Raw genomic sequence first — 288358 nt, forward strand, 5'->3', positions numbered from 1 at the left:
ATTTTATACATGCTTCACCTGGAGTTTTGAACTGTTTAGTTTTATTTCTAAAAAGGATATAAGAATTCGACTGAAGATGCATAACCACATGTAGGTAGGAGTCACTACTTTATGTTTTCCCAAACAACGCATATGGATCAGTGAGTTGAAGGTGCAGAACTTCTTTACATACTCATTGTTTTTGGTCCCAAATAAAGCGCCCTGTTAGACTAGATGTGGAAAAAAAAAATGCACAGCACTCAAGAAACCCTGACATGGTTATGGACTGGGACCTAACTAAATCAATCTGCCGCTGTCGTGAAACATTGCCTGGTGAAAACTGGTTCATGTGTTGTTGTTTTTTTTTTTATTTATTTTTAAATAAATTATTTCAATCTTGTCTGCAGATCTCTGAGGAAATAAACCTGGCATCTGAATTTGAGAATCATAAATCTGGGCATACAGCAAACAATCTCCAAGGCCTGATTATCAAAACTGACATTAATGCAATAAACAAACTCCTCATAGCTCAGGTTATAACCACAATGACTATGATCACGTCAACATTTTTAAATTTCAGAGCCTGTTTCCTCAGTGTTTCCAATAACATTTCCTGAGAACATGAGACGTGCAGAACCTGTTGGTTTCTCCAAATCAGGACTGAAAATATCACCGTTTACAGACACTTGGTTGATGCGTTTGGGTTTATGTTTCTAAACTATTTACCTGTTTCTTCTTGTGTCTCTTTCTCTTATTGTCATGCTTACACATTTACGTTTTTATGTCCCCACGCTGCTCCTTCGCTTGCTCCAGTTTGCCTCACTCCCTGATCACCTGTCACACCTGTTTGTGTTTTATTCATGAAAACCTTCAAGTGAACTGTCAGAAGAGCTGGACACCAGCCAGTGTCTTGTCCATGACTGATCAGAAAAGTGCCAGGAGTGAGGCAACTGCCTAGCCCACACGAATTACTTTTAATGAACATGTAATTAATGTAAATAGACTGAATGGGTTTCAAAGCAAACAACGACTCAAATTGATTTGCATTTCTCTTCTTTAGGGCAGAGAGGGGGGGAGGGAGGAAGGGGTTCTGCAATTCTCCCTTTTGTCAGGCGCCTCTATTGATCACTTCGTGTGTATCGCTCCGCATGTGTTTTCCTTCATTAAGAAATAACGGCTTCCTGATTACTCCCATCCCTGGGTTTAATGTTGCTTAATATCCACTTTGTTCCTGTGTCATGGCGGAGGGCAGCGAGGATAATGTGCGACTGGGTGGGCCGTGATTGGCCGCGCAGTGAGGCAGAGGTGTTTGGGCCGGCGGCTGTAAAGGGGGATCGGTGGAGGGGTTAGAAAAGCAGAACCTTTGCGGCTGTCTCCAGCTCAGCATGTGGTCCCTCTGGGTCCCACTCATTCTCACTTACACAACAGTTTTTTGTTTTTTTTTCTTTAAGGAATAGCACACCTTTACCAAAAACAGAAATTAAGGAGCTTTGTTATGGTTTTCTGATACATGGGGGCAAGTAGAGCAGGAAGAATAAAAATCTATATAAATGAATAAACAATTAGAAAAATAAATAAACTTATTACGTGTAACATTTGTTTCTTATAAGGCTTCAAGGCTACTGTCAATATAAACAATAATAATGCTCCTTCCTTCTTTCTTTGTTCCTTTCTTTCGTCCTTCCTGTCTAATGTACTACTAGAACCAGATGTCATATCATGTTGTGCTGCTAATTAAGTAACTGTGCTATGTGCAACAGGAGTAATATCCCACTTCATGCCTTTTATAGAGCAGATCTGACACTGCAAGGCAACCTGTCCCACTGGTTTGACTAAGCTGGCAGAACAGGACATGAATAAATAGGTTTTTCTACTAATGTCTTGAATTAGGATTCATAATATATATATATATATATATATATATATATATATATATATATATATATATATATATATATATATATATATATATATATATATATATATATATATATATATATATATATATATATATATATATATATATATATAATCCATATCAAACACCCTGACTGCAGGTACCACTGAGCGTGGCGGCCCCCAGCCCCTTGTCGATGGGACCACTGAATAACTCCATCAGTATTAAGCTGTCTGTCATTCTAAGGTATTTTTTTTTAGACAAATGTTTAACATAAATGCTGCCACGCTTTGGGGATTAGGATATAAGCCTCTTATTCTGTTGATTTCCGTTCATTTAGCCAGCAAATTGACCAAGTTTTTTTATTTTATTTTATTTTATTTTTTGTAATATAGGGCTATATCCTACTGGGCAATTCAGGCACCGGAATTACATTATACATACAGTGACGACCAGCCAAAAATAAAAGGAGACAAAAAAGGGAAAACTATTGAGTTGTGCGCAGAATTGCATGTTAGCTAATTGTTAATTTAAGCTGCTCGCAGTGGCTAATTATGTCAGCACAGCCAAGCCATTTGCATGATGGACCAGCCACCTGCCTGACGGCGCTGCCAGGGCAAACTATATAATTACTGAACAGCAGTGGGGCAATTTTTGACTGTCGCCCCTTTTGTGTCACATGAATTCCTCGTAATGACATATTTCATTAGGGGGGCAAATATTACCCCCTTCTCCCGGCTGCCGCACAAAAAAAAAAAAAAAAAAAAAAGCACAAATCTCAACAGGTCCTAATGTACGGACCTATTTACATTCACCTCCAGCCTGTGTTTTTATCAACCTGTAGTTATGTGCGTCTTTGCTGTGAGTTAAATGGACCAGCGGTTGTTTCTCAGCAGACCGCGCGCGGGTTAAAATGGACCAGGGCTTTTCTTAAAGTGATTGCAGCCTGAACTCATTAAGCTGTCAAATGTCTGGCTTTGGGGGTCTTGATTGCTTATTGTGTTGCAACATTCAAGGAATTTTTTTTTTTTTTTTTTTTTTTAGGATGATCTATGCAGTGGCGGTTCTTGCATATCTAATGACCCGGGCTCGTTCCTCCATTTGGGACGCTGTTATTCTACCAAAATAGATATAAAATTAGAGTTTTGCACATCCGTTTATGGGACATTGAAAAATAGAAACTGACTGCCATGTTTTAGCTAACTAATGTCCTGAATCCCTATGGTGGTGGTGGCAACATCATAAAATGGGAATTACGGGCAGTGTTGGGTAAGTTACTTTAAAAATGTAATCCGTTACAGTTACAAGTTACCTTGTTTAAAATGTAATTGTAGTGTAACTTTTTCGATTACTTTTAAAAAGTAATGTAACTAATTACTTTTGATTACTTTGAGGTTTTAATGAGTATTGACCCATGTTCAACATTTTATTTTTCTTAGTGCACTCCAGGTTAGTGCACCGCCACAGGCAGTGCAATAATATGATTCTGCATTATCTGTTTCTCTCAAGTTAGGGAACTGCCTTGCACAGCAAGGCAGTCCATTAGCATTAGCCTTTTAGCTTAAATAAGCTATTACCTATTTTTCTGACTTAATAGCCATGTTTAGTATACTGAATGGAGTAAGTAAATTATAGAGAACATTCTAATGATGTTTTTAGGCTTACATTAGCATTTTGGTCAATTTCAGCTCATACACTCATTTTAACATACTAAATGGTGCATGTCCAGCTTACTTAACATACTTGTGACTTTCCAGAAGCTAATGACTACTATTTAGCTAAGTTAGCATTGATGCTAATTTTTAGCATCAGAACCCTGGGTCCAAACCGACGGGCACACTTTGGCAGGCCCCAGTTAAATTTCTTCAGGAATTTTCTAGTTTACTTTATGTTCATGAAAACCATAACACTAGCACATTGCATACAATGTCTCATGGGAAAAAATATATTCCAACGTTTGTCATGCATCAACACCAAACAGTCAAATATTCGTAAAACATTTTCATATTCACAGATGTAAATGTAAAGCAGTGCATAAATGTTACAGAAGAGGGTACTATTGTTTTCTGTAATTGCTGGTATTACCACAATTCCGAGATGTTTGTCCTGCCGGGGACACCGTAGTGCAGGGGATTTTTGCGCGCGAGCTGCTGTGATCCTATCAGTGTGTTTAATGCCTGTAAGCTAAGCAGCAGCTCCGCTAGCCCGGTGTAAAATATACATTGCGTTGGTATGCCGATCTTTTTTTCTGTTTGTTCAGTGTGCCAGTTGGCTGCAGATTGCATCTTGTTTTGATCAGGTTTGATTGTTTTGTAAAGGGAAAATTGTTAAATCCTGACAGTCTGTTTACTGCCTGTGAAGTGGATGAAATAAAGGCGCGAAAGTCTCCCCTCCATGAAGAGCCCTGTGTCCGATTGCTCTCCTGCACCGAACACACCCCACTTTCACGAAAAGAAACACAACGCAGAGCCCATAGGGTGTCTTCCACCAGCTGCAGGTCTGAAGAGGGAGAGCCTGGGTTACAGTACTGGAAGGCTGTCATTTTTGATGCGCTGCTTGAGCTGAAATGGAACCGTCCGCTCGCTTGCTGTTCCTCCAGGAGGCTCCACCAGCACAGGATGGAACATCAGAGTGGCATTGCGGCTATGATAGAGACAAGGAGCCGTAGCGGGAAACGGCGATAAAGGGCGCAAAGCAATAAAAATATCATTACATATTTCGCAAAGGTTTTTGTTTATATTTTTTTTAAAATGTAACTAAATTTGTAATTCTTAATATTTTCGAAAGTAATTGTAACTGGATTACATATTTTCTCATTGTAACTGTAACGAATTACAGTTACTCTTTTTTTGTAATTAAATTACGTAACGTCGTTACATGTAATCCGTTACTACCCAACACTGATTACGGGAAAGAAAACTTGCTATGGGTTAAAAAAAAAAGACTTGAGATTGGCTTTCCCTTCCACCAGGACAGTGACCCTAAACATCCACCCAGCGCTGCAGTGAGAAGGCTTCGCTCAAAGTAAACTCATGTGATCCACACATTCATTTCAAAAAGAGGAAAATCAATTAACCTGTGTCAGAATTTTTTCTTTTTCTTTTTAAATTTAATAACAGTCCATCTGAAAACATAGTGTGACTTTATGGAGTACTTCCTCCAACTCCTTTTCAAGCACGTCAAGATTATTGTGGTACAAAAAATATGTTTCTTTTGCATTCCTTGTTTATGTCTGTTATTTTAAACTGCTATCATGTTTGAAATAAATAAATACATAAATAAATAAAAACAAATAAATAATGTTCAACACATTAATGTACTTTAGCTGTATAAGTCCTTGTTTGGCCAGTGACTTTGGGTCAAAATTGGGTCACCAATGTCACCTGGTTCTTCTGTTTTTCAAATTTATATTATGATTCCATGGCATAAGCTGATTTTAAAAAGTCCTCAGACATTTTAGGTTAATTAGTGTAATGTGCTGAAAGTTGACTGAAACAAATTTTGTGATCACAAAACACAAAAAGGTAGAGGAATACCTCAAAGCCTGAGCACAACATACTTGTCGAACGCACCACTGCTGAGTAACACCCACTACTTTTTCCAGATTCATTCCACTAAAGATTTATTTTAGAAATCATAAGTGCTCTCTTTGGCATGCAAATCAGTTTAAACGCACTTTAGGTCCAACCATTTGAAAGGAATAACCTTGGACTATTCAACCTATCATTAAACGGAGCAGCTATTCCCGCGGGCTTATAGAGCGGGCGGCGGCCCCCGGGTCTGTGTGGAGGGTCTGGTGTTAACGGGGTTAGTGATGGCTCGCTGCCTCCCAAAGGACTCCTGCTGGTACTGTACACAGACAGGACAGCCCCGCTTTAGTCTGAGTTCATTTAATTGGCATGTTTAACGTGAGCACTGCAGGCATGGAGCAAGAGAGGAGCCCGCATAATGACCACACACACACACACACACACACACACACGCACACACACACACACACACACACACACACACACCCACACAGACAAATTCTAGAGTCATGATCCTTGCGACGACCTTCTTATCAACCGAAGTAGAAGGTTTGAAGGTGGGAACTTGAAAGTGGTGAGCTGTCGTTCTACTGGGGAGACAAAAAAAAAAAAAAAGAAACGATGAAACAACTTGAACAATTTTTTTTTTTATCTGTTTGATTAGGATCTTGTGTGCTGGACAAACTTGTGGATAGTTGTGAGACGTCGTCTCTGGCTTAGAACACCTTGCAGAGCATATGCAACATGAAAGAATGGACAAAGTGTGGCACCGCCTACCAAGATGTGACAATTTACTTTAACTGTCAGGCTGGTAAAAGGGAGCTTTAATCAGAGGAGAGCCCAGAGAGGTCCATCGCAACTCTGGAGCAGTGGCGGCTCCTGCATGATTGGCACCCTGGGTGGGCCCCTTCTTCGTCCCCTTTCTTGCTCTCTCCCAATCAATTAAGATGCTAGAAATTATCAGAGGTTTTGGAGAGGGGCGCGGGCAATAAAATTCGTGTCCCATTGCTCACGATATATTGATCCAGCCTTCCTATTCATAGGAATAGATGCCACCGACTTCAAATGTGGAAAAAAAAGCTATATAAGACTTGTTTAGGGCACAACTTACAATTATATTTTGTTATCTTGATGCTCCTGTGATCCCTAACAATCCGCCCACATGACCCACAAAGCAGCTCAGGTGGGTGAACGACTTTTGGTTTCCCCTTCGCAAACCTGCCGTTTGCAAAAGTATGGAAAATGCTGCACACGGCGACAAACTGATATAGCAAGTAACCCCGTAGTGAAACACGGTGGTGGACATATCATGCTGTGGGGATGTGAAGCTGATGAGAAGCTTGTCAGAGTTAATCCAAAGCAAACAAATATAGGAAGAAAACGTGTAACACGATGTAAAGATACTGAAATATTGGCGTGAGGTCCACAATTTTGGACGATGATGCGCCAAAACGTACAGTTTGAGCTACAAAAGAACGTCCCAGTCAAAGTCCAGACCTCAGTTCAGTTGAAAACCCATTGAAAGACTTGAAAATCTTTCAGCATTTTGCCAATAAGAACGAGCAAAAAGTTTTTGTCTTTTTTTTTCTAGACGTTTAGAGCCACAACTCAAAGAATCCTTTGACACATTTGTCAATGATCAATAGTCTGAACAGCCAAACTGATTCAATAGCTGAAGTCAATTTATAGGATGATAAACAAAATAAACCTAGTCAGTGAACAAACTTTATACATAACATATAAATACAAAGTGAACAAGTCAAAGAAAAACAGAGAATTTGTTGTCTGGACCTAAGCTTATTGACAACGAAGTATAGGAAACATCCATGTAGCCGTCTGGAAAATGAAATTCATCTCAGAGATTATAGCTGCTTCTTCAGCAGAGCTAAAAGGGAGAAAGGCCATTGAGCAAGTTCAAAAAGCCGGTTCAAAAGCTGGTATTTGTGGACTGCATTAGTGAAGACGGCCCCGGCCAACTTGGACATCAGTAAAGGCGCCATTAGAGCTGCAGATTTCCCAACTGCATGCTGCCAGAAGATTTCTGAGTTTTCTGGCTAGTTTTTGCAGGAGCCCATTCCCGTCGCCCACAGCAACCATTTGAGCATCATACAACCGAAACATAAAGGATGAAGACTCATCTCAAGAAAAAAAAAAAAAGAAAAAAGAAATGGCTTTGAAATCTACAGCAAGCATCATCAGCAAGCACAAATGTTATAATTTTTGTTATCTGAAAACTATTTGATTATCCTTTCAAAAGATGTCAGGCAGATTATTATTATTATTATTATATTATTTATTCAAATTTTTTTTTTTCCAACAGTCGTTTCCTTTTACTGCATAGCATTGGTCACGTTTTTTCTACAAACAATGATTACTTCCAAAAATGTTGCCATTATTGCAAATACCCACTTTCACAATCCACCATTGTTGGCTTCAAGTTCCTGAAGCGTATTTAGTTTAAGTGTCTTGCTTTTGAATGGGGTTGTTTTTTTGTTTTGTTTTTTTGCTGTTTTTTTTTTCTTAAAAGAACCAAACATAAATATTCAGAAATAAAACTGCAACTACAATGGCTAATCACAGCCAAATGTGTTCATAATGCACCGGAGGCAACTTAAATTGTTAGTTTGATTAAAGCTCGGTCACATGTATGTGTGGGGAACATTACCTCTTATATAAATGTAAAATAACAACTAATTTGTTCAAAAAAATGTTTTTAAACTGAAATCTCAGACACTATATTAGTTTAAATCAACTTCCTCAGTAGACCACATCTGTGGCTGTGTTCTGCTTTTCTTCTACTTGTTTATTCTTGAACTTTGCTCTATGATGATGACAACATTCTGCTCTTATACTTATTAATAAAGTTCATATAGCAAACTTAGAGGAGCATTGTCTTATTCTGTCACCAAAAAAACCTAATTTTAAAAATTTCAATCTGACTCATGGTTGAAAGTTAATGCTTGACTTTAATAATAATTCAATATGTGTGCAGGAGGTAGCATCATATTATAAGCGCTATTTTGCTGCAAAGAGGACTAATACACTTAACAAAATAGGTGACACCGCGAAAGAGGAAAACTATCCGGAAATATTGAAGCAGCATCCCAAGACGTCAACTGAGGAGTTAAAACTTGGACTCAAACAGGTCTTCCAAATAAGCAATGATCCGAATCACACCGCTAAATTAGTGACAAAACGGCCTGAGGACAAACAAAATGATGGTTTGGAGAGGCCACCACAAATACCTGATCAAGAAACCTGTACAACAGAACTGAAGAAGGCGTTTGACAAACTGGACTGAGTTCCAGTCATTCTGCTGGAGGAATGAGCCAAAATCCCTGCAAACTGTGGTGGCAGAGGAAGTTTTATGGGAGAACAACGAAATGCAGTTCCACAAAAAGTGTTAAGGTTGGATTTGAAAATGTTGTTCTGTTCTCTTTTTGTTTTGACATTAAGTGAAATTGGTTTAAAAACAACAAACAAACAAACAAATAAAACACCTAACTGACCTAAAACATAAAAAAAAAAGTTTTGTCAGATTTAATATCAAATCTGTGACGTGTGTCTTATGACTTCATCATGGTTTTATATTTTTCCAACTTTCGTGAATCAGTAATTTCTCTAGATCATCAAACGGGGATGGAAAGCAAAAATCATATACAGTATAGAACTCCATCTGACGGAGAAGTTCAGTTGTTCTCAGAGAGGAATCCGACGTTTTCCAACTCGCCATGTAAAAATCAGAGTGAGAAATACAAATGAGAAGATTTTCTATTTTCCAAGGCTGATAATGAAGTCCATTTAGTCTCGCGATTGACAAAAAAAGAACTGATAGTCAAATTTGTGCTGTTTCTTCTTCTTTCCTTTTTTTTTTTTGTAGCCGGGCAGTATTATCGAAATGAAGTAAAATTGCACCCAGTACCAGGAGAGGGAGAAAGAAAGAAAAAAAAATTGTCAAAAGAAACAAAGCCAAGTGAACACCTAAGATCTAAAAATGTGTTTTGTTCATCACAGGGAGGGGAGAGAGAGAGAACAGACTCCACTCAGCGAGCCCTGAATGCTGCATTTCATGCCTGCAACAATTATGCTGAAAGGTCAAGTATTACAGCATCTTGTGCTCCGCTTTGCATGCAAAGTATTTCAGTTCGCAAATGACCCTCGTTTGCGCTCTTTGCACAATGGCTTGAAGAAGCAGATAAACGCAGGACAATTAAAGATTTTTTTTCCTTCTTTCTTTCTTTTCTGCCGGCTAAAGCTCACAATAACGTTTTGCCGAAAAGGGAGTGATTGCAGTTTGCTGTGTAATTGTCCCATTTGAAATGCGCATGAGTGCTTGGGCCTGCTGCAATAAAATGTTTCGGAACTTTCATTTAAAAAAGAAAAGAAAGGGAAGAGGCAGAAAGTGTGAATGCGTTCAAAGAAGGAAGTGAGTCATTTTTTTATGACGTCCAAAAAAAAAAACAACAACAAAAAGAAAATAAATGTGTTAGGAAGCATTTAAAAAGCAGACAAACAGCGTGTTGGAGAGTGCAACCTTTCTACTTTTGTGCTCTGTTTTTTCTTCCCCCCTCCGTAATTAATTTGTTGTTCAGCACCATGGACAGCCCCCGGCTGGACCGTCTCGCTTTTCATGAGAAACCAAACCAAACCAAACAACGACACAATTAAGATGTAAACGCAAGTAAACTCTTAAAAGTATAATAAATGTCACATCTAAAGAGAAAATAAATTAGGTTTCATAAAGGCTAAAAATGTGAAATCGCAAACAACTAACCATAGCTTTTAAATAAATAAATAAATAAATAAAATACTCTAAGCCTCTTTTTAAGTCTCAGATGTTTGTCCAAGTCACGACTATAAAAGTTTGTCATTTAAAAAGAGAAACTTTTCATTATGTCCATTATTTATGGACATAAAAAAAAAAATCTCTCACGTTTTGTACATGATCTATTGTTTTTTTCATTTGGAACATTTCGATCCGTAACTAGTGTCATTGATAGGATTTTCTATCATATATATAATCCATCGAACATATGTAGGTATCATATCTTTTAGATACAACAACACCACTAATAATAATAATAATAATAATAATAATAATAATAATAATAATAATAATAATAATAATAATAATAATAATAATAATAATAATAATAATAATTCAGAAATAGAGTCTTTTTCATTTTACAATCTGCTTTCACTTGTTTTTTTTCTCTTTTTTTAATCCTTGAACTATCAACTCGTTCATTCTTAACTTTTGCTTTTTAAGATGCACACACACACACACACACACACACACACACACACACACAAACGCGCGCGCGCGCGTTTCATATCCCGTCAAACCAGGCTCCACTCCCCACTCCGGCTCAGAGGGAACCCGCTTGCTAAAGAGGCGAATAAAATTCACCAGCTATCCGCTAACTCAAATATGATTACCTTGAGATTAGAGACTAATTGCTCGGGGTTCATGGAGGCAGCCCACCATAAAGCCAGGAGGACTCGGGGAGCCGCGCTGTGGGGCTTTCCACAAAGGAGCGCGATGAGAGCGCGCACGCTTCCAACAAGTCATTCTCGACAGCTACAAGCCGCGCACAAAGACCACACACCGCGCCAAAGACATGCTAATGTAATCCCAAAGTTCTCACTTCTCTCCACGAACAAAACGCGCTCTGAAAAATACCTAATAGAAGACAGTTTCTGATGCTGGGCTGGAGGATTTGAACTCAAAGGCCTTCTGGAAGGGCTTTTTCATTCTTTCTTTTTCTTTTTTCTTTTTTTTTTTTTTTACTATTATTATTATTATTTCGCGCGGGAGGCCTCAAACTGAGACCGCTTTAGGAATAAAAAGTGACAGAGAGACGTTGCGAACATGCAGTCGTGTGCGTGGGTATGCCGTGGAAATGCCAACTCCTCAGTAATAACTGTGGAGGGAGGAAGTATCACTTTCGAGAGCTGTGCGTAAAAACGCTGCATTAAAAAACAAAAAACAGCCATCTTAAATATGCTTTAAAACTCAGTGGATTATGTGTTCTACTGCTAATAAAGAAACAAACAAACAAACAAACAAACAAACAAACAAATAAATAAATAAATAAATAAATAAATAAATAAATAAATAAATAAATAAATAAATAAATAAATATTAATGGGTTGTCCATTAAGCAGGATAACAGTCTACACAGTATCGATGACAGTTAACAGTTACACACTGATGTCGACAATAGAAAGGTTCAGTAACTTGAAGCTATTACTAATTTTGAACTAATTGTTTGGTAATGCTCAGAGTGAGAATGTCAAGAGATACAAATACATATACATGTGCATAAGTAATAAGTCGGTTCGTCATTCCGCAGCAACACAAACTTCCTGCTGAGGAAAACATTTAGTAAACATTGGATTCATGAAGTTTTAGAAACTTTTTCGTCTGGCTCTCCTTTGTTTTTCCAAATAATGATCAGAGGCGGCTCGAGCAGCAGCAGAATTCCAGTTCATAATAATAATAATAATAATAATAATAATAATAATAATAATAATAATAATAATAATAATAATAATAATAATAATAATAATAATAATAATAATAAATAGCACCAAATAAATTGCGAGGCAACATCATTTCTCTCAGTTTTGTGTCCACAACACAACACGTCTATGCCAACTTAATAAAAGTCAGAAATATGTCCCAATTGTTTTGGATTTATTGATGAGTTTCCAGCTACATTCTCCATAGAATCTCACTTCAGAACAGACAAAAGCAGCAAATATCACTCACCTACTGACATAAACTGTAATTGCTAACATAATTGCTAAAATATGTTTTTTATGATGAATTTAATCCTAAATAATCTTACATTCAAATAGTTTTTTTAAAATTATTATTGTATGTATTTAAATTTGAAACTTTTGGATCAATTTTCTAGCTAACATATAAAGTGCTTATTGGGCCCCCCTCCTGACATCGGGGGGCCCCAAACCAGCAGCTTGACTCACTTATGTCTTATGACGCCTCTGAACGTGATCGTCCTAATTTTTTATCCTCGTTGTGACCTCACTGCACACACCTGTGCAGAAGAGTCCTAGTTAAAGGCCTGGTTTAACGTGAATATATTAAATCCAATTGAGAACACAGTCAGCCACGACTCCGGTTCATTATCGAGACCGTGGAATATGGGCCACATCGAAACTGAGCTTAAAATCCAAAATAATAATAATAATAATAATAATAATAATAATAATAATAATAATAATAATAATAATAATAATAATAATAATAATAATAATAATAATAATAATAATAATAATAATATTTAGGATCGAGTTTGTTGCTGAATCTCAAACCCATCGCCCGTCCCTTTCAGCTCCCTGATTGATTATCGATGGAGCAGCTGATAGAGGCTCGCGCCCGTCATTCGAGAAGAATTCCGCGTGCTGTTTGGTCAGGGATTTCATCGATAAGCTGCCCTTTGAGCAGGGCTCGTGTTTGATGTGGAGCTCCGAGAGACCTCGCCTCTGTGACTCAGTGAACACATATCCAGGGGAAAAAAATGAGCAAAGAAACAACAACAAAAAAAAAGCATGTAAATATTACAAAGGCGCTTGTTCTGCGGTGCACGCGCGCAACCCAATGATTCATAAAAAATAAAATAAAAAAGAGAGCGAAAGAAAGAAAAAGTACGTCACAAAAAAGAGAAGAAAAATCCAACTCGATTTTCATCACTTTGTTCCGATTTGTTTTGGGAAATGAATTTTAAAAAAAAAAGAAGAAAAGACGTTCTTAATACTGCGACAAAACCAATAATGATAATAATATTCTACTATGTTTTTTTTTCTTCTTCAACCTAATTACTCTCATAATGCAACAACGCGTCGTGCGAACATATTTCACAAAAAGAATAGCTTAGCTGTCTCGTTTCCATAATTTATTAATAGGACTGTTTTTTGTAGTAAGTCAAATATCTATATAAGTTACAAAGAAATAAAACGTACAAATACCGGGGGAAACCACAACAAACCAGCAATAGCGTCAAAAAAGTTTGTACAACAAAGAGCTAGAATTCAAACCTTTTACAGAAATGTACACGCTAGACCTACGGCTCACATTAAATTCTATTAGAAAGCAGAGGCGTATTGGGTTTCACTGCAGTCCAGTCGTGTGTGCGTGTGTGTGTGTGTGTGTGTGCGTGTGGGTGTGTGTGTGTGTGTGTGTGTGTGTGTGTGTGTGTGTGTGTGTGTGTGTGCGCGCGTCCCTGCTCAGGGTCAGGTGTCCCCCAACTATCAGTCTACCGCAACGATCTTCTTTTGTCTCTTTATATAATTTACATAAATAAATCCCAGGACGTTCACATCCACATGGGAAAAGTTTCTTCCACATGAGTTTCCTTGTAGAATAAAAAGATGCACCGAGGGTTTTTCTTTCATCTTCTTCTTCGTCTTCTTCTCTTTTTTTGTGTGTTCAAATGCGTGCATGTGTGCTGCGACCTGCCTCTCTTTTTCACGGCGGAGGGAATTCGAACCACAGCCGCTGCGTCTCGTCACCACGTCCTGCCGTACAACAGGGCCGAGCACTGTAAGGCCGAGCCGTACTCCGCTCCGGGGGAGTTCAGGTGGGAGAGGCCGGCCACCTGGCTCTGCAGAGACGGCGGGCTGGAGGAGTGCTGCGCCAAGTCCGGGGAGTGACCCGTGCTGCCCACCTGCTGGCTCTGGTGCTGCCCGAGCCCGGACGCGTTGTTGGACATGATCATGACGTTGCCTCCCTGTTGGTGGTGCGTTTGCGCCGAGGACGTGGGCGTGTGGCCGCTGCCTTGACACGGCTTGCCGTCTTTCACCAACACCGGCACGGCCACCCTCCGCGGGGATTGCTGCTGCTGCTGCTGCTGCTGTTGCTGCTGCTGCTGCTGTTGCTGCTGGCAGGAGCCGCTTTCCTGCTGCATCTGCTGCTGGGACACTTTGTCTTTGGCCTGCCTCTTCATCTTGTAGCGGTGGTTTTGGAACCAGATCTTCACCTGGGTCGGCGTGAGGTGGATCATGCTCGCCAGGTGCTCCCTCTCCGGCGCCGACAGGTACTTCTGCTGCTTGAAGCGGCGCTCCAGCTCGTAGACCTGCGCCTGGGAGAAAAGCACCCGCCGTTTTCTCCTCGGGGCGCTGGACAGGGAGCCCATGCCTTTGCCCACGTCTGCCAAGGAGCTGAGGCTGCCCATGCTGCCCATGTTCATGCCCGACGAGGAGCCCATGAAGCGAGAGACTGACAAAAAGAGAAGATTTTCTGTTTTTTATTTTTGAACTTGAATTAAACACAGTTTAATTTGAACGAGTAAAATAAAATAACAAAAGAAAGAAAAGATATTAACGTAAAGTTGTAATTGCGTTTAATTCGTAAGTTAAGATGTTTCACACAAATTCCCGCGATCAAATCTGTAAACAATTAGTTTTACCCGATGATATTTCTTTTAGTGAATAAAAGCGATCAGGTTCATTTTAGATAAAATAGAAATAAATCGAAATAACAGCTTTCACCCCCTGTTGGCCACCAGGACGCTGAACAATAGTGCGGCCATCCACGATCCATTTTAATGTTGCACTTTAGTCATATTTCCTTAACACGATAAATAAATATCTTTTTTAAATAATTGTTTACAGGGTTTTCACGTTTCATGACATTTGCTACGGCCATAGGTTTAGTTTCGTTCCGCCAAACTGCAGCGCGACAACAATTCGTTCGTGTATTTTTAAAGCCCGAGTGGAAATCTTTTATGTGCTCCAGAAGCCGCGCTCAAGTGGGGAGGTAAAAAATTTTACAGATGAATGCAATGAACTTGGGAAGGGAAAGAAAATAAACAATCTTAACTGTCTGGCTGAGGATTAGATGTTTAGACTATATCTGATTCGCCGCACAGAATAAACCAGAGAGTGAAAAATGACGTTTGAAACACGCAGAGAGCCTCGCTGAGGTCGGGATCTGGATACTCACTGGTGGAGAAGCGCGGGTCCGGGTTGGCTCCGTACCAGCCGGTGGCCGTGGCGCTGCCTCTCATCCCGTCCTGGTACGCCGGCAGCTCGCCCATGTTGCCCAGGTTGCCGTTGCAGTAGCCCCCCATGGCGGTGTGTGACAGCTGGGAGACACCCGCCGCAGTCATGTGGTAAGCCGCTGACACAGTCCCGTTGTGGCCCATGTGGTGCTGCTGCATCGCCGCCTGAGAGACCTGCGGCTGCCGGTAAGAAGCGAGAGGTGCCCCCAAGTTGTTATTCTCCATACTTACTTTCTTATAGCTCTCCTCAAGGGGACTCAAGATATCGGAAACAGAAAAAGGAGTCGTATGCTTAGGGCTCATCGACATTGTTCTGTGGCTTGGAGAGGGAGAAATTAGAAGGCAAGGCAATCTCTCCTTCTCTTCTCTCTCCCCCTTCTCTTCTCTCCTCTTTTTTTTTTTTTTTTTTTTGGCCAAAGCCCCTCTGGTTCCTGTTGTCTCAACGTCGATCCTGGTAGATGAACACGTAGGAGAGCGCCTCAAGTCGCGCCTTTAATTGGATCGAGTGGGGAGCTCGGTGCTGGCTTTGGTTTGTTTTAGCCGGGTGCCAGGTTTAAGGCTACCATCAGAGGCGGGGCATCCGCAACAATACAAAAAAAAAAAAAAAAAAAAAAAAAAAAAAAAAAAAACTGCCTCCGAGCGTAATTTCACTTAGAAGACATGTGCTCCCCTCCCACTAACAATAACATAAGCGCCGCCGCACATGATGATAAACGCTCATCCCCGGCGCTGCTGCCGCCGCTGCTGCCGCGGGGCGGTGTCCGGGCGCGCGGCTTCTGCATGGCGGAGTAAGCGACTCGCCGCTGTCTGCTTCCTGACCACAATGCACTTTATTAACTGTAGTGATGTTTACGAGGGCCTCTTGAAGGAAGGAGGCCTATATGGACTTGAGAGTTGGAGAACCACTCCTCGGTTGAACTACTGACTTTTAATGGCCATGAGAGGCCTCCAGTGATTGCAGGATTGTTTGTGTTATGCCTTATCGTACTCAGACATGCAAAAGTGCACTTGCGGGGAGGGGAGAGAAAAAAAAAAACGCCAGATACTGATAAGTAAATAAATACACATCCGCGCGTTAAGTGGCTGCGTAAATGATTAACCCCCCTAGTTTTTTTTTCTTTTTTTCCCCCTTTTTTCCTCCCCACGTTTCATGTCATTGGACGAAAACAGCGTGTTACCTAAATTCAGATGAACATCCTCGTAAAAAGAGAGGGGAGAAAAATCTAGTCTGGCGGAAGGAGAGGCTCTTCTGTGAAGTTAACGGTGTTCAAGTAGCTACTTTCCCTGCAGCACAAGTCCAGGTAACCCTCAGTTGCATCTTGCCTTAATGCTCAAGGAGCGATTACAGTTTAACCCAATCACCTTAAATTGTTTTTGTTTTTGTTTTTTTACAGAGTCATCGAAAAGGATCTGGGCTTTTTCCGGATGTTATCTGAAAGTTATTATTATTATTATTATTATCATTATTATTATTATTATTATTATTATTATTATTATTATTATTATTATTATTATTATTATTATTATTATTATTATTATTATTATTATTGTTGTTGTTGTTGTTGTTGTTGTTGTTGTTGTTGTTGTTGTTTTGTAGTTGTAAGATGTGTGTGTATTTTTATTTATTAATTTATTTTTTAAACATTTACAGGATTTAACTTGTGTGGTGGAATATTGCATCAGTTATATCTTGGAAGAGATTTAAAAATGGCACCCCATGAAAAAGACATCTTCATTATTTTATGTGTTATTTTCAATAGTGTTTTTGAAAGGAAGTTTGGAGGACATCAATAAGTAAAAAAAAAAAAAAAAAAAAAAAAAAGAAAGAAAGAAGGAAGGTATCATTTTAGCTTAAAGGTACCATACCCTTGTGTATTTTTATTTTTCACTACTAAATGTAGACAGACAATTTTTTATATGGTTTTCACTAAATTCAAAGTTTTAAAATCACACATGGTAAACAAGCAAACAAACAAACAAAACCTGTGTTTGGGTTGACCTCACAAAAACTGAATTGTCAGTTTGTATTAGTAAACAATGTGATGGACGAATAACTTGTCAGTTTCCGACATGCTATAGCATTTAAGTTACATTTGAAAAATACAAATACTTGTATACTCAAAAGAACTATACCTTCTGTGATGTCATCAAGAGGCTGGAGAAAGACTTTCTAAAGGAGACGTTTCATTGACTAAATAATGATTTTTAACAAAATAAACTGAAAACGGATAATCACGTTTCGCTCTGTTGATGACAAACTACATCCAAAGCAAATAGAAATAAGCTCACTGAAAAGTCTGGCTAATTGCTTTAAACTTCATTAATGGCTAATAATCTTTATTTTGGTGGCAAATTCTGCCAGAACATCTTAATTAGAATTTAACTGGAGATGTTTGGAAAACTGAAGAGGTTTTATTAGCTGTTATTGTTATTCTTTTTTTTTCTTTTTTTTTTTTTGCAGTGTCCAGCACAAAATAGTTATGTTTATATACTGTAGATTTTACATAAAAGAGCTTACTCAATAAAGATTAATTACTGTTAAGACTTGCTAAGAAAGCTATGGAGTGAGAAGTAAAGTAAAGAAAGTAAAGAAACTTCAACAAGCTCTGCTTCCTACACTATTAAATTGCATTTTGGACTGTAGTAAATAAACATTAGAAGTCAAGAAATGTCCTATTGCTTTTGTTGGAGCAAAAGGCTAATGTTTGTTTCCAGTTTTTGCTTATTTAGCAACAATGCTAATGTCAAACCTGCTAAAAGATAACTTCTTCTTACACTACAAAAATGACTTTTGGAGCGCAGCTAAACACCATTGCACAAGTTGCTGTCAGTAAGTTTTATTTGTTTGAACAATAATTTAATCTTGTATCCTTTTGTAGCTAGCGTGGTGACGAAGCTATGAATTAGCTAGTAAGGCGAGCTCATTCAGCGCGATGCAGTCCGTAAAGAACGGTACGTGAGCTAACCTGTGCTTTACCTTTTAGAATAGATTTTTTTTTTTAAATGTGGTATTATTTTACTATGTACTTTTTGTTGTAGTTGATATTTGTTTGATTTTAAATCGGGACAACCACCCTGATACACAATTGAAAATTTTAAAGATATTTATTTGGCTTATTTTTTTACATTTTGATTATTGGAATTTGCCATATATGTTTGTATTTTTACTGTTACACTTGCACTATTTTCTGATCAATCTTATAAGAATGCTGGAAGCTAAGTTTAAAAACATAGAACTGTAAATTCACTGTAAAGTCTAGTTGTTTGCGCACTTTCATCAGGCGCTATTTTTGCCCCATTAATTTAGCATTTTATTATCCATCATGTTCTGCTCCTGAATCCTACATTTTTATTGTTGAGCTACATACAGTATGACGGTTTATAGCTCTAAAATTCAATTGTTAAAGATTTTTTTAAAAACGACATGTAATAAAGCAAACAAACGAAAAAAAATAAGAGAAAAAAATTTGGAATATTTGGATTTTGTGAAGCCTTTTATCCAGAAGTCAATCCCAGCAGCAGCATCATAACTTTTCCCAGCTTCCCCCAGAGTCTGCTGCTCCATCCACCTCAGACAGGAGCACAGCGTCTTCTGCTGGCAGCCTCTCTCTGCAGACACCGGTTAACTCCTAAGTAATGACCAGTCTTTGCATCTTTTTTATTTTTTATTTTTTGTTATTAAAAATTTCATCTCACAAAAAGAAGCGAACAACACGCAGCTCTAAAACTGTACGCAGAGTCAGAATCAGTGAGTGTGCCGCCTGCAGTGACATTTTAGTTTGATGCGCATTGCGCTGCATGTCTTCCAACTGCATGCTTATTCCTGTCATGTTGCTCCAATATAAACAGCCAAATCCCATGCGCATCTGTAATGAAGCAACACTATCGTGTAGTTACAAAGCTCATGGCTGCACATATTGTTTTGCATCGCAACAACTAACTGCCTAACCCGCAGGCCACAATAACAGCGAGCAAATGAAATTACAGCATCTTCATACATCCACGCTAAAGCTTGCATATGCATTCCTTAATTAAAGTCTTCTGCAAGACATTCTTAATCATCTAAATCAGTACCTTTCACCCCCCTCTCTTCCCCCGCTCTACCACGCGCTCATTACGGCCAATTAGCGGCAATTAGTCCAAATGTTCCCGCTAATTTCTGGAAATAATGAGAACACTAAGAAAGTGGCGGATGTGAGCCTACGGAGCCTTTGTTATTGAGGCCACACGCTGTAGTTGCTCAGCTGATTGGTACATGATATTAACTCCCCCCAGGAGAGAGAAACTAAACGTCAGGAGTTGAAATGAACAAGAAGTGGTCCTTTATTGTTACTATTATTTATTATTTAAGATCAATACATTCTTTTAAATTGTTGTAGGGTCAAGATTCACGTTGAACACTTTAAAATGTAGCTATTGTGTCTCTAATGTAAATATTGAACAGGTGGATAGTTTTAAGCATATGATATTTAATCAAAATTAGAGTTTTATGGCCAAAATTGTAAAACTATCTCTATTATCTTTATTGAAATGTTGTCTTTATTTTCAATAGACAATATTTGTTCCACTTTATAGAAACACAAAGGGCGGTTTTAAGAAAAAAAAAATTAATTTTCATATTGAACTAAACCTCTTCGGTGGATTTGAGTGGCCGAAAAATCTTTTTCAAAACCTCCATGTCAGCATTTTCACCATCCTGCCTCAGAGCCTTTGAGCAAATGCTCATGCGTCACGCAGTCACGATTATGTCATTATTTGGAGGGCCTGATTCTGCAGCAGGGACACTTTTTAGAGCAACTCGGGGATTTTTTTCTATATATATATTTTTGGGTGAAACGCACCACCTTGTGGATCAGTAAGTCTCTTCACCATGTTGAGCTGCAGCAGATTTTCAGTGTTCTACAGTGTTTCATAGTGAGTGTTATTCCGCCATCTAGCGGAGAGTTTGGTGACAAACAGTCAACAATGAAATCACGTTTGAAAGGTTCTTAACCAATCGTATCATGAAAGTTCGGACTTTCACTAAATTAACAACTTCATCCATAATCCAGCCCACATACACACATGGGTCCCATCACCTCCTCACCGCAAACAACACATTTCTGAACCAGAGTTTTCAGAAGTAGGACAGAAAGAAAGTGTCTGCAGCACATCTGCAGGCATTGATGTGGTTTAGGCCAGTAAAGAAGAAAGGTCTGGTCATTTGTTTTTGTTTATGTATTTATGGATACAGGCTAAGGCTTCTTCACTTTGACGATGACTAGTGGATCCATAATGGTTTGTTTGTTGTGAGAAATCCTTTTAAAATTCAAAATATTACGATTGAATATTCCGATTGTAAAAAAAGCCCATCAGCTTGTTTTTACGAAAACCCCTTTAATTAGTCTTAAACGGTGAAGTTGTCGCAGACACCAAATAATGACCAAATATTGCTCATTTGAAGAAACAGAACAGACTCAGCTAGAGGACGCACGTGGAAACATCAGAAACATTCTGGGAGAGGAGAATCTGAGGAGAGTGATTGCTGGCACCTGGATCAGGTGAGTATGATTAGCAGAATGTAATGCAGCTGGTTGGAGACATAAACATACAAACTGATGGAAATGGGAAATGTTACAGCAAAAATACAGGAGGGAAATTATTGGAAGCAGGAAACAGACAATATCAGCGTCAATGTCATTTTCATTTTTGTAAAGCACTTTGAAAAAAGCTATTAACTGCACCAAAGTGCTGTCCAGTATTCTTAAAACCACACTAGCTAACAATGATTATAACAATAAAACACACAACATAGACTAGAAGCCACCATAACAAACTCATAATCCAACTTCTCTTTGCCACTGTTCAAAGAGGGAAAGACGAGAGCATGTGCCATTTATTTAAGTCAGATGTCTGTTTGGGATTGAGTCATGCTACACTCGCCTGAATCTATAGCAGAAAATAACATGTGAGACAATTCACATCAAACATTTATTTACCGTTTTAAATAACTTTCGGTCCATGTCGGTGACTGTGAAGGGAGCTGCACACGTAGACGTTTGAATTTGAAGGTCAGTTTCTCTGGGTTTGCACCGATCTTACCCCGAAGCGTTATTTCCAACTGGAAACTAAAATCTAAACAACCTTTTAAAGGTAACATTTTAAGGCTTAGCCTAGCGTTTCTGAAAATGAATCTGTACCTACATTAAGACATAAACCTTAAAATGCGGGTGTTCAGGTAACACCAGCAGCCCAATCGGCAAAAGGAAGCACAAAATATCATAATTAAGAGATATAGCAGAATTAAGCTCCTAAACAAACAACAAAAAAAGGATTCAACTGTATTCAACCTGAAAATCTAATCTAAAAATATATCTTTTCTCTAACCCTGACGGTTAGTAATCAAAATTTTATAAACAAATTATGTGGCACCACTTCGCCCAGCGCTCTCAGTGGCCCAGTTTACGTGCATCTCTTAACTTTCCTCGGGGCCCCCGCGGCAGGCCAGCGAGTAAAAACTATAGGATGGGCAGACCAATACGAGCCCGTCCCATTCAGACAATTCTTCTGACGAACTTAAAAAAACCAATGGCAACCTCTAAAAGCCTGTCTTTGTCACCCTTAAACCCCAGAGATGCTCTAAAACACCATTGTGCGGTTAAAGCTCATAAATTTGTCGCAGGGACTGATTAAACATCACGAGAATTGAAACACTAAAGATTTTGTCTCGGTCCCCTTTGGTGGAGGTACAATGGTCCATTCAGGGGAAGACACCCGCACAAAGGGAGCGTTTAAGGGGAGATGCTGCGAGCAGAGGGGTTCGACCAGTCCCCTCCATATGTGAGGCAAGGTGGCCCCAGCGATGGGGACAAAGGGCCAGGTGACAGGGACGATGAGCTGCGGGGTCACAGGACGAGCAAACAACATTATAGGGGGCGTGGAAGCGAACGCCCCCCCAGGAAATGACATGATTTTAAACACAGAGGTTTAAAATCATGTCATTTTAATATCATTATTATTATTATTTATCATTATTTCAGGCCGACCATCAGAGTGGTCACGCTTCCTTGAGAACGTTTCATCTCAGCTCTGCTTGTTTCATAGTTTGCCTAAAGTCCGAGTCGTCCGAAAGCGTCAAAATGCAGCCACGTTTTTCTGACCTCATGCAACGAGTTCTCCAGGTGGGAGTCAAAACGATGGAAATTCAAGCTTTCGCCGAACAAATGCGACTCAACGCTGTAGGGCATCCAGACCTGCCGTGCCATTTGTGAAACACTCAAGGACAGGACATGTAAACGAAACAAACAACAAACAAACAAAAACAATAGTAATTACATGTAAACAGACACATTTACAAAGAAAAAAAAACAAAAGGAAAAGTGACATAGATATGTGGAGTAAATAGTACGATATACGCCATCATCTTTGAAAGCCACAACTGCTCCAAACGTACTAACATTTCCGGAATAGTGCTGATGCACTTTCATCAGAATAACAAAACTTAACTGAGCAAAGCAGAAGCAGCTCCTGGTTCCAGACGTGGTGCTGTGATAAAAGAGGCCCGTTATTCTCAGGCTTGACCAGATCCAGTTCTTTAAGACGAGATGTTTGCTCAGCTTTTGGCTGCATAATTAGGTTTATTCGTTTTCTTTTTTTCTTTTTTTTTACATCATAAAAGCTTCTTAGATCACTCTTAATTTATCATTCTGTTTGGACAATATACACATCCACATATACACATATGTGTAGATTAAACAAGTACAGGTTGAGTATTTTTGAGACGTGCATTCTCTTCCCTTTAGCATACAAATCAATTCTGGACAGAATGAAAAATGTTCCAAAGAGACAAACTGTCTTCCAAAACTTCCTTCATATTTATGTAGAAACTTCAATAAGTTCTACATAAATAGAACTTATTTATTTACGGTTAAGTAAATGTATCCGTAATATATTTTATATGTTATAATTACACATATTTGCATGTATATTATAACATATAGACATCTATTTGCCCTAAATGTATCCAGTCAGTAGATCGTAAAATGTTTTAAAATGACACAAAATTTCCCAAACCAATGTGCAGCTAGAGTTCACATGTGAAATAAACACATTACTCTAAAAACGTATTAATCCAAAATAAGTGATTTTATTTATAATTGTTTTGCATAAACAGCTTAAACTTTACAGAAAGTCTTCAGGAAGACAAAGAAAAAAAAATGCACATTTTCTTTTTTTAAAATTGAGACTAAAGGTTGATTTTCTTACAATACACATCCCTATCTACCGGAATGAAAACTAAAGTTATTCACACAAATAATTAAAAGATAAAAAAAAAAAAAAAACCGGGAAAGTAAATTACACAAATGAATTATCACTTTTAAAAAAACGTCCTACAAGCTGCACCAAGAATCAGCTGTACAAAATCAAAAACATAAAAAAAATTGTGCAAAACATTCTTCGCTCTAAAGTGTGAATCTAAACGTTTGAGTAGCTCAGAAATGTGGAAAACATTTAGACAACATTTGATGCCATTCTAAATGAGTTTGTGCATTCATATGAGGATCTTCATTTGAGAGGGGCAAAGGGGGCCGAGTCGCTCCAAAAGTCCCTCCAGGCGAATCTGGAGGCCGCCGAGGCTGGAAAGTGCTGCTGGTACCGGGACGGAAGCGATGCGAGGGAGGGATGCTGGAGAGGAGGGAAGGCTAAAGGTAATTGGACGGCTTGAGGATGAGGATGCGCGGGAGAGGTCAGGCAGCTGGCTTTGTCCGCCTCAATGAAGCAGGTGTGGAAGGGTTTCCCGTCCCGGACCAGAATCGGAACGACCACCCTGCGCAGCAGCGGCGGCTGCGGAATGTCCGCGTCCGGCGGCAGCGCGCCTTCCGCCCGGCCTCTCTTCATCTTGTAGCGGTGGTTCTGAAACCAGATCTTCACCTGGGTCGGAGTGAGGCTGAGGAGCCGGGCCAGCTGCTCCCTCTCCGGCCCGGACAGGTAGCGCTGCTGGCGGAAGCGCCTCTCCAGCTCCAAGGTCTGGGCTTTGGAGAACAGGACGCGGCGCTTCTTGCTCTTCTTGATCCTCTCAACCGGCTCCAAGTCCAGGGACGCGTCGTCCGGTTTGGTTGAGTCGGGGGATGGTTCGAAACCGCCCTCATCCGAAGCTGGACGGAAAACAGGAAGAAATATATACATATAGGCGCAATCCTTTATATTTTGCTCTTTTAGGAAATGCATTTTTGCAAGTATATAAACCAACAACTCACACATGCAGGGGCTCCGATCGCACTCCACCCAGGAGGTGTAGGGCGAGCTGGAGGAGCAGGAGGAGTAAACCGAGGAGGACCGCGGCGCAGCCTCCGCATCCTGCTCAGGCAGGTCCAGGATGCTCCTGACGGAAAAACTGAACCTGCTCGGCGCACCAGTCATCGCGTAGCACTCAGTGACAATCCGAGGTTTGTTTCCTTCTTTCCCTCTCTCTCTTCTTCTTCTTCTTCTTTTTTTTTATTAAAAGGAACCGAGTCCTCAAAGTAAACCTCTCCCACTTTGCTGCGACGTGTCAAAAAACGGCGATCCGCGCGTCGAGCTCAGTGTTTACACAAACCGCACTCTCCATGCGCCGCTCGCTTATAAAGCCTCACTCCTCCGTTCACTACCTGAATGGTTGGAGTGCTGTCACCAATGACGGCTGAGTGTGGACTTTGACAAAAGAAAGAGAGAGAGAGAGAGAGAGAGAGAGAGAGAGAGAGAGAGAGAGAGAGAGGGAGAAGAAAAACTCAACAAAGAGCCAAGGAAACACTCGTCATCATTACAGATTCGTCCCGTATCGTCCAACTGAGGAACAGATAATGGTGATTGTTGGAGCTGAATCACGTCTTGGGTGGTAACTGACAACAGAGCCTGTCCCATCATCAGCCCCTCCACCCTCGTCCACCCCTCAGTGCTCCCCCCCTCCTTCTCCCGCCTGCTCTTGTCCAAACAACGTGTCCAATATTTGCATACAAAGTGAGCAATTAGCGTGATGCCCGCGGAGTTGGTTTAACTAATGCGCCACTAATGTGCGGATCGCTTACAGGCGTGAGAAGTTTATAGAGCTTTATGAGCGGTGGAGGATTCCCAAACATTCCAACAGGATGCGCTCTCTGTGTTTTTTTTCCCTCGGATAATATATGACTTCTTCCGGTCATAAGATGCGAGGATTAAACGGTTCTTTTAATAGTCGTTGTGCTGAAGAGGCCTACAAGTTGGAGGCCGTGAAATACTTTGAAATAATCCGCAAAACTCATTTGCTCTGCCTTCCCTCCGGTTGCAGGATGTATTTTTAAGTATGTTACAATTCATTGCCTTTATTCAGCCTAGGAAAAAAACATGTGGAATTTATTTATTTATTTTTTGTTTTAAAAAACAACAACAAAAAAACTTTGTTGTGCACTGAAAAAAAATCCCCCAAAACTTTTCGAATTTATGCAACAGTGAAGAAACTGAAGAAAAATGCTTAAAATCGAATTTGTTTTTAAGATAATTTTACTCAAATCCCTTAAATGAATCAATTTGTATTTTGATTAAAAAATTGGGATGTAGCCGTACAAAAAAAGAAAAAAGAAAAAAAGAAATCAGTTTAAAGCAGCATTATTTTTCATTTCCCCAGACTTTTAAAAATATTAATTTAAGATCGTAAATCCCAGATTGGTCAATATCAATGTATCCTTTCACAAACCACACAGGATCACAGCGGGAGTCAATACCACACTATGAATTAGCCGGGTTCTTGTTGGCTGCAGAATCAGGACTATCATCTCATTCTGTCACAAAGTACTCTTCTTTGTCCTCCATGTTAATAAACAATAAATAAAAAAATAAGAATTAATTTCCAATTAACTAATGAGGGTTGTTTGTTTGTTTGTTTTTTTTTTTTAAATTAAAGCTTGGTAGCATGCTAGTTTTGGCATTGCTAAGCTATTAGAAGCAGGAAACAAATAAGTTTTAGCTCCAGCTCAGAAGTCTCCCCAAACAAAGTAGACATTTTAATCAATGTCTACTTTGATTAAAATGGGATATTACTGATTATACAACACTTCTGCCCTCCTGGACTCAACAGAGAAAGTGAGAATAGCTAGCTAAGCTGGCTTAATCTAAATGTTAAGCTATTTTTTGCTAAACCGAAGCAATTAATTTAAAAAAAAAATCAAAAATCATTAACATTATAGCCTATATAGAAAGTAGCAGGCTTGATTAAAGTTCATTCAATTTTATTAGCTAAGACTTAATGACCTCCAAAGTAAATTTGTGTATCGCATGCAACTTTTAACTGAAAAGAAATGTAGCCTATACGTAAAATTTGACGTCATTCTATGGTTCTTTCAGCTCGGACAGTCTGTGGCTCCCTTGAACTGGACTTTTTAAAGTTTTATCTGACCTGAATACAATTTTAAAAAGTTATAAACGAGGCTAGTTTATTTCTTCTAAGCTGTGGTAAGATTTGAAACACTATTAAACATCAACAGACGTCTGGGTTTTTTTTAGACGTGCTTTATGTCTTTCACTTTTTAGCAGTGCTTAAACGTCTTTTCAACAAAACTTTGCCCGAGAAGTAGCCCAACACCGCTGCTCTTTAATCTGTTGAACGCAGGAGCCTACATAACAATGACAGTCTATGAAATAATCGATGCTGTCTTATTCATATCTTGCGACGTGTCACTTTAAGTTCCAGTCAGTCCACTTTCCTCTCCTTGCAGTGATTGATCACTCCAAGCAAGATTTAATTAGTAGGCAAAACAAATCATGAACAATGAATCACTCTGCCAGCGCATAACACACACACAAAAAATGCATATTCCCTATTAATTATTTTTCTCTGTTTTCACTAATGTTTTTCTGAAAAATAAAATAAAATAAAAAAGAAATCATGATTTCAAGTGAACCAAATAAGATATAAGTTCACCGAACAATGTTTTTTTTTTTTTTTTTTTTTTGTGACGCGTAAGTTTCTTTCCTCCTTCGCTCATATCGAGCCTCGTCCTCTCCAGCGAGGTGCAGCCGTGAGGGCCGAGGAGGAGAGTGGTGGTGGTGGACCTGCCTCCCCGGGGCGTCCTGGGTGGTCGGGCGAGAAATAGGGTGGGGGGGGAGAGACGGGGAGATGGCGGGGGAGCAACACCAATACATGCCAACCAGAGGAGGGGAACAAAGGAGGAAAATGTAGCCCCGCGTCCGAGACCCGTTGGAAGCATTTGTTCCAGTCAAGATTTTGCATTTGTTCAGTCCGGCTATAATGGCTGATTGACGCCCCGACACAATGTGCTTTAACTTCACGGGATAAATCTGAGCTTGTTCTGTGTTGTCATGGTTTTCAATGGAGCTCAATGGGATCTGGGACACTATCTACTGCTCCGCGTCTCCTGCCGCCCGTGTCTATGGGCCGGAGCAATATTACATGTGTGATTAAGGTCGTATTAAATTCCCTTTAGATTTCAAAGCTCAGCAAAGTCGGCATCTTTTTTTCCAAACTGCTTGAATATAATCTTCATCTCTGCCTTTGCTGCTATTCTGCATACATTACAATGTGAATCAATCAAACAAAAATCGATTTAAAAACAACAACAAAATTACGGAAATATTATTAGACTAATTCTATTATGCTTACACTATAAAAATGAATTTTGGACACCATTAAACATTAGATATTGAAACTATTATCTGTTCAAATTGAAAAAGATTTGGTGTTGGGACAGGAAGCATATGTGTATCCAAATTTAGGTGATAATGCTCAAGTTAAGCTAGCTTGTTTGTGCTGCTAAACAAGCTAGAAAGTGGTGCACCTTAAACCCCGTGGTTTAATTTTAGCTGTGGTTGTCAGGGAAACTGCGTGTGTTCCACTTTGTAGCAATAGATTTAGAAAGTTTATTACTTTTCCAGAAATATTTTATGCCTTAATCCCAAATAATTACCATTTTTGTTCCCTCTGAAAGTAGAACAAACCATAAGAAAAAAAAAATATTTTAATAGTTATAGCTAGACAAGAATTCTTTAAATTCTAATTACAAATAACTTGTTGAAACCTATCCAGACAAAATACATAGAATTTCATACAGCATTGCTATTTTTTTTTTTTTTACAATGTACCTTATGGTTGGCAAATACAGTAGCTACCTCCTGGTCTGCTGAAGTGGATTGCTTACAGAGGCCACTCGATTGGAGAGCGAAAACACGCAAAAAGCAAAGAAGAAGTCATGTCCAAAGAGCGGGAATTTCTCTTTCCACAATGACCCAGCAGCCCCCTTAATCTATTTAACACCCACAAGCTTCAGCCGGAGTGGGCACTCTGCCGCTTCCAAGAGCCCTCCACTGCCAAATATTTACTCTGTTGTTCAGCTCTCCATTCCCAATCCCTCCTCGGCCAAAAAGGCAGATTTTTCTCACACGGTCCCCGGAGTCTTGCTGCGGGAAATGCTCTGTCATTTTGAAATTGTACAAAACCAAACGTGGAAAGAAGAGGCACAGATCGTGTGAAAAAGGTTTTAGTTTTTGAATGTATACTGCTCCAATCAAAACTATTGATAACTGTTTGCCTCCCACCTAGGATGATGGATGTGCACAGCAGGTTTCACATTGATGAGAAGGTTTTCGTTGCGCTCACTTAAACATTTACGTTAAACTTTATAGACAAAGTCATTAGCTGAAGGTGCACTACAAAAATAAAGTTTGTTTTAAATATTAGGCTGGTTTTAGATCTGATGGTCCATTTTTACTGGAAACAAATCCCGTCTTAACATTTCTAGGCTATGTGAAAATGTTTGCTCAGTCAAGTGTTATTCTAATTAGCTTAGCCAGAGCGCTAATGCTAAAGTCAATGGGAAGATGAGCTTCTTCACCCTCAGAGTCACATCTTAGCTGCGGTTGCCATGGGAAAGGTTTACATGTGACCTAGATTGAGTTTTAAAAGTTCTGACCTAAATTACCAGACCACCTTTGTTTTTGTTGGTTTTCCTTAACATTGAAAATAAACCAGACGTCTTTATGAAAGAAACACTGAAAGGTGCTTGTTAGTCATGATTCTCCTACCCAGCAAAGATTATGATAAGGACGATCCTCTGCATCCTGAAAACTTGTTTAATGCAAGTAGTTGTAAAATTGTATCCTTACTAATCTAGAAGATTTTTTTTATGTACAGTACAGACCAAAAGTTTGAACACACAGTTGTGTCCAAACGTTTGGTCTGTACTGTACATTAAGAAAGATGATGCCATTATCCGTACATGGCCTTATTCTGTTGGGAATGACCCGTTGATTGGGCAAATGCAACAAGATCAATCAAGAAATGTCATCTGCCATATCCACCAAAACTGATTTATTTATTGGACTAACCTTTTTTTTTATAGCAGTATGGATTACTGAAGGAAGCTACAGTAAAACGTGGGACATTTTTCCGAGAAAATTTCCTTTACATTCAAAGTGAATAAAAACAAACTCATAACGTTTCTGATCAGATTTCAGAAACCTACCTCTGTGTATATTTGCTGTTTTTTTGAGGCCAGACAATCAACTCAGATAATATCAATAGTAAAAGCCTCTGTGTTTTCTATAACCTAGTTGTTTTATAGCTTTAAATGTCCTTTTAAGAACCCAGTATCAGACCTCTCACTATAATCGCATTTATTTATTTTATCTTACTTTGCTTTGGCTGTAAATTTAATCCAGCTCATTTGAATCAAGGTTCCCTCCCGGTGCTTTCTATTCTTTCCCTCGAGTGTCTGACCTTCGCATGGTGGCTACTGAGTGCCGACGATGCACAGATTATTCAGCAGCGCTTTATCCCAGTCCGAGGGCGCATCCATCACCTAAAGAGCCACAATGCCTCCTCTGTTGGTCGTCAGCATACTGCGGCGCCTCAGTGCAGCATCTCGCTCCAGCAGCTGCACCTGCCACTGATGCCCTCTGCCCTCTCCGTCTCCTGTAAATCTACCATTAGCATTTTGGGAAAAGGCGGGGTGGTGAGCAGTGTAGTTGTGGTGGGGGGTGATTGGATAATTACTTGGCTGCCACATCACTCTCTCTCTCTCTCTCTCTCTCTCTCTCTCTCTGTGGTAAACTGGAGTCTGCTTGACCGTGCAGCAGCTGCATGTTGGTGCAAGTCAAAAAGTCAGGTTTGTTTAAGCGCTGCAGAAGAACACAAGACGGCCTATGTGAGTCCGCAGTATTTTTTTTTTCTCTTCTTCTTCTCCCCTCTGTTCAGTTCCTCTCCAGAACTAAAATAAAAAATAATTTAAAAATTAAAATAAAAAACAGGAGCGCAAGTTAGTTGAACGATTTTCGCTTTGATTGGATCGTATGTTTAGTGTTTCCTTTTGGAGGGAGGGTGAATGTGTCTGCCGGATTTGCATTTCTAAAGATCAAAAAAAAAATGTGCCTATCCTTAAAAGGTTGAGTTAAATTGGAAAAACAAAAACTGTGAGCATCAGTTTTTAACTATTGGGCCCAACAACTCAATTGATTAGCTGTAGTTTTGACATAAATATTGATCTTTTTTTGCAGCCTCTAAGTGGTTTTCTTCTGGGATCGCCCTGCATTTCTCTGTCCCTCTTTAACAACCTAATTCCCACTCCGTGATTCTTCATCAAATATACTTTGTCCTCTCAATAACGCAGCCTAAAGAAGGACTTTTTATTCCCTCTTTCAACAAAATCCTCTTTGTCTTTCTTCCATAAAGATCTGATTTGTGAGGTACATGACTAATAGCTGTTCTATTGGCAGATTTTACCGCCTGCAGCTGCTCCAGAGAGATCAAGCGGTTTTCTGTCAGCTTACCTAAACTTCTAACGTAGTTATTCCTAAATAACTATCGCGGTGTTCCTTGATCATCGTGATGCTATTTATCCCTTAATATTTTCTAACAAAGTTAAGGGAATCTCTTCACACAACAGCTGCATTTATACTGGTGCTGAATTACCCACGGCTGGACTCTATCTACTAATTAGGCAACATCAGATGGCAACTGGATTTTTTATTACAGTTCATTAGAGTAAAGTGGTGTGAATAGAAATACATACCACGCTTTTCAGTACTGCTATTTAGTTGTTGGTCAATCACACACACACACACACACACACACACACACACAAACTCAGTAAAATACATTGAGGTGTGTGGTTGTAAACGTTCAAGGGGTGTGAATACTTTTGCAGGGCACTATTATTAAACTGTCTGCAGTGAGACCACAGGAAGATGGAGAGAGAAATTTAATTTTTATTTAAGTGGTTATGTTCCAAACACAACCTGGTGTGTGAAAAAAAAAAAAAAAATTATTAAATAAAAAATTTAATCCAGCACCAAAACTCCTTTACTCCGAGCTATTTGTCATACTTTGTCGCCCCCTACAGGACAAATATTTAGAGCTCCTCTCCTACAGCGCCATTATTTTAGAACCACGTTGTTAGGAAGAAGTAAAAATAAAATCCTATATGGTATTCTATGTCAGTGTCCAGTCAAACCCAATAATTGATCAGACCTGATTACAAATATCTGCATAATGTTTGAACTTCCTTTTCCCTGTGGAGCCTGACGTGCAAATAACAGTGAAAAACACATAGTGGTAAAAGTATATTTTGAATATAACCATTACGCAGGTTTTAAACACACTTTATATTTAGTCTATATTTCTGCATTAACCTGATGTAATATTCTGTCCTATTGATTTCTCTCAATATGTACATTTGAATTGAATTCTGCTCTTAAGTGTCTGGTTTCATAGGCTATAAAAGAAAAACAAAAAACAGTCTGTTTTTTTCTTTTTTTGTGATTAATCTATACAATGTGTTTAAATTAGTGAACTCAGTTACTAAAATAAACAAACTGTTAATAATATTCTAATTTACTACATTGGCCCATGTGACAGACACTTTTAGCCAACAGGAAAGTCCTGCAGTCATGAATTCACCCAATCTCTCCAAGATTGTGTTAGTCACTAATGAAGCTGATATGACACTGATCATTGTAGTCTGAAGCTCTAGGAGCTCTCTGTCCAACTTCTGACAACAACAACAACAAAAATCCAACCCTAAATGAATATGCTTGTTGCCCAAAACCATAAAATAACACCATATAATAGAAGGTATTTAATTGTGTATACAATGCAAATACAATGCAACCAAACGTCCAGTACGAGGTTATTTAATTTTAAGCAGAGTCTGGTTGTGTGCAGTGTAATCTCCGTTTAAGGATTAGGGGTCACGTTGCTGAGAGTAGGGTTATGTTACTAAATAAACATTTTATATGGGACAACTGCAAAGCTATCAAAGACATGGTCGTCCACCCACGCTGACAGGCTGCAGAAGGACAGCATTGATCAGCGACCAGAGATGCTCCGGCTCAGACTGAGGAATCTGTTGACATGAAAACTATTACTTTTGCCCTCCATAAATGTGGCCTTTATTTTGGAATGGAAATAATGACCATTGTTGAGGCAAACCCAAAAGGAGGTCCATTTGAAGTACAATACAAGCCAGCTGGTCCTAGGGAACAAAGCAAACAGGTCAGATGAGACAGAAATTGAACTTTTCAACCTAAATATAAATATAAATGTAAATGTACCAATCTGAACACACTCGAGTAAAGATTGGGAAGCTGGTCATCGCTGAAGGATGGATGGCACTGCTAATAATAGGACAAACGGCTTTAAAGGAGAATTCCCTCCCAGCAGCACATTAGTACTAAACATAAAGCCAGAGACTGAATAGAAATGTTAGGATCAAAGTATTTGTTACAATGTCCCAGTCAAAGTTCACCAGATACTTTTCAAAGCCTTGAAAACTGATGCGTACGAAGGCTCTCCATCTAACCTGGCTTTAGCTAGGAACAGAAAATGTCAGTCTGCAAATGTGCAAGTGTGGCACAGACACCCGCAGACGTGCAGCTACAACTGCGTCAAATGTGGTTCAACAAAGTGTTTTCTCCCGGGACTGAACACAGACCACAGAATGAGCAGGTTTCTTGGGTTTCCTTAAATAGTTCCTTTAATGTCCACACGGTGGAGCCACTGTGCTTTAAAACGAGCCGATCTGGTTGGCTTATATAGAGTGACGTTGGCGCTGAATCGGCGGCATCAGCGGCGCTCTGCAACCAGAACACAGAGGGAAAACTGGAAAAATGTTAAGCTTAGTTAACTTTTGTCGCAAAAAAAAAAAAAAAAGAAAAAAAAAAAGAAGAGAAGAGATGCTCAGTGTTTACAGGTTCGCTTCTGGACGCATGTAATTTTTTTATTCTTATTTTAACTAAATATGATGGGGGTTTTTTGTGGAATAGGCCTTTAAATTTTTTTTTTGATTTAACAGAGGCTGGATATTATAGAAGAAGAAGAAATCTCTCAGACGATACTTTGTCAAAGTTCACAGTAACATACACCACCAGGCTCGCTGCGGCCTCTGTTAGTGTTTGCGGATATTAAAAACTCAGCCCGCTGTTACTTATCCAATACGCCTGCGTGAAAACATTTGACGCCGCTGCGCCCAAACCTGACTAATTACTAGCATATTTCCGCGCCTAAACGGGGGTATCATAATGGATGAGGAAATGTAATATATGTCTCGTTCAGGTATGAGTCAACGGTTCCCCGTGTCCTCAGTTCACGAGGGGCGGTGTGTTCTGTATCAACACCCCATTTGCACTTTTCTGCACAAACAAGCGCCGCGTGAAAGCGTAGTAAACGAGGAGCTCTCCATTTTTTCCCCTCGGTGTCTTCGGCTTCAAATTAAAGCGGGATGAAATATTTATTACTAATGGATGCCAGGTGCAACAGGAACAGACGTCAAAGTGATGTATGCGCGAAAGTGTCGTAAATATTGTTTCTTCTCGGGCCCTCTCCGATGAAGCCCGGGCCCTGGCCTCTGAAACGGGACTACATAGGTCGTTAACCCGCGTTCGTCCTCATTAAGGCCGCACTAAAGTTACCAAGCCGGCAGGGCCAAGAGAAATGCTAACCTGCACAAAGATCTTAAAAGTGTCACAGGCGCGTTTTTTTTTTTTTTTTTTTTTGTTTTTTTTTTAGCGGCAGAAGTCAGAGTCGTCAGTGCGCGTTATTTTAAAGGCGCATTTATCTACAGAAGAAGAAGAAGAAGAAAAAAGCAGTAGCGTCAACAAATTAAGTATCCGCACGGGTCCGTTTGACTACTACCACACGGCTGGAGGTGAAATCAATATTTTCTTCGTCAAGTGAATAAATAAACACGAAATCGGTGGGACTTCGAGGCACCAAACTGCATCCATGGACAGAAACACTGCCGCACTGTCTGAGCTGTCAGTTTTGGGGGGACAGTTAGTAGACTATGAGATGACAGACCTCCAGCCCCTCTGAAACAAGAAATCACTGCGCGTCCCCATAATAACCCATTAGTGGTGACTTGGATTTCCCACAGGATCACACTGGGAACATTAAACCGCCAACTGGGAGCCATTTTTTCTCTCTCTCCTTTCAGCCGCTTTTCTCCACGTAGAAACCAAGCGGCTCTGGATCGAACAAATGGCTTCATCTAGAACTGAAGATATGAGGTTTTCCCCCCAGGCGGTTCTAATATAGTGAAGGTGATTTATGCTGAATTAATTAAATCACGGGGGGAAATAGTATATGGTAAAAAAAAAAAAAAAATAATAATAACAGTAATCACAAGGTATAAATATATAAACAAACAAATAAAGAAAGAAAGAAATCAGTTAAAATAAAATGTAAAAAAAAAATTGTAGGGTAGTACAAGTTAATTGACAATGAAACATCTCTACTAAAAACAACAAAAAACAAAATAAACAAAGAACAAGGTTTTTAATGCAAATCAAGTGAATAATAATAATAAAATAATGATAAACAATAATAATAAAATATGACAGAACAGAATTTTGCAAGACTACAAAATTTTCTTTAAACATTTTTTTTTACATGGTTTTATAACCTCTGACAGATTTATTTCTTTAGGTTATGTATGTATTAGTGGTTTTAACTGAGTCGCTTTAAGAGTTAATACAATGCAAACGGAAAATAACACTTTGAAAAGCATTAATACCAATAAACAACCCCGCCACCTCACAAGAATAAGAGCGTGTGGACGATTATTATTATTATTATTATTATTATTATTATTATTATTATTATTATTATTATTATTATTATTATTATTATTATTATTATTATTATTATAATTATTATTATTATTATTATTATTATTATTATTTCTATTTCTATTATAAAACAGAATTTATTTCTAGGGTATAACATATTTATTATTAGTCTGATTTCCTGGGTTATTCGTTTCTACTTTTGGGGTGTAATGCACGTTCTTAGAGTCACTGATCAGGCATTAATGGTTATCTGCGCCTTAAAGATAGTGTTGAAAACTGATTGGTTGACAGGAATCAAATATTTTGCGTTCAAGGCACGTGAACCGTGCCTGATTTATTGGATCAAAGACTTAATTGACTTAATGGATAATGACACCAGGAACGCACGGAATGAACCTTCTTGCATCATCCTCGCCGTTTTCCTGGTTCTGTATCTTAAAGATGCGGAGTATTCCGCATTATGTTTTTTGCTTTGTTTTCCTTTTTTTGGAATTTATTATAATTTTGTTTCTCAACTTCTCCGATTTTCGAATAAATCTGGTCGACTATATGAGTATATATATATATATATTTATATTTATAATTATATATATAAATATATAATTATAATTAGAAGCAGTTTTGGTTGGGATGCGTCGAGTTCTGCATCTTTCCACAAACAAATGTTTGGCACCCACGACCAAAACTCGTTTCATAAGAAAACCGTTAGAAATTCGTTTTGGTCCATAAACCAGTTCGTCAAATTTCTGTCTTCATTTTACCGCTGACATGATGGATGAGCTCCAAGTCAACCCCTTCAAACGGCGCAGGACGGATGGGATGGGGGCGGGGGGGGAGTTCTGGGAGCTGTTTCGATAAGCAGCGATCGAAATGAAATGCAGCGGGAGAGTTTGGAAATTGTTTAGAGCAGTTTTTTTACGGTTTGGTTGATAACAAAAACAGCCACAAAGCAGGGAACGAGGAAATCCTCCGACGTCCTCGTGTCCCCACTTGCTCGGGAAAAAAAAGAAAAGAAGAAGAAGCGATAAATCATAATAAAAATGTGATAAGAGACTTTATAACGTAAGGAATGAAATACATAATGTGGGAGAGTTTCAGCCGAGAGCACGGCGGTTTAACAGTAGCTATGGCAGCGGCGTACAGGTAAACAAACCTGACAAACGCTGCTGTAAGTTTTCCCTGCTCTGTTGATGATCACCGTGGCGAGATCAGAGCAGGTAGCGTGAGGGCTAGGCAGGTATTTTATTGTGACAAGTTCGCGCAAGAAAAATTGCATCCTTGCGGAGAGGAATTTAAGATGCGTTCAAATTCCATCGTCGCGTATTTAAGGATAGTTAAGAGCAAAAAGGCGTCAATGAAACGCGCTAAATGTGAACAGAGTCCAATTACAGACAGGGAGACTGGATTGTATCATGACAAAGGAGAATACAGAAATACATTCAACAGGGGGAAATTGGTGTAATTTGCAGTGAACAGGAGGAGAGTCGAAAAACGAAAAAGCATAAATAATAAGACAATAAATCACTCAGCTTTAGTGAATGAAATAATTCTCATTTATCAGAAAGGATACGTGCAGGTACAGATCACTTTATCCGTTGAGGATATATATATAAAGTTTAAACTTAATATAATTTATTTGAGGGTAAAATAAGATAATTTAACCCTGAGACATATATGCATGAAATTATAGAAAATTATATCTATTTTATACACATTTAAATTGCATCATATCTATATCTATATCTATATATATATATATATATATATATATCTATATATATATATATATATAGATATATATATATATATATATATGGTTTGTTTTGACCAGTTACAAAAGTAAAAATAAGGATAACAATACTCAGCTTATAAGGATAAAAATGTAAGTAGTATTAGGCCCTGATATTAATCATTTATCAGGTGAGCGTTGACCTCTGTTACCCGCGCAGCGTCATGAATCTGCAGCTCAGACATATATCTTGCGGGTGAGAAGTGAAGGGAAGGGGGGCAGAGAAAAAAAAAAGTAAGGTGCGTTTCCGTCCGCTGTGAAAGCGCTGAAGATGGAACAGCCTGCAGAGACCTCTGACCCTTCACCGCTGACCTCCTGTTAGTCCAGCCAACACGGGCTCCTAATACATAGAAACGTGTCGATCCACCGTCAACATCGTCCCCCGACCTGACTGACGCGTTGGCGCTGACGAGGGTGGGCAGGTGGGGCGCAAAGCGTGCCGCGGTGGTGAGCTTAATGGGGTGAAAGGCTTACTTGGTTTTTGTTACGGTAAACAATATTAGCGCTAATTCGCGCGTTACCTAGCCGGGTGTATTTATTCACACTTCTGGGGAAATTAGCCGCTCATCACTGAGACTGGAGAAGGTAAACAAAACAAACACACACACACACACAAAAACGCTTTTCCCGTCCGGCAGCTAAACCTCAAGAGCTGTACGTGCTGGAACAAATACCGAGGAATCATCTGTGTGTACCTTTTGGCCCCTCGCAGCCGCCTCGCTTGTTTAATCTCTGCAGAGTTTTTTTTTTTTTTCCAAATAATATTCCTAATTGCACTAAGCGCCGTTTGATGTTTACATGCACATTGATCCCTTTAGAGTGGGAGATGAAGGTCAGACCTTTGTTAGAAAAGAACGTATGATATAAGATAACCCAAAGCATGTGTCATAATGGGGAGAAAGTGGAGGTGCAAAGTTATGGCGTGTTTGTTTCTAGTGTAGGGAGGCAACAAATCTCTCCTACTGGCTGCCAGTGGGCTTTCTATCCACCCAAATGCGCGTTAACGAAACCGCTAGAAACTGTTACTGCCTGATGCATTTGCGTGCAAACGCCGAATCTCAATAACCGCTTTAAAGCTAAAAAAAAAAAAGTTTGCAAGCCCACAAGCCTTCAAGCGCAATTGGGTTATTTGGGAACACTTGATCCGTTCTGTGCGCACAGCTAAGATCCAAGCGATTTTCTGTGTTTATATTAGAGCATCAAGCCACATTTTACGCACTTAGTGCGCGATTTGGCGTCTTAAATATGGTTAAATTGTCAGAATCTAACTCTGAATTAAAATTCGGTCGATTTGTTTCTCTCTCTCAAAAGAAAGAAAGAAAAAAAATGTAAAGAAAACTTAACACGTGCGTCTTTTGGTAACCACACTCAACAAGAAAACTCCTGCAACGTTTTTTGTGCGCAACTGTGAAACAATGGAAACAGGATTGGGATATATTGCAAGAACGACCCGAGTTCAAAATGAGCATGTTTGACATTTTAGAGCGGATAACACCAACGTCATCCATATTTATACATATATATTGAACTCATTATTACTAATTACAATGAAAAATTAAATGAACAACCGACGTATAATATTACATGTAACCATTTCTGTTTTGTTTTTTTTTTTTTTTTTCTTTTGCAGATGTGATATCCCTGATTATCCCCAACAGGAGCCGTATTTATTTATTTATTTATTTATTTATTTATTTATTTATTTATTTATTTATTTATTTATTTATTTATTTATTTATTTATAATTTTCTGCTGCCCATAACTCTTCAGTGGGCGAAAGATCTGATCTAGAATCTTGATTCTGGGTAAAACCCATCCTATCTGTCTCAATAACAAACACATACATATTGGCTGTCCCCATCTTTTAGAGGTGTGTGTGTGTGTGTGTGTGAGGGGGAGGGAGGAGGGAGTCAGGAACGGGGAGGAGGCGAGAGATGAAACTGTCATGTCAAACGTCTCCCCCCTCACCAATGGCAGACAGCGCAGCGCGATCCCGAACGCGGATTGGAGAGGCGGTCCAATGAGCGGGCGCAGACGCTCCGGGAAGCCCGGCCTCCCTGATTTCAACAGATTGAAATGTAAGCCTGTCTCCGGCGCCTTCGGGAAACAGAAAGAGAATTTTGTCCCCTCTTCTTCATTTTGTCGCACAAGAAGTGGGTCGTGTTTATTTATTTTTTTTCACTCGAGTGCGGACACGCTGGACTCGCGGCAGGATCCACGGAGGCGGCACAGAGCGGACACCGTGTACTTCCTCTGCGGCTTCAACACGATGGGTGAGTTCAACTGTCCTTTTCTCCCCCGTCTTAGCGGGGAGGATGCAGCAATCGGTTCTAATAGGAAGGTGAGAAAATCCAGCGAGATTTTTCTTCTTCTTCTTTTTTATTTACATTTTTTTTTATTTTTTTTTTTAAAGTTGTTTTAGACGGAAAACTGTTGTTCAAGAGTTACGCACGGGTTTTTCGGAGGCGTCCGCGAGGCGTTTGGACCGTGCTAATACCAACAAACATCTCTCATAACTCGTACTGATTAGCTTCCAAATCAAAGCGAAAATTTTTCTGAGACGAAAGCATAAAATGTTCCTCTGTGGGCTTTTTAAAAACAGCTATAAAAAAGTTTATAAGCAGAGTAAAAAGCTTCCATCTGCTTCATTAGTTCACCCAGAAATCAGATTGTGTCAAATCGCTTCCATCATGTCAGACGTGTGTGTGTTTGAGAGAGAAGGTATGTGTGTGAGAGAGAAGGTATGTGTGTGTGCGTGTGTGTGTGTGTGGGTGTGTGTGTGTGTGTTTTGGCCATTAGCGTCATGTCTCACAGCCCTCTCCTCTACCTGTTTTCGACACTAGAACCTGCCTTCGGTGAGGTGAACCAGCTCGGCGGTGTCTTCGTGAACGGCCGGCCTCTCCCGAACGCCATCCGCCTCCGCATCGTGGAGCTGGCGCAGCTCGGGATCCGACCGTGCGACATCAGCCGCCAGCTCCGCGTCTCCCACGGCTGCGTGAGCAAGATCCTGGCCCGCTACAACGAGACCGGCTCCATCCTGCCGGGGGCCATCGGGGGCAGCAAGCCGCGGGTCACCACGCCCACCGTCGTCAAGCACATACGGACTTACAAGCAACGGGACCCGGGGATTTTCGCCTGGGAGATCCGGGACAGGCTGCTAGCGGACGGCGTGTGCGACAAGTTCAACCTGCCCTCCGTGAGCTCCATCAGCCGGATCCTGCGGAACAAGATCGGGAATCTGGCGCAGCAGAGTCAGTACGAGTCCGGCAAGCAGGCGCCTCACCCGCCGCCTCAGCCGTCGTTACCTTACAACCACTTGTACTCCTACCCGGCGTCTAAAGTGCCCAATCCCCCCGGCATGCCCACCCTTCCCGGACACATGGCCATGCACAGGATATGGCCCTCCTCGCATTCTGTCACAGATATTCTGGGGATTCGATCTATCACAGAGCAACAAAGTAAGCAAGGCTGCGCACAGGCCTGTTACTGTTACTCACTACATCACATTTGAAAAAGCTTCAGGGGGTGGTGTGTGTGTGTGTGTGAGAGAGAGAGAGAGAGAGTGTGTGTGTCTGAGTGTGTATGTGCGTGTAGTTTCCAAAGTAGTAATTGATTAATAATAATAAAATAATAACAATAATGATGATGATGATAATATACCGTTAGTTTGCTGATCTAGAGTTGGCATGCGGTTCTTGGTGGCATTCGGCTTTCAGATGAAACGTGTCAGAATTTGTTCGGTGTTCTTTGGCGCAGAGCCGCGTTTCCCAGCACAGCCAGGGCCTCGTGTTTGTAGTCCAGTCTGTGTGACACATGCAGGTAAAGGCCCAGATGACTTTGCCTAACCCCCCCACCCCCACCCCCACCCCCACACACACACCCCTCCACTCCACAACCCCCTTCAACACGACCGCAGATGTTTTGGAAACAGTGAAACAGGATCCGGCATAAATCAGTGTTAATGGTGGGCTCGGGCTCAGCAGCTTGTTTACCAGGGGCAGGAGGGGAAGTTGCTGTCAGGGTTCCGGGCTCCTCTCCACGTCCACCGCCGTCATATTAACAACGTATATCTGTAACTTAAGCGGCTCAAACGAGTCAAACGCGAGGCAGATATCTGCGAGAACTCACATGGGGAGGATTGTGTTTTTGAAAGGCAGCCTTTCTAAACAATTTATGCATTTCCAAAATCACTTGCAGATGTCTTGTGGCTGCAGGTTTTTAAGGTTTTCGCGCTGATCTCGCTATTTGCGCAACTTTGAAAAAAAAAAAGAAAAAAAAAAGTGTATTGAGACCTTGATTCTTTTGGGGGTCAAAAGAGTCGCGTAGGTTGATTTGTTTTTTATTTTCATGCGCACGGACTCAAAAGCACGCGCCGGCGTTTGACCTGTGAGCAACAAATGCAAAACTGCTGAGATTGACTTATAGGGAGGCAGGCTCTTATTTTAGCTTCTAAAGCGTGAATTTTGTTTAAACCTTTTATGGGGTTGCAGCTCTCTCAGTGGTAAACATTGGGAGGATTGTCCATTACGCACGAAAGGGAGGAAGTAAATTTCAGTCACCCACAAAGATTGGATGGACTGACTCGCCGTAGAGTCCAGTCATATAGCATGCATATTAATCTGAGCTTTATATATATATATAGATATATATATAAATCCCCAAACACTCCAGGTTAAACGCATGACCTTTACACGTAAAAAAAGGAAGAAAAAAACAAACAGAAAAACGAGCTCCCATTTTATTTGTCTTTCTTAAAACGCTCTCAAATAATCTAGGTCATGTTAGAAGGAAGCAGAATTTTAAATCTATGAATATTAATTTTCACAACACACAAAAAATTAGCTTCAGATTAAATCTTATTTAAACGCTATTATAATTATTATGTTTTTGTTTTTTTTGCGCAATCAAAAGCGTGTAGATTTATGGAAGCATTGTTGCGTAGAAATGGCAAATGGCCACACGCTTTAGTGCAAAAAGAAAAAAAGGAAAGTCACAGGGTTATCGTGTTCTGCAACCTGGCTAACCCTCGGCTGATGAGTGCGAGAGTAGCAGCGGCCTGGGCCGCTCTTTTTCTCCCCTCTTTCACCCCAGAATTTCCTTCGAAGAGCCCTTCCTGACTTCCCTGTTCTTCTGTTTCTCTTTTACCTCTTCCCCCAGTTAGTGACAGTCCATCCTTTTCCAGCGGCAAACTAGAAGAATGGAGCGCTATAAACAGGAGTAATTTCCCACCAGCAAGTTCGTCTCTAGTCAATGGCGTGGATAAGGCGCATTTAGAACCCCACGAAGCAAAATTCACACAGGTAAAAATGTGGACACGTCTAATTTTTTTATTTTATTTTTTAAATCAGTCACTTTTTAAAAAAAATCATACTTTTACCATCTATTTATAGCAGTCTTGATTTTTTTTCTCTTTTCAAAAATAATTATAATGGCTTGAAGTCCTTTCTCTCCCCCCCTTTCAAAAACCACCAACATGCATTGCAGGTTAGCACATTAATGGTGCGCTTCAGTATTATTATTATTATTTTCATTTTTACAAGCTGCATTTTCCGTTGGTCCTGCTGCCTGGTCATTTCTTTTGGGGATTATTTATTTAGCAACTGACAAGTCAAAGAGGTTTCATAAAACAATATTATGGGTTTAAATTAAATTGCAACGTATTTCCACTCATAAAACAAAACAAAAAAAAAAACCTCCTGAAAAATCATTAGTCCGATTTTTTGGGTTTTCTGGTAAATTATTCGAGCACAGAGTAATTGATTTAATGTGAGCGACTTAAAGCAGCCGTGAATGTTTAAGCTGTTAACCCCTTAACTGTCACCCCCCCCCAAAAACACTTACATGCAAGTCAATAGGTCCACGAGGACGCCGACAATTATGAGGTTTTAAAAACACGGAGAGTAAAAAACCTTTTTTTTTTTAAAAAATGCCTGTTGGACAACATTTTCTATATAAATAATAAAAATATATATCAGACTGGCAACAGTGGTGCCCATAAAGTTGGACACATTATGTTTCCAGAAACATTCTTTATATTTTCATTTCATGATTTTTGTTTAAAAGTGATTTTAATTTGATTTTATTACATATACTCACTTTGTGCTGAATAAATTCCGCTGTCACAGTAATTTCAAGATAACAGGGAAATCAATGCTCTAGTTCAACTTCACACGCGAGAGCGCATTTATAATTTAGCACTGACTTATGAAAGGCGAAAAATAGGCCTCAAGATATTTTAGCAAATGACTTATTTTGGACACAAGGCAAAAGTAAATCGCATATATATATATTTAAAGTAAGTTGTTTATTTTTAAATTTTACCATAAATTTCAATAAAATAGAAAAAAAAATGTAGAATTTCATTTACCTTTCTAAGTTTTGGACGCAAACGCGGATCATAATTTTGTGCAAATTGCGAAAAGGCTCGTTTTTCGTGACGGCGCGTTCGGCGTGTGCCCATGAATGGTTTTCCTCTTTGCTTGACAAGTAAGAGCAAAAATCTCGAGAGATGTCCACGAGGCGTGATTGATGGTCCCACTTTATCAGTGGGGAAATTTCAGGCTCAATGTGCAATAAATCTATAAGGGGATGTCGCCTTGAGCGCGCTCCCAAAACAATTTGGTAGACAGATGTCACAAAAAAAAAAATAAATAAAAACAAACTGAAATTAAAATTCAAGCATTAAGAAGAATACGTTTAAATAGAATGGAAAAAGAAGACAAAAATACTGCAGCTAGTGCAGAATCATGCAAACATGTACAGCTCATATGTTTTGAAACTACAAACATTCCCCTTAAGATGCAGGCCTGATTTTTTATTTTATTTTATTTTTTCCATTTTCCTGGCTTTGGCAGCCAAGAGTTAACCCGTTTAAAGGACTATTCCACAGTTTATGTTTAGCTCGAGCATTAGCAGGCTAGATTAAACTAAAAACACAGAGGAGGCCAGCAGGTCGTGCGTCTGCAGGGCCAGACGCTGCGGTTGGAAACAGGTATCCTGGAGGCTCCGCTCCGATAACAGGGAGGGACAGAGGTATCCATGGAAACACGGGCAGCATCACCGAGCTGTGTTGGAGTTGAAATCACGCCGGGAAGTGCAGTCGGAGTGGATGCTGCTCAGCTGCTCATGCTTTCCGCCATGCTTCCCCTCTCCCCCCCACTCCAAAAAACGTTGAGAAACGCTGAATCCACAACACTGATTTAAATAATAAACAGTGGGATTAATGGAAGACGTTTAAATCTTAATCGGGCATAAAGATAAATAGAAATCTGGCTTTACAGCCACGTAATAAACGCTTGAGCCAATACATTAAGTACATTTAAAAATGATTTCATTTTATTCAAGTTCGCTTTGATCTGCCTTTAATCTGATGTGTCTTTCTGGCCAATTATGTCGACATAATTAATAAAAAGTTAATAAAGCAATTAATTTATGATGAATTTATTATCAACAATACAGCAGTTGCAGAAAAGGAAGGAAGGAGGGGAGAAGCAGACAGCCAGCAAAGTGATGCAATCAGGAAGGACCGTGCTCTGTGTGTGTGCAGCTGCTGTGTTGTACTTTACCTTTGAGAAAATTGTATAAGACATACACTTGGCACCATTCCGCAGATAGGATTTTGTGGCCTGCTATGAGCTAAAAAAGCGACTAAAAAAAATTGCAAAAAAATCCCGCTCTATCTTTGTGGCTTATAATGATTTAAAAAAATGGTGTAAAATAACTAAGAGGCCTGTGTGACATTCTCATGTCGTGACAAAGTTGAGGAAAAACAACAAAGTCACACAAAAGGCATTTTTTTAAAAAACAAAGTGTAGCGTAATTTCAATAGCTTTTAAAAGCAACTGTTGTTCTTTTTACCGTGAACGTAGCATATTGACTACTAAAGTTTTCATGATTTAATGTAAAAAAAAAAATATATATATATATATATATAAATCTATTGCAATTTTGGTAGACAGACCAAGTAAAAATATAGAATAAGCATATTTTAAATTTAACTTTCTGTCATACTGCTAATTAAAGAACAACAAATATAAAATGTGGCTAACATCTGGTTATCTGCTCAGGTAGCCACTCTGAAGTCTGATACTTCACAGACAGCACACTCTTAACTTACCAATATATATATATATATATATATATATATATATATATATATATATATATATATATATATATATAAATCTTAAAAATGTACTTTATTAATTGTGAATTAGGGCTCTCATTTAATTTTCATGCCATTACTGTTTCCATTGTTCTTTTTTTTTTTTAAAGCACTCTCTTGTATACATGGCAAAAGAATGCTAGCGTTCTTTCAGCCGACTGACCGGCAGTGTGCAGCAACAGATTTGGGATGAGGGGGCAGGAGGGGCACTATGTCACTCTTTGAACCGTACACCTGGAGTAAATTAAGGTCACTTCAGCATTCTGTCTGGCATTAAAAACGATTTCAAACCCTTGGAAAAGTACGACGGAAAATTTGAGCCGTTTTCAAACGACCTTTTCAGGACCTCAATGTTCCTCCGACACCTTCAGCGTACCCGCGTGTAATGGCTAAAAGATAGATTTTGAGTGATGCATACGTATTATTTTTTTTTAACCATTTCAGACAGGGAAAAATCCCAGTTGTAAAAACTAATAACATATTTGTGCTAGCACTAGCTAGACCACCCATGGGGAGAAATTCTGTCTCCATGATCAAAATGTGAAATCCTCCAGTTGAATCCTGTCCCCGTGCCAGAGCAGCAGAGCTCGTTCCTGAGCCGTAGCCCTCCCTTTCCTCATTTTCTATCATATTTCCTCGTCTCCCCCCCCACCCCCCCAACCCCCTGACCCCCACAAATCTATCATGACATCTGTTTTGTGGCGTCCCCCAACAAGCCTGTACTCCATCGGCTGGTGCGGTATGTGGACGCTGACAGAGAAACGTTCATTTTCAGAGCAAAAAAAAACAAAAAGAAAAGGAAAAAAAACAAAAAACAGGGCAGCCACCCATGTATGGTTGTTATGCTCCTTTAATGTGTGGCAGGAGCGTGAGCGCGCATAGCTGATCATTCATACTTTCATCAAAATTGGGACAGTGGGATTTTTATGTGGTGGCTGTGAAGTTAGGGATTTAGGTCTGCTGTTTATAATTCAACCGATATTACTTTCACTTATTGCTACAGCTTGCCTCTAAAGCCACAGTGTACTTGCATTTATGTGTGTATGTGTGCATGTGTGTGGGATTTATAACGTTCTCGAACCTTAAAGTCACCAAAGTTCAGAAAAGTGTTGCCAACCGACGACATTCGTTTCATTCATTCTAAGAAAGCGACTCATAAACAGGAGTCAGTTGAGGACAACAACAACAAAAAACAACCGGATTAAATTTCACCTTTTTGAATCCACGTTGCAGATTTAATCTGGATTTTTTTCCCTTCTCATTTCCAGACGCCGAGTGGATTGCCCACAGCGAACAGCTATGTCACAGCGCCCAGCATCCCTCCCTACCACCCTCCCACCCAAGTGTCACCCTACACGGGGTACAACGCCACCACGTCGGCCTATGTGACCGGACCCACATGGCAGCCGGCCAGTGGCAGTGCTCTATCTCCCCACAGCTGTGACCCCTCCGGCCTTCAAGTACATAGCGGCGAGCCGCGTCGCCCTCCACCCGGTCGCCGCTTTGAGCGTTTCCTCTGAGGACTAGAGACGGACAGAGTCTGAGGGGGGAACAGTGGCGGCGGGGGTAGAGAGGGTGAGTGGACGGGACAGGACAACGGACTTCGAGTCTTGTCGTTTCGCTCTTGCAGTCGCCCTTCTATGAAGGACTGAGAACCGCCGTCGAGTGCGGGACGCTCTCCCTCGACCTCCCCCCCCCGGCGCACTCCAAACCCAACACGGAGAGACCGAAGGCCGAAGGAGTAAAACGGTCGACACAACAAACTGGTTGTCTAAAAGGACTCGGAGAGCAGGTGTTCTGAAGGGACAAGTGCGCGACCGCCACTCTCCACCCATCAACACTATTCCTCTCAGATTCTTTACTGCACAGTCTTTGGGCAAAAACGGGGTAACGTACGACTTCAGAAATATACAATCAACCTAAAGAAAAAAAACACTTTGCATGAGTGTTTCAGGGTGCTTGTAAATTACTATTGCTTTTTTTTTTTTAAATGTTGTTTTTTAAAAGTTTGTATGCTTTTTTGTTGTTGTTGTTGTTGTTTATGATTTTCTAAATGGAGCATTGCTTTTTCCCACTTCACTAAAAGTGTAGCCAAAGAAAGAGCTCCACGCAGAAGTCTTATTTATTTAGGTTAAGGTACGTTGAATGAAGTGCAATTAGCGTTGCAGAATGCGTGGGAGTCTCCATGCACATTAGGACAGAATTGGAATTATGTTGCAGAGCATTAACAATTGACAAATGTTGCACAGTGAAATTGAATGTATCTTATTAAATTGTTTGGCTGTTTACCGATTTTTTTCCCCCCTGGGGCATTCCTGCTTGTTTTGGGGGGCTGGGGGTATTAACGCGGAAGACGTACGGTAACACACCCCATCGCGGGAAAAAAGAAAAGAAAAATGTTTTTTCAGCATCTGATTTTATTCCGTCTCTCCTAAATTCGGGGTATCCTGGCACTCTGGTCTGATTTACATGATTAGGAAGCTGCTTTTCATAAACAAAAACCAAACGAAAACAGCGAGCAGGCCCTCAAAGTCTGCGTTTTTGATTTCCATGTGTCATGCCTCATTGGGCAGTCCTTCAGAAAGCATTTGAGTGCGCCGAGTTCATCGCAACATACTGCAACGTAAAGCAGCACACACTGTCTTCTGACCTCATTACATCTACTCATGCTCTTTATCTCGGTTGAAAGTAATAATAAATCCACATTGTGCCTGTTGTGCAGAAAGTGTAAAAAATTGTGGTTACAACAGGGCAATGACTATATATATTTTTTTATTATTCCTAGAACTATTGGAAGTAGAGATAAATACCAAAATAATTCAGATGTAAAATTATTTTCATTCAGCCAAAGTGTTTGTGTCCGATAGCGACTTTTCACTTTTTCTATCTGATTCAAGTTTGGACAATAACTGCGCGACTCGCAAACGTCAATATAACTCCCAGTCAATGTTAATCAAAAAAAAAAAATAAAAAAAAATCAAATATTCCAAGTTTAAATCTGCCAGGAGTATGAATAGTATTGGGTGTAGCTATATATTTTACATGAAAAGGAAATTACATTTACTTTAGTGTCAGTTTACAAACAACGGACCCTGAAAAAGCTCCATAGTTGTTTGTAAATTACAATGTCATGTTGTCCATTTAAACCTCCATTTGTATTCATGACAGAATAAGTTTCAGCTTATTTTGCGATTTAAAATGTTTGTACGGGGTTTGGCGCTGTGTGGAAGGAACGCCAAACTTAAACGCCGCCGTATGGGGCCGATCGACGGGGCATGAGGCAGATAAGGGGTCAAGCTAGGACCCGTTTCTGCGGGACCGGCTCGCTGCGTTCGTTAAGTAAGAAAAGTTCATATATGACAAGTTTGCAGAAAGACAAAGAAACAAAAAAAAAACCCAAAAAAAGAAACGCTTTCTACAGATTCCGAAAAGGGGGGAAAAGTGTGGAGTAATAAATTATTCGTCTGCGAGTCTAGCAAGTCCCGTCTAGCCCTGCAGTGGAAACCGGGGATTTAAACAAACTGCGCTGCGGTGTGGAGGCGCAGATTGATCTCTTGATAAAGCTGCTCACCTGCTCCTTTTCTGTTCCTATTATGTTGCTGCTGAGAGGTGTTTCACTTTTCCTCCTTTCTTTTTGTTTTTTTTTTGTTGGTCTATCCGTCCCGTGTCGCAGCGTAAACAGTGCCTCCGCGTCGCAGTGTCAACAGTCCGCCCCATGCAGGAGCTGATTTGACTTGGAAAGCACCTCTCCCCGCATCCAGTGGTCACGGACCGTTGCTCACGGTCGCAGTGTCTGACCGTACGTGAACCACATCGCGTTGGGGTTGGGGGGGACGACGTGCAGACTGCAGAGGCTGGCCATCGCCACCATCCTTGAACCGAAGACCAACTATCGCCAACAGCTAATGATTCTTTTGGGAATGGAGGAATGGAGGCCGTGTTGAAGTCAACTTTTTCTTCTAAGAACAAAAAATAAATAAATAAAGAAATGGCCTCCTTCGACTCAAAACATTCGAATTCAACCTCATCTAAAGGCCGCCAGACAAATACATTTTCAAAAAGGGTGCTCAAAAGCCGTTGCTGCTCGGCTTTATGGTCTACAAGATGTAGTTCTGAAAATAGGGGCCGACACGTGTTTATAATTAATTATGTTGAGTCTGACTTCAGTGTCATATGGTTATCTTTACTTCTTCACATGCAATCAGAAACAAGACAGCCTTCGGTTTTTGCAGGGTAACACAGAGCAGGGAATGTTGACACTGGCTGAACACGGAGCTCCATGCGTGCTTCTGCTCAGTGAGCACTTTTAAAAGAAGCTGACGACAGCCAGAGTGTTTTCCTAATGTCTTAAAACAACAACGTCGCGCAGACAGGTGAGCAAAACTTCTCAAACTTGGGATTTTGAGAGGTGGAGGGTGGGAGGTGGGAGGGAGAGAAATGAAACCAGCAGAGACAAACCCAGCATGTCTTTGTGCATACATGCATCCTCACTGTGGTAGATTTTAATACACATTAATCACCGACTGTGTTTGCATTGGAAAACACAGGGAGAGCCGAGCGCAGATTGCAGGTTTGTCAAAGTGGAACCGCCGAGGTGAAACGCTTCATATTGAGGCCGCATACTTTGCTGATTTATGGCGATCAAGATGTGCGGGGAATTCAGTTGAGGGTGGCTTTGTTGCCTAGCTACCGGCAATTTTGGGCGTGCATGTTGCAAGCTGTCAGGCCCGAAACAAACACATCCACGCTGAGCACTTCATTACGAAAAAAGGACAGGTTGGGCGCTTACAATTTCATCAGTCTGCAAGCCACGGTTGTTCATCTATCACCGCACGTCCCCGGGCAAAAAAGAAAACAGAAAAAAGAAAAAAAAAGCAGCAGCCGTTTTAGTTTGGCGCAGATGAAAACTCCCACATTAAGGGGGCGGCTGTCAAATGCCAACGTGGCTCGGTCGGCGCTACCAGATAAGGTCACGATAAGAGTCTTCGAGGGCAGCCATGACGCCCTGCAGCTATCGGACAGGTGTGTTGCGAGATTGCATATTGGTGGAAAAGATATGCAGGCCGAGGGGGGTAGAGGGGGAACGTGAACAAGAACTCCCCACACCCTCCGTCGAAACCCGAGGCCTCATTAGAATTTTTCCAAAGCGTTGTTGTCTTAGCTTGCACTGGAAGCTACGCTCAAGACGCGGAAGAGACTGACACTCAGCTGGCAAGCGCAACTTGTTCGGCTGACAGCTAGTCAAACAACAAAAGGCTAGGATGGCGGGGAGACGAGAAGCGAGTGATGGCGCGGTAAACTGGGGAAAGCCGATACGCTTATATCAGCGCCGAGCTGAAACACGAGCAGGGAAGACGGATGTGTGACAGCAGAAGTCGGCCATTAGGGCACGGGGAAGAATGCATCCCGACCGCAGCTTAAGCATGAGGAGCACGCTGTTTCAGCCGTTCCAATTTTTAACAAAACACGGAAACAAAGCTCCATCTTTTATGCGTGGTTGAAAAAAAAAAAAAAAGAAAAAAAAAAGGTGAATTTCAGATCATGCAAAGGTCGAAAATAGTAATTTCATGGAAAATGTGATGACTCAATGATACTATTCTTCAAATAACAAAGCGATCAAATGATGAAAACAGATTTATTTCTCTCAAGCTCTTTCACGTGTTGTCACAGTTTTAAAAACTAGCTTTAGTGCGTTCTGTTGGGACTTCATGTTATTGTGATCAACACAAAGTAGTGCATAACTGAAGTGAAAGGAAAACGTTTTCTAACTATTTTTAAGACAAAAATCTGAAAACAGCGGTGAGCGTTTGCATTTATCCCCATTTAATTGGACGGCCTAAAAGAAAATAGAGTCAAATAGTACACCTGTGTGTAATTTAACTTCAACATGAATCCTGCTCTGTGAAGGCCTCAGAGTTTTGAGGAAGACAGCAGGCGGGTCAGGATGAACGCTGGTTAAATCCGGGTTAGGTTAAAAAAAGTTACATTTCAGGCTTCGGAGATTTCACGAAGCACTGAAGTATCCAAAACTGGAAGTAGTATGGTAAGACTGAAAACCTACCAAAACATGGGAGTCCAACTAAACCAGGCGTCTGTAGACCTACAATCACTCTTCATAACTTTGGCTAAACGTTATACAAAACTAAATAACATTTTTAAATACATAAAACCTGAATAAAATAAGAAATGCAGGTTTTAGCTGGTGCTTCTTCTTTTTTTTTTTTTAGGTTTCTTTTTGCAATATTTGATTTGAATCTCTACAGAGAATGCCACTATGAGTGCCAGTAATACGCTTTTAAAATCTGTTTGTTGGAAATGACGTGATAAAACTTTTCCATCATTTTCCACCTTGCAGAAAGAAAAGATCTATCCTTTTTTTTTTTTGCTACATGTTGTGTTTATCTTTATTTTAGATAAAAAAAAAACAACAAAATATAGATAAAATGTTGGTTCTTAAAAAATAAATTTTTGAGAGTAGATAAAGTTATCAAAAATTACAAGTTGTCGTTTCCTCCCTCCCCAAATAGTTTTGCGACATTTGCAGCTCTAAACAAGTTTTGGCTGGCTGGCCTGAGAGAGGAAACGACACTTTAGGCTGTGACGGTTGCAGAGTCCTGACAGGAGAAACAAGGTAACTACGGAGGAGCTGCACAGGTCCACAGCTCAGGTGGGAGAATCTGTCGACAGGACAACTATTAGCCGAGCGCTGCTCCAGTCTGACATTTGTGGAAAAATAAAAAGAAGAAAGGCATTTTTGGAAGAGGGACACAAGAGGTCAAATCGACAAAATTCACTGAAGCTCTAGGTGGAAAGAGTTATGTCAAAGCTAACGCTGCACATCACCATAGCAACCCCCACAGTGAAAAACAGCAGTGGCAGCATCATGCTTTGGTCCTTCCCGTTGTACAGAGAGGGAAACTGACTGGAGACAATAAGAAGATGGATGACACTAAATAGAGGTCAACGCTGGAAGGAACATTGCTAGAAGACTTCAGGTTGACTTCAACGTACATAAACATGCAGTCAAAGCTGTGATTGGACGGTTTAGTTCATGGGTCTCCAACCTGCGGCTCTTTGGACCTTCAAAAATGGATCTTTAATAAATTTGGCTCATAATGATAAAGAATAAACTATTGTTTTTCAATGTACATTTAATATTAAAATATGCCGGTTTTAGAAGTCCTTCTGCTCTTTTTCTTTTTTTTTTTCACCGAGCAATTGCATTTTATTCCGTTTGGAGCATAAAGACTGCAGCCAGACATAGTTCAGATTTCAACCGTACGAAATCGTAGAAACACTTGATAACTGACGTTTGCTTTCTATCCATTTAGACAAACAGGAAAAAAAAAAGGCAAAGACGTCAACCTCTTTAGGTGAAAAGCTGGTTGCAGTGAAAGGCTCTACATACTGCTGTCTCTCCGGGGTCGATTACAAATAGAGCCCAGATCTGCTTTCAGATTTTAATTTGTAGAAAATATCGAGAGCCATGTTGTCATTTTCTCTCCATGTCACAGTTATGCTTTGCTTTTTGCTGGTTTATCACATGAAATCCCAGTGAGAGGCAGTTTATCTGGATTCAATGTGGAAAAGTGTGAAAGATCCTGCTTGGTGTAAATACCTTTTTTTTTTATTATAAAGAACTGCATAACCACAGTGGCCATAAACAAAAAGCAAAAACACAAATTCCCATGAGGGGAATTTGCCTGGTATGATGTGGCTACTTTGAATTATAAATCTAAAAAAATGTCGTACTTTACACATGAACGGGTACACAAATTGTTTGGACTGCAAGTGATTTAATTTGAGTCGTCCCTGTATTTATAATGTTTTTTTTTTTTTTCCATAAAACTCACTAATTAGCTTGAACCTATTCCCACATGGGATACGTAAAGTATGTGAATCTGTTAAAATAAGAACAAGCACATGTTTATGATGACAGAAATGATGTGCATCCCTAAAACAAAAACTGCACAAAAAAACTCTCAGGGGGGAGAGAAGAAAGAAAAGTCACTGATGTAAAAGTTGACTTTAAAACTGATGCAATTCTTCCCGATGATTAATGTTGGTTTACAAACTTAGTTACGTTTTAATTCATTCATTTAGAGAAGTTTAAATGATGTTTTTAGTGCTTTGGATCTTTTTTTTTTTAAATTTTATTTATTGAAAGCCTTAAAAGTGTTAATTTTAAAATGTTTAAAGAATTAAAATATTGGAATCATCTACCACTGGCTTCATCTAGACAGAAGAGGGAATAACAGACGAGTTGTCGCAAAGTGAAGGCAACTACTTATTTATTACGTCAATTTTTATAAAAAAAACCAAAACAAAACAAAACAAAAAAAAAACTCTGATCCATTTTAAACAAGTTGGGGACAAACAGAGTGGCACAGAAAAAAAAAAAATCTTTTTTTTTTGTCTAATAACTTTAGAGCTCCATTTACAAAGGTCACTTTATAAAGTCGGCACTGCTTTGTGAATTCTAGGACTGGTAAAAAATAAAAATACAAAAAAAATCTAAATACTTTTTGGTGATGAAAACTATTGGTTTACACAGCTTTTATTAGTGAGAAAGGTTTATCGTCCAAATATGGGAACACTGTTTTGGTATTTTTATAAATCTTAGAAAAAACAAAACCCAAGGCTTCGTGGTGAGTCACCAATTCTGTCAATGAGGAATAAATTTGGAACAGAAATTACAGGCTTTCGTTTCTCCTCTGTGGTTTTCTCGTTACCAGTGTTCCTGCAACCAGATCGACACATATTCGTAGACCAGCAGCATCACCCCTCCACCTGCAGCAAAACGTGACAGAGACACGCAGCCTCATTTACACGGGACATGAGAGGAGCACTGCTTTTATTGGCGTTATATTTAAATGAGGATTAAGGAGATTTGCTGCCTCCATTAGATCCAGAAAACAGACGACTACAACTTCAAATATATATATGTGCTAATTGCTGAAAGCAAACATACAGCGTCTCGCAAAACCATGCACAACCCTTAAACTTTTTCACATCTTATTATGTTACCAAAAAATCGTGAATTTTTTTTCAGATTTTATAAAGCAGACAAATACAAAGTTGGGCACATTTATAAAATGTCTTTTGGAGAATATCGCTGAACAATCAGCACCGTGAGGACGAAGCCACACAGCAGGTGAGCCTTCAGAATAAGTGGAGCACTCTCAAAATCTAGTTCCTTTTTTTTTCAGTTCCCAACAAACCAAAATATAAGAAAAGGCGTTCTGATCACATTTCATCAGGATTTAACCTTTTGGCCTGTAAGAAATTTAACGTTCACATCACCAGCACAGTGAAACAGGACAGTGGCAGCATCATTTTGTGGGAATGTTTTTTATTTTATTTATTTATTTATTTATTTTCTGAAGCTGGGACAAGAAAGAATTGATGGGAGCACAGGATAAAATTATACAGCATGAAATATTAGAGGCTGGCTCAATTCATCTAACAGTACAACGCTCATAAAGTCAAAAGACAAAGTGTTGACTCAAGGAAACTGGAAACAAATCTTCTCCACTCTTTTTGGATTTTTATTCATAGAAATTTTCTACTTCCCAATTCTGCTTTTTTTCAGTATATCAATAAAAATCCAAAGCTGACACACAGAAGTTTGTGGTCACAATATCTTGAAATGTGAAAAAGTTCATTGGGTTTGAAACGCGATGTACTGTGATATACGTATCAGAAATTATTTTATTAGAGCTCTGCATATTTATGCAATTTATAATTCATAATAATGTTCCAAGAAAAGATGAACAAGTTGGTCATGGCTTCACATCTTTGGGAATGTACAATGAAATCTCAAAGTAAGGGTTTCAAGAGTTAAAAATGACTGATTTAGGCTTATGTACCAAAATTTATATTTACATTATAAAACTAAAACAATGAATGTAAAGAGTCAAATGTTTTTTGTTTTTTTTACCTGGTCCAAGTCTCATTATCTTGGGAACCAAGCCTTTGTATAGAGCCAAGAAGCTGCAGGGGAAAAAAAAAAGGAAAAATTAGTTAGAAATACAAACACACTCAAGCAAAGTAATCAAACAACCAACCAAAAATAAAAATCAATTCAGTCACAGTTTAAATAAGTCTCCTTTAGAACTGACAGGAAACCTCTCCTTGGGTTAATTTTTTGATTTCAAATATCAGTGCAGCAGAAATATTCGGCAAATGAACAATAAAACTATTATGTTGCCTCAACTCTTGATAAAAGCAGGATTGTCTTTACTAGCTGCAACTTCAAGGTGACGAACAAGTAAAATCAATCGCTTTTTCGTGATCACACGCCTTAATCTGAGAGGGAACATTCTGCAACACACATCCCTGCTCCTGTTGATGTTGATTGATCTCGCCTCGCTTTCCGTCTGTCTGCTGCCTGGCACGTCTGTCACCCCATCGGGGACTAACAGGCAGCGCTGGCGAATACCTGTCCCTTAATGCGTTCAAGGTGATCAGTGGCTGCCTTGCCTCTGCCTCGTGCTCCCTGTCCCGCTCCCTGCCCCCGCCAATGATGGCGTTAATAAGGCTCGACCCACTTCCTCCCTGGCCCTCTGTCTGATTAGATTGACCCGTGGAGCGCCGCGCGGCTCGTTAGGGTCTGCTTAACAATGTCTCCCATAGGGACCACTAATTAGCCGAGACTGTGTTGTGTTAAGGGAAGGGGACTGGATGTGGCGGCAGGGGCACAGTGTGTGCGCGCCCGCGACAAAGGCTTCAGTGCCGCTCAGGCCGCTACCCCCATCCCATCTACAAGCTAACAACATCCACTAACGACAAACATCTCTTGGGGTCTTGTCTCAGGGAGCGGCATGGGGGCAAAATAGAAAGCCCGGGGCAACTGCTAACATAACATAGATCTTTCCTTGAAACCTCCATTTGGAGCTGTCAGTCTCTGAGGCTTGAGAGTGTGTCCACCGTGACTCCAGAAGTGATAAACTTCTGCAGTCACTGATAAGATTTATGATTGGCATCATGCTGAGCGCAGCATAGAATTTGACATTCGTGTTTTACGGCTTTGCATTAAGGGGGTTTTCACACCTGACGGTCCGGTAGACTCAGTTTGATTACAATTTCAGCTGGCTTGGTTAGTTTTCAAACTGCACTGTGCAAGACGAACCAAACTCTTTGTGAAACCTGTTTACCCCCTTGCCAGTGGTGGCGATGCACCAAGAACCCCTGAAGGAAACAACACGAAAACCTCCGAAGAAGACAAATGCAATTTCATTCTTCACAAAACGTGAACGAAAATGCAGTGGCGTCAGATGTTAGCGGTTGTTGCAATTGTCTTTTTTTTTTTTTTCCAAGGAAAACGACTACAAGCTATTTCTCCTGCTGGCGCTGGACTCACATGTTTGTTTTTGTTGCTTTTACCCAAAGTGGCATGCGCTTTAATCCACCTCCTCTGTTGAAGTGAACCACGACAGGGTTGAAGTGGTTCTGTTGGTCTTCAACAGAGGTTGAAGGTTTTTAGGACGACCAAAGTTTGCTTGTAGACCAAAATGTGTGAATGTACCAGAAGTGTACATTTCTGAATTTCTGAAGTATGTCAAAAGATTATAAACACCTAATATCCCACTTGAGGTACATAACTCTCTTACAGACTCCATTTTGCATCCCTGGTGGTGTTGCTGCAAGATTGACTTTGGCTGAAAGTTGAAGTAATTGATAATCATGGGTAGCAAGATGCACTTCTCACTGAAAATGTTCACAGCTTAGCAAAATGTCTTCCTTATAATGTGTTTCAATAATCACAGTCCTACAGGCATATCCCTGCAAAGTTCTGGTACTTGTGCTGTTTACTGTTGCCTGTTGCTTCAAGCGTAGCGTGTTAAACGTGCATCTAAACTGAAACAGGATTTTCTAACATTTACTAATGGATAAAGATTCAAGAATAAAGTGACTGAAGAATCCAAATTTGAAGTGAGCACTCTAATGCTTGTAGCTTTCATTTACCAATAAAAAACCCGTGGGGGAAACTCTAGTTGTTTGGCTGAGTTACCAGTTGATAAAAATGCTTAGAAGATGTCAGATATTATGTTTTCGCCAAGTCTACTTTGAGGTGCAGGAAGTTTTGCCCGACTTCCTTCAACAAAATGCAACCCATCTTATTTCCAATACAAATCAAGAACTTTATGGGCATTTTGTACCAACTCAGTCCATACTGGTGCAGTTTATAAAGCAGCTAACTATGCTAGCTACATAAACAGATATTATTTCTTTAGGTCATCCTTCAATCTTTGAAAGATCAATGCATATTCATAATCAGGCTATCTAGAGATGTTTCACACACACAATTCACTTAAAAACCTCATGGATTAGGAATAAGGCTGCATCCAGATTAGGAGATGCTGGAGGTTGAAGCTAAAGATTCAGCGCCAAGAACAGAGCTACCTTAAAAACGCAGCTTTCCTCTGATATCAGACAGTTATTTTGACAAGACCACAAAGGAAAAGTGGTTAAATCTTACAGCTGTAACATCTTAAACAGTTTGAAGCTGGGGTAAAAAGTGGGGCTATGATGTAATTGTTACCAAATACCTATGAATTAGTTAGATACATATAGATATAAAAAAAACATTTCAAGAAAGCAACTCACCTGAATTGGCTTAACTTTTAAAACACTGCGTCTTCCCCTGAACGACTACATTTATTTTGTGACCGTGGGTTTCTGAGACCTTTCTAAAGACCGACTCAGATAATGTTGGTTTAAAGGTTCATAAATCCTGTTTGCATTCACTGCTCTAACACTGGAAACCAGACTTTTTTTTTTTTTTTTTTAACACATAAAGAGTCTGGTTTGGTCTCGGCCCCTTTTGAACAAGCGGGGCCAATTTATTCTAAACTCTGACGCCAAGAGAGTTAAGATATAAACTGCTATTTAACCTTTTAACCCTTTAACAGAAGCTCAAACGGGACTATTCCTTTAAGGCACATGTGTCCAGTCTTGGAGGGCCAGCGTCCTGCAACGTTTAGTAGCGTCGTTCGCAGAACTCTGTAGATCCTGATCGTGTGAGGACATAATCGAGTTCTTTGACTCAAGTCTGTTGAAATTGGGACACAATAAAAAGTTGCAGGACAGGACATTTGGAACCCTGTTTTTGATATTGGCTCAATATTCCTTGAACCATCTTTTCTTTTGACGTTATTTTTGCGGTGTTGTTTTTACCCCTCTTCGCGGTAGACCAGCGCCATGGTCTGGAAGCAGGTGCGGTACTTGATCGCTCCTGGTTCCGGCTGGGGCCCTTGGATGCGGCTCTTTGCTACGTCAAAGGGAATATTTGCACATGACGAGATGGTCCCAGACGTCAGGCCAATCGCAAACTTCCTCAGGAACTCTAACGTGGGGTCCTGTTCGGAAGATGACATGGAAGCTTATTGGTCTGACAAGCATAATCTTCATTGGAAACGTTTTCATAAGTGAGCTTGAGAACTAAAAAAAAATAAAAATAAAATAAAAAAAGTACACACACACAAAAAAAGTGACACTAAGTTAATACACATAGTAATTTGACACTGCGTTTTTATGCCAGAGCGAAAGTGAAACAGGGATGATGGGATCGGAGCGTATGATTTCAAACCTGGCATGAAAGCCCGGATCATTTTATGGTGGTGGAAGGAGGGGCTCCGAGGGGAAAATTTGCGCTTCCTGACTGTGGTGCAACGTTGTGATTGGCTGAGCAGAACCACATGTTCTTTGAGGAGCCAAGACGGAGGATTTATAAACAGGGTTCACGCAGGCAGACTAGGGAGGCATATGGGGACAATTTGGGTAATTGGCCTGTGACTCGGCACAGGGGTATTACTGTACCAAAGAAGCCCAGACTCTGAGAGCTCTGACAGCTAATTGGCCAGGATATTTTTACAAATGACAGCAGCTTCTCCGGTCCAGGGCTTTCTCAAGCGGCTGGACACCCCGAGAGCTGTGGTAAATCAACATCTAATCCCACTTCTTCTGTTTTTTTCAAGTGGGATGCGGGTTAAGGAGGCGGCGGGGGGAGGAATATATCCACGGCCTAAGTACACCCATCAAGCCACTTCCTAACAGCCTTAAGCAAACATCTCCTCACACATCCCCTAGTGAATGATGGTAGTGTGCTATCTGCCTCCTATGTGCTATTCAAATGTCCGTACAACAGAAGCCTGGGCTCGGTAATCTAAATTTGACTATTGACATGATTGACTTGAAAGCTCATTGCTCATGTTGCTGACAAGCTTTAAGCAATAAAACTTTAGCTCAGTCTCCAAAACACACACCAGACACATTTACAGTGCTGCGTGAAGTTCACATTATGGAAAACTCTAACAGAATTTATTAAAAAGGATTTTTGACTGTAGAAATTAGTGTATGATTACAAGGTCAAATAAAACTAAATACAGGGTTTCAAGTAAAAATAAAATCAGAATTATGGAGTATGAATACGCATGAAACCCCAACAGCTCTAAATAAAAAGGAGTGCAACCAGTTGCACTGAGAAATCAGATGTTTGTTGTAGAAAGGGCTCCGGCCAGAAGAGACAAAAAAAAAAATTTAACTTTTCACCTTCTTGCAAAATTCTGTTTTGCATAAAAGTCACGGAGAAATTATATTTATGCAAATCACCCTCAATGAATCATGGTGTTGGCAGCATCATGTGCTATGAATGCTGACGTTCTGTTGAGACAGGTAAGCTGTCTCCATCCATCTAATGAGGAGATGGATGGAGGACGACCAGGTCAATCCTGTTGGACAGCACCAAAGAAGGTTCACAACACGACCCTGGACATACAGCCAGAGCTACAGCTGAATGGTTTAGTTTGACGCATCCTCCATGTTGTGTTCACAGATGCTCTTTAGGTGAAACGACTGAGCACGAGTTGTTTTACAAAGAGAAAAGGGGATAAATTTCAGTCTCTAAATGTGCAAAGTTGAAAATACACTTTCCTTTTTTTAAGAGTATACTCTATAGGTCTATAAAACGCACTTAAGTTGTAGCAAATGATTTGACAAAATCACAAGAAGTTTTAAACAGTATAAACACTTTTACAAGAAACTGTATATTTTAAAAGCGCGTCGTTAGCCTCTCGCAAACAAAATTCCTGCACCGCACACATAAATGGAGGAAGCCTATAAGTAACAGCCATATCCTAAGAAGAAAGTTATTTAAGTCATCCAGCCACATAATCATTATTCAGAGAGGATGACCACTTCGACGTGCATTATGCAGCTTTGGAAAAATTTGGAAAATACAACAGAGCCGGGCCTCCCACTGTAGCCTCCTCTCGAAAATAGTACGGTTGTCTGCTTCCAATTAGTTCATTGGACTTCTAATCTAATGCTCTGGATTGTACATGTGGAAGTGGCGTATGGTAACGTTTCCATTAAACAAAATTAACTTTTGTTTGGGCCATCAGGCGCTGCCGGATGTGTAATCCGAAACTTTGAGGATGTTATGAAGAGCAAACAGACGAGGTATTAGTGGGGCTGATCTTGGAAGCTTCTCTCTGATTTCTGCTTCCTCCGTGCCGTGCAAGCTAATCATACTGTTAAACACTTGTTATTCTCCCGCAGCAATGTGGCGAGGACATGTGAGGATCACAGAGGCTGAGGTTAGCCAAAAGTAGGCAGAGTCAGGAAAGGTTAGGCAGCACTGAAGCACAGCAACAGGAATGTGCCACAGACAAAATTCCACACAGTGCAGACTTTTCACTTGCATATTACCGGATTGGCAGGGATCGCATCCTTGACATTAAAGTAGAAGCCAAAGTAGATCATGTTGAAAACTCCGTGGCGTCCCAATGTTGATGTTAACCCTTTATTCAGACCTCTCAATCCATAGCCATCTGAATTGATAATACTTCGTGCTTGGGCGAAAGCGGAGGGTTGCTGTCGAAAGACAGAAATGAAACGGATCGTGTCAAGGAGCTACAAGGAAAATGTGAACATTTAGCAACATTTTACAAGTCAAATTAGGATTTTCTTTCACTCAACCTCCTTGAATGAGTCTCTGTTGGCCTGGAGACTGACTTTCACCACTTCGAACGGATTGACGATGACGGCCTCGGTCAAGCCTGAGCCGAGGCCGGCTGCAGAGAGCGCCTGGAAGGGAGATAGACATGATTTAACCCCGAAAGTGAGAGGATAACATCTGGAGCAGAGCAGAGAAACCGTTGAAGAAGAGTTCCAAAAACTCAGCGGTGAAGTGTTTCTACAATTTGTGTTTTTGTTGTTTTTTCGTCCAAAATGCAAATGTGTCTCTGTCATGGTTAGACAAATTGTTCCCAAAGTCACGCAAGACACCTGAGGGTGTTAGCTGACAATATGCTAGATTTTATCTATGAGGGGAAAGGAAGGTGAGTGAAAAGAGGAAGCAGGACTGTTGCAGTTTCAAGTAATTTGTCCTGAAGCAGACAACTACCGGTCTTATTACTTCATATTCCTGCCACGTAATGAAGAAAGGAACCTGCACCACCAGATGTATTTACACTGAGCTTTGTATTTTTGTGTGTTTTTGTGTCTGTGTGTGCAAATGTGCATGAATGCATGCTCAGCGAGAGGCGTAATGGGAACATGTCGAGAACGTGTCTGAAGCTCATTACTCTTCCTGCGTCTTTATCCCGCTGTCAGAGCCGCAGGACCCATCCTCTCAGACATGCCTTGCGATGTTTACACAGCCAAGCGGCCATGTTTTAATTCTTTATTTGTATTATTACTGTGTGTGTCCTCATTAATCAGAGTGAAGGCATTCAGCTGTGCCATGCTGAATAGGGTAAGGAGAAAGAGAGACAGTGCGCTAATCTGTAATTAAATTGCACTAATGATCTGATGTGAATTAGTGCGCTTGATACTCGCGGGCCTCAGGGGGCTTTGAGGTTTGCAGCTCTTGCAGGAAGAAGAGGAGGTGGAGTAGAAGTGGAACAAGAGCTTGATGGATGAGGTAGGTAAACATTTCTCCACCACTGGCTGTAAAGCCAGCAGAGGATGATCTCTGTGTGGAGGTGGTTTTGATACGGATTTACAGGTAAACCATCCATCATGGCTGACAATTTGCCCCCCCCTCCACCCCCACTAAATTTTTGGGCGTGTGATAACCACACCCCGGGAACTCAAATGTGTCCATCTCCAAACCTGGGACTGAGTACACCAGCAAGACGGTGGCTCAAAGATTATAAAACTATTTGTGGAGTCACTGGCCGTGGTGAAATCTACTTCAAAATGAGCAACTGTGCAGGTCAATTTAAAACAGAGATTTTGGTCAAATCGCAAACCTATCAGGTACAGGTAGGTGAAAACAGCACAAAAACAGATTCCACAGTGCAAGGCAAATTTGAATGTTTCAAAATAGATATCTAAAATTACTTGAGTTTTGGATCTGGAAATGCTTAAAAGGAAAACAATCCCTCACTGATGCCTCCATGAGGAGGATAATAAATGGATCTTTGGCGTGCCAGTCTTTATCTGTGGTCCTAAGTATTTATACTGGAGTCTGTTTCTCTAAAATGTTTTTATAAGTCATTTTCATGTCAAGTCAATGACGCAGTTAGGTTTAAATGTCAGTCCATGGTCTTTCTGCGTGGAGTTTGCATGTTCTCCCTGTGCATGCATGGGTTCTCTCCAGGTACCCCAGCTTCCACCCACAGTCCCAAAACATGACTGTCAGGTTAATCAGTCTCTCACAATTGTCCTTAGCTGTGAGTGTGTGCATGGCTGGTTGTTCTGTGAGTCTCTTTATTGGCCTGAGACGGATTGGCGACCTTTCCAAGGTCACCTAATGATTGTTGGAGATATGCACCAGCCCCCTGGGCGTAGTCAATGGATGGATGAATTATTTCATGAGAATTACATAACACTACCTCTAACTTTCATAATTAATTAACACATACCGGGGAATGTGTTGTCTGTAGTTCTGGGTTGTGTTTCATTTTCAGTTTTACTCATAAGGATGACAGTTGTAGATTTTATGCAAAAAATATTTCAGAGTAGCATTGAGATTAGAAATCTTCTTTGTAAGAGCGTCCCGCCTAAAACTGGCAGCAGCACACAGACTTTAAAAAATATTCACAGCAAAACATAAAAAATTAACACTGTCGTAAATAAATTAGTTAAGAGATTCCTCAGTTAAAACATTTACAGACAGTTAAAACATTTACAGACAGTTAAAAAAAAAAGAAGCAGATTTTGATTCCTGGCATTGTAATGTATTTATTGAGATTATGTATGACAGACCAACACAAATTAGATTCTGTTTTAAAGCGGGTGGATAACAGCACTCTTCAGATAAACTGACCAGAAATAAAATAATAGAAGTGTTTGCTAAGTTAGGACCTAGGCACTGAAAAACAGTCTTGAACTGGCAAGCTGTCCACAGAGCATTTATGGCGCTAGCAGGGTTAGCTAAGCCAGGTAAGGAAACAATCTAAAATAAATGGCCCAGCTGGAGAGGGAATTGTGTAGATAGATAAATATTGTACTTAGTTTTCTAACTTTGTCTATGAAAAAAATAAATAAATCTACTTTCAGAAACAGAAAAAGTTGACTGTATTACTAAAAGAAGCTACCAAAGAAATACCTGTAAATGCGTCACATTTTTCAACAAGTACGCCTTAAGCAGCGGATGTTATCGTTTACCTTTGTTGTGGTGTTTGAGACAAGAAAAGATCTCTTCTTAACAAGGGAGATACGCTCTAAAGTAAGAGACAATGTTCACAAAAATGATCTATCTAAGAATTTACATCACTAAAAGGAGCGAAGAAAAGATTAAAATCAGCAGAAAAAAAGGTTTGGTGTCGAGGAATTTAAAAAGTGCAAGCTAACCTTACAGTGCGTTTCAGTGCACCTTAAGGTTAGCTCTCAGAGGACATACAATCAATTTTGAAACCTAAAGTAAAAACAAAGTCCTTTGTGTCCTTTGGAGTGAGATACTGAAAACAGTTAAGGCTATAATATTGATAAAGATTTAAGGAAAAACATCATCAATGTGTGTGACAAAATTACAGCTTGAGAGCAGCTGATAAAAAGTCGCGAAAATCCGTTAGTACGTTCCATTTGGATGTAGCAAGCCTCTGCACAATGATAAGTAATCCATCAACAGAAGGAATGAACCTTGAGAAGTACTTGGGGCAGTAACATCGCAGAGTTTCAGGTAGAACAAATCAAAGTCGGTGAAATTATTGTAAAATCCTCACCAGCACGAAAGCCAAACCGACGAGTGGTGAGAGATTTATGGTGCCGCTTCCAAAGAGCTTCACCTGGACACCGGGGCTCTGTCCTCTCTTCCGCCCATCGAAGCATTGCAAAGAATGCTGCCTCCATACGAACCACTCATCATACATATAACATCCCCAACACAAGATGAAAATGGCTAAAAATGGTAACCAGTAGGGGCAAAGCCAAACAAAGGCGCCATCAAAACAGAAACCAAGTATCCACTCATTGAGAAACTGCAAACCTTCCTGTCAGCTCTGACCAGTCTCACTGTCTCTGCTCAGGAAAAACATCTGCCACTGTCACCACCATGTTTCAAGGTGGGGTTTGGAATATTCAGGGTGATGTGCAGTGCTAGTTTCCTGTCAAACATTATATTTTGCATGTGGGCTGAAGAGTTGGTTTCATCTAAACAGATCGCATTCTTCCAGATGTTTACTGTGTCCTCTGCAAGCAGGACTTCTCACATCTTTCTTTGAGTAACAGCTTTGTTCCAATCTGGTAAAAAAAAGTGGCATGGAGCACACCACAAACGTCAGTGAGGTCAACAAAGTCTTTCCACTGAGCTATGGGTAATTGCAGCTCCTCCAGAGTCCAGAGACATGTCTTGCTGGGTTTCCAGTCAAGCCATTCTGTTTTCCTTTCCGGACAATGGAACAAAAAGTGCTTTCTGCTTTAAACTTCTCCACAAATATACCTCTGATTTGTCTGCTGGGTTCCTTGGTCATCATGATGCTGTTTGCTCACTAACAAACAGCATCATACAATCATCAACAAACAGAGGTTCTTTAACCTCCAGGATCTTCAGAAAACAGCTTAATTTGTAGTTAGATTCAATTACATACAGAGGGACTCAGCGTACTAATTATGTGACTTCTGAAGACAAAATGACGCATTTTTTTTAATTTTATTTAGAGATCCTAAGGAAAAAGGGGCTAAACGCAAATGCGTCACATTTTTGTAAAAACCGAAAACCCCAAGAACGTTTCCTTCTACTTAAAAATTTTGTACTGCTTTGTGTTGGTCGATCACATCGCATACAAAGAGGTTTGTGGCAGTCCTGTGTTGTAAGATGTTATTCATCCCCACAGAATGCCAACCAATAAATTTAACCAAAAATTACCAGCGGAATAAACATGGCATCTGACAAATTTCTGAAAATCGTTGGGATTTTTTTTTATTTTTTATTTTTCAATTATTCGGCAAAGATAAAACCATCAGTGATAGGCCTGACATTTTAGAGTTTGTGTCATTCATCAAGAATACTTTCACATGTGCTTAAGATTTAACAAAAGTGGAACTTCTGGCTTTTATCAATATCATTTAATCCCTAGTTATAATATTTATTTTGTCCAGTGCCATCTGATATGTCTTTATGCCTAAAAAGAAAAGCAATGCTATACTTGTCACACTGATATTGAAGAACTGTGAACTTGTTAAAGTAAACTATCAAGCCTCTGTAAAGACCTGCGACGTCGATACATATATAATTAGAAAAAATCTACAATGAGTGACAGTCATTTCCCTTCTAAATGTACTTATTGTAGCTCATTGTTGAAGTGGCACTGAAGGGTTTTTATAAGAACATTTGCACTCACGTGACATAATTTACCTGGTAAGATGTTTTCTTACGTTCATATTTGCTTTAACTGACATTGGCAGCTAGGCAGACGTCAGACGAACTATTCTTCCTGGTTCTGTGCGTGTTTGTGTGTTTAAGCGACAGTGTACTCAGGTGCTTCTGTTTGGCACACTCACCACACCAGGAGACAAAGGGGTCAGGCTCAGCACCTTCTTGTACTGCTCATAGGTGAAAAACTGTGGAGGCAAGATCAGGATTAACGACGCGTCAGAAAGTTACGAAACATGCAAAACCATCCATGTGCACAGACTGACACTTTACACAGGAGAGGACATTTATGCTGAAAACTGCACTAAACAGTGGCATTTTGGGGCACCAGGTTTCCATGACAACCGTTAGACACCATCTACATGCCAGCCTCTTGTTTGGGAGGAATGCTGGGGGGGGGGGAGGAAAAGGATTTTCTGTCCTGGTTAATATGTAGGAACACCAAGGTTGTGGGTTTAGGATGAATACTTGAAAAAACAACCGTTTGTGAATAATGTTGGATGTTTCTCGTCCAAAGGCAGCTTTGTTAGAGCATCTACCGTCATGAATTCTTTTAAGAACCAGAAATCTGAAACAAATATCTGGCGGAGGCTACGTGTAAACTGAAAAAGGGCCATCATTGGGTCCTTTAGCAAGGTAATGATCCAGAACAACCAGATCAACACAGAAAAGGCTGGTCAGACACAACATAAAGGACCCAGGATGCAGAGAAACGGTGCAAAGCAAAAATATTCAAAATATGCTCTAAATCTGAGAATATGTTATATTTTACTGGAAAAAGTAGGTTGTAAAAATTAAGCAATTCAAGGAAAACTGGAGTTGTTCCATGTTTATTCAACTACTATTGCTTAAAATATAACCCTCCCAACCACTGAATAAATATAGTCAGGTTAAATGATACATTTTTTTACATTTTAGAGTGAGATTATGCTGCTGAAATAAAAGATTAATTTAGGCACAATAAAGATTTTATTGTGGTGAAGTTTATTGAAACTGTTATCAGCAACAGAAAGGTGTCATTACTGTGAGCTGGTGAAAAGTAAGTAAATCCTCTGAGCGGTGGTAAAACCGAATAAAATTTGTGTTTCTATGAACTCGTGCTGGTTGAGTCTGCTGGCCGTCTCCATCTGCCAGATCAGCTGCAACTCACCAGTCCAGTGCGCTTTAGCTCTGTGGAGAACGGAGGAACTTTTGAGATTCTGCATCAGTTCTGCAGCAGCATCCAAGACGGTAGGCTGCAGTCTGTTCCTGGTCTTGAAGCTGCTTCGCCAAATAAGCCGTTGACGTGAATTGATACGACGATTGTGATTATCCTGTCAGCTTCCACCACTGCAAGGATTTATGAAACTTTCCACAAAGCTTGTGGCAATATGACACTTTTAATCATATTTTTTCATTAGCTTGAAAAAAGAAATCCAAACTAACCCTTTAGGGTTTCTGAAACATTTTCAAGTGCCAATGAGGTTCCATGAAAGGCACAACCCATTACTCACCGCTACTTTAAGATTCGAGATTCTAAAACTGTACTTCTAAACGTCCGGCTTAATCTCCTACGTCAGCAAAGGGGCACTTCCTCTGATTTGTGCCAAATGCCAGTCGAGGTGCCCGAGGAGTGTTAATTTGCGCCAATATTTTGGTGCAGTAACGTCTCACCATCAGGAGTGTTGCTTGCCATCTGAGCGATTGCCCCATCTTCTCAGTGTGAGTGCTTATTTATTAAGTTCACTTTGTCTCCGGCGTCTCATTACAGAGCAGCATAGTGCCAAGTAGCACACTCCCTCTGCACCCCTCGCTCCCGGCCTAACCTCCAATGGGTAATTCTGCTCACCTATAACTATCAAAAGATGACGTTCATGCCGTGGCTTACAGCAAATACTTGTAAGTCAATATTGAGTTTGCGGAGAGGGCAAACAGGAGTGTCTAAAGAGGCACACATGGTTGAGGGCGTTATGTGTTTAATCAGCATGTGAGTTCTATGTAACAGCAGTTTGAGTGTTTTCATATGCCAGTACGGCGGCTCACAATGAAACTGGATCCTGGGCCTTGCGTGACATCGTGAGAAGCTTTTCAGCTTTCCATAGACAAACACACACATCCTTTATCCTACCTTCACTGCTCTCTTTGGGGTCTCTGCCAGGATTGGAGGCAGGATTCCCTTGTAGAAGCCAAGGATTCTGCAGGGAGAGAAAATAAATTGTCGCGTCTGTTATTTTCTTGTCAGCTGCTCGGTTGTGTTTAGATCTAAAAAAAAGGCACGAAAAGTCAAAGACAAGACAAAAGCAACCCAAAAGATGTCTACTTTACAACCATGAGTATCAAGTCAACATTCAGGCGTGCTCTTAGGTGGACAGATTAAAATCTAGATCAAACACATTTCCTTATAGCATGAAAATCCCTGTACATATAGCACAGATTTAAACAGAAGCTAGTAAATGTCAATGGGAAGCTTAGTGGTGGAGCAAAGAGAACTTGGTCACAAAAGCAGAATGTTTGCAGAATTTAAAGTTGTTTTTGAAAGCTTGAGCATCTTCCTCTCACAGTCCAATATTCAGGTCAGGTCAAGTCATATTTCTAAGTTTGTGAGTAAAGTGTAGGCTTAACCTGCACTATATATACACAAGGATCTCTTTAGATAATTACTATAGAATAAGGGCGATGATATGAAGAGAAATAAAGAGAACAGCACCTGTACAATACTCGCAAACTAACAAGGGAAAGATAAAAGAGGATACAGGCAAAGGAAAATTAAAAATAACATTCTGTCATTGCATCAAAATGAAAATTACTTTACCAGTCTACAGAAAATGAAAAAATAATGGAGGAATACTGGGTTGTTGAAAATCGAGTGGAATTTTTTAAATATATGTAAACCTTAATATTTGAGTTTATAAACTGAATAATGCTAGAAGACTTAGCTTTTCTAGCTAATATTTAGTCAATCACTGTTTTGAAGAACTGGTCCACATATGTTACAAACATGTCCTGGTACCTGTGTCCAGGTGTTCCTGCCTGCAAGGCTTTGCTGAAGAAGAATCAGGTTTTATGTCACTCCACGAATTTCCCATTAGATTAAAGCCCAGGGATTGGGCTGCTCACAACAAAATGTTAATCTGGTTTGTCTCTGATGTTCGCTGGCGCTTTGGGGGTAGTTATCTTGTCGACCCACATATTTTAAAAGGGCATTTCTTCTTTGGTATAACATGAAGCCTGGTAACTCATAAAAAGGCCCGACATCATAGCACCAGAAGCAGCCCCACATAGCGATACCTTTGCTGTGTTCTGTGACTTGATTCCTGTCACACTTAATTGTTTAAGATCATTAAACAAATACTAACAAATTCTAAGTCTAATAAGCAGCATAAAAACAAAATGTGTTTTTGTAATTAGTATTTCCTTTAACGAGGAGAAAATCCATCTGAACCTAAGAAACGCTTCTGCCACCCAACAACGGCCATTAAATGTTTGCTATTACTGGTACTGAGTCTTTCACATCATTGTGGAGGAATTTTGACATGCTCTTCTTTGTAGACTTATTTGTTAAAGTAGGTAACAACATCAGTATTTTTGGTAACAAGCTGATGAAATACTGGCATGGATTAACTAATCGTCATTATCACGATCTGCATGCAGCAGCATTACTCAACTTGAGATTTTTGGAAAGTTAGCAAATTTATTTATTTTTTTTGCCTTTTGGCTCTGGCTGTTTCCTGGTCACGACGCAGATGACTGTGCAGCTCGGGCTCGACAGCAGGAGATCTGATCCACAAGTGTAACCGTGGATCAGATCTCACCACGAGCATGCATACACTCGTGGTGTATTCAAAGACGGCTCTGAAAATCCCTTCACCGCATCTGAACTGATTAAACAGCTGTAACGGCTGACAAAAGTGCAAGAGACAGAGAGGACGGAGAGAGGAAGTGCAGGGGACCACACGTACCCACCATCACTACATCTCAGAATGAGTTTTGTTTTGTAAAATAAATGAGTAAATAAAAAATACAAGACGAATATTACTGTTTAGCATCACACATGCTTTTATCTTGAAGATGCTTTGTGAAACAGGAAGTTAAATTAGAAGAGAGGCTAAGGAGCTTGGTCAAAATATAAAAGAATGAAATACAGTAAATGTTAGGATGAAAACTGGAAGATCACACAAAATTTGTGAATAATGACTGAATTTGCATTAATAGTTGCGACTGCAACACCATAACTTTCTGGAGGGACTATCTTTGAGATTTTGTCTGATTGATGTGATTGGTGATGTTGGACTCCTAGAATTTTCAACATAAATGCTTTCAATACAACAAAAACAACATTACTGTGCTAACATATAAAGTTATCTAATTATGAAAAAAATAAGGGTTGAGAAGTGACGCTTAGCAATATTTACTGGCTTTTTGGGGACATTTCAATACTTTTCTTCTCCCTTTCAGTTTTTCTTTCATCGTTGTCTAAGTTGACCATTTAGAGGAGTGTTTTGTTTTGTGTTTGTTAAACTTCTATACGATGTGCTATTATTCATTCAGACACCAGGAAAGTTTCTAAATCAACAGAAAATGTTGCCAAGAACCAATTTTGGATTGTATATGTACAATCTAAAATTTGTTGCCCGTAGTGAAAGTTGTGAGAACATAGCTTGACACAATAACACAGCATTTAGTTGCAACAAGGAACCAGTTGAAGGATGGCATCTCTGCACTTTATTCACTACACAAATAGCACTAATTATGTGATATGCAAAACACTTATAAAGTCGTGCATATGGAAGTAGTTTGTACCTCTTTCTGCTAAAGGTAGCGGTTTCCCTCTTCGAAATCTAAATATAACATTTTAGCCGCCACCTACATAGCAGATACAGAAGTAACAAAGAGATGCAGCTAAGTGTTTCCTCCTACTGAGCTCCTGGCTCTCATGAGAAAAAGATAATCCTCAGAACCAGAAAAACAACTAACTACCAGGAAGGAATCGCATTCAGCATGGGGTTCATTCATCATTTGTTGGAGCAATCTAAAATTATTTTAATTTTTTTTTAACTGAATAAGCAATGCTTGCAATACTTGGCTCTTTTCGCTTTTGTCTTTCCATCAAATTTACCAAGAGCTTTCAAAATAAAAACAACCAATATTTAATGCAATCTTCACATTGCAAACAGCCTATATTTAAGAATCTGATGCCTCTGCGTCATTTAAATATGGAAAACCTTTTGTGCCAGTAAATCTTACATTTATGCATAAAATGATTCAGACGTCAGGCAAGTTAAGATTCAAAATTATTTCTGTTCAACCAACAAAATTTGCTTGATAGGAAATGTGAAAAGTCTCCCTGAAAAGACAATAAAACTATTTAAAAGGAATATTTACAAAAAAAACCATCTATCTTCTTTCATTTGTGTTATACAAACATGAATCATACTGCTCTCAATCAATACAAAAACATTCATTTTCATAAAATTAATCAGACCCTTTTCATAATCGATGGCCATTTCTTGTCTAGAACATTTCTCTGGGTGTGAGAAGAGACAGCGAAGCCTCTTGATGCTGATGAGGCTTTCACTTCTATTTTGGATCTGCTTCCCCATTCAGAAACCAATTTATAGGCAGGGAAAACTCGTAGAATTTGGAAAGCACATTACCCAGTTCTCAAGAGTTGTCCGTGACATTCCTGAACAGTGAGTCTTTGGTGGCAGAACCTGCTCATATAAATAACTTCAGCCTCTGGACTGCCTTTCCTCAGGTCCTCAGCTGTATTCACTTCAACTGCAAAGAAACTTCAATAAGTGGTACTTGAGAAAAAGGAATAGCTTTATAAATAATATATATATATATATATATATATATATATAAAAAAAAACTCATGACATGGATTATTCCATCCTACTTTTCTAACTTTCCTTCACTGTACATCAGGACATTAAATTTCTTTTCGACTCTAGCTAACAAGAGACAAACAGTAAGTAAATTATGCTTTACCGGCTTGGAGCCATGACAACTGAGGCATATTTCCAAACCACAAACCTAAGTAAACAAGTTCTTCAGGTGTATGATGAGGAAACGATTCAAGAGCACTTTCAGAATATGATATACTGGACATTTCAAAAGTGTTTAACTGTATAACTCGAGTAATATTTCCAACTTGGCTTTGCCAGCACTGATTTAAAGCACGACTGGAGCCAGAAAATGAAGATGTATGCCTGCATATAACGAAGGGTGTATTTTGAGATGAGTCGGTTTTAAGTCGAGCCGTTTGCAGAATTGACGTTCAGAAGCTATTCCAATTATTGTTATTTTTCATTTCAAACTGAATGTGCTCTTTTTATTGAATGGAACCACGTGATAGGTCAGAGCATGTTGTATATTTCAATGGTTTGTTCTGCTAAGGGAGCACAAAGGGTGTTTCGTATACGTTTAGAAGTGCAAACACATGCGCTTCCCACAGCCTCAGACGTAGTGAAAACATGGGTAAGAATAGTTCATATGTTGGAACCAGTGTAAGGGTTACAGTGACAGTGTTGTGCCAAAAATGATAGAGGTACTTAGCTAATTTAGGTATATTTTGTAGGCAAACATACCATTTAAAATTCCTCTAGCATCTCCGAGTGTAACGTTTTGCTTTTCTTGAACTCCACCATGTTGAAACACAGCAAAGACTAATCAACAGACCTGTTTTTTTGTTTTTTTTTTTAGGTTGCTGGCATTTGTGTTGATAACAATCTGTCACCAGCAACAGACAGGTACCTGTGTGTGCCCTGCTCGTATGCCTAAATGTTGTTTTAAGGGGATGGACTTTGAGTCAAACAGGTCAAACAGGTCCAAGCCCTTGTGCATGTTAAAAGACAATCAATCTCAAACTTTTTTTTCCCCTGCAGGTTCAAAATGGACAGAGTATAAAGATATGCTTTTAATGGTAAAAAACACAAACTAAATCGAACTTGTGGGAAATAATCAGTGCTTAACAGTAAACAAGTCTGCTGCTATGGAAACATGCTGTCAAAAGCTTTGTATAGTCTAACACTTCCTTGTACATTCACAAATGGAGCATTTATCCACGACCAGACAGATATTCCATTCATGAAAAATTGGAAACACATATTTCATCTGCAGCCTTTAAAGCTTCCTGAGGTTTTAGAAAAATATGCATATTTTATCTGTATTTAAAAAAGAGACCTAAATATCATTTCCTGTCTATGCTTGGGATAAAAATACTTCCTGGATTTAATAAAAAAGTCCTTTAATATCTCGTCTATGGATTCCCTGTTAATTAGATCATATCCAAATGAGCCACACCTGCAAATATCCTGCTTGTATATTAATAAAAACAAGCAGGATATTTGCAGGTGTTAATAATAACAATACAGTGATATTCAATAAATTAAAACATATGTCCCAAATAGTCTCGTTTGTCAGATTAAAAGTACCTCATGAAAACAATAACAGGAGGAAGGTAAGCAGGAACCTTTACTGTTACCGTACTGTTCCTTGGATAAATAAGATGTCTGGGGACATTTTGCCCCAGGAGGAGAAGGATAGCTCAACTTCATAGAATCCACCATGAATTCTTCTAGATGGTTCTTATGGCAAATAAAAATAATGATCAAGTCAAATTGAATCCTATCACATGACAATAACATATTTTTCTTTTGCCCAAAATTTTCAGAATCATGTAGGTATTTTTAGATTCCCATATGAACTGCTGCTGTGCATTAGGAATATTAACGTTTGTAGAAACTAACAGGTTCGTAGTGTTGGCATCATAAAATGTAGAACAGGGATTTCTGTCAATGGTGAGTGTAATTTTCTCTTCTGGCCCCGATTCTGAGTGGTGGACAAATATATAGCTGGTAGAGAACTTTTTAATCAAGCAACCAATTTAAACGTAAGTCTTGGCTTTGAACCTTGAGTCAGCTGAAAGGTGGCAATAAATATACAGGATTTTCCTGTAAATCGAGATCGAAGAACATCTAAACAGATGATCATTGCTCATGAACGGAGAGGACAACGCGGCGTGACCGACTACATCCTGTGAAAGGCTGCATCGGCTCTGTTGTGACAACACACTCTGCTAGTCACCAGAGATGATCTTGGCTGATTCAGAGCGAGTGTAAATATTTTTGCTGCTGGCGCATATTTCCACTCAATATAACCAGAAGAAGACGGGCCATTACATTTCCAAAGAAGACACGCCACCTTCCATTAACTGCAGTGAACCGCAACTAATTATCAAAGCACTTGTCATCAAGTGGAGCCAGCCAGGATATTTTTAGGTAGAGAATGTGACACATTGTTCATAAGGTTGGACGTGACAACAATAGGATTTAGGTGGAGTAACAACACGTAATGTCCAAGAATTTAGAGAATCATAACCAGGGACTAATGATAGGAATCATTTAAGAAAAAAAAATTCTATGTACTGTTTATTCAACAAGACTATGCTCTACTCAGAGGTCACGCATTTACCTGAAGGTGTTAAATATAGGGATGGTGCTTTCAAGAGATTGTACAGTTTTAGTTTTCTGCCACACATGTCCCTTTTTAGCAGATATGAAAACTCTCATTTTGCATAATGGCAAAAAAGTTTTATTTCTTACCAGAGCACTAGTCATCTGATTAAGCTTTCTTCTCACCCCGTCTCCGTAAAGGATACATTTGTACAGGACAGAAAGTAACATCAATGTACTCATATCTATTATTTTCAATAATAGATATGAGTATTATATTTATGTAATACTCATAGCACGATACAGTTCCCCGTGATTCTTTTTGAATTTGGCGCGATACAAACAAACTGAATTGAATTAAACGTGTTCAGGGACATTAAGTCTTCAGATAAAACAATCTGCAGATGAAGTCCAGAAATCAGTTTTGTCTAAGCTTACTTCAGCTTCAACTCATTCCTTATGTGCTCAAGACACTAATTAACCTGCAGCAGCTGAGTTGATGCAGAGCTGCACTTCCTGTTCTATAGACTAGAACAACTGTGGTAATGAGTACAGGCCAATTTGGACCAGGATTTGTATTTTCTTACAAGGTGTCACTAAACATGAAAAAGAAATTGCTTAGCCTAGCACAAACTAGTTAATGGATTAACTGTCAGAATGGGCTCAGTCAGTGGTGATACAGGAAATAAATAAGGTATTGAATTAGCATGAGATATTTTTAACTAAATTCAGACTGCAGCAGTTGATCTCAACAAACCTCTGTGTGTTCTTCAAAGTTACATATTTTGTTAGAATTTATTAGGAAGAACTTAATCTTAAAACAGGAAAAAACTTCCCTTTTCCTTATTCAGTGAATGGGGATCTGTGTCTATGCTAATCCAACCGGCTTGTGGCTACTTGCTCAGCCGGCCAATCCACAAAAAGTGCCAAATGGTTGGCTGAACTCTGGCCAAGACCTCATTTAATCAGTTCCTCTTACAGTGCAGCACACGCAAATCAACCAAATTCCCATTTAATAAGGAGTCAAGATTGGGTTGTCAAATAGTCCACATGGGATAGTACATGTTCTGCGTTGACTTTCTCAACCTGTAGATGCTGTCCTGCAAATTAAGGGGAAATGCACTAATAGCTAATTATCCATATGTCACTGAACAATATTGCACAAGCAAAACTGATCTGCAAGTACTTATTTGAATCACCTCCTACTGCGGATCCATCTGCAAGTGTCTTCCCTAAACAGATGTCTCCATCAGCTCTGCACAAGTAGTGGTAGAGAATTTTGCTCACTTGCAAAATAGTTCAAGGTTTGTCAGATTGGTCACAGAGCACATAAAAGAGCTTCGATCATCATCATTTGATTGTAGATGTCTGGCTACATGTGCAGGGTGAAACTCTGTCCCAGTCTTCAGTCTTTTGTGGTCTTTAAAATGTTTCTTCCAATATAATCCTACATTTAGCAGTAACCATTTCTTGTTTAACTTTGACCAGATTCTGTTCTTGCTCAAGAAAAGCATCACCATAGCATTTTGCCGGAACCACCTGTATACACAATCACCAACGTATTGATGATACGTTCCTCTAGCCAAACTACAAAATGGGTTTCCAATGGCTTACTTTCAGCAACGTAAGTAAGCCATGTAGAGTGAGTGCACGGCCAACAGTCGCCATGGTAACCATTTGTCCTAATAGATCAGTGGATTTCTGCAGCTTCTCACATCCCATTCTGATCAAATAATGCAAAATTTTAGGTGGAAAAATGTTAAAAATGTCTTTTTTGCAGCTCGCTGTAAATTGAGCAGTCATTACATACATATGGTGGATTCACGCCTACCTCTTTTACCTTATCAGATTTTTTTTCCTGGAAACCAATTTGGAATATTTATTTATTTTTTTTTCAGAAAATGACTCCAAGCTGTTCCTGGAAAACCCGCCTACTCACAATTTTTTCTTATAGGGCGTTCTAAAAATATTAAAAAGAAAATGCATTTTGAGAAACTGAAGTACATAAGCACAGCGTTAACCGACACGCTACTGGCAGCCAGTCAAGTGGCGCCATTTATTTTCCGTGGCACTGATTGACATTTAATAATTTGGGGATATAAATTCAAGTCATATCCAGAGTTCACTGAAAACATGCAGTTGTGAAACTCCAAAATGCGGAATAAGTTACTTTAAAATCTGTTAAATCTGTATCCAGAGGCATTTTAACATAATATGCCTTTGAGAACAATGACGCTATACGTTTATCATCAAATAGTAGCTTTTTTATGCAGCATTCTTATGCAACCGCTGAAATAGTTTTGTAAGCAAAAATTAATAATTTTATCCCAACAAGTTTCTTACATAGAAAACAAAAATGAATCACTCGCATTGTCAGTGTCAAGTTATTTTAGTCAGACGGAAGGCCCTTCCCTCGGCTCTCTATGTTCATGCAAATGGTGGCCACAGATTTCCCGGGTGTGGTCAGACTGGGGAGCCACTGGGTGATGAAGAAGGAGTGAAATTTGTTACAGAACAAATATGGACTCCAGTGAGTGGCCGTCATTTGAATCCTCATTTGACTGTCAATGTAAAGTACGCACTAAGTCCCTTTTTGTCTTCCCTAAACAAATTTCCTCATGGCACAGAGTGGGACGTCGGGGGAGAGCCAAATGGATGCGAGGTTGTGTTTGTTTGTTCGGGTGTATATAATTTGGCTTTCATTTTCATAAACCTTTCCTTTTTTAACAGCCTCCATCCATCTGGAGAGGAGCGTGCCAGTGACAGAACTGCACTTGATGCGAACAATCAAGAAAAGCAGTGAATAATAAAGGTGTACTGTGCAAACGCATTGTTTTAATGTTTTAATTTCTTTTTTTTTTTAAATATACGCTTTGCACCATGGCTTTGAGAAGATTCCCAGACAAACTGAACCACCCCGGGGAACATTTTATCATGTAAACAATGTGTCTGCCTCACCTGCGAATATTTTCCATTACCCAAGGTCGACTTTCACCTCGACCTTGAGGGACAGTTCAGCAGATGTGGGCCAGGAGGATACACTAAACTACTAAAAATATTTCAACTCACTGTACATCCTAATGACTACACTAAGTAGTCATTGACATAGGTCCTCTTTTCAATGTGAGCATATACCTTTTGACATGTTCAGCGTTACATTTCAAGCAGCTGATTAGATATAAATTGTAAATCATAACCTGCAATGTTTTATTTTACTGTGTGGTTTTCAAATGGAAACAATTCTCCAAAACAGAAGACAGGCCGGCTTATTTTATTCAAGGCTAACATAAATTCCCCACCAAAATAACATTGAGAGAACAATTAACATGTTCTCTTGGTCCCATAAAAAAGTACACAAAAGGTGCAGGAAAAAACAATGTGTACACAATGTTTCTCATCTAATTTGGAGGACACGCTTATTAAATACCACCCGTATTTACTGCCGTTACGGGTGGTCCCAGCTGGTGTCAACCTTAGATCCCCTCTTAACCCTGATGTAGTAGGTCCAAATGGGCAGAGGCCAGTTACCGGTATCAAGGGAAATAAAGGTTTTAAAAAGATATTGTTTTCAATCTGCTAATTTTTTTTCCATCAAACTGTTCCAAGAGCTTAACGTCCTTTTAATGAGATACCAAAGATTTGGCTGTATGAAGCAGAGTACCGCTACGCTCCCCCCGCCCTCACCTGTTTCTGCTTGGTGTCAGCCACTCCTACACGTTTCACTTCCTTACAAGTAAGACAAAGTCATCACCGTTTTACAAGTACAGTCAGCAAATTAGCAAGTAGCGTGTCTGTTAAGAAGCCTTCTGCAGGCTGGCTACCTGAGCAAACATTCCGACTGATTCACCATTTCATGCCCGCTTGTTAGACTTCCACTGCTGGTTTACACAGACCAGAACAGGAAGACACAAAAATGTTAGGAGCGGTGGGGTGTGGTCCTACATTATCTGTTTTTAAGCATCCGGTGCGTCTATAAAAAGAAAGTAAAAATTGATGGCCTTCTGTTTTAGCCGACACAGGCTCACCACTCTTTAATCACTAATTTCCAAACATGTTTTGTAGCATAAAGCAGAAATATTCACAAGTCCTTTTGTTCTCCATGAGTTCAAATCAAGTCTCCCGTCTCTTTTGAGTGAAAATATTTATAATATTTATGCTGTCTAGCCTGTGCCATTGTTTCTTAGGCCTAATTTCACTTTGACTATAAAAGAATTTATGACCATAATTATGTAACTCAAGCGAAATTCTGTCTGTGGAGATAAAATAGTAACACAACTGCTGCGCTTGAAACATGCAATTCAACAGGAAATCATCAGCAATAAACAGTTTTAAATAAGCGATTTAGATAATTTGAATATTGATCGTGTGCAATATTTGCCTCAGTATTAACTAAAACAAAAATAGAACAAAATTAACATCTCTAAATAAACTAAAGTGCTTTTAATTAATTCATTTTAAAAAAAGATTTTCTTAATACCTGTGTTTAAATGATCCACTCTTAAACTTTATATATTACTGGCATTGTCAAGACTAAAACAGCACATATGTCCTACTACGATATGCTGGATGTTTAACTGTGAAATAATAAAATGTAAAAGGCAAGATAAGGGTATTTCATTCTGAAATGGCTCAAAAGTAATTTAATAAAGCGCTCAGTTGAAGAAAGATTTGTTTGGACCTCTTTCGGATGTGACACCAAACACAAACTGACCGCGAAAAACAAGTAAACCATGGTGAGGGACTAATAATTCATGCACATCTTTTCACAGAAAAATCTGCTCGTGCATTTGCATCAAAGTTGCTATATGTAGCTTACAGTAGATCTCAGTTTGCACTCACTACTGAAAAATTAAATAAATGCTGTTAATGAGATTTAATTCCCAAAGAACAAGTCCAAGTCGACTTGTGAGTCTTCAGAGTGTGAATCTAGGTCAACTCTTTCGTACAGTGGTTTCAGACTCTGTACTACAGAGAACAGAGTCTGTACTCTTTAGGGCCGGTCTCCTGCAACTTTTAGATGTCTCTGCTTCAGCACAGCTGGCTCCGAGATAAGCTCATTAGCTGAGCTTTGTAGAGCCTGACTGCATACTAGGTAGGCAATTTAAAAGTTTCAACCAAGCGTGTAGGACAAGGGACACATCTAAAGGTTGCAGGACCGTGGCCCTGAAGGACAGCAGTTTGAGACCACCGCTTTATATCAAAGCCTAACTCAAGTCTTGAATCATTAGCGTGCAAGTCTAACTCACACTTCTAAGCCCAGACCACAAGTCTAGGTCAAGTGTACCATGAGACTTGTCTCGACTCACAGACCATGAGTCAGATCTTTAGTTGGAGAGTGAGTCTCCGTTACGGTCTGTGGTAGACTCTCTGATGTTAGCAATGACACTCAGCAGTGGATAACCTTGAGGTTGTGGTTTTGATCAACTCAAATAAACCCAGATATTGCAGTACTTTCTTGTAGAAATTCCCTGCAGTGGCTGAAATGTTGCTTGGCGTTTTCAGTGACTAAATCACAGGTCAATCAACGAATGCAGCCTGTTCGACACGGCTTGTGCTACACTTGAAGTGAGTATGAAAAACAGAGACAATCTGCTATTGGAGATGATTCTGGCCAGCGCAGACTGGTGGAGAAACAAGTAAAGGTAGAGAAGTGGTTTTTGTCAAGCACTGAGTCCCAACCCACCAGTCTCAGTCAGGTCTTTAGTCATTAGACTGCAAGACAAAGTCAAGTCTAGATTCCTTATGGGCTCAAGACATGGACAGCAGCAGCAGCAAAGGTAAAAGGCTCCAGACATTCAGGATACGATAGCAACCAGCAGCAAAAGCTTTTCAAATTTCTTGTGTTGAAGGAGGACAAGCAATTGTTGCCTCACTGCTTACGTCCCATAGGAAATAAATGGAAAGGGAGCGATGTCGCCCCCTGTGTGTCAAGCTCTTTTAGTCAAGCCTCGAGTCTCAGACCGCAAGTGTAAGTCAAGACCATAAATAAAATAAGTAAATAATGTCACGAGTACATAAAACAGACCACCCATCAACATTAATCTTTTTCTACTCATTGTGTCTTTGTATCATAATCGATAAACAATATTTATAGATGGCAGTATAGCTCGGCTGCCTATTTTTCAGTCATTTGATCTGTTGCTTAAAAGCAGCAGCCCTTAAAATTACAGATTTTTCCATTTAAAATAAAACCAGAGACCAGGCTGAACCTTTTGAAATTTAAATCTCTGGGTTACTACTTTAAATGTGGTATTTTTACTCAAGGTTGTCACACCATGGGAATCTCATACCAGTCCATGCCAACTTTTAATCACGATTCTATTGTATTTCCATCATTCTCAGATGATGCATAGGGACTTCTAACAATTTCGTCACCCTGCTGAAAATATTCACAACTGTTCTCATAAATTACATTTTTAGTCTCACTCCAGACGCAAACAATTAACAGCACTAATTACAAGCAAATGTAGGAGGATTTAATGCATAAGGTGATAAAAAGGTGACTTTTTTTAAACTCTTTTCCCACAGATTGTTTTTTCTTAATTTGCACTTTAAGAACAAATGTTCAAATGTGGGTTTTTTTTCCCTTGAAGAAGCAAATCCTATATGCCTGTGTTTTATGTGTAGTCTTTCAAGCCTTTGTTCATTTTAATGGCATTAAGCTAAAAGCTCAGATATCCTTCTTCCTCACCTCAGACAGAGTGAGGTCTGGTGTTAGCGGAGTGCTGCCATAAGCTGACTGGAAATGTTTATTTTTAATAATAATTCTACCACAGTGCATAATACTATTGTATAATTATAACTAAGTGGTTTGGCCTGGAGGTGATTCACAACGTGCTACCGGAAAGTTATCACAGACTGAGCAAAAATATACTACCAAGATATTTGGCCAGCAAAGAAAGTGGATCTACTGTCGTTGGGGACTCTTCCAAACATGGCATTATTTTGCAACATAAACTCAAAGCCAGTGTAGTTTTCTAGCTCATCTGAGGGACATGATGTAATGTAGCAGCCGTTTCACTATCACAGTTCTCTGGAAATTCACTCGGACCGACTTCCCCAGTAGCCGATTCAGAAAACATGTGCTAGCAAAGATGTTAAATGTTATAATGACAATGTGCAGCGAGTGAGGGGTGGGGAGGACTGACTGCAGCGTTCAGTGATCCCCAGCCAAGTGAAGATTGCCAACTGTCACTAACCGCCCTTTCACCGCGTGCCTGCTCACACCTCGCAGCAGATCAACTTTATATCCGCAGTAAAGCTGTCGACTCGCCGTAAACAGAGCAAGTGGCAAACACTTTCTCTTACACCTGCACTGTCTCACAGGGCTGTCACGAGGAAAGCAGAGCCGGATGGAGCACAGCAGGATCTCTGTCGTTAGTTACTCTACTCTCGTCTGGCACAAACTATAGTGAACGTGAAGATATTCAGGACTGTGTTTGACAGAGACAAGCAGTTGATGAGCTAGAAGAAGAGAAGAACGATCAAGATTTTAATCTTTGAAACATCACTACTCTGTCATTAAAAGGCACGCATGGGGTTTTGTACATATTCCTCTAATTACAGACCCAGCTATCAAGCTACAATTGCCTCCAAAAAGTATGCATACCTCTTAATCTGTCTCCCATTTTCTCAAATTGCACATTTTTTCACATATGAAAATCTGAAATATTTGCCCCCTTTATTCTGATACCTCTATATAAAATTCCAACAGCTGCTTTCAGATCAATAGCGTACTTGTATGTGATTTAATTTCAAAGATATGTCTGCCGGTAAGGTGAGAGGCCAGTCAAACAGAGGTATGATGAACGGCAGAGATCCACGGCACAAGTAAGAGAATCTGGCAACAAGTCAGCTATTAATCATGCATTTCACAAATGTGGCTATTTTGGAATAATAGCAAGAAGAACGCCATTGTTGAAAGTAAGTCAGAAGAGTGCAGACAGAGATGCCGAGGTCAAATTTGTCCAAATCTGAATTTCTTTGAAACTAAAGACAAACTGTTATCTCTTAAAGAAAACAAACACTGCACATCACCCTGAAAACACTATCTTTATTATAAAGTGTGGTGGTTGCAGTACAGTCATTTGGTGATGATTTTATTTTGCATGGACTTAGGAGGTGGTGTGAAAGAGAACCTGCTATTAGCTTAAAAAACATTTGAGACTGTGGCCGGGGGTTCATCTTCTACCAGGATAACTAAACACGCTGCCAGAGCTACAATGGAATAGTTAAGTTCAGGGGTGTGCAAATACAGTCGTTAAGAGCTGCTTTCCTGCAGGTTTTAGATGCATTCCTTCTCCACCACACCTGAATCAAATAGCTGAATTCCCTCACTGGTATGTCATTCAGCTCTGCAGAAGCCGGGTAATGAGCCATTCATTTGAGCTGGGTGTATTGGAGAAGAGATGCATTGAAAAGTTTCAGGATAGTTTCAGGATGGGACTTTGGGATAATCATATGCATGTGTGTTATAAAGGTCAAAATCCAGATGAAAATCCAACTGTTGGAGGCAAGACATGCAAATGTTTGTTCATAAACACTTTGCATCCAGTCTGATTGAGGTTGAACTATTTTGCTGGTTTCTAGATGTGCTGTTTGCAAAGTCATTCCCCCCCAAAAAACTTGCACCTGTGATTGATGGTCCAGACTGTGTTTTTCAAGGTGCTGTATAAGCATTTAATAATAGAAATTTCAATTGAATATTTCTATCAATTTTCTATGGATCTGTAATTGTCAAAACTGGTTGGGAATTACGTACCCTTCCCTGCGGAAAATCGTGCGGAAGCAGTCTCTTAGACTCTTGTAGCCGGTGGGGTCACTCAATCCTCGCTGGATTTGAAACCTGCAAGGACAAAAGATTTTTACTCAAATTTTAGCCGTCACTGGGGATTTTACTGTAGTTATGTCTTTTTGTTGTTCTTTTTTTTCTGGAAGCACTTTCACACATGTGTCAAACACACTGAACAAATTTGATGTTATCATTAATGAGCTCATTTCCCACTTTATTTTCCTCCCCTCTCCTTCATTTGCTTTGCCCCCCTAGCCCCCAGTCCCCACCCGCTCCTGCAAAGATGAGAGACTTGCAACCTTAGGTCGTGTTAGTACGGGGGAACGCTCAAACATTTATTTAACCCAACTGATCCAATTAGTAACCCTACACCCCAACACTGAGTTTTCGCAGCAAGCGTACCAACTGCTAACATGCCAGTAAGCCTGTTATAACAACTCTTTAGTTACATGTAAACTTTTACTGTGATGGGGATGGTTGGGGGCGGTTTTGTTGCATGGCAAATAAGCAGGTAACTACCTAATAAAAGTATAAGATGATTTGTGGAAGAATTTTAAATGCGAAAGAATATTATTTTTAGCTCAGAAATCATGCTCACTGTATAGTTCTTAAAAGAGATTTGTACTATTTCATCAGATAGTACAAATATCACCAAATAAATCAGTTCAATAAAGTGGTCTGACAAAAAGCAAGAAAATAAAAATAGTTCTGAACAGCAGAAGATATGGTAAAGTAAGAATTGTCTGCGAGGACAGAAAGACGTGTCCGATGTAACGGGACAAGAGAAAGATTCCCTCCTCATATGGCGTCAACTGCCTGGTCAAAAGGTCAGCAGTAAGTCCTCCATGTGGGCGCCTGATGGGGCCATAAAGAGCTCCGGGTTTCAGCTGAAGGGGGAGTTTAGTGGGGTGAGCGGCCTTTCGTATCACTAACAGATTGACATCTTGGAGGGGTGTCCCTAATATCCTACTTGATGGAATCCCCCATAGCTTGTAACCAGTTTCTGAAAACCAGTAAAAACGGCATAATAAATAGATGTCTGACACCGTATTAAAAGTGAAGAAAAGAAGAACTCAAAGTATGAGGGGACAGGGAAATAAGTGGGATAAGAGAGAGGCTAAAGCGCCAGATGATTTAAGACCACTGGGGCTTGTAAACAAAGTCAAATCTGACTTAATTAAAGTCAAACTATCGCAGGTTGAGTCTGGAAGACACCCTATCCCCAGTCCCCTGGTTTCCTTGCTCATCACACTTCGACCCGAACCAACCCTAAAAAAGTGAGGTTGGCAGGGCCTTGGTCCGGTTCCAGCCCCCTGACTCCACTCTTGACCTTCGGGTCAACTCATTTCCTAATGGCCCTCTTCTACCCTCCTGTAAAAGCCGGCGACCAAACAGGGGGTGCGAGGAGTGGGAGATAATAGGGTGAAGTAGAAGTACTTTTGGCAACAGAAGAACTGTCAAGCCCCCAGCTAGGGAGCTTCTAATGTTACTTTTCACTGCAACAAGGTGGATATTTAGTCAATCCAAGCTGAAGTTCCTGATCCTTTGATTTGCAAAGACAAAAAAGATTATGATTTCGGTTAAAATAAGTCAGCAATGTGATGTAACAAGATATGTTGTTTCTGTGAAGAACAGCAAACCTCAGTATGGCTTGGGGGATATAGACCATAAACTCTGACTAAGAAAAACCTTGGGGCCTTTTCCTGACATACGGTTTGCAGCATCCTTTCCAACCGTCACTGAAGATAGATACACAGTGTACTCCGAAGTGATGAGATGTGCTAGTCTATCAAAATGATCTCCCAGGACCTCTTCACCCACATTCTACCTTCCCTGTATTTTAGCTTTACGGGCCCAGAGGTGCCCAGGTGAGGGTGAAGGCGAGGGCAGGTTGGCGGTTCCATGAACAAGACAAGCACTCTGACCTTTAGTGCCCGTAAAAGTACAAAAGGTATGCATTCACAAAAAGTCAAAAAGGTAAATTAGGGCAAAGAGGCACGCCAGAGCCCCAGTCTATGTATTTTTTATGAACAGCAACAAAGTGTTTGAGGAACTTCAGTGGTCTGCTCCCAGACTCTAAGGAACTGAAAAGATGAGGTGGAGCTCAATAATGATTCATGAATTTGAACTGGCTAGTGGGGCAGCGAAGAGATTTATGCACATGAAAAAGTAGAGGCTGGACGTTCTCATCTTTAGAAGTCCATACCGCTTTTTACCAGATCATTTAGCATTATTAAATTAAGTCTGGGAGTGTAACAAGATATTGCAGCACGAGATACGATGTTTCTCATCAAATTGAAATCTGTCTCACAAAGCACCATCTACTTGCTATCATTATGTGTCTTTTTTTACAGAAAAATAAAGTTAATATTCCCAATATGAATCCAAGTGCTTTACATTTGGCACCCCATGTCATTGCTAAAGGCTCTTTTTTTTTTTTTAGGAAAATAAGAAAGTAGTTCTTCACTTTAGTTTTCTAGCATGAATAGTAACATGAAAAAACAACTTTTGCACGCTGTATGGGTGCACAAGATTTTCAACAGATTTTTGACATAAAGGCACCTGATGTTTTTGATTTGTTCATTTCGTTCTACCAATTCACAAACTAAAATGTTAAAATCTATCTCAGTTTAATTAGTTAATTAGTTAATGTTTTACTAGTCTGACGTTTTAATTGTTGACACAAACATTGTCCGATAAACAGCATTAGAAATCCCACTTGTGTTTAAGTATAGAACAAACACAATCTTAAGCTGTGTAAATAATCTCTATTCAGTGCAGAATAATCCAGTTCAGTTCTGTTGTATTTAAAGGTTTAATTAGAGTTGATCAGGCTTTAGAGTAAAAATAACACCTAATTTAAGCACAGATTGTAAATGTGAAATCACGTTACGTCATGTCTGTAATTATCTGAATTTTGCTACCATATTCTCTATAAATTCACCATAAAATGGACACTGAAGTAGAAGCAAAACAAAAACCATTTGAGTCTTATTGACAACCTTTTTGTCCCTGCTTGTGCCACCCTCCAAGAGCAGCGAGCCATATGGTATAAGTCAAAAACCGCCTCTTCTCAAATTGCTACCATTTTGTATTAAAGTTGGTGAATAATGCCTAAATGTTTTTTTTAAATCATAGGAACATAGCAAACTGCCGTTGTCCGCGCTTTGCTATTCAGTTTGCTTAGAAGTTCAGAATAAACAAATAACATTTCAACTTTTTAATATATTTTCAAAAACTGGGATTTCTAAGTGGGGTAAAAAAAACAAAACAAAGACATTTGGTCTTTTTTTTTCTAAATAAGTCTAAAGGAATGATCCACGGATACTTTTGAAGGTCCACCAAAGCATCATGAGACCAGATCAAGTTGGATTTCATCTACATTGTTTTTTTTGTTGCCTCTCTGAAACTGGCATTGCCCGGGTTTTTGGAGAACTCGCTGTGGCTTTGACTACGGAAAGGGAAGAATAATTTACTTTAGTAGTTCAAAAGACGACAACATCCTTATGTCTTTTTGGACTCTTTCTCACACAGCTAAAATTGATTTCTCCCATTTCCTATATGACCATGTTGGGACTAGTTTGTTCCTCCAGATGTTTGCTTATATACTATGACCCCAGTGACTTGGGATAAGGCCGTGGTTATTGGAGACAAGCAGGAAAGGACCTGCATAAAACAGGACAGGGAGACCTAGATGACTTAGACATTAAAAGTCGTTGACTAACAGAAAACTCTACAATATGTTAGTACTGATTTCTGCAAAAGTTCAAAGTAGGTGCCAGGTAAGTGGATGAACGAGTGATTTCAGCCAGATATTCAACTTGTTAGCTTAAAAGGACATCTGGAACAATAAAAAATTCACAGATTTCCCCTCTACTTAATTCCATCAAATGCAATTTGGTCACAATGACCAAAAATGTTCATTTTATTTAAAATGAAAGAAACACACTAAAAGTGACATTAAATGCTTTCCTTCCAAACTCACTAACTTTCTATTAGTGAAAATGAATTTCCCTAATAGACTGGCAATTAATGAGATAACTTTTGATGAAATCAGGACAAGTGGGGTAACAGCGATAAGAGAAAGTTGCTGCAGCTACTGTGTCGTTCTTTACCATCAGCACTTTGATGTGAGGAAATGCTGCAGGACTCTGGGGGCTGAAATGACAGCAGGCTACTACTGTGAAGTCCCAAAAGAAGGCAACTAGCATGCATGTTCCCATTACAGAGGAATTAGAAGGGCTTTTAAATGCAGATTTGTTGATGTGAAGGATAATATCACTTTCCAAATTATATTTTTTGTTTAATAACTTTTCAGATGCCATCCTTGCAAATTAGTTAGTTTTTTTTATTGCTCAGCTTCGCCTTTGTTATTTGGTGTAGATTTAATTTTGCTATGGTTAGTAAAACAAACAAACAAACAAACAAAAAAACTTGCAAAACTGTCAAATTATGGGTAATGTATTTGTTCTGTATCTCCTCTATATTGCATGGTTCCCTAAGGAACCATTGTAGGCCCACTGTCTCTTAATGTTTAAATGTTGCCAGGAAAGAAAACTGAAGTATCTTTAATTTTTTTTTTACCAGTCCTAAAAAGTATGAACACCTAACTCCAGTCTTGTCATCTAGTTCTTGGCTCTATTTCTTCTTCTAACACCAGCGAGAGCAGTTTGCTTAACATGCAAGGTTTTCTTGGCTGTGCTTCAATCCAAAAATAAAAGCAATAATAAAATATGTGGAACCGCTGGCATGTAAGTACTGTACCGACTTTAAGTCACTGCCTACAATTATTTCTCCTTGGTTTTTCAGGGGAAAATAATAAGTGTTTCAATTCTTTTAACTCGCTCTGCCACTTTTGTTGTTCTTGTGAGGACTTACTGTGATATACTTCCATATTTCTATTGCAAGCTTTTAACATGTCCCCCCTCCATATGTGACCATGGGGAATTTCTCCTGGCAAGTGTGTTTTGTTTAGGTTGTGTTTAACCACGCTGTCCTGTGTTGCACTCTGCTTCCTGCATTTGGTTCTCTTGAAGACTAAGACCTACATGATAACATGCTTCTTTGAGCCGATTCAACAGGGCTGGTGTGGATGTCTTTTGAAAAATGAGCATATGGGGCGTGCTGTGGTGGTGCAGGGGGTCAGCACGCCCCACGTTTGGAGGCCTCAGTCCTCGACGTGGACGTCGCGGGTTCGACTCCCGGTCCCGGTGACCTTTGCCGCATGTCTTCCCCCCTCTCCTCGCCCGCTTTCCTGCCTGCCTACTGTCGCAAAAAAATAAAAAAAAAATACGAGCCACTAGTGCCACAAAAAACTCTTCGGAGAAAAAGAAAAAAAACTAGCATATGGCTTACTCTGTAATTACCTCCATCAATCTTCCCATCGACTAACACTGTTCCATCAGAGAGGTATTCTCACCACCACCACCGTGTTACAACATGGAGGTGCGCTCATGGTGATGTGCAAAGAATTCTAGTAATTTTCAATACTTGGCATTTACCATGTAGACCAGAGAAGTTTCATTTCAGTGTTGTCCTTCCTAACATCTTCTGTGTCCACTACATGGTTTGTAGCAGACTGCAAACTGAACTTCATACTGGTTTTCTTTCAATAATGGCTTACAATTGTTTCACAGAGGCTCGACTTAAAATAGGTGTTTCTCCCAACTCAGAAGTTGTTCATCTTGGCTGTTTTTCTGACTTAAGCTTTTCATTTTACCTGCATGGTCATGTCTTGATAGGTTTGCAGTTGTGCTATGGCTGTTTTATGTTTAAAATAATTAAGGGCTCAATGAGACGCTCAAAACCTGACCTCCTTCTTCTTCATGATTCTCTTTGTTCACTAATATTCCCTAATGCGGCTCCGAGGTCTTCGCAGAACAGCTAGATTCATGCTAAGATTAAATTGCATACATTTGGACTCTGCCTACAAAGTGGAAGACGTCTTAAAGAAATTGGTTGTACCCAATTTTATTAAATAATAAAAATAGTATTTCAGTTTACAATTATGCGTTACAATGTATTGGTTTATCACATTAAACAAAAAAAAAATATATATATATAGTGTTTGTGGTTTTAACATGAAATAAGAGGTGTTATTACTTTAGTAAGGATCTGCACAATTTTTTTTCCTGTTTTATATCACTACCAAGTTATATGAATCTTCTTTTTTGCTTGAATATCCTATAAAACAAAACAAAACAAATAAAAACCTTCAGTCTCTGTTCTCACTTTGGCAAAAGTATTACAGATCCAGATGGAGATGCAGTCCTTTGTAAGCTGCAACCACGCAAGGGTTTTTAAACAAGCTTAAAAGGCACACAATGGGCCTTGAACATGGCAAAATTGGCGAGTTTTTGTTGGAAGATGTGCTGCAGGCAGGGTACATTGGCATTGTTATTCTTTTTAGTTACTTGCACGATAAGGCTGGATTTCTTTCATGTGTGTAGACTGTTGTCACTCTGGCTATTACTTTATGCACAGATTTTTACAAAAGCACCCACAAAGGGAGTAGTGACCTAAACCCAGCTAATGATGCTATATTAAAAACGAGGCATGTTTAATTAACAAAAGAACAGATGGGCCCTCTGAGCCAAAGCTTGTGCCACTGGAAATTGCTTGACAACTGTGGTGCAATTCCAGCTTGGCAATGAGAAGTCCACGCATTGGCTTAGCAGGCAGTGACATGTCCCTGCCTTCTGTGAAAGTTTCTAGATGTGATGGCACTGTTGCATATTTTAAGTTTAGGCAGCAGGGGGCCAACACTGTGGTTCTTTCTGCACCAGTGTTCGGAGAAATCCAAAACTTGCACTCTGTAATTAGTATACTGGAATGTGAAGGCCCTCCATGATAATGATAACAGGTAATCGCTCTAACATGCACATCTGCTCTTTATGTAAATCTCTGTAACTGAGTTTTCTATTTCTATAGAAAACCATTTGCGGGTGTTAGTTGAATGCCCAACATCTGTGAGTAACTACAGCAACATCTGTCACCACATTAAAAGTTATGTGTTTGAGACTTAAAGTTTATTTTTTTGGCATTTGCCTTTATGAGATAACAATAAAACGTGAGGAAAAATGGATGATGTAGTTACATGGTGTCCTCGACAAGTCCCTTTAATGAGAACAAAATTTAGCATGTATGTTTTTTGCTTTCAAATTTGCCCAAAGTATATCTAAACTTATTTTAGTAACATTCAACCTCCAGTTTTCTGTTTGAGTTTTACGGACTGAAATATCTGCTTGATGCATAAAGAGCTAGGCCTCACTAAAAGGCCTTGAGGCTTTCTGCATTGCTTACTCGTCATTTTGCTGCACTTCTTCTCAAAATTCCTCCAAAAAAATTTAATAAAATAAAATAAATAAAAAAATGGTACTCCAAAATTACATCAGAGTGTTTGCTCTTGAATTGCAGTAATATGCCATACCTTAGCTTCACTGCCAAGGACTGTTCGGGAAAATACCCAACAGGCTACCAGCTTTAATACGACACCTTGAAGTGAAAACAAGTTTTAGTGGTTCAGGTGATGTTAAAGCTGTGGCAAGTCATGGAATGGCTTAGTCACAGGAAATACTGACAGAGGCTGGTAACAAGTGTGCATTTATATATATCGTCGTGCAAAAATATTCACACTCATTGAGGTATTTTCACATTCTGTCACATCAGAGCTACAAACTCCAGGGGATCTTTATTGGGTTGGACCGACACAAATTAGTGTAAAATCTCTTAAAAAACCAGCAGAAAAATTGTGACATGCAGTTGGATTCCCCTCCTAAGTACAGTAGATAGCTTGATAAGCAAGTTGTTGCATTTACAGCTGCAATGTTTATTATTATTATTATTATTATTATTATTATTATTATTATTATTATTATTATTATTATTATTATTATTATTTAATTGTAATTGTTTTGTAAAACAGCTCAAGCTCAGGCGGTCTAGATGAAGAGCATCTGAGCATCACTTTTAAGCTCATACCAGTTTCCACTGGACTTAGGTCTGGAGTTTGTAACACACGATTATTATTTAAACAAAAATTACTCTTTTGTAGCTCAGGCTGTATTTTCAGGCTTGACCTGCTAAGAGCTGAACCTCTGACCCTGTATATACCAGGTATGAGCCAGGTTTTCTTCCAGTAGTGGCCCATATTTAGCTTTCTATTAACTCAAACCCTGTTGCTGCTAAAGTAAACCATCCATACAGCATGATGTTGTCGCTACGGACTGTGTAAATTTTCCGCTGCACATAGACATTTTACATGTAGGCCAAAAGGTTCAATTTTAGTCTCATCTGTCTCCTGCACAGCTTGTGCTAAACTGAAAATTAGACGCTTTGGAGTTTCTTTCAACAATGGCTTTCTTCTTGCCATTGTTTCATCAAGGTTAGATTTCTAGAGTGCACAACCAGAGCTCAGAATCTTGGCAGCTCCTCCAAAGTCACCATTAATCTTTTTCTTGTTTCTCAGGTTAACGCTCTCATCGTCGGTTCTGTCACTGTCAGTGAACATCCATGATTTGGTAGCTTTGCAGTTGTTCTCTACACTCTCTCTTCTCTTTTTCTTTTCTATTCTGATAGATTCCCTCCCTGAGATTTCCAAAGATTGTGTTTCGGTCCTGACCCAACTCAGCTTTAAGACCAAGTCACCTTAAATGCCCCAGATTGGTGGAAGCATGTCTAAATACCACAGAATGATGTTTTAACTTACATTTTTATATTCACTGAATGTGGTTTTCCACATTATGAGAAGAGGCTGAGGAGATTTTATGTTTAATTCTACATAAGTCACTAAGTTGCTTTGTCAAGAAGGCTAGCTACATTTTTTTTTTCTTGGACAGATGATTTAGATGACCTACCTTTCAGCAAATAAAAGGCTAGGGAAAGTGGAAAGAATACTACTAGAAAGTAAATGGATCATATTTAGTCCTACTGAATATGCTACGCTGTACTACTCGCAAACTATTTCCTCTCTCTCTCTCTTTCTCTCATAGCCTGAATTCTGGACTTGCTGATTCTCGTACGTGGACCGAGTTCATCGGTTGATCCTGGATGCACGTGGCATGTGTTTGTCTTAACGCTGCGAGTAAAGTCTTGCCCTGGAGTCTCACATTGCCGAGGGGGTGGAAGGAGGGGATTAGGAGCCAGTTTGACTACCGCTGACCTGCCTGCTCCTTTACAAGGAAAGATCAGCTATCAGGGCTGTTGCTGCTTTGTGCCCTGCTGTTTGAGGGTGGTGTAAGGGATTCCTCTTTAAGTGCATAGGGGTTCACCAAGCAGTTGGGGGTAAAAAGGGCAAAGGAAGGTGGAGGTGAAGACTTTCACATATCGTCGGGGTTGTACAGATAGAGACTGGTTGTCATCAGTAGAAGCCGTCATCAAAAATCACTTTCAGGTCTCTCAAGAGACTCACATCCTCCTGTGTAGTGTTGTCCCAAAACGCTACAACAATCAAAGACCAGGTTTTTCTAATCAGACTTGAAACAGGCTACTGGCAGGCTTAGTGGTTAGCAATGACAGCCATGTCATACAACACAATTTACAGAATTGCACAATTCAGTACATGCTCCTTTAAATGTACACACTTTTTTTTTCTTCAAACCAGGGGTTTCAAACAAAACATTACATAATTGTTCCAAAAAACAACCTACAAATTCACAAGGAAACCACAGCAAACCAAACAATGGATTCTACATGTTATTTATGAGGTAGTTATGTAATACGGTTACTGTTCACAAAAAAAAGCAGAGAAGCTGATTCAACAACAGGTTAGCAGAGGTAGTTGTTGAAAATCTCAAACCACAGAAAGGCATAGTTCATATGGGGGAGGAGTTGAAGCCGTAGGAAATCAGGAAAAGAGGAATTAAAAAAAAAAAAAAAAGGGGGGGGCAGTGAGAACGAAAGGGAGAGGGGCGGAAGGAGTGGCTTTTTCAAGACTTACTACAACAGATAAACTTTTGGGATCTTTCCAACACAAATTAGATTACGCTGCAAAACATTCACACAGACTCCAAAACATGAGAAAGGCGTTGCCCTTCTGCTACAGAAGGAAGCAACAGGAGATTGGTGAGTAGCTGCTTCTAGAGTGGTACATACGGTTTGCGCATGCAAGCTATGTTGAGGGCGGAGCCCCATGTAACAGGATCTCGACATGAAGGGAAATCCAGGCTTGAAGCAACTCTCTAATGAGAAGTGGACCCTGATCAGAGTCAGATGGGGTGCCTCGAGCACACAGCCCCCTACAGAAAAAGCCGCCCGACACCCTTTGTTACCTCCAAGTGAGCTGAGACCAGCCCATGAACCATGTAACTAGGTGGTTTCCAGGTTAATGAAAAGCTGTAACTCTGGTCTCACCGTCTCCGACGAAGGCCTTTCCAGCACCTCGCAACCCCCCCATCTTCAGCCCCACCTTCACATATGAACACGGCATCAGGGTGAGGGGTAATTAACTGTTTACATCGTGTGAACTATGTTATACTTACATGTCGGCATGATGATTGTCTAGTTTTAATGTGAATTATGCAAATGATTTCGCTTTCATTTTTGGACTCTACACATGACAGTATTACAAAACATTGTTGTAAATTCAATCTGGAAAATCTCTGCAACGCAACTACCCTCGTGGTTACCATGGTTTCTTGCTCTTTGTGATGCCATTTGTCCACTCATGTTTTCTAACGAATCACAGAGGCCTTCAGAACATCTGGATTTATACTGAGATTAGATTATACAGTGGATTTCAGTCCATGGTTTCAGAGTAAAGGGGATTTTATACAAATACATACTACACTTCAGATCTTTCTTCAGAAAAACTCAAAACTATTTGCCATTTTTCTTTCCAATTATGCACCTTCCTGCATTGGACTTTCAAATAAAATCCCACTTAAATTTTTTGGCCTGTTAATACGACTGTAACAAGGAAAAATGTGAAAAAGTTTAAGAGAAAACTAAAATGCTCTCATGATATTTTTAGTAGATAGCAAATGTTACCAAAGATTTTTTTTAGCACATCTGTTGGGTATAAATAAAACGCCGTTACTGTGAGCCGTGCTTATGTCAGCAGAGTTGAGCCAAAGCCATTAGTCGGCTTTGTCTGACCAGCACGCTCAAAACAAACATGGCGTCTATGTTGTCTACATCACTGTCAAATGAATCTGGTTATTCAAGCTTTGCATGATGAGCAACTGAAGAGTTGATACCTGAGCGGCGACTGGTGAGCTAACAGAAAAGACAAAGTCACAAAGTTTTCTTAAGCTGCTGATTACTCCGGGGGGTTGGTTTCCTGTCTGATACATTTTGGAGAAAATAAATGTTTGAAGAAATACTACAAAGATACTGCTAATAACTGAATTAATTATGTTTAGACCAGACAAATAATAACCAATATGTACAATTATCAAATGTGTAACTGACATGGAAATGTTACCATCTTCATTATTTGAATTTAAGGAGAAGAAACAGATATAACGTCTATTGTCTATTTTCAATTAAGCCTCGAAATATTTGAATCCTAAATATGTAGTATTTCTTTTTAATCTGGAAGTACATAAATGATACAAAATCTGTTGTATTTAGTCTGGTAGTGTTATTTCTCACCTTATTCTTAAAATTCATAACCTAAAGTGAAGATCAATATTAACTTTTTATTTTGTAAAATTAAAAACCATATTAATCTTTGTTGCAAAAATAATTCAATCAAACAAAGCTAATTAAAATGAAATATATTTTCAGTGTCAGAGATGGATTAGTTCTTTAGCTTATTTGAAAATGGAATCAACTGATTAATAAATGTTAGTGGCAACCATGAGCCAAAGTCATACAGTTCAGAAAAGCACCAGCAGATTTTTCAGTAAAAGAATTGTTACGTAAAATATGGGTTATCCACAAATACATGTCTGGCTCTCTCTCAACAAGGAAAGAGGTTGCAAATCCAACTGATTGAACATGGAGTCGCTCAGATGCAAGAAACATGTACTAGTTAGTTAAAGTGAATAACGGAGGATAACTGGTCGGAGTCAGAGTGCAGATCAGTAAAATGGCAACACGACATGTGAAATTTTTTGTTTGTTTTTTTTGTGTCAGATCTCATGTGATTTGCAGCTGAGTTAGCTCCAATGATTCTTGCATAACTACAAATATTTTCAGTGTGTTTTTCATCATGAATGTGATTTAAAAATAGCTCCAAATTTGGTAGGGGTTTTCCAAAGTGGCCAATTTGTCTTTGCAGTTATTAATATAAAACAGCAGGACTGAGCTATTCATTGCTAACCTCTGCTAATTCGCACTCTCCTCATCCTTTCAAATGTAGGAGAGATAGATAAACAGGTACCCATTTAGTCGAGATTACCTTCCTGAAAATCAAAAGGCAAAGGGGAAAAAAACCCTTTGATTTTTTTTTTTTTTTTTTTTGGTTGTGGAAAAAAAAAAGTAAATTCACTCCAGTTGCTGTTCAATTTGGACTGTTGGACATTAAAGCAGTTCCTAATAAGAGCCATGCCTGAGAGAGAAACACACACACACACACACACGAGCCAGGGAGAGAAACCCAGCCGAGGTGTGTCTGACTCTCGGCTCCAAGGTTCCTGCTAATAGATTTCAGTTCCCCAAGTGTCCCAATTAGCCGGTGTGTATGCTTGCTTTATGAATTCATCTGTAGATATTAGAGTGCGAACATGAACATGTTTTCACACAACGTCCTTCTGCTTGCATTCATGTAGAAAACGTCCGGCCGATTAGGCAGAAGCATTTCTTTCTGTGTTATTTGGAACCGTAGACAAATTATTATGTCTTCTGTATGCATATATGGAAACAATTACATTTAAAAACTCAAAAAAAAAGTAAGTCAAGACCAAAAGGAATCAATTTACCCAGGCCCACTGCAAACAACAAAAGTTTTATCAGCGTAAACACATGGTGACACAAACGGAAAACAAACAGATAAACATGTCCGCTTTAAAGTGACTTTTATCACGTCTGAGGGAAGAGCATTACAAAGAAAATAGCGAGCGCACTTTTAACCCTGACCTCATGTGAGGACGGACAGCCAGAGCTCAAGACTTACCTGTAATAAAGCCCGCAGTTTCCACACGTGACCATAAATCACGACGTGTGCCTTCAAAGTATCAAATATCGACCAACACAGCACCGCTCACCCTTGGCTTTCATCCCCACTTCTTGCTCCCCGCGTTCTAGCGGTGGCACGGCCTTCAAAGTGAAAGCGTCTCAGTTTTTTAAAAGGCACGCCGGGCAATTTATTTACCAAGAAAGTGCTGCCATAAATGACAGAAAAAGTGGTACAATTTACAGACGAGGAGTGAGTGAGAGGAAGGGGGGTGAAGGCAGAGGTCTTGGCTGGTCCTGTGAAAGACTATAAAGCTTTAGTAGTAGCCCACGATCTGTTTATGACTGACTGAGACACTGTGGTGTTAGGCTCCAGAAAACTCTACAGCTCAACGCCGCTGCAAACATAAGCTGCTTTCATTGGGAACTGATTGATTTGGCAAGAACTGCAGAAAAGAAGAAACTATATATTGTGCTTTTTGGTCATATAATAAGACAAATATAAGACATAAATTTAGAGCGGCATATTTGCACATTTTGTGAGGTTTGAACAGTGAAACGGTGCATTTAATTTGCAACTAAATGTGTGAGAAAGTTACAACATTGGCACCTACTTTTGTGGGGAATGAGCCCAGATCCAAGGGGGCCTACTAATCTTAAGATTTAACACCCCGTATACTGTTGGCCACAAAAAAAAAAAAAATCCCATCACCAAAATTTATGAAGCAGATTTCAGCTAAATTAATTTTGTTCATCTCAAGAAAACAAACAGGTAGATTATGATCTTTATAATTTACGCTCACCTCGTCTTCACAACGTCAAGTGGATGCATTAAGCAGATCTCTATCAGACCTGAAAAACAAAAACAGACATGACAAGCTTTCAGTTTTAAAACTGTAGTTACTGAATTGAAGTGCTTCAGGGGTTTAAAGTTTTGACATAATTTAATCACAGCAGATGTTATGGTCATCGGTGTCTTGTAATCCGTATCTGAAAGATGGGAGTTCCAGTTCTGAGATGTCAAGGAACAATTATTTTTACAAACTCACCAGTGGCCCAATTATTGGTATCATGCTGTTAAACTTTGGCCTGCCTCCTTTTGCCAAAAGGACTGTACATAAAGGTGGAAGATATTATGCAAAATCAATTTTTTTAAAAACCTTAACCTTGCCCAAAGCACTGCCTTTGAGTTTCAGTTCTGAGCGGAGCTCCCACTCCACAGGACACCCCTCCCCCACACAGCTCCACCAGACTAGTGGCAGCAGCAATTAACAAGCATCTGGTGGGACTGCATGTCTGCTGAGCTCCTAAGAGCAATTGCAAAGATACAGCTAGGATGTAAAGTCTAATTTCTTTTAAGTTGTTTATGTTATATACTGCATTTTCATAATAACCGAAGGCACCATTGTTACTTGATTGTGCCAGTAAAATACACAATGCGACCCCGTTAATCCATTAAAGGACTCAGCAAAGTCGGGTCAATGTGGCAATATTGGCTGTCATTGTCACAGTCACATGACAGAAGTACGTAACTCTATACGACTCTTCCAGACTGACCTACAAAGGTTTGTAAATATATGACAAATGTACATTTGATGTATACTGCCGTGAGAGGGTCCTTAAGATGACACTCTGTGACACTCTTCGCCACAGAGTGACTGGGGAAGAGTGTGTGGAAAAATGACGCTCAACCACTTGATGTGTTGAGTGTTCAGCTTCGACCTGCCTATATTGGCCCTTTCAGTCTTCTCCTGTAACATTTCACAGAAATGAGAGAAATGTTTGAGTAGTCCAACACATTTTTGTTAAAATGCCAAGGTATTTCAAAGAGTTTGTGATGACATGCCCTCTAACACGGTGAGAAGCCAGGTCACAGCGTCATGAACCCTATCTTTTTACAAAACAACAGACCTTAGATAGATTTGTTTTATATGAAATCTACCTGGGGTGTTTAGTCAAAAGAGACCAAGATTGATCTCAAAAACAAAGCACGGAGTTCTTACTAAGGTCCAACTAGAACTAAGCAAAGCACTGGGATGTTCACACACATCTGACTCTAAGGTTTACAGAGAAGGTTGTGAAGAAAAATGCCTTGCTCTAGTCAGAGGAGGCTGGCTGAAGAGGATAATAAGGTTGTAGTAGTTCAAGTAACCACCAAGGTTTGTGGAGTACCATCCCTGATTGCACAAAACGTCAAATTTTGATGCGGATGGGCTACAGCAGCAGAAAACCACATCAGGCACCACTCCTGGTAGCTATAATGAGGAGTCTTGGGCCACAGTTCACGCACGAATCTTATTCAACATTCAGATGGTGCAGTCAAAATTTGCCCCAAACACAGATTCACCCTGCCAAGTATCAACCAGCATTTCATCACTATTGCTGACCATTTTCCATCCTTTCTGATCAGAGCGTTCTCATCTTTCAATGGCTACTTTCAGCAAGATAATGAATCATAGCACAAAGCTGTTATAAACTCAAATTGGTTTCTTGAAAGTGGCAATGGGTTCACTCTGCACCAATGGCCTTCGCTTCAAGTCACCAGATCTCAATCCAATACAGTGGATTGTGGTGGAACAGGAGGTTAAAATTTTGGATGTCCAGCTGGCAAATCTACAGCAACTGGAGATGCTATAATAAAGAACAAAATCTCCAAAGAATATTTTTTTAGAGTTAGTTTCTCTGTTAGTCTGTACTTTATATGCAGGGGCTAATACGCTCAAGTGAACCATGGCAGGGATAAAAAAACCAGACCAAGACTCACTTATTGAGTTGGTCTCAGTCCACTTCCAAACAAACTCTGGTGCTGTTCAATTCCAATGTGAATGCAAAACCTACCTCGATCTGAACCAATTACAGAAAACATCAACCTTTTTTGGACTTCTCAAGTCACCATTGCTGACCATCGTGGTAAAAATTAGTCCTTTAGTTTTGCTAAAGCTACTACTGCACAGTTACTGTGCCTCCTCAATATCTGGGCAGATGCGCACATAATCCAACTGGTAGAAAAGAAACACAAATTTTGTGACAAAACAAAATCTGCATTGACTGAGCTGCTCTTGTCATTTAAAATGGCATTGCAGTTTTAATAACGTCACAACTGTGGACAACAGAAATGAGCAGCAGGACATCCGTGGTTGTTGTCGTTCTGTGCCTTGTCCTGGTTCTGTCATTTTTTTCCAGTGGGAGCAATGATCGTTGTTCACAAGGTAGAGCTCACTTTCAAAAAGTACAGTCAAAGCAAACCTCACCAAACGATAAAAACAGTCAGAGTTTTGGTCTGGACGCAACAAGCGGACTGAAGAACTTTCCTAGGTTGAATTTACCATCAGGCGTTTCCAAAAACGTTACCATGTCAAACATTAGAACCAACTCTAAAATGATGTAATTGACCTAAATTTGAGCTTTGCTCATGTGAACTATTTTTCCGATTTGAAAGTACAAATCAAGCAAAAAGGATTTCGCCATATTAGCGTTCATGTCGTGAATTTAGTGTTTTCTTTTGCTCAGCTACTGTCTATGCCACAACTTGGTTGTGAACAAGTGATCTAAAATTTCTTCAAGGGACTGAAATTTGCTACAATTTAATGACACTAACCATACCATGCATGAAAACTGGATATGTCAACCAATCTGCCAGAAGTTGGAGAATTGATGCAGCTGGGAGATCATTTGGAGACTGAGGTTTCACACAAATCCTAACTATGTGCATCTGTGTTGAAAAAGCCACTGCTCTGGCACGGAGGCCCTCTGACTCAATCAAGCTACTTTTAACTCCTGATTCTCTCTGCATTGCTTCTCCGCTGCTCTGAGGGCTTTCCTTGCAGATTCCACAGGGGAATGTGTGTGTACACAGCTGCTGCGCAATACGGGCTCTTTCTAATTTGTCCAATTAAACACATTGTCTATAAAAGAGTGTCTTCTGGGGGTTTTCTAGGGAAGTAATTATCAAGCAAAATACCACAGAAAAAATGACTTTGTCTAAAGTTGCTATTTAAAGTATGAATGGAAAAGCCGAGAGCTAATGAACCGGGGCAGCATGGGGCAAAGAGTCGAACAAAATTCAATCACTCGTCCGGACTGTGGTTGCTAATGACGGCATGCTGAAAAGGTAAATGCAAGACCGTATTGGAACAATCATTTTCTTTCCTGCAGAGGGGAAAAGGTGCGTCAAATCTTTCAGTAAGTAATCCGATTACATGACGAAACTAAACCTGTTGGCCTGCTCCATCGGTTTGTGCAAACACAAAGACCTGGGGAGGTGACCGAACATGCTCAAGTTCATCTAATGATGGGGAAGCAGAGTTCGAATAAAAAAGACAAAAAAAAAAAACAGCTTCCGCAGTAGCGGTAAAACAGATCAAATGCTTTCTTTTAAAACTTCACCGTTAACAGCTTCAGTGAATCTGTCACATAGTAAAGACAAGAACCATCCCTGACTGAGCGACAGAGGCAGCTACAAATCACAAAAAGATATGTTTGATGCCATCAATCACACATATTGCAATACAAACATTCATCTTTTACTCATTCATTTTTCCTTATGAAACAGTGACCTAAAGTGGAGTGTGCTCTTTGCTAGTTGTGGCAGGTTCAAGTGGTGACAAGCAGAAATGCAAACCTTTTTGCGTCTACGTAAGAGACCTTGCGATACACCTGCAGACCAGACACTTTAAGAGCAGCTGATGGCAGATGAGATGACAGTCTGTTCAAGTTTGAAGAAATATTTGAAACGGCAGAAGGTTTAGCCCTACTCTAACGTCTTTCGGAGCAGCTGGCACAACATTTTCAGGCCATTAACTGTAACTGTGAGATGTTTCCTCCTCTGCCCCTTCAAAATGAAAGCAAAAAAACAATGCCACACTGTCCTGTCAAGTCATGAAAACAAACATGTAAAAACCACAGCTAGCCAGAAAGAGAAGTTTATTCACCGTGGGTATTTTCATAAAGCAAGTTATAGATAATGATACAGAAAGAGGAACCTTTTTCTATGCCAGCTTTTTCATGATTTATTGATAAATGGTACCACTGATAAACCTGCAAAACGCAATTAAAACAGATTGAGGATATATCGATACTTTAAACTGTACTTTAAAGTAGCTTTATATATAATTAAAATCTAAAACGTATAGCATCAAACTTCTTGGATAAGTCTAAATTTAATCCAGTGCATCCAATACCAAGTCAGTTGTGTGTAATTTCATCTTCTTAGAAATGTGAACGGCTCAAATGTTTGTTAGAGAACAATAAACAATGGAGAACAAACAGCAGACATGTCACTTAGAAAGTTTCTACAAAATTAAAGCAACATTTGGACATTTAAAGCAACGTCCCAGGATTTTAACATCAAACTGAGCAAAAATCTGAAACACTAAAGTTTGTGATTGTAATGTGATAAAATGTGAAAGACTCTGCCAAGTAAGCAATTTCCACAGGACTGCTGAGAGGCAGCTTACACCCTCCACAGTGACCTGGAGGATCACCGCCCTTCTATTTCAGCTGTCAGCACATGCTACTGTTTAATCATAGAGCTCAGTGGTAGTGAACCCACATACTTCACTCGCCTCTATGCCCTCTCTCCAATCCAGTAACTGAGAAGGGCCGGCTTAAAAGACGATGCCACCAAGTTGCTCTCATTCGTTGTCTTGCAAGCACTCTAATATTTTCAGCAACGTGCCCATCTGGTTGACATTTATAGCTTCGCTTTGCATCAGTGAGTGACATATGGGGATATTTTGTTATTTTGAGTCTTTTGTCTCTGGGCTACGAGGCAGTGCTTGTCTTCCACTGCCTCCCAGAGTCACATTCTCGAAGATGTAAACATGTGAATACCAAAGAAATGTCTGGAGAAAAGAGATCATGCGTAGCTATATTTAGACAGTCCCTTTACACTTTCTCCAACTTGTTGCAATGTAAAAACCACAAACTTTACTGTATTCAGATTTTATGTGGAAAACCGAGACAAAATAACTCATAATCAGGAAATGGAAGATACATTACACAGGGTTTAAAATTTATTATAAATACAAATCTGAAAAGTGTGACCTGAGTTAGGACTTTGTCAAATAGGAAAACCATATAATTGTGATAATACTACAAAGTATTTTAAGAAATATAGTGGATTAAACCCATAACTATAATCACTAGAGTTATTCTCATTTCCACTTCTGACACTTAATTTATGGTACTTTAATCTGTTTCCATGTGTAGGGATTTACTGCAGGGACTCATCTATCAGATTGAATAGTAAAAGCAAAATGGGAACTTCTGATTCTTGGAACATTAAAGTCAACAACTTCTCTATTCAAAACACTATTTAGTGTAATATTGCAACACATTAGCTGACAGTTAAATACATTTTCACTGCATTTATGGGCAGGAGGGATTTTGGTGAATGGTTTCAAACTTTTCATGACTAGAGAAAACATTTTTGTACATCTTATTTGCAGAGCAGCTCAATCCCAAGGTCAGATCTGAATGAGGATGTCTGTGAACAGCAATTTTCAAGTTTTGACTCAGACTGGAAAATTGCATCAAGACTGGGCCATTAAAAACATAGCAACCCTTTTGATTGAAACTATTCCAATCTGGCTGTATGTTTAGGTCTGTGCATCTAGCTTAATTTTTTTTCCAACCATAGGTTCTCTTCCAGCATTGTTATCCACCCACACCATGGTGACCATCATGCTTCCAAGTGGACACTGTGTGTTAGACATATTATGTTTAAAGAGTAGTATATTCTTTTCCAACCTTGCATAACTCTACTTTAAACCAATGCAAAATTTAATCCCAGATGCATCCAGCGTGTAATGATGCCTTTTGAGAGTATTGGTTGCAAAAGATTTTAATGAGGGTCCAAATTGTTGACGAAACCGTTTTGATTTTTTCATTTGCAGAACATATTGCAAACCATTTATCCTCCTTTTTCAACACACTGAGCCCTGTGGTTGAAACGAGACAAAATTTAAATACTTTGGTCTCAAATCTGCAACACAGCCAATAAAGCTGCAAAGAGATAAATACGCTAGTTTGATTTATTTATTGTTCCAACATGAAATGATACCTAAACCTACTGCAGAAACTGGGGTTTGGCTTTGCATAGGAATATATTTTTTATAAAAGAATGAATGCCTTGCTAGCATTTTGCACACAGTGCACAGGTGTCAAGAGACTTGAGCCAATAAGTAGCACGAGTATCACCACTGCCCTACTGCCAAGACATTCCGCGTTTCCTGATAATTTGTCGTCCACGGAGCGAAGATCATGCATCACGCAGATGAGATGATTATCTGGGGTGGTTTTGGCTCGGAATGCACACCGTTCGCTCCCACGCAAAAGTGAGAAAGGAAAACAATACAACACTAGAGAGCGATTGCTCAACGGGTGCAGGTGTCATCCATCATGCTGAGAAACTCACTGAATGACTGTAATTCCCAACAGACACGGGGAGGAAGTCACTGACACTGGAAGAGAGACTCACCCGGGTACACATGCTTAATACATGAAAGAAGCAGAGACCTATCATTGCACACGTTCGCTTCAGTCTTCGAAGACAGCTTGCGTGCTACTCACATCGATAGTTTTATTGATTACTCCAAGGAAAAGAAATACGGCAGGCCGTAAATTGGGTGTCTGGGTGTTTATTTCTTCTTAAAACAAACAAAGAATGAAAGAAAATCACAAAGAAACACGTTGAGCTGATGATTCATATACACGGCAATATTCTTAATTGTTTTACAAACATGGTGCATCTTTTGGTTCATTGAGAGCCAAGGCAGAAAATGGCAGTTCGCCCTGCGGTTTGAAGGTGTGAGAGGAGTGCCGTGATGACAGGGCTTCACCTCACAGGCCCGTTCTGGTTTTGACAGCAGCTCCTGACTGAACCTGCAGGTAATGTCTCACGCCTGCATGTCCTCCATTAATACATTTCAAAACATGGCGGAGCTGGAATGCCAAACAAGGCCTGCGAGGGTGATGCGCTCCCTGTAATTTGTCTGCTATGGTTAACAAAGCCAACATGATATCCATCAGTGACGAGACTGAAGCGCCGTGTCAAAGACAACTTGATTAATTTCAGGCTCTTTTAATGTTCAGGCAGATGAAAATGGGTGAGAACAAAGAACGTCTCAGAAACAAGAAGAGGCGGTGCTTGCATGTTTCTTCTGTAAAAGTAGAACGATTAGTAAAATTATTTGATATCACAGGTCACTGCAAACACCACAAGGAAGGATGTGTTTTCATTAAGATGGCAAGAAGACATTTATTCTCATTCTGTAGGTCATCTATTGGCTCCAACTGATGTAAATAAGCGGCTATACAAAAATAACGCTATTATTAACGACATGATTTATAAATGGAAGAAAATTAAGACAAATTTTAAGCTTCAGTCTTTATTCCCCCTCCGGAGTGGTTGAGTATTGAATATATCGATGATCTGCAGTTTAAATACAACGGATATTTGCTTCATTTTTTTTTCCAACTATCAGAAATTTAGATTGGGGAAAAATAGCTGTCCCCCCCCCAATATTTGCAAATCAGAGACTACAAATGGACCCACATCACTGATAGATGAACCAAAGTTGATCAAACAAATTTGTATTAATCTCATATTATGATGTTCTCCTCCTGTTCATTTTCACACGTGGAAATGAGAGAAATAAGTTGGTGTTCTGTAGGAAAAAGCCCTTGAGAATATCAATACCTGCTAACATAGTGCAAGACATTGTCTTCTACAAATTAGAATTACATACAGGCTGATTTTTTAAAGAGGAAAGTTACTTGCATAACATACAGCCAGAAATATTATTTGTGAAAAATGCACAACTTCTAATGCAATCCACCTTCAGTGTAATGCAATAAGCCCAAGGTTTAAGCTTTCTGAATTGATATTTTCAATATAATGTCTGCAACTCTGGATGTTGTGAACAAGCCGGGTTCTATGTTTATTCTTATTGGAGTGTCTCAAACCCTAAAATCATTACACATAGCACAATAATGTTAAATTTTTTATTGTCTAGCACAAAAAGCAAGTCCTCATATAAGACAGAAGATAAAAGATGCGCCGATAATAAAGATGTGACCGGAGGGGGATAAAACGACTACAACACATCAGGAAAAAAACCAAATCTGTTTTGAAAGATAGAATCGAGTTAAAAAATAAACATAACATTAAGTACCACAAATTTGTCAAGTCTATAAACTATTAGTTAAAGTAAAAGTAAGGCAAGCAAATGTGGAGAGACGGCTTTAAAACCAAACCTGTTTTCAGAAGTACGACTCAGTATCTGGTCAATGTAGGTAATGGCAAGGAGATATAGATTTATACTCTAATGAAAGAGAAAATGATTGATTAGAAGTTAGAAGTTTCTGGAAAATGTACAAAGTAAAGCATAAATATGAGATACTTTAGTTACATGTATTGATTTTTTTTAGGGGCAAATCAATTATTTTATAGCATACAAACTAAAGGTTTGACTTTCAGAGTAAGATTAAGTGACTGCAACAAAAGATGAATTTACACATCTTGAACAGGAGAGCCAAATAAATGTGGCCAGAGCTGTATTATAAAAGGAAAATATATTATGGCTTAGAGATCATCTGGGAGAAGATGCAGCACAGAAACAAAGACGGAGAAAGCCATTAATCACAGAGTTCAAGTTTCCTGGTTCAGGAGCGCAAAAATGTCGCAGTTAATTCCACTAAATCTGCACTTGGAAAAAAAGCTCAAAGAGATCTTACAAAAAAGAAAACCCAAGTGGAGTCATCTCCAATGACAACAGGGGATTTCTTTAACTTAAGTCTGCAGTTAAAAGGTTTAGACGTTCATGGGCCTGTGCTGGCTGCTAGATCGCAGCCGTCATAGTTGTTTTTACACAACCGTTGAAGGACTGAGATTTCCTGTACATCGCCTCGGGGGACTGCATGTAAATAAGGATATTTGTTGGGAATAATGTCCATCCGAGCTCTTGTGTGAATGGAGCAGATAATTCCTGGCGTGTGTGTGTGGAACTTCACACACAAAAGAAGGGTCAGAAAGATCTAAAAAAAAAAAAAAGCCCCTGTGTGAAGATAACCAGTAATTATCCAACAAGTTCTCACTGCGACTAACTTTTTTTTGGCCTTTCTAGTTGTTGTATTTGTCTTTATGAAGAAAAAATAAAGAAACGTAAACATCTATCATGGATGTTTGTGGATTTTCATTCACCTTTCTCACCATAGCACAGACAAAACTGTATGGTCTTTGCATAATTTTGCAACTAGAAACACTCCTGAGTGTTTCCACTTGTGAGACTTTCTGCATTGCGATGTAGGTTTCTTTGGATATTGACAAGTGTAAAATAGATGACAGAGACAGATAAAAAGATCAAATCTATTCTAATTTGCTTAAATGTTCACATGAAGTCGCTGCTTTGCAACAAGGACTTTATTTTCATGCCTGAAAGGTTGGATGCAACTCCACACTTCCACCTTACGACCGATGGGAGATACTAGTAAATATTAACATGAAAGCTGCATTGTGATTATTGTTTGACCGCCGAAATAGATGTTATAAAACAGCTATAAGATCAAGAACAACAGCAAATCTAAAAGAGACAAAATAAAAGAAAACGTACTAAAGACTGAACCAGTAATATATTTCAGGATCGCTAAGTTCTCTCTTATTATTTGAAAATTCTTCCTCGGAACATTGAGAAAAGTTTCTGGCATTGCTGACACCTTATAATGAATCATTTTAGGAGTCATTTGTGGTATTAAGATATGCAAACAACCTGGGTTATCACTGTTGGGAGGAAGCCAGTTCTGTAGAAAAGCTTCTTTTTTCCCTTTAAGCTGTAAAGGTGTGTAGAGAGTGTGCTATGTTGTCCTGTTGGTAAATGCAGAGACAACCTTGAATAATGCTTTGGCAGTGTACTTTTCTTCTTTACAAAATGTGGAGTAAACTACTTTTGCTAAGAACACCAATAGCAAGCTTATGTTAGTTTTGCACAAGCTGCTAAAAATGGACAAAAGTGGTAATTTAAATATAAAACAGGTTGTCCAGGTGCTCAACTCAAACCATGTTGTTCAGAGTGTTAAGAAACTTTTTAAAATACTGATTTTAAACGTTTTGGTGTTCTTTGAATAGATGAGCTGACAAACTAAAATCCCTCTGGGAACACAACCTCAATTAGATAAGATTTGTACAAAATAATGATAACTCTGAATAAGAAGTAAGTAAACGCTTGTAAAAACCGACTTGTTTCAAAAAATGAAGAAAAGAAAAAAAATCATATACGTGCATGTTGCAATAACACAAAAGTCTAAGTCCTGCTTGGTTTTGCAATCCGTACTTGTTTTTACGAATCAACAAAAGCTACAATCACGTAGGATTTGTTTTTTTTTTTACCATCTTGGGAAATACACACAATTCACAAGTATGTGATCCTAAACACATTAATGTAATACATAATTAAAATTTCAACAAAAGTAATTACAGAAGACGACCAATTAAGGAGTATCTTCATTCTGCCTAAACAAATGGAGATACGGGCCAGCATCAAAGAATATTTGCTAACGTTTTCCCCCATACCGTTTCTATGGTGTAAAGTCATTTTAGTGAAACAGCAGAGAAAGTGCCAGAATGCCTGTCGTTTTCATCAGTTTATGAACCATAAACTGCAGCAATGCAGCTACCTGAAAAACAGTCCACTACACTTTTTACACGCCGAGATCAACAATAAACTCTGTGGGTTGTAAATGATTATGGTTGCAAAAGAAAATTTTTTTGCAATGATCTGTTATATTATTTTATCTATAGTGAGGATAGTTGTGACTTGTCTCATCAGTGAGGGGTGATGGGATGAAAAAAAAATATATATATATATAAACTGATACCTTCCCTTTTTATTGTACAAGTGAAAGTTAAATCACGCACAAAATAAAATTAACCATTCCTCTTAACGTCTCTAAACTACACCCTTACCAGCAGAGTAAGACAAAAAAAAAAAACACTAAACAGACTTTTCTATCTTGCTTTCAAGTGACACAGTATCTTTTTTGTGGCCATTCCTTCGGTAATAAAGTCATCTTGAATGCAATTTCAATTCCAATTCCAATTCTCCCTCACTAGGTAGCTAGAGCGATAAAGAGAGAGAAAGAAAGAGAGAGCGCAATCTGGCACGGTACATCCCAGTCTGTCAAACTTGAACTGAACTCTGTGATGTTGATGGATGAGTGGAGGTGTGTGAGCGGTTGACTGGGTCAACACGGCTTGCCTGGGCAGACGCGCTAATGATAAATGTCAGCTGTCAGATGATGGTGTCAGAGCCTTCGTTCCTCCATTACTGTCCCTGTTGCGGCTTGTTGTGCGTGTGTGTTTAAAGACATCATCACTGATGCAAATAGAGATACCGGACGGGCGGAAATGTGTGACAGAGTAAAAAGAAAAGGGTATAAAATGGATGCAAAACGTGCAGTAACTGATGTTTTGGAGAGGAAGTATTATTTGAGACGTTTTGCTCTCTAAACAAACTATCTCCCTAGACGAGATCTGCTCCAGCTAAATAAAGAGCCACATCTCCGAACAAAGACCACAGTCTAAAGTTTTACTTTTTAAACACTTCCAACTAGAACAGACGCTTTGTACAACACCATTCAGTTAAAAATATTTTAGATAAGATGAGTACACTTATGTTTGAAAAATATGGCAAATTTATCTCACACTCTGTCAGTAAAGTTGTGAAATGAAGTTGTGCAGCATAAAGTTTTGATATCAGTCACTAAGTGAAGAAGCAAAACGATAAGTGAAGTACATCCGATGCAGTAAAAGAGCTCAAACGTGTAAGTCTACACCTTGTTTTGCTGATTTATATAATGAAATCATTAATATATTACGGACCGAATGGATTTTTCTAGTAATAAGATGCTGTGTGTATGGAACTGGGGCTCAGCATGTTTAAAGGGTTTTTAAAAATTGGAGGGTATTAAATATAAGCAATTAAAGCAATCAAAACTGCATTATATTTCAGTAATTTTTAACGTTTAATTATGGTCAAGTTCCAACCAAGCCAGCTTCTTTATTTTGGTAAATAATCCTAGTAGACTATTCTGATGTGGTCTGCGGCATCCAGAGAGGAAGAGGAAGGCTGATATGTTTATGTAGGATGTATTATGAATGTATATATCTTTGCCAAAGTCAATAATTGTCATAAGACTTGTGGTTCAGAAAGTTTGTGTGTCAGAGAAATAATTTAAAAGAGGTTTGTACTCAGTTTTAGCTCGCTCAGGCTGTCTCTTGTTAGCGTGCTGAGACCCGGAATCAGTTGCTGCTGATAGTCGGTACAGGTTGGCCGTTTCATCAGGGAAAAAGTTTATATTTCACCTTTTTAGTAAGTTTATGAAGGAGTGAAGGCGGCATAAAGGAGAAGTATTCTCCGTAAAATGGCTAGAGCTGTATGTCGATGTGAGGCATGCAGTCTGGATTCTATGATCAGGTAATTTCCATCTAAGGAAGACTTGTATTTATTTTTTTTACTCTTGATTTATTTCAGACAGACTTGAGATGCCATATTTTATTTTTAAGCTGCTGTAATTTGTATGGGTTGAATATGAGTTTGTTTATCTTTCTCCTTTGGCAACACTTGGTTCACAGTTACGGATTTGGTGGCAGTAATGACGCCATTAAACAAGAAGTAGTAGAAGAAGAATTAGGGTGTAAAAGAAATTGTCTTTCTTTTTACTTCTTCTCTTCATCTCCTTTCTGGGTAGGCGGCTAAAAAACGTATGAACAAGGTTCAGAAGAAATTAAATTTGAATATTAGGCTTTAAGCATTTCGGTTATGACGTCCTTTAACACTTCGTTTTATTCACAAACACGTTCTTAGTTTTTTGTTACTCTTTAAAATTAGACACCTAAAAATATCTTGATAACTAATAACACTGTAAATTATTTTAATTATCGACTTTTTAAACAGTGATGCATGATACATCAGCATTAGCATTTGTTTTGAACAATATAAATAATTTTTAACACATTGACAAAAAAGGCATAAACATAATGCTAGTGTTTTTAAATAATAAAAAAATAATATCATAAAATGTAATATTTTAAAATGATGTCATCAGACAGACAAAGACGTTATGTGCAGACTTTAAACATTTGTAGACATTTACAATCTCAGTCCTGCTTTGAAACTGCTTGTTGTATTATTCTTGGCACCAAATACTTTCATTACAGCAGCGTAATTACACAAACAGGAGCCGAAATTAGAAAGGAGCACATTACACTGGCATTAAAGTGAAAATAGAAGAGATAAAAAGTTTTTTTTTTTCCTAGTTCCATCAAAAGCCACAAAGCTAGTTTGGTGCAGTCATCAAATTCCAGTTGTAGATCAAATTTAGACGTGACCACAACTGCACAAACACAGAAACAACTATTTCCAGCAAAAACAGAAATGCAGCATTTATTTGTTTTTTTCTGGTGTTGTAAACTTTTGTTTAGTTTACAGAGAATTTCTGGTGAAATAGGCGTGACAATGAAACGCTTCACTGGGTCAAAACATTTATCCATTATTTGTTCTGTAAACTGGGACGTGCGTATGTTATCATTATCGCAACTTCATATGAAATTTTTCAGTCATAAGCACTTATTATTCACTTTTCCAAATGGCACATAAATAAAATGTCTAATACATTTTGGTTGGGGGAAAAAAAGACAGGAAAAATCCAAAACTCTTCAACTACAGCGTCATCTTACAGGTTTTGACTCAAGGCGGACAAAGCCGGATTAATACAGTACAAAAAAAATCTAATAGGTAAAATAAGTCACATTTTATAGATTTCCAAATAATCCAGATTATTCCACATTTCAAAGTAATTCCTTGAATTATTTAAAAACAGATCAATATATTAGCTTTATTCCTTTATCACACTGATTCAAACTGACCAACATGCAGTGATCCATGATAAAATATCCACCTAAATGTGGCTCCAAACAATGGAAACACAAAAGCGGTGTTAAATTATTGCTGGTCCACAGCAGACGATGCCAGCCCAGAATTATTCGTACACCTGTCAGATTTCAGTTAAGACAGACTTAATTTTTACCAAAATGTTTCTTCTGGCTGGTCGTAATGTTTTCGTTCTGGAGTGACCCAGACAGAATCCCAGCTGGAGTCCGACAGAGAATGTGTGGAGGGAGGAAAAGATTAGGGTGATTAGGAGTGGAAATATGCCAGCTGTATGAGTAATTTTGGCCTTAGCTACAAGTATGCAAATAGGAACTGTTCATATTGTGATTTAACTATATTTTCTGAAATAAGACCTAGAAGCTAGACAAATTTTAAAAAAATGAGTAGGTCAGTAGATTGTCCTTATGATTGTGATAGAAACAGTAAAGAAACAGTGAAATAAATATCATCTACCAGGAGAATACTGCTATCTGTAGCTATATCATTACTATTTCATGAGAGCAAACTCAACCCAACATGGATCAACGACACAATCTGAATGTGAAAATAGTATAAAGACAATGATGTACAATTTCATTAAAATTTGATTTTATGAGATTTAAGAATTTCACAATATCTCCACATAAACAAATTATTATTTTTTCTCTCCAACAACTAAATGTTGTGATCTGACTAACAAGGTTTTAAATGACACACAGACGTAAGGCAGAAGTCCACTCGCTGACACTCAAACTGCATATTAATTTGGGGGGTTAATGGGGGAATCCTCCAGCAATTAATAATGCTGCTGCTCCTCCACCTGTTGCTGCTCACTGCCAGTCAGCTGGCTCACAGCTGGATCCAACGTTTTTCCCCATGCTTGAAAGACATATTTTTGGTCGTAGAAAAACTACAGAGTGAAAATTAGAATACAAAAATACTCCTTATGACATACTTATATCCAGTGGCTTATGTTATTTTAATCACAGTAAGTACATTTGTGTTTTAAATTAAAGCAATTATTATACATCATACATTGTTGCTTTATGTTCTTCTGTGGTAGTAATATTTTAGTTTTTTTTTCTCAAGGTTACAATAGTGTGAGTGTTTCATTCACACCTACAACTGTAATAAACATTCATCCTTTTCACTGTGTTCATTTGGTGCAAACTTTAAAAGTACGGCAAAAAACAAAACAAAAAAAACAATGATTTAAGCTAATCTATGCAGAGTTTCAGAAAGGTTACGTATTCTGTTGGGAATAAAACCCCTCATGAAATCTTTTTAGAAAAATTTAAACTTAAAATCACTAAATCAAAATTGATCTAAGTCTGATACTATGAAAGTGTACAGATCGCCATAATGTGGGCCATTACAGCGAGCCTTTGCATGCTGCTGAGTGATGAGGAGCAGAGTAGGAAATGTGTGGACTTCCCACCATAGACACAAACATTATTACCTTCACCAGCATGTTCCCACATCACTTTAACATCCTACACCCCATAGGCCTAAGTATTTTACCTTGTGTAAACAAAGATTACAGTGCATCCCATCCCCAGCCCCTAAAGGGGAGAGCTGTGTCATTACTGTCACCTAGTGGACAGAGGGGAGACAGAGATTGATTGAGGTGATGTAAAGCACATGTGGGAACCACACAAAAGATGGCTCTTTACTTAAGAGAGAAAGAGGCCAGCTGAAAAAGCATATTTCCATTTCATGTAGCAACTAGAATTGCAAATGAGTAGCGAAGCCCTGTATCTACCCCCTCTGATTTTAACCTCTCGGCTTCACAGCTGCCGTGATGCTTTTAACGCGACGTCATAACTGACCGCTCGGCCAAAACACGCAGAACGTTCTGTGGAAGCTCACCTGTGTCCATAAAAGCTGATAATAGAGGCAATAATTGGGAGGGAACAGCAATAATAATGTTTTAGTGAGGCAGTAAATTCTTTAATTAGTTGTTAACACCCTATGTCTATAGGATAGGTAGAAGGCCCCCAGCCCCACATTCCCCCACTCCCGTTAGTGCCTGCTGTCTGGAGCAGACTGGATGGACACTCAGACAGAAGGCCAGGAACTTGTCTTTAAAATAAAGACCCTCACTTTTACTGTTAACAAGATGTGTTAGCACAGTAAACTGCTGGGAGACAATAAAAGACAAAAACAGCCACTGACAGCTTAAAGCTTTGCAGCTCAGGACTGGTTCTAAGTGTGAAAAAAAAAGCTCAGGGTAACAATCCTCCGTGGAAGAAAACCCCCTTTGGCAGATGTTTTGGGATCCATCACGGAAGAGATGTTCTCCGAAACACAGAATCATTGTGGGCACAGAAAACGGCTGCAAGGTAGATGACTGCAAATGATGCAGGGGCTGAAAAACCAGCGGACATTCCTGTGAGGTGATATGATCTTCTTTATGATCTACAAGCTATTCCTGGTAGGACTGACACAGTCGTGGCGGTGTTGAATAAGCTCAAGGGGTGGTCTGGCTTTCCTGGCTCCAGCATTTAGACACAAGGAGGAAAATATAAAGAGAGGCCGTGAAGGTTCCACGTTCAAAGAAAGGGAAACCTGCATGCGTCTTTCTTGTCCGCCACCGTTGGCGCTAAAGGCAGGAAGCGATTAGAAAAGAGCAAAGGCACGCAGCCATTACTGGTTAAACAAAGTCACAATATGTTCCAGCACTTAAAGAAAAAGTGGCAGGCATTACGAGAAGGTTGGTCTTGTTTAAACAAGAAAGCGCTTTCTTATCCACACCACCGACACGACATACAAGCGTCGCGCTCATTGTTAGCAAGCTTGCTGTGAGTCTCTCCAAATATTGCGTAGCACAGCTCCAGATGCACAATGGCAGCTTGCTGCTGATGAGAGACAGTGATTACGTTCCGTAAGACAGCGTTTGGATGCGATAATTATGTAATCAACAGCCGAGTTTTGTGTTGCGTCTATGATGCGTCTCCGTTATTTGAATTAGGGTAATTCATTTCCACAGCCAGGTGTAGAGGCAGGCTTATTGGCTCTCTGTGTGAAAGGGCATCGCTGATGGCTTTTGTTTTGGCAGGTGGCTCAGTGCCACGTTGCTCGACGGCACCAGTTAAACAGCCCTTGGGCTTAATCACCATTCAAGCCTTTCAGTACTTCCTGGATTATAAACAAAGACACAACAAATGAAGAGATGATGTAAAAGATGTGCAAAGACTAATACTGGATCGCTTGCGTGTTGTGTTAGTAGAGAACATAAAAAAGAGAAATGTACAAATCTAGAAAGCTGGTCTTATTGTTTAAAAGATCACTTGTCACCTGAGCTGGAAATGAGACTTCAGGCTCTCTGGGCATTAGAGAGACAAACCTCGGCGCTGCTCCACTGGCATTGAATGAGAGGCTTACTTTCAGAGATGGCTTGGTGTCTGAGGTGATGCTGAGAAAGGTCAAGCAAACATTCTTTGAGTGCATAAGTCTTGCATTCATTGTCGATGGAGTGCATCGGTGTTTTGTCTCTTGATGGCATCAGATTATGTCAGTGTGTGTTTAGTTTTCTGGTTTTGTAAGGAACTTGCAGCGTAAGATGAGAGAATGAAAAGAAATACATGTGAGTGAGTTTTAAAAAGAGATAATCTGAGAAACCTTGAAAGCAGTCTGTCTTACGATGTAGGATTTGTTGCAGATATCAAGGTACCGAAGTAAAAAAAAAAAAAAAATTAAAAAGTAGGTTGCATTCACACCAGTCCTGTTTAGTCCAATTTAGTCAAAGTCTTTGTTTGGACAGGTGTGAAAGCGCAATCGAACATTGATGAGGACCAAAAAAGTTTACTCTGGTCCGCCTAAAAACAAAGGTCTCGGTTCGACTAAAATGAACTCTGTTGCCGTTTGACTGCATTCAATTCCTTCAAAAGCAGGAAGCGAGCTATGCAGCAGGGCATTCTGGGTAAATACAACCAAAACAAATACGAGAACCTAAAGATAGCGGGAAAAATAGCTCATGGTCTTTTACAAAAGATAAATCCTACAGCTGCTGAAATCTGATGCTTCTTCATTTTTGCTTACTTTTTGCGTAGAGGAAAGTTGCGCTGGTGTCTTCCGAGGTTTTTCTGTAATTTTATTTAGTAGTTAGTGGTGTAGTTCCACCGTAGGAGAGGGGGTAAACAAGTTTGGTTCGTTTGACAAAGTGGAGTATGAATGTTAATGTTATAGCTGTAAATTTTACGTCACCCAATACAATATTAGAATTTAGCACCAGTAGAAATTATTTTTGCTTTTCCTTTATAAATAAATGGATAACAATTTGAAACCATGTTGTTTTCACTTAAGGTTATAATCCTGCTCCATGCTTAGTATTACATATCACGAATCTGCAAAAAAAAAAAAAAAGGTAAAACACAGCAAAACAATTCAAAGGCATAGCTCAAAGCTGCACAAACATGTGCGGATCCCTGCTTGCTAATGAAATTCAGCAACACGCAAAAGAAGAAATGGCTCCATCATCCTGTAATTGAGAGGTCAAGAGCTTCTACTTGGACAAACTCCAAGTGAACTGTGCTGAGTCCCTTGCTTTTACCCTCCTTGTTGTCAGAAAAGCCGAAATAACTCAAAATTGTCTGCGGAGAGTTATGAATTTCACCTTTTTAGAGGATAAAACAAGATTCAGAGAAAGGACACTCACATGAGAAAATGATAAAGTAAAATGCAAATGATTTAAAAAATGATTAGCAAATTATTGCAGTGATTTTTCTTTTATGTATTTGTGGTGCATAGAGATACAGGCATTCCTTTTGGATCTGGCAACGTACGGTCTCATAAAAGAAACAGATGACACCTTGACTCAGACTCTCCACAATGTGTGAGGGCCATTTTGTGCAAGAGCCAGTTGGCTCATGGGACAAATCCTAACATGTCCTAAAAGGATCTGTCTGTTTGCTTATGTTTAGCCATCACTGAAGCCAGTTTGGCAACTGTAGATGCACGGCCTGTGAACATTTGAGGCAGGAACGCTGGGGCTGTGGCGCGGGAGAAGCCAGTGGTTTTTTGGGCATCGGCTTTGCTATGACAGATGCTGATGATGAACTCTTGACACCGGCTCAACCGGTTTATGTTCAACATGTGTGTCTGTGTTACTGTCTCTGGTTTCCAGGAGCATGAGGTATGTGTGGGCCTGTGAGTGTGTGTGTGTGTGTGTGTGTATTGTGAAGGCTTAGAGAGATGAGAGGACCAGCAGGATCTGCAACTATCTGGGAGGTTGGACATAATGACACACCGGGGACAGATTAGGTTCCTGTCCATCAGGGTTCCATCAGGAAGACTCTGATTTACAGCCATGCTGACCAGCCAGTTTGCCCTCCGCCCAAAGCAAACAGCTACGGAAAACACCACCGCCTCTGTGCGGTGGCAGCTGGTGGGCTCGCACACATGTTGCATTTGGCTACCTCATGCTTTGGACAGCGTCTGCGGATTTAACAACACGACAGTGTTGCAGCGGGGGGAAAAAAAAAAAGAAAGACGAGCTAGAAATTACAATTAGCTCGATCGTGATACGAACCTGAGTCAGAGTTTGTGTTTACGCATGAGCGTCTAAGCTGAATATGTAAAACCGGTCAAGCTGCATAGCTCCTTTTTCCAACTGAATGGGCGAAAGAAGAGAGATGGACAGATCCATTAAACAAGATGTCAACCGCAAAAACAACAATGATTAATCACAGGCTGCAAATTATAAGCACCTGTATGTATGAATGGTAAAGCAAAGGTCTCTCTCACTGTCTGACTGCAAGCTTTCACTCTCAGACAGACCCCTCCCCGCAACCCCCACACTCCTCTCTGACCTTCAGTGCCCTCCTTTCAGTTCAACCAAGAGGAAGTCTGCCTGAAAAGAAATAACTCAGCACGTACACAAACGGCCATTTTAGCTTAAACTCGCCATGAAATAACAGATTTTGATGTTTAATGCAGAGGTGACTTTAAGGGTGTGTGAAAGAAACTGACATGCTTGAATGTGGTCAGATTTTAATGCCACAGCTGAAAAATAACGGAAGGCAGAAAAAAAATAAAGTTGTTTTGAAGAGTGGCAAACTTAGAAGAAAGTTAGCGGTGGTGCATTTTCTTTTCAGCTGTTGCACAGTTACGACAAGAACAAAAAAACAAAAACAGGATTTTGCAAAAAAAAAAAAAAGGTTTTCTTTTTTTGAGGGCACTTTATAAAAAAACATTGAATTTTCACATTGTGAACATCTAGATAGCTGATGTCCCAAGATTTTTTTTTTTAAAGCTGAGAGTATGACTAGGAAACTGGGATTAACACAAAGATAGCAGGTTTCAATGGGATTCACAGGCCTCAGTAAACATACCCTGGGTGTGCGGCTTTTTGACACATTCAAGAAAGGATTCTGACATAGACATGGGTTGGTTGCTGGCACCTAAGTAATCCAGTGTCTTAAAAAAATAATGGTTTCAAAAGTCCAACAATGTTTCCGTCCCACAGTTCACAGTCCCTTTCGATGAGAGGGAAAGTGTCGGAGTAACAGGCGTTTTGTTTTCTGCATGAATTGAATCCAATTAAAAAAAATAATGCTTCATTAATCCCAGCGGGAAATTGGATGTTGTTGTAACTCGTATTATACAACGAAGCGTAGAGTAATGCAGCTGCCCCTGCTGATCAGCTGGCTGACTGAAGTCTCCTGCAGTTTTTGGTTGCTACCAAGAAATATAAATTCAGCTGTCTGGAAATATTCCCAGCCACAAAGGAAACCCCATGACGCCTTTTAGGGTAGCAGTGTTTTAAAGGCATGTCTCTTTCCCGGCCAACTGTAGGCTGGTAATTATTGTACATACTTTCATACATTTTTCTTTAAAACACCCAACCTGATCAACTTTATGCCTCAGGAATTCAACTTGCGTGGAAAATAATCAAATAAAGAGCACACAGAGGGGTTGATTACTATATATTTTAGCTAGAATATGAATGTGGCAATCAAAAAGTTAAATAGAAAGTGCTAGTAATTCCTTATTGGCAGGTTTACTTCATTGATTTTGATGCACGCTTGTGATTCATGAACTCTATACTCTGCTGACATCACCTAAACTTATGATTAGCAAGTACACCCACCAGCCATACAGAGGACATATAAATCCAGTGTAATATGCATTAAGCACTCTAAAAAGTGCAAAAACGGATTGGCGGACCAAAGTTTGTGACTTGTGCAGAACCGAATGAATGCTTTCTTTTATGGTTCCTCTCTCAATCACTATGGTGCACCTTGCTTTTTATGCTGTAATGACAATATCCGCATTATTGTAAATCTGTGTGACTGAGTGTTCGTAGTTGTGGTGGTTGATGCATCAGGTATGCAGGATCCTACAGGATATAAATGTGGTCATTCAAAGTCCAATTTGGCCATTAAAGTCCTCTCTAGTCCTCTTGACAAACTGTTTCCATTTTCTTGCTGCCAAATCTTTTGGGAAAACCTACACAGTGTTCTTAACAAAAGGCTCAGTGGGTTTTGCTGCCATAGAATAAAGTACAAATAAATGCTACTGAGAACAACAGTAGATAAAAACGCGAATAGTCTAAATTTAAGCACATTACTCTTAGCAACATTCTGTTCCGTAAACTAATGATGAGCTTGTGCTGAAATTGGTTTGTAAGGCTATTTGAGCCAGTTTAAGCTCAATTCGCAACAAAACAAAACCAGGAAAACTCACAATGACACTTTGTTTCATTTAGGACTTTGGTGTTAAAGTAAAACCAACTCAAAGTTAGAAAAAATATATTAAATATGCATCAGAAATTTAATCTGTGTTTTATTCCTCTCCCGACAGTATTAGTTTGCCAGCTGAAGACTGTGCTCCTCTGTGTAAAATCACCTGCATTCATTATGCTAACAAGCCAGCCCTGCTGATAGGCGCACCGGCTGATGTGAGGAAATGTGAGTTTGATTAATGTGGGCAAAATTGAGCTGTGCAGACAGCGCCCCAGCCCCAGTTAAAGCAGTCGCCGATCATCAGGCTCAAAACGCTGAGTGCTCTGAACTGCAGTCCTGCTGACATTTCCCTGCAAATCTGCAGCAGACCTCCCCTTCTGTGCTAGAACAAAAGGGAGTGCATGCCTGGATGTTATGCGGGGACTTTAAGCAATTAAAGCCTTTTGTTGATAGCTTGCACAATGAGGAAGAATTGCTTTTTGTTCAGCTGTGTACACTCAAAACAGAACCAGGCTGGCTGGTTTTGTCGTGGATGTGATCTACACTCAGGCCACAAAAAGCAGGCGATCCGGTGTGTCCAGCCGATCAGTTGGCTGATTTCAAAGAGCAGCCCAACGTCCAGTCCTTAGAAAACCATGGCCCACCGGCGCACATGAAGAAGGCAGAAAACTGGAGGGGGGGAGAAGGGTGGGAGTGTAAGAGGAAGGGGAAAAGCAAAATTGAGCAACACACAGAGCCCCCAAGTACCTGCCTGTACAGTCGACTCTCTGCAAATGTTTACTTTGGACCAGACTGGCGGCCAACTGGTTGCAATTGACCCTCTACCAGGACGAGTTAGAGAGCGAACATGAGCCTTTTCCTTCAGGGAGGAACATGGAGAAAAGCCACACACGCACACTGCAAGCATAAATGTTTACAAATTTGGTCTCAACAACATCTCCACATTGCTTTTGGAATAAGGAAAAAAAAAAAAAATTATATATATATATATATATATATATATATATATATATATATATATATATATATATATATATATATATATATATATATACCTATTTTACTATTTTACAAATAACTTGGAGAGAAACTAAAACCCAAAGGCAGGCGAAAAAAAAAAAAAGATAGGTGTTAAAGCTTTAATATGGTAAAGTCAAGCAGCATCAGCCTCCACAAATGCTCACTTTCAGACTTCTGCAGCCTCTCCTGCTTATGGTCAAGCAGCGAGAGGATTCCTGTTGGCCCGGCAGACTAAATAAAACCTCTTAATCCTCATAAATTGCTCCATATGAGTATTACATGTCCTAACTCGGTGCAGAACTGCAGGGAGAATGGAACTCATTTTGCAGATAAAACATTACCAGAATCCCCTCCTGTTTTCTGCCTGGCTTTCATAATGCGTTCCGCGTCAAGATGAAGGTCTGCTCTGATGGGAACCCCGTAGGCTCGCCGCAAAAGTATTGATGACAGAGAGTGCTTACGATGAAAAATGCCCTGGAAAATGTAAATGAGGGGGTTGGTTGGATGCGGGTGATCGGTGGATGAGAGTTCGCTCAGGCAGAGCATGTTGCCCTGCGAGGCTACAAATTATGCCAACAAGCCCTTTGAGGAGTTCTTGTACTGTAAAGTAAAATAAAATGGACCACAACTCACTGGGATCAGATCATCGCATCCCAGAAAAGTTAATAGGATTCATAGATAAAAATCTAATTTAAATCAAAGCGAGAAGTTTGCAATCATTACACCTTTATGGGATCTATTTATGCTTGGCACGCGGGCTTTCTGTCCGTACACCTGAGTAGAGCAAGCAAGCGTCTGCCGCAGCAGGAAACGAGGGGGAGGCAGGTAGGCATTTCACTCCAGGCCAGTCATTTGTCACAATTGTCACCAAAAGCACAAACACAAATTACTGAATTATACGTGCGGATGTGTGTGTCCCGCCTTGACTAAATCAAGTCAAGCACTCGAAGCTGTCATAACAGGGGCTTGCAGAGGTGGTCAGTTTATGTGATTCCTGTTATGAATGTCAGTGGGAACTGTAACGAAAATGGGTTGGATAGCTGACAAAGGACAGAAGAGAAAAATAAAACATGCAAGGTAGGGCACCCGGGGATGATTAATAGGATGTTTAAAGGTACTATTATGAAATCCTAGTACATCAGTCTCTTTTGTGTTGTAATTTCTTGGTAAGATTGCTGTAAACAAATCATAGAAACAAGCTGTAATCATACACAAGCCACCTCATTTCCTGACCAAAATATACAGAAAGACAGAAAGATTTTTGTTCAAAAGGAGAGAACGAACGCGCTTTAGCTGAAAATACTGTCTCTGGCTACAAAGTTTAATTTATTTACGCTACACATATTTTGGTAATTTACAGAATAAAAGACCAAATATCAAAATATTTACAATTTTTCATCTCTGCAGTTCATTACTTATAAAATTCTCTTTGATTAAACCTTTTGCTGCAATGCCAACATGGATGCTCTTTTCGCTCTGAAACGGATGTTTTGCGAAAAAGAAACTTTCTGCAGTGTTTACACGTCTCTGCCACGGGGGATTTTTAAAAACACTTCACAAAATGGAGATTTATTTTTATTTTTTTTTACTCCATTTGTCCTGTATTCATGTGGAGTGGATCTTGGGAGATTATTAAAAGCAGTGACACAGAGGCACACTTTGTGCCTGTCCACTTTCTGCGCAAGAAATCATGGAGCCATTTATCTTTTAATTTTTCCACATCTATCTCGCTTTGTTCTGATGCTTTTCCCAAAGGCTAGAGCGTGTCCAAAGGGCTCGATGTCAATTCAGTCCTAGTTTTAAGTCAAGTCATTCAGAGACATTGCCATTTTGTCCCTTTCTACTTATGTTTCATACCTGGAAACAGACCATTTTATACTTTAACAAATGAATAACAGTTAATTTATCTATTTCTACAGATAATCAACATAAATTGTCTTTAAAAATCCTCCATTCCCAGATATAATTCAACCTATTATATATTAAATTCCAAAGAGTTTAAAATTCCTATATCCCTGTAATCTGGCTGCTATACCCATTTGGAGACTCCTGATTCTTACATAATCTGAGAGATAATAACACTTCCCTAACAGAAAGCTAAATGCAGATTATTGTCAGCGGTTAAAGTGGGTACAAAACATCCCCAGGCATGTATAAACTGATTGGTAACTGGTTTGTAAAAAATAATTCCCTGTGATAAAGAGCTTCATTTCTTATTCAAACAACTAAACTTCAACAGAAAATAAACTGATGACCAACCAACATTCCTGTTAAAGAAAATACGAACTACATGTCAGTAAACTCTTTTTAATCTTTAGCTTAGCATCATATATTTTCTGATGGTTGGCGCTGATTTTATCACCACCTACCTAATAAAGACAAAATGGGTCCTAAAACTGAGCCCTGTGGGACACCATACATGAGGAGACACAAAAATAGGATAATTGTGCTCTTAACCAGCTCTTACACATTTTCATATGATACAATAATTAAACCCTTCTTACAAGTTTTCTCTTTTTTTATGTATATATATATATATATTTTTTTTTTTTTTTTCTGTGGTCTTTTGACAATTTACCTTTGGTTATAGTCTCAAAAGTATTTAAGGGAGTAAGTCCTGCTTTCCATCACCCTAATCTTTTTCTCCGCTGCAGGGATACAATGAGGCTTTAAACATGAAACCTGCAAGAAAAGGTTGTGAGGAAGAAAGGGGGAAAAGAAGAAAGGATTTGGGACAGAGAGGCAGCGAGGAAGGAAACGAGGAGAGAAGAAAGAGAAAAAGAAACGAAGGACGTTTAGAAGACAGGGAGTGAAGAATGTGAGGAAGCAGAAAGAAGGAGAAAAGAATGAAAGGTGGGAGAAAACACTTAGAGAAATAAAAAAAAGTGAATAAATTGATTGAAGATTATTCTTCCATATTTCTATTTTCTTCTACCAAACACAGAAATCAGATTCTCTAGTATTCCAGACCTCGAAAGCATAATTCCCGGTGTTGCCAAAGGAAGTATACGTTTGCATCTGGTTTGCCCAGTTATGAGGCGAGTTTGTTTCGAGGTGAACCGCACAGGTATGGTGGCCTAGACACAGGAAATATATTAACGCAGAACAACGTTTGCTTTCCTGACCACACCGTGTCCCACAGGGGCAGGGATTAGACGGCTCGGGTCAGCGTCTCTCTTTAAATACACATGCAAATAAACACAACTAAACGTATTAGCTCTGCTGTAGGCTTTTGACATTAGTACATAAAAAAAGCGAATTTTCAAAAATAAATAGCAGAACTCGAGGGGCTAAAACACACTGTAACATAAGTAGAAATCCTAAAAAAATAAAATAAAAAAAACACTGTAAGAAGGCCGGATTCTGACCGACATCGGCTTCATGCACCTTTTACTCGACACAGATGCTCTCACTGACATTGAGGAGGAACTGGTTTCTCCACCGCGGAGTGTTAGCACCTGTCTGCACAGATGTGCGCACACTATCCATTAACACCTACATAAAACACCCACAGGCACCCGTATTCTATTAGAGGTCAGCACCCGGCTCCTCAATTTCATGGCCCATGTATGAGGGCAGCAGAGGTGAATGTGATGACAGAAGGACATGTGAGCTGCAGCTGAAATCGCTTCATCACTGATCCTCACACAAGAACACAGGTGGCGGACATGAGTTTGGATGTATCCCTGAGCTTAAAGAGACGGCTTTGTGTTTTTCTTGACAAAGGGAGATGCTCATTAGCCTTGATCAGGCTGAATTTGGCCACGGTTGCATTTTGCCTTTTTTGAGCCTACTCCAGCCTACTCCAGCCTTCTTTGCCTCGTTCCATGCTCGCCTCTTCTCCGGCCCCCTCCTCTCGCTCAGGAACCTTGTCCCTTCCATGGCTGTGAGGGAGTAATTTGTTACAGGCAGCAGGGCCGGCAGAGAGGTCTCCTTGTTATCTGGACAGGGGATCACAGCGAAAATCATATCAGAGCGAAGGCGTGTTTAAATACAGCCGTAATTACGGCAATCATTTCTTGCTGTCTCTTTGGCCCCAGCCTCCCACTTTAAAAGCCCCACCCTCTGTTCCCCGAACTTTCCTTCTCTCCGGCAGGCCCCCACCATTCCCGGTTCCCTTTTTTTCCCCCCTGGCTTTTCAGAACAACCTCCATCTTTGCGAGCATTTCCTCCACTAGTATCCAGTTAATCCTGGCTCGTGGTGTGGGCTGAGGGGCTGACAGTTGCATGACAAGGAATGTTTCCCTTTGTAAGAGCCTACTTCCTCCTTGCGCAGTTTTAGCCTAATTGAAATGTTTCCTATTGAGCTCAATCAAGGGGGCAATTACCTAATTATTCGCTTATGCCTTACTCGGCCCTGCAGAGAGAAACTGAGAGCTGGGGAGAGGAGAAGAGGGACGGAGAGAGGGGAGAGAGGAGGGGGTGGAGTGAGAGAGAGGAAAAGGAATATTGAGAGTAAATGCAGTAAAACAAATGAGTGGAAAAAGGACACAGGGGAAAATACAGGAACAAATTAGTGGGAGCATTTTTCTTTATGTTGAGGTAACAAATTCTTGAACTGTAAAAGGAGGATTGAAACCAAAAGGTCTGTCTTGATGCGAAGAACGTCAGTTCCAACATTTTTATGGGTAGGATCTCTTGTAAAAGTACGTGTATCCCTCAAACTTTTTCCAATTTTAGCCTCAGTCTTTCATGCACTTTGGTGTGAAGTGGCACAGAATCACAGAAAGGAAGGAAAATACAAGTGGTTTCCAATTTTCTTTTTCATTTTACAGAGAAAAAAACGAAAAAAAAGTGGCAAGTGTTTTTATTTCAAGTCTTTTTACTCTGATACCTCCAAATAAATCTCTGTGTAACTAATTGTCTTTAACAGAAGTCCCCTGATTAGTTAATGAAGTCCACCTGTGTGTAATTACTATCAGAATACAGGTAAATGTGAAGGGTTCAGGGTTCATTATAAACCCTTAGTAAACACATAAATCAGGTTAAAATGTATTTTAGCCAATTTCCATCAGCTAAATTGAGAGGAGCTAATACGGAGCAGTCATGGGAGGAAACTTGTTAAATGCTAAAAAAAGATTTTAAACTAATGCAAAGATTTAAATTCCAGCAGAGATACAGTAGAATGGTTTACATAAAACATGTCAAGCTCAATTCTACTGAATTATAAAATACACAATTTTATATATTTATTGTTAATTGCCTGCCAGTATTTGCTCACATCAATTCATCAACTTCACTGAATTTTTCCCACAATGCACCACATCAATTGCTCAAATGGATGCACAAGTTTTGCTTATTGGAGAGACAGACGTCAAGACAGACAAAGTGGTTCCCACTGAGTTCCTAAGTGCAAATCTTGTGTAACGAGTTCACGCGACACTTTGATCACTTTAAAACGCAAAACGCAATTTACAGCTTTTAAGAAAGCACCCGCAAACAGTTCAAAAGCACATTCACAGTCACAACAAACCATTGCTTCATGGGTGCCTTACTGATGTGGACATCTTAAAATCTGCGTTCGACTCCTCTGGTTTAGATTTAAAAAAATGAAAAATAAAATTCATTTGATGAATGACTTTGTCAAAGCCTGGATCCAAATGAGAAGGTGAGGCGCGAATTAAAAATACTGTTCACAGGCACGCTCCAACCAATCGAACGGATCCTTTAATTTTTCTGCTTTCTTCTTTGCAAAAGAGCAAAGTCTGTAGTGGCACACACCTGGGCGAGACACACACCCAATGACCTGTAATTGGTGGGAGAGTGGCTATACACAATATTGACTCGGAAAGGCTGAAGACAAATGTATAATACACATTTAAATTTGTTTCATTCTTAATTAAAAATTAGAAAACCATGAATCATACATGTTCTACTTTGTCAACCAATCAGTCAAGGTGATTCGTATTGCACATGTCAGCAACAACGCAGGTCAAAGTCCTTTACATCATAAAAATCATGGTTTTATACACACACACACACTTGTGTATGTACATACAAAAACACACACATACACTACTAAACCGTAGACATGCATTACATTTATAAAACTCTGCACTTCTCCCCATTTACACCAGAAGAAATGCAGATTATCAGCACATAAATGAAGTTGTACAGTCTATAATACATTTAGTTTTTTTCAGCACAAAAAGGAAATGGGGGTTCTCTTTGAAAACGTCTGGTTTTATGGGCTAATAAGGCAAAGTATTATCAAAGAGAGAAGCGAAAAGGACGTGCGAGACGAGAGGGAGACATTAAAGGAGCTGGAATGTTTTGTCCCTGCTCAGACGGCCTCTACTTAATAATGAGACAGGTAATAAAACACACTGGCACTGCATGCACCCGCTAACACACACACACGCACACGCATGCACACAACCGCAAATGGGAGAATGTGTTTTCATACACTCTCTTCCAGGCCCTTCTGACATTAAAATAGATGGCCTATGTCATGTTCTGAACCATAATAAACAAAATTTTATAGCTCACTTGAAAATGGAGTATGTTAAAAAGCAATCAGTACATCGTTAGACTTATCCATCTTGTGCAAAGCCAAGCTTTACTTTTGAATTATTCATTTGGGCTCTGTGAATAATGTCTCTCAGCTGCAGGATGGATGGCGTAAATATCACTACCTGCGTGAGAGGGGGGCCTGTGTGTTTTCTGCTTTGAATTGCGTCCCTTCCTCTCTCTCATCTCCTCAAGTCTGCCTCTATCCTCGGCTTCAACAAGTGTTGGCTGGCTGACTCCTAAATCAATCATCTAAATATATGGATAAATCAGCGACCCGTCTGGGTTTAAGCACACATGCCGTAGCTTAATTCACCCGAGCACAGCGGCCATATTTCAGCCAACATGTGCACCACTGTTGTCTAAACAAGCGCTGCGAGGCAGGCCGCAGAGGAAGGTCCTGGCTGGAGGTCATGGAAAGCAGTTATAACGTGCACACACAAATAACGTATGTATATATTTATATATTTACACACACACATATACACCCACGCAGGCCTTGAAGGGGGCGAAAACACCAGCTTGAGGTCATAGAAAGCAGCTATAATGCCAGCTTTCAGCAGGAAAATAGAAATAAAAATTAGGAGAGCTGGGTCTCGAAGACAGAAGTTGCTTTCCTGTGACACACATGAGCATATGTACATGTACACACATGCTCAGTGCAAACAAAGCCGCCTGGTATCCTGAAACACACACACACACACACACACACGCAGACTCAAAGAGTTGTGCTGACCTCTACGGTCCAGAGAGAAATGGAAAAATGGAAGTCCACTCTCTCACAGGCTGGGTGGGCTGGTCAGCAGGACTTGGATGAGGGAATTCATTGGGGAATTCTGCTGAAACACTTTGAAAAATAAAATTAAATAAAATTTTAACATTTTTATTCTACTTTGACCTGATGAGCTGAACGACTCACACTGAGGGAGAATAGATGAAAATTGATGAATAACACACGCTAACTTTAACTTGAGTTAAAACAAAAGAGGAGTTAAAAAAAAGAGGAAAGAATCAGTGGATCATCAAGGTGGTCCTTCTCCCCAGAGGCTGAATGGGTAAAACCTGAAACCCATGTAAATGTGATCACCAGAATCAGCCTTGATTGGGATGGCCGCATATGATTAAATATAATTACAAATAACCTTTCGTTTTTCTTCTTCCCCACAAATGCTCCCAGCAGTTTGCACAAACTAGGAAGGAAGGATTTCAGAGGGAAAGACATAAGACAGAGAAGGAAGGTGTGCGTGAGGCGGTGAGAAAAGCCGAATTTTGCAAGGAGATAACGGCAACAACAAGACGATTAGCTTCTTTCACATCAGGGCTGGTTGTTACATGCACACTTCTGAGCAGACAGGCTCTGCTGGCAGATATAGTACGCCAGGGTACGGGGGCAGAGCCGTCACACTCGGATGATTGATGGCTTCGTCTGAATGCTTAAGTCAACAGAGCCTGAGCACGTCTCGGCAGCCCAGCCTCAGCCCTACACTCAGCACCTATTTAAGGGTCAGGTGCTTCAGAACACACTCAGTGTGCAACTGCTCCCATTACCCTTATCAAAGCCTGCACTGAGAGGTGCAAAGTTACTTGGGGGGCACGGGAGGAAAACAAGGCATTGGCACTTTGAGCTGCTTTGAAACAATGAAGGGCATGATAGCACTGCAAACTGGCATAAAGTCATTACTATAAAGTGGGTGATTTTCAATATTTTTAATCTTTTTTTTTTTTTTTGCTGTGTACTGTGGGTTATGTGGGGGAAAAATATTTAGTGATACTGTTGCGCAACAAAGCAAAGTTACTTAGGAGAATTCAAAACTAGCAATAGTGTTGCTTTAACCATGCCGTGCTGCTAATCTCATGCTGCCTTTCGAATGAGGTGAAAATTGTTTTTGTTTTATTATTTTAATGTGTGAAAAATGCACTTCCTCTTAACTCTTGTACCCGCTGCCAATATTGTTATGCAACAGTATTGTTTTCTTAGCAGTGACGTCTTGCGTCCCACAAGTCGGATTCCAGAGCTAGAAATGATGCCACGCACAAGACGAACGCTTTCTAGTTGCAGGGCAGAAAACAGTGGTATGCTCTAGCTACAGACATAATTTAATAATTGAAAGTATGGTTTAAAAGTTCATTAATTTTAGTAACTCAATTCATTAAGGAAAACATATAAAAGGTTGAAACCATTGGCTTTTTGGCTTACGCTTTGCATTTCCTTTAATTATAAGGGTTTTACTCTTACAGCTAATGAAAACATGACATTTTAATACAGAACTGTGGTTTTAATTTAAAAAAAAAAGTATGTTTAACATCTGCTTAAAAGTTATATTCAAAAGATATTTTTTTTAGTTTGACAGACAAGCCTCAACAGAATGCATGTTCTAATTTATTTAATCGACTGTATTTGTGTGGTTCAAACATCTATTACCAAAATAACTTGATAATTATCTTCTCTCCATTTTCAGTGTTTAAACAATAAAGAAACAAGCTCACAGTAAGCTCTTACAGAGCACTATGCATGTCATTTGTTTAGTGAGACGCGAACCATCATAAGTGCTAATAAATAGCTGCTACAGTTTTCTGTTTTCTGCAATACATTCCGTACAATTGCTTCTGTGGTCAAATCTGACGTCTTAGATCAGGACACAAAGTCACGCCGCCACAACGATGGTTCAACTCTCTCGATTTGCAGATGTGTACTTAAGTTCAGCATTAATGTGTCTTTACTGAAGCAACCGTGAACACCATACACCAAATCCACCAAAACAGCACAGACGTCATCAACAACAGAGCAAACAAGAACACACACAAAAAAAAAAAATGCCAATATGAGTCAGTCTCTTAAAAACACCAGGACAAAAACAATTTAATTTTGTACCTCTTGCTTTCATTTGCGCATGCTCCATGTTGAAACAACAATCCAACAAAGGTTAACACTGGGAGCACTGGAAAGATGCAGCCACCGGCTAACTACAAAACATGTTTGTCAGGGGACCAGGGTGGGGTTAGTGTTTTTTATGGAAAAAATAAAATAAAGAATGAAACAATAATATTGTTTTTTATATTAATGAGCTACATTTATGCTTCCAGGGGTGCAGTTTGCAGACCCATCATCTAGGAGACAAAAACTGTGATCCTATCACAATGTAGCGCAAGTTAAAAGTGCAACACATTGATTTTTAATTCAACGTTAAAGTAAAGGTAGCTGGAACCCGTTCTACAGGAGCACTGGCCTCTGTTCATCCCTGTCTAGAACCGCCCATGGCTAAACGGCAGTTTCAATTTTATAATGCATAAAATTGATTATTTAAAACACAGTTTAAGATTTACGAAAGCTTCACTAGCACACAAAAGTCACTTTTTTTTTTCTTTTGCAATATTGCTGGCACGCATGAAAAATACAGAATACTCTGTTACTTATTTTAAAAAAATACAATTTATAATTTGGCAAAAGGAAGGTGGAGATTCTTAATTTTCCTAAAAAGCTTTCTAAAATCTCACCTTGTGAACCTAATATTGTTTGGTGTTACATCTCCTAAGCTGAATATATCATTTTATTTATCTTTTTTTTTTATGAATAATGCTCAAGACTAATTAAAAGCTACAGGGAGATAAATGGAGTACCTGTCAAACGTCCAGGTGTTTCAAACCAACAGTAGCGTTCACACGGATCACAGCAGAGACTTGATTAGTGTGAACGTGCATGCAGCTTCTTGAGCTGTTGTTAATGTAGCCTCCTCATTGCATGATGAGGGATGTGGAGCATTCCGGGTCACTTGCTCCAGGGAGCAGGTGTCCACCCTGTTGATCTGTGGGCTGCTCTACTTCAACACCTTTTCACCCAACCTGTCAAACGCTTCTGCAAATTCTTCACCCCCCTCGTTGCTAAATTATGAGTATGTCTGCAGAAACGTTTGCATCCCAAATTCCCTCTCCCACTGGATGTATTAAAAAAGAAAAATGTTTTTTTTCTTATGTTCACAGCAGTGAAGATTAAGACTGTAAAATGAAGACACAGGCCATTACAGCGAGACTTTCCACTAATGTGAGCCTCCTACAACCAAAGAGCTTTTTCGATGGCAACACTCCCAGGCCACCCTGCCTGGTCTGAAATGTATGGAAAATAAAACATCAACTGCAACAAATAGCCCAGGAAAGACGCTAAGGCCTCAAAATTGCATTAGGATTTTCCTCTTCTACCTCTTTGAGTATGCACATGTTAAACATGTAAAAAAAAAAAAAATCTAAAGCAGATGCACTACACGTCTCCTCAGACATATCAAGTCTTTGGCCAGAGAGTGTTTAAACAAAGTAAAATTCAATTGTGGAGATTTAGCGGGAGCTTAAGATGCGGTCCGTGCGCTATACGCAACTGCGTGTTTAAAAATGCAGTGGAAATGTGCGCATATACAAAGCGACAGGGCCGGTTTGATACTTTTGGGACCTCCTGTAAGACCCAGGAAGGCCGCAAACAGAAAAGGAGCACGAGCAGAGACGGAGAAGAGAAGTGAAAAAGACAAATCCAGACTGAAATGTTCTTGTGGTCTGAGTCATTCTCATCAGCCTGTATGTCTTTTACTCCAAATGAATGACAGATGCAAGGTGGGTAACTAAAGAACTGCCGGGATCCTGCAGAACATAATAATCTCGGCACACAAACAGAGACTCAGTCACGTATTCCCATAAGTGGCTTGGACTTATCAGCGTGATATAGTTTTGTTCAGTCTGATTAGAGAAAGGCCTGAGTCATTGAGGAGCGAGCTGAGGAGATAACCACCAAGAGAGGCAGATGGATGAAGAAATGGAGATGGCTTTGACATGTTAAAAATTGTAGATTTAAGCCTGAGGGGAATGCAATAAATCACCTACATTATAATATCCAACAACCTATAGTGCTTTCCAAAAGCATTATTCATTTTGTCATGTTACTTCCACAAAATTAAATGTATTTTGTTGGGATTTTATGTGACAGACCAACACAAAGTGATGTGCTTCATTTTTAAGCCTTTTTTTGGTTTTGGTACGAGAGCTTAAATAGAAAAATATTCAGATTTTATTTTGTGGTTTTAAAGGCTTTACGCTGAAGACGGTGAAAAATAAAGCTATAACTTTCTGTTTTTTCAATCTGTTATTTCTTCTGTTCTCGGCTCCCAGACACAGAGATGTCTCAGCCTCTCCCTCCAGTTTCAAATTCTTCTAATTAACTTAAAATTAAAGAATCCTAATATGAATATGTCCTACCTTTGACAAGAAAGCTTAAGTCTGTGAAAGCAATGTAGCAGTTTTGCTAATAAGGCAGCTTATCATGATTCAGCCAAAGTAATGAAACAACAAACTGCAGTCTGATTTTCATTGTTAATGTGTTTCTTCCCGCTGAGCAGTGAAAGTAAATAAAAGGTGTTACATGTCTTTTGCTGTCAATATTTACTTACTGGAGGGGTTTATGTTTGTGCTGCAAAGCTACAGCTAACAGCTAGCTGCCCACTTTAGCGGAGCACCGTTCAGTGCTGCTGTTGCTCCTCCTACACTTTGGACTGAACCATTATTCTCATCATGGTAGGGGGAACCTAAAAATTCATTCTTATTTTATTCTGATATAAATGGCAGATTAATTTAGTTTTTTTGTTTCTTTGGTCTTTTCATATTGATATTATTTAAATACAAATGTTTCTTCAAGGATTTTTTTCAATTCTAGACTTTTCCTAAATTGGGGGGGCCCGTCCCTCCTCTAGCCCCCGTGGGATTTACGCCTATGGACAGGGAGCTTAGTCAGACATGATGGGAAATGGATGGAGTTGCATTCAACACAATCCCAGAAGAAGGCTATATAATACTCAAGACTGGTGGAAATTCAACCAACTTATAACAGAACAACAATTCTAAGAAAACCAAACAAAGCTGAGATTAAAGTAGTAGGAATGGTCCAGTCAAAGTCCAGACCTTAATCCAATTGAGAATTTGTAGCAGATGTTTTTTTTAATAAATAAAATAAATATATATATTTTTTCTTCCTTTGGGTTGGTCTTTCACATAAAATCTCTAAAATGCATTAAAGTTAAGAACATGTGAAAAGTTTAATATTATATGAATATTTTTCCAGAGCAATGTATGTGCAGCGTATATGACATAGACATTTGTGTGTCAGGCTATGTTTAATCCTCTGTCAGAGCCTCCATAGACTTGTAGGCGTGTGTGCGTGCCCGGGTGTGTGTGTGTGTGTGCGTGCGTGTGTGTGTGAGCGAGCATGTAGAGTGCATGCTCCAGTGTCTTTTGTGGATCTTGAAAATGTGACAGGACCTCCATCATAACACAAACATTGGCAAAACATTTCTGATCACAATAATTGGATCACTCAAGATTAGATTCAGTGACTCAGCACAAGCCTGAGGAGCTGGTGGGAAACAATCAAATGTGGACAAAACACACACACACACCCACGCACACATACACACACATACCACCAGAGCTCCATTTAACCTTCACTCAGCAGGAGGAATCTCATCTCTGATTTCCCCAATTTCCCCCCGCTGATTCATTCCCTGTTGGAGCCAGATGAGGATGAGGATGAGGATGGCACAACAAAGGCTGGCGCTCTTGATCTTCTCCCTGGTCATCAGTGTCCACATCGTAATGCAGACCGACCCCACCCTGCCGCTCCTCCAGACTCTGACTAACTTAAGTCACCCACCCTCTCACCCGCTGCCACCCCTCAGCCCCGTGGGTTGGGTGCCTCCCAGCTGCAGCCCAGCTCGTCCTGATTGCGCTTGATTTGGGTTAAGTGATTATTACCCTGCTGCGGTTTGGGTAGGGACTCTCCCACAGGCTGGAAATGAAAAGAGGGAGACCTCTACCTCTCTGGCATTCACACACAGACACACACGCCCACATGCATAGTATGTCTTTGTGTCTTCACAGAGACTTTGCATTGACTTTTATTCATTTTTCATTCATTTCTATAGCATATCCCTGACCCATACCCTAAACCTAACCATTACCAGTGCATACCTAACCCTTACCTAAACTCAGTTCACATCCTAGTAGTCCTAATCTTAACCTCAATCCAAAAGAATCACATTTCCTAATGGGGCACACAGACTTTGAGCCTCATAAGAAGCAGTCGGTTCTCAAAAAACTGGTTCTTAAACTGCATCAAATACAAGGCCACACACACACACACGCACACTTGCAAAAGCTTTCTTGCAAAAGTTTCATACTCACTGAATTTTTCACAGTACAACCACAAACCTTAATGTATTTCTTTGGTGTTTGATCAACACAAAGTGTTTTGTGAAGTGAAAGAAAAGTAATATATTGTTTAAAAAATATATTATTAAATAAATACAAGTCTGCAAAGTTTGGAAAGCGCTTGAATTCACTAGAGGCGAACCAATGTCAACTACCGATCTTTAAAAAGCCTGACCTGCCAATCCCCGATTTTGGCCAATACCAATTTTTTTAGTCTGAAGTGTTTCTGCTTATAGCAAGAAAGTCATTGAGTTGACAACAGTGGAGTGACTATTGCTAACTTCAGACATGATCTGGTGGGCCGGTCTGTCAGTCAAACCTCTCTCTCGGATAAGCAGAAGAGGAAAGTGGCTGATTTTTAGACCCTTGCTGAAATAGTTAAGATTGAACAACAAGCTTCCCATGTAGGTATCGGCTGATCACTGATGACCCAAAATTAAGGAAATCTGCAACGATAAATTGATGCACCAAGGGTTAAATGTTGTTGGGTTTTGAATTTATATCTAAACAAGCAACTTCCATTGAAATAGATGATGGAGCCTACTTTTGGACACTGGTACAGCCTACAAGGTCACGGGAATAATATCGAATGAGGATGAAAAGAATGAAGCTTCCTTGTGTTGTTCCTTATTGCTAATAAACATTAACTTCATCTGTTTCAATCGCTAATTAGCTGATCTGGCAAACTTTCTTCCTTTCCACCACACCATCTAAGAATTTTAAAACACGTTTTGAGAAATCGGTATAAATCTGTCTGCAAGATCCCAACTAGAAACTAAGAAAAACTGCTTAGTGGCATACATATATATCATAAAAAGTAAAATAAGAAATAACTCTACAGTATCAATGCAGCACAGTAACAGAGATGTCACAGGAGAAGCGTAGAGGAAGGGAAAAAGTAAAAATGTTCCAAAGACATATTTACGACTCTGTGTTAAACTGTCTCTCACTCTGTAATTCTCTGAGATTTTTACTGCAGCCAAGGGGTGAACAAAATCCACGTTCTGTTATTCTGCCATGCATCTCCTCTTACATCCACCCATCAGATTTAGAGCTGAGGTCTCAGGGCCGCCGCCGTAGAGATGGGAGAATCGTCGCTGTATTGGGGAACACCCTGAAACTTGGGTGAGTTCAAAACCGGGCAGATTTTCTTCCTTTTTGATTTGTGACTTGTGGACAGGCAGAACAGTTACCCTACCCAAATTTCCATCTGAATTTCTACTAAACATGCTGGATTCTGACAGATTTTCTGACCTAGTGACTCATACTTTGATTTGCGGCTCTCTTAAGAAAAAAAAAGAGAAAAGTTAAATCTGGGTTGTTTTTTTTTAGCCTTCAAAACTTTCTTTGACCTTTGAAAACCAGAAAGAAATTATGCTAAACTACTTCAATAAGTTAGAGGGAATCCAAAATCAAAAATTCTTTCCTTGAATTTTTTTTTATTACACATTAATTTTTTTACCTCCGCAGTAAAGCATAAAATCTCTGCACTTCTGAATGAGCATTTGGTTTATTATTGCAAAACCCTTCTTATTTTGTATGTAAAAATCATATTTTGTTAGTACACCCATTTTCTCGGACCTCCCTATCATTTTGAATTAAGGTTTGGTTTCATAGCAAAGACAGTAATTATACTTGACCCAGAAGCAGATGAAAAGAGAAACGAATGCGAACAGGAACTCTAAACCATGAGGAGCCAAAAAAAAAGAAAAAAAACCCAAACATAATTGAAAACATACCAATTTAATTACGGTGGGAAAAATCCAACAAGCTGTGAACACCTGCTAAATTGAGAATTTCCATACTGACACAAAGTTTCACAAGTGCAATGATGAATTTTAATATTGGGAGCTGCAGCAGACAGAATGCAACGCGACCGTCTGAGCCAAAATAGTTTCATCCCTGGAAAGACCTATGAATTACCACAAGCATCCTAAAAACAGCTGAGCGATCTAACAGATGGTGCCATTCAAATGCACATTTCTAAATGTTGTAACAGAATACAGCATGGTTACTTTCATTGTATGTATTACGCTTCCTGCAACCCTTCAACGCGAGAAAGCACGAAGAGACAAGCTAAAACATATGCATTTTGTAAATATGCAGAGATTGGTATGAAAATGGAGAAAATAACCAGTTAAAATGTCGTGTTAATATTAGAAGTTACAGGAGAATGGGCAGACTGGTTCTAGACGATAAGTCGCTACAAGAAATGTATGTGGAACTTTACAAACTCTGAGGATACAACATGCTAAACCTTGAATCTAATGAGCTACTGAGGCAGAATACCACACTTTATGCAACTCCTGTCAGTTATGAACACAGAAAGCAGGCTACAACTCACATAGTTTCACAATGGTGCAAGACAGTTCAAAGTGCTTTGTCCAGAGCCCCGTTATGTTTTTGAGTTACATCACTAGGTAATTATGTGTTATTGGAAGGCATGAGTGGCAATATCTAAACACCAACTATAAAGTCTCAAAAAAGGTAAACATATAAAAAGAAATACAATGAAAATAAATAAAAAAATTTTGCACTTTTGTTGTTTCATACTAATTAAAGAGTTTGTGTTTTTATGTTTTTATCTTTTATCAGTGATTTGTGATTTATTCGCTGAAGTTGTTAGCGTGTCGACAGGTAGTGGTTATGGCGTTCCAGTTACCAAAAAAAAAATAAAATAAATGAATTAAAAAAAAAAAGATATCTGACCTCAGTCTCTCTTTGTGTTCACATACTGACCATACTATGTTGCCATTGTGCTTCCAACCATCTTACCAAAGAGTCTTTAACCTCTTTAACCATCACTGTTACTGGTGTATAAAGAAACACCTGTAAACAAGCCTGGTGGGGCCTGGTGGCCCGTCAGGCTTATAGTACACTGGGGGGAAACCCTGCAGTTTAAATTCAATTTAGTTATTTAATGTTATTTAATGACAAAAAATATTTTATTTTGGCACACTTGCTGCATTTCTCTTTCAATCAGTAGAGGAATAATACTAATGCAGTTGATGTCAGTAGTGAATAAGCACTAATGAGGAAAGTAATATCTTTCTACAACAGGAATGGACTCAGAGAAATGAGTTATATTGCTAATTAAAAAAAAAATAATAATAATAACCAAGAAGTGGAAAGAGTCGCTAATAATAGCAGCACTGGTGATTTTGATCACAAAAAATCTAAACTCAAAATAAAGGTTGCATTTTCTTCTATAACTTACAGCAATAGATAAAAAAATTATTTTGAACCTTTCATGCTTTTTTATTGCATGCATCCACAATTACTCTGTGTAACAAACATCTGTGTATGTTTTTTCTTTTCTTTTTGTTTTGACAACAGCTTCCACCAGCGGGATTATTACTTGACAAATAATTCAAAGTTGTATAGTAAAATGTGCTCTTTTTGGCATTTTAAACTCCCTTTTTCTCACCAAGGTCTTTAAAATTAAATTGTCATCAGAATGAAAGACGCTTCAACTATCCCTTTAAACAAATTATGGGGAACACTAAAACATTTCCCATGACTAACAGGTCAGCTTGTGATTCATCACTCTGTGCAGGAATATGCTCTCATCTCTTAGCGAATCCATCCTTACACCAGACTGCTGTGATTCCATCTTGCTGCTGGTAGCAGTGGGAAAACAAATCTAATCCTCGTCGCTTTCTCACTGAACCCATACAGCCAGATTGCAGCAAACCTCCCTTCCCGACAGACTACAAAATTGTAAGACATTTTCAGAGCAACTTCACAAATCACTGACTGTAATGGTCTGCACTGACATTGTTACATAGACGTGACAAGCACTGAAATGACAGTGTTTTGTGAAAGTATTCATACCCATTGAACTTTTCAACAACGCAGCCAAATATTTAATTGTTTTTATTTCGATTGTATTTTTGAGATTAACACAAAGTAGTGCAGTGCATAGCTGTGGAGTGAAAAGGGAAAATGTATGCTTTTAAAAACGCATAGCTTGTATTTGAATTAAGCCCCATTGACTCAGATATCTCAGTAAAACCCAACAAATTCCCAATAGAACCTATTTAATAAATAGAGATTACCCACAAGTAATTTACTCTCAATCTGAGCATAGTAATACATGGTGTTTGAAGTATCATGAACTCGGGATGTTCAGAGAGGAAAGCTAGAACTAAATACAGATCTTGGAATAAAAATCTTGGAGGAAATGAAATGGGTCAAATCACAGAATATCCATATGTTAGAAAGGTCCAGTCAAATTCCGGGCTTAAATCCAATTGAGTAGGAGGACTTGAATATTACTGTTCACAGATGTTCTCCAGCCAATCTGAGCTAGAGCCATTTTGCAAATAAGGCCAAACATTGCAAACTATGCAAAGACACACAACAGTAAAAACCATTTCAGATGCTGATGATGCAGTTTTCAGAGCTGAGAAGAATAAATCAAGGTGGAAAAATACACCAAAGAGAGGATAAATAATTGACATGAAGTTGTGATTACATGCATAAGCACAAAAAGAGAAACGTGGTTTGCAATGTGTGTGACAAAAAAATCTCTTGATCTATCATTATGGTGTACTAAACCACGCCATTATAAAATGTTTACATTGGATTATCTCTACGGAAAGTAGAATGTCTACGAATGTGAGTTGTCCTGCCTCTTTACGTTTGTCTACCTAGTGATGAGTGACCCCATGAAATCAGGAAGAACTCACACCAGCACATTGAAAATACAGTAGTTTGTTCTTAAGGAAAGCAAAGCTGAAGACTGGGTCACAGGGTCATCATACGGCACCGCACACTGTTGTCCAAACAAGGGCAGAGGAGAAGGAAAACATCAGCTGAGAAATTAGGGGGGGACTCCGGACCACCAATGTTATCCCCCTCTCTTCATATTTACTTAAACTTTCATGGCTTGACTCGGGTCCTGCAGGACCATCTTTCACCCCGTGTTTTCCCCGCCTTCACACCCCAAAACAGCACGCAGCGGAAGAGATTTCCTGCTGCAGTCATCTGACCTACACATGCACACACATCTGCAATCCCCAATGGTCAGTTTGACCTGCAAGAAAGGTCAAGACAATGGGAATGTCCACTATGTGTGAATTCACGCGGAGGGTTACAAGTTTTTATTAAAGTAGTGGTCAAGAAAACTCTATGTGGAGCAAACGGATGGCTGTTTTTTGCTACGCTTTGACGGCATCCACTCACTGTAGCAACCATCTGAATTTAGAAATAGAGGTTCCTGAGGGCAAAAAGAGGGATGGGCTCCCCGTCTGCCCAGGAGAGGCAGTTTGCATCGAGGGGAGGAATGCTGTGGGTTCTCCTTCTCCCAGGAGTCCTCAGACCAGGATGGCTGCTTGTTGTTCCAAAGTCCCACAGGATTCCCTTCACTGCCAGTGAGCTCCCAAAAATGACTAAAAATCACAGAAAAATATTTTGATCGTGACACCATGTCACAACTTTGTCTGCGAGTTTTTCCTGAGTCTGACTTGAGACCTCCTCGACGAGGGTGGTAGTTTACATCTCTGCTTCTTGTATGTTGCAGACTTCCTACAGACAGCTTGTGTTTTGACAGGAAAGGTGAAGGGGAGGGGACATTTTTCTTTTGGTTGTGGAAAATAGAGGAGGCGAGTTTTATCACCCGTGTTCCCTGTCCTCCTGTAAAAATCACACCAGTCGTTTGCCAGAGTTGCAGCATCATCAACTGTGCAGCCAATGAAAACAAAGAAGTGTGTGGAGAAGAAACAAGGCAAACAATCGGGGTAAAAAAAAAGGTCTCACCGATTGAAATACCTGTAAGTCGACTTTCTGCGTGTATAACCTCCTTTTCCATCACACACGTTACTTACTCAGACGCTCTAGGAAATTTTGTAACCCTCCAAGCCCGTAGAAAAGTTCCCAAGGGTCTTCAGGGGCAATCTAATCTGGCCATCTTCCAATGCTCTCTGTAGGCACTTTGTTTAGCAGAGGGTGGGGGTCTTATGGGTCAAACCCAACACAGATGCATCACTGCTTGAGACCCACCGCATATGGATGGGTAAATGGGCATAGTTTTGTAACTCCATATAACCAAAGGAAAGCTGCCAGGGTACTCTGCCTTTAGCCTAATTGTGATTGTCAAACTCTCTATTTAATTATGTGAAGAGAAAAGGAATGCACGTCTTTGCTAAGCCTTGAAGATGAGAACGCAGGAAATGCTAAAGTGCCTGCCCTGTGAGGTCCTGTCTCTATGAAGTACGAATGAAGACATGCATTGTGTGCGTGATTCATATGCCACATTGTATTAGAGCACAACAAGGGCTGAAAGGAAGCAGAGTTGCTCGGAACAGTACTAGAGAGGGACAAGGTATTTGTATTTTCCTACGCTCCTAATACATGGTAACAAGGGTGATTTGCACAGTTAAATCAAAACCAAGTGATGGTGACATTGAAGTCCAATGCATCTTAAAATGATAAAGCTCCTCATTGTGCCTCACATCGGAGCACATTCGCTTCTCAGGGGACTCAGTCAGTCAAGGTAACATAAAGAATTAGTTAACCTGTGAGAGCGTGCTTGAACTCTAATGCGCAGCAGATGTAGCCATCTTACAAGTCACACTCTTTATTGAAACCTTGCTGCATTACTGCTTCATTGCTTCTCCCTTTCAGAGTTGCATCTAGTTAGAATGTGGTGTAAGGAACAATGTTGCATGCCACTTTGATGGGTACACACGTTTCGCATTAACAGCAACAGAAGTGTTCAGTTATTTGAGAATGTTTAAGGAAAAACAGGTTCCGACCCCTAAAGATGTACTAATGAATGATTGGTGCGCAGCAAATGGAAAATGAAGCACTTCCATGGAGAGTTGAAATTTACAAGGCATAAAGTGCCTTACAAAAGTATCCATACCCCTTATATTCTTTTTAATATATTGTCACAGTAAGCCACAAACATTCTTGGATTTTAACATTATATCATACAGTAGACATAATGCATAATCTGATTTACTGTGTAATTGGATAGATGGTTGTATATGGTTCTTTTTTTTTTTAACAAGTGAACACTGAGTGCATTTGTATTTAGCCCAGGGGTGGGCAACTCCAGGCCTCGAGGGCAGGTCTCCAGCAACTTTTAGATGTATCTCTACTTCAACACACCTGAGTCCAATAATGAGGTCATTAGCAGGACTCTGGAGAACCTGACTGCACTTAGGAGGCAATTCAGCTGTTGGATTCAAGTGTGTTGGACCAGAGAGACATCTAAGAGTTGCAGGACAGCGGCCCTCAAGGACCAGGATTGCCCAGCCCTGATTTAGCCCCTCTTTCCTTTGATTTCCGTAAATACAATCCAGTGCAAGTCTTTGCTCTTACAGAGGACTCTTCAATTCCTCAACCAAACATAAATGTAATGAATGCTGCAAATCAGTGACTTGATGCAGTCTACTGGGTTTCCTTCATCATTCGACGTTTTAAGATAACTAGGATCAACTGGAAAGTATGTGTCTTATTGAATTGAAATGGTTTTCTTTTTTTTTGGTGAAGTGCTTTGAGTCGACATTTATTGTGAGTTGGTGCTAATACCCAATAAACTGAATTCAAATAAGTAGAAAGAGTATAGACCAGCTGCAAACTCACTATGACATGGCCACCCACCTAGACGAAAAGTTTGGTCATAAGAGAAAGAATCAAATAACCAGCCAAGAGACTCACAGTAACTCTGGAGGAGATGCAGATATCACCAAACCCCGGTAGAAGAATCTGTAGACAAGACAAGTATCATGTCGTGCACTAACTAAATCTTGCCTCGATGGAAGAGTGCCAAAATGTAAGCCGTTGTTGACAGAAAGCAAAGGAAGCAGAATGTGATACGAGACCAAAATAGAAATTTTGTCTTCATGCAAAACACTATGTATGGCGGAACACTGCAAATAACACCAAACAGGCATTACAAAATTTGGTAGTGGCAGGATCGTTAAGTCGAGAAGCTTAGAAATACATTCTACGGCCATTTTATGTGACAGACATAAAATGAATCAAAATTTGATTCTGGAAGAAAATCTGTTAGTGGCTGAGGTTCACCTTCCAGCAGGACAAGGACCCTAAACATACAACTGGATCAAGCATATTACTTGTTAGAGCTGTCCAGCCAGAGTCCAGGCATAAACTCAAATAATTTTCAAATCTCAAATAGATTTGAAAATTAAGGTTACCAATAAAATATGAGTTATGGCATTCTGCAAAGAAAGAGGTACCTATATATATTTCAACGACCTTCACATTTATGCACATCTTTGTCTTTGTCTACCCTGTAAACTTTCAAATTTGTGGTGGTAAGGTGACAAAACATCGAGAAAAATTAAATGGGTCTGAATACCGTTGGAGGCTCTGTAGCTAGTCTGGTTGGTTGTTTCCTACAGATTACAGAGGCCTAATGTGGGCTCGTGTCGACCCTGCACACAGCCTGCAGCAAGGCCAGCTAACGCAGTTAGGATTTATCTGATGTTATGATCAGACCCACAGCAGACCTGCCTAAACACATCTTATCTCCTGCCTACATCCCAGATCACATCAGGTCTGTGGAATAAATCTTGACAAAAAAGATCAAGATGTGCAGACCAAACCCATTCAGAAGCTTAAATCAGATGAGAAAGTAGAATCAACACAATAGAAGCACCTCTTATTCTTAATCAACCCGCCGCCCTTTTTAAGGCTTCTACAAATCCCCCAGACTTCTAGCCACCTCCACCGCCCTCCCCGCCTCTCCACAATAGCTTCCCTTGCTCCAGGAGATCCTATCATTTCTCCCGCAGACGAGATTTCTTGGGTGACTTCAAAGCTTGTTCACTAAGTGTTTAGAAGAATGCAATGGAAACAGGAAAATAATGTTCTGATTTCTGTAAACTTTATAACATCTGCTTTTGCTTAGTGCCGCTGCAGTGTGAAGCAGGGGCTCCATACTGCGTTCTGTTCAGACCCCCTCCACCCCCACAGTTTATACAATATCTCACACAGTGGAAAAGGTATAAAGCTTAATTTTAATGGCAACAAAAATGACATTATGATTCGGTAATACCGCTTGCCTTTATGCGTGGCAACGTTTCCAGCCATTTCACAGCACATTTGAAAAGCAGGTGAAGATGAATCCCACAAGAAAGGTAATAGTTTAACCCTCTAAGACCTAATTTCCATGTCTGTTTGTATAACCTTCATCTTCTGAGAGTTAAGAGGACACAATGAGTACATTTCCACTGAAAGGGAAAGGAACCAGGCGAGGCTTTGCTGGTGTCCCAAAAGGCCGGTGAGTAATGTTGCTGGCACCGTGTAAGCATACACACAGACTAACGCTACCTCCTTGTGTATACACAAGATGACAAGCAGTTTTTAGGGCCAAGCCAGATAACTCCATCACAATCTCCCCATGCTAACAGGGCAGCATGACAAGAGCAGCATATATACACACACACAGCATCTGACTGGCAGCCTCGGGGCTCCTGTCTCCTTTCCCCTAACTCAATCATGCTCAGGTTTCACTCTCGCCCATCCGAGGCTAACTCGCTTCCTCTCTCTATCCCCTCATTCTGCCCCCCATGCTCCAAATCCTTAACTCACATCCCACCCATACAGTTTGACTTTTCTTTTTTCGGCCATAGTACAGTAAAGGTATTTAAAAAGTTGGGGATACAATAGGATCTATGCATTTACAATTTTTTTTTTTTTTTTTTTTTTTATCAATTTATACTTGTCTTTTTAAACCTCCAAATACTGAACTGCTCAACATCCATTTTAAAATCAGAAACTTAAAAAAAAAAAATGCATATACAACACATCCGCACGTGGGCCAATGTTGCTTCAGAAAATCGTCAACATTTAATTCTCCATAAAGCTTTAGGAAAATCAAATCCTTAAATCACTATGACATTGCTTAAAAAACTTTGCACTGGTAATGCACTTCTCCATTTCATTGTTTGTTTGTGTTTTCTCCATATGCAAGCTAATGTGCCAAATATGAAAAAAAAATAAAAAAATAATTATGTTCAGTTACTTCCAGTGCAGATACAAAGGGATCCTTCATTGTCGCAGCAAAGTTTCTCATTTATTTCAAACTAAATGTCAGGGTTTCAGTTTCAGTGTCTCCTCAGCCTCGTTTCCCTCTGACATGTGATCAACTTAGGAGGAGAAAAAGTGCAAGCACATAACCCTTTGTGCAATAAGACGAGCCTTGCTCCATCACAGTCCATCAAACAAACAAAACAAAACAAAAAAAAACATACAGACATGTCTGCTTAACAAGACAGGAAACCAGGCTCCCTGATCTGACAGTTTGGGACACAAACTAACTGAGCAGAACTTTCATCAGGTTGGCTGGCCTTTTTATGCCCCATCCGAGTCGGAGACTTTGCTTTGTTTATACAAAACCCACAGCTGTCACTTATTCTTACTGACTTCGAAAAAGTTTCCATCTTTTAAGTGAAATTCTGTTTGCCCTTACATGCGACTGACTGCTTCTTGCAACAAGTTGTAGCAGAATATCAAAGGATAATTGAGAAATTTGCCTTTCAGAAGAACAGCATATCTGCTTAATTAAAGGGCAAAGCAGTGCAAAATAATAAAAAATGTTTTTTTTACAGCATACATAAAACTACTATGAAAATATTGAACAGAAGTAAGACATCAAAACATATAAAAGAAAGTGTATTGTTTTCTAAAATTCAATAGATTCATTACATCTTGTAGCTCTTAAGGCGTTATTGTCGAAGCCTGCTAAGGCCTTTTTTGTTTTGGAGACGTTTCTGCCATGTTCACATTGATTTATTTACTTTCCAGGGAGGATTCCATGTTAGGCACACCTTTCTCATTTTTGTGTGTTCTGATCGCCAGGCAAAAAGGAGATTTAAAAAAAAAAGTGTATTTATGATGCACTTGATTCATGCTATAGGTATTTGACTTTCAATGTTGGAATAAAACCAGTCGGAATAAAAGCTGTTAAATTATAGAAATGCTAACTGTGTTACAAATACACAATCCAAATGAAAGTGTAAAATGTCGGATCTTCTATTTTTAAATAGCAAAATCCCCAGCGACTGTTGGTTTCCTCGTTATAATATTAATTAATGTTTTCTTATGGTATGAGAGAGAAGAAAAACACTATGAAAGCGGTTCTTACGTCCTATTTTAAAGTTTATGTAGATAAATCAGAATCAATTCACAGTCTTACAATAAAAACAGATCAGAACATCATAGCAAACTTCTTATTGATGCTTCTCTGGGTTTAATAATTGCCCCATTCAGGAAGTCAACAAATGATATTTTACACTGCAAGCAAAGCACAACATCTACTTTTGGTGTTGTTTTCGTTCACAGATCAATGGCATTCAAGATGAGCCTTTTTTATGCCAGTGGAGCTTTAAGGAATATGGGTCAATCATGTAACCCTTCACTCAATCTCCTATCACTCATACAGAGTGTATCTGTTCTGAGGTTCATCTCAGTGCTGCTCATGAAAACACTAAAATTCATTCTCAGTGAGTTCTGTTGCTTGAAAGCTTACACAGAAGGGCTCTTCAGTGGCATATGTCTCTCATCAAAATAAAGTTTTGCCTCTTTATGACAGATTCGGGATATTAAAAACCAATTGTTATTCGTTTACAATGTGGGACTTTGGAGGAAATTCACGTTTACATCCAGTTAAACATGAGGAAGGTAGAACCTTGTCAACCCATGGCCACATGGCAGACCATGTGGAGGGTCCAGTCTGCTCAGCTGAACTCTGTTGTATGTTACATCCAACTGTGACAATGCCATACAGTTTGCAGTATTGTTGTGCTTGCTGTGTTTAGGAGTTAATGACTTGCAGATGAAGAATTAGATATGTTTCTTAGAAGAGGAAGTAACATGGTGAGAGTGAAAACAGCAAATGTGTTGAGAGGACACAGCAGTGTTGTATTGTCAATATCTCATCAAGCCCGGTGGTAACTATGAGGTCCAACACATATGTTTACTTGGCTCCAATGTCAGAAATTACCCTGTTCTTTTAAAGCTACATAGTGAAAATGTTTTTCATCAACTGTATGAAAGAGGGGGAGCAAGGGAGTGCAGAAGTTAGTAAATGCACAATTGCGTGTACCTACAGGGGCCAAGGCATGTCTAAAGCATTACAGGCTGGACTTACAAGTCTAACTGTTTAGTAATCTAATTTACTTCCATTCTTTCTCAAAATATTTCTCCAGATGAAAAAAAAAAAAACAGAAAAGGAAACAAAAATAAACAAGACAGAAAAACCAATATACAGTAGAGACATGAAAGTTTTGTGTACACAGAATTACTCTGGTAAAACATGCAATTCCACAAAAAAGGCACTGCACAGATGTGGAGGCAAACCTTACATTATGAGAACACAGAGTACAGCAATGGACTAAGATCTGTTTGAAATAAGATAAGTGTTGTCTGAGTGTATTGTTACTGTCATGCTGGTCATTCAAAATACACTGTGGTACTGTCAGCTGGTTCTTGTTCTTTACATAAATGGTGAAAATTTCTCAAGTGAGACAAATTAATGCACAAAACGTATGAAATAGTGGCTAACGTAGCATAATATGACAATATTTCTAAACTTGTCTCCTATGACAGCCCAGATCTTGAATAGTCAATACAATACTTGGTAAACAGATAGAAATGTCTTGCTCCGTTCCCAAAAGCACGTAAGTGTTCAAATTATTGGTATCCAAGTCTAGACTCAACATTCAATACCTGTATTTGGTGTACAATCTGTGATTTGAGCAGGAATTAAAAATCACACCTATTTTTATGTAGGGGTCATGAAAACCTATAGTATAGGTCAGACATTATTTTGTTGACAGCAAATGTGGGTTCTTCAAAGTGTACAGTGATTTCTGTCCTTTACAGTAAACTTTATAGAGAAAAGGAGACCGTGCTAATGTTGCAGACGCGCAAAAAGCAGCTGAAAGAGTAAGGACTACATTTTATGCTGTTCAAAGATCTTCATCTATGAAGTTTTCCGTTTGTTGCAGATTTTGCCATAAATGAATACATACATTTGCAGATTATATTCAGCAGCCCATTCCGGATGCACATTAAAGCATTTATGAGTCAGACATTGCCCTGCGACAGACTGGCGACCTGTCCAGGGTGAACCCCGCCTCTCGCCCAGAACGTAGCTGGAGATTGGAACCTGCAACCCTCCAGACCCCATAGTTTCGTTGATTTCCCCCCCAAATCAAAACACCTGAGTAATTTACAATTCAAATAATTCTAATAATAGTTTGTACAAAATGCAGCTCTTTCTTCAGTGTGATTGTGCCCGATAGATCTGAATAAAATCTAGATGATATTTAATTTTTAAATCCTACAACTCTTCCCACACAAGGTTTAGATCAATTGTTGAATGGTAACTTCTCTGCAGAATCTGCTCAATGCTTCTGTTGCTGTTTAGACGAAGAGCTGCCCCCCAATGTATCTGTTGCAGCCCTGGAAGAGCTGTGAAATGCTTACGGTCAAAAAACAATATGTAGAAATATTGAGGCAACATCTGAACATCAGGCAGGAAGTTGAAGCCTGAACACAAATGGGTCTTACAAGGGAACAATAAGCAAAGTTACACAGTTTAGGTAGACCAAATTAGTAGCCTAGCAGCTTAAGGACAACAAAGTCAATGTCCATTAAAAACTATGGCCAGAATGGAATAGGAGATAGTTGGTCTACAAAACCTGACTCAGGTTTACCAGTAAAAATAAAAATAAATACATTCTGAAAAATTCACTCAAGTATAATCTCAGACCATGAAAAAAAAGGTGTAAAGTATGTGAAAAACTGTTTTCCAAGTTTGTTTACTTATTTGTTTTTATGCACAAAACGCAACATGAGTGATGATATAACAAGCATCATCACTGTAAAACAGGCAATGCCACTTTTTCTTAAAAAAAAAAAAAAAAAAGACCAAATATGTCAAGCTGCAAAGCGTAAAACCTTCAGCTTCCTCATGAGTAAACATAATTTCATGGCCGGTTGGAATCAGGTTGTGTCTCATTTAATTGAACAGGGGGAAAGGAAGTGACACTTCTTCACTGCAGTGGTCTTCTACCCGCCCTACAGTCACATCCCTCTCCTCAAACTACTCCATCCAGGTCGAGCCGTTTGGTTCCTGTTGGAGACGCCCGCTGCCGTGATGAATGGGCCCAAGCTCCATTCATTTACGTCCAGAATGCGACGACGCAGGAACAATGGAAACTGGCCTTAGAGGTGCAGCGCAGACCCTCAGCATTTTTCGCAACAATTTAGTCTAATTACCATCAACTCCTGCTCCATCAATCATACTCCTCAAGAAACATAAACAAACTGTCAGCTCTAGCGTAACAAACAGATCGCCCAGCTACTTAGCGCAAATTATTCTTACATGAAACGCAGCTTCTCAGGCAACCCTCCCGCCCCCCTTCGAGCCATCTGTGAGGGTGTGTGGGGGGGAGAATGGAGAGCTATTAAAATTGAAAACATATGTTTTAGTCAAGTTCGCCTCTCCAGAGTGCAACAGTGGACATGGTGACAGTTCCCTCTGATGGCTTGGCCCTGATGACTCAGGGCTGGGGGGCTGAAGGCATAGTGATCAGAACCCGTGTATTAAGTTGTGCATCATAAATATTCATATCCTTTCAACTTTTTAAGATTTTGTCATGTAACAACTATGACTTTGATGCTGGTTTTGTGGCTTTTATTTGGATTGACCATTTGTGAGTCAATTGAACCACTTTTTGTTCCATTTACAGCTGGAGTTGTTTTTGTTTTTGTTTTGTTTTTTTGGAGAAAAGAGGGTACTCTACCCGATTTAAATCCCTAGAGACTAACGTTCTTTTTTGTAAAATAGATTATACTCAGCTTGGACAGAGAATGACTGAATTACCAATTTTATGTCTTGCTACTGGACTTTGACTGGGTTCTTCTACCACACATGCTTCAAACGTACCCATTTTATCGCAGCTCTGGTTGCATGCTGAGGGTTGTTGTTCTACAGAAAGCTGAACTTGTAACAGCTTTCTCACAGTCTTTTCCAGCCTCTGATAGGTTCTTTTCTAAGCCCTGTACTTGGCTCCTGATTGTGACCTTTCTGAGGAAAAATACTCCAGCATGATGCTGCCACAACCATGTATCATCATAGGGAAGCTTTGTTCAGGGTGATGTGCATCCCAGTTTTCTGCCACTCAAAGTATTCTGCATGTAGGCTAAAAATTTTAATTTTGGTCTCAACCAGCATGTCTTCTTCTAAACATTGTGATCTGTCATCACATGACCTCTACATGACTTCATGGAAACTGCAGGAGACATGCATTTCTTTAAACAATACCTTCCTTATTGTCACTCCTCCATAAAGATCAGGTGAGTGGAGCTCACAACCAGTAGTTGTCCTGACAACAGATTGTCCCGCCTGGGCTGTGGATCTCTTGATGTCCCCTCAGAGTGACAGGGGGTCTCTTGTTTGTTCCCTTGATTGAAACTCTTCCTGCCTAGTATAGTCATCTTTTGGTAGATCTGACGTTGTGTCATACTTTTTCCAGTTACAGATAGATTGAACAGTGTGAGATTTTAAAAGCTTTGAACATAGTTTAAAATCAAACCTTGTTTAAAACTTCTTCACAATCCGATTCCTAACCCACCTGCTGTGTTCCTCGGTCTTCATCATACAGTTTACTAATGTTTGTTCTCCTTTTATCTGCAACAAACCTCTAAGGTTGTCACAGAACGGCTCTTTTTATACTGACATTGAAATACACACAGGTAGACTGTAGGTAGGTGTTATGTGGGGGCATCAGAGCAAAGGGAGCTGAATACAAATGCCCATTACACAAAATTCAATGCAATACTGTGACATGTGACTCCAACGTAACAATTTGTGAAAAATTACAACGTTCTGCAACGTTTTCAAAAACGGTATGTGTGTATTTGTTGAAATATAAAAACTTAATGAACTCAAGGGGGAATAAAAACATTTTGATACATAAAGGTTCATGTTTTTGGGATTTTGAACAGCTCTGTATATCTAGCAGAAAATCAACAGGCTGGTATTGAGCCTTTATAATCCATGAACAATATTAAGCAAGTCAAGAATTTTCCTGACCTTAATCTCACGAGTCTGGATGAAGGACTTAATCTCATTTAGAACTACAAAGCTTTTTTTTTTTTTCCACATGCACAGACAACACAAATGAGAGCTTTATACAAATTACACTCCAAACCAAACACAACACATTTTGATCCTATTTAAGGCTCAGCATTTGATTGGGTTTCAAAATTCTCCCTGACCCACCCAGGAAGTGCAATAACATTCCTTCTGTTTAGAAATCCCATTCATAGCTCATCAAAAGATACTTTAACACATTCTTCTCACGTTTATCCGGGTGCTTGTAAATATAAAATAAAGGACTATATGATAAATAAACATGAACAACTTTTATTTCTTTCTTTTACGTTTTCTTTAGGAGTGACCATGTGCTGCATGGGATGTCAGCCATGTATCCTCTAAAAAGTCCCCACCCACTCTACACAGACCATGCTTAATTTACCAATTTTGCGTTTTGATGTTTTGCAAAGTGTGAAATACTTCACTAATTATGTAGGAAGTTTGGCAGGCACAGCTTGTTATTTTTAGAAAGCTGATGGCAAGCCTCATTCATCCCGGGAAAATAAAAATAAAAATACTGTACAAATCCTAAACAACATAAAAACCACACTACCGATATTTCCGCTCTACTTGGAAACCGAAGGAAACAAACCGAAACGTGAACACTAGAATTTCTCTTTTCTTTCATTCACTCCTTCCACGTGAAGCCTACCGAAACTAAGTCTGAGGCATTTGGTTTGAAACCAAAACCATCGTCAGTGAAAGAGGCTTCTGGCCGAAGTGTGAGTGCAGCGTTGTTCTAATCAAGCTAATTTGCCGAAAACCTTCAAAATGATATGATCCAGCGTAGAAATTCTTGTCAGTAAGCCAAAACTAATTCTCACTCAGTCGTGAATACAAACACTTCTACTATTCTCTCTTGGCAGCCCTGATGGAGATTTAGAGCGTGTAAAAATACAAAGAAGAGGAGGCCGGATTCACAAGAGTGACAAATGAGGAGATAACGTTGAAACTTCAGTCAGCTCACTTTGCCCTAACTAGATTTATTTACATTAAAAAAACATTTATTTCATTCCCACCTGCATCTTCAAGTAGAGCTTTTTGCCTGTTTCTTTCTTGTTGGGTATCACTCACAAGCTGTTAAGCTTCTGAAGGGCTCCTTAGTCCATTCTGTCAGTGCTGTGACTTGGCTTATTGAGTGATTCTTAAACAGAAACCGTGTCTGAATCAGAGGAGGTCTACACGGCTACCTGCTCCATCCATCTTTTATTCGGTTGCCATTCAAGTATCTTACAGATTTCTTCTTTTTTTTTTTAACCCACATTCTCAGTTTGGCTTCCATTTTTGTCGTTCCTATGAACAGGAACAGTTTCTTTCCCCTCTATGTGTCACTGCTGGTCAGTGTATGCAACTTTTGATGAATTTTAATTTAGCTTTTTGCTGCGGATCAAAAGGGAACCTTGCCACGTAAAAATAAGAATGAAAGTATGTTATCGGCATATATTAGGAAAGTGAATAAATGTTTTAGCGTAAGACAAATAAAAAAAATTAAGTCTGAACAATTTGTTTAAAATGATACCAATGTTTGTATACACAAACAAATCGAAGGTATTGTATCATCTGGAAAGTATTCACATTTTGTTAGGAGATAGCTTTATTTCAAATTGTACTGAATTAATCACTTTCCTTAAAAATGAACATACAAATATCATGCCATGACAATGTGGAAAAAGTTTGAGATTTTTGTAAACGCATTAAAAAAAAGAAAACCAAGAAATCACATACATATTATTAAGATATATATTATAATAGCTGCTTAATACTTTTAAGAAAAAGTATTAAGCCTTTGTTTAATATTTTGTTGATCCACTTTAGGTAGAACTAATAGCCTACTTTTTTTTTTATATGATGATACAACCTTAGCTCACCTATCTCTTTTATTAGAGGATTTTATTTTACAGTAAATGGAGAGAAAATTGGGAGGAAAAAGAAATGCAGACCAGAAATGGTCCAAGACTGGGAATCAAACCCAAGACAATCGAATCAGGTACTACAACCTCTACAAATCTATCCTTAGGCAGAGTGCCTGATTTATTATTCAGAATAAAGAATTAAAACCTTATGTTTGTAATAATTATTTATCAAGAGTGAGTAAACCCATACAGTCACTCTGATTATCTAACATTTCAAAATCAGAATTGAAAATGCCCTTTAATATAAAACTGAGATTCAGTCCAACTTTTTGGTTTTTACTACATGGGGTCCAAGTTGTAATTAACAGAAAGTTATCCACAGTTTAACATTAATGTTCATCATGATCAGAAGGAGCTAGACGTCTCTTTTCTGTTGCTAATTTTTGAGCTCGGGTTTTGTTCTGTCATATTTTGGACACAGCAGCTTGATCAACTCGGAAATGTAAAGAAATAACTTTCCCACCACAATTTTCCTACAGTTCATGTAGGCTAATCTGAGGGCCAAGCAAGTACATTTATCTCATCACAGCTTTAAACGATTCACTGCACTTTGATATTTATCTTTGATGTGTACAAGGTAAATTTACAGTGAAATTGATTAAGAATTGGACATTTAGGAAGTGATGTCAGTGGCGCTCTGGTGGCTGATCTGTGATGATCTTCTGAGAAAATGAAAGCTTTTCTTAGCAGTGTGTGCCAACATGCAATCTGAATTATTTACACAACATTTCCACCAACTGACTCTCATTCAACGTTGAATCTTCCCTGACAGACTCCTACCGTTTCTCCTCTGGGACGCTAGTGAGCACCGCCCCAGAAGTGCAGCTAAATAACCAATCATGGATGGTTGCTAGGCGAAAAATAATAAATATTTGGTCAATCTGCCAAATATTGGCCATCTTACTGTCTTTGAGGTGCTGGAAACGTCACCCCTGCTACTGAGAAAATGAGAAGGTTTTGGATTGTTTTAGAGATAAAATTGAAGGAAGAGATGGCTACAGTTGTGGGAGAAACTGAGACCAAACAATGCAGAGGATCTGACAGATTCGGGTACGCTACATGTTCTGTTGCTAGTCTTAGCAACCATATTGCTCTGCTCTTTTTCATTGTTTACTTTTTCTATTCATCAGTTGCTATCTTAATTTGTTCTTTGCTGATAATCAGCTGCAAACGTTGCTGTGGTTCATTTGATGCTAGTGTTGCTTGGAGTAGCATAGTGCTAATGATGCTGTTGATAAATGATAACATTTTTTAAAAATTGTTAATAATGATACTGCTCCTGTTGTCTTTTTTTAGTTTTAAAAGCAATCTTTGCTTGATGTCATAATGTTTGCTGGGCAAGATGAGCGCCCTGATGTGGTATTGTGGTATGCAGAGCAGCTGACATCCTGTTCGCTGACTCAGACGTATGATCATTCATTTCTTTAAGGTTATGCCTGATTGTCAGATAAATGCAGGGACACTGTTTGCTGTTATGGTTTCTACAGAACCTGGTTGAGTCCTTAGGATTTCTGGGCTAATTTTATGTTTGTAGTCATGATTATTTTATCCTATACCAGTGTTTTAAGTTATTTTAAGTAGAGGGTCTCTGTTGTCAAATGTCAGGTGATTCTTTAAAGTCCAGTATTGACAGAATTTAATTAGCTTGTTCAGAGTTAAACTTCTGGGCTCACGCTACAGGAAACCAAGCTAATTGTTCTAATATATAAGCATATTGTCTTTACTTTGAATAGACAAAATGAAAATCTTGTTTAACTGCAGAGCTGTGCAACACAAGCTACTCTCTCGCTCTCACAAACATAATGTCGCGTCGCTTCTGTTGGTAATAAAAAATAAATCAATGATCAATCATGAAAAAGCTCCTGTACAAAAAATGAAGGAAAAATTTAATGATCAAAAAAAACCTTATGAGTATATCACAACTTTTTCCTGTCAAATACTTAAGTCAGACAGGGTATTATTTTTGAATGGATTTTTATTTTAAAAAATTATATCTTCTTATATTATCCACCGCTATAGTGAAGAAGAAAGATGTGGAGGTTTTATCTGTCCTGTCAAAGAGTAAAAGAGAAATAAGATATGTGATAATTCTTTGTTGCCGAGTTTTATTACTCCAGAATTGTACCTCAGTGTTGTAATCTGCTGTAGGAAATGCCAGCATTTATAATTTCAGAGATTTTCTGTTTATCATTCTGCAAGATTACATATTCTTTCTGAATAAATGTGGCAAAATAAATGCAAAAAAGACATTTAAAAACATTCTCTAAATCATCTAAATATTAAAACCTATATAGTATGAGATCTGTGGTTGAATCCAAATTGCAATGGATGGAATAATTTCTTTTGAATAATTTATTGAAAAGGGAAAACATGGTAGAAATGCACCAAACAAAAAGTCACGCAACACTGCACTATGTTTGCCTTCAAAGTTCACTTTTCCACAAGGATTAGCAGGGATTCTTTGTTGTTACTGTTCCGAAAGTTGGAAGTAATGGCTCAACAATACTGTAGTGGTTGTGCATGTTTAGAGAGCCACACAAACACTGTCAGTCCGCCCAACGGAGGCTGCATGAAAATAACACCCAGGAACATGCTTCCTCTCTGATCTTCGGCTCTGGCTAATGCGATGAAGCTGTCTGCAGGATTGCATGCACATGGGCGCACTCGGCCAAGTACAGTGAATCGCTCCCTCTGCCGACTGCAGCGGGAGAGCTGCTGGCGTTCAGGTGCTGTTCATCTGGCAGAAGTTTCAGGGGCCTGCCTCTGGAGAAAGAAAACAAACCCTGATCTGCTTCCCTGCGAACGGCTCCCAGCGAGCCAGCCAGCAGCCTCCGGGAGGCTTTCCAGCCACTCCGGCCCCTCGGACCAGGATGTTTGGGTTAGAAAATGACTTGCTACTCCCTTAGCCCCTTTCTCTAATTGCCCCAAGGGTAATTACCTTGTCTCCTTCCCACTTAAGACAAACCAAAAGCTATAGAGTTTTTGTATAATGTAGAAATTGAATTTAGGAAAAAAATAGCAATATTTGTATAGTCATTATTACAGTTAGAATAATAAATGTACTAAAGTGGGTGCTGTAAATACCAATGAACTACTAAAATAAAGCAAACTGACAACTGGTGGTCTAATAGGGGCTTTGCTTACATTCCTATGTTTATACAGAAGCTTAAAAATGGCCACGATAAAATAATCCAGATATTCGCCTAACGGAGTGTTTCCTGAGCAAGCACGATGAAATCGAAATTTGCAAAATCATGTTAGCTTGTGTGTGATCACATATGAGGTGTGCCTCAATAGGAGAAAAAGAACATTTAGCTTCAAATTAAAGCAAACTCTGAATATGACAGGGGGCTATAATCGCAGACGTATGAGCGTGTCATTTCGTCTTCCTCAAACTGGGGACTGATAGATTGGTGCGGAGCGCAGTTTCTCCCTCGGGTGCGATACATCAGGCTGCAACGGTCCAAGTACCATTATGAAACACACCCGAGAGTACCGCAATTCAGGAAAGAGCAGAACACCAGTGGAGCCCTTGAAGGATTTCTTCTTGTGCGGTATAGAAAGGAGACGGGGAGAAATTCTTGAACAACTTTCCTCTAACTCTTACACAGCTAGTATAAACCTGGAAAAGAATCAAAGAGGGGGAAAAAAAAAAACCTAAATGCTGGATGACAGAAAGCTTTAATCAAATAGGAATAGGTCGCTAAATGACGTCAAAGCTGTCAGAAAGCCTTTAAGATTTCCAACACACCTTTCCCACCTCACAGTTTAAAGTCCTTTTAACGAGATAACCAGAAAAAGTACTTAAGAAACCAGAGAAATATAGCGCTGACCCTTCCTCAAGTGTTGCTGAGCACTGCCAGCCAGCTGGCTGAAAGAGGGCTGCTTAATTTTAGCTCGCTTTCAAGAGAAAACAAAACAACAAGAAATATGGAATAGTTTTGATGTAGAAATGAACGTGAACTACCCATAACTTTATCTGTGGTTGTTTCTACATGGCTGTAGTAATCCAGCAGAGCCGATCAGCTGTCTGACAGAAAATTACTCACTTTTCTCTGTTTAGAAGTGTTTATGGTCACCAAAAATACACACAATCGTGCTGTGGATAGTAAAGAAATGCAACTCATGACTTTTATAATGGAGTCACCATTTTAAACTACAATTAACAAGCTTAGAGCATCGTGTCTATAAAGTAGCTTTGTTGCCTTTTAATTGTGTAAGCACCATGAATCTACAGTATTTTCACTCCAAATCAGAATGCCAGTAGGGTATCATAGCAGCAGAAGAGAAAATGATGTGCTCTGATACATCACTGAAGTTACAGTGGGATTTTCAAAAGAGTTGCTCTTTCTCTTTTTGAGGATTTTAACATCAGCGTCTCACTGCGGAATCAGCTATCAGCCTATTTGTTTCCTACATGAGCCTGCAGGTGGTTCTTATCAAGAATGCATCTGCCAGACTGTCTGGTTAGTTGCTTAGCATCCTCACTACACATATGGTTACTGGTATCAAGGTATACCAAGGGTTTAAAAAGACACAAATGCAAAAGAAAACTTTAGTTATAGCATTTTGTAAGATTGAAAGATATTTTGTTGGAGATGTCAGAGACGGTGCCAAAGAAACTGGAGTTTTTGCTGGCTGCGTGGAGCAGCACTACCCACTCCCCTCCCACATCTTGCTGCATACTGCCAGCCAGCTGGAATAAAGGAAGAAGGCTACTATAATTTTCTCTTGCTCATGAGAAAGCAACATTTGACTGTTTGGACATATTCTCGTCTGAAAAAAAAAGAGAAATAATGTTTCGACTAAACCAATAGAACACCAACAATCATTCTTATAATGCTAAAACTGTTTTGACTGCAGGTAGACCAACAAATTTTTAACTGAATTGAATAATCAACCAGCTAAAATCACCAAAATCATTCAATGCTTTTTTTCTGTCATAAATCAAATGTTTAAACAATTGCAAAATGATTTCAAAGAAATAAAATAAATAAATCCTTGTGTTCCTGTGTAAAGAGCAGAACACACAAGAATATAGTAGGTATATCCTACTATATATATATATATATATATATATATATATATATATATATATATATATATATATATATATATATATATATATATATATATATATATATATACTGGTATCAAGGTATACCAAGGGTTAAAAAAGACACAAATGCAAAATATATATATATATTTATCTTAATAAATATTTATATTTATTAAGATGATGGCATGTAGCCTGACGGACACCTAACATTAACTTGTTTAACAGTAATAATAATAATGATACTCAATATGCATGTTTTATTTTTAAAACGTACAACAGCAAAAGAATATTCTGCCAGATAATAGCTTGACTAACTGAAACAAACATCAGCATATTCAACTTGTATTACATTAAATAAATGATTTTCGAAAGAGATATTTATAAGCCGTTTGCCCGGTCATTTTATTTACTCTGCATAAAAATCAAAATAAAAAATTTATTTTAAAGTTAACCTTATCATCACTGTTAAAATATTCATGTTTAATCGCCTTTTTAGTTTTAGTGAACAGAATGTAAGAAAACATGAGCTCAAGGCTTTTACAAAAATGTGTCAAATAAACAGAGAGATTTGTGTTTTAAATGTAAATAAAAAGATACAATGGTGGCCAGGAACTTAAGAACTTTTCTTTACTCCAGGTCATCATTCAGTTAGAACCTGGATCTGGTGCGTGTTAAACGTACACTGTCAAACCGCTGATGAGGTTTTACTGTCCCACCTCACGGCCGCCGCTCTTCTTTTATTCTCGCCTCGCCTCAAACGTCGTAAACAGTGGCGCTTCTCTGTGCCGTCAAACGCATCTCAGTGGGAGCTCTTGTCTTTAAAACTCACGCGGACCGCAAAAAATATTTTTGTGTCACTCCTGAGTCATGATTTGGACCGCAGTGGAGAGCAAGCGGTTTTCAAGTATCCATGTGTTGAATGAAGGCTTGGAGAAATTTCACCTTAAATGAAGACGTCTGCTGGAAATATTAACATTTCCAAGGATACCTGTGACAAACTGAACCCAGATGTGATGCGATCATCTCCTATTCTGAGGATAGAACATCTTGGCTAACTGAACTCACTCGCAAGTACATGGAAAAGAATCAGTGAACTTATCCATCTTGATATCGGCTTAAAGACCATGATCTTTCCCAGGCCTTTATGCTAAAAGTACTACAGGGAGAAATACAGATTTCTCCCTTCGAATACTATAAAGGAGAAGTAAGAAAAGCTCTCTTCTGCCCTCTATACCTCTGACTTTAAAAATTGTTAAATAGTTGGATAAAAGGCTTATTAACCAGCTGTGCACCTAATTAAATAGCCAGTTTTTTCCATTCCTCCTAATTTGCACAGATGTTAAACTTTGCCCTTTAATCCAAAATGAAAACCAGACAGATTTCAAGCACACATCAGTGTCCTCAGGGTCGCAGCAGATGAACATTAAGACGCTAACTCACTGCTCTTTTCAGCAAGCTGGCAGCGTCCTCAAAATCTCCATTACTCGCTCTTATTTCAAACAAATTGAGGAGAACTGGTAGATTCCTCCCACAGCTCTTCAGAAACTCTTTCCAGACTGTGACGTTTTCCCGTGTCTGCTTTGATTTTGCTGCACGACTTTGACTTCAAAATGATAATGGTAAACAAATTCCATACACGACCTTTCATTCAGCTTTGTTTCTCATTAAATTATCAGGTCCCCCCCCTCATCCTCTGCCAGTATCTTTCCCATAATTATGTCATCGTCCAACCACAGGAAGTCAGAAATAATACAAAGTATCTCAAAATGTGAGCTTCCCTAATTAAAGCCTTGCCCTGAGACATCTACCAGCATGGCCACCAGGCAGAGGATAGACTTGATCCCTTGAAATGGCATAAATTGGCCCCTGAGCCCAACAAATTGCATTATAATTACTGCATTGGCCCAAAGTGCTGTTCTTCTTGATAGAGTTAACCCAAAAATGGCTAACCCGGCCTCCCAACTGTAGGGCTAAAAAGGGGAGAAGGAGTGACAGTTTTTGGCAGACGCTCGCTGCTCAGACCTGTGCTGTAAATCTCTAGCTCATCCAGAGAATCAACACACCAAACATCCACACACGCACTAAAACAGGCATGTAATTCAGGGGTTTCAGTCTGTCCGGGTTTGTGTTTGTTTTTTTGACAGTACTTATTATGTTTATTTATATATCAGTGCTTGCAGCAAGAACATGAAGGACTTGTAATTATTGGATATGAACTCTGCTGTCACATTCAGATCTAAAAAGAAAAGAAGAAGAAGAAAGGTTTGCTGTGACCCTGACCTTTTCGTTTATGAAGATTTTCTGAAACAATAGCAAATCAAAACAGGGGGGAAAAAAAAGCAGGATTAGCAATTCATCCAGTGTTAACCTCGGCTGCAAGAGAACGACCCCGTGTGTCTGACCTGCTACCAACCTTAGCCATGGGTTGCGGGGCAGGAGGTTAAATGCCCAATTCAAGAGTTTTCAACACACGTCAGAGTTCATAAGGAACAAAGTGTTGGAGAATAAACAGAGAGCATGTTGTGGCTGTTGAGAAGCAAAATCCAGATGAAACAAAAAGTGTTATTCTTGCATTTGTCGTTTCTCTGATATGTTTTAATCTGTGTAGTAAACTAAATATTGGTGATCGAACATCAAGGTTATATACATGAAAGGAATTGATGACAGCAGCCCAATCTCTACTTTGAAGGTAAAGACTGTTTAAAGATTTGTTTAAACTGAGCATAAATACCAAAGCTGACAACTCAAAAGTAAACACACACATCACAACATAATCCAAAGACATGAAAACACAAAAAACCTCACACATACACCACTGCTTACATGTAGATTTCCACCCACAAACCCATCCAATTATAGCCTCCTTACCAGCAAATATATGTCACTGAAATGCCCAACATGCAGAAACAAACAGAACACAAACCTGACTCTTACATTACATGACAACACAACCCCCTCCACACACACACTCACTCACTTTTTTTTTCTTTTTTTGCATAAATACATATTCCAGATGGATGCAGCCATACACACAGCCAATTTCCACAACTGCATTACTTTGTCTCCTTTTTTTCTCCTGCTTCTTCCCTACTTAGTGTAAGTGCTCAATTAAGCATTGCTTGTTGAGCTGATTTCCTCTCCCACTTTTATTGACGTTGCCATGTGCTGTACAATGTTTGCTTTCGGTTTTCTGGTACCGTGGAATTTTTGAGTGATGTCGGCTTTTCATTTACGTCTGTCCTCCTCCAAAGTCGTTTCATGCTAATCATATTATAATAACTTGTGCTCCTAGACAGCTAAATGGTGAAATAAGAGCCCATGAGAAAGAGACAGTACTGTATTATAACCCTGAATCAGCTGCAACCATGACAGCGTTTAGTTATTAATATTATATTATTGATTATTAGTGTATGAAAACAGCTGTGTTATTTGCCTGAAATGTTACACACACACACACAGACACATTCTTATAAAATGACTATATTAGATATTATCAGCAGTGGTATTGTATAAAATTCTAATAAGTGAGTGTTTATTCTGAAGCCTTATTTAAAATAAACTATTAACAATTCTAGCTTACGATAAACTATCACGTAGCTAAGGTGTACTTAATCTACAAAACAAATTAGTTGATGTGATTAGTTGAAATTTGACATTGTTTAGCACATTCAAAACATAAATGCTCTATTCATTAAAGAAACTGAAAGAATGAAAACTGTTCATAGTCTTGCCATTCAGCAGAAAAGTGGTCGATTGTGTATTTAGATTAAAGGAAAGAAGCTATGCTTGTTATTATAAAAGTTTTGTTTTATTAATTTTTTTTTCTTTATGTTTATTCAATTCTGAGTCATCTGTGCATGTCTTTTTCTATTTTTCTGCGTCCTACAGCAGCTTGTTTTATTCCAACAATTTGTCATAGATAAACAAAACCACCCTTGGGTTTTTATTTGAAACTATTATACCATTACCATACGTTTGAGTAAAAAAATACACGTTTTATTTGGGGAAATGTTACAATTGGTTTTTGCGCTGTTTTTTTTTTTTTTCTGCGATTATTTTTATTTTTTTTTAAAGGTCACTGTCAGGATGTAATACTGAAATATTACACTGTAATAATGCCATCAGTGTTCATACGTCATCTATTCCAGATGAGTGTAATTGCCTGTTACAGAAGTACATGCGTCCACGCGCTCTTGTTTGTTGGCAACTAACGTAATGCGGTGCGTGTGATCTTTTCGATGATGTGCTGATGTCCTGAAACCGCGTGCGGCCTCCTTCCTGACGCGATTCACACTCAGGCCGCCTGCGAGACATGAGCTCGCGGTGAGTCTGGCGCTCCCCTAAACCCATTTACTGAACCATTCTCATTAATCACTGAGATAACGTCAAGATCTCAAAATGAACCCATGCATTTTTTTTTTTTTTCCTTTTTCCGTAAAGTTCATTATGCCCTCAGTACAGGTTTGTAGATCTATTCTACAATCTGGAGGACACTTGTCTTCAAAAATATTATCAGTTTTAAACTTGAGCGTTTTCTGTTTTTCTTTTTTGTTGTGCTTTTTAGAGGCACAAAAACACAAGTAGTATTGTTGAAATTACTATTTAGCGTAGATATAAATATGAGAGCGGCCACCTCAGTTAAAATTGATGAGCGTTATATATATATAAGAAAAAGAGAAAAACAAATATTATTTCTTTCTTGTTTCAGTCGCATTTTAATGTAGGGAAAGACGAAATCAATATTTCAACATAGATTTTTATCTGTGAGTATACTGTATAAAAGGAGAGGCAAGGAAATAAGATGTTAAGTAATTACTGTATTTAGAGGTAATGCATGTGTGAGTGTGTGTACATAGAGATATTTCTTTGACCATTTATGTTAAGCATGACCATATTTCCCACAAATAAAACAGAGCGGTTACTTTCAACTAGACAGCCTTGTAGTTGTAGGTAGCCGTGCAATGAAAAGACGATAAATAAGTTAGTTAATCTGTGTGATTTTTAAATTGTTACACGTTTTACAAATGCGCTTCGGTTCATTATTAACATCAAACATTATTCTTCTTCGGCATTCTTTGAATCAAAAAGACCTTTTTCCCGTTCATCTAACTTCTCCTGACATTTTGATTAACATTTATAATTAGTGGGAAACGAGAATTAATTTGTATGCTTATTTTGATTTTGATTACCGTGTTATTATTATTTCTTTTGTTTGTTCCATTCTTAAATGAGGGCTTACTTTAACTAAAGCACAATCAGCTTAATCATTTGGAGAAAGTCAGATATTGCCAAAGAACTGGTAGGTCTATCAAGAGGAAAAGTCTTTTCTCGCGCTTTTACGAGGATGACAGCGGAGCTGCGCTGATGATGAACCCTGATGTCGTTGCAGGACAGACGTGTCTACAACAAAGAACACGTGTGCCAGATTAAGTAGCCATCCTTCACCACCATCATGGCCCATTTTAAGACAGATGTCTCAGCATGCCTGAGACATCTGTCTGTCAAAGATGGACCCAAAAGAAAGAATGTAAATGGGTGGCATTCAATGAGAGCCAAAGCACACATCAAAATGTGAGCATCTGCGCAGGAGGACTGAAGACAAAAAAGATGGGAAGCAGAGGGAGCTGAGCAGCCCCATCCAGAACCAACACTACTTCAAACATGAGGTCATCTAAACATCTGTCCACAACATGTCCGCCAGGAGTTCAATCAAAGCCCCCCACCTCCCGAAACATGTACAATTGTTTCTGGAAATAAATATTAGTCCTAATTCGACTGTGATTGGTTGCTGCCACGCGGGACTTGCGGAGAAAAAAAAGCTGCCAAGTGCGAGCACGCGCGCAAACTGGCACAACGCGCGCACGCACATTTTCTTCAACTTTATTTATTTTATTTTCCTCCTCTCTTTCATTTAGGGTAATGGGCTTTATTTGTTCTTCCTCGACTGATTTCAGTCCCCCCCCCTGTTTAAAACCAATTAAATGAAAAGGGTTGGGGTGCAGCCGGAGCGAAGCTCTGACAGTCTGGAGGGAGAGCTGCGGCAATCACATCTGTCTCATGTCGTCACAGTCCATTTGCTGGAGACGGATCGATTTACTCATGGATTTTAAAAAAAAAAAAAAAAAAAAAAAAGCTCCCAGCGAGGAAATAACAAAGGACTTAGAAAAAAAAACATTACAGCAAAGATCATGTAACTAAATAGATTAGCTATTTATACAATTACTGCACTCTTTATTTCATCATTGTTTATTTTCTTTAAGATTTCAGCTTCCATTTTGATTTTTCTTTTATTTACAAGTTGCTTCTACTTTTCGTTCTTATTTCTGTTTAGACCCCAATGACAAGTTGCAGAGCAGTCAAGCATCAATCTCTCTGTACCTGAAAGTAACGACAGAAACTTAAAAACTTTGCAAACCTTTCCCATAAAACGCATCCAGCATGGAGCTACTACCCCCTTGTGGACATAATGCGAAAGACATCAAAATGCCCACTGAGGGACAATAAAGGTAATTTTTATGCCAACCTTGGTGGTGTTTTTCACCACTAAGGTTGGAGAACAACCTTAGTGGTGTTGGTCATAGCAATTGACCATGTTACTATGATATAACTATGTCATATAACCATAATATAACTATGTCTCCAGAAATAATATGTCATATTGATATATTGATAATCGTAGTTAGCACCAAAACAAATAGAAATCCCAGTGATTTTCAGATTTGCAACTAGAACACTCAGATTTCTGGGACAAATTGAATGCAGCATTAATGTAAGGACAACATAAACCAAAAATATCACGTTCACAATGTCAGCTGGTGCTATATTAATATAAAGTGCTGACTGGAGTGCAAATATTGTTGGTCATAGTAATATTTTGGTATAGTTGCAACAAAAGAGTTGACATATCTTACTGCTAAAACTTTTGTAAACCTCTCCAGGGCCAATGAATGTCTCTCAGGAAAGGGAGGACTGGAATATGCCAGATGGTGGCGTTAAGGTTGCTAGAGGAGCTGCGAAGGCTGAAGTAGCTAAAGATGACGCTAAAGCTGAGGATCTGCTATCTGACAAAGATCAAGTACAAACAAAACAAAACAGTATGAAAAAGCTCAAAATAAAGCCTCTTTAGATTTTCTCCTTGTTTTTGTGTGAATTATTTGCATTTGTAAGGCAGGAGCATGTACAGAACAGAGGTTAACTCATATGGAAACATTTTCTTTTCATTACAATGGACAATTAAAAATACAAAAGACAATTAATGAGGACACTTTACATGATTTTAGGACTTTATCACTTATTCTAAAAGCGTTAGCCCATGTTGTTCACTGAATGTTTGCTTTAAACCATTCAATCTGGCAGATTCATTTGTACAACGTGAGCTTAACCATTCAATTCACCATCCGTCTTAGTTGTGAAGTACTCCAGATTCCCATTTGAGACCTCATTCTACTTTCATGAGATTTTGCTAGCACTGAAAACAAACACAGAAGAAAAAAAAACAACAAGCACATTCTCTTATTTCTTTCCAGATAATTTACAGATAAAATTGCGCTTTCATGCTAATTCTGCTTCAACTTAGTCACCATAAAACTGTCTTAAAAATACACTATCTTGAATGGAGATCAATTTACTCAGTTTAGTTTAAAAAATATTCTCCAAAGCATTTGGGACTTCCACACTTTTAGACACAATGAAAGTTCAAACCGAACTCCTGGTTCCTTTAGCAAGCCAACAATCAGAAAGCATGTTTCTTTTATTTTTTCTTCTTTTTTGGGGGGGGGAGATTTATTGCACATTCGGCTGGATCAGTCTTTACTTCATCACCTGCAAGGTTTTAAAGAGTCTTCATGGACTGGCAGCATAGTGTCTTATAGATCATTTAATCACTTGCAGCCCTACCAGAGCTCTAAGGTTGTCAAACCAGCTATTTTTACAAGTTCCTAGATCCAGGAAAAAATAGGAAAAAAACAACAAAAAGAACAGTCCATTTGTGGTTTCAGCACCAACACTCCCTTTTCAAGTAAGATCTATTCAAACAAAGGAACTACTTTTTTATTTAAATTAATTAAAAAAAGAAAAAAACTATTTGCTTGGCTTTAGTTTAACACTGGTTGTGAAGGGTCTCAGTGCTGTATTTCAGAGCTGTTTCTAATGGTTTAATTCTTTGGATACACTTTTTTATAGATATAAAAATCCCTATTTTTGTATGTATCTCTTTTTAATTATCCTTTACAAGAGCTTGGTGTAAATTAGATTGATTTCAGATGTAATTAATAAAATTAAGAAGTGAAATAAATCTAATTCTGAAACCTTTTTGAAACCATGACTGTCTTAATAAAATTATAAATAAATTAATTAATTAAAACCTGCAACTATTTAGGGGCTCAAAATAATCAGAATTTAAGAAATCTAATCTCTTCTCAAACAAATGTCAACCAAGATTATCATTTTTACTACTTATCGTCTTGACACAAGTATGGAGCTCAGTTCTGGAGAACTTAAGAGTTTAGAAAGCCCAAATGCAGCGTTTGCTCCTGAACTACATTTAAAAGAAGCCCAGAGACAAAGGAGCATATAAATTATATCTCTCCATTCTTGTTAACACCAAACCGAAGGCAGAAAGAAAATGTTCTGGTGGGGAGGTGAAGGTATGGAGAAACACTAAGCCCATTTTCCTCACATAAAACTTCTGTCCCCTGCGTGCCCCCATCAGTCTTAGTGAAGACAGATGAGAGCCCCTCAGCTTCGGGATAGGAGTTCAAGTCAACCGGTTAGCACGCCCAGGAGAGCTGTGAGGTGATAACAGAGCTGCACTATAGGCTATGTAACAAGCAACATCAAATAAGCCGTATAATGTATCTAGCGTTTCATAAAAGCATAATCCTTTCATTGTTTACTTGAACAACATTAGAAAGGTGACTCTGGGTCGGATTCTCAGCTCTTAATCTCTATACGTTCTGGCTGCCGAACACAGTGCTGTTCATAAGCTTCAAGAAATGTAGCAAATAAAGTCCATCAACTACGTTTGACCCAAAATATACGCTAAAACTTAACAAAACTTTCAATTAAATAGTCAACAAAATGAGAGGAACAAGCAGGCAAACTCTGTCTTGAATATGATTTACGTCAACTTGTCAACAGACATCAGTTAGCCGAAAAAATAAGGAAATAGTTTTGCGATCACATTTTGTCAACAGAAGTCAGCTTGTTCAGCTGGAAAAACTAACATGGAATAGAAACAATCTACACTTGTTCCTGGTGCCAGATCGGATGACACATCCGTCTTTTTTCCCCCCCCCTAATCGCAACGGATTCTTAAGAACAAAAATTAACAGAGGCAAGGTTTGCCAACAAATAACACGGCTCATTAGGAATGATAAACAAATGTAAATATCACAATGTCGTCAAGCTTTGTGAGCAGTCTTTGAAATGCAGTCGTTATTAAAAATCATCAAGGCGTGAAGCATGAAAAACGTGTAGAAGAGTAAAGAGTTTTGTCAAGCATCCACACTTGCTCGCTACACTTTTAATAATTCCTACAAACAAAACTCACAGCCATGGCGGAAAAAAACGGTAAACACATTAATGCAACAGACTTTGTGGAGTATTCATCTGCATTGACCAATCAAGGAAGAGCTCATGTTAAATTTATTTTGTCAACATCTGCACAAGATACATCAAACTGAGTTATTATTGGGCTTTTGAGAATTATCAGACCTGTATTTTGTAAATATAAGCATCAATAAATAGTTTTTTTTGTTTACTTTTTAACTACATGTTGACATTTTATGAAATCAACAGTAATCGCTATCTGTTTATTTGAGCCTGATGGGGCCATGTCAGAGATAAAAAAATATACATTTTTTATTTTTTCCAAATCATGAAATGCTTCATACAATAATCTTCCGTGTTTAAGTTGTTACTAATGTAAAATTAAAACTCATTTAGCCCTTTCTACTATCACGGGTACTCTGAATAGAGTTGGAGAAAATGTAAAACTCTTCAACAAAAGTAAATCGTTTTTTTTTTTTTTCTTTGAAGGAGTGTGGACTCTTCTATTCAGTGCTTTCAACCTAGGTGAAGAAAAAGTGGCGGTAATCTGAGCTGAGCATTATAAACGCAACGGCTGTAGAGAGTTTTAATAAGAGGGAAGGAATATGAGTGAATTTCTCACACGTTTTTTGACATAGTTGTATTCGGCAGTGGGCATCCGGCTCTGCTCGTTTATCTCATCTGTGCACGCCCTCAGCAGTTGCATCTTCTCAGTGACGGTTTCTTGGTGCAGTATTTGCCAATATTAGATAAAAGCTGGGTAAGAATACGGTAGCAACAGAAAAACATCGCAACATGGGAAAATGTGGTTGAACATGTCGAAAACAAACCCTGAAAAAGAAGAATGATCCTACTGGGTGCTTGGCTTTTAAAGTGCGTATTTAAATGTCTCCATCGCCATATTAGTAGCGTTACAGAAGGAGCTGCTTCAACCAGCTCATTTCAGCACAAAATTCCTGCATAACTTTTCAAATTAGACACACAGTATATTTTTTAAATATTGGTCATGGACTGCCCTAAATTTCAAATATCGGTCTCGGCCATAGACCTGTATGTAACAGTCAACCTCCGATGTACATTTTCAGATATAAAAAAGCAAAAAAGATAGTTACAGTCTGTCTCGGAAAGGAGCAGCTAAGATGTACTATAAATTATTTTTGCAAAGCTTTGCACAGATACCACTGTTTCATAATCTGAATAATGTTGTTGTATTTATTGATTACCACCTATGCAAAATGAGGCTGCACTGTAACTTTGGACTGGTTTTAAGAAAATCACTTTTGATTTTTCAATCTTATTATTAGGACACTTACATTTTCAAGCAGTTCTAAAAAAAAACAAAACATGATGTTAGCATTTATAGTTTTTGAAAACAACCAAAAATAAGAACAGGTAGTTTCACCAAATCGCTTTACTGACATTTGTTTGACAGTATCTCTTGCCATCTGGAGGCTGAGGAAAGCTGTACAAACATTTTAACTGTCATTTCATGAGAAAATGCTTAGCTCTGGGTCATTCCCGTTTTACTTTAACTGAGCAAATGCTTCATATCAATGTGTAAATATACCAAGTTTGCAATAAGTCAATGCTGACAAACCGTCTGAAGTTTAAATTGGTAAAGGTTAGCAAATACACACAAACATTCACACCTTCAAACTTCCTGGTTAAGAACAATGGACATTTTTATATGCACAATTAAACAACACACCGACCCAAGTTGAAATGCCAACATTATGCATGCAATATGAATTTTAAAATAATTTGCAATTATTTTAAAATGCATAGTAAGCTGAAGTTCTGCTTAATGTTTAAAAATGATCAGGGACGTATCGACATGAAGACATATTCACTGCTTAGGAGTCCAAGAAGAGTAGCTTCATGCCAGGATGGGAATTAATACATAATGCAACTCAGTGGTGCAGAGAATGACAGAAACCTAAGCGTAGTCATGAAGTCAAACTAAACATTAACAGCCACAAGAAATGTGCAACTAAAACAGCCTGACAGTTTTTCTTAAGTAATCTATCAAAATAAGGTATTCTGGAGAAAAGAGGACGAAGCAAAATAGACAGTATAACATTCTGTACATTAAATTATTGTAATAGTGGCTTTCCATGTGCATGCAAATTAAAGAAAAAAAATCAGTTAATTAAAAACAGCAGAAAGAGGCCAGGATTATGTGCTTTCCAGGTAAATAGTGTCATTTTATAGCGTGATTATCTAATTTGATTGTGCTATAATATCACATAACACATGGATTTATATTGTCAAGTGATTTGCAAATCTATTGTCATGTTTAGTATAATTCAATTCAAATATGGATCTTATATTCTACAGTTTTCAACAGTTTCTTTTTCTGTTGCTTCCTCTATACTTTACTCTGATTTCCTTCATTTTGAACTCTACAAGTGTCTCCCCTTAGTGTCTGCACTTTGTAACTACACTTAATTTTTCAGCTTAACACTTTAAAGTCCTGTTCAAACATTTAACATAGCTGGTTATTTGTAATGGAATATGGATCCAAATACTATCACCGTCTATTAATCTGTTGAATTAGACTGTTGAAAATTAATCTCCCGTCACATTCAAATGATTGCAAGAGAAACCATTCCACCCCTTATGCCCGCATCAAAATACCCACATTTAACATTTCTACCACTTTTATATAAATCTGGGGCATTGTGTCTACATAGGCAGTAATAAATTAATGTTAATTTCGTTATCTTTGTTGCCTGTGCCTGACTTGGAAAACGTTGTATGCCCACATTACCATTAATAGTTCTACATAGTTTAGCTAGTAATGACCTTTAATAAATAAATAAATCTATTTTTTTGTTTGTTTTTTTTACGTTAACCCTTAGGGAGACCGTTAGAAAATTACACTTCCTTAGTTTACTGAAACTTGATGTCTACCTTGTCACCGTAAATATTCAAAGCTCGTACCTCTGAATTTCCTAACTCATTCAAACGGCACATAACTTTATACATATTGTTTCTCAATACTGCATGAAAACTTAGGCGATTAACAACATGCTTACTGGTTCATTTTGAACTCTGTCCAGGTCAAGTATGTTAATATAGCGTTTGTGTCGCACGAAGTACAAATTATGTTGCCTTTAGTCGAAAGGGGAATACGGCGTTAGCGGATGTTTACGTGAACATGCGCAAACGGCGTAAAGTGAGCGTACGTAAAATGGGTGGGAACTATCTTGATGAGAAACACTAACTCTTTGTGACCTAAACATCTCTCGTAGAAGCCGTGTATGTGTTTCAGCTGGAGAGTACAACAATAAACACGCGCCAGTTCCGCAATTATTTTTTTTTTAAATGGAAATAACTCAAGAGGAGCTGCCCCTAACGCTTTCTTAAAGCACTTAATACATAGCGGCTAGAACTATTGCGTAATCGGAACAAAGCCGTCAAAAATTAATGGCTGTGGACAATTAACTCACCAGCGGATCCACCGGCTATAATCTGATGGGAGGCTTCGCGGAGCATGCTCCTTGGCTTGTTGGTTGTCATTTTTTTTTGCTCTTGAGTGAGGTCTCAACTCTGGGAACGTGGAGGAAAGCTGTTAAGAACCGTGCATTTAACCTGTCAGAAATAAAGCAGTTGAGCTGTAGCTGTGCTTCAGTGTTACAAACCTGCCGTCTCCAGTTGCTACGAGGTTATTCAGCGTGTGCCTCGCTGCTCAAAGGTTATGTTCCTCAGCACGCGCTAGACTGCAACGGTGAGATCTTTCCGCGTGCCACCGGCTAACTCCGCTAAGCTAACATGGAAACAGTTCCTACCACACGTCTTTGCTTTAAACATCCCCTCGTATATCCTTTTTAAGAGTTGTTTTGTATACATATTCATATCACAAACTCCATTTTACAGTCTGTACTATAAAAGTTTAAAACACACAATGAACTCAATTTATTTTAGTTACGTTAAATTACGGTTGGAAGTATTAATAGTATTGCAAGTAATATCTTGAAATGCCTTTGTTGTTAGCTTGCAATTTGAAACTCCGGTACCCGTGAGCCAAAATAGACCGAATTATACAATTTAATGCGTAAACATTCTGCTGATTTACTTCTTTGTATGGTAGCCCTGGTGTGAGAACCTTCATAACAAAAAGTAAACCATCAGGTTCCAAATATTGCTGTTAACACGTTGCCTATTTTGATTGTGTGAAATTATCAACAAATATCCAGATTCAAAAAGTTATTTAAGATAAGTTAGCATGTTCAGGTGTTAAAAGTTTGATTAAAAAAATCAGGGGTTGGAAAATAGGTTGCAGGTTAGCTAATCTTGAATGAAAGAATTAGTGTAGTTCTTGCTTGATTGTGCTTTTGTACACTTATCACAAACAAAAAGGAACTTAATTTTTTTATTTTTATGTTTCTTATTTTGGTTAAAATAAGACAATATGAGAAGTGGATATCTATAAAATTGTATAATTTAAAAAAAGAATTATATGAAAGATAAAGAGCTGCTGGTTTACTGTTTGTTTTTCCCCAAGATTTGTGGTCCTTTTTAGAACCCAGGATTTTTGTGTGTGTTTTTTTGCCTAATAGGTTTTCTATACCAACCTTTCTCATTACGTCTGCAGCACAAATAATGACGGAGCCAGTAAAATGCAATAAGGGATTACTGTAAAAATATGAAAAAGCCCATCTGTTACCCTGCATCTTTGCTATTAAAAATAAAAAAAAATGATTTAAACGCTTGTAAAGCAAGTGGTCTAGGCTGCATTTCAGGACCAAAGAATGGAGGATTTTTTCTTCTTTGTTGGTGAGAGATGAATGCTCGCAATAATTCAGCAGTGAGCCATATAATGAGTTTTTCCCTTATAAGCGAGCAACTCAGGAACAACAAGGGCTTCAGACAAGCTATAAAAATTTGGCATTTACAGCTTAAATTTGGCAAGAAAATGCCATTACTACGTTGACCTTCTTGGACAAGAATAAGCCAAACAGCTTCCCGATGCATAACTAGCACACAGGGTGATTATTTGGTTAATGGATTGAAAGAATGAGAAAAATTTGTTTATAAAACTTCTTTTTTTCCTCTCCCTCAAGAATTATTGCTGCATGAAGTTTCTTGATTTTTTTGTGTCAACTGCTAAGGCAAGGGAATGGCTTTGTTTTTGTTTTGCATAGAAAGCAGAGACATTTTTACTAATTGTTATGAACCCAAGTTTATGGGTTTTAATTGTTTAATATCTGAAACATTAGTCAGGAATAATTGAAGTAAGGACAAATTGCAACAGCTTTTTAAATCTATTGCTGAACAAAAGTTTCAAATTTAAAGCGTGACACCAAGGATAAATGTTTTGTCTCAGCTACATACAAAGCCAGAGATTTCTCACTTGGACGGATGTTTTGGATCAATATAGAGAACAATTTTTATAGGTCATGAGATTTTTATTTAAAGTGGTGGCATTTCAAATAGTCAATGCTGCCTTAGATCCACAGGATCACAGATCATCTGCCACATCAAAACGGAAAACTCAATTTTGGTATCGTCCAGCACTGAAAAACTAACAATCTTTCAAAAATAATTCTTTCTTAACAGACTGTTAGATGAAATGACCGATTACTTTCTTAGTAAAGAAATTTCCTAACAGGATATAAAAGTGCTTCTTTCTTTTTTTTCTCAGCAAATATTTATTTTACTTCAGAAGAAGATAAACACAGTTTGTTTTTGTTTTTTTAACAGAGGCACCAATAAATGTGACTGGCATCACAGAGGAATATTTAGTGGTCCAAAAAGTAACCAAACTCAATAGGTGGCAAGTTTATTTTATGAACATACATGAAATATTTGTTCAACCTTTAAAGGTCGTACCATTTAGTTTATTACCTCACATGTGCACGGGCAACATAAACAGCCATAAAAAAAAAATATATGTAAAAAAAAAATCAAAGAAAACATACGCTGTAATTAAATTACCCGAGCAAACCTAGGTCTTCTAATGAAAACATCGCAATTATGGAAAACCTTTCACAAGTCCCAAATTGTTACAGAGCAAATAAATTAGTAATAAAAACACGTGTGAAACAGTGGTTTATCCAAAGCAGTTCAAGTCTTTCAAATGTTTGATAGCTCTTTGTACAAACCGTCAGTAAAACAGTGAGTAGTGGTCTTAGTGTTGGTCACTGCAGCACAGGAAAACGTCACAAGTCTCATGTTTTGCTCCATATGCATCGTAGATGGCCGACTACTCAGTTCCATGTTTCACTATTTTCCCTTGTGAACTTTTCATTATCAGCCCATCTTATTCCGCAAGGCCTACATCTGGCTATGTTGTGAGAAGCTTATATAACCTCAAAGAACAACAAAATAAATCAATTTAACCTTAGTCTCTTAAGATTTAAAAATCTATAAAATCTATTAAAAAGGCAGTTTTCACTTATTTTGTTGATTTGGCAGTTGTATTAATTACCACTATCTACCAACTACCTTTATCTATAATGACCTTCCTATACTCTTGAGTACAAATATGCAACAGTTATAATGTATTTGAGACAAATAATTACAGTACCTTGTAAAAGTATTCACAGCCCCTTTCACTTTTTCAGATTCTGTCATGCTATGCTGTCAAGCCGTGACCCTTCCATGTATTTTGTTGGGATTTTAGGTGATAAACCAACACGAAGTGGCGCATAATAATGTAAGGCAATCAATAAATGACTTTAAAAATATATTTTCAAAATAAACAACTAAAAAGTGTGATTTGCATTGACTGGTAATCTGATACCCCACAATAAAATCCGGAGCCTTCAGAGGTCACGTCAACAGTTTTTATTGTGGAATCCAGTCTTAGATTAAGTCATTGTTTTGTCTCATGTCTTTCCGCCCAAGTCTCGAGTGAAGCCTCAAGTCAAGTCCAGAATCTAGTCCCAACTCCTAAACTTTTCATTTAATGTTTTTTGACATTTGACCAAATGTGTAATTTTATCACAGGGTAGTAATAAAACATTTCTGCATTGTTAAAATGTTTTTGCCAGAACTATCAGCAAGAGGAAATAAACTTCTTACAGAAAACTAGAAGAAACTACAAGAAAACTAATTAAATGAAACAGCAAATTGAGAAATTAAGTTAAGTAATCCATAACAAAATAAAATTCCTTCTGCTTGATAAACAATAGGAAAAAATACATTGTGTTTTGGAAATATTACATGAGCTACATCAAATGATTTAAATACCAAATTGACGTATTTTTAGTTAAATTTCTTGCGATCTAGTTGCTTTTATTAGACATTATTCTGGCAGCCATACACCAGCTTGGTTCAGGCCAACAGCTCAGAGGACAACACGTTACTTTGTGCAGCTCATTAAATCCCAATAAAATACATCATAGTTAATAATTGTCACATGAGAAAATGTGGAAAGTTTTAAGGGGCAGTAATACTACATTAATAACTATACTACCACATCCCACTTGGTCTATATGTTCAAGCAGTACCCTAAATAAAACGAAAAGTTGTTTGTCACAACCATGGTGAATAGACAGAAAACTGAGCTGTTTGTGACTGACAGTCCCTCCGATTTAAAATAAAATAAAATAAAGTAAAACAAGTGAAAACAGAAGAAAAGCAGAGAGTTGTACTCTACTGTAGAAATAAGTTGTGTAACAGCACTCTTCCTGCTACTTTTAATTTCAGTCTCGACGTTAAAAACGAGAGAATAAAAACTCCGTTCTGTAAGAATAAAAACTCAGGATGTGGTGCGGCCCGGGGTCTTCCAACAGCAACTGCAGCCTTTTGTGCCTCTCTGCTGCTGCTTACAGCAGGGTCGGCCCCTTGGTGGTGTAGTTCATGGCAGGGAAGTGCCGGCTGTCCACATCCCAGTGGCCGAGGGGCTGGTGGGAAGCCGACGAGACGGTGGGGTTCCAGTGGTTGATGTAGCTAGCCATGAGCAGAGTCAGCTCCAGTATCTGAGATGGGAGAAAAGGCGAGACAGATCACAGTAGGCCTAATTGCTTTAACATTATGACATGAACATATTTCATTTGAGTCTGGGGAGGTGGCATGTCACGTTTGCTCCGAGACCATAAAAACCTGAGAAACCCAAATGATCTTCCATCAAGAATGAAGTTACCCCCATTAGCCTCGCCTGGAGGGGTAACATGACCCGGTCTTCAAGCTCCAGACCTTCACGCACAAATAACAGAAGGAAATCTGGTCTCTTCATTAACAAAAAGGAGTAGTGTGAAGCCTGTTTTTCTTCCATAAACCTTTGCCTGTTTTAAAAAATTCTTACCTTAAAAGATCTGTTCTTCAAACCCATATTTTCACATTTTGTCACCTCCTCAAATTACCTTTTTTAGCCACCTCAGCATAATTTCCTCCCTTCTAAACATTACATACTCTTTTATTCAAGAACTGAATAAAGTCCTACTTGAATGTAAAAGAAGAACCAATATCTCCAAAAAAAAAAAACAGAACAGCGAGAACTTGACATGGCTCATCACTGTCCATGAACTGAATAAAATCATATGTGCGTATAAAAGACGACTCAATATATCTTTAAAAAGTACAGTGAGAACTTGGCGTGGTCCATCATTATGTCACAGGGGTGAAAATTAGGACGCACTGCTTTTCAAAAGCAGGGTCAAAATGATCAATCCATAAGCAACGATGGCAGGTTTGCAATTTGAAGAGAAAAACGTTTAGATTCTGCGCCAAGCTTGAGTCAGTGAGAGAACTACTAAAGTTCTGTGATTTTCTCTGGGCAGAAAATGCAGAAGGAATTGTGTAAATACACACTTTAAATAAAATCCTATTAAAAAAAAATCACCTCATATTGTAGAATTGCGTTTTAACCTACACACGTCTTAATCCCAGTGTCTGTCCTTCTTGATTTTTATGATCTGCCCGAACAATAACACAGCGTAATGCTGTAAAGTGAATTCTAATGTTAAAAAGCATAGTCATTGGGGTATAAAGCGCAAAAACAACGCTCTGTAAAAAAAAAAAAAAAAAATTGTCTATACTTGCTTTGCTAAAACTGCAAAGAAAACATGAGTCTAATCAAAGAGTCATATCAAAACAGAGAGGAGGGAAAGATAGCGTTAGCCTATCAGAAGCAAAACGCAGAGGGAAAAAAATATTTTGCTCACATGTAATTAATCATGCTATCTTGATGATAACAAAATCATCAAAATAATCAGAGTCATATCAAAACAAAGTGGAAGGGAGCTAGCATGTTTATATGTTAAGAGTGAAATTTGTTCTCTTTCTCAGAGCAGGAACAAAATTCTTTGTGGCTCAGACACTCCATACAAGAAAGTAAGTGCAGAACTCATTTTCAGTGAGAGGAACGGCGCAGGTTGGTGTGGTTCGGCACACTATTTTGTGGTTAGGCGTATTTAGGAGAGTGTTTCCACCGGCAGTTGGACTCTCACTGGGCAGGCGAGGTTAAACCCAAACACACAACCACAGCGCGATACCACTGTGATGACGAACAGACGTTTTTCTAAAGTGTTTCATGTGACGGCCGTAGCTCCACCTGAACGGTCACACAATATTCGACAGACACCACTCGAGAAAGAAATTCTGCGAAGTGTCAAACACAAACTGGAAGCATCGCCCCAAACCAGGAACGCATTTTATTCTTGCAGGCCTGAAAGATAAATTTTCAGTGTTCTTGAGGAGCATATGTTGCCATGCTAGCCTCTCACTTTCTCAGCAGAGGTGAATGTGTGTTTACTGAAAACTTTTTGTAGCCTTAGCATAAATTATAAGGCTTTGTAGGACTTATTTGAGGCTCTCCAGAGATTCTAGAGATGCAATACACGAACACATGAAATGTGGGGTTTAGAAAAACTAAATCCCCTCTGATGCACACAGCAGACTTACCTTTGGCTTAGTCATTGCAAAAACCAGCTTTTCTACATTCTTCTTTCCAACGCCAGACTCCCTCTGCTGGCTGGTGACCACCATAAAATCATCACGACACCCACCAAACGTGACCACTGAATGGTAGGGGTACATGAACAAGGTGTGCTGAAATACATTGGAAAAAAAAAACAAAAAACACAAACACATAGTCAGTGGGAAAAAAAAAAAACAACAGAAAAAAGAATCAGTAAAACAGAAGCCGAGAGCATGTTCTGGTTTCACACGAAGCAGAGCCTGTAGTTTGTTTGGGAAGCTCCTTCAACTTTTGCTTTTCTGTGGCCCAAACTGAGAAAAACAGAGAATGACACGGTTTTCACTACGTTTCTTTCTCCGCTCTTCTGAACTGACGAGGCGCGCTCCGAGCCAAACCGAGGACTGAAACGGATCGACGCGGGCTGCAGAAAATTAGAGCTTGCGCTAACATTGCTTACATGTTGGGAAATGCCATCTGTCAGGATCAAGAAGATCCAAATCTAAAGCAGACCAGTTTATTTTCCTTCAGATTTCTGCTTCTTGAAACACCGCCGTGTCTCCAGGGTCAAGACAGCTCTGCAGCTGTACGGCACAACAACCAACTACAGCTTCCGAGCTTTGGAGTGAAACAGTCTGACATGCAACCTTGGAGAGACTTTCTAGAGGATAAATTGTGTTTCTATCGTTTCGGTTTTTCCAAGCCTCGAGCTCACCATTGTGCCGTCTAGGACACAGAGTCCGTCCTCACTGACTGCCAGCCACACCTGGCTCTGGTCAACTGGAGAAGGAGGAACAGGCTGCGGACAAAGGAAGACATGTCATCCTCCTGAAAATCTCAGAATCAAAGATTGCATCAGTGGTAACATCTATTTATTTTCCATTCCACAAAAAAAAAAAAAAGAAAAAAATCAAGCCAATAGAAAGAAGCGAGAATTAAAACTTATACCTTTGCACTGAAGAGTTTGGCGCCAAACAGAGGCCATTTCCGCGCTACGGTCAAATATATTCTCACACATTCGGTCGCACTGCACCCACGAAGCATCGACCACTTGGAGGCCAGACGCTCGGTAAGATCTCTGACGGGGAGAAAAGCAACAGAGACCTCTTAATGAATCGGATCTGCTTTTGTTTCACTGCGCGGCAAACTAAAGAAAAGATTCCAGAAAAGCTCATTGTGCACTGACATTGTTTCTTTAAGGAGAGTGACGTTTGGTTCACCTTAGCTGCTCTGTGGTGCATTCCTGTTTGTAGCGTTTGGGATAGAAGCGCTCCAAGGCCTGCAGAAGAATCAGCTGAGATTTGGACTGAGGAGCGCCGGCAGGAGAGGAAACGCTCGACCGCTCGAAATCACCATGTTCAACCTGAGGGGAAAATCATTTGGATATTTTTAACAAATGTTGTCAAGCTTCTGGCTATAGGACAGAACATTTTCTTGACATGGTAGGTTCTTCTAATGCAACGTACTAAATCCTGAAGACTAAGAACAGTGTTGGTATTTCTTTAAAAAAAAAAAGCATGAAATCTAGCAGAGTTTTAAATGATGGTAGTGCCCATGAGGATCAGTTTTACTCAAATCCCAAAAGGAAATTAACAATGCAGCAGGAACAGGGAGTTGATAAGAAGACAAATGGAGCTGAAGAAATTGAAAAATGTAGGAGAAAAGCTGGAAGAGGGTGCAAGAGAGCAGGACATTGACTTGAAGCAAAAAGCCAGAGCTACGAAGGAACGGTTTAGATTAGAGTAAATTCACTTGTTTGAATGGCCCAGTCAAAGTTTAGACCTTAGTCTAATTCAGAATCAAGGCAAGAACTGAAAACACAAACTCAAAAGACGTGCGGCTGTGATAGCTGTCCCCTACGACGTACTGCCAAAGGAAAACTGAGGTTAAATGCACAGCACACTTTTTAAACATTTTTTCAAATTAAAATTTGCAAACTATGCATGCTCTCCCTTTCACTTCACAATTATGCACTCCTTTTTGTTGGCCAAGCTCATAAAATCCCAATTTAAACAGATTAAGGCTCGTAATTGTAACAATACAAGAATGAAACAGTTCCAGGGTTACCAATAATCTCGACTCTTAACGCTGAATTATCGTTTTCCAGACCTGTGCAATGAGTGCGGCTACCTCCAGAGCCAGCTCTTTGTTCACAGGGAACAGGCCTTGCTGAACTTCGTCATTCACCTGGTAGACCAGCAGGAGGCGCTCTCGCTCCGTCTCTCCTTTGACCTGAGATCTGAAACGCAGCCTGGGCACGCAGGAGGGGAACATTATGATGAAACGTGTTTTCCTAGAACGACTCCTCACATAAATCTGCCAAATTTCATCCCCAAACTCTTAAAAAGGCATTCCGTGGCCTCGTCCAGGCATGTACACCTTCTAAACATAATACTCGCACTAAAGATGTGGCCTTTCATCTGCATGACAAAGTAAAGTCTGCGTTGCTGTGGTAACATGCAGAGAGAGACATCTTGTTTTCAAAGGAAAAGCTCTTCGGTCGGCTGCAAAACTCTACATGAAAAGGGGAATTTCCTGATTGGGAGGCATATTTTTTATAGAGCGCTCCATAGTGATGAAATGTTTGAATTTGAAGAAAAGTGCACATGTAGACAGAACGTTCAATTTAAACATCTGAGCCCAGACAGTTTAGAAAGATGCTAAAAATCCCCAGATGAAAAAAAAAAGAAGAAAAAAAGTTGACCTGTTTTTGTAGGATAGCCGAACAATTCGTGTCCCTTCATTTTTCCCAGGATGCAGCTCTTTCAGAGCCTGCTCCCACTTGGAAATGACATCACAGATCTGGAGAAAAGGGAAAAGCAGCCAGCTGTCACAACGGACGAACTGTAAGACTTCCATTTTTCCTTATTTAATTTCAGCCAGCAGGCGTCAGTAGCAGTTCCAGGCGGGACAAAGATCCAAACACATAATTGGACACATCAGAGTAATTATAGATTTCTTACATATTTTACATATTAATTTTTTTGGTTATTGCATGTAAAAAGAATAAGTTTTTTTAAATTGACCAACACTTATTGCATTGTGGCAGATTTCACAATATTGTTACTCCAAATCATACACAGGCCTATATATCTGAAATCCACATCCTCCAAGTCCTTGTTGAAGTTTTAGTAAATCAGACCAAACATTCGACACCCACCAACAACTACAAGTCCTACCTTTGCTGACGGCTGCAGACAGTGCTCCAGGTCTTTGCCAGACGGATCATCGGTGAAAAGGGCAAACCCTGTCAGCTGCGGCTTCCTCATGCCGATCCGCTGGTTCAGCGTGCTTAGGAACTCGTCCACCGTAGTCGAGCCGTCGAACCCTACAACCTGGGCAAACGATCAGAGCTCATGTCACACAAGATCTTCTTCTTTCAATTTTATTCCAAAAGTGAGTGACAGCAGTGGTGATCACGCAGTCAATAAGGAAAGGGGGAATATATTTCTTTTTAAGTTCCTTAAAAGGTTCTTCTCCAAAGGTTTCCTAAAGTTAGAACCCAAGTTGATTATATTTGTTACATTCCATTATAACACAACATGATTACATTTAGAGGAGTTCTCAATCAGGAGCAGCAGCAGACTTAAAAGTCTACATGTGCCTCATACTATCAAATCAAAAATTAGTCTATGATTTATAAGGGGGATTTATAAAGTCAATAGGATCATTAGTTGTGTTTCCATTGACCTTGTGATTGGACAAAGTATTTCGAAAATAAATGTGCTTAATGAAAGCATATCAATTTTGGGAAAAACAAAAAACAAACAACTTGTGTTTCGGTAAAACGTTTTGGCGGGATGAGGTTTATTTTTTAATTTTTTAGCCGTATCGAAATATGTTTATTTTGCAAACCTGCAATGGAAACATTTTTTTCACATCACACAAGTCACATGATCAACAACCGGATGTGGCCAGAAAGCTACGTGGAAGACGACTGGAAGTAGTTGGAGGACAATGGAGCCGCATGTTTCTAAATGACTTCTCACGTGAAAATACATGTTCACGTGTGAGTTTCTTATTTAATTGAAACGCTTCAATTGTGTTTTCTTGAGATTAGCGGAATATTTACAGAGTTTTGCACACATTTGCAGTGGAAACGCAGCTCCTGTTTGGATGCTATGAGAGCTGGACCGTGATTCTGAAAGTCCTTTTAAGAGCGAATTGGTACCTGATACGTGTTGTTCATGAAATGTACTGGGATGCTGAAAGGCAGCGAATGATGGTAAGGGTTCCTCAGCAGGATGGACACAATCTCCATCCGGGAAGGTTTCGCTTCCCGTTCTCCATTCTGTAGCGTTCTCTCCAAAGATCTCTGACAGTACACGGCATACTTCCCCACCTCAGTCCTTCGTGGTGAGAAAACAGGAACAATAGGAAAGAACTCAAAAGTAGGCGCCCAAAAGGCTGGATTCCGTGTCTTTGTAGTATGCTGCAAAGTGACCGGGGTCAGCTCCCACCTGGGGTCAGCGTTGTGCTGAAGATACTGCCTGAGGTACCAGAGGAAATGCTGCTGTGGGAGGAACAGCGCCACACACAACGACAACAGCTGCCAACACTACAGAAAGCAGAAAAAAAGGTAACCTTTCTTACCGCCTCGTTGGCTAAATTACAAAATAGCGATTTATTCCGCCTGGGTTCTTTTTTCTTTCTTTTTTTTATTTTCTGAATCATGTGCATCCGACTGACCTGGGTTAGGGAGTAGTTGTGCGGCGTCCGGCGATTGGTCTGCTTGATCAGCTGGCAGTACATTTCGTTCTGCAGCTCCGGGTGGGTCAGACACACTTGCAGAGCATTCTGGGCCAGCGATGTGTGGTAATCAACGGAAGGGGACTCGACCAGAACATTGATAAAAAGCTGACAGGACTGCAGAGATGGAACAAAGTCACTTAGTATAATTAACAACAGAGTGACGCAAAGACACATAAGTCATCTTGGATGCAACCCATGTACATAAATCATAGCTGGACTATTTTCTACTTATGCACTTCTAAAAGGATTTTATTTATGGGCACTGGATATGCCTGTGACGATAATAAATTGTGCCGGATGATAAATTGTCCCAGTAATTATTGCGATAAACGATAATGTTGTTTTGAAATCATTTTCAAGTAGATATTATATTGATAGTGGCGTACTAATGCAGAGGCAAATAAACTTTCTGTAAATAACACTTGACTTTGGCACTGGAAGATATTTAAATAGCCAAAATAAACAAACAACAAACAAAAATAATTAATGAAATTTAAAAAAAAAAGTTAAAAACATTGTATTGTATCACTCTCTTAGAAGAAACAAAATCAATTTTAGGTATAAAAGTCTATCACTATTTAGTTAATGTGAAGTTATTTGTACTATATTACTCTTTAAAATACCAGTATTTCCACTAAGCTTTCTACTTTTCCCAATCCGATTACATTATTTATAATTATTAGAGCTGCCCCTTTAAATTGATTGTCGTGTGTGCTTCCGGGTTTTCTCCTCTTTTCTCCAAACATTGCTGCTGCTCATTGTTGGCTGTCTGATCGGTTGTTTATAAAACAACCAGAGCGCTTAGATTGACTCATCGGTTGTTTTGTCTTTGAGACGTGAAGATTTGTGGTGAGTGTTGAATGTCATCTGACTGTTGTTGTATAATAGCTGTACTGATCGCTAATGTTGACTTAGGTTGTGATCTATTGCCAGAATCGAACAAGTTACCATTACCACCTCCTCAGACAATCATTACTCGACGGTGAGTAGATAACGGGGAATTATTTTCATTCTGCTCCGCTAGTTAGCGTTAGCAATCAACTCGACAATCAGTGGCTCACATCAAATTGTCCTACTTATTACTTGCTTAACGGTAGCCGAATTAAAGACCACACCTTTAATATTTAAGGGTTTGCTTTTCAATTTTAGATTTGATTATTTTTTCATGATTTCTTATTGGTGTTTGCACTCCATGTTGGTGCAACAATGGAATTTGGTACCTAATATGATTTAGTTTGTAGCTACTTTGATCAATCACATTTTAAGTTGATTGATTTGATTCAATATTAGTTGTTTGTAATGATTGCCAATTAGATTACTTAATTGATTTTGAACTTGAATTATGAAGTGCACTTTTTAAAAGGATTTCTTTCTTTTTTTTTGAGATTGTTAAAATATAGGAAGAATGTATTTAACAGTCTTCTTGCCCCCCTTTAGTACAAATGAACTAAATGTGTTATCTGGCCTTTTAGGTCAGGTTTTTTTTCCTCCTTGGATTCACCTCTTTGACGAAGGAAGATGGCGAGCTACCCACCCACCACCTGGTGGTAGGAAACGGAACTGCATTTTTTTCCTACAGGAAATGAACTAAAACTCTTAAGGAGTATTGCAAGGGGAAAATACTTGTCTCCTTTTGCTTTTGGACTTCTTGTGGACTCTATTGGATTTTGACATATCACTGATTATAATAATTGTTTTGTTGGGTTGTTTTTTTTTCCTCCTTCCGTTTTTTTTGGGGAAATTTATTGTTTTGTTGTTTTGGTATTATTATTATTATTATTATTATTATTATTATTATTATTATTACCACTGCAATAAATAGCAGTATCAACAAACTTTACTTTTGCATCAGTTGTATTACTTATTCACCATTATCATGACTCCGTATCGTACCTAGTTCTGATTTTATAAACTGGTTAATATTACAACTTGCAGTCAGAGCTGCGCAGTGAAAAAAAAAGCGCTACACATATCCGTGTTACTTTTACCTGAGAGCAACGTTTTAGTGAGTTAATATTTAATTGAAAGGCTAAATTAAAAATAGTTAGTATGATTATTGGTACACGCAATTTTATGGGACTTTTGGGTGGGAATTATGTATATGTTTTTCTTCGATTTCGCAATTATTACTATGTTGTGTTGTTTTGCCATCAAAAAAAAAAAAAAATACAAGTCTTCAGGGCAACAGCAAAATAAGATAGAGATGATGCTCCTCTGATGTGTTTGCATATCACTGAAAATCAGACGGTCGGAAGCAGCACATATACAGGGAACCTTAATAACGGACTCCGCGTAACATTTCTCATCGGTCTCCTCGGATTCATTAAAACTTCAATGGCCCGAGTTGAAAAGAGCGTTACTCGTTCCATTTTTGACTCATTGTTTGGCATTTGGGACAGTTTTTAGGGCTGGCTGCTCAAAAATAGAGCCCATCATCTCTGCCTTCAATTGAGCAACTGGGGGTGTGGAACATTGACAGCTCAGGGAGCGAGGGGGAGGAAGGCTTCGGAGGGGCCGCGTTGAGAGTTGAAAAGAGAGAAAAAGGAACCGACGTCCTTCTAGACTCTCCCCGAATTTTGCTTTGATCTTGTTTTGCGTCCCCAGTCCCGTCCCCTTCCACATGCAGTGGTGCCGCTCTCCAAGCCCCCCCACCCCGTCCCCCTGACCTGTCACGACTCTTCTCAAAGCAGAAGAGTGGCAGCCAAACCACAGGAACAGTTGGCCTCAAACAGAGCAGATAATCAAGGCCATTATCTCGCTCGCACGCTCTTGATGAGCGCAGACCCCTCGGACGCGCGAGCGTCTGATCTATTTTGGAAGCGAGAGGAAGCGGCGCACATCCAGGTCGGGGCAAAATGAAAGCGTACGCGGACAGAATTGCAAAGAGTTTTTCTTTTTTTCTCTAGCTAGTGGGTGGCGGCAGACAAATAAGAAACAAAAAGAAAGTTGATGAGGAGTTTGGAGACGGACCTTGAAGAGTTTGAGAGCTTCGGTCTGCAGGGCTTCAGACGGCAAAGTGGTGAGAGGCGAGCAAAGGCCCTCCTTACAGAAGCTCAAGGCCTCGCTCTTCCACAACACAGACTCTGGGAAGAGGAGCGGGTGTTTATGAGTAAACCAGACGAAGCAACGATGGAGTTTCAGAACTGCAGTGAGTCAGAAAACAGCTGGACAATAAAAAATAAATAATAAGTCACAGACTCTGCTTTGCTTTGACAAACACAGTCTGCAGTGGGAACGGGAGCTAACGCACAACATGAACCACAACAGCACATCGAGTGCTGCTGAGGTAATGTGTATGTCCTTGGACTAACACATTACTTCAGTGCATTCATCTCTTGTATGTGTACAAGTGCAGAAAACACAGAGCATTTTATAAGGAGGGAAAACGGAGACGTACAACCCTGTTTAGGTATAAATTAAAGCAAGAATACAACAAGGTCAAGAAAAGCATGCAACGCCAGGCTGAAATATGACAATTTTGAGGTGTTCACAAAGTAAATTTTAAACTTTGTGAACACACTTTGTGTGAAAAAAGATTGACAATGTTTCCTAGAGTCTTGCACAGAGACTAAAATCTAAATCTAAAGGTTTTAATCTTTAAAATATAATAATAAAAAGCTCATCTTGTTCGAACCCTTTGCTTTGAAATAAAAAAGAGATTTGATTAGCCCAGAAGGTGAAAATATAATTTGTTGCCTCCTTGCTTTCATGTTCGCTTTCACCTGCCAAACATGAAACTCAAACAGACGCAAATATTGAAAGAGTCGGCCTCCATTTCTCACCTGGGTCTCCCTCCACATCCATAAGTTTACCAATGAGCTGCTCGCACTCCGTGCCGACTTTCAGCGTCGCGCTGCTGCCGGCGGCTACGTTCAGGTGATACAGCCACGTGTCCTGCGCAAAATGAAACGTGCTTGCCGATATCAAGAGAAAGAGAGAAACAAACAAAAATAAAATGTTTTTACTCTTCTACCTTCTCCTGCTTGGTGCCAATGAGCAGGTAAGTCGGGCTCTGGTCTTTGGGTTGGACCACTAAGGTGCAGTGAGAGGAGAGGAAGCCCCGGTCGCCGGCCTCGTAGTCCTCGTCTGAGTCGCAGGAGCGATCGACTTCCTGCACGGACGCCTCCCTCATCTGTAGCTGCCCCAGAGGAAGCTACGACACGACAAATTAGCACAAGCAAGCGAAACTTAAGAAGCAGTAAAATGTTTTTGCCTCAAAGGGAATTTACTTGAACAAAATTTACTTGAACAAGTAAGAGACATTTTAACATCTCAAACCTTGTCCTCCTGGTTGCGAAAGTAGTAGAAGACTTTCCCCACCAACAAACACCACACCAGCTTTGAGTGTCCATGTTTGACCTTTGCAAGAAAACAAACGGCACACACGAGTTTTAGGAAAAGCTTTAACAGCATGGCTGTTTGCGAAATAACTTCTTCTTTTATAGAAGAAGTTATTTTCTTCTATGGGGATGAAACCATTTGGACCTTTTGAAATTTGCCCCATTAAAACCAGAAACTTTAATGACATATATTTATTTAGGGGACTTCTACATCCAAGCTGCAGATGTTCTGGAAGTTTTGTCATCAGGCAAGCAAACCCTTTATAATCAACCCTCCATGTTGAAGGGAAGGCGACAACTACCTGCCGTCAACTCATCTTCTCCTCCGCTACATAACATAAACAGGCAGTGCAGCCGGAGATGATAATTACTCGTCCGCGTCCAACGAGTGGCTTCTGTCCAGACGAAGCCAGTTGTGCCTCCATCAGAAGCGGGGTCGTCGTGGTTAACTGTCCTCGCCGGACGGGGGTGCGGCCACCTCCAGCGCCTGCACCGCTGTCGTGTCACGAGCCACAGATCAAAGCCACGCTGCAGTGAGAGGATGTGAGGCTCCACCGTCTCAGCGTGAGGCTGTCATTCGTCTGCCACAGACCCGTCATGCTCGCCCCGCACAAGTGCCTGTTTTAACGGCGGGAGGTGTGGAGGGTAACATTCCTGCAGATTCTGATCCGGCGGCCGTGTCTGAACGTGAAGAGTTTTGTCTGAAGGTGGCTATCTCAGTCAGGAAAACATCCTCACCTTCAGGCTGCATCTGCCATTAGGTTTGTCATAAAAACTCATTTTTCTGCACGCTGAAGTGTTTCAGTGACAATATTACTGTTTAGAAACCATTTTCCAGTAATACAATAATAATGGCGGCATAATAATGCAAGCTAGCCCTCTGGAAGACTAATAAACTTTAATTTTGTTAAGAACATTTAACCCTAGAAATGGAAGATACTTTAAATATCCAGAATGAAACCATAAATAAAATGGGTTATGATGCCTCTGTAAGCAAAATTTCATTTGAAAAATATATTAATCAAACCTTTTACAATCAACCCTGCATGTTGAAGGGTTGATTGTATCATTTTTAGCTTAATCATAAAAATGATTAAGCTCATTTTAATTTATTGTGCAATTAATTGATTAATTGTGACAAGCTTATCTGCCATTTCCATTGTTCAACTTAACCTTTTACTGTAGGCTTTTTTTTGTTTTTGTTAATGTGATAATTCACCTTTGTAAGCCAGCCTCTCACGGTGGGCTTTGCCCTCGTCTCCACGGTAACAGGGCTGCTGGATCGGACTTTCAGGATGTTCTGCAGAACTCTGATCCACTCCTCCAGGATGTTGGGCGAGTCAGCGGTCAGATAGAAGGTCTTCTTCTCTGTGATCAGCTGATGGCGCGAAAGGAAGGAATAAAGAGAGAAATGGGGAAGAAATGGAAAAAAGCGAGAATCAAAATGAGAAATGCGTTTCATGTCAGGGGAGATCAGAATCAGCTTCTGAAAACATTCCAGCCTGATGTCATTTCTCTCTGCGTTTCTCTGGCATGCAGCAGTAAAACTCTATTTCTATTAAAATTTTTTTTTTGGTCTTTTCAGCTCTCCAACTCTGGATCTCTCCAGATAAGACTTTCTGCTGTTAAACAATCAGCAGCAGCGGTATTGGAGTCTATGAACAAAGCATTTCAGGTAAAATGTGTTTTCCACTTACTTGAAAAGTCTGTGCTCCCTCTCCACGTACTATGCAGCAGGACGAGTTCAGCTCAATCTGACCCTGAGGTTTTCGGATTACATCACTCTAAAGAAAAGAAAAGAATACAGAAACACAGGGTAAATAAGTAGACCTACAGGTTTGTGTTCAAAATATCCCCACAGCAGTGCATAAGTGTGAGGCATAATTGTGTAATAATGACATTTTCTGCCATTAAAAACTTGGAAAAGTGTGAATTCAGCCCCTCTTGAGTCTGATACACCTAAATAAAATGTTAGCAAACAAATGTCTGAGGGATAAGTTTGTGGAGAGGTTTAAAGTGGCATTAGGATATAAAGCTATTAATACACCACCCACATTTTGCAGCTGTTTTTGTATTCTACATTAAGTCAAGGCTAAATGCACCACATGCGGTTTTAGCTAATTTTCAAAAACCATATGCAAGTTTAGATTTTAGAGTCACCATCCACAGAATGATGGAAAATTCTTATAAATATCCCAGCAGGATTTTCAGGGGTAGAATCAAGCAAACAGGTGAGCAGGAAGGAACTCACTGGAGACTTGTAGTAGAGGATCTCTCCGTTTCTCAAAACGAACCAGCGACGCTTCCAGGCTTTCACCTGACTGCCCATTTTCAGCAGGTACCCCGACTTCTCCATCGTCTCCTACGGAGGCGGAAATATATTTCAGTTAAGCTGTCGGATCAGACTGAACTCTCCTCGCTGCTACGAAATCAAATCAAGGCTGTAAAGTAGCGCAGCTGACATGGACTTACGGGCCCGGTACTCTCACAGGAATAGGAGGACGTGCGCTGGACTTTGTGTTCGGGTTCGGAGTAGTCGCTGTCCAGGGAGTACGCATCCGGTGGGATCGCGTAGTCACTCTCAGAGCTGATGGAGGACATGGACACACCTGTTGGACAACAGAGACATGTAGCAATCTAGAAACTGAACTCTGAACTGTCTGTCTGTCTGTCTGAACTTTCCGCTTTCTCTTCACCTCTCTTTACGGCGCGCGGGCTCCCGGGAACGCTGCCCTTCCTCTCTGGGCTCAAGACGGAGGTTCGCAAACTGGCCAGCGAGCTGCTGTCGTCCTCCGAGCCGGAGTCGTCGTCTGGGAGAGGAACGCTGCTGATCTGAGTGGCTTTCTAGGAAACGCATGTCTGAATTCAGAAGTCTTTCTCATGCTAACAAGGCCTACGTTTGTCAAGCCGGGACATAAAGTGCTTGAAGAAAGATGGAAACTGGAAATACTGAGTACTTTGTGTAACAGTGAGACTTTGTGTAGCCCCGTACTCACCCCTTTCAGCGTGGTGTAGACCGGAACATTGATGTTCTTGAAGATCAGCTGAATAAAAGGCCCTGATGCAGGATACTGGGGTAAGGTGGACCCTGAAACGTTACAGAGTTTTATCAGAGATCTGAAGAGTTGCACAGCAGGTAGGATCAGCATGAAGCCTCTGAGGACACGATGCATCAGAGGGGAGCTCAGAACACAGAACCGCCTCCTCCGCATCCAAAGAAGTCGCATGAGGAGATTCAAGGATTATGTTATTCCTTTAGGCCTAGGATTGCCTTGGGATCCCCCAGAATGAGATGCAGAGTGTCAGACGGACACTTTCTATGATGAGCGGACAAATAGATGTTGGGATTCTTGAGACGTAACAAAGAAGCAAAAACCTTTATCTGTTTACCCACCCTAACTAGCTGCAGCTGCATTTGTTTTCTCTTAGTGCCTGAGCCAAATGAATGACAGATTGTATGTTAGCATTTGGGCCTCATTTCCAACCGCAGCAAGTGTAGCATAGCGTGAAAACTAACTGTTCTGTTGAATGTCCGCTTATTACTATTCCACTGTTTTAGTTCATTTAGTTGCCATCTAGTGGCTGAATTAGGCATGACATTTAAGAACATTTTTCATTGTATGACAATGCCACAAAAAGGAAACAAAAGGGTTAGCAAGCATGGTCAGACATGTTGCAACTTCAACTTTCAGTCAGTCTTTGAAAGCACTGTCGGTGCAATACATCAGGCCATTTGTCACAGTTTTTCTTTCTGATTTCTTCCTCCTCAGTGCACAAATTGCCATTAAAATTGTCACCTTTAATCTGGAGATATGTCCTTCTTAAGTGGCCATTGAGAAATGGATAGATTTCTTTTTACTACACTATAAAAAAAATGGTTTCTGACTTCAAACCTGCAAATAAAAATATCTATCAAGAGCTACAAGTCTGGACACATAAAAAATCGGGAAAAATAAAACATAAAAAATTGTAAAACTGATAATATATGCCCTTCAAACCAGCATTTCAAACCTCAGTGTTTGCATCTCGACAATAACAGAGACATCAGGACTGATTATTACTACCAGACCGTGACGTTTTACTGCTGCTGATTAAAGAGCAGCCTTTCCATCCTCTTCACTTCCCCATCCTTACTTTTTTAGTTCAAGGCTGTTGGAAGGAGAAAAAAAAGGAGAAAAAATCATAGGGGAGGTGAAGGTTTGGAAAGCCTGGTTGAGGTGAAACAGACACCTGAACAGGTGTGTGTATCCTCAGGCCAGAGGAAGTGACATCAAAAGCAGCAATGATGGATCCCAATAAGCCACTCTCCCTGTGTGTTTCTTCAAGTACTGACTCACTTTCCACAGGCAGCCCTGCTGCTGCTCAAAACGGATAGGAACTATGGGGTTTGGTTACTGTTATAGAACGAGTGTGGTGATGAATGAGATGGTGACTCTCTCACCTCGTCCAAGACTCCTGGCTGAAGCCCCGGCCTCCGATACTCTCATTCCTGACTTTGCCACAGCATAGATCCGACTCTCCTGCAGGGAACAACGCGAACACAAATACTCAAACTTCGCTGTTACCACTCTTTAGAAACCTTTAAAGGAGTTGCTTTTATGAGGATTATTCACTCTGTTTATATCCAATTGGAAGACAGTGTTATGATTGAGGGAGAAGAAAAACATTATCTGGCCCAGTGATATACTTGATTTCAATTTTAAAGCTGAGGGTACTTTCACACCTTGTGATACGGCAGAATCGATTCAATTAGGAATCTAATATTGCAACATTTGTTACTTTTTCAGCTGGTGCGGTTCACTTTCACACGGCAATGTGTCAAATGATCCAAACCAGTTGAGCTTCCTGCTCCCCTCCTGTTGCCTGTGGGGGCGCTGCACCAAGAAGCACTGAAGGAAATGACACAAAAACCTCAGAAGAAGAAAAAGGTGCAACTTTTCTCTTCATTTAAAAAAAAAATAAAAATGGCGTCAGATTTTAGCAGTTGCAGGATTTCTCATTTGTTATTTGGTAAAGGACATTGAACCATTTCTCCCTCTAGCATTTGACTCGCGTTTGTTTTAGTTGTGTTTACCCAGAATACCTTGCACTACAGTTTGCTTCTTTCTTGTAGAACGGTGTCCCGCTTTCTTTTATCGCCCCCCTCCTCAGCCTTAATTTGAACCAGACTCCAACTCTAATTCATAACCTTCTCTGACCTCCCTACTCAACAACTGTACGGTCGTTTTGTACCCATGAGGGGAAGCGATGCAAAGGAGGAGTCGGTGGCTTGACTGGCTCCGGATCCAGCTGCTCCAGCTCCTCTGCTAGTCCCACAAAGGAGACGCCGTCCTGACATGGCTCCTCCGGTTCCGTCCCCTCCATCGCTTCATCCATGCCGTCGAGGAGCCCGTCGTCGATGTCCGTTTCTTCCACGAGCTGAGAGAACGGCGAAGCGGCGGTGCCAGTGCTCTTCAGGGTGGACGAGGCGGAGGACGGCGTCATGATGTCTATGTTGACGTTGAGGTGATGCAGTCTGTCCAGGCTGGGCTGCGGCTGGCTGTAGTGCTTCTTCACCAGCTGGATGCTGTCTCTGGGGGTGAGCGGAGTTCGTACTTTGGGGAGAGTCATGCTGGTGCCTGAGTGATGACTGGGAAGCTGAGGACAAATGGGGAAGGGATTGTTGGTGGAGGGCGATCGGGAAAAGAGGGAGCTTTTGGGGGCTACGGTCATGGTCAACCCGGGAGAGCTCGGTCTGTGCGCCATCTCGTATGCAGAGGACGAAGATGAAGAGGACGAGGACGAGTGAAGGCATTGAGAGCGGAACTTGCTGCTGAGCTCATCCGAGGAGTTGTCCCTGTCGGGGCCCGCTGGTTTGCTCTCGGGGCCCACTGGGAGCTCTGGTCCGGTAACGGAGCTGCTGGGACCGTCCCTGATCCAGCTCTGACTGTCGTAGGCTGCCAGGTCTCCGAGACAGAGCCCTTTCCTGACCAATTCTGGAGTCCTTTTCACATCTGTAGCAGACAAAAAGGCAGTTATTGGCTAAAACATAAAGCAGAACATCTAAAAGTGCAAAAAAAATACACATTAAAAAGGCAGATTATAAAGTGCCTCAGAAATTACTATTAATACTGGTTAAACTTCACTGTATTTAGTAGGATTTTATGTGACAAACCAACATAAAGCGTTTAGGGTTCCAAGTAACAATTATTTTAGTACCTGATTATTTTATTGATTATTCTGACATTCTATCAAATAGAAGAGAAAGATTTGCCAATTTTTCATATAACTACCTCATCTTTTTTTTTTATACACACACATCTATATAAATATATATATTTAAATTTCTTTTTTTAACAAATTTTTTTTTTAATCTTCAGTGCAAAATTAGTATTTTTTGTACAAGTTTGACATAATTACTGCAAACGGCTTCTTTTTTTTCCCTCTATGCTCCAGTTAACGAATAACTAAATTAGTTGATTATTACAATAACTGATTTATCACGATTAATCTGATTAATCGTTTCAGCACTAAAAGCAGCGCACTGTTGGGGAGTGGAAGAAAACCAGCAAATTTTCTAATATTTCAGCGACCAAAAAAAAAAAAAAATAGAAGTGTGATGTAGATCAGTATTCGGTGTGTGATTCTTGGTCTTCATGGTGCTGCGTGTGCACTACTGACGTCCTTAAGTGTACACTTGAAAAGCAACTTGTGTTAGTCTATCATAAAAGCCCCAATAGAATCTATTGATGTTTGTGGATATAATATGGTATAATGTGGAAAATAATCCAAATTAAAGGCAGTCCACCTGTTGGGAGGCTCTTGATGTTAGAGGCCGCCCCACGCAGACCAGTCTGTCTCCAGCTGTCATCCTGGGCGGGTGGCGTGCCGGGGCAGGTGGGAGGAAACAGCGGGCTGCTGGGCACCAGGTGGGCATCTAACATGGGGGAGGTGGCAGGGGATCCACAGGAAACAGGCTTCTCTAAGACAGCTGCAAAACAAACAAAAGAAGAGGGTATTCAAACAACTCTGATTGACACCCCACTCCAGTTAAGACCACCAGTTAACATCAGTCTAAGAGCATAACGGATGTCCCGTCAGCGTAAACACAGACAAGAGGAGGATTAAGGGACGGCCGTGGTACAGAGATGAAGAGATTGCTGCACTGCTGTCTCTAACTACAGGCTTGCTAAGCGGCAGAGATTGCACAGTTCAGCAGACTGTCCACACAGCCATTCATCATAAGAAGCATGTCTTGCAGTGGTGTAAACGGCAAGCGTTCAAATACGGGCTTAGAACCGGCTCCAGTAGTGCACCACAGTGTTGGGTCACTTATGTGCTGTTACTGTTTGGACAGTTTGAGCGCTGCTACAGGACATGCTCGCCAGAAAGAAGCCCACTGAAGCAGATTATTCCACTGACTGAGAGAAATACTTTGTGTTGTAGGTGATGTTTTGTTTTTTACATATTTAAATTAAATTTGTCCCAAAAACATGGTGAAATAGTGAAATCACGTATATGTGAATGAAAGATTTGGACAGCTCTACAACATATTCGTGTTGGTGATGCAGTTTTGTGCAGCCTGATTACAGATGAAAAGCAGAAATAAGCTTGTCGAAGACAATGCATTGTAAATACTCCATAAATAATAATAAAAACAGCCAGTCGGCTAGAAAGTTTCACTCAAGATAGTAAACACATGAAGTCACCACTGACTGTTTGTCAGACTTCTTTCACCATTAAAACATAAAACAACTTGCATATTACATATTTGCTATTCTGATTCAACAGCAGAATGATGGCGGGTTTTAGAGTAGAGAAATTAATCTGGACAGATATTACAGGGTGGAAGCTATTGGTTTTCTGAAATAATAACTACTTTGTTACAAAATGTATTTAAAGATTTGTTACTAAAAAAGCATATGCTTCCTCACGAGAAGATTCTACTTTCAAATTCGAACCTGCATTTTTAATGCGACAAAGACAAGATACGGATTATGAAACTCTGTATTCTGTTGGTTCGTACTGTAGAAATGGATCCCTGCTGGCTTTGTGTGTGTAAATCCCATTTGATACAGAAAACTGTAGTTTTTACCTGCAGTGAAATAGTCGCAATAGTTTGCTTTTTAGATGATTATGTGCTCACTATTTCCAATCTTGAATTTACTCAACACAAATGTACAACATGCAGCCAGGAGAGTTAGCAAGGACACTTAAACTGAGAATAGAACCCTTTATTCCTGAAGACTCTAAATGCAACAAAATAGCCCTAAACAGTTTGAGGCGTAAAGATTGTGCCAGAAATTTGCACTTGCAACTCAAGCAGATCAGAGGCGGACTTGTGTTTTATTTCTGCACAAACCGATAAGAAAGTGCTAAAATGTTTCACATAACATAGACATTTCATTTTATTAGAATGGTTACAAAGCTTTTTGTTTTTTTTTCCAATGTAGAACATTTTTGGCCTAAATTGGTGCCCATAGGGAGGCTGAGAAGTAACAATCTTTATACGACAATGACAAGAAGAGGAGTGCAAATCAATTCAGACATTTTAGAGCTGAAGAATCAGCTAAATCCTGTAGATGTGCAAGCCTCGTTCTTGATGAATAACAGTAGGAACATTTAACTTGTTATCAAAGTAAAGTTTATCCATTCATGACGTCCTATTCGAGGATGCTTCTACGTTTTTTAGCAAGACAAAGCCGGGGTGAATTCTGCGGCAGTGATTCCATGGTTCTATAGCCAAAGTGTAATGACCCATTTTCCTGATGCAAGTTTAAAATCGGCACGTAAAACATGCGATTCTTAATTGCAATCTAAGATGTCTTCTCCAATAAACCTAGTGATGCTAATTGGAGAGTGAAGAGAAACGTAATTTTCACGTGACAAAACATCCCAGCTTGTTTTGCGAGAACTCACACTGCAGCTTGTCTTGCAGCAGCACCATCTGCTCCGTCTGCTTCACATTTGCAAGTTTCAGTTGCTGGTTCTCCAGCTCCATCTGTACAAGAGAACAAGTAAACGGGATTTGCACCATAAAAGGTAAGGCAAAGTACTTGGTTCTATCCATGTTCACCAGCTACTGTGTGCTTAACAAGCGGCCTCTGTTTGTTTAGCGGATTCATCTGAACATGCCTGATCTTACCTCTCTGAGCTTAAACGTCACCCAGTCTTTAATCTTGGCAGCCTTCTCTTCAATAATTTTTGCCTCCTGGGCTCTGACTAACATCTGTAACGCAGAAAATAGGATTTGCAGGCTTCGGCTTACACGTCAGGCACATAAATAAACGTTTCCCTTCTTTATCTGAAGCTCCAGCCCGTACCTGTTGTTCCAGCTGGACCTCTAATCTCCTGATTACAGCATCCTTCTCTTGGAGCTGATTGGTCAGGTCCTGATACTTTTTGTAAAGCGAGTTCTCCGAATCACCAGTTTGCACGTTTGCAGACTTCAGCTTCTCTTCCATGACCTGGATCTGAAATGCAAAATTAAATGTGCATTTAAACAATGTCGACTCGAATCAATGTGATCCTTTTTTGTTTTCGCCGACTGCTGACAAGGCAAAGATTTAAAAAAAAAAAAAAAAAAAAAAAAGCATGCCATTTGCCAGCTCTGCTCAGAAAAGCCCTTTAAAGCCCTGAGGTAGTTTTTGGGGTTGAAAAGACACGGTGTCCTTAAATCACTACCTACAGAGAACACCTGGAGCAGGCAGAAATGATGGAAAATTCACGATTAAAGCCGACAGCCTGAGAGCAGAGGAAACATAAAAAAACAAATTAATAAAACGAATTACAAATGCTTTATTAGTTGTGCTAAGGCAAGCTAGGTTAGTTCATAATTAAGTCCAAATGTGAGGTTTCCCTCAAGTTTCACATTGGATTCATTATGTGTACTTCAGTACTTTATCTTTTCCAGAAGAATGTACTTATTTAGCTACTATCAGTATTGGCTGTGACTCTCTTTGTTTCCAATAAAAACCATCCCTCTGTTAGGCTGTTTATCAGATGACAGACCTATAAGAAAAATGATGTCTTCCAGGTAGATTCCTAAAGCATAAACTTCTGAAAACTGGATGAACCATTATAGAATTTGAAACGAGGAAGAGGCAAAAAAACAAACAAACAAATACATATTTTCTCAACTGGTTTTGTACTTTGTTCTCAGCAAATCTAAACTACTTAGTGAATTACATTGATGCACTGAAACTAAATGACAATGTTGAAATTTTTTTAGTAATTTTAAACACCTAAAATAGTTGCTGCTTTGTAATCAGGTAATGCAGTAACACCTTATTTGAAGGGGTGTGCATGAGACTGACATGAGACTGTCATAAACGTGACATAACACCTGCTTATCATTTATGACTCTTCATTAATGATTACAACTGTTGTCCTGAAGTTTCATTCTGTAAATAATGCCACTTTTAATGCAAAGGTGCTCCAAAATGTTGCATGAAAAGTCAATTAAAAGTGTAAACTTTCCATTATTCCGTAAATAATGGCACCTTTAATGCAAAATTACATTAAAACTTGTATTAAAAGTCAATTAAAAGTGTTGTTCCTTACCAAATTACACTTCATGACAACAGTCAAAGACATTCATAAAGACTCCTTCACGTTCATAAAAGGTGTTATATCATGTTTATGGACAGTCTCGTGTCAAACCAGAAATACTCGCGTTCATTTGACTTCTGTGGTCAAAAATCACATTTTATCCATTACCTGTTTTTCAGCTTTCTCTGCCCTCTGATCAGCTTCTGACACCCTGTGCTCCAGCTCCTGCATCTATAACAGAGAGAAAAATGTTAAAGCATATTTCAACAGATCAACTGTTTCTGTCAGAGGGAAGAAGTCGGTACTTAGCGAGGTATAGCTGAAACGCTTCTTCAATAAGAAAATTGCTATAACACTAAAACAGAAACTAGCATAAAAACATAAGCTGATCTCATGTTTAAAAAATGGATGCGGGCTATAATGTTGACAAAAAGAAAGACTAATGGCTGGAAACGTTCTGCAATCTAAAAAAAACACCTGGTGGGACATCTAGCAACTTAGCTAATTAGTTGAAATGGCAACAGGCCAGAAACCTACTGACTCATCTCTGGGACCTCAGGCAGCAATGAATTAAAAACAGACACGAGTCTCAGCATTCGCTCAAGAACACACAAGAACGCAAGCTTGAGAGAAAAAACCCTCCTCGTCGCCAGTTTTTTTTCACACTATAAACGGAGATAATAGCAGTGTGGTTGTGTGCACACTGTCATCATGACAGTTCACGCATCTGCAAGTACCTCGTCGCACACTCGCGCGCACCCTTGAAAGCCTGGACGGCCTTTTCTTTGTGAGTCCAATGATCCGGTTTAAAGAACAAACATGTTAATGGATTCTTTCTGGTTGAGAGAAACGTGTGAATTCCCCTTAGACGTTGCGTTTTCTCCATCCATCTTGTTTACTCCTCATTGCCTCCATAAAGGCCAGCATGTAAACACTTCTCTTCAGCCAGATTAAAGTCCGCCAACAGCCGGAGGATCGGGGGTGAAGACCGACCGTCAGTTAATGGTGGGATGACTCCTCTTCCTAAGGTCAGCGGGGGCGAATGGCAACATCGACAGAGAGAAGCAAACTGAATGCTCCTTGCATTTGAAAGCTGATAACCTTTAGAAAAAGCAAATACAAGCGGTGACTTTAAGGCCCCTCTAAGGTTCCAATGCTGGAAGGAACTTCATATCAGAAAAGAAGGCAACATCCTGCTGTACGCTGGATAATGGGCGTAGGGCTAACCAATGAGAATAATTTCATGTAAGATACAGCAATTAAAACATCTTAAAGATACATTGCAAATACCCTAAAATTTACTCCATCCATCCATCCATTTTCTGTTCACCCTTTATCCCTAATGGGGTCAGGAGGGTTGCTGGTGCCTCTCCAGCTGCGTTCCTGGTGAGAGGCGGGGTTCACCCTGGACAGGTTGCCAGTCTGTCGCAGGGCAACACAGAGACATACAGGACACACAACCATTCACACACACACTCACACCTAGGTAGAATTTAGAGAGACCAATTAACCTGACAGTCATGTTTTTGGACTGTGGGAGGAAGTCGGAGAACCCGGAGAGAACCCACCATGCACAGGGAGAACATGCAAACTCCATGCAGAAAGACCCCGGGCCGGGAATCGAACCCAGGACCTTCTTGCTGCAAGGCAACAGCTCTACCAACTGCGCAGCCCAAAAATTTACTCTCTCTCTCAAAATTAGTGAAATGCATGCATTTATTTTTATTTTCATTACACTGGCCTTTTCTGTAATTCAGCCGTACATGATTAAACCAGAGAGCAACATGACAGAGGACATATGTAACCAAACCAATACATGGTTTATATGTATGGTTTATAACATATGTTACATATTACATATTACATATGGGACAGTTACATGTGGTTTTCATGTTGCACGCAAGAGGGTTGTAAATGGTGGTCACTGTTGTGCACAAACAAGCTCGTTCATAAGTGGGGATAACATTTTTGCCGAGCTTTGAAACTTTATTATACAGTAAATAGGGCGGGGAGAGAAGGGAAAGACATACAGTAAATGACCTGAGACCAGCAATTGAATTTATTTAATTTACATTAAATGTAAAGAAGAAGAAGCTATTTGACAACAGATTAATGTATTTTTTTTTTTTCATTCATTTCATTCACCGGTTTTCAAGAGCTATCACCTCTTGTGTAAAAATGGAGATGGTTCACAATTCCTTGGAATGTTTTTCTATGTTAGAAAATATAAATATACACAGGTGCCATAGTTGTTCAGGCTTTCAGTTAGGAATGAATCCAGAGCAATATGTACATCTAAACATTTAGACATCCTACGAAATGCCTACAAAGAGAACAATTTAGATTTATTTTGTACAAGTATATAAAAAAAGTACGAGATAAATAAGCGCTCTCACACACTGCAGTAAACCTTGTGACTTTTCAGCACAATCCATTCCTGACCGACACTAATTGACAAGCAACACCATGAACATCAAACCATGTGATGCTAAGTGATTAATGTAATTTGTCCTAAATTGAATTAGAAATGGTCAGCTGGCGTAGTTTAGACTCGCTACTGCTATGTTGCATCTGAGACGCGACTTCGGAGAAAGTCTTTCAAAGGTTTCCAGCTATGCATTTGTGACTTGTAGCAGAAAAATTAGAGCAGAACATCTTACAGAACATCCGCTGCCGTTTCTGATTTTTCTTTCCATTACTTCTCCAGTTTCGTTTTATTGCTCTGAACTCTGGGATTTTTGATCTTCCTTCATTTTTGACCTGTCTGCCTCCTCGCTGCAGTAAACAGAACCAGGTCAACCATATGTAGTGTGACGACCCCCTTCGGTGTGAAGTTGTTATTGAGGGAAGAAAACTGAAAAGGTAGCTATTTTTTTTAAATAATAGTGAGTTCTTTTAAAATGCCGTCACTGGAACATCAAAAGTTTTCAGAGATTGTCACGTTTTGGTATTTTCATCCCCCCAAAAAAAAACAATTTTCCTGTACAGATCTTTCTAATTAGGACTTGTTAAAATCCACAAGTCAAACGGGGCTTCTTCCTCTCTTCCTTACTTTGTCTGACTCACTGTCTGCTGCTGGAGATAAATCCTATGTCAAAGGCAAACTGCGTCAACTTTTTTTTTTCTTTTCACTCATGTTTTTCCATTCCTAAGTGGGTCAATGCATAAAACACTCCTAACTTGGCGAGAGGCGAGATGAGGAGCATGAAACGGTATTTCCAAACAGCAATAAGATGACAGCATAGTAGTCCCCCATTCCACACTAATCCACACACACAGCAATGCGGGTCACTGTAAACCTTCTATGTGATTGTGTTTCATTACGCATGCAAGTTATCGCAGTAAGGAGCAACGGAAACTCCTAAAAATTAGGTGTCATCACGAAATAAAAAACAAAAAACAGTGGAATAACCAGAAAGAGAACTAAGGCGAGAAGAGTAGTACGTTTGTCAGAGTCCCTTGACAGCGAGCAAGAGAGTGTCGTTTTCATTCACAAACATTTAAATCGAAATCAGAGAGCTGCAAAAATCTAAATTAGAACCTGACACTTTTGCATGTGGTGTTTTGTGAGTAAAGAAGAAGATGGTGTTTTAGGCCAAATTGCTCTTAATTATAATTCAGCAAAGTAAGAAGCTGTCCAGACTGGGAAAACAAACATCAAAGCATGGAAAAAAGGGCAGCTGTGATAGTTTTACTTTTTCTTTAGGAATACTACGTCGTATTTAGGAATTGGGTTTTTAATTGTTATGGAAACGTTTATTTGGACTCATCGATGTTGCATTTCATCTTTCCTGTTTTTTCATTACTCATTGTAAAATAAGATCCCATCCTGGTCACGCCATAGTTCTTCTGTCAACCGCTCCCGATCTTGGCTTGAGAATGCAGCCAAAACAGCTTCATCTGCACAAAACTGAGATGTAACCTTCTCCACGTTTCCCCATCGGGGGAAACAAGTTGCAACGTTGATCGGCTAATGGAGGTAGCCAGGTTAGGAAAAAGCCCCGTCAAACCATGACTGTACTCTTCCCTGCGTATTTCAGTGATGAGATGTTTCATACTCTACCATTTTCACTTTCCAAATGGGCTTCTGTACAGCAAGAGATCTCAGAGGGGAAGTGGAAGTCTTAAAGGACTTAAAGGACATGGCATGGAGTCGTCTTCCTCTTATCGACCACACGGTTGTGTTTGGACTCTGAACATCCTGCCGGCAGACTGAATGAACCGCTCTGCTCTGCCGTGGAGTTCAGAGACGACACAGAGTGTGAAACCACTACGACAAAGGCAACCTGAAGCCGTTTAGTTGGATGACACAAATACTTCTCCAAAGTGAAAACGGTGGAAAAGTTGAGACGTGACTCATCCTTTGAGTCTCTTAACGGGCACCAATTTATTTCCCGATGATTGCTCTCCAAAAAGGTCAGAGAATCGGTTTTATCGCCAAACTTTTACAAGCATTTGGTCGGCTGCTGTTTTCACCAACTAAAGTGGGGGGAATTACCAGAACGAATGAGCTTGAACATTCCTTTAAGCTGAAAGTTTAACCTACTCTTGATGACGCACCATGACTGGACCAAGTGTTTACCAAAAGCGATGGGTAATCTCGTGTATTTACGCACACAAATAAACAGTCATCAGCACCTGGAGTTCAAACCGATCCACGTGCTGTAATTGTTTCCTCATGCACGTAAATATGTGAATATGCCATCGTACCGCCCTCTAGTCGTCACAGACTATAAACAGAGAGCTTTTCCACAACAAAAATCTGCCGATGAGAAGCAGATGCGGGGCGCGCGAATACGGTGAAAAGTATTCACACATTATGCAGAAAATCTGTACCGGAAATTTCTTTGAGCATGAGGAAACACTAAAAAATACACATATGTATATATATTTATAGTTTCCATTGGAAATTCAGCTCATTTTACGCTTTGCAAGTTTAGAGTACCTCAGTAATTATTTAATCATTTCCGCCTGACTGATACAGGAAGATACACTTTTTATTTCACATGTAGGGTTGAAACTTGTGAATGAGGCTGATCTTTACTGAATCTAACCTCAGGTGTGTGAAAACACAAAACACAGTCTCTGTTGTTTCAGTTTTCTTTAACCAAAGATGAAGCAAAACTGGGGGGGGAAAAGCTGCACCCCATAACTGTTGACACATCCAAAGTACACAAATTAATATGTATAAAGAGGCATCCTTTATTTTAATCTTGTGACATCATTTTACTGAGGACGCAGGTGATTTAAATCCATATATTTTGCTAATTAGAGCCAACAGCTGAATTTATTCAGTTTTCATTATTTGCAACTGATTCTTTGAAATTAATTAATTACTAGTATTGGTTATACCGTAGCAAAGTTTTCTTCAAACACTGTGATAACGTTGAGGCCACATTGGTCACACCTCATGTAACATCAACCATGCTAGCTGTGCTAACTATGCTAACCATGCTAAATGCTAATTTTAGACATTAAGACCTCATTATGTCTTTGTTTTGATGACTGTTTGTCTGCAGAAACCGTTCTCTCTTTCATTTTGCCTCATAAAAAATAATGATTCACAACAGAACAGTGATTTTATAACCGCAGTAAATCCAAAGGGACATCGATAGTTTGAATGAATCAAAAAGATTTTGTGATACAAGACACAAATACAAAAGGTATTCAACTCTAATGTTCCTTAATAAGGAGAAATGAAATGTGATCGTTTATTTTGTTGTTTGGGGTTTATTTGCACAAATGAAACTGTCTTAATCTAGAGGATTTTGTAGCTTTGGATTTTCAGTGATGCACCTCAGCAGCCTGTGTGTGAGAAAATTATAGTTCTATCTTCTTGTAATATTTTATTGTTCAGACACATTATTAACTTGTGTAGAAAGAAGAAACAAAGTTATTTATAGTTACTAAAGAACAAACAGAATCAACCATTATATAAAATCAGTGATTGGAAGTTGGCCGTTAAAACTCAGATTTTTTTTTTTAGTCATAAAGTCTCATTGTATCTATAAATTGAATCCGAAGCTAAGGCCACATCCCCAAATTTCTGTCCAGATTCCAAAATGATGGCTCCCTGCTGAGTTATGTTTTGGAAGAGACTGATCCAGTTTCGCACGCAGCCTTTTCTCACCGTCTCACCTTTTCTGCCAGCAGCTCTCGGATTTTTCCTGCCTGCAGGCGGAACCTCAGCAGCTGCATCTCCAGCGCGGCGCAGCGTTTCTGCCAGTCCACGCTGGCCGCTCCTACGGTTCCGGCTCCGCTGCTCTCCAGCACGTCAGCCATGGCGAGGATTCAGGCCTCCGCCTTTGGACTCAGGCTGGAATGAAAAGGGGGGAGAAAAAAAAAAGAAAAAGTTTTTGTTAGACCAGCCCATGAAGAATAGCTGCAAAGCACTAATTTAGTTCTGAACACGAGGCACAGCTAGTTCCGAGATGGTATTTCTGTGTTCAGTCCAGCTCCTGTTTTCATTTACGCCACAAGATGATAAAAAAAAAAAAGCGATTAAACATGTAAAGGAGCTCGTTGCTGATCGCACTTCCCATGATTCACGGAGGAAGCGTGAGCAAAAAGCAACCCCTAATGATGAGTCAGAAGTGACACGACTTAAATGAAAGCTTCCTCTACCTCTCTGTGTCAGAGACACGTGCAACTGAAATGAAACATGCACACGCATACATGTTGGTTGCACAGAAACAGATTGCAGCGGCCTGCATCCCCCTCTTCCTTTCCCTCCGTCTTTTCTCTACATGCCCACACACACTGAACAAAACCTCAGCGGGGAGACGCTGTGAGTGGGGGAGCTGGAGTTCCCAGGCCTGCCTGCCCACCACAAAGCAGGTCAGAGCTCTGCTTTTTAGCCCAATTACCTACTAACCCAATCCCGCCCCTGCCCCCTCCCCAGCCACCCACCCACAACTCCCAGTCCATGCAATCCCTTCTTAATTACAAGGAAGGAGCGAAACAGGATCCTGCACTGCACAATAGTGCCTTTCTGCATGACAGTCCCATCACAGCTAGAGGCTGGAGCCGTCAGCTTGCCTCGGCAGAGAAAAGAGGAAAGAATGTGCGACAATGAATGGGCAGAGAGCCAAAAGCGGAAAAACCGGTGCATTTAAGTTTTTTTGTTTTTTGTTTTTTTTTTTTACCAAATCCTGACTTGGCTGTTGACTGGTTTGCATGTTCACTTGCAAAATAATAAAAGCCCTACTGTGTGATCTTTAATGTTGGAAGGCGAGCTGTGAAAAAGATGTGAACAAAATAGGTGAGGACGGCCTAGATCGAGAGAAAAATCCAAGCACAGCCAGACTGCGTCAGAAAGAGATCAGACGTTCAAAGTCCAGCAGCTATAAGTGCACCACGTTGCTCCCCTACAATTAGCGTGCTCATAAATGCAGACCCAGCAGGCAGATTACAGAAGTCATGCCTGCAGAGGTTTCACCAGGCGACCGCTGTGCCCAGGCTGGACAAGCCAAGGTCCAACTACCAGCGTCTCTTCCTCTCTCCGGGACAAACTTAGAGGTCTGTGCTCTGAGCTAAGTCGAGTGGAAGAGGTGTGGGGGGGGAGCCAGCTGGAAACCCTTTTTTTGGTCAAACCGTGTGGAGAGCAGCGTCAGAGCAGAAACAGATGTAAACAAGCCTTTTGCACAGCCATGCTAGCTCTCTCTCAAGCAAGATCCTTTATTACTTCAAGAAAGGGTCAAGTTGTAAAGCGACCAAAAGATCACTGAAGTAGCAGAAGACTGTTCCAAAAGACTTGCAATTGTTTCAAATGTTGACATGCTGCAGGCGAAAAATTAAAAACGTATTTCATTTGAATTTCACATTTTCTTACAACGTACAATTCTTTTTTGCATATCGATATCTAAAAAGTGTCATGTGCATTTGTATTCGGCCCCGTCTGAGTCGGGGTTGCACTTTGCAGAACAACCTTCCGCTGCAATTAAAGCAACGAGTCTTTTGGATGTCTGTCTCCACCAGCTTTCAACAATCTGGAGAGTGGGTTCAGACTTTGACTGCACAAACTGAATTTACAGTGAGATTAAAATACACACATGTGGACTTTTACATGCGTGTCCTCTGAAAGAAGACGGACAACACTGGATTTTATTCATGGGTTTCAGTGTGATAGGAGCTGCATACAAATGCCCGCCTCACCTTTCTTTTTTATTTCTAAGGTTGTTTTCATACCGGACAATGCGGGAGACGTGGTTTGATTAGGGACTAAAATTGCAACATTTGTTACATTTTCAGCTGGTGTGGTTTGCTTTCACACTGCACTGTGTAAAATGATCCAAACCGTTTAAAAAAAATTGCTCCCCCTCCCCACCTGCGCTGCAGCAAGAACCACCGGAAGAAACTATACGAAAACATCCACAAAAGACATGAGCGCATGTTTCTTCTTCACAAATGCAGATGGAGTAGCAATTGTAGTATTTAACTTTTGGATTTGGATTGTCGAAAGGTTGTCAGTTTGATATTATGGCATGTGTCTGTGCTGAGAGCATTCAATTCTGTATATCTTCACGTTTGAGCCACCCAAAAAGGTAAAAAAAAAAAAAAAAAAAAAAAAAAGAGAAGATGATGGCTTGAACTATTGAGTACGTCTCCACATTTAACAACTCGACAACCTTGGGAGCTGCTCCGCTTTAAACTGCTTGCAGGATCTTGCAGACGGTCCCAGCCAGAGCAAACGCTGGGAAAAGTGGGCCGAGTATTTAGAAATGCCACCACAGTAATCCCGACAGGATGCTTTCAATGAGTGCTTCAACGGTTTGCTGCTTTCCACTGACATATAATTCCTCAGAGAGTGATAGCATATCCATCCAGGACGCAGATGGTTATAGAATCATTTCTATGGGATCGTTTGGGATGTTTTCCTCTGGCATCACCAGCCAGATGAAAGAGAAATGCAGCACACGTACGAGTCCGGACCGAAGTAAGCAAGTTCTTCCATTTTCCTTTATTTTAATCATCAGATTTTCAAACGCATACACACTACGCAGCCAGTCATAACTATTCTCTTTGGAGCACAGACACACACACAAGGAGACATAGGGAAACAGACACGTGTGCATAGGCACTCGCACACTGCTGAGCATGCAGCTGCGGTGATGTAAGTGATTAGGTGGTTCAGTGATATCATTCCCAGCAGACATTTTCAATCTCCGCCGCTGCCGTCTCTTCTGTCGCGGACCGAATTGGCGCATCCTGGGTTTTTCGGAAAACGAGAATGACTCCCGTCAAGGAGGAGCGTTGAGCGCGGATCTGGGTCAGTCGCTGCAGGTTTGTGTCAGCGTGGCAGATCCATGTGTGTGAGTGTGTGTGTGTGTGTGTGTGTACGTTATGGGTGACACAGACAAATGATCTGAGCAGATCCGAGTACGAGGGCTGTAGACGTTGCCCCTCTGTCCCTACATCATTGTGGTTCTTACCAGTTGACTGAGCTAGTCTTACATTTTGGTTTAAATTTGCTGCAAAGCTGTAGTGCGCGCTCACATGTACGGCGCAAAAAAGCTATTTCAAATCCCGCGTCATTGTTTCCCAACCTTTTGACCCCCAACATGTGCAAAACAGCTTTAAGTCAGCACAAGTGGAAAAAAAATGATTAAAATGAAAGTAAAACTGAACAAAGAGCACAATAAATGTCAGTCCCAGAGGTCAGCCTGCCTCATGGCACATCCTCCCTGCCTTTACCCTCTTATTGCTCTTGCCATTGCATCACCTCTCTTCTTTTCCCTCCTTGCACTCCTTTCCTCTCCTCCTGCAGCGCCTTTCCCACCCTCCTCTCTGCTCTCCGCTGCCTCTCCTCCTCCTCCAAGCCACCGCCAGGCGAGCAATCCTGCATCTCTCTCTACCCGACTAGTTCAGGTTAATGACAGACCTCAACAAAAAAAAACTGACCACACTCATTATCAGTCTCAGACTTAAACACAGGGTCCTGACATTCCTCTCCTCTGAGGTGTAAACATCTACCTCTGCAAGCTCTCCTGCCCCTCTGTGCTCCGGTCGTGGCTTTCTGTCTAACCATGCAGGGTATGGAGGCAGGACTAGTTTTTCTGCAGGAAAGAAATGGGGTAACAAATGTAAACAAATAATTTTTAAAACAGCAATAGGTTAATGGAGTATGGATGTGTTTTTTTTAAGTGCCCTGAATAGAGAGAAAAAAAAAGACTGCAAATGATTATTGTTAATATTTAAGTTAATAACATCACAAGAAGGTTTTTGAAACATTCCACTGCAGATGCAGAGAATCTACTAAAAGGATGCAAACGAAGAGGAAAACCAAGAAAAAATAAAAATAAATCAAATGAGCATCATTAAAATAACTTTAATCATTACAATGCTAAATACTCACTCATTTAAGAATTGAAATTTAGAATTGTACAGGTTTTAAATACACATCACATAAGATGCATCTAACTGGGAAATGTCTAGAGGCAGCAAGAGGTGTTTTAGTCCCGTCTGAAATAGATTATTGAAAGGAGTGATCAATCCCTGTCAATTCTGCAGGCCTTTATCTCACCTTCTAGTTATCAACATGTAAGAAATATGATCTCATTCAGAAAATCTACTGCCTCAAAAACATGTATGCATGATTCGCGCTTAATCTCCCGTTAAACCAACCGGCCCACTAAGTGGAGGTAATGCACCTTTACGCTGATTTAACCAAATGGCAACAAAAAGACGCAGTAGATGATGATGAGTACTTTTCTGGTGTGTTCTTCTTAAACTCGGAAGTCTGGCTTTCCCAGGTTTCCGAAGGGAAACACAAAAACGAACCCCCAAAGATCAGAGTCCTGACATGCCTCCCACACATATAGGATAGTGAAAGTTTCAATTATTAACTAATTCTTAGAAGTTCTGATGGAATGTACTGTATTAAACCAATGACATCCATAACACTGCGTACTTCTATTTGCAAACATGTATTTCTTCATGGTTTGAATAAATAGAATGGAGAGAACTAAATTTTTAGTCGCTTATATGTATTGTCAGTACCTAAACAACAAAAAAGTCATACTCGATTTCCAACTTTTACCTACAAATATAAATAAAACCACAATTTCCAACAGAAATCAATGCACCAAGACGCCTTGTGTGATGTCACACGGAATGTGCGTTTCTTTATGGGAGCTGGATTTTTTTGTTGATTAAATAATGACTTACTTTAAAACAAACAACCAAAAAAAAAACAACAGACAAATACATAACCTGACCATTACATGTAGTTCTATAAATGGAAAACTACATATAAAGCTTGCTTGATTAATTCTACAAGAGCGTTTTGCTTTAAACCCTGAAACTGTTTATATCACATCTTCTTTATCGGTCTGCAAATCTTCTAAAAAAAACCCCTAAACTTTAAGCCAATTCTGCTCCCTATTGAACTCCACAAACTAACTGAAGCTTTAATTATCTTTATAGCTACTCCGAAGGGCACAATGTGGTCAAATTCTCCACGAAAACGGCCACAAGCAACAGGTGTGCGCACTGCTAAAGCTCCATTATAGCAGCAACCATAAACTGTCGGTCAGCAAGAATGAAAAAAAAAAAAAAAAAAAAAGTTCAGCCAGACATCTCTTAAAATACACAGCTGTGCTGGCGTCTTTTGTCCAGAAGAGCCTCCCGAGGCTAAGTTAACAGTATCCTTCTGGCAGTCTGCTAACAGGAGCGAGGATAGTGACAGTCAGGGAGCTCACGCGACGTACTTTTGACAACAGAACCGCTCGCGGCGGTAACTTTACCTTGTGACTCCGTTGTCTGTCTCCTCTTCTCTCGGGTCTCTTCCTCGGGGACTCGTCGCAGTTCGGCTCATAACCTGCCCTCCGCTCTGCCTTCTTCCCCTCCTCTCCACTCATTCATCTCATTTATTCGAGTTTTCATATAAGCTCTGTGGCCGGGCAGTCCCGCCGCTGCTGCTGCTGCCCTTCGCTTGCTTTTGAACTCTCCGGTGAAACTCACTCATAGCTCCATTCAACAGACTCATCCCATTTTCCTTTAAAGGGCCGAAAGCAGGATCAAATTTCTCCAAGAGTCAGGCCCCCTCTTGTGTGCGCAGGAGCTGCTCAGGATATTGCATAGGATTTTAAAGAGTTTGTTGAGGTGAAGATTAGGTCTTTAAATACTGACCTCCTATCTGCATAACTACACTAAAGGTTTTTTTTTTTTTTTAAAGAAAATAAAGATAGGCTACTCAATAACTTCAAACATTGATTTTTATAACTGACTAACCTTGCAGACAGTAGCTGCGTTTCCTTTAACCATAGTTATGTAAATTGAAATTACCAAAATAAATTAGTTTAATGGAAACATGTCAATTTAAAAAAAAAAAAAAAAATGAAATAATACATTACGCAGAACTGGAACGGAGACACTATTTTTGCGTCACACGAGTCACGTGACCAACACCGGATGTTACTACCGGCGAAAACCAGGAAAAAGATGGCAGGAAGTAGTCTTTGTTGTGATTTGTTTTGTTTGTTTTTTCTTTCTTTTCGGACAATGTGCAGCGGACTCCACCCCAGTGCTCACAGCACAGCATAGTTCATAAAAACATTCAGTTGAATTTAATCGCCAATTACAACTTCCCCAAAATGCTGCATAAATAGCGGCTCCCAAACATAAGGGACCTGTCACTCCATCTGCTGATTAACACTCAAGTGCCAGGAATGAATTATGTATAAAATCAACTCTTTGCATCTGGGATAATTATTTTTAATCATTTGAACAAGCCTATTCACAGGTAATTTAAATTTTCTTTCTTATTTAATAGAAACACCACAATGGTGACATTGTATTTTTTTTTTCAACATTAGTAGTAGAACATAGACCAAAATTTGCTCAGATTTCTCATGGAAACGCAGCTAATGTCCACCGCAGTTCAACATTGGTCAGTGGTTTATTTGGTAGGGGTCATATGGGCATCGTTCTGTAAGGGGATGGCACAAACATGTAGGGTAGGACTTTGTTCCACTGGGGCAGAATGAAAAGATTGAAATAGCTGAAAGTGTCACCTTCAACTTCCAGAAGTAGTTCTTTCTCTTCACTTGAGGCTTCACTTTTTGTTTGTTTGTTTTGTATTTCAACTAGATTGCTCTAAGAGATTTTTCTTTTCTTCTCCTCCAGATGATTGTGAAACAGCCTGCACAAATATTTTTCCGCTAAGAGAAGTGTGAGTATTGCCTCGGGTTGAAAATTAAGAATTGCAAGGCCACCAACCAAGAACACCAAAAAGTACCAACTCCTTTAGTTTCAAGGCAGTCTAATTATAGATTGTGCTTGTTTGTTGCAAAGGTTTGCAGGACAGACTTTACTGGGATAATATGTTGTTAAACTCACATATGGAACTGTAATGAATCATTATCTGGGTAGTAAAGGAGTTGCGGGAGGAGTCTTTTTGGGCGGGCTAAGACTATTTACTTGAGATCCCAGCCTGCTCTGGTCCCCACAGTGGTGGCTCCCGCTTTGCTGAAACCTCTCAAGGATTCCTTAAAATGTTAGATACAGAGAGGAGTCATACTGTGCAATGGTGTGACACACCCTGCTGGCCCACTGACTGAAAAAGTTAATACTGCTCGATTTTTGCAGTTGCGTTCATTTAAAGTGGACAGAGATTTGAGTCGCACACTAAGAACAAAAACTACTTAAGAGATGAGGATTTTCTGGTCAGTCCCAGTTAGCACTACCCCCTTTGAATTTTTCACTTTCACAGCTGTGAACGTAGATTTTTGAATGCTTTTCAAACATATTTGCACACATGGATGTTTAATATGCATTTTAAGAGCAACGAACAAACAAAAAACAAATTCAGGTTTAAATATTTCCAATGGGGTCATAAAATTAACATCATATGCGGGCAGCAACCCTAATGATCCATAAACAAAAACTCAAATGAGTCCACAGATGAAGGCTTGATTGTAGAACTGGAAGGACAAAGCAAAAAAGTATTGAACACATCTACAGAAAACTAGAAACTAAAAAACACTCAAAAGCAATAACTTCCGATTTAAAGTTATTTATATTCATCAAAGAAGTTTACTTTCGATAGGATTTAAGTCAGATCTCTCAAAAATAGCTTTTCCCCTTTACACCTCTGATATTATGAAAATGTATCTTTGGTGAGTAAAGAACTATATCTCAACGAACATTTGTTAACTGATTAAAATTTGTATTAAAGAAATGCTAAAGTACATGATTTACCACTTGATACTGTTTTATTTTGTAATGAATTAATCTTAGTATAGTTTATCAAATAGTTTACATAACAGATTTGAATAGATTCCAGAGTTTTATTTAAAGAGCTTAAATGTGTGTGCACCCATAAATACAATTTCTGTTAGGCGTTCTCCAGAGTATTTGAGATTTTTCAGGATTTTTCTATTAGAATTGAGTAGATCACCTTAAAGGTCTATTTCACACTGAATCCAGATGCCAGAATTGTCCATCTTTGGCCTACTGAGAGTCTGCAGCATATTACTTACTCCGATTCCCTCTTATTCAAAAATTAAAATTGTTACACTGCAAGTATTTCAAACTAATATCACTCGCCGCCTTGCTTTGGCATACTGTTTGGTTTTGGTGCCTCAGTGGCCTTTCAGGGAGAATCTGTTTCATGCACAGTATTTAATTAGCATCTGGAAAGTTCTTTGTCCCCGTCTGAACTGATGTGGTTCCTGATGCCTCTTCAAAACTCTTAAAACGAAAGAAAAGAAAAAGAAAAGCAACTATTCCAGTGACTTCAGCGGGAGGGATTCTCTCCAGAGCAATGAGGCACTGATGATATGCAATGTGTGTGAAGCTCTGTAGTTTCTGATATGATTAACTGCACCTTCTTGGGGGAAACATTTTCAGCAGAAAGGAGGTTCCAGTAGGGAATTCAGCTTTTGTAGCTGGCTGGGCTGAAGTCTCTGCCTTGTGTTGCACAATAAGTCAGTGCCTCAGTGCTCTCAGTCAAAACAACTGCTGTCAGGGCCTACAAGGTTTACATGACTGCTTTCCCCCTCCCAGCACGGCGGCCGTGGGGCAGCACGGCGGGGCCGGTTGCATCAGGTGTTTGCAGACTAGTGTGTGTTCTTGCAGCTATTTAGCCTCCAGAGGTATGCGATGACCTGGGCTGCAGCCAGGTCACAGAGCAACACAGCTAACACGGTTATATTGCATCTGATTTTAGATTATAGGGAGCATGGATTTTAATAGCATAAAACACAAGGTTTAAAGGTGTTTTATGTGGACAAACACAAATTTCCTTTGTGAAATGGAGAACTGCAATCTCTCCTGTGCTTACCCCCCGGGTTTTCTGCCATATTTCGTACTGGAGACTAAATCTGGAAGACTTTTAGGTAAGATTTAGATCTATACACATGCTTCGGGTTATTATTTTTGTTAAAATTCCCAACTATTTTCTGTTTTACCAGCAGAGGCCACTAGATTTTTACTTAAAATCGCCTGCTATATCACAGGGGTTCGTGACACAATGTGCACTAACAAGGTTCCAATGGGAGAAGAGAAACAGGCCCACAGCATCACAGAGCAACCACTATACAAAAGTGTACAGAGGTGGTTTCACACACATTAATGCACACGGCTCCAGCTAAAGCCTGACTAGGTATTTCATTAATTTGCGATGGTTTTATTCCCAAACATCTGGCTGGAATTTTGTGTTTTCCAAGGCTTTTTTTAATGCTTCTTCACCACGGATGCTAACGAATGTGTCTTAACGTAAGTTTGTAGCTGTCAATAGAGTAGAGGTTGTTTTTTTTTGCTGCAATCAATTCATCTGATCTTATGGATACCCAAGATTTGATCTAATTTGTCCTCTGTTTTTTTTTTCTATTTTCCACAGCCATAGGCTGCTGAATAATAATCTAACAATAATCTTGAATCTAATCAACAAGATCGGATGAGCGAAACAGAGATTGGTAGTCGTATTGTAACACCAGACGTCTGATTTACCAGAGTTAGCTTGTCAGATAAATGCGACATACTTTCCATTTTAAAGAAAAAAAATAACTCGATGATCTTAAGAGTTGGCGGATTCTTTCAGTGACAGAACTGACACAAACACACGCAGCAGACTCTGTGCGATAAGGCAAAAGGCTGCAGTTTGGGCTTGCACACTCGCTCGTAAAACGTTCCTTGAATTTTTGTATAACTAAAGCTTCCTTATATTTTCAGTCAGTGTTCTCTGGTGTGTTTGCTTTCTGTGCGACTGTACATAAAAAGAAAAGCCCAAAATATTCTGCCCGGATGCTAACCATGGTGAGAAATATCTCAGCAGCTGTCGAGCCACTTGGCTTTCCTGCACGCCTTGAGCAGAGCGTTGCTCCGTTTTGCTTGCATGTTGTCCGGTTGCTCAGCCACTGGAGATTTTGTTATAGATTGACAAATAGGCCTCCTTTCCACCTCTGATGTCCTTTGAGCGTTTTACTGCCGCTTGGCCAGCCGCGCTGGAACCGTGGAGGGAGTGGAGCTTGATGGAAACTCCATATAAAAAAAAGAAAATAAACCCAGCTCACTACAGCAGCAACTTTGTTGAAGAGAAGACAGGATTCTGGATAAGAAATGTAAAGGATAACACATTGGAATCAGAAGGGGGCTTAGGGGTTGCTGGACATACATTCTAAGTTTTTATGGCGGAAAAAACTACTCACCATTTTATTTTTGTTCCCCCTATGTGATAACAAGACAGTTAACTCCTCTCCCCTTTGCCTCTTTCTTTTTCGCCTCCTTTTTGGGCTTGCTGAGCTTCCTCTTGCTCTGTGTGTGGTCTGCCTAAGAAGTGTCAGAGTGGCCTTACACTGACAAAGGCCAACGTTGCAGGTTAGGGTTATTTCTCTTTCGGACACAGCTGTGAAAGGAGAAAGCTGAGACACCAAGTTTCTTCCACTCCCCCCACAACTCTACTTTCTCAAAGTCAATCTTAGAGTTTGTTCTAATTTTATTAATTTAAAGAAATTAAAAGCATGAAACCCTAAGAGGAATTTCATTTAGGGAGGCGGCTGGTGCTTAACTCCACAGATTGGGTGAAAGAAGGGGTGCATCATGAGTAGGTCTATTTCCTTTTCCATTGTCAGTGTGTTTTTGAGTTGTTTTTTTTATTTTCTCTTTAGATTTTGAAATATATCCACATCTAATTCTGGGCAATTCTTATTGGTGTAAAACTACTATCTGTTACTACATCTTAACAGCATTGACGATTCTTGTGACAAATTCATCCAAGACTGAATTCCAGTGAGCTGTTCTGTCTCGGTGCATCTTTAGTATGCTGCATTTCATTTATTAAAAGTGAAATTGACGCATGTTTATCGATTTGATTCATTGCAGCTTTTTGATTAAAACTGCTTCAAAACTGTTTAAGATATTCCCATGTCTGCTACTGTGTCAAAAGAAAAGCTGTCAAATGTCAAATCTTATGGTGTTTTTTGTTCAACATTAAGTCCTGCCCTGACTTTGAAGAATCTCTGTTGCTTGATGCACATCATTCTGAATGGTGTGTGTATATTGGGATCGGTAGTGTGGGATTCACAATGTCCTGCTGTGTCGTGAACTGGTATGTTGCTTTTTCGTGCACATGTTCAGTATATAATGTTTGTGAAAACTGATGTGGTGAAACTTTTTGACATCTCCAAAAGAAAAATCTGGCTTAGCTTGGCTTAACTAGAGATTAAGTTGTGTTTGCTACAGTGTCAAGTTCACTGGAAGGACACGGAAAGAGTTATTCTCAGTTTGCGTCGTGTTTTTACAACACGACGTTTCAAAATACTATCGCCTAGACTTTTGAAACAAAAGGTAGGCAATAGTGTGGTGGAAGTAGCAAACAGAGAAGCAACCAAGACGTCCAGCGTATCGTTCGTAACTGGATGAGCCTCAGACATCCACAAATGAGACACAAAGGTATCTTTTCAGTCTACATGTAAAACAGGGGTGCCCAATGTCAGTCCTTTAGGGCCAGCATCCTGTGTGTTTTAGTTCTCTCCTTGGTTTCACACACCTGCATCAAATGATGGTTGATTAGAGGCCTAAGAAGAACATTGACATGCTGAAAAGATTGTTATTACCACCACGGAGAGAACTGAAACATGCAGGACGCAGCACGACTTTGAGCACCCTGATGTAAAATAATTGCGCTTGGCACGAAACTAAAGCTGCACAACACCCTGGACATATCATCCCCACCGTGAAACATCTTTTTCAGTAAGAACTGAGAGTATTGGATGATGGGTAGATCATCCAATACCTGTTACATATCATATTCATGTGGTAGAGTGGCCCAGTCAAAGTCCAAACCAAAATCTAAAAGAGAATCAAACTCACAGGCATCATCCATGCAGCCTGGTTAATTTAGTAAAGAATAGGCAACAAATCTAGTCTCTGGATTTTGAAAGATGTCAGAGAGATACATCAAATGACTCAGTTGTAACAGCAACTAAAGATGGTTTATTTTGGGTTTTTATTTGTAAAAGATAAACCATGTCTGAATTTTATGTCATGAACTCCTACTAAAATACTTTGGTCTTGAAAGATCATGAAATATGAAAAAGGTAAAGGGTTTCCAACATTGTGTCAGATGTGAGGTCTTGTTTTCAAAAGTGTGTTTTACCAATTAGAGGAATCAGCACCAACTAATAAAAGGACATGTTGTTGTAGAAAAAAGGTTGTGGTGGTCTTACATAGGTGTACTTTGATTCATTGTTTGCCCCGTCCTGATGTAATTTTCCAAGCAAATGAGCTCCTACTCTAAGTGTGCCTACTGTGATATAATACTGGGCATTTGTAGTAGGTACTTAAGCAGAAGTTTGGGTTGGCATTTCGTTTGCTGTCAACATCGTCACCATTTCGGGGCTATTGGAAAATACGCCTGATGAGTGAGTTGTAGTGCAGCGGTTCTGGTGACAGTGGCTTTGGAGGCAGACGGAGCGAGTGCGGTTAGGCACTGATCCTCAAATCACAGGTCCGCAAAGTGATGAGTGTTTAGCTAGTTCGAAATACTACTCATTTTAAAAAGCTACCGAAGAGACTGCATGCATGGTTCGGTACCTCGGGACATAATCAAGCCCTGTGTCCTCTGTACAATAAGTATATGTTTTTGCAGGCATAAAGTCCTGTCTGTTGCAAGATAAAAATCCTGTAAAGATTAGACCCAGAGCAGAAAATTATGCGTTGGGGCAGAGCATCTTCTTGTCATATGATCCAACCACAGTGTTTACAGTATAGTCTGCGGCGCAAATCAGATCCAGTCCACACACCACCGAGACCACAAGTGTTTGTTGAAGTTTTTATTAAATAGATTTTTCACTTTTAGATCAGTTTCTATCTTTTATTAGCTGAATGGCTTGTTCAGTCAAAACATGGCTATAAATTTGTCAAAGGGTAGAAAAGAAAAAGCAGTCTTTGCTGAGATTTGAAAGAGGTTTACAGCTATTGAACTTATTAATTCTTATGAGACGTTTTTTGCATTTCCCCTGGGATAAATTTAATGTATTATTACCAACCAAGGACCACAGGCCTGGACAAAAAATGCCCCAAGATAATAAGATAATATTCACCATGTTACAGTGGCGGTTCTGCAGAAAGGGAATGAATATGTTTTAAGAAAAAAACTCTATTAATCTTGAGTAGTACACTATTGGGACTTTTGTTTGGGATTGGAAGATTTTATTGGGAGTATTTTATTAAAAATCTCCTTTATTTATTTTCAGTATGAAGAAAGGTTAAACCCAAAAACAACAACAACAAAAAAAAACAAACAAACATGAAACCAGCAACTAACAGAGAAACTGCCAAGAAAATACAGGTCAGAGTTGGTACGATGATTAATGAATGGAGTTAAACACAGAGTCATCCCACAATGAAATGCTTTAGATCACATCATATTTATCTGCTTGAATGGCCCAGTCAAAGTTTTAATCTACACCTAATTGAGGATCTGTGACAAAACATAAGAATCAATGTTCAGGCGCTCCTTTTCAAACTTGAGCTGTCTTGCAAAAAAACTTGACACACCCCTCAAAGATTTGCAGTTGTGAAATCAATGGAACCTGGCACTGCAAATAATTGAACTAGTGGGACTGAAAACGGATTTAATTTGGGGTAAAAAACAACAGCTAACCTTTCCTTTCATTTTACAATTTTGCACTGCTTTATGTTTTTATTTATTTATTTATTTATTTTCTTAACAAAAAAATCTCCAAACATTTTTAAGTTCATGGTGAACTGACAAAATTCAACAAAGTAAGAGGTATGATTGAGTCTATTGGGTGAACATTGTTTTCTTGCTCTCGTTTACACTTAAGAAGTAGCGTGCCATCCATTTCTTTAGTCCTGAGGACTGCCAGATTTTACAAAGAAGTAGATCTGAGCGTCGTCTGAATAAAAGCAAATTCCTAATTGTTGATCTTGTTGTGCGTCGCGCATGGCGATTCTCACAGACAAAACAGTCAGCACCAAACACACAAACAAGATCTCCTCTGACACCGAACATTGTCTGTGCATGCAGGAAAATGCTAAACGAAGTGAAGAGACAAACAATGATGTTGGGAAAGACGGAGCTTTAGCGTACTTGCCAGATAGCTTAGATATTTGTTCAGAAAGTTGGACGAAAACAGCTGTCAAACAGGGTGGGGATGAAGGAAAAAGGAAGGAGTTTTGCAGGCAGAGGATGAGGCAATGTCACATGAATCTTTGCAGATGGAGAGCTGTAAAGGCTCAAAGACAATGGAGACTGTGAGAGGAGACCATGGAGCAAAACCCAGCAAAATAAAATGTAACTTTGCGGGATGAAACTTTTACTAATATGAGGAGCGTTTGGCTGCAGTCCGTGGCCAGAAAGAGAGTAGGGCCTCGTTTGACGCAGGAACAGAGTGTGTCTTTGCTAAGGTCAGGCCTAAATAAAACCCATCATTTACCCTGAGCTCTCCACATTTGTGAATTAAACTTAATACACCCGCACAACGTAAACCTGAGTTAATGTTGGGATCATTTAAGGGAAGAGGAATGTCTGCTAATCGAGTTCTGAATGGTTTTAAGTCAGCGTTTTCATTGTAAAAGTCACAATTGTTCAAAAAGAAATTGATAGAAAGATGGAAACTACTTTCTTATATTCCTGTTACCTAGATAATCAACAGCCACATGCTTCTACATTTTTAAAAGAGACCGCATGCTATTGTAATACAAGATCTATCTGTTTTAGCGCTTTGTACACAACTTTACCAGAGGTGCAGACAAGTATGGCTCGCACTGCACTCACACAAGCATAACCCAATCTCAGACAATGTTACACCTTAGATTTGAATCCTTTCCAAACTTATATGATCGACATCCACTTCTGTGGGCATCAGATCATCAATTAAGCACTCTGATGCTCCTGGGAAAGAACTTTCAAAAGAAAAATACAACGTGCCTATAAGTAGGAGTAGCTATCGGGCTTGATTACAATTGAGCTCAAACCATTTTTAACACACTTGAACAGAAATAATTGTTCACCCAACACGTTTTGCCTGGAAGAAGTTGGCCAAAGATTAAACTTTCTTAATGTTTTAAGGCAAGCCTTTAGGATAAGTTGTTATTTCAGTTTGAACAGTGTAATTCAAAACTACAGGCGTTACTAACTTGGTCCAAGTGGGGTTATCCTGTAGGCTAATTATGTCCAGTTCTGGCAAGTTTTAAAATTACTCTGCCCTATTTTTCAAATAGAAATCACAATTTATTTCAATTTTTAGCAAGATTTGATTTTAATTTTGGACACTCAGGCTACATAACCGCATAAAATTAAATGTGATGAGAAAAATAGTCTTGTGGTCAGGGCTGATTCAGCCTCCTGGCTAGATGTGCGTTTTCTTCTGCGAGGAAAAAATGTGGGAAACACTCTGGTGGTAGAGGAAAAATTAAAAGCTAATTTAGCCTTCATGTGCAGTTTCTACATCCTGGCTCAAGTATATTTTTTTTAACATGTCGGTCTCATTTATCAAAGCAAGAGGAATATCCATCTGGTAAAAAATGGTTGCTCAAAAACAAGGCACTTTGTTGGAGCTTACAGTAAGTAGATGCATAGCTAAATGTGACCAGAATCAGAAGATTTTCAGCTTGAGTGGCCATTACTGGTGACTGGGATGTCGACTGCCATTACATGGCGATGACAACACTCTTTGGAAAGAAGGAAAAATAATCAAAGTTTGCTAGCTGGAGAGTCAGTGAGCTGTTTTAAATTAATTCAGAGGAATAACAGATATGTGAGAAGCTACTTTGAAGAAAACTGTATGTTGTACATACATGTCTGAGGCCAGTTTGGCTGTGAAAGAGTGACCTCACCTGCTATATTTGGAAATGTTTGCAGTTGAAATAAAGGTAAGGCTTATTATTGTTGAGGAGACACACACAACGAATCCTGTTAGCAGTTAGAGACAACAATGCTAATCATGCTAACTGCTAAGACTTTAAAGGCAGTCAATAAAATATGAGACATCAGTGAGGAGAAAATTCAGGGCAAACAAACAGAGACGAGGGGAAGCGCAGGGAGGAAAAGCACGAGACGGCGAATAAATGGGAGGAAAAGGGGAGAAAATGTTTTAACTGAGAGGAAAAACAGGGGTGAGCGTTAGAGTGGGACGGGGTGATAGATTTAGCAGACCCATGCTTGAGAGGACTGCAGGTCAGACGGGAGACACAAGCTGCTTTCTGAGCCACAACTCAAACACTTTATGATTGCCTGTCTGTCTAATTTAGCAAAGTTCAGTGCTTCAGAGCAACAATAACTAAAACTGACTCACAATCAAAAAATGTGCAAGAAAGTAGGGTGGGAAGGGGGGTAAAAAAGTGTAAACATATGATAAAAACGTAAGTCAGGGGAAATGGAAAGAATGTACAATGGAGTTATGAGGATGCTCGTCGCTGTCCTCCCTTGACAGCGGAATTTCAAGGCAGATTTTGGCGGCATACTGGCCTCTGGTGGCTCAACAGTTGCACTGATCTAAAGTAGTATTAATTTTATACCACAAGAGGCCGCCAGAGATGCAACATTCCCGTGTCATGCTCTTCCTGATATGCAGGGGTTCGATACTGATTTAACTCAATATAATTCATATAAAGTGTCACTTTCCATAGACAGAGTTTTGATTTTATCATTATTAGATAAAAAAAAGGATATGCAAACATCTCATACTGCAAATACTGTAAATGTGGCCTCTGGGTTCCTATGTGTTGTACAGTTCTGAAGATAACATGTGATAAGGTGTTTGATGGACTCTAAGGTCCCCAAACATCTGTTATAAATATCCTTTTGTTTCTGCAAAGGAGTGGTAATATGGTAGGGACTTCTTTGCTGCATATGGTGCAGGATAGTTTTGTAACTACTTACGCAGATAAACATACAACAGCAATATGTGCAGCCTTACACATGACTTCTCTTTCTAATTAATTTTTTTCTTTTGTCAATTCATGCATCAGACATTACAACAAAATAACCTAAATAAATTCAAAGAGATGGTTTCAAATAATAATTTTATGTATTTAGGGAAAGGTGGAGTTGCAAGAGATTTTGTTCTCGTATTTTAGCTTGTATAAACTCCAGAATTAAACGAGTAATAAAACATTTTTTTACGAAAAATAATAACAACAAAAGAAAAAACATTTGTCCTTGCCATTATTCTGGCATTTAGTAAATGTAAATAATGTTATAATGTAATCCTAGCCAATATAAAACGAAGAAAAACTTAGTCTGATTTAATGTAAGGAAGACAATGAGGAAGATCAGGTTGTTTAATTATAGAATGCATGTAAATATCCGTTTTTAACTGTACTTGGTAAGTAGTTACCGGTTCTTGACAATCACTGCAGATGCGCTCTTTGAAGACCTGACGGTTCCTAGACTCAATATGTTTTACAGCTGTCAAACACAAAAGGGCTGTTGATGACCAAGTGTTCTACTAAAGAGTCTTTGATGGTCTGTCTGTACACACAGATAAAACAAAGCATAAATAACTCCAGATTCTGAAACAAACAGCTCCCCCCTGCCATTCCCAGAAAACGCTTGTGGTTTCTGTTTCTTTTTTTTTTTTTTATACAACTGCCACGACACTCCATTTAACAGATGCTGCAGTCACTAACACACTCTGCACTCTTGAGCGACGCAGTCAATTTGTCCTTTGTCCCGTTCTTGTCAGCTTTTGTCTTTAATCTATTCCCACAGCTCCCCCTTCGCTGCCCCCCCCCCCCAAACCCCACCCTCCAGCAAACGTTTCAGCCCGCACATCCCAGCTGAAGCAGGAAAGACATAGTTGTGTGTGATAATTGGAACGGACACGTTTCTGAAAGGCGGCTGTTCAGTAGCAACGCACACATGACAGAAAGCGTTTCTCTATGAGCACAGGAACAGGGGGCAGGAAGGTCACGGCCTCCGTATTGGCCTGATGGTGGGGGCGAGTGTAGAAAGGGACGAGACAATTGAGTACTCTCTCTCTCTACGCCTGGTCCCCTCACCCCTCCACCCCCCAGCTCCAGCAACGCCACATCCCATTGAATAACGGACACTTTGATCAAAGGGGAATTCCTGCTCTCCGTCTCCGACTGTTGCAATCTTGCAAGACTCAGTCAACTGGAGTGAAGGATGGAGGACACACTGGTTATTCAGGGCCAGCTATAGTGATCACGACACAATGGCACCTCATGCTGTTTCGGTTATGTGTGATTGTGCGTTACAGCATCCTCCATAGCCCCTTTGCTCCAACACTCTACGCTCTCGTGCGCCGACATACACAAACTCTACTCCGTGGTGAGACGTCTCACTCCAGGACCGTGACCCATGAGCAGGTGGTGTGAGGGCAACAAATGCTGACTTATTGGAATCTGCTCCAGGCCAGCTGTGGAGACGCTGGCCAACGACAAAACTAGGCTAAGAAAAAGGTCCGGTATGGAAATGGATGTGTGGGCTTATGTACATAGCGATGGGCCAAGGAAGTATATCTATGATTAAAAATTACGTCAGTCGTTACAGCACCGGTTTCCTTCCACTTCCCAAAGAAAAGGCATTTGTTTAGCTGGTGCTGCATGAACATGAGCATTGTCCAGTTTGCCCAGTGATTGATAGATGGGCTGTTAGTCATTCAGTTGCTTGTGGTTCTTGAATGAATGGCCCCCCCTCCGTCTGCAACCCATTAGCCATTTGAAAATGAAGAAAATCAGCTACATTCATTCTCAGGTGGAATAAAATGCAGTTCAGTCACGGTTAAATCAAGACAATCAGCAAACAAATGATTGAGGGAAAATGAATAAAAGCATGTGCCACTCCCTTTCTAATGCAGCCCTGGGAAACTGCCCATAGTTTTTGGCACTGCTGGTAAAGTTTGGGAGTAAACCTTAAATATCACTTTAGGTTTCAAGTATCCTGCATGAGTGAAGACAGGGATAAGCGAAATTATTATTGTGTCATTTCTGTGATATTTGCATAGCAATTCATTAGAGGTATGATATACAAAACTTGTGGAAATTCTGGTGGAAATTCGTGAAATGTCCAAAAAAATAATAATAATTTGTGACTTTCTGACTTACCTGGTGGTCAGATGGCTTATGCTGCAGTATAAAATGCATTTTAACGTAGTTTTCCTTTGACACGTCTTCCTAAGATGAAGTGCAGATACACAATATAGTGAGAGAGTGGTATCAAAATGATAAAATGCAATCTTTAACACATACAAAAATATCTACCCTACAGCTGTAGGCCGGGTCAGACGACCTGTTTGAGTAACTTATAGCAGGTAGTTGTCAAGCATGTCATCTGTCATATTAGGAATTTGATTATCACAAAATCAAGATTTTTCTTAGGAAAAAGCAAAGAGTTTTGTCCAATTCTGAAAACAATAATCCTATCTGTACAACAACTGCACAAAAAATTATAATTCAAGCTTAAAATGGCTTTGAAATGAGATGAGTCATTAAGATGCACTTAATAGACAAAAGATGCCCTCTTCACAACTCATGCTTTGCTGTAACAGATTCCTAAAACAATGGCTGGCTTTGAAATGTAGGAAAATATTTTTTTCCCCAAAAAAAAAAATAAATTCAAAATCTGTGTTATTTGTTCAGGTGTTTGGCTCCTGTTTACGTCGTCTGTTTGGATGGGGGTGTTAAAATAATAATTTTCTGCACCATTAGATGTTAAGCTCGGGCGATTTTGTTGTATATGAGGTCCCGGCCTTCGCACAGAGCGCACACTGTGTCTTCCTCCTTGCAAGTGCTGGAGTTTCCTCTCTCCACCTGATTCAGCATCCCACATCTGGCCCGCAATAGCATCCAAACGTACGTACCCAATCCCCTTGCAGCCAGCCGACGAGGAGGCTGAGGAAAACAGATCCCCATGACACACAGGCCAATGCAGCCAGACGCAGCAACGCCTCACATGCACATCAATGCAAAACATCCCGGCCCGAGCAGCACCTCAGACTCCCTCGCGCTCCACATCTGGGCCGCAGATGTGCCGTCAGCAGACGAAAAGAGGCTGCAGTACAGTTCCGCATGCGTGCTCGGATGCTTGTGTCTATGAGCAACTGCGAGTGTCCATGTTTACACAGAGAGCACATTGCACATTTGCGTTTTATGAAGTGACTGCGCACACGTGCTCCTATGTATGTAACCAAATGGGCCGTGGCAGAGGCGGCAGTTTGTGGGTGGAAAAAGAGAGGATCGCGGGCGTGACCTCACGGGAGTAAATACAATCAGGCATTGAGAGCTGCTTTCCGTTCAGAAAAGCACACAGACTTGACAGGTATGACGGGCAGAAGAAAATAGTTCCAGGTCAGTAGGAGACGCAGATGGAAGCAGGTGGTCTGACCTCCATATAAACTCTGAGAAATGACAAAGAAGTGGAAAGAAAAAGCGGAGATCAAATAAAAGAAACACATGGGGGGAGTTTGTCCCGGGTCCACAAATCAGAGTAACAAGTGTTGATATGACTTTGAAGCAATATTTAATTTGGCTGAAATATGCTCTTTTTTTTTTGTTGAGAAATATCAGCTTAAATGTCCTAAAACAGTGTTTTTTTTCAAAGTGGGCATACCAGAGCATCAGAAAATTGGACAGAAGATGAGAATTTTTTTCTTTTGGGGAAAAAATAAAAAATAAAAATAAAAATTGAATCCTACATATTTTTTCATCATACATTTTTTAATTAGACTTTTTAAAATAAAATATTACCTTTCTTTCAATCAATATTATAAAATATACTTACAAATACATAATGAAATTTTGGTTACCATGTTCGTCTTTCTGATTGGCTGCCGGTTGAATTTATAAATCCGCTTTGATCCTATGAACGTTTCTGCGAAGGAAAAAACAGAAGGAGCCGTCCAGCAGCCCTGCAGTGAAGGACACTGCTGCTGCAAAAAAAACAAAACAAAAAGCAACAAAGAACTGTGGGGATGAAATCAAATTTGATATGTGATTAATATAATATAAAATAAAATATTCCGGCTGCACAGTGGCGCAGTTGGTAGAGCTGTTGCCTTGCAGCAAGAAGGTCCTGGGTTCGATTCCCGGCCCGGGGTCTTTCTGCATGGAGTTTGCATGTTCTCCCTGTGCATGGTGGGTTCTCTCCGTGTTCTCCGGCTTCCTCCCACAGTCCAAAAAAAAAAAACCATGACTGTCAGGTTAATTGGTTTCTCTAAATTCTCCCTAGGTGTGAGTGTGTGTGTGAATGGTTGTTTGTCTTGTAAGTCTTTGTGTTGCCCTGCGACAGACTGGCGACCTGTCCAGGGTGTAACCCGCCTCTCGCCCGGGACGCAGCTGGAGATAAACACCAGCAACCCTCCCGACCCCATTAGGGACGAAGGGTGTAAAGAAAATGGATGGATGGATGGATAAAATATTCCACATTTTCTTATGATCAAAAGAGGAGCTGGTGGTGACAAAACCTTTTTTTTTTACCATGTAACATATAATGACGTAAAAATTAAGTTCAAAAAGTCATAATATATGACTTGATAACTAAAATAAAAAGATGAGGCAGCGCGTATGCTAAACAAAATTAACAATAAACTCAATATAAAATAAAACTGAGGAAAAAAATATTTTGTAAAGATACGCATATTCTGTAAAGAGTCCCAAACCAAACACTGTTTTTGTAGCAACATGGACTGGAAAAATTTGTGAACCTGTGGTCTAAAATACAAAGGAAAGGGGACCTTCTGCCTCTGGGAAAATGAGTCGTCATATAAACAGATATAGTCTAACTGACAAAAACTCTTTTATAAATATAAATCTCAGGAATCTGAGTGCAAGAAGCAGAGTTGCTTTGCCGTTTCTAAAAGGCCACCTTCAGTGTTGTTCCAGGAATTCTTGCCACAAGTGCGACAGTTCTTAGATATTAATGACGGGTTCATTTCATAAATTAAAAAGACAAAAATTGTAATAAAAGTTGATTGAAGTCTGATTTCTGAAGTGACTCCAGGTTGAACAGACAGAATCCTGATGCTGAGATGGTTGACCGACAATGTGGAGGAATCCAACTATATTGCAAAGCAGACACCAAATCACATCAGTTACTCGGATTACAGTAACTGATAATCTGAGTTATTATCATTTGTCGCTGAAGATGGCGCTCTGCAGTGATTCAGGATCCTGAGTCAGGGTGTAATCCCGTTTACATCCACAGGGTGATACTTGTGCTCTGCTTCTGAACTAATTCACTGGAGAGAACCTCTGCACGCCGACGTCTGCAGACCCGGCGGGCCTGTCAGAATATTACGTCACTGCCTACTCTTCCAATATGAGCAGGTCAAAAGATAAAAGAAGCAAAAGCTGCATTTGATAGACGTATTTCTGCCTCTGACCCACACAGAAGAAAGTGCAAAAACTGCACAAAGCCATCTAGACATCTGCAAAAGACATGTGCAGGGTATGTTTTGTTTCAGGTGTACCTGAAACAGAATAGCAGAGGGGTGTTTCCTGCTAGATTAACACTTGCAGCACCTCTAAATGACTGGAAACAGTTCCAGCTGAAGCTGCAGCAGAATGGAGCGCTGCAGGTGAACTTTCCTGGTATTGTTGTTGTTGTTGTTGTCGTCAGACTTCATTGGGCCACGGTTCCTCTTCCTCCCCGCAGTCTGTTTCATTCCCCAGAGGGACTCTCAGAGCGCTGCTTAGGAAGTCCTGCGGGACAAAAGAGACGAGAGCAAGGTAAACACGTCGACCGGTAAGACCGAGGTGGAGAAGCTGGAAGCAGTCAAAAAGCGAGGCGAGGGGTTCGGGTTGTTTCAGAAAGCATGGAATCAAGAACAGATGAAGTGACATGCACTTTCACAGCTTCACATGAGTCAGCATACAAAGGAATAAAAGAAACATTTGTCAGAGGCTGAGCAGAAGAGATTAAGAAATACTCATTTTTGTTTGCAGATAGCTTCTTGGCTTATTTTATCTTAAACTTGTGTGAAAGAACAGTAATTACAGACTTTTAACTACAAGGCATAAAAAAAGAAAATCTACATAATTGTCCCTGCTGATTTGCCAAAAACACTGTTGACCATGCTGCCTGAAAATAAGAGAACAAACAAGACAAAAAGATTTTCTAATAATCTTTCTAAAACCTAGAGTACTGCCCTTGATGGTTTTTATTTGGAGCTCCGTGGAACCAGAACTAAGTGAATCAGAAGATAACTCAAGCATTGGCTTCAATTCCAACTACATTTCATGCTTAGCTCTGATAATTCAAGGTCGTCTGCGTAGAGTTGGAAAGGATCCGAAATTTGATCGTTTTGCAGACATGTCAGAGATGTTCACAAGTTGTCTGAGTCAAGTCTTATTTCAAGACTTAAATAAATATTTTATCACCAATTCTATGACATCTCGTCGACCTGTAACCCCTCGTCGCTGTGGTTTCAAGATTCCAAACTCAGACTGTTTACTTTGAGGCTTGATTGGACAGATGTTGTGCAGAAATGTCTCATTTATGGAGGTTTGTTGCGGAGTGACTCAACAAGAACCAGGCGAGAAGTATGGTGTCAATTTATCTAAGGCTTTTATTTCAGCCAAGACCTCAATAACCTTTCTCTCCCTTTCCCCGTTTAGTGTTAAGTCAGATATTTTGAAACCATTTTACGCAAGAGAGTCTTAGCGTTCTGAGCCACAACTCAGGATAATTATGTACAAGATTTAATTAGCGATACGTTCAATATTCACTTGAAGAAGTTAGATATCATACATTTCTAAAGTTTTTTGCTTAATTGAATCAAGACATTTTAATGTGATCACCACTTGTCATGTTTCCAGGTATTTTCCTGACACAAAGCAGAATGAAAGGTTGGGTGTCAGTTTTCGGAAGCTGGCGTGAAAACAACTCTCGCTGAACAGGAAGTGATGTTGACTTACAGTTCTGGGGGAAGGGAGGGAAAGGAACGACCCTGGTGGTGGATGATGAGAATTATGTTTGTGGATTCATGGATTCTGCATGCAGATTTACCGGGAACAGAGCAGAAGGCCTATGGGATCTGGGTCGCTACCGAACAGAGCAGGAAGTCTGATGAAGGTTTGAGGGAAATCTTCAGTGGACGACTGTGGAGTGTGTGGATATCCGAATGGCTGAGGAGCCGCTCGGTAGGATCCAGAATTGGCACAGGAAGCCAATGGAACAACTTCAACCTTTGGAGGCACAGAGAACATGAGAAGTACACGTGGAGCAGGGTAAGAGCTGGTCATGAACTCTATCAGACATCAGGTACACTTGGCTTGACTCTACTGGGAAAGGTTGAGTATCAGGAGCCGATCATGGAGTGATGGTAGAAAGGTGTGGAGTCTGCAGCAGCATGGCCACGCCACCAGCAAAGATTCTGTTTTCATAGGACTCACACACAAACAGTAGGACTTTCCATCTTCTCAGGGACTTTCGCATTTACTTCCACTCATTTAACCCTGGCCCTACCCATTACCATAACCCAAAAAGAAACCCCTCTTCTTGCCGACTACACCATAAGGGGAAGTTGGTCCTCGCCACAAAGTATTTCTTATAAAAATGGACCTTACTCTCCAGCAAATACAAGGCCACATACACACACACACACACACACACACACACACACACACACACACACACACAAAACAAACACACCCAAAAAAACACACCAACCACCAAAATCCCAATACTATAGGTTGATTGTTGGTTCTATCAGTGACTGACAGTGGTCAGTCGGAAATATAATTTCCGACTGACCAAATTGCGACCCTGAGAATATATATATGTTTTATAACATACTGTATACCTTTCATTCTTTCGTTGTAAAGTATGCCGTTTGATTGATGACCAAAAGAATTCAGCTTCCAGTTAGAGATTAAGAAATCTGTATGGATTATTTTGATCTTTGATTAATTAAGTGGATTACAAGCCTTCTCAGATGCTGTAGTCATATCAGCTTATTACTTCTCCACACTCACACAAAGGCTATCTCACCTTTTGGGCACAATAAACCAATATTGTCTCAATTATAGCAGTAGACAGTCTTAAGATAAAGAGCTTGGTGAAGTATGGCCTTTCTTATTGGGTCATTCTGGTGTATGCAATGGCCTGTTAACATGTTTATATGAAAAACTGGCCATAAGGATGCAATTGTTGATTCTGTCAATGTGTGCAGGATCTCAGAGCCTTTTCCAAAAAAATTAGAAGGCCATCAGTTCATAGTGATAAAGATGAAAGGCAGTTGGTAATCTAATAATCAGCATGTCAGGGAGTTTGTGAGAGCACAATTAGAAAACAAAACTCGACATGTGTGGCTTGTTATGAAAATCGTCAAGAGTCTTTGCTAAAACGAACATGACAGGAAAAGAGAAAAAAAATAGGAAGGGGTGGGGAGTGGGGAATGGAAATGATGCAATTAAAAAAAAAAACATAACATAAAAAAAAAACATCTGGAGAGAAATAAAATGCTGTTTTCATAAAACTGACACTCCACCCTGCTGCACTAGCAACCGAGTTGCCAAACGTGGGAAGCGCTTTGGGCCGCGCCGGCTATCCCGCTTCATGGCCTTTGATTGCAAAACATTTTGTGCCTCCAGCCTTTCGACGCCACATTAAACAAACTTCCTTTATTCCTGTAAAACTCTGGGCATCACCAGCATGAGTCACACCTACACAGAAGAAGTAAATATTAGTCAGCTGGCACTGTGCACCACAAAAGAGAAAAACAAAATAAAACAAAACAGAGACATTGCACATGACACCACTTTTGGGAAGTGTGTACATTGCTAAGTCACACTTCACTTTGACCAATAAGAATTGTGACAGAGTCAAGCATTTGCAAAGTTGTTGTGCTTGTTTATTGATGATAAAGCAAGTTTGGATTATTCTTTTCCGACTAACTTGGAAAGCAAACTCAGCAAGTCTGCTTTCCAGGATACAGTGCCGACTAAAAACCCCTTCTTGGATGTTTTTCCCTGTTTTATTGCTTTCTCCAATCAGAATCAAGATCAACAAAATTTGGCCTTTGCAATGAGAAAAGTGCAAAAAAACCAAAACCTGTTCCTTTCATTTCTTGACGATGGAGTTAACTGAACTCCAGGGGACGTTCAGGACCTTTTTGCTTCCATCCCCTGACATATACATTTAAATCACAGCATGAACAGTTCCAATTTGCTTGAACTGTTCATGCTGTGATGGATGACAGAGATACTGATTAAGCAGTGAATGGACATTCTAGACCCGCGTATCTTTATACTACAACCACCTGAAAAACACTCACTGCAGTCAGGTGAGCGCCATCAAACGACCAGTGCCTACTGACCGGCCCTCTGTAAAAATTAGGTCAGTCCCTTTAAATTGGGTGAATATCTGTGCAATCATCTGTTGTATGTTTGACGTTTTTATTTAATTGTCGTCATTTTGTAGAAAACGGGGTTCCAATTTGACATTAGCATTAGGCGTGTTCTAATGCTGGTTGTGTAAAAGCAACAAAATGGGCAAAAAATTAATGAGGATGAATACTTTTTATGGGCAATGTAAAAATCCTGAACTATTTGTTTAGGTACAGGGACGGGTGAGAAATGGAGAGAGAATTACATTCATGATAGGAACAAAATAGCATTCTTTAAAAAGAAAAAAAAAATGCTCTTCTTTCTAAATTTGGTTCTCAACTGCTTTTATTTCAATAAAATAAAATAAAAGAAAACAGCAGCTATTTCCCAGCGTGCGGTTAACACCTCTACTCTCGCCTCTCCCTCCTTGCTTTCCTGCGTTGGCTGAATGAAAGAGTAAGTGGGCTCAGGTTGTAATTACGCTGATGAATGATTGTGCTTCACCTTTCCTCATGTAGCGCGTTGTTTTGATCTGAAGCCCTTTCCTACCCTCCCCTGTTCCGCTGGATGGGAGCTTTTTGCCTCTTTGTGTTCAGTAAGGAGATCCCCGTGTTTTCGGTGTCTCCTCATGTTCTTTTCTAACCACCTTTTCTTTGATCTGTTCCTCCGTCTCTCTCTCTCTCTCTCTCTCTCTCTTTCTGACCCTCTAGTGCAGCGAGGTGTGTGCGTTTCAGGTAAGTATGGTTACAGCACTAACTTGTGAGGAGAAACACACGCACACACCCACACACACCCACACACACACAGTGATGGTCTTGAAATGTGATCACGTTGCGTACGTATGCATGTGACATTTAAGAGTCTGAAGAAGCACAATGACGGGTTTTTTTTGTTTCGAAAGACAAAAGGACACTTTGAACACTGAAAGGCCATTTTGAGACCGTCCGAAATTTAACATTTAAGCCGTGTGAATTCGAGCAAATTGGTGAGACGACTAGTGACCAGAACCGGATGATTTTTCAGCTTGACCTGCTTGTGACCTGTCACAAATCCAAAGACATTCTTTGTTCAAGAACCGAGTGGAGAATGGTCAAATGTAGCTATTGTCAGTGGTTCTGACGCGTTTTAAAAATACAGACAGAGGAAGGAAACTGTATTTTCTCGAACATGTCGAGACATGTCTGGGGTTTAGACTCAGGGAAGGATGGAGCTAGCTTTTCAGGAGATAACAGGAAGACTGGAAAGATGACTTTATAGTTCATCTTGTTTCATCTCTACAGGCTTTCATCAGCTGAACGTGGAAATGTTGACGGGTGAAGAAGAACAGGTAAATAAACACAGAAACCGCCGTTTATGGTTACTATCGCCGGCTATGTTTAATGATCAATGGACATTTTTATTGACATTACAGAAATAAAGTTGGCGTAATAATTGCTGACACCTCTTATAATTGGATTTGTAACACCAGTACTCGTGTTAGAAATTCAAACCTATACTGGTTGTTCTTCGGCTTAAATTTCTACTTGAACATTGAGTAACTTTGTTTCAATCTTTTGGTCTTCTATTATGTGTTATTATTGTCTGCTAACAATAATAACACATCTTTCAATCTACCACTTAATTTACCGTCTAAAACATCTGCCAAGAGCTGATTCATATTATTTTTAAAAAGTAATATTCACCCTCCTAGACATCAGAAAGATAACTGAAAGAGATTAAAACTTGTTTATTGTGAATTCCTAAGTGAGTCAAATGAAGTACTTTTTGTCTTTGTGGTGACTAATGAAAACATTTCTATCCCTGTCTTAATTATACATCTCACTGATTATGGTTTAGAGAGTTTATTTCTCCTCACTCTGAGCTGCGAAAATGTTCACAATAATTTTGAAACACATTTCTAAAAACCACATTTAAAACCTTTGTTCTCCATTCAAAAAAGCAAAGATATTAAAATTTACAGTTCTAATCGCTACAGAACAAATTAAACAAGGTGTCGTAAGTAAAATAAAAGTTCAACTTCCTAAAAAACAAAACAAAACAGAAAGTGCCTCTTCTTTTCTTTTTTCTTTCTTTAGCAATTTCCAGCCAGAATTATCTTGGAATGTGCAAAGAGGCCCCAGAAAACATCCAGCATCTCTCAGCAGAGTGTAAAATACCAGCAGAAAAGGAAAACATGCACGTCATAACCAAGTGGCTGGTGTAGTGTGAAGAAACATCTGTGCAGAACACAAAGCGGAGACCACTGGGTGAAAGTGGGTGGAGAATGACGATCCTGTGGGACTTCCAGACCACAAAACGGTAACGGACATTTTGACGGTAACGGACAATCGTTGTGACCGATGTGGGCATCCCAGAAGATGGAAACCTGAGGACAAATGAAGACGAGACACTGAAGAAATAAATACGAAGCCAGAAAGAGCGTGGTGGCTGAAGGCAACTGTTGTGCCCATTAGTTGTCTCTCCAATTTGTCAAGTTGGGCTTGTTTTTTTTTTTCCCCCACAAAGTTTCTAAGTTACAAAGCAAAGGCCTTTCTTCAATGCAAGTGTGCACAAAACTGAAACCATGTAGATTGAGTGTAAACCGTGTTTGGCGCCGGGGCCTGGGAGTTCATATCATTTACTGATAATCACGGCTTTTACAAAAAACTTTGTGAGCCTCTCCTGCACATCAAAGATTTTGTTATTCGCTGAGCAGCTTTCGACATGTAATTTAGAGAAGTAAAACTGCATAATGAGCAAATGTGAATCAAAGGTGCTTTTATCGCTTCCTCAAAATAACAAATAAAGCGAAAATATAAAGCACAAAAACAAGTCCAACCCAGCTTGATGTTTAGACATCTTCCCACTTCATAAATCTGTAGCCCTGGGTTTTATGCCGTTCCCTCGGCCGCCCTTTCACCCTCACACCTCCTCACTCTCTCCGTGTCACAGTTGGCCCCGCTCCTACATGCGTGTGCCGTGTTACTTGTCAGAGCGAGCTCTGGGATAGGGGGTCCGCAGGCCCTCCTGCCTCCTCCTTAGCTCACCCTGGCCAAATAAGCAGAGGAGTGGAAGGGGGGGTGATATGAAACCTAGAGTCACTGACCCCTGGTTCCACAGGCGGTTCACGGAGAGTTGAGTGAGAGGCACAGCACCGCTAAATAATCCCTCTGACCTCCATTGCTTAGTGGGCTGCAGTGTGAGCTCGCATACAGCATTATCCTCTGCTATTACAGCGCATGATGTACGGCCGAAGAAAAAGCGGAAATCCTTCTGAAATTAGACTGAGGTCAGCTTTTGGATGCTAAACGAGCAGCTGTTTTAAACTGGTCTGTGCTAGAACAATGGAGGAGAAACTATGTCACTAATAGTGAGCTGTTTTAATGAAAAAGAAAAGAAAAAACAAACAAATAATTTTACCAAAACTTAAAAAAATGTATTTATTTATGCAAATGTGTGGCATAATTTGAACTCATCTTGAAAATATGCAAGATTTCCATATTGAGCGAGGACAAGTGATTTCAAAAACGCACCTTCCTGGGACACAAAGAGCTTTTTATTTGCCCGAGGAAAGCAGGAGGCACCTTCCAAATGTGGGTGACGACTCGTAACATCACAGTCTGGTGATTTTTGAAGTTAAACACAAAACTGTGTCTTTTCAAAATAGACCGTTCGTCAGCAGGACTGTCAAAGGTACGTGTGGCTGCTTGTCGGTAATACAAAAAAGTATCACGTCTACCTTTAGCAGGAAAGGCAGACGAGTTCTGGAGAGACGTATTTCTTGGTCGAATACAATTTTTGTCACGAGATTTTGAAAAACTCTAAATATTAGTTCAAAGGGAGCCATAATCTGAAGAAAAACAAGTTCATGCCTCACCGAGGATGAGTTGAGAATGATGCTCACTCAAGTGAGGTTGGTTGTGAATAAACTCCTTTTGTTGTAGTGCTTTCCAGTTTTCGGGGGATCTTTCACCATCAGATGTCTGAAGGCTGTACGATCAATTGGTTGCTCTCTTAAAACGATAAATCTTTAGCAATGATAAGTAGCTTCATCTGTGATTATTTCTCTCCTACGTTTTTTAATCGAAAATTTGGATTGGTCGATTGCAGCCAGGGTTTTAACTTTCCATAAGTAGCATTCTAGCATCAGCTGCAAAAGGCTTTTAGAGCCAAATGACATGTTATCAGTTAATCTGTCAGATTCATATCTGGGGTAGGAATCACATGTCCCAACTTGTCTTTTCTGGCCGCGCCGAATTACAAGCAACAGACACCTTTTGAGTTTCTCCATATGGTCCCAGGTTTTTTTTTTGTTTTTTTTTTTTTTACCTCTCCAACTACCAAGCTTAGATAGTTGAAGTGATTTCTTCACATCATGAAATCAAATCTATAGTCCTGTGTTTTTCACTTTTTACTCATTTTTTAAAATTTATTTTCTTAATTTCACTAATTGAAATGAATATAATTGCTACGAGTTTAGGCACAATTGATAAGGAAAAGCCTTGTTAATCTGGACAGGGCAGCATTTATAATAATAATAATAATAATAATAATAATAATAATAATAATAATAATAATAATAATAATAATAATAATAATAAATTATATATTTTCTCAAGAAATAATCTGGTTGCAGAAAAACATGTTTGATACAAATTACTGAAGAGAAAATGATTAATCTTTTATAGCTGAAAAAGTAGGCCACTGTTGGCGTGAGTTTCAAATGCTTATAAATGATTATTTTAACAATTCAAATGGCAAATATATCTCAGTATACGTTAATAGTCACAATGGGGTCTTAGCACCACTGCAGAAGCTAGCATCCACAGCCTTTCTTATGTTCGCTTCTTGGAGGACAGCGAATCAACGGCAAGGAAAATTTGAGGCATTTCTGGATTGGGTGGTTTGCAAATGGCAACGAAGAGCATGACAAGTAACGTTGATCCTGGTTATTTTAGCTTCCAGAGCTACATTTTCCTTCAATATTTTAGACATGCTCATTGTAAAAAAAAAAGAAAAAAAAAGTCTGCGACTATAGGCAATTTTTCCTCAAATAATTTGAACTTACATCACACAGAAAAACCCTCTAATAGTGAATACTGAATCGTGAATTGGTAGGGCTTCACTGTACGATAAAATGGATTTTCTGCTCATTTATCTCCTTGGAAATCAAACATTGTTGTGCAACTTCAGTTAATGACTTCCTCCAATGGTCTGTTTCATGGGCAAATTGACCCGCATCAGTGGTCGGTCTGAATGTCTGTTAAAATTAAAATCAAAAGTGGTTTTATTGTAAATACAGTATAACTGGATTTACAATGACTAGATTTAAGAAGAAATGTCACCTCATTGTTACTGCTTCGCAAAATTAGAGAGTAAATGAAGAAAGTGTAAAAAATCCCTCTGATTCAATATCCATTCCCCCCCAAAACATAAAACACAATGCTGTGCTGTATAGTTTCCCACTATGCTTCCTGGCGCACTTCATTGCTTCCTTGTACTCTGTGTTACTTAAACCAGTTATTGTGCAAAACTTACATAACCTTCACGGTAAAAGAACAAAACGCAGGCATGTGTTGCCGCAGTAGGAGGGTGACTGCCAGGGAGCGGAGCAGTAGGAGGAGGGATCCGTCAGCTCACACCGGCCCCGTCCGTAAGAATGACAGGCTTTTAAATGAAACACCCCGGTTAAAGGAGGGAACTGTTTCTAATTAGGATGGCACACCGGCAAGCTGGAAGGCTCCGCCACGGACACGTGAAACCTTCGGACGGATTGTTAAAACAGCAAGTAATTGGCCTCCCACTCCCGTCACCTCCATAACCTGTGCAAAAAAAAGCCTCCATCTTCCCCTCCCATCATCGTCTCCCCTGTCTGTGTTGCACAGCGGTCCAGGGAGAGGCATGTAAATCTCACCCCCTTTGAGCAGGCGAAAGGCTCCGGAGAAAATAAATCTGCCGAGGTTCACAGCGAGTTCAGCCAAGCCACTGCTCCAGGCTTTCTCCCTCCTCTCTCTCTTTTTCTGGGACTGTTGCATCTATCTCAACGCTTCTTTCTGCTCAAAATGCTGTTGGTGTCTTTTGACAGTGTAGGTCTATGAGGACGTGAAGGAACTCCATGACAGATCTGTGTTTCTACTTCAAAACGTAGAACCCAACTTTGACTTAAGTTTGTATCAGATACTAAATCTGATACTGTAACTTTTCTGTTGGGTTGTTTTATTTTTACTTTATTTACTTATTATTATTATTTTCTAATAATAATAATAATAATAATAATAATAATAATAATTAGTTATTATTAATTTTTATTATTATTATTATTATTATTATTATTATTATTATTATTATTATTATTATTATTATTATTCTCTGTCTATTTCCATCAACTGTACGACAGCTTTTCTCTTTCTGGATCTGCCTGCTGGGCCGGTTCTACGGAGCCCCCTGAGGGACATGGGGATTTTTTTTTTCTTTAGTTAATGTATTGATCAGTTAATGCGGCATAATTGAATACTGTAAGTCTTTCTTACTGTGGCCATTGTACTTTCTGCTTTAATATAGGGTTATGTAAGGTTTTCCCATGTTAACATCTCGTTGTGGAATATGTGAAGTTTTATATTTTTTTTCTGTAGGAGAGAGATGCACCACAAACCTGTGATGCAAACAGAAACTTTCCGTAAGTAAGAAAAAAAGAAAAAATACATTCAAACTATTCTGACTATTTCTGAGTTATTGTCGCGGGGCGATAAGTCATCTGACAGTTTTGATTGTGTCTCTTTTGTGTTGCTGGTCTGAATGGGTTAAAGGGATGTTTTCATGTGCAGTTCCGTCGCAACCTTACACAGACAGACATAAACATGCAGTGTACAAATCCATTTTCAATCATTCACCAAAGAGTTAAGAATAAACACTGAGGTTCTTTATATGTGTATATATTTGAAATGTTAAACTGACATTTGTGACTGTGTACAAAATAGACCAGCAAATATTGCAGTAAGCATGTTGCAAGGGAATGCAAAAGAAAAACTTTTCCCCATGTCCCCTAGGGCTCCGTACGGTTCAGAGCAAACTGTGGGAAGAGCGCTAAAGGTGTATTTATACAGGTGAGCAGGAAATCTCTCTCTCTCTCTCTCATTCAGTCTCTAAACTACTCAATCAATCGTAAAATAATCGAGAGTACTCGATTACTAAAATATTCCTTCACAACGGCCCTACTTCCTCGTTTAAAAAGTTTAAGTTTTAACATCTTGCTTCTACTCCTGAGTAGTCCTGTGCCTGCATAGATCTCAAGAGGTACTTATCCAGGTGAGCCAGATTAGAGACCTGAAGTCGTCAGCGCTGTTTACTCAGAGTTCCTCCAGACTTGTTAGAACTAAACAAGGGGAAGCAGTTTCCAGTTTCTGTGCTCCTCAGTTCCGGGCTGAGATGAGCAGAAACTGTTGACTCCTGAAATCGGAACTGAAAACATTACTGATTACTGCAACTTTACTTTAAAGCTTACAGCTCTTGTTGTCATCACACCACTTTCTGTCAGATCTTAACCATTTTGTTGTTTTAAAATTGTGTTTTACAGTTGATGTGTTTCTTTGTAATACTGACATTGCCTGGCTGTTACTTTGACGGTTTTTTATTTTATTTACATTTTTTTTAACTTTAATTGTGACTTTTGGTTTTGTCTGTAAATCACTTTGTGCGCTCTTTGTGTGTGAACGCCTTTCGCCTTCCCGTAAACAAAGTCTCTGACACATCTTTTTAGTTATGGTACGTTTTAGTCAGACGAGAAGATTCCAAACTTTTCCCCTCAAAGGGCACTGATGTTAAAGTCGACAATGAGGAAAATGTCATCTGCTTGACAGATTCCTACGGATTTTCTTCTTCTACAGCAGCTAACTTGTTCGCTGAGATTCAGCGTGCTGCGTACAGATGGAGCATTGTTGGGCGTTTATTTCTGCTCTTACGGGAATCCAATTAGGTCGTAATCTTTAATCTCCGACGTATAAACAAGAGATCACCTGGATGTGTTCCGAGAACCACGACCAGGAAACTCCGTGGAAGAAGCAGGACGACTTATCTCATTAAATCAACCTTTTTCTTTCTTTCTTTTTTTTTTTTTTTTTTTGTCACCACAAAGATAACATCTTGGAGAAAGAGGGTGTTGTTTATTGCAGAGAGACAAAGAGTGTCTCCCTGGTGGATCACGTCAGGCCGCCGCTGACGGCTTAAAGCTCTCGTCTGATCTGGCTGTTTATCAGAAATGGACAGAGAGTTTGCAGAAGGAAAAGGAGAACTGGCCACTGACTGCTTCCAGGCCTCTAATGAATGAAGACGGATGTGAGGGACACCGTGACTGACCCGCCCCCAACCTGGTAAACTTTGACCTGTGACAAAGCATAGCAACGGATCAGCATGTGGCTCTAGAAAAAAAAAAAAAAAGGAACTGTGTCAAGAGGGGTTGGCTTCATTTGCTGTTTAATGATGTGACAAAACAATGCTTGCAAAATGCATTAACATCCCTTTAACTTTCTTTACGGTTTACTTTATTACCACTTTGAGCTATTTTTAGCCGTGGTAAAATTATTACAAACACAGTTTTCTTTCTTGCAATGAATGCAAACTTATTAAGTATTCATCTTTTTACAACCAAGCTTTTATAGTGAGGTGAACTTTTGCCGAAAAGCCGACTTTGCTGCATCCAAATCAGCTTTAAACCTGGCTAGAAGTAGCAAACTTCTTGGAAGAAAGTGACCCAAATGCAACTCTTCTGCAGAGAATAAATTTATTCAATCGAGGCAAATTTTTTATTATTATCTTTGAAAAGGTGCAAAAGTCTTTTTACGCTTTGGATCTTCGATGAATTACCTCTCTTTCTTACAGATACCATAAAGATGACAACTTTATTTGCTTGACTTTAGTTGTTTTTTTTTTTCTTGGCCTGCAAGAGTTTTGCAACCTCTAACAGTCTTTCTTCCTTGATAGCCCTGTGTTTAGCTCCATCCATCTTCCCATAAACCCTGCCCTGTCCCTGATGAAGAAAAGCATCCATTCGGCACGATGCTACCACCACAACATATATTGCGACTCTTTCAAAAAGAACACACTTGTGCAGCTTATTACTAATAATTGTCCAGTCAACGGATGCTGAGTCCCTCTTGTCTGCAGCTCCTCCAGAAATAGCATTGGACACTTGGAGACGTATTGGCGCATTTGAAGTTGTGCCACATCCTTTCCACTTTCACCATCGACTCGACGAGTTTTGCTGTCTCCGCACAGCGTGACGCTACAAACCAGCTCAAATCTGTGGAAAATCTCAGCCCGCTGTCAAACAGCGAGGAAACAAAGGCACCACTGAGGATGTTTCAGATCAAATATGTAAAGAAAGTCCCCTTCCAAGCATGTCCACAATATGTCCATATTCCATTGATATACAACACCGTTCATTACTTCAAATCACCACTTTCTGTCTTTGACTCTGGAACTAATTGTGCGGCTGTTTGAAGTTTCTCTGTCATTAAGTGCTCCATCTCCCAATCAGCCAGACTTTGACCGTCTCCCAGTCCTCTAATAGTATTGACATTTAGTTTTTTTTTTTCTTGACAAGTGTTGAGGATGCCTCAAAGTAATCTGCGACTCATTCAGCGGGGCTTCGTCCTTAATCTCCGACCCAGGAGAGTCCGGGACTCTCGGTTTATAGAGGGAGTGGTGCGAGTATTAGGTTACACTAAGACTGTAATTATAAGGCCCCTTGGCTGATAAACACACACACATGAATCCTAACAAAGACCAATGCATGGATTGCACTCACACAGACATGAACGCCTTGCTTCGGGATGCAGAACTCAACTGTGGTCAGGGATGTCTAACGTTGAGGCGGCCACCATTCTGGGGCATTTTGCAGCCCCGTCTTGCCTCGCGGCGCCTTTTCAGAGAGCTCTGCTATTTGACACGGCTGGATCAGACTCTGGTTTGTTTGTCCCTTTGCTCCAACTGATTTGTCACATGTGGACATGGGAATCAAGCCTGGATGTGACTGAAACATCCAAGCTTGGGAGGAAGTCTGCCTTAGTCCAGCCTAAAATACATACCGAAGTTATTTGTTTGAATGAGAAACATAATCCAGCCTCAAGTAAGATCTAAACAAATCATGTTGTTGATTTTAGGGAGGTTGGATTTGAGCACATTGGACCTGGAGCCGGGTCACTTTTTTTGAATATCGTTTTTGGTTTTATGTTAAGTGTTAGTTGCGGAACGAGGAAATTTGACACTTTGCTGTGAAAAAAATAGCAACTATTAAAAATAAATGTCACATAAATGTCTCTTTTTGAGCGACTCTCAGAGCCAGATGAGTTTGGAAGTAAAAACACAACCAAGCAGGCTTGATCCAATTCTCCTCAAAAGACCAAATTCATGTTGCACTTTTCAACATGAGTGCCTGACTGTGCTGGCTCTCTGTGCCCTTTGACCCTTGTCCTTCATCCTCATAATGCCCCCTCATGATCCTGCCATGCTTTGCCCAGCTTAGGCCAACCCATTCAATGGGACAAACTGCAGGCTCCCCTAATCACCTCTCATCTCGAAGCAGATCAATGGCGCTGATGACAAGAGCTAAAGCCGAGACTCTGGACGCAATGAGGGCAGAACAAAACAGCCTTCTTAGGCGACGGGGGCCTCGGAGCAAATAACCGCAGGGTAAAGGGGTCAGGAGGTTGGTGACCTGGGTGGGAGCAGAGGTGGAGGTTTCTGACTGGACTTAGGGAGGGGTTGGGTCGGAGTCTCCCCCGGCGTCCCTGCTGGTGGGCCAGCTGAATAAACAGCTGGGAACAAGGGCCGTCTTCAGTGTGCAGACGCACCGAGCTTCGGCCGTGCGAGAGCGGTTTCAGGTTCGGACCAGGCGAGACTTCAGCTTCGAGACAGCTCCAAGACAACGAGCCGCTTTCTTCACGGGAGAAAAGGACAAAATCTGATCTCTGCATGCAGATAAAATGGACACGTAAAATGGTGTCTTGCATTCGTGTTCCTTGAAATTTTTTTTTCTACTTTTTGTCGTGTTGCAACCACAAACTTGAATTTCTGCAGCTGAATGGAGGGAAATCCTGGGATAAAACTTGTTAGAAGCTGTAAAAGTCTTGATGCCGAGTAAGAGAATCGCTTTCTACATGAAACATACTGTTGTATTGTTGGCTTAATACATCTTCATGCGCTTGAAAAGAAGATCCAGCACTAAGATCTCATACTCAGACTGAGCTACATGCTACATGGAAACACTTTTCAAAGGGGCAGCATTATATATTTTGACAGTAAGTCATCCCAACAGCATTCTTCCATTAAGCCTGGATCATCTTTCTTAGGATGATTCTAAGAAAGGATCATCTTTCGTCCTTTCCCGAGTCGTAGCCGGTATAATTCGCAGTTCCACCAGGTGTTTGGTAGTTGCTGCTGCCACTAGTCTGATGGAGCTAAGTAAGGGAGTAACAGCACTTGGTGAGACCAAGTGTTTTGCTCAGCTGAATGTCACGTTTGAATGACACACAAAGTTTTATGAACTGTTATCCTCCTTTGACTTCTGGCAGTTTTTGTGATTAGAAACATCCGGTTGTTGATCATGTGACTGGTGTGATTGGAAAAAGCGTTTTTCTTTTGACACGGTGAAGAAGACAAAAAAAAAAGACAACTTGTCAAAAACAGTTTTTTTTTTTTCAAAAACTGCCATGTTTCCATTAAGCGAGTTTATTCTCGTAATTCTGATTTGTGCAGTTTTATGGAAGCTCGACTGTTTTCTTTCCTTTTCACAACTCACTATGTTGCGTTGTACGCACAAACAAAATCCAAATAAAAAGCATAGAGATTTTTTTGGTTGTAATAGGAAAAGTCTCTGCACAAGTTCACCTAAGGCAACAGATCCTCATTTCCGCATATGGTTCTCGCACATGGACATTTAAACACCAAGTCAGCAACAAAACAGACTCAAGTCCCCTCTCATGTGGAACTCAAACAGCTTGTGTCTGTCTGGGTTCTGCGCCAAAGCAACACTCCTCTCTCTATCTGCAAGCCATTGATCACCATTTATCTGGTCCTCCACAGGGAATCCACTGTCTCTTCTGATCTCAGAGTTCTCCAGGCGACTCCCTCCGCCCGCCAACAACAGCAGCAGCCAGACTCCGGCGAATGGTACATGTCAGCGCACTGTGTTTTTCGGGAGATGCATTCTTTTGCAACACCGATTATGTAAAAGCTTTGAGGTCAGACAGCTGGGAAAAGCTGAAATGATGAAAACGTTCAAGGGCCTGGACAAACAGAGAACCCCACAGAAAATGGTAGAAGTTTTTTTTTTTTTTTTTTTTTCTCCCAGATAAAGCCTCCTGCCCGTCATCTTTGATGCCAAACAAAACACAGACGAGCTCTTTTCACCTCGAGTCAGATTCTCTTCCTGTTGCATGTGACCCTTGTCCCTGCAAGACCGTATCACTGCGAGTTCAAGTTTAATATTTCATTACAAACTTCAACATGTGCACAATGGACACATCCAATGATATACACAGACAGCCTTGGTAGGGGAATTTGGAGGGGAAGTGGGTACGCTCTGAGAATAAGTGGCAGGGGGGAAAAAAGCGGGATCTCTACTGAGAAAGCAAAGTTCACCAGTGGAGCTGTTATTAGCAAGCTGATCTCCGAGCCTCTCGAGTCTCGAGTGGGACATTGTCACCCCATGGATCCCTCCTGACAGGCTGTCACTCAACTCATCTTTCCCCTGTGAGGCGATCAGGCCCCAGCATCAGGGAACTTAAAAGAATCCAGGAAGAAGTTATGGTCAGTGGGAAGGAAGAAATGTTTCTCTGTGGCTCTTTGGTGTGGAAAAAAAAATAAAAAATGCTGATTTTGACGGATGACAGCAGATCAGCAATTTTGTTTCTTTAGGATGCATTTTGTTATGAACTGTTAGCTTGGTCACATCAGATGGAGGGTGTCTGTGTTTGTCAACTTTGAAGTCTAGCCACAGAATTTAGGTGTGAGCTTCATAGAGGCCCTTCCGATGCAACAATGTGGTTAGGATGTAGCTCTGGCTGTAACATCTTCCTCAATAATTGACATCTACTTTGTCCCTTCTTGTAGACATCACCAACACTGCATCTAACTCCAGTCTGCGATCGAAATATTCATATTCTTCCATTATTAGCCTGTTTTAGATGCATGTTATAGATGTATTTTGGCTTCTTGTGAGCTTGTCTCAATCAGACGTACCTGGAACATTGAATATTTAGTTTATTGTTTTAAAGGACTGCCTCTTGTTTCACATACAGTGCTGTATTTACTTCCCTTTCAATTTTTCTTGAATAATCCATTTTCTCAGTAGTCACTTGGTGAGTGTTAAAAAGCAATGAGAAAACCTGTTCAACTAGACAAAAACAGTCAGCTGGCTCGCAAGTGCCCGTAATGAGATCCAGTGCCACCTAGAGGAGCGAGTGATAATTGCAACGAACAGGTTTTGAAACAGGTTTTTTTTTTTTAACTACATGTTGCTGTAATTGTTTCATTGTTTAACCAGACATGGTTATCAGTACAGCACTGAGAATAAATTTGGGCAGAATTAAATTTCGTGCCAACAGGGTCGGACCCAGTGAACCTTTGAATCTCAATTGGTCTGAGTGATATGAAAGGGCAAGTTTAGGGCAAGGTAAACCCCACCGGGCTCTATCTAGAGCCTAAGTTTGGGCTTAGTGAGAGCAAATGCAGGGAGCTACAGTTAATTCCCCCGAGGAGCTGCAGGAGGAATCGGTGTCAGAGCTCGCTGTGTCACCGCGCATTGTGAGCTGACAAAGGGCTGCATGGAGGTTCTCTCCTGTGGACCCAGTCTACGGTTTCAGTTCTTCAGGGTGGTTGCCGACATGCTGCAAAGGAATTAAAGTGAATCTTCAGAGCACATCAGAAAGACTGTTTAGAATATCTGCAGGCGATCTCTGGGGGTGCTGGGAACCGGGTTTCCCTTCATCTCCATCTTGGACGTTTGTCTCGTTTCTTGACCGTCGTCACCTTGATAACTTGGAGACGGATGAGTGGGCGGGTCGCTGCGGGTTTATGTGTTATCTCTCTCTGGTCAGCAGACCTCAAGATAATGTCACGTTCCAGATAAGGAAGGCTGAATTATTTTTCATATATCCTGAAGGAAAAGTGGACGAGTCCATCTAAATTCTTTGTACAGTGATGTGAAAAAAAAAATGACGCTTTCCTGATTTTTAATCAAAAACTATTCATATAAAATAAAGAAAACTTGGGTGAACACAAAATGCAGCTCACATTTACTAAACGAACAACATCCAAAACAAACTTGGACAATGTGAAAAGTAATTGCCCTGCAAACCTCCTAATTTTTATGCCAGCCTTGGTGAAAACTAACAACAAGCATGTGTAATAACTGGCTGTGAGTCTTTTATATCACTGTGGAAAAGTTTTGGTCCATGCTTTCTTCGCAGAGTTGTGTAAATTCAACCATTTTGGAGGATTTTCAAACATCAACCGCCTGTTTATACTTTTAAGATCTTTCAGCTGACTTCATCTTTCCTAGCAGGTTCTATTTAAAAGATTTCTAGACTCTTCGGTTTTCCAGAAAATGTGGCTGACCAAAGATCACTGAAACGTTAAAGCGTGCCAAAAACAGATCAAATCTGTTTCCCCGCAAATACTTTTTCCACAGCACCGTGAATTAACCGGCTGTGGACACGATCCCGTTGCAGCCAGTTTTCTTTGTCTGACCTCTGACTTCCCTTTCCATGACTTGCGGCTTCCTTCATTTAATTTCACAATAAGGCTTCATTTCGCAACAACAACGTCCCTGCAGCGCACCAAAACAAGTCTCGCAAGTGATCCATGGACCACTGATTAGATTCTGCGACAGAGTTCAATCTGTGCAGCACGGATAAGAAAAGTGAGGGACTTGGAGGGGAAACGTTCGTTTTTGTGTTTTTTTTTGTTTGTTTTTTTGCCATGGTCGCTGAAGCTGAAGTGCGCTGCGCTGTGGTGGGAAAGAAGTCTCCTTTGTTCTGGTGCTAGATAGGGTTTTTCGCCTGCCTCCCATTGTCTTGTTACCTTATTAATCTTCCGTGCCGACACCTGATAGCTGACATCTTGGCTCGTTTGTCACCCGTGTTTACGTCTGAGACGGCAGAGTTTTGTCGGAATAGGATATTCTCCACCCCCGTGAACTCCCCCAAGGGTGTGGGTGCAGGGATAAGGGACACGGTGATTCAGCCGAGGGGGGTCAAAATGTGGGTGGAGGAGTGCAGGAAAGGCCTCTTGGTTTCTAAAGCAGATCCTCTGAGCTGTCCTGAGGAAACAAAGATCTTATCCTGTCCCAGAGAGCGCAGAATAGATTTAGAGCATGTTAATGAGTGACTGAGATAGTGAATGAGTCATAATATGGAAGGGAAGGACACTCTTTTTTTTTTTTTTTAGACAGGCAGTACACCTAGCATATAAATAAAGTGTGGTGGATTTCTACGAATGATAACATGTCGACTCTTGCCTTAAAGTTTGAAACAATAGTTGACCTTTCCCAGAGGAGACAGTGGGACTCGGGGGAACGGACACGTGTTGCAGTCTGTGGCTCCAGTGGAAATCACTTTGACTGGTTGGTGTGTCTGGAAAAAAACACAAAACTAAATTCAGGCCGGACAATTTTCAAACCGTTCAGCAGCTCATTGTATCATCCTAGGAAGCCAGTCGTTTCATTTGATTGGTTTCCAGGCAATGATTGCCTTTAAACCAAGTCCACCAATTCTCATTGGGGTCGTGTTTTGCTTAAAGTTGCCCCGCTTTATCCTAGCTATGTTAGATGTTTGTTTTTAAGGCCAAAATATGTTCATGTTTCAACTATTTAGGTTGAAGGATTTGGAGGTTATCCTATTTTTTTTTTCCAGTCTGAAATCCATTTTATAAGATTCACCAATACCACTGGCGGTGAAATACACTCAGCATGAAGCTACCACCGCCGTGACTAACAGTCATTCTATGGCAGGAAAGGGTTAGCATAAATCCTCCTAGCAGATATATCCGCCTCACTGCCAAAATAACATTTATCTCATCTGGACATTAAACTCTCTGTCTGTCACCTAATTAGTCCATATTGATGTAGAGCTCACCTCACTTTAGACATCTAAGCCAATTTTCTTTCATCTAAGGTTGACCTTTAGGGTCAAATGGGTAAAACCTGGGTGGAATTAAGTTTTGTAGCAGGATAGTGATCCCAAGCGCACACATTGAAACTGGTTTAGGAATGGACAAATCAGGCCTCTGGAGTCGCCGTGCCAGGGAACACACTGGATTAAATCATCTGTACTTATTCATCCAATCAATCATTATGACCTCATTAAAGCCTCGGAGTTGTTTACATTAGAGTTGCAACTTTAGGGGAGGTGTTAGAAAAAAAATAAATAAATCCAAAACACATTTAAAGCTGTGTGGTTGTTGTTTTTAAAGTTCATTGAAGTTTATTGTTGTATAGTTATGGTCCCGTGGGGGAAAAAGTGGTGCAAATGCATCACAAACAACCAAAAATGTATTTGCCACAAAATTTTAATACACTTTTAACAGAACCTGCAATTTCAATGCCGATGAAAGTTTTATAGACCAGAATAGGACATCGAACGTATGACCAATTGAGCAGAAAAGAAACGTTTGTAGGTCACATTGTGCCATGGGTAGCACTATTGCCTCGAAACAAGAACGTCTGGGGTCCCGATGACGGCTTAATATCCGCGCAACATGGAGGTCTCTTTATTCTCCAGCAGGGGGACATGTCATCCGTTCAGACCTTCGGACTCTATCAAGTAAGAATCCTTGCAAAACAGTCACATGCTGGAAGAACGGAAACGAAATAAACAGGTGCAAAGGACTGAAGCTTAGAAAAGAAAAGATTGTTGTTGGGTAGAGTTCAGGTATTGCAAAGCCAGCTTGTTTCTTGGCAGGGGACCAGCGGGGGGAGACAACGCAGTGCTGTTCAGCTCTGAACACACGCGCCGCAGCGTTGGGCTGTTGAGTCGACGGACGAGGCTGCAAGGGTTAAGTCTTGGCTTTTTGTTAAAGCAAAGAGAACATGATTTGGTTGGAGAAGCAAATAAAAGCACATGGCTAAAAAAAAAGCAATGCTGTTAGAATAACAAAAAAAAAAAAAAAACTAAACTAATCAGGATATATTCCACACATCCTCGTTTTTTCATCCACCTAGTCCTTTGGTTCTTCCTACAAGCTCACCCCCTTTTGTTTGATTTTCTCCCGCCGGTTCATGTTCCTCTGTGGCAGCACACACGCTGTGTCAGAGGAGAGACGAGGGGGCCTCGACGGTACACCGCAAACAATGTTTCAAAGAGCCAAAAGTGCCTCGGGCTCTGTAATAAGGAAGGAATAACAACTGATTTTTGTTTCCCCTCCTTCCACTGTCTTCCAGACTCGACCGCTCTCTTCACTTCATTATATTTTCATTCGTTTCAATCAGTGTTTCATTTCCTTTTCTCTGCTCTCTGCTCTCGGCCCTCTTGGCGGTACGTGGAGGGTCAGAACTGAGGAGGAGGAGGAGGACGAAGAGAGTGAGGGAAGAAGCGCACCCCTTCCAAGATCAAAGGCTCGGTTCTATTGTGAAGACTGTACAATGGAGAACTGCTAAAATACCTCCTCCACTGCCCCAGACCCCTCTGACCCCCCAGTGAGGCCAACTGGGAATAAAGCTGTGAGGTAAATGAAGTGATTTTAATAGATGTGCACTCTAAGAAATCAGGTCATAAGTTCATTACACCTGATTTTAGAGCTGCAATCAGCACAGTGGCTCATGCTTCCACTGTAAGGTTGTTTTTGGGTGAAACCTACTTTTTATTGTCACTTGGTGGCAGCAGAACAAACATATGATTAACAAAAAAAAAAAAAAAAATAGCTGTTGCTACCACATTGTTTCTGCCTTCCTCCAAAAAAAGAGTGAAGCCTAAATGCAGTCGAACTTATCTGCACTTATCTTCAGCAGCAACCACAAATGTTATGTCAGCGATTTTTTTTGCTTTTTTTTGTGTCAGATTTGGTTTTTCTGTGCTGAGCAGGTAGAGTTCTGCAGGTTTGTGGAGCAAACAGCTGCAGGTGGAAACAAAAAAAAGAAGTCTTTTTTTTTTTTTTGTTTTTTTTTTTGTTTTTAAGAACTGCACTGGTTAACCAGAGCAGGTGAAAATGGAAATGTTTCACTTTTTCTTCACATCAAACCTTCCATCTGATCTGCACAGGTACTATTTGTGGTGTCGATAAAAGACGGCATTCAAGAATAAATTTATAAAGCAGTGAATGCACAGCCAAAAAAATAATAAATAAAAATATACCAAAGCAAAATTCCTCTGTTTAACTAAGTCCATTTTATAAACACAGCGCATTGCTAAAGTATTCACACCATTTGAACATTTCGTCACACCACAAATTTTAATGAACTTTATCAAGGTTTTATGTGACACAGAGGCTGAAAAGTGGAAGGAAGATGATATGTAGTTTTGAAAACCTGAATCCAGCATTTACCTTAAAACAGAGTCTACAGTGCATCCCTGGCTATTTATGAATTTATTCATAAAGCATATCTACAATATGTGAAGGAAAGTACAGCTTGAGAAGCTAAAATTCAGAGGCACAATGATGCTAGACGTGCTGTTGGCTGTTCTTTGCAAAGCGGCCAATCCAGGAGCACCATTTAATTTCCCTCTCACTGATTGGCTATTCCCGTGTGAGCAAAGATAAGGAAGACTGTCGATACCAGCTTCTGCTGTAGTGCTAAGAGTGCCCACTGTGCTTATTAAGGCATATTAGAGTATATTTGGTGTTTGATCTATCAAAAATAAGCGTTTAGACACCTATTGTTGACCGAAACCCATAAGAAGTTCAGTTTAAAGTTCACCACAAACAAAGCAGCAAACCTGTGGGAAACTGGATATTTTGGCTTGCGTGAAAAACACGGTAAACATGGCAGAAAAGTAACAACACATGTGACCCTGCTCACACCAGCCCCCCACCCCCACGTTGTCAAACCTGGTGGTGGCAGCATCAAGCTGTGATGCTAGAGGTGAAGGACTTGAAAATGAAGTGGAGGTCTTCCTTCCAGTGAACCTGGAAGGCACAGCCAGAGGTAAAAGGGAACGTTATAAAGCTCTTTCACGCAGAAAAAAAGGCGACGCTTTCAGTTTCTAGATGTGGTAGAGACTCCATAAAAGACCAGTAAAAGGTAGTTCCACAAAGGATTCATTTTCTTCTGCAGAAGTACAGTCAAAATGTTTGGTTTTTTTTGTCCCCCTTTTATTTCACGATTTCATGCTACTTTCACTTACTCTATCGCAGAAGGAAAAAAAAACCCCAAAAATCACTAAATTCTGTGGTTGCAAACTGCTGAAAACGTAAAAAAAAAATTCAATTCAGATTACAGATTGAGCGACCGTCACGTTACATAAATGGAAAACCCCCAGCTGCTTGAGAGTAACACAAACGGGCATCATTATTACATGAAGCATTTAGACAGGATCCCTTTGCTGAGATTCACATCTGTTTTTCTTCTTCTTCTTTTTCTTTTTTTCTGTCACGCTGTGTCGCATACACTGTGGTGAAAGTGTAACCGCAATCTAGAGCAAAGCAGTGACATGACATACAATATCCTGCCTGTGCACAATCTGGATACGAAAACGGGGGCCTCCCCCTCAAATTCAAGATGCAAAGACAGATAAACGTTTAGCGTCGAGGCCTCGGAGCTGAAAAGTCCCCGCAGGGGAGAGCTGGTGGGTTGTGCTCTTCGAGCTGTAACCACTGACTGACCCCTTCATCCACACAACGGGAAGAAACCCAAACTCCCCTTCAATCTAAAAGGCCCCACACCTTAAGGACACTCTTCTGCATTTGTCTTTTAGAGTTTTAAGTGCTCAAGAGTGCTTGTAGTCATTGCCTTCTTTCCTGCTTCCCTCCACCGGTGAGGTTCATCTGTGGGGATGGAGGGAGGAGAGAAGGAAGAAGGCAGACACTTTCATGGCTGAGTTAGGACCTATTAGCCCCCCGTGCGCTTGGCCCTGTTCTTCCTCCTCTCAGTATTAATCTGCAGTGACAGCTTCACTGTTTACCAAATCCACCCAGGATCCTGGGGGATGACCGACCGGCGCCACTCTGCTCCATTAACCCCTGACCTCCAGCGTTACGGCAACCAGAGCCAGGCCTAGGGCTCGGGGTGAGCTCGGTCTGAGCAACCGGTCGGACACCTGTCCGACGTCCAAGAAAGAAGAGCTCCTGTCACACGAAGCCAATCTGTCCACAGTGATGTATCCCGGCTTGAGCTTCACGTAGGACCAGACCGGACCTATACAACAGTATCCCAGTATCCTCTTGTGAAATTTGTGTTAGAAGAAATGGGTGTTAGAATTAAAAATGGAGGTGTAAGCTTTAGAGAGGTTTTGTTTTCTCCTAGGAAGTAGCTGCGTTTCCATCAACCATAACATTGCGCAAACTGAAAGTACAAAATGAGATTTTCTTCATTGGAAACACTGATTTACGCCGAGCAACCAGTGATGGAAACCAGTTGCTTTGTGTAAGCGGTTACCATCAAGTTTTCTCAAAACAGGAATTTTTAGAAAAGAAACACGTTTTTTGATAAAAAAAAACAAACAAACAAAAAAACACTTGAATGAGGTGACTGTTTTTCACAGCTGTATCAAAATTTGTGTATTTCGCAAAACTGCAACGGAAACACTTTTTTCGCATCAGATGAGGGATTTGATCAACCAACGCATGCTGCTACTTGCGGGGAAGACGAAGACGAAGACAGAGGGACGATAATGGCGTCACCCTTTAGCGAGCGAGTTCATCGTTTGAAGAAGTAAACCTGGATTTGAATGGTGGAGCTCCACGTATCAGGACGATGATCAGTACAGCCCGGGTTGAATTTGTAAAATATAGAGCATGTGTTGTTCAGACTGTCACGAAGGAAGTCAGATACAGGTCACGTAAGGACAAAAAAAGAAAAGTTTCAAAAATCATATTTAGGTTACTTCAGGCTGCAGCGTGAATGCAGCCAAACGCTGCACAGAATTGTTTTACAAAAACCTATTCAAGCTGGATTTGCCATCATCACACCGACTGCCAATTTCCACTAAACTGTAGTGTTTTTAAACTTTTTGAAGCAGTTAAACATATTTGACATAGTTGCCCATGAGGCTAAATTTACCTCCAGCAACACTGGCTAGCTTGCACCATCTGCTGTGAGACAGATGTGATTTTAAGCGCAGATAACACGCTGTTTATCTTCTTGTAAAGCATGCGGAGCTCTGACTAAGCTGTTCTGGTTGATCTTATAATGTTTAACTTGTGCTCATAAGGACTCCTGGCATTGGACAAACTGAGCCTCTCAACAACCGGCTAAGAGGTAGCCGTGACAGAGTCACACCACAGTGCTGAGTCTGTCCTTGTTTGACTCTATAGCATTTGTGCTCAAGAAGTTTTTTTTTAATTTATTTTTTTTTTATTGTTTTGATCAAAATCATATGATGTTCTGAATGTTAGTGTGAGAGATGAAGCCGCAAGCTGATTTCCCTCTGCAGTTTGGGATATAAAACAAGATAAAAACAATTAATCACAGGATTTGTCAAAGTATAAAACCTACATTTTAAAAACACAAACAACTATCATTAAGCAACATTTAATCGCAGATTTAATTGGTCGTTTCACGGATTTAAGGAACTGTCTAATTTCAACAGTGTCTCGCGAAAGTTTTCACACTCGTCCTTGGAACATTTTCACAATTTGTCCACAACAACCACAAATTTCAGGGGGATTTTACATGAATTGTATATAAAAGAACACTAACCAATTAAAAATTTCTAAATAAACAAAAAACTATGCATAATGTTCCCCCTTTTTTATTGCAACAAATACTAACCAATACATTTGCATCCTGCCCTTTCGAGTCAACGCTTTTGAGAATCCGCCTTCGTTGCAATGACAGCGGCAAGTTTTTCTGGGAAAGTTTCCACCAGCCGTCGATGTCTGGACTAGTTTTTCGCCAAAACTCGCACCAAGTGGACGGAAAGCTTATGTGAGCGGCAATTTCGAGTGTCGCCACAGATTGTGGATTGGCTTGGTATCTGGAGTGACGACAGAAATCAGATTTTACCCACTTTTTTTAAAAGTTTGACTAAACAGTTCTTTTTCCACTGAGTATTGTTTTTCATCCCGTTTGAGTCAAACTCGTCATACAGCAAGTCATCATAACATTCTGTACATCTGCAAAGTGTCAGTAATTGGGTTGTTTTTGTGTCTAAAATTATTCAACATATTTTTTTTGCTTTTAAACGTTTCAAAAGGAAGTTGTGAAATCAATATCCCATCTAAATTGCTTCTTTAAGATCTGGAGCTCTATTTACAGAGCACCGAAAGTTAACATACACGGTTTAAACACACTGAGATGAAAACATGATAAGCCGGGGATCCTAATCATCAAAGCTTACATCTCTTTCGCAGCCTGCAGCTTGGTTGTCTTTTCAAAATAATACACAATGCATGGTTCCATACATTTTCCTCATGTTATAAGTTAATTTATCTACCAGTGGAACTAGTACTTTTTCACCAATATTAATTAGTTATTGACTTATTTGTCTTGCTGAAAAGTTACCTTTAAGTTAGTTTGTCTTACTTCAAGAGTACTAAGATATCTGCACTGGAAGCTAGACCAAAAATACTTTGTGAGATTTTGCGTTTTTGCAGTGTACAAGTAAAAAAAAAAACAACAACTTATGAAATGTTTTTATTATACTAACTACAAAACAGAGTACCAAATGTAGAACCTTGAGGTACGCCAGCTGTGCATTTACACATGGCAAATGTTTTGAGCAGAAATCTTGAAGGATGCGTTTGTTCGTCGACTCAACAGAACCGAAGGCTCTTCTTTCAGACCAAACAAGGAGGTGTGCATGCTGATGCTGCAGATGTGTTGGTATTCACAATGTCAAACTTGTACAGTCATAATGCACAAACACTCACAGTCACACTTCCCAGCAATGCGCTGTCATTGGTGCAAAGAAACATTAACATAAGCACACAGACAAACACACACACACACACTGTGAAAACCATGCCAAACACACTTAGTCTTCTAACCAGACAGTGAGTGACAGAACACCAGGTCTTTCCATCAGCAGCCTGTACACTCACTCCTCCTCCTCTTTTGACCTCTGACCCTGACGACAACCGACTGTCATCACCGTCACTCCTGGAAGATAAACACTCCATCCCGAGTGTTTGTTCTCGTGTTGATGTATGCTCATTTTATGTGTATCCGAGTGTGTCCGTTCCTCTTTAAACATTTGGGTTGTTGCGATTTTTCTTTTTTTAAACCTGACCCTTTTCTTCACCTCTTTTTTTTTTTTTTTTTTACTCAAATAAGTTAATTGTCCTGCGCATACGTTGTTAATCAGCTCCAGTCCACCTGCAGCCCCGGACCAGAGAACAAAAACCACTGCGATTTTTCTGCTGAATGTTCATGGAAAAGTGAGCTTTCGGGCACAAAATGCTTGCCAAAAAGAGAAATATTTACCCTGCGTGACGCAAGCACTTCCCTGGCCCTGAAACTCTGTCAGCTATATTTAGTCCTCACCACCAGACCAAAGTACTGCCCTCATCAAGATAACATGAAAGGCAGAAAATGACTCTTCTTAAGCAGCAGCTCCCTCCCGCCCCCCACTCTTCTGCTGCCTCCAATTTAACTCTCTCAGCGGATTTCCAGTAAAGGCCTCTGACGCATCGCCGAATTTCAAATTTCCCAAATTAACCGAGAATCCATGTTCTTGGCGTTTCCGTACACCGAGACGTTTTCCTGTATTCTCTGTGAGCTGTTTTCTACAGAGTATGCAACAAAACACATGCTTATTTGATTTTTCCACAAATGAAACAAATGTGGAACGGGGGGGTGGAGGTTGGCCAAAAGGGAAAAGAAAGGGGGATTTTTGGTGGTGTTGGAGGGAAGGGGAGTATGGGGGGCGAAATGAGCAAGAGCCTGAAGCCAGTTTAAGGCTCCTCCTCTCCCAGGAGAACCGCTGAGCGACAGCCAGCTGGAAACCATTGACAGGAGTTTTTAGGGGGGGCGGTTGTGAGTGAATGTGGAGACGGGCTTGATGGAGGGGATCACAGGGGCCTGCCTGTCTTCGTGAATCTGCTTTTTGAAACCAAAGAAAGTGAAGAAAGCAAATTTAGGCCACAATATTTCGAAAAAAACGAAGGTGGGCAACAAAGAGGGGGGGTGATGCGAGAACTACAGAGCTCAGTTTTTAAAAATCAACCCTTCTGCCACAGAAAAGCCCAAACGAGTGGAGGTTCGTACTTTTCTAAGTGGGCCATTCGTAAAAATCCTATTTTCATCCAGACATTTCCGGGTGATGTGCTTTAAAACAAACGTTATCTGCTCAAGTGTTTTATGATATTATAACGTTGCATTAAATGGCATCAGCGCAACAAACAACGTCTGCGTCTGTGTGTGGGATGGCGACAATGTGACATTTGAGTCATTTGGCTCTTCAAGTCATGCCGCAATGCCTGAGTAAATACAACTGCAAAGGATTGTTTTTAATCTAAAAAAAAAAATGCCTGAAATAAGTAAAATAACTCTACTGTGAATTTGAATGCAGTACTGTAGTTGGTTAAAGAAAAAGATAAAAAAAAACATGTTAAAATGGAAAAGTTTTTACAAAATCACTGGTGCCACATTTATTATTCCCTTCTCAGCTCTTCTTTGCCATTTTGAACAATGTCTAGTCTTCAACATGTCATCATTTTGGAACATCCAGAAGAAGGGACGTTTACCGATTTCTCTTGTGAAATGTCTTTGCATCTTCCAGATCTTGCTCCTCTGTTGTGCCAGGATGGATGGATGGATGGATGGATCCAACCCGCCTCCAAATGTGGGTCGCATCCCCTACGCCACCACAGCACGCCCAAGGAATTTTCCACATTTTTAATGCCATATTTGTTCATGTTAAGTGCTTTGGGTACATTAAAATTATTTTAAAATAATTTCCCTTTTGCACGCCGGGGTGCCGAAAGCGACCGCGTCAGCCATGACGAAACGCCTAATAAACGTCTTTGCATCCGAATCCCGAATGCAAAGCAACGGAGTCCTGTCTCATTCACTCTCTCCCTTTTAATCTCTCCTCTGGACTTTGGGAGCACTTGTGGAAAGTCTGGTTTTATCACTGTATCTGTACTGGAGCCATGCGCGACAGCTGGTTTCCATTTTCCATTGGTCGAAAACAGCAGAAGAAACATGGCTTCCCATGGCCAGGCGAATTGAGGTTTCCATCGCCGGAGTTTTCAAGCTTGTTTCGGATGTCAAAATTAATAACAAATACAGACCGAGACGAAACGTGATCCTTCGGCCTTCGCGAGAAACATCGGTTTTGTAAATGTTCAATAGAAGTTTCACCGAGACCCGTTGAAAATGAGGAATGTCTGGGGTCTGGAAACAAACAGAAAACGATGAGAAGCATCAACATTTCAAAGCGGTCTTCAGGTGAACGTTTCCGAAAATGATCCCCAAAATGAGTCGCACATAGAAAAAAAAAAAAGGTCCAGTGAAAACATTCATAAACTCTTTCTCTGGAGTTGGCTAACAGTCAAACACCTCATTCCTCCCTTTGTGAGATCGCATCAACGGCCGAAGCCAAAAAGCAATCAAGTGTAATGCGTGCCGTTTCCATCTATGCCTTTTCTCGTCCCTTACTGATATGTAGTTTCTGATCTTTGGAGACGCTCAAATCCCACAGCGGAGACGCTCGCAGCTAACAAATGATTACAAGAGCATGATCACAGTTTCTGGATTCCCCACAGTTGTCCTCTTGGAAGTCGTGGTCACAGCTTGGCATGTCCTAAATCTCGCTGGCGTTCCCTCACAGGGTTGATTAGAAAGTTTGTTGTCCATCGCAGATGTTTCTTAAGGAGGAAAATAAGGCAGGGTTTTTTGGTTTTTTATTTTTTATTTTTTTAAGGCTCGTATAAAGAACGTAAATCACACCGTGGGTGCAAGACTGCAGCCACCTGCGCGCTTGAAACTAGAAACCTCATCTGAGGTATCGGCGTGGAAAAATACCCAACAGCGATGGCATCAAACACGAGGAGGCCGATAATGCTGAGATTGCCGTCGCAATCTGATCGTTTTAATGCCGGTGCGAAAGTATTCATACCTCTTAAAACTTTTCCACATTTAGACACGCCACAACCACGAACTGGAATGTGTTTTACTGGGATGCAAAGCTGTGAATTGTTGTGGAAAGGAATGATGAATGGGTTTCTAACCAAGTAAAAATCTGAAAAGTGTGGCGTGCATCTGTATCCGACCCCGTTTGAGTCTGTCCTTGGTAGAAGCTGTTGAGGGTTTCTCAAGCAAACGTATAAAGAGCAAATTTGTCGGCTTTGTCCTTTTTTATTTTGGAGAAATTGTTCAGACTCGGTCAGATTTGATCTAACTTATCTGTGAACATTGATTTCCAACTTTTCCCGCAAATCCTAACTTGGATTGAGGGTCATTGTAGCTCCGGCTGCATGTTCATCCTTCTTTTCTTCCACAATTTCCCCGTATTAAGTGACCGTCTTCCCATCAGCGGTGACCAACCTCTCTGTTCCTGCTGAACCAAATCATGTGTAGCATGATACTGCCACCACCAATGTCTCACCAGGGGAAAGTGTGCACTGTTATGCTGTTAACACAAAAACTAAAGTTTCTGAAATTGATTTAAGAACAAGAGACAAGATGTATAAACGTTAAGTTCATCAATCTGGAATTTTTTATTTAATTCTGCAACTTCAACCAAATAATTATTTCACATTATGCAAGAAAAAAGCTTCCCCCACCTAGTTAAAGAGCATAAATTTTTGTGATATTGAATTTCATCAAATATCACAATAAATTTTGCTCAAAAATATCTAGTGGGAACAGAGAATAGTCCTCAAGACAAATAAAATAAACACTGAGCTTAATAGCGCACAAGAGTCAGACCAATGTAACACACATTCATCTCACCCATGCCGCTAGGCACTCTGGGAAATAGTTCCCACTCCTGTCTTTTTCCTCTTTCATTTTTTTTAAGTGCTAACCTAAAATCTCTAGTTTATTCAACTCGTGGATGTCTAAACAAATAAAAAGTTTACACAACTTACTGCCGTAAGTTTATCTTTCGCAAACTCACACATTTAGGTTCTAAATCTAAAACTCGCTACATTTATTTGACTTAAAGAGCAGAAAATAGTCGACACAACTAAATGTTTTACAATGAAGAGCCTCACAGCTCCTCGGAAAAAGTTCAGAGGCATCCCGCTCCAGAAAACTATGGATTCTTCTGTCAAACCTGACAGTATCACTTAAGTTTCCGATGTCATACAGTAAAATTTGTGCTTTTATATATAAGGAATTGCCAGTTTTATAGGTCAACCTCTTTGGTACGAGATCTGAGCAAGCGAGAAGTTATGTCAGAGGGGGAGGCCGGAGCCGAAGCGCCTACTGCCGCATCATAAGTTTTGAGAATGTCATAGCACAAGTGGTGAGGTAAGAGCCATCCTCCACGCAGCAGACGGTGACACTCCAACTCAGGTTTGCCTAACTTGGTCATGGAGGACCAGTTCCACCAGCGCCCTCGATGGTCTTCAGCTTCCTGAGGCGCCAAACTGTATAGGTCAAGGTGTCCTCCTTCATCTGTACGCCCAGTGAAACGAAGACAAAAAAAACCCCCCAAAAAACAAAAGTGAGTTGAAAAGTGTTTGCAACGTATAAGAAGGCAAAACTGGCAAATAAATGACCCGAGCTCCCATAAAAGGCAGATGTTGCTTTAAATCGCAAAAATGCTCTGTTATGACCGCTCGTCTCCAACTGTTTGTGCTTCATAATTAAAACATTTACTGCAAACTGGCGTCATCCCATTCGTCGAGCGGCTTGAGAAAAATACGTCAACGCTCAAGTGTTTATGGGTCTGTAGGTGATTTGCTTCAAAAAGGAAAAAAAAAAAAAAAAAAAAAAGACATGAGCTGCAAGTTGTGATTTAAGTATTCCGATGAAGAGGGGGGAGGCTTGGTTTTATTAAATATGGGAAAAACAACAAAACAAAAACAAACAAAAAAAACGACTTTAAGACTTGGGTTTTTGTCACCACCATCATTGAAACCATTAAATCCGCCCACAGAAAATTAAAAACAGTTTAGGTTTGAAGGAGGGTGACACATCGCTGCCTTGTCGAGTTGACCGGCCGGTTCTGAAAAGCCGAGGAGCCTTTTTTTTTTTCTTGACTCAAACGTTATCGTGACTCACTGTTAATTACTGCTCATTATGTAACACAGATTCACAGACTCTGAACTCGACCCATTGTCTCGGGTCCTATGCGCCGACGCAGCGACGGCGCTTCCTTTGCCAGGGCAACGCAGCCTCCTCAAACACGACTATCCACAGATGCACAGCCCACCGGCTAGAACCTGCGGCGTAGCACGTATGGAGGAAACGGCTCCAGTTGGAGAAATCAGATCCATCTATGGGGAATATCCGAAAATAAACCCCTCTGTTCTCCCATATCAGGCCTTGTATAAATAAGATAGCACTGCAGGCACACTGCACCATGGGAATTAGCCAATCCAGTCCTGTAAACATCAGCCAATGACTTCTGGCAGGCTGGGCCAGCTCTCGGGAGGGGAGGTTCTGCGCTGGAATTCATAAATAAATCACTTTTTTCTGGGAGGATTATGTGTCCACACTCCCCGGTCCTCCCAGCACCCTCCCCTTCCTTGGAAAAATAAACAGAGCAAAAGTAGAAATAGCGGCGCATAAGCATCACTACAGGAAATTATCCGGGCCCCTCGCTGTAATTTGGGGACATTACTTTTGTGACAATTTCATTTTCAGAAGAGTAGAGTTTTTCTTTTTCTTTTTTTCTCCTGGCCTTACGTTGCACCGCCCCCTCAACTCTGCCGAGGTCAAATGACCTTTATCAAAGTCACTTGTTTTTCTAACCACTGGCTGTTTTGGACTTTTGTTCATGCCATTAATAGGGTTAAAGAGGAAGTTATCGACTTCCATTTAAATGTTCTTTCCCAGGACATAATCACCTGCTCGGAAAAATAAAAAAATAAAAGAATAGAGGCCAAGACACAGAGTTGAGATCTGCCACTGAGTGAGAGAATTTTCATAGAGTTGCGAAGCGTGCTGCCTAAATATAAAATAAGAAATAAATACAGTCCTGTTTAGTAAAAACTGGATTCGGAGATCACCGTGTTGCAAGAGCTTGGAATCTGCTTTGAAGAACATTCTGTGAGAACGGCTGCATTGCAAAAGCATCACTTAAACCAAGTCGGTCGCGCTTCTGGACCCGAATCAGGCCCCCTGAGTGTTGTAAGCACCAAAAAAAACAACATTTGTTTGTATGTGAGTTATGCAACAATAACTGAGAGAAAAGTTTTCTTAAGCTTGGGAAAAGTTCAGAATTTCTGTTATTGTTGCTGTTGTAACAAAGTGGCAAAAGGGCGACGAAAGCTCTATTGTTACAGATGATTAAATGTGTCTAATCGTGCTTCAGGTCAGGCTAGTAACAGTGCAGGGCAAGTTGATTGCCTGGAAAAAGACCACTTTCCTACCGTCAAAAATGTAAACATGCAAAATTTGCTAAACAACTTCTGAGACTTTAACTGGAATGGTGTGCTTTGGTTAGGTGAAACTAAAGTTTAGGCTTTTCTGCTACCAACTCTTCAGGTGGGTCAGAAATTTATTTATTTATTCATTTATTTATTTATTTTTAAAGATGAACATGAGGACAAGCACCTCATACCGTATTATTAAGTATGGTGGTGGGATCTGTGATGCTGTGGGCTTGTTTATCTTCTAACTAAGATCCATGACACTGGGATCCACCTGGACAATTAAAATAAATCCCTGGTGGAATCTACAAGATGGCAAAAGTATCTTTATCTGGGTTTTCAATGGGATAATGACTCGACATATCAAATCAGTCACTAACTCAATCTTCTCTCATGGTCTTCTCAGTCACAAGATTCATATTTTGCAGAGAATATGTGTGGTGAGCTGAAGAGAAGAGAAATACATCTTTACCAACGGTGCTAATAATGGGCCCAGCACTGTGTGTTTGACTGTTTTGCGTGGCTGATAAAACAGAGCGATTTTAGTCTGAATCATCAGTGCCATGATCTGAGGGTCCTCGTATTTTTTGCTTGCATGTTCCCACGGTGTTCCATGTATCGTTGACTCTTCTGTTGTTCTTAATTGTGTTCTGTGTATTTGTTTAGTTTGTTGTTTTATCGTTTTGCACCATTCCCCAGGCTCCTTGGGTCAGGTTCCAACCCAGCTGCATTGCGATCTGATGATTATTGCTACATGGCTTTCATGTCACTTATCATCTCCACCTCAGTTATGAGCCAGTCCGTTTCCTTTCTGCCCTGTCAGTTGCTTTCACTACCAACCAGTTAGCTTGTCCTCTGTGCCTCACCTGTTTACTGTTGTCTTGCTCCAGATCCCGTCGTTCCTGTTCCACGTTCTTTGTGAGTGCTGCAAATTAATAATTGTTCTGTTGTCCTGCCAGGACTTGTGTCCAACTCAGGAGCAACTTATGACAGAAGTCAAGCTAACCTCTTGATTATGACTCCCATTTCAGACAGGATGCAGCCACCAAAAGCTACTGAAACCTCAAATAAATGAGAGGGTGAAACTGTGGTTGAATTGAAAACTATTTGTCTTCCTTTTCACAGATTAGTTTCAGTGAACTGGTTTATTTTACACTTAATTGTTATAGTTACTGATACTTGAGAAATATTTGCTTTACTGCATGATTGACGACCGAGTGTGACAGATTTGCGTAGCTCTCTGGTGAAAGTCGAGTTAAGAACTCTTGACCTGGCGTTCACTTGAACTCGAGAGCACCCAAATATTTGTTTGTCCAACTTCAGCGGTAAGAAAAGCAAAGTGACTTGTGTCAGTTCTCACTAACAAATTCGCCTCCTACTTATTATCCACTATTAGTCCTGAAAGTGTTGCTGCCCCCTCCAGGGGTCACTTGGCATCATGACTGGTGGAACATTTCTAGGGGGTGGGTTGGTTGAATGCCAGAAACATTTCAAATGGAACTAATGTTGATTCTTGAATTGTCAAAACTTGCAATGTTTTCACGTTGAAAATCAACAACTATCGCGTGTGAGTGAGCGAGCCAACACTGTCTGCTCCGCATCGGTCTGCCAACGCATAATAAAGCTTCAATAGTGAAAGGTGGAGCAGTGGGGCATGAAACATTTTTTAAACTCAAATAGTTGGTTATTCTTCTTTAAAAAAAACTGTTGATAGACAGCGCTATCCCGGATTGCCAGTTTTTGTTTGTTTATGGCTCGCTGGATTCATAAAACAACGATTTCCATCGGCCACTGCAGGAAAAATTTCCACAAGAAGTTCTCCTAATTTAATAACGAGCTCGTCAGTCCAAATAAAAATGCAAGGACATCATGGAAACTGTAATAACTTTAGTCAATGAAAGAGGGTGTTTTCCCAATGGAGGAGGTTGCTGTTGTTGTTTTCGGCCTTTAGCATTGCTGACTTCTTCTTGTGTGGGCATGAATGGGTTAAAAGGGCTAAAAGGCGCCTCAGAGGTGCACAGAAGCATCAAAGTATGGAGCACTGCTCGCCTCCTCCTCATGTTCCGTACTGTCTGCAGTTAAGCTTTTATTCATACAGTTAAAGGCCTAGAAAAACCTTGTGGGTGTGAAGGATGCCTGCAAAAAGGAGACACAAACAGATCAACCTCCAGCATCCGGTTTGGTACGGTTTGCACACAGGTGCTGCAAGCCCACGGGACACCCAGAGCTCAGTTTTGGCACACATGCACCATACGTCACAGATGCAAGTCAGGAAATTAAGTAAACGTTAACATCTGCTGGCATGTTGTTAAGTGAGGAAGAAATAGGTTGGTTCAACTCTGAAATAGCTTTAGCACACTTTTTTTTATTTTTAGGCCCTATAACAACTGCGTCGGGGGAAAGTAAGGGGGCTTCCTTTTTCCACATCAAGAAGATAAGAAAGGAAGTGACATAAGTTCCTGTTGCAGACTGAGCCGCAGCAGCATGAGACGGAGAGGAATGCATGTTTTCTGCTCACAGAAGAAAACACAGTGACACAAACCGGGCGAGATCTAAAAGAGATGAACATCAGATGCTCAGTTTTTGTATTTTAACTCTCGTTTAGTGCTCTTTCCCATCGCTCAACTGGGAAATTTGATGTTAATGTCACTTATTTTGCTCAAATAAAGCAAAACTGTGTGAGAATGCAATCTGTTGAGGCAATTCTCTGAAACCATGCAGTGCTTTAGTTATAACCTGATATCGACAGTCAAGACATTGTCCTGCAGTAATCTGCGCTAATTTTGACTGTGAAAGCAGACAAATCTGGAAAAAACCCGTATTATCCAAGTTTAATCAGATCTGTCAACAAATCGGCTGACTCAAACCTGTAATAATAACCCAACGTGCTTCATTATCAACCATTCAGACACCAGTTGAGGAACTCTTAACTCTGACGTAAACCCTAAAAGCATGACTTGTGTTAAGAGAGTACACCAGGATGCAAATGTAAGCGACTGCACACGGGGTGGGAAGAGGAAAGGAATACACAAGTTACTTTGCTGCAGGGTGAGATGCGTCCCAGTACTCTTGACCATAGCCAGAGAGGACACATTGAGCAACGCTGTTTGTAAACTGAACCCTGAACTCTCAACTGCAGGGTTCACGGCATGAGTCACAGCCTCCCTGTGGTGTGGTCAAGGTTTAGCGGCTCGGTAAACATGGCAGCAGGCTGCCAAAAAGGAGAAAGTGCCCTGGAAAGTACCTAAGACAATTCACTGCGCAGATTGACGAACGCACGCGTTGGCCTCAATCGTTTGATAAGACGTCTCTGCCTCTGAATATCTATGTAGGGAGGAAGAAAGCAGAGATTAAAATGTGCAGCAAGAGAATGCATGTAGGCTGAGTGTGTTTTTGTTCTGTGTGCCATGGACGTTAGGGCTATTGGCAAACAAGAAACGCTGAAAAGGAAACAAGGTGATAAGAATCTGAATGCTAGCATTTGCTCAAGTGGTTGACTTTGTCAACAAAGTGACATTTAGCTCTCGATTCTGAGGGTTTTTATAGAGCACATCTAACCCAGACGTGGTCTCACCTTGTTTCGTGGGCGACACAATAATGACTCATTTGAGCTGTGTCACTTTCTCATAATAGACGGTCTGTGGAGGGTTAACCTGCCACCCTCCTTCTAGATAGTGGACTCGCAGGGCCACATGAAGGCAGAGTTGACACACTGTCGCAGTCTGAAGTCCAGACTTTGAACCCACTCCTCTTTGGACTTGGCTGCAACTCAAACAGGCAGCAGGCCGTTTGCTTAGGCTGATAAACAACTCCCGGGCACGGAAACAAGCTGACTGAGAACAAGCAGAGCCGAACGGTTGCACATCCTCCATTTGGCACATGCACACGTTGACTCTTTAAATCCCTTGACCGTGGGGTTTTGAGATTTTACCAATACATTTCCGAACGAATATGGCTCACTGCGGAGGTTTTAACAGCTCACAGCTTTATAATCACCTTTGGGTTTGAGGACATTCTCAAGCGTCTCAGGGCACACAAGAGTCCTGTGTCTTGTTCCTTCGCCACCGCATATTACATCAAAACATGAGCACAGGAAGTGGGCAGAAAGGGGAAGTTCTGCGCGCAACTAAAATAGCCTGTCAAAAACAAAGATCTACGTCGCTAGCATTTTACGGTTGCATGTGTTGTCCATTGTTCACCAGTCTGAGCTCATCGTATACAAAAGGGATATATTCTTAAAACAAAAACAGGTGTGGAGGCCTCTCCGTGAAAGGGAAGCAACTCTGCCTCCCAATCCAAGTCCAGTCTTATGCAACAGGCAAGGTAATTTACTCTAACCCACTTAGGAAAGAAAGAGATCAGTGTGGTGGCTGCAAAGTTCATTAGGCAGTGACTCTATTTCTTGGAAGTCTCGAGGGTGCTCTCTATGTCAGACACATGTTGGGCTGACGTGAAAAGTCCAACTTTGAGGAGGTCACCTCTTTTACAGCCATGAATCACCCAAAAACCAACAAGCCAAGTTATTCCCACTAGAGCCTTTTTCCACCAAACTCTGCCCAGGGTCATATAAAGCATGTGGCATGTCACAGTACACAGTAAAAGGGAGTAGAGTCTAAGATATAGGTTATAAAAAATATTTCTCCCTAATACCTTAAAGGGACAGTTCAGAATGTTTGACAGTTATTGTAGTTATCGTATCTCCTGCAAATAAATCTCTTAGAGGTCTTCATCTAGTATAAATCTATACTGCTGGTCAAGCTAACAGCCATAGCGATCTGTCTGGTTCCCTAGACCAAAGTGGACTGCTGCCATCAACTCCAGACTCACAAACATCACAGTGGTTCATGCAAATCATGCTATTTTATAACCATTTAAACTGTCATCACACTTGCTTTAGATAGTAATTACACAGAAGGTTGAGGAGACAGAGCGCCACAAATGATCTTCCTGTGGGGAAACACCTACTGAGATCAGAACCAGTTTATTTAGTCACATGTACAGAGTGGAATTGGCTTAAAGAAATGTGGTGCAAGAGAAGAAAGCAAGAATTCAGCGGTTAACATGAATTTTTACAGATTATCCCGCTGCCTGTCGCATCAGTGTCCAGCTACAGTCATCAAGGTAGGGTGACCAGATTTGGGTTTGTGAAAAGTAGGACACTTCTTTTCTTGTCGGCGGGGGAATGGGAGTGTGGGGGGTACAATCGGCAGTTTTGAGGCAGTTGACCAAAATCCCGGACGATTTTGAAATTCCCCCAGGACATTTTTTTAGGTCTGAAAAGTAGGACATGTCCGGGAAAAAGAGGACGTCTGGTCACCCTACATCAAGGGCCGGTGTTCGGCGCGTTTTAAATGTGTCAGCTGATTAAAATGGTCAAACTTCGTCCCCAGCTTGTTTAACGTTTCTGCAAGGAAGGTTTTGTCATCTCCACCCACACACCAGGGTTTCCTAGGAGTCTCCCCAGCGTCGCCTGTGCACAGCGGTCAATAACAGTACCAGCCATAGGGTGGTGCCAAACACACAGTAGATTTAAAGGATGACCAGAAGAAGAAAAAAACAACTAAGCTTGTTTTAATGCACTATAATGAGGATAAATCTGCCGTTTCCCCAATGATATTTTGATGAGAAACTCATTTAGCTTAGCTCAGTTTAGTTTAGCTTCATTTATTTCTTCTTCCCCTCTTCATAGTAATAGAGATCATAAACTAGTGAATATCGCCCTCTCAGAGGCTGTAGGGAAAACTGTCTTTTCTGAGTGAAACAAAATTATTTAGCTTAGCTGAAATTAGTATGAATAGGCTTGTCTGCACGAGAGCTATGTCAATCTCTTTATGTTTTTTACTAAAGTGGCACTCTGACTAGAAATCCTTTTTGTCCAAGAGGACATAGCTTATAGGAAGTTCTTCCAAAAATGTTTTAAAACATCCAGGCTTCTACATCCTTAAACAACTCCAACCTCAAAATTTTCAAAGCGGTGCGCACGTAATTTCAGGGCAATTTTTAAACCTCCATCATGGTAGTTGGCGGTCCACCACCGCTGATCTTCCTGTGTGAAACGTGCCGAGACCATATCATGAAAAGTGTTTTGGGCCGCGAGTAGCGGATAAAATAACGCTCACTTAAATCCCTTTAATGTTAGACTAAAACCAGATACAGCTAAGGGGACTTTACATGTTACTCCCATGTAAATAAGCACTTGACAGCAGTTTAAAAGGTTGTTAAAATAGCATTCACCTGATTTTAAAGAAAAAAAAAACAGACAGTAGGACTCAGCTTTGCTCTCTCAAATTAGCCACTTGCTAATCTGGGTGCATGCTAAATGAACTTGTTATCTACAACTTACAAGATATTAACTTCACTTTGAAATTCCTGAACTACTCCTTTAACCGACTTCAGGAATACGCTGTAAATAATTCACCACAATTTTATTGTTGCTTTCAAGCTGATGGCAATTTACGAGTGAAACTGCAATTGTTGTCCCCTGGGGAGGCTTTTGTTTAGTGTGTGTGAGTGCATTGTGGGCGTGTGTGTGTGCAGTTGTTTGCGTGCGCACTCGCGTGTGTATGTGTCCCTTTCTGGATCTTCAGACAGGGTGCGACTCTAGTTTATGAATTTGACCTACAACTTTTGAAGATGATAAACAGATGTTTCACAGGATAAAACCAAACAGCCTTCAAGTCAAGCTTGCTTCAGTTCAAAGTGCTTTACACCATAAAACCAATACAATAACCAATTATGAAACAAGTGATAATACATTTGTCAAATGCCTTCATCATCAAAATCATCAAGCCATTATACATCAAATATATCGATCCATGTTCCAGATACTGTGAATCAAAGGTAACTCTGAACAGGGAGGTTTTTTGCCCATGTAGTCGTGTGTATTGGATAATTTGTTGACAGTACAAAGAATTAATCGTCATGCACTCTGCAAATCTAGCCTCGATGGAACAACTTATTGGAGTTGGAGGCATAGCAAACCAGTCCTCTGATCTGAGGAGAACAAAAGTGAGCACTGTTGACTCCGGCTCAAACACACCATGCACACAGTGAAACATGGTAGTGGCAGCATCATGCTGACGGGGAGCTGATTTTTTTCAGAAAGGATAGAAAGGCTGCTGGAGTTGATGGAAAAACTGCTAGACTATTCTTCGCCCATCGTTACTCTTAAATGCAGCATTCATACGCCGCTTTGCAGGCAACGTGGAGTTAAGAGCGCCCTTAACCCCAGGAAGGAAAATCCTAGACCTGTGTTAATTTTTCTTTACAAGCATATGCACAGTTAAATGTAAACATTGCAATATTTTTTAAAACAGATTTTAAAAACCGCATAAAAGTAACACTTATGATGACACACCTTGTGGTTAGAGTCGTTTCAGCAATGCAGTCACATCAGTCTCAGTCCAAAGCTAAATTTATCAGACAATATGTGGCAAGGCTTGAAAATTCATGTGCCACTCTCCACTCATTATGACTGGGCTGTTTTCGCAAAAAAGTTATATCTCGAAGAACACAGTCGTGATGTGACTAAATGTGGGGAAGTTCAGGGTTCACGGTTTTGCGAGGCGCTCCGTGTGTCAAAGTAACCGGCCCTGATCTGTGATTATTCTCAAATAAATTCTCTCTATGTGCGCTCAGGGGATTTACATGCTTCTAACTATCAAACTGGAGTTGTCCGAGGGCTTGTGCTTGCTTTGTCATTATTTACTGCCAATGTCCCAGGAGCGTCAGGAAGAGAGGAAGCTCCGCCCAGCTGCCTGTTCTTCATTAACCTGGCTCAGACAGTCGAGGCGAGCCAAGGCCGCCGTTCACTGCCTCCTTTTAACTTTTAGCGTGTCAGCAAGCACCAAGTACCCTGTCCCCACCCTCCAGCTTTGACACATCTGCATACACAGATCTTATTCTTTCCCCATTATCTCTCCGTTTGGGTCCCTCACAAAATCAAGCCCTCCCTCCACGCTGTGCTCCTTTTCATTCCTCCATCCTCACTGCCTCCCACCTCCCCTTCCTTTTCTTCATCTCTTGGGCCCTCTCACTGACAGCTGGCTCTGATTATGGCTGTGAAAAATGGGGCATTCAAGCCAGCAATCGGCCCCCCACTCCCCTCTCATGTCCCCCCCACTCCTTAAACATTCCTACAGCATGACTCTGCACTTTCTCCCCACTGCTTTGAGGCCTGTCTTTGCTTCCCTCCCTTCTGCTTCCCTCTGCTTTCCCTGTCTTTCTTCAGCTGTCTTTGTTTCTGTCTTGTTGTTTTTGCAGTTTCAATACTGTACCCTGCAGCAATCAGGCGGGTAAACTTTATTCAAGTACAAGTCTGTTTGGGGGCCGGGGGGTTAGGGGGCGGATATCAGTCTCATGTTTAATTAGACCAGCTAAATATACAAGGTTTACGGGTAGAAAACAAAGGGAGGCAAATTGTGTTTAAATTAGCCATTGATGGTTCTTATGTAGCATTCAGAGAAGAATTTCATACTTTTCCTGACTTTTTGGGATTCTTTGACCATAATGACAAGATGGAATAAAACATAAAACATCCAAACATTTTCTTTGAATTTAGGGCAGAAATGTCAACAGTGGAGGAAGGAAGGAAAGCAGGAAGGATTGAAGGAAGGAAACAAAGGACAGAAGAATTTTTCCCTGCCTGCAATACAGATACAAATATCTTACAGAACTTATTCAGCCTGAAAATATATTTCAGTCCAACTCCACACTTTTCCATACTTTCCCAAACAGCAACCGTGGCCGTTAGAGAGAGACGGAGGATTTGCGGAAACAGTCCACAGCTTCTTTGCAGATGGAGCCCGGTTTTAAAACATATCAAGCCCGCACAAGAACAAACACACTCCATCACTGCCTCATGCTCTGACGTTTATGGTACGTTACTTGACTGTATAATGATTACAGCATGTCAGAGTGCATACTGTTTTGGCAGATTTCTCCATACATGCTTATTTGTTTGTCTTAACTGACAGAGCGAAACCTCGCTGTCACCAGAACCCTCAGTAAATGCTGACAGAGGTTTTGTTGCGTGATCTGGCTGCGCTGAAGCCGTTCAGACGGTAAAGGCAGTTCCATCCACACGCTGAGTGCCAAAACCTCCCACTCGCTCCTGCTCGGTATACTTGAAAATAAAGCCCACGTCCGGAGTTCATAGCAGAATGTTGACGTCACGTTAACATTTGGCTAGGAATAATTTTCCCATGATGTAGAATAATCGAGGGATTAATAGGCGAGGTTTCACAATAGGACAATAAACCTGTTTTCTCCTGATGAATTATAGATTTCAAACCATTCCCCCACATCTGGACACTCCTTACTCTAATTGTACGAACACATGCTAACTATTGTCAACGGCCGAAGGTGATTTGTTTATATTGTATGGCAGCTGTGCATACTTAGCCCTCGGAAGTGTTTTGGTGTTTAGCTAAGTTTGTCTTTGCCAAAACATTAGCTGGAAGTCAGGAAATAAATTCAGGTCACTCTCTTGTTGAAGGTTTTATTCCCAATGACTGCAACATCAAACATAAGCTGAAATTTGACCTAGCAGTATTTCTTCCTTGAAATCTTGAGTGCGTTGGTAAAGCTTTGAAACCATATTGAAACCTGTGGCTAACAAATAGATCACTACAGTGGTACCAATAGAGAAACAAAAATAGCCTGATTAACTGGGGGCTCTTTTTAAACTTAGCTAGCTGTTAGCCTGCTAAGGCTAGCAACTAGGGTTTTCAACTTTCTCTTAAAGTGCTAAAACATTCTGTGTTATGTAGCTGTGAAATGGACTGTGCTCTTCATTTTTAACTGCCAGCAAAAGCTGTCTTACTGATAACGAGTACAAGGTTAAACCGCAACTCAACTCTGGTTCTCAAGGAACACTGTCCTACATGTTCCCTGCTTTAATGTGCCTGATTCGACTGATTGGAGTTCAACAAACGCCTTTTAATCAGTCATCAATTGAAATCAGCTGGACTGAAGCAAGGAAATACCTAAAACATGCAGGGCAGTGTGCCTCGAGGACCAGGGTTGGGAAACACTCTACAGCAGGGGTCACCAACCTTTTTGAGAATGGGAGCTACTTCACAGGTACAGAGTAACACGAAGGGCTACTTGTTTGATACAGACATACATTTTCTTGGCTCATCCTTTATAACAATAACACATATATGTATATATGATTACATGCTGCCTGATCATATTAATATTAGGGTCTACTGACAACAGTTATCAGTAATAATTTACCATGGCAGATATGGTTAATTACTATTATGTGATCAGAAGTTCTTAGTTCAGAGTTTTAAGTTTGATTCCCTTTATGAGCTTTTCTGTGTGATTCTAAATTGCCCCCAAGTGACTGAGAGTTTGGATTATTGCAGCAGCTGTACACACTGTGAGAGTTTCCTTTAAATAAAATAAAGAAAAGTTACTGTTTTTTTTATTATCCAATCCTCTTTACTATTAACAAAGTTGTGGAGAGAAGAAAACGTTATTTTGTGCCAAAACATCTTGTATGTAGCGCACATCAGTGTGAGTCTGTGGGGGTCAAAGGGCACGCCAAAGCCTAAATCTTATTTGTCAGTTTGCTTTTTCTGTAAGCCAAAAATGAAGAGTGGAGTTTGAACCTCCCATAGTTCTAAGATCCCACCTGAGCTTTTTACAGTGCGCGGTTCTGGCGGGTCGCCGGTTTATTAGCTTTTTTTTGTGGTTTCGCAATCTTAAAAGCTGACGGGTCACCTGTTGGCTGACACCAGCAGATGTCGGAAAAAAAAAGTCAGACTGATCGTAAGGTACAAAACTATCACTGCACCTGACCTGTAATAGCACAACCACCTCTCCAACACGCATCATTTATGCGTCGCACAAACCTAAACCACTAAAGCAGCGCACCTTTTATTCCGTTCAGTTCTGTTTTTGTTTTTTTTACACAAACAATGCTAAATAATAATGACATGGAAGCGAAGCCTACCCGGTAGATCCACGGAAAGAGGAGGATGTTGATTCCCAGGTTGAGGAGGTGTCAGACGTCCAAAGGGGGAGAAGATGAAGCAACAATGTTTGCTTAATTGGGGAACGTTTCGACTAGATTAAATTGTTTAACATGCTGTCTTAGCGCGACGCTCAGGAAGAGCGGCAGATGTCAGTTAACAGGTGACCCATCAGCTCCCAGTTCGGGAAACGTCAAAGAAGCTCATAAACCGGCGACCCGCCAGAACCGCACACGGTAAAAATCTCCGCCGGGAACCAAACCGAGGTTCAAACTGCTCATTCATTTTTAGCTTACAGAAAAAGCACCAAGCCGCCAAATAAACAAAAGCAAACTAACCAATAAGATTTCAGCTTTGGCGTGCCCTTTGACCCCCACAGACTCAGATGTGTACTATGTACAAGATGTTTTGACACATAAGATCTTTTTTCTCTCCACAATTTTGTTAATTGTAAAGAGGGTTTGATAATAGAAATTTCTTTTTTTACTTCAAGGAAAATCTTAAGGTAGGCAGAGTGGGTGCAGCCGTACAGCTGCAGGCGCTGCTGCCCTCCGATAAAATCCCGCAGGCGTCTGCGCAGTTCTGAACTTTAACCATAGAAAAGAATGTTATGCATAAAGGAATTTATTTTAAAGATTTTTTTATAATTTACTTTAAAAAAAATCTAAATATAAACAAATGTTGTTAATTCAATGTATAAACATTAAATTAAATAATTTCTTTGGCAGTGCTCCCTAATGACTATGGCTATTTTTAGAACTTGCTCAACGGGCGACTGACAAGGTTCCCTCGGGCAACTGGATATCCGCGGGGACTGCGTTGGTGACCCCTGCTCTACAGAATAGAAAATCCATCCACATTTTGAGTATTGTTGGAATTGCTTCACCTTTGATCCTTCAAACAGTAAAGTTGAGACATTAAAGGGATTTCTGTTTTAACCATGTTGCAGGTATGACTTCCAGAAAACAGCACACCAGCATTGCCTCTCTATTAATCTGATGCATTAGCATAAGTACAATTTTTTTTTAACTTGTAGTTTTTGTTTTGACAAGCTTAAAAGTAGAAACTGAAAAAATGATATACATCATCAGTGACATAAATCACTGCAACATTTAAATAAGTGCTGCTGAAATGCTGCAGCAATGAGTTGATAATGCCATACTTCCTATCATGCAATGCCATGCAGACTTTCTGTCTACACTAATGACGTTTCAGTCACCTTCTTGGTGGTTCTACCAACCAGGAAACCCAAAATATATCCTGGTTAATTCTGCAAATGATTTGGAAATTTGATTACTGAATGCTGGAAACCCTAATAGAAAACTGGAATCCTGAAGTCGATAACTTATACACACAGTAGCCTCCTTTGGTTACAATAGCTGGAAAAGCTGTTGACATTTGTTCACTACTTACCTTCATATTTGCAGCAGATTGTCGGATAAGGCACTGCATGTAAATAAATGTTAGGTGTACCCTTACATTTCCAGTGGGCTATTTTAGCAGTCATGTTGACAATGTCCATGGCCCAGCACCAGTAACTCAGCTACTAGTGCAGCTTATCACTAGCCTGGTTAGTCTTAGGTGCTGGCAGCAACAATTATTCCCAAATAAGTATGTGTTAATACTCGCTTAATTGTATTAATGTGGTTACTGTGCCATAGTGAGAAGGCATGCTTTCATATAGTCACTAAAAGAGTACCAACAACAAACAGCCCCACTTCCATGTTGTGAGTGATTTGGAAATGAAGGTGCAGAAGTTACAAATGAACTATCATGGACATTATTTTTCTGACTTGCCTTTAAGGTTATCTGAGTAAAGTCCCAACATCGTCTTTTTGTGCTTGTGTAATCAAAGCAAAATGAACTAAACTAATGCTGGATTCCTCCAGGAATTGGCTGCCATCATAAACGTTCAGATTGATTTGTGTTTCCTCAGGCTGTACCCACAGGTTTTAACACCTTTTTGTGGTTTTTAATCATTTGTTCTCACCCAGGGGTTGCTGGTTTTGCTTTCACTCACAGCTGAGTAAGGTTGTTTAAGCAATAAAAAATATTAAAGTGAGAAAAACTGTTGCTGTAACATCTATACTACCCGTAGTCGTCACTGTGGCTCGTAGTAGTTGTCTTGGAATTGGAAGATGGTGGGTTTGACTCCAACATCCACATGTTGATAGGATTCTACTTTTCCAACATTTAGTTAAGAAAATACAGATCCTTTGATTGGCCTGTATAGGTAGCAAAGCCCAACATGAATCCAGTCCAGTTGCTATTTTACCATCCTCTATCTCTGACCTTCCAGGTAGCAGCTTCTGCAAAGGACTGAAAGGAGGCAAAGGCTTGGATTAATCCCACAAATATCAAATGCGTGGTTTTCTCATTCGCCAAACAATGCAGGTTTAACTTCTTGCTCTTTCTCTGCTTTAGATCTGTCTGCAGTAACATATCCAAATCTGAAATGACTGTTCTCATAAAAATAAACCAAAAGTCACTGTTTCCAAAAACTCAAGAAAAATTAAACAGGCTTCGATCTCAGACAGCATTAAACGTCTGATCGATACTTTTAAAGACGTGTATTGAAAATCCACAGAGTACAAAAACAGCTCACTTGGAATGAGGTAGAACTTCTGCTTATGACAAACTCTGATCCTTTCTCTCGCAGTCTGACAGGGAGTGGAGAAAGCTGTTTCAGCACCATCTAAGCTCTCCAGAGGCCAACAGATGTTTTGTGTCATGTTGCATAAACAAGAAAGAACACTTTCATCCATCATGCCGTTGAACTGTGAGCCTTAAGGCCTCTTATCCAGCTTAAGGCGTCTTGTAGAAGCAAAGACGCATCAAGGGCGCCAACCTCGATATTACATCAGTGGACATAAATCAGGCCTGAATACCACGCTTTAAAAATATACCCACTCAATGCCGCGCTGTCTCTCGGACAAGAGAAAAAAAAACAAAAAAAAAAACCAGTTCCGACATCATTGTTTCGAAGCTCTTCAACCTCCGTTCGTGTCAAAGTGTTCAACCCTCATTTATTAAAAACCAAATCGTATGTGAACAGAGGCTGAGGTTAAACTCACATGAAAGCCATGCGATGGAAGCTTTTGATTCACAGGCTTGTTGAGTAAGTCAAACTCATATCCTGTGTTTAAAGACTTTCTGAAAACGGCCTCTTGCTCGAGGCATTTCAGGCACCCACCGTAATCAAAATCAGATGAAAGATGTCGTCTCCGACACGTCTTCCACAGAAAGAGTGATATTAGGTTAATTAGACACATTTCTTAGAAGCCAGACAATGCCGTACGGATGATATGTCACTGCTGACGTCACTCTGGGTTTGTTTTTCACATATGCAAAGGAGGAGAACTTGACACTTTTCATTGGTATTTTAATTGTTCACTTATCCCCTAAATGAGTCACGCAGCGAGATGGTTGCCCACAGTGGAAGCTCCAGTACTGTACTAGCATGATCCCACCCACATGCTAGCTCTGGTGTCTCCACTGCTGCACATTTATCTTTTCTTTTCACCTGCTAACTCTCTTCCAACTGTGTCTTTATTCGCCACAAAGACTTTACCGTTCTAGATTTTAGAGCGATGGACTGTGAGACCATGTGTAATTACGACATCTCCTAAAAAAATGAAATGCCTCACTGCATAAAACGGAAAGGAAAAACAAAAAATCTCAAAAAAATAACTTTCCTTGATTTGAAGAAATACAGGATGTGATGACAAATAAAGCCAATGAAAAAGCCATTTCCACGAAGAAACAAGAACAGTGGTAAACATTTTGAAAACTGGCCGACCCTCTAAAACCCTCAAGAAGTTCTCCTCCTAGAAGTCACAAACAAAAACAAAACAAAGACTTGTCTCACTCTTCACCCCCACCCTAAAAAAAATCTAGATGATCTTAAATATTTTTAGGGAGGCAGAGAAACAAAAGTGGAACCCTTTGGAAAGTGAGTGTCCCTTTACATCTGGTGAAAAAGCTACCACAACATTTCAGGAAAAAAAAGCAATATGAAACCCCAGTAGGACATGGTGGTGGTTGTGTGATGGGACAGCGTCTGTTTTCTGTAGGGCTTTCACCGATGAAACCACAAATTCGGTTTTTCATTCAAAGATCCTGAAGAAGAATGCCTTCAGTTTGCGGCCTAACACCGAAGTTTATAAAAATCATAATTTGAAAACTACATTTGGTATTTACTCGGCTTGCATTTGCCTGCTTTTTTCCCCCCTTTCGCATTTGTTTAATGATCTGAAGCATCAAAGTGGGACAAAAAGCAAATCTGGTAAAAGACACCTTACGTCAGCCGCTGTCTCCAGTCAGAGAGCAGCAAAACTGTGCCTGGATGGCTGATGACGCACTTGTAGTTCTTTATAAGGATTCTAAAAGTTACAAATTAACATTCTAACTCAAATCCATCGAGTCGGAGAGCTCCACTGGAGTAAGACACCCAACTAAAAGCTTCAATGAACAGAACGATAGATTGCCTGGGTGAACTTTGGCAGCAGTTTTGGCTTACAGTTCTGGCAATGATGATGGTCTGAAGGTGGGGGCTGCCAGCCTGGGATTTTTGGTAAATGTAAGTCGGTTGGGTTGAGGAGACTGTAAACTCGCATTTGTGGGAAAGCCATTGACTTTTACAAGCCTTCGCAGAACCTACAAGAGTAGCAGGCAAGTAAAAAAAAAAAAGAAAAAAGAAAAAGCAAACCCAAGAGTATTTAATGAGCACAAAAAGTGTTTCCATATTCGTGTGTCACACAACACAGCAGCAAAGGGAGCACTCCCCTGGGTTGACACAGTCACGTGGGCTGCCACCGAGAATGATGTGACGTTAATAAAGCTTGCTGGAAGTGGACACAATGAGTGCATTGTGTTGTTTTAGAAAGTGTGATAATAATATTAGACCGTTACCAAAACTTGAAACCAAGAAATGTGTTGTGTTTGGTTTCGGGACTTGAGGAAAACACGACGACTGGTAGTAAAGTAACAACAAATATAAATTTAACAAGAAACACAGAACTTTAATTGTTCCTGAAACATCTGGTCCTGCATTAGAGATGTTTAAAATCATTAAGAGATAGATCCAGAAATATCAGTACTGTCATTTGCTTTAAATTAACACATGATCATTTAATTATGTCTAATTATGCTTATGTCTTTTCAGAAAATAGCAATCTTGTTTAGCTCCAGTGTAAATGCTTGACTTGATCTGATGTTGTGCAACTTGAGTGTGAATCTGAACCTGAGTCATCATCTGAGACCAGTATGCAAAATAATCCTTCAATTGTTTACAATGAAGAAACTATTCTTTGAGGGATTCTGTGATAATAAATAAACTATCCTGGATAAAACAAGTCAAGAAGGGAGAGAATGGGATTTGTCTTACTGAATTAATGACATTTTTGAAACTGTGCACTGCTGTTTGATGTAAAATGTATTTTAGTCGCCTCAAGTTGTCAGACTGACCGAATTACGATGGCAGCATTTAACATTTCCAGAGCAGAACTAGTTGATCCACACGGCTTTTTGGCACTCAGACATGTGGAGCCCTGTGTGTCACGGGGCTCCAGAACACTCCCCACTGTGTTGTTGAATGTAAATGGCCAGAGCCCAGGAACTGCTCCGGCTTGCATGTTAGGCACTGGCAAAGTCCACTTAAAACCCTGGCCAGGAAAGTCAACCAAATGAACTGATTCTTCTCATTCACCCCGAAGGATTCTTCACAGCTGCACGTTGTTTTACAGCCGGGGCGAGAAGACAGTCTGAAAGAGGGAGAGGAGGAAGGGAGGCGGACAGGGGAGCAGTTGAACTGGACGGGCCTCAAAGACTACGAGGCTTCAGCTCGGCTTGGACGTAAAACTGCACTCTGGCTCATTAGGCACTTAGACAAAACTCTTTTCTTTTTAAACTATTGGAACACACTCTGTCAATTTAGAAAGAAGGGGGGCGGGAAGGGAGCATTTACAAAAGAGGTGCACCACAATTTTTCAAAATTGACTGTCCAGAGTGGCAGATAGATGGTGAGAAACTGACCATTTTCTACAAAGAAGGGTTCGACTAAGATTTTAATTGAGAAATATGCATCTGAATCCAGCCGGACTCTTGTGCAGCAGCAACAAAATACACAGTTTAAGTAATAAGAAAGAAGTGTTAGAGCAAGAATGGCAGCCTACCTGGCATGTTCCCACCTATCTTTTATACGCTGTTCCAGAAAAGGACAAGCTCGGCCTACAAGGATTAAGTAGGCTGAGCTTAATTATACCCTAATAATTGTAGGGTACAATTATTAAAATGTTCAGAATTTCTAGACTATTTCTCCCTCTGCTCTCTCAAGCCTTCCCAGATTCACCCTTTCACCCATTTTCTCCTTGGGCTACATCTTCAAACTTATAATTTACTTACAAACTCTAACTAAGCACCAATGTTGAAGCAATAATGTGTCCTCTGGGTCGGGCCTCGCTGACAGTACTCACCTGGAAACGCCTAGTTTGGATCACGAGAGCATTCTGCTGGTTCTACTCACCGGTCTAATCACCATATTTTTCAAAAGTAAAAAATATTTTTGAGTTTCTGTGTTCCAAGGTCTTCCATGGCCACAGGTGTACACAATCAGGCACAGCGTCCCGGCTGCTTCTACAAATATATGTGAAAGAACAGGTCGCTCTCAGGACGTCAGGAAATTCCAGTGTGATATCGTAATAAGATGCATCCTGTCCTGAAAGGTTCTTGCTACTGAAATATTCCACAGTCACCTCTTGGGTGGTGTTATGGCAAAGTGGGAGCAATCTGGGAAAAACAACAGGTCGGACAAAAAAGTGATAGAATCACAGAGTGGGGACAGTGAATAGTGATACGTATAGTTCCCAGAGGTTGCCAAATTTCAGCAGTCAGCATCCACACACCTCCAAACTTTATTTGAGATTAGGTCAAGAACAGTGTGTAGCTTCGTGGAATGGGTTTCCACGGCCAGACAGCTCCATCCAAGTCTTACATCAATGAGTGCAATACAAGGCGCTGGACACAGTGATGCAAGTCAGACTCCATAGCCGTGGTAACGTGCTGACCAATTGACAATTTGTCCCTCTTTGGTTGGCGATCCAATGGATGAGTTTGGGTTTAACAGTTGCCAGGGGAACAGCACTGCGTCAGGTAAGTTTGCTGCTGCATTGGGCATTATAGTGTAGGACCGTTGTTCAGATGATGGGCTCATCCTCTTGGTTCCCAGGAAAGAAAATTTCATACTGCAGCATGTCAAGACGCTTTGGAGTATTTTCTGTTTCCAACTATTTGAGAGAAGTTTGTCTGTTCCAAAATGATTCCAGCCAGAACAAAGCCAGAACCATAAGGACACGAATGAGTCCCGATCTCAACATGACAGAACACCTCGGAGATAAATCAGAGCAATGACTGGGAGACAAACCGTTTCATCCAACATCAGTGTCTAATCTCACAAATTCACTTCCGGTAAATAGTCAAACATCCCCACAGCAGCTTTGCAAATAGTTGTCGCTTTAAAGGTTGGGTAAATGGCACGTTAAAATCTTTGTGTTAAGATTGGGAAATTATTAAAGTAAGACTCAGAGGTGTTTTGAGTGTTCTTATTATTTGTCATAGAGATGTAAATAAGTACGGTTATACTTACGCAGCACATTTGAAAGTAAAAGATAAAAATCACAAAGCGATGTGTGAACTGTTACTTTAAAGCGGCGCTAGAGCCTCACAGCCCATTTGTGTTCTACCTAACTAAAATCTAAAGGAGCTAAGAACTTTTATTCATTATTGTGTGCGCCGCATTTCTTTGGTATGAGATGAACATTATGGACTCATGACACCCCAGAGCGAAAATGTACCAACATAATGTTTATGTGAATAGCATGTTCTCAAGTGCAGGGAGGAAAGAGCATATATTGGCAGGAACAAGTAAGAACTGTCAGGAATCTAAGGATGGGTTAAATAATTGGATTACAAACACATTCCTGTACATAGTTTTATCAGTAAACTTCTTGCTTGCCATTGTGCAACCCTCAGCGCTTGTTCAACCGAGTCCAGCTCTTTCCTTACACTTTGCGACTATCAGATTCCCTCGCCAGTCTGACATATCAGCGTCTTTACTTTTATCTCTGTGCCTTTACAGTTAAATAAAGATTTTGTTTTTTTTTTCTGTACTTTTTTTGCTGGGACTCTTGTACTTTGACTCTTGTTCATTTCCTTGTTCTCCTTTTAACTGAGAGCGGAAATACTTCTGGAGCTTATGTCAACCCCTGGGAGTTGCAGCAGGTCAGAGAGGAGTAAAGAGCAGATGTTGCGAGATCTTCTCATCGCAGCCGGGTTATCGTAGATGCAGCACAAGACATGTACAGTGCCGACTACAGCTCACATGGCTCGTGAGACCGCAGTTATTGAAGCAAAGTTGAAGGCTTGTTAAAAAGACATTTGTGTTGTTTCCTCAGAAACAAGGATGTATGCTGACCTTGAGCATTCACATGCTCATGTAAGACAACCAAACAAAATATGTTTTCTAGTCTAACAGCACAGGGCTTAGTTATATTAGTTTATTTGGACTGTAATCGGTGACTGGACGGTGGGGTCATTATCCAGGGGATGTCGGACACTGTTTATGACGTTTTCGCACACTTTATGGTCAGCTGTGCTGACATTTGCTTGACTGAAATCAAGAAGCCAAGGTGTCGGCTCGCTGGCTCCAGACGAGTTGGTGCTCTTAACTCTACAGACGTGACTGAATCGTTGCGGTTTATGCTTCTGGATCCATTCTTTAATGGTTTGGAATCGTTCTCTGATGTTGCAACTGGTTAGAGGGACTTATGTTTTTGTTCCTCTCAAAGGGTTTGAGTCAGATCTTTCTTGTTTCTAACTGTGCCAAGCTTTGGCTACGACCAATAAGCTGATGCTATCATGGCTCCGACTTCAGGCTGGGCAAGATGAAAAATATAGTTTTGCCAGGATTGTGGAGAGACACAGATGATTTTGCACACGCCTGCCTGCCCTGCTCTCATTTTTTCTATTTAAAAACAAACAAACAAACAAACAAAAAAACACATTAAAACCATTTGGGTTTATGAAAAAATCAGATTGTTTCTTGTTCTTACCTTCCCACTGTTTCTCCAATGTAACCCATCAAAGTTTTTAGTTTTGATTTAGCCATCCGCCAAGAAAACATCCTTTTCCAAACTTTTCTGCTCAATGATGCGACTTCCCCAGAAAAACTATAAATAGCTGACATCCCATAATCTGCTGCCAAGTACGACACATCCCAAGGGTTTTAAGGTGTCAATCAAAGTACAGTGGTGCTTCTAATGTGATGCTCCCATTAATCTACTTAATGGGAGCATTAACATGGGAACAACATGTAGAACAGCCAATTGTTTTCAAATAAATACATAAAAAGCACCACACCTCAGTCCTTAAATATTATCTGTCTTCAGTATGTGTTGACCAATCCTGCTGTAAAAGTTGCATTTAGGTGCTTCTTGCAGCTTCCTGTTGGTACCAATCAGATCAGAGATCTGGTATGTGACATATTCACAAGCACCAATTGTTAAAAAGAACGCTATTAAATGAAGTTGGCTGTGCTAGGACATCACTTATAGGGATGGCAAGATGAATACGAGTTTTATCCAGAAAACATTTATGACAAACAGAGGATACTTACATTTATTTCATTAGCTAACCTCTAGAACCCTAGATCTAGAGGTTAACCACCTTAACTCCAATAGCCTAGAGCAATGAATAGTGGTATATCTGATGTCCTTTGTTTTGGTTCTTACCCATGAAAGTAGGAATGAAACAAAATGTACACCCAATGAGAATATTAAATCTGAAATTATTTTTGTATCCATTTTTTCCGTTGTTATCCCCCCCCCCATTGGCAAGCGTAGCCTAATTTTGTGTATTTCAGCCCTTTCAAACCCCTAGGAACTATCAAACCGTGAAGTATATTCATGTAATAGATTGCAGATCATTTTTCACATTCTGCTGGCGACGCAACAAGGCTTTAAAAAGGTTCAGATTAAAATTACAGCTATAATAAAAGCAGATTTATGGGAATAAACGATCACACATCTGATACTGGTCGACTGAGATGTGTTCTTTTCTCACAGATCTACGAAGTTTAATGAGAACCAACCACTGATCAGTCCACACATCATCAAAGGCTGATCTCCGAACGCTTGTTCGGTGGGAGCTCCAATCAAACACACAATGCAGCCTCTGTCCTTCTAACAGCATCTGGAAGAATATCAATAACTGAAATGGTGGCGCATCTAATAAATTTGAGGAAGTAAAGAGGTGAAGATTTATACGGGCGTCGGGGTTTTAAGCGTTCTTCAAAGCCAGACACATGGACGGAGTAATTCTAGTGTAGAAGTGAGCACACATCGCTGGTTGTGAGGTCCGGGAGGGCTGCAAAGTTGAGACAGATGGGTCAGGATTTTTTTGGTGGAAGAATGCTTTCCGTGGTTTTAGTATCATACAAAGCCCATTGATTTTTTCCTGGCGCTGAGGGAGTGGGAGAGGAATATCTGGTTACATCATCCACCACATAACCATGACACCTGGACCACAGAGGGGTCTTGCCAGTTGCCCCCCAAGTAGAGCAACACTAGGTGGACCCTGCCAACTCCAGGTTGAGGTACTTCATGTTCTCTTGGCATGCGATGTGATAATGCATGGTTTTCAATTAAAAAATAAAAAACAGAACCGTGGGGCATTCATTTGTAATGAGCCTCTTCATTCCTGTACCCCTAGATAAATCCCACTGCAACTAATTTTGCCTTCAGATGTCACCCAGTCCCAAATTACGCATTCTGTGAAGGCCGTAGAGTTTTTTCAGAAAACGTCATTGTGATGTTTGCACGCTTATAAAGAAATACACTGGATTGGAGTCAATGTCGCTTTACTAGTCAAGTCATACGAAATGCTTCTGATACAGCAATACATGGTTACAATCTGTCTCTGGATGTTGTCTGTTCTCTACAACGCATGTGAGCACATGCATCTCGATCTCTCTCACTGACAGTCTGTAACATAAATGTATAAGCACTGCTGTATACATTACAGTCAGCGAACTAACACTCATGAAGACCATCGCTGTTCAGTCATCCAAAAATGGAAAGAGTATGCATGTGTACGAAAGAAAACCATGACAATAACCCCCTTTTACAGTTTGCAACAAACCATTTGAATGGATCAAGTGAACATATGGGAGAAAGTGTTCTGGTTCACTGTGAAAAACACTGTGGTTAAAAAAACAAACAAACAAAAAAACAAAACAATAAAAGTAATCCCACTGTGAAAGATAGTGGAGTTCCCTTAGCATAGACAGGAAAGCTGGTCAGGGCTGATGGGAAGATAACTGGAGCTAAGCTCGGTGCAATCTTGGTTAAGAAAAAAAAATATGTCAGAGGTCATAAAGGAGTTCAGACTGGGGCAGAGGTTCACCCTCCAGCTGGACCACAGCAGTAAACAGTCAGAGCTACGGTGGAATCAAAGCACACCACACCACTTTGGGTTTAATAGAAAACGAAAATCACCAGGAAATACATTGAAGTTTGTGGTTTTAATGCTACAAACTCTGCAGAAGTTCAAGGGGTGCGAATGCAAGGCCCTGTGAGGCGTCCAGATCGTGAGGGCTATTAGAAAGCTTCTGATGACGGTCTCACTTTTATTGTTAGACAGTTTTGACCCCGGCTTGGTCCAGTGCGCGAACGAAAAACAAAGCTCTTTTTTTTTCCCATGAGCCCTCTGGATAGACTGGAAGATTGTTCCTCAGGAAGCATGGGTCAGGAAGTCAGATGAGGAAGCTAGTCTTTCGTTCTAAATGCTACCCCCTCCTCTTGAGAGTGGTGCGTCAGCAGAGAGTTGGACATTAAATCCTCTTTAAATGGTGACCCCTCGCTCCCTTGTTTTGTTGCTATTTTTGCGTCCTCGTCTTCAGCCAAAACATCATAACTCCTCTTGTTTTACTGAGAATTGGCACCAGGGAAGCCACAAACCGAGTTGCTGTTTATTTTGAACTCTGGCTGTGATCGCAATGCTGCGACATATCAATGGCTCGCATTGATGCTGTATCCCACCCAGTGTGAGAAGAAGGGCAGTGGAAGTGAGTGGATGGGCATGTTGGAGCGATTCGTGGGAACAACATCGGCAAGACCATTTGGCGGTTCACCACTAACAATGCTGTGGCTACCCTTAAGGACGATTAATTGCTTCAAGCTCTCATTTTCCCTCTTCCCTCAAACTCTCGCTCTCCCTCCCAAAGTCTCCTCGGCCGGGGCTAGTTTCATCCTGCACGATGACCACAGCGCTCCCTTATGATCGCTACAGGTCCAGAAGACATGAAAGGAGGCAACCATGGTGCCCTGGCTGTCAGAAATGATGCAAACAAGACATGGATTGGACTAAGTGGAGAAGGGGAACAAAAAAACCTACACATATGCAAAAATCAATGCAGCTTTCCAGCGAGCTTGGGCTGATTCGTGGTCAAGAAATCAAACTCTGCTCATATCTGGCTGTCCTAAACCACTCATTGCTCAACATGCAGCTGGCTGATGAGTTGTTCTGTCGGTGTTTCGAAAGCCATGCTCGCATGTTGTTAAAAAGTGGGAAGTTCAAGAAGTCTTAAGTAAGCGATAACTTTTAATAGGAGCTGAATTGCCACAAGTTGTATTTCTGCCGTTCTGCATACAGTTCTCCAAAACTTTCTTCTTTTTTTTTCTAAAGGAGGAGGAACTCACGGCTGGGCAAAATACGTTAGAATTGAAGTATCCAACGAAGGGATGCTTGTTTATACTTTACAACGGTTTAATTGGAAAATTAAACCACCCAGTGAAGAAAGTGTATTCTGTTATAAACACAATATCTTTTTTAATTGTCTATCTTAAATTAGACAGTAGTAAATTTTTTATTATTTTTTTCGTTTTTATTATGTTCGCAGTAGTGGTTATATTCACTGTTTAATCAAGATATGCGTCCTTATGTTAGTATTCTTAAAACTTTCACTTCTTCAGTTTTTATCACACTACAACCGCAAATGTCAGCGTATCAAACTGTTTTAATACACATTAAAACATTGTTCTGAACAACAAGACATCCTGCCCTGTGTTCAGAGGGGAATGTTTCAAAAATTCAAAACTAACCGCATTGAGGAAGTGTACATTTGGGAATTATTCCTTAAACTTTGACTAGGCCATTCTAACTTTAAATAATCTTGATCTTGATTTTTTTGCCGCCTCTGTCAGGTTTTCTTCCGTCTGCATTCTGCATTCTGGAGCTGACCACCTTCGCATAACATTCCCACAGCATGATAATGCCACCTCCATGTCCTACCACAGGGATGGTATTTTAATGGTGAGTGTTTGTTTACCCTCCGCACAAAGTTATTTGGGTCTCATGTGACCAGAACATCTTTGTCACATCTCCCGTGTCCCTTTTCACAGATTTCCAAAAGTTGGAAATACCCAGAAAAAAGCAAACAAAAAAAAAACAAACAATGGAGTCTGCTCGATTCATACTGCTAACAGTGGGTAAGCGTAAAGTCCTGCAATGTGAGTTGACTCAAATTATTTATGTTTGCAAACTCAGCATGTTGCAAGTTGGAATAATAAGAAAATAGGAAAAGCAAGTCTGCTTTCTTTTGTAGTCTAGAACAATTACGCTTGAACAAACTATTTTCACTTGAATGTACTCTTATGGTAATGCCCCCTGATGGCTCATTAGCTGAAAATGCCAGTAAGTATGCAATTTTTTTATTTATTTTTTTATTTATTTTCATTCCCACATGAAAAAAAAAAAGAAATGTGGAAATTTCAGATGGAAATTTACTTGCTTCATCTTCTAGCGCTTGTCAACAACCCTGTCAGTATCCCCTCCCTCCCCAGAATACACATAATGTCCCTCCAGCAATAAGAACAGTTATTCCTCCTTTGAGACAGCTTTTTTTATGAGCTAGTGGTCACATTAAGTGGGATGTGGTGTTGCAAAGATTAAAAATACCACTCTGCATATGTGAGCAATTGTAACACTGATAAGCTTTATATGAGGCTAGTAAGGTAGTATGTCAGAGCAGAGGTTGATTACACAACATGCACATCTAGCTGACCCCTAATTCTACTCGATTCAACACACAGAGAGCACTGTGTTTGGGTGAGACAATATGCATATCTAGTCTTTGAAGAATTTACAGGAGGTAAAAGTGATCTGATCTTATAGTAGGCACATGGCAACTACCTACTTCTTTAAATTGTCTAGGAAAAAAAAGGAGAAGAAGGAAATGGTGAAATTGTAAATCTGGAGAGAGGAAAGGAAGAACTCTGCCCTCTGTTGGCTGTGATGAAGCACAACAGCAAACTGTTGCTTTAAGTGTCCCTGAACATGTTGTATTTAACTTTTCTTTCATCTCCTGTTCAATTAGATGAAAATTTTAACATCCCGTCATCCCACTTAAAGTTTATCAGTGACCTCGAACTCCATCCTCGTCCTCCCTTCTGAGGAGGAGGGAGTGGAAGCAGAAAAGGCAGAAAACAAACCGTGCAGCAAAGGCTGAGGAGTGACTGTCTGCAGCTCCGATGGTGCCTGAAAAACAGGAGGATATCAATGACCTTAAGGCGCTCACGTGTTCTGAAATGAACTGAAACGCTAGCATTTCAAGTTGATAAAAGTCAACATGAACTGACAGCTCATGATTCTTGTCTTTGCACTTTATCAGCTAAAAATCAAAAAGCTTTCAAAAATACGTTAGAAGTTTGTTCTGTATTGCCGGTTTCTTGTCAAGCCAACCTGTTCTCGCTTTGGAGACGTTTCTCATGTCTGGAGGTAAAATTGAAAATATTTTGATTTGAAACAATGTGACGGACGAAACAAGACATCCTGCCCAGTGTTCAGAAGGGAATTTTTCAAAAATAAAAAGCTAACCGCATTGAGGAAGTGTATGTTTGTGAGCATTGTGAATTTACTGGAATTGCTGTTTGGCACTCTGAACCAGGGCTTGGGAAGCGACGAGGGGGGGTAAAACATGCTAACATGCAGAAATAAATGATGAAAAATCAGATAGTGTGCACAACTGTTTACACAGTTTTGTTATTTGTGGTTAGCTGGCTGCATAGAAAGTAGGATTACATGTGGCTACTGCTGTTTGTGTTTACAGTTTCTTCCTTCAGTTTACCTGGAAACAGGTGCCTCCTCTTCATCCTCCTCCTCCTTCTGGCAGGAAGAGCCATCAAACAATATCATTGTGTAACGATTTAGAAACTGATTTGACTACATTGCATAACTAGTTTTATGTATTGTTACTAAAAATGTATGTTTTAGATCTGTTCTATGTGAAGTAGAAGTTCAGTTTATTAGCAAGCTTGATGTTAGCATTAGTGCTTCTAATAAGCTATGTACTAAATTGAATTTAAAGCTAATTCCCTGCTCATCAGAAACTTTTTTAAACATAAGTCTTATGAAAGCTCTTTTGTTAAGATGAACCAACTACAGGTAACATTATAATAGACTGTTTTACCCCCCCCAAAAAAAATAAAATAAAAAATCCACTGCTAATGTTAGAATTTGAACATTTTTTATGCCACATTCACTTTCTATGATATTTAACTTCAGTTATTGCTCCAACACAGAAACTTTCTCAGCCACATCTTATAAAGGATCTATATAACTTGATATATCCATTCACAATACAACCCACATAAAAGTATCTGTTCTCTGTCAGATACTGAACGCAACAAATGAAGCTAACGGCTAACTGATCAAACTATCATCAGCTAAAAGCAAAGCTAAAACCTCAACTGAGATTTGTTTCAAAAGTAAAGCAGGCAGTGTTGTAAGACATTTTCTTGTAGTGGACATTACATTTATAAACTAATGTGCTTAAACATACTGGAAAGAAGATGAAGATCTAATATTTTATACTCACCAATCTTCTTTTGCATTCAGCGTTAGCGCTGAGTGCAAAGCTGGATACAAACATAAATCATTGTTCCAACATAATTTAGCTTCTCAACACTACATTTTCCTTTTTGGTGAGTTAATGTTAATTCCAGCAATGTAGCATATATTTATCTCAACATATCCTCTGACTCTTCTAAGGTGGATGCAGAGATGATGAATGAGGCTAGCACTTCACTGAATTAGCATCTTCAAATGAATTTTTGCCAAAAATAAAGTAGCTGCTTTGCCATTACTATACATTTAGTATACATTTAACAGCAAACATTTTTGACTAATATGCATATAATTGCAACTACTATTTTATTTCTTCATAAAATTCCTTTAGAAAGTTCACCTTGCTAGCACACTTGCTAGAAGTAAAGCTGTCGCTAAACTAGCTAAAACTTGATATGAGCGTAAATTCAAGTTTATTCACAAAAGTTCCAAACTTTTATTGATCTGAAGCATTAATTCATAAAACAGCCCATATAAAATGTTCTGAATACTCTTCAGTATTTCTTTTCATAGCTTACACCAGGGAGCATTAAAGAAAACAATGTTACTTTTGAGGCTTCTTCCATGCTCCGTTGACCTGCCTGAGATCTTTACGACTCTCTGCTGTGAAGTTTCTGGCGGTGAACCTCACAACTACACGAACACACATTACAGAATACTTAAACTCTGTTGTTCTGTTTCATGTCTGAAATGTTACAGACCTGCGAAGCAATTTCACACCAGCTGCATATTTTTGTTGTTTGCACGGTGGGGGGGCGGGAAAGCCTGTGGGCCATGCTGCTGTAAATATTCCTTAGAGGGAGACAATCGATCTGATTCACTTTATCAATCAGTGACGAGGCCTTTGAACTGCAGACGTGATTTCCAGCGAGTCTGTCATCCCACCCTGTCGTCTGTGAAAACACTCCGGGGGGAGATTGCTCCACACAGGCCTGGCTCGTAAAAACCGTTTTTTTTTTTTTATGTTCAAACACGCCCTCGCTGATCGTTGACAGAGTCCAGGAAAAGCAACTGTTTGCATAAAGTTCTTCTGCTTTTCTTATTGGACTGCAGTGCCACAAAGGCCTGAGTCAGGCTTTGAACCAGCTCTCTCCTCTGTTCAAACTCCTTTCAGCAGAACACCACCTTCCCTTCCACCTCCACTCCTGCAAGCAAAGAAACAAAGCTCTCCACCCCCTGTGTGGCTCCTGTATAGGCAAAGGAGAGGAAGGGGAAAGGGAATGTTTTCCCTCTCTGTCCCCACCCCTCTTCCCTCACCTCCCCGGGGCAGTACTGTGTAGTAATAAAGCCCCCCCTCTGCCCCTACACCCCTCTCCATAAATCTTCTCCTCATGCCATCCTCCCCTTCTTTCGTCTCTCCCTCCTCCCCTCACAACCCTGCCTTTCTTTTTCACTCTTCTCCTTTCTGCTGCGACCCAACGCTGATGTAAACAAACAGCCGATACCTGCTCTGCCATGGATTTCAGCAGGCGGGAGGAAGATGGGCCTCAGTGGATTTGTATAGGTCCCACAGTCTGCAGCCGGCCTCTTTCCTGTGTCTCTGCATGCGTCACCCATGACAGAATGCGGTCTGAATCTGATGAGGTCACTTGGGTATCATGTTATCACCTGCCTGGTGAAATGATATGCACATATTCAATTCAAGGAGCGTACCTTTAGGCCTGCATGTAAGGCACACCATTTGAGCTTTTGGTAAAAAATTTTTTTTTTTTTTTAAAGACAAGACAACAGTGGTAGAATGCACATAACTATGGTAGGGAAAAGAGTTATAGCTCCTGCTCTCTAAATTCACCGGAAAGTCCCACAAAGTGACGACAATTAGGAGTAAATTAATTACAGAGCAGTATGGTAGCTGAAACCCTGAGGACAATTTTATAAGTCTCAGTAAACAACCTTCAACTACTCAAAACTGAAATAAAGTCATCTATCTATCTATCTATCTATCTATCTATCTATCTATCTATCTATCTATCTATCTATCTATCTATCTATCTATCTATCTATCTATCTATCTATCTATCTATCTATCTATCTATCTATCTATCTATCTATCTATCTATCTATCTATCTATCTATCTATCTATCTATCTATCTATCTTATGGTGTGCATTATGGCTCATTGCCCAGGGCAGCACAGACATGGGGGCGCTTCCAATCCAGATTTCTATTACTTGAGTTGTATGTTTCATCAATAATACAGTTTTGAGGTGGTAAAATATTCAGGACCTTACGTACGCTGACATGAAGGTAAAGTTTGTAGCTGCTTATGGCCCCCTGCTGGTCTGGAGGAGCTCCTACAGAGCTTAAATTCATACATGGGAAGTCTGCACATGCACACAAAGAAACCAAATGAATTCTTAATGGATAATAGAGCAGAAAACAAAGCAAATTTGTATCTGAGCCGAGAAAAATGTCCATGTTAACAAGTTGCAGGCATTTTTTTTGTGTGTGCGGTTGCTTGTGAACGCAACTTTAAGGTTGGATTCCCTTCTCTGGAAAAAAGAGAAATTAGATTATATGAGCTCATTAAAGGATAGTGTAACAGTGTACTTTGTTGAAATTGCAATTTAACTATCTTATAATCTCAAGAGAACTTTATAGTATTACTATAGGAAGCAAATAATTGCAAAAATTTAAATATTTCTTTCTTTAAATTTTCTGTTGGTTCACCAGCAGTAGTAGCTGCTAAAAAAAACAAAACCTTGTGTTATATCATCATGATCGAATACAGCCGGACAATATTTAATGCAGGTCAGGTAGACTTAACTGGAGGTGGCCTTCCCAAGGAAACTCTGCTTTGGGCCTCATAAAAGTTTGAGCCGCCACTGATCTGAAAGCAGTCGTGTCTTAGCCAAGCAAACTTCTGCCTCTGTTATTAAGAATTCACAGCAACGTAGTGATGTCAAAGAAACTGACAAGCCAGTACACATAAAAAAAAAAAAAAAGTCGG

General features: G+C 40.0%; 5 protein-coding genes across 6 annotated transcripts; 1 reads left to right on the forward strand and 4 right to left on the reverse strand.

Annotated features, from left to right (window-relative positions):
* Positions 1–13311: 13311 nt before the first annotated feature.
* nkx2.1 (NK2 homeobox 1) lies at positions 13312–16001 on the reverse strand. The gene is made up of 2 exons (XM_044142504.1): positions 15377–16001; positions 13312–14650 (listed from the first exon to the last, which is right to left on the reverse strand). Exons 1-2 carry the CDS (start codon positions 15741–15743, stop codon positions 13941–13943), a joined length of 1077 nt encoding a protein of 358 aa, XP_043998439.1. The 5' UTR covers positions 15744–16001; the 3' UTR covers positions 13312–13940.
* Positions 16002–23764: 7763 nt separating this feature from the next.
* Positions 23765–25049, reverse strand: nkx2.9 (NK2 transcription factor related, locus 9 (Drosophila)). The gene is made up of 2 exons (XM_044143144.1): positions 24671–25049; positions 23765–24568 (listed from the first exon to the last, which is right to left on the reverse strand). The coding sequence occupies exons 1-2, from the start codon at positions 24831–24833 to the stop codon at positions 23979–23981; spliced, it is 753 nt and encodes a 250-aa protein (XP_043999079.1). The 5' UTR covers positions 24834–25049; the 3' UTR covers positions 23765–23978.
* Positions 25050–38939: 13890 nt separating this feature from the next.
* Positions 38940–47746, forward strand: pax9 (paired box 9). Its single transcript, XM_044143783.1, is given in 5 exon segments — positions 38940–39563; positions 40134–40748; positions 42448–42590; positions 46723–46898; positions 46900–47746. Coding segments are annotated over 5 exon segments (1344 nt in total). The 5' UTR covers positions 38940–39235; the 3' UTR covers positions 46982–47746.
* Positions 47747–53728: 5982 nt separating this feature from the next.
* slc25a21 (solute carrier family 25 member 21) lies at positions 53729–171041 on the reverse strand. The gene is made up of 11 exons (XM_044143781.1): positions 170251–171041; positions 170059–170158; positions 97364–97412; positions 83475–83558; positions 68386–68452; positions 66407–66466; positions 61436–61543; positions 61166–61330; positions 58634–58815; positions 55395–55447; positions 53729–54244 (listed from the first exon to the last, which is right to left on the reverse strand). Exons 2-11 carry the CDS (start codon positions 170126–170128, stop codon positions 54183–54185), a joined length of 900 nt encoding a protein of 299 aa, XP_043999716.1. The 5' UTR covers positions 170129–170158; positions 170251–171041; the 3' UTR covers positions 53729–54182.
* Positions 171042–172375: 1334 nt separating this feature from the next.
* On the reverse strand, positions 172376–208181 carry plekhh1 (pleckstrin homology domain containing, family H (with MyTH4 domain) member 1). Of its 2 annotated transcripts, none has more exons than XM_044143779.1 (30): positions 207838–208181; positions 202232–202409; positions 196262–196324; positions 194866–195015; positions 194688–194771; positions 194462–194543; positions 192351–192533; positions 190796–191556; positions 190005–190083; positions 188560–188651; positions 188260–188407; positions 188036–188172; positions 187815–187925; positions 187261–187347; positions 186783–186941; positions 185502–185582; positions 185197–185376; positions 185006–185117; positions 184194–184306; positions 181161–181337; positions 180932–181029; positions 180643–180820; positions 179651–179806; positions 179176–179273; positions 178581–178722; positions 177692–177834; positions 177420–177549; positions 177187–177270; positions 176459–176605; positions 172376–174534 (listed from the first exon to the last, which is right to left on the reverse strand). In XM_044143779.1, exons 2-30 carry the CDS (start codon positions 202373–202375, stop codon positions 174382–174384), a joined length of 4272 nt encoding a protein of 1423 aa, XP_043999714.1. In that variant the 5' UTR covers positions 202376–202409; positions 207838–208181; the 3' UTR covers positions 172376–174381. The 2 variants fall into 2 exon arrangements, with proteins under 2 accessions (XP_043999714.1, XP_043999715.1); XM_044143780.1 differs by having other exon boundaries at positions 178602–178722; positions 207838–208155.
* Between the last annotated feature and the right edge of the window lie 80177 nt (positions 208182–288358).

This window comes from Gambusia affinis, linkage group LG16, assembly GCF_019740435.1.
Source record: "Gambusia affinis linkage group LG16, SWU_Gaff_1.0, whole genome shotgun sequence".
In the NCBI taxonomy this organism is placed as follows: Eukaryota; Metazoa; Chordata; class Actinopteri; order Cyprinodontiformes; family Poeciliidae; genus Gambusia; species Gambusia affinis.

Excerpts from the sequence above, each read along its gene's own strand:
- nkx2.1 (XM_044142504.1), bottom strand. The coding sequence starts at position 15,743 with ATGTCGATGAGCCCTAAGCATACGACTCCTTTTTCTGTTTCCGATATC. Across the intron at positions 14,651-15,376 it reads GGACCCGCGCTTCTCCACCA|TCTCTCGCTTCATGGGCTCC; the intron begins GTGAGTATCCAG and ends TCTTTTTGTCAG.
- nkx2.9 (XM_044143144.1), bottom strand. The coding sequence starts at position 24,833 with ATGACTGGTGCGCCGAGCAGGTTCAGTTTTTCCGTCAGGAGCATCCTG. Across the intron at positions 24,569-24,670 it reads CGATCGGAGCCCCTGCATGT|CTTCGGATGAGGGCGGTTTC; the intron begins GTGAGTTGTTGG and ends TTTTCCGTCCAG.
- slc25a21 (XM_044143781.1), bottom strand. The coding sequence starts at position 170,128 with ATGACAACCAACAAGCCAAGGAGCATGCTCCGCGAAGCCTCCCATCAG. Across the intron at positions 83,559-97,363 it reads CTTGACGTTGTGAAGACGAG|GTTTCAAATCCAGCGAGGAT; the intron begins GTGAGCGTAAAT and ends TTGTCCTTGCAG. Across the intron at positions 61,544-66,406 it reads CCCCTTTGTCTCCTGGTGTG|GCGCTCTCTGCAGCCGGCCT; the intron begins GTGAGTGTGCCA and ends TCTCCCTTCCAG.
- plekhh1 (XM_044143779.1), bottom strand. The coding sequence starts at position 202,375 with ATGGCTGACGTGCTGGAGAGCAGCGGAGCCGGAACCGTAGGAGCGGCC. Across the intron at positions 191,557-192,350 it reads CATCAAGAGCCTCCCAACAG|ATGTGAAAAGGACTCCAGAA; the intron begins GTGGACTGCCTT and ends TGTCTGCTACAG. Across the intron at positions 185,118-185,196 it reads TTGGCACCAAGCAGGAGAAG|GACACGTGGCTGTATCACCT; the intron begins GTAGAAGAGTAA and ends CATTTTGCGCAG.